At 43.1% G+C, this 288,358-nt stretch overlaps 8 protein-coding genes, 2 long non-coding RNA genes and 1 pseudogene across 24 annotated transcripts in view; 8 read left to right on the top strand and 3 right to left on the bottom strand.

Annotated features, from left to right (window-relative positions):
• Positions 1-13,648: 13,648 nt before the first annotated feature.
• On the bottom strand, positions 13,649-27,035 carry LOC139376127 (vacuolar protein sorting-associated protein 4B). Of its 4 annotated transcripts, none has more exons than XM_071118341.1 (14): positions 26,841-27,035; positions 26,540-26,698; positions 25,347-25,458; positions 21,880-21,980; positions 20,258-20,369; positions 19,727-19,877; positions 19,574-19,632; positions 18,178-18,297; positions 17,760-17,916; positions 17,389-17,537; positions 17,196-17,277; positions 16,503-16,722; positions 15,667-15,807; positions 13,649-15,521 (listed from the first exon to the last, which is right to left on the bottom strand). In XM_071118341.1, exons 2-14 carry the CDS (start codon positions 26,558-26,560, stop codon positions 15,420-15,422), a joined length of 1,527 nt encoding a protein of 508 aa, XP_070974442.1. In that variant the 5' UTR covers positions 26,561-26,698; positions 26,841-27,035; the 3' UTR covers positions 13,649-15,419. The 4 variants fall into 4 exon arrangements, with proteins under 4 accessions (XP_070974442.1, XP_070974440.1, XP_070974443.1 ...); XM_071118339.1 differs by having other exon boundaries at positions 26,980-27,033; XM_071118342.1 differs by lacking the exons at positions 21,880-21,980; positions 25,347-25,458; positions 26,540-26,698; positions 26,841-27,035 and adding an exon at positions 21,319-21,541 and having other exon boundaries at positions 13,651-15,521.
• A 3,780-nt stretch (positions 27,036-30,815) lies between these two features.
• Positions 30,816-134,728, top strand: LOC139376128 (laminin subunit alpha-3-like). 2 transcript variants are annotated; one of them, XM_071118345.1, is made up of 77 exons: positions 30,839-31,299; positions 33,692-33,844; positions 63,442-63,559; positions 66,352-66,470; positions 66,594-66,764; positions 67,882-67,979; positions 69,137-69,252; positions 70,364-70,482; positions 71,367-71,457; positions 72,483-72,614; positions 75,625-75,675; positions 78,511-78,558; positions 87,186-87,320; positions 87,408-87,542; positions 87,739-87,873; positions 88,328-88,465; positions 90,824-90,882; positions 92,044-92,143; positions 94,661-94,713; positions 94,952-95,057; positions 95,330-95,429; positions 95,686-95,842; positions 96,256-96,424; positions 97,481-97,623; positions 97,742-97,845; positions 98,040-98,196; positions 98,378-98,541; positions 98,737-98,845; positions 99,064-99,161; positions 100,829-101,030; positions 101,527-101,653; positions 102,655-102,794; positions 103,549-103,664; positions 103,999-104,210; positions 104,303-104,507; positions 106,758-106,902; positions 107,042-107,182; positions 107,522-107,683; positions 108,438-108,539; positions 108,763-108,846; positions 108,950-109,180; positions 114,743-114,856; positions 115,879-115,997; positions 116,153-116,334; positions 116,458-116,511; positions 116,624-116,775; positions 117,350-117,460; positions 117,578-117,689; positions 118,315-118,479; positions 118,737-118,933; positions 119,147-119,263; positions 119,769-119,923; positions 120,478-120,619; positions 120,774-120,873; positions 120,992-121,108; positions 121,473-121,643; positions 121,882-122,033; positions 122,359-122,571; positions 122,772-122,920; positions 123,013-123,175; positions 123,315-123,442; positions 124,014-124,161; positions 124,289-124,387; positions 124,501-124,664; positions 124,861-124,978; positions 125,199-125,339; positions 125,480-125,628; positions 125,833-125,964; positions 126,372-126,495; positions 130,813-130,946; positions 131,025-131,205; positions 131,449-131,604; positions 131,701-131,866; positions 131,977-132,131; positions 132,317-132,410; positions 133,809-133,928; positions 134,143-134,728. In XM_071118345.1, exons 1-77 carry the CDS (start codon positions 30,934-30,936, stop codon positions 134,286-134,288), a joined length of 10,551 nt encoding a protein of 3,516 aa, XP_070974446.1. In that variant the 5' UTR covers positions 30,839-30,933; the 3' UTR covers positions 134,289-134,728. The 2 variants fall into 2 exon arrangements, with proteins under 2 accessions (XP_070974445.1, XP_070974446.1); XM_071118344.1 differs by lacking the exons at positions 130,813-130,946; positions 131,025-131,205; positions 131,449-131,604; ... (3 more) ...; positions 133,809-133,928; positions 134,143-134,728 and adding an exon at positions 126,801-128,698 and having other exon boundaries at positions 30,816-31,299.
• Positions 134,729-140,608: 5,880 nt separating this feature from the next.
• On the top strand, positions 140,609-162,144 carry LOC139376129 (tetratricopeptide repeat protein 39C-like). Of its 2 annotated transcripts, XM_071118346.1 has the most exons (15): positions 140,626-141,077; positions 148,323-148,371; positions 148,473-148,508; positions 149,285-149,413; positions 149,867-149,978; positions 150,279-150,660; positions 151,776-151,944; positions 152,168-152,261; positions 152,351-152,458; positions 152,696-152,805; positions 152,988-153,111; positions 158,322-158,419; positions 158,545-158,649; positions 158,756-158,794; positions 159,004-162,144. In XM_071118346.1, exons 1-15 carry the CDS (start codon positions 140,944-140,946, stop codon positions 159,094-159,096), a joined length of 1,782 nt encoding a protein of 593 aa, XP_070974447.1. In that variant the 5' UTR covers positions 140,626-140,943; the 3' UTR covers positions 159,097-162,144. The 2 variants fall into 2 exon arrangements, with proteins under 2 accessions (XP_070974448.1, XP_070974447.1); XM_071118347.1 differs by lacking the exon at positions 148,473-148,508 and having other exon boundaries at positions 140,609-141,077.
• A 3,996-nt stretch (positions 162,145-166,140) lies between these two features.
• Positions 166,141-167,833, top strand: LOC139377358 (uncharacterized). Its single transcript, XM_071120382.1, has 3 exons — positions 166,141-166,447; positions 166,893-167,492; positions 167,705-167,833. The coding sequence occupies exons 1-3, from the start codon at positions 166,180-166,182 to the stop codon at positions 167,737-167,739; spliced, it is 903 nt and encodes a 300-aa protein (XP_070976483.1). The 5' UTR covers positions 166,141-166,179; the 3' UTR covers positions 167,740-167,833.
• Positions 167,834-171,712: 3,879 nt separating this feature from the next.
• LOC139375757 (uncharacterized) lies at positions 171,713-175,644 on the top strand. Its single transcript, XR_011627841.1, has 4 exons — positions 171,713-171,780; positions 171,983-172,151; positions 175,337-175,390; positions 175,480-175,644. It is a non-coding gene; the product is annotated as an uncharacterized lncRNA (long non-coding RNA).
• Positions 175,645-177,155: 1,511 nt separating this feature from the next.
• On the top strand, positions 177,156-179,488 carry LOC139377036 (streptococcal hemagglutinin-like). Its single transcript, XM_071120100.1, has 4 exons — positions 177,156-177,224; positions 177,529-178,269; positions 178,388-178,800; positions 179,468-179,488. The coding sequence occupies exons 2-4, from the start codon at positions 177,540-177,542 to the stop codon at positions 179,486-179,488; spliced, it is 1,164 nt and encodes a 387-aa protein (XP_070976201.1). The 5' UTR covers positions 177,156-177,224; positions 177,529-177,539.
• Positions 179,489-179,694: 206 nt separating this feature from the next.
• On the top strand, positions 179,695-181,399 carry LOC139377359 (uncharacterized). Its single transcript, XR_011627999.1, has 3 exons — positions 179,695-179,776; positions 179,912-180,817; positions 181,302-181,399. It is a non-coding gene; the product is annotated as an uncharacterized lncRNA (long non-coding RNA).
• Positions 181,400-181,444: 45 nt separating this feature from the next.
• On the top strand, positions 181,445-183,337 carry LOC139377037 (uncharacterized). The gene is made up of 3 exons (XM_071120101.1): positions 181,445-182,189; positions 182,266-182,460; positions 182,613-183,337. The coding sequence occupies exons 1-3, from the start codon at positions 181,460-181,462 to the stop codon at positions 183,335-183,337; spliced, it is 1,650 nt and encodes a 549-aa protein (XP_070976202.1). The 5' UTR covers positions 181,445-181,459.
• A 2,513-nt stretch (positions 183,338-185,850) lies between these two features.
• Positions 185,851-217,184, bottom strand: LOC139376130 (oxysterol-binding protein-related protein 1-like). Of its 3 annotated transcripts, XM_071118348.1 has the most exons (28): positions 217,098-217,184; positions 216,242-216,367; positions 216,050-216,135; positions 215,883-215,957; positions 215,643-215,754; positions 215,380-215,465; positions 214,111-214,255; positions 213,328-213,395; positions 213,150-213,194; positions 212,903-212,976; positions 212,681-212,744; positions 212,347-212,448; positions 212,107-212,229; positions 211,824-211,902; positions 210,563-210,669; positions 204,751-204,922; positions 201,079-201,295; positions 197,933-198,008; positions 195,762-195,896; positions 195,515-195,612; positions 195,129-195,311; positions 192,705-192,812; positions 192,382-192,471; positions 192,147-192,273; positions 189,271-189,387; positions 188,768-188,891; positions 188,547-188,637; positions 185,851-187,171 (listed from the first exon to the last, which is right to left on the bottom strand). In XM_071118348.1, the coding sequence occupies exons 2-28, from the start codon at positions 216,363-216,365 to the stop codon at positions 187,069-187,071; spliced, it is 2,931 nt and encodes a 976-aa protein (XP_070974449.1). In that variant the 5' UTR covers positions 216,366-216,367; positions 217,098-217,184; the 3' UTR covers positions 185,851-187,068. The 3 variants fall into 3 exon arrangements, with proteins under 3 accessions (XP_070974449.1, XP_070974450.1, XP_070974451.1); XM_071118349.1 differs by lacking the exon at positions 215,883-215,957; XM_071118350.1 differs by lacking the exons at positions 215,643-215,754; positions 215,883-215,957; positions 216,050-216,135; positions 216,242-216,367; positions 217,098-217,184 and having other exon boundaries at positions 214,065-214,255; positions 215,380-215,449.
• A 3,907-nt stretch (positions 217,185-221,091) lies between these two features.
• On the top strand, positions 221,092-233,553 carry LOC139377038 (histamine H3 receptor-like; annotated as a pseudogene).
• Positions 233,554-262,124: 28,571 nt separating this feature from the next.
• Positions 262,125-288,358, bottom strand: part of LOC139376132 (zinc finger protein 521-like) — a 143,076-nt gene continuing 116,842 nt past the window's right edge. For 6 of the 8 annotated variants that reach the window (XM_071118358.1, XM_071118359.1, XM_071118357.1 and 3 more), the window contains 2 exons: positions 283,410-283,525; positions 262,125-263,926 (listed from right to left, as the gene is read on the bottom strand). In XM_071118358.1, the coding sequence (XP_070974459.1) occupies positions 263,897-263,926; positions 283,410-283,525 (146 nt within the window). In that variant the 3' untranslated portion in view covers positions 262,125-263,896. The remainder of the gene's footprint in view (positions 263,927-283,409; positions 283,526-288,358) is intronic. The other 2 variants (XM_071118353.1, XM_071118352.1) reach the window with 1 other exon arrangement.

Below are 288,358 nucleotides of genomic sequence, written 5' to 3' on the forward strand. Positions count from 1 at the left end.
AATTTCTGAAGCTCTGTTTTCCATTGTCTCCTTATATGGCTGTGATTGCGCAAGGAATGAGCCTACACTTTCTGTCGTTCCCCCAAAGTGTTAGCAGCATTGTGACGTATTTGTAGGCATATCATTGGAAGATTGACCATAAGAGACTACATTTTCCAAGTGTCCGCCTGGTGTCCCTGCGTCGAAATTGGAGCGTAAAGCCAGGTGCAATTATTTTTCCATTTGAGAGCAAGGAGAAACCAGGCTTCCACGAAGGATATATCATTGAAGAGATATGTGGAAAAACACCTTGAGGATTGATTCTAAACCACGTTTGCCATGTTTCAGTCGATATTATGGAGTTAATTTGGAAAAAAATTCGCGTTTTGAGGGCTGAATTTTCGTTTTTTTTTTTTTTTTTTTTTTTTTTTTGGTAGCCAAATGTGATGTACAAAACGGAGCTATTTCTAATACACAAATAATCTTTTTGGAAAAACGGAGCATCTGCTATCTAACTGAGAGTCTCCTCATTGAAAACATCAGAAGTTCTTCAAAGGTAAGTTATTTTATTTGAAGGCTTTACTTGTTTTTGTGATAGTTGCCTGCTAAATGCTAACGCTAATGCTAACGCTAATGCTAACGCTAAATGCTACGCTAGCTAGCTACTGTTACACAAATGATTGTTTTCCTATGGTTGAAAAGCATATTTTGAAAATCTGAGATGACAGTGTTGTTAACAAAAGGCTAAGCTTGAGAGCTAGCATATTTATTTCATTTCATTTGCGATTTTCATGAATAGTTAACGTTGCGTTATGGTAATGAGCTTAGGTCTATAAATAGAATCCCGGATCCGGGTTTGGTCGTCGCAACAGGTTAACATTGCCAAAGCAAGTGAGGTAGATAATATATAAAGTGAAATAAACAAAAATTAACAGTAAACATTACACATACAGAAGTTTCAAAACAATAAAGACATTACAAATGTCATATTATATATATATATATATATATATATATATACACAGTATTTTAACAATGTACAAATGGTAAAGGACACAAGATAAAATAAATAAGCATAAATATGGGTTGTATTTACAATGGTGTGTGTTCTTCACTGGTTTCCCTTTTCTCGTGGCAACAGGTCACAAATCTTGCTGCTGTGATGGCAAACTGTGGAATTTCACCCAGTAGATATGGGAGTTTTCAAAATTGGATTTGTTTTCGAATTCTTTGTGGATCTATGTAATCTGAGGGAAATATGTCTCTCTAATATGGTCATACATTGGGCAGGAGGTTAGGAAGTGCAGCTCAGTTTCCACCTCATTTTGTGGGCAGTGAGTACATAGCCTGTCTTCTCTTGAGAGCCATGTCTGCCTACGGCGGCCTTTCTCAATAGCAAGGCTATGCTCACTGAGTCTGTACATAGTCAAAGCTTTCCTTAATTTTGGGTCAGTCACAGTGGTCAGGTATTCTGCCGCTGTGTACTCTCTGTGTAGGGCCAAATAGCATTCTAGTTTGCTCTGTTTTTTTGTTAATTCTTTCCAATGTGTCAAGTAATTATCTTTTTGTTTTCTCATGATTTGGTTGGGTCTAATTGTGCTGCTGTCCTGGGGCTCTGTAGAGTGTGTTTGTGTTTGTGAACAGAGCCCCAGGACCAGCTTACTTAGGGGACTCTTCTCCAGGTTCATCTCTCTGTAGGTGATGGCTTTGTTGTGGAAGGTTTGGGAATCGCTTCCTTTTAGGTGGTTATAGAATTTAACGGCTCTTTTCTAGATTTTGATAATTAGTGGCCTAATTCTGCTCTGCATGCATTATTTGGTGTTCTACATTGTACACAGAGGATATTTTTGCAGAATTCTGCGTGCAGAGTCTCAATTTGTTGTTTGTCCCATTTTGTGAAGTCTTGGTTGGTGAGCGGACCCCAGACCTCACAACCATAAAGGGCAATGGGCTCTATGACTGATTCAAGTATTTTTAGCCAAATCCTAATTGGTATGTTGAAATTTATGTTCCTTTTGATGGCATAGAATGCCCTTGCCTTGTCTCTCAGATCGTTCACAGCTTTGTGGAAGTTACCTGTGGCGCTGATGTTTAGGCCAAGGTATGTATAGTTTTGTGTGCTCTAGGGCAACAGTGTCTAGATGGAATTTGTATTTGTAGTCCTGGTGACTGGACCTTTTTTGGAACACCATTATTTTGGTCTTACTGAGATTTATTGTCAGGGCCCAGGTCTGACAGAATCTGTGCATAAGATCTAGGTGCTGCTGTAGGCCCTACTTGGTTGGTGACAGAAGCACCAGATCATCAGCAAACAGCAGACATTTGACTTCGGATTCTAGTAGGGTGAGGCCGGGTGCTGCAGACTTTTCTAGTGCCCGCGCCAATTTGTTGATATATATGTTGAAGAGGGCGGGGCTTAAGCTACATCCCTGTCTAACCCCACGACCCTGTGTGAAGAAATGTGTGTGTTTTTTGCCAATTTTAACCGCACACTTGTTGTTTGTGTACATGGATTTTATAATGTCGTATGTTTTACGCCCAACACCACTTTCCATCAGTGTTTTTCTCTCTACTCTACTCTAGCCACCCTAGTCAAATTGTTCTCCCTGCTACCACACTGCAAACAGTACCCGAGTGCCAAGTCTAGGTCCAAGAGGTGTCTAAATAGCTTCTACGTCCAAGCCATAAGACTCCTGAACATCTAATCAAATGGCTACCCAGACTATTTGCATTGCCAATTAACTTTAACTGCAAAAACTATCAATAGTAAAAACAAAACACAAATAACTTCATAATTTACTTCAAATGTTTCCGACTAGCGCCAGAAGCTGTAGACGTGACATTCTTTGACAGCTTTAACTGGGTCTGGTGTTCCTGAGTGGACTTCTGAAGTGGACACTAGACAATACCTGTAAAGATATCCACATGAAAGACATCACTCAAATACATCTGCAAAAAGAGAGCACATCAACGATACTGTATATTTCAGTCATACATATAGTTGAAGTCGGAAGTTTACATACACCTTAGCCAAATACATTTAAACTCAGTTTTTCACAATTCCTGACATTTAATCCCAGTAAAAAGTCAGTCTTAGGTCAGGATCACCACTTTTTATCTTAAGAATGTGAAATGTATAATGAATAATAGAGATAATTATTTATTTATGCTTTTATTTCATCACATTCCAAGTGGGTCAGAAGTTTACATACACTCAATTAGTATTTGGTTGCATTGCCTTTAAAATTGTTTAACTTGGGTCAAACGTTTTGGGTAGTCTTCCACAAGCTTCCCACAATAAGTTGGGTGAATTTTGTCCCATTCCTCCTGACAAAGCTGGTGTAACCGAGTCAGGTTTGTAGGCCTCCTTGCTCGCACTCGCTTTTTCAGTTCTGCCCACACATTTTCTATGGGATTGAGGTCAGGGCTTTGTGATTGCCACTTCAGTACCTTGACTTTGTTGTCCTTAAGCCATTTTGCCACAACTTTGGAAGTATGCTTGGGGTCATTGTCCATTTGGAAGACCCTTTTGCGACCAAGCTTTAACTTCCTGACTGATGTCTTGAGATGTTGCCTCAATATATCCACATAATTTTCCACCCTCATGATGCCATCTATTTTGTGAAGTGCATCAGTCCCTTCTGCAGCAAAGCACCCGCACAACAATGCTGCCACCCCCGTGCTTCATGGTTGGGATGGTGTTCTTCAGCTTGCAAGCCTCCTTTTTCCTCCAAACATAATGATGGTCATTATGGCCAAACAGTTCTATTTTTGTTTCATCGGACCAGAGGACATTTCTCCAAAAAGTACGATCTTTGTCCCCATGTGCAGTTGCAAACCGTAGTCTGGCTTTTTTTTAATGGCGGTTTTGGAGCAGTGGCTTCTTCCTTGCTGAGCGGCCTTTCACGTTATGTCGATATAGGACTCGTTTTTACTGTGGATATAGATACTTTTGTACCTGTTTCCTCCAGCATCTTCACAAGGTCCTTTGCTGTTGTTCTAGGATTGATTTGCACTTTTCGCACCAAAGTACGTTCATCTCTAGGAGTCAGAACGTGTCTCCTTCCTGAGCGGAATGATGGCTGCGTGGTCCCATGGTGTTTATACTTGCGTACTATTGTTTGAACAGATGAACGTGGTACCTTCAGGCATTTGGAAATTGCTCCCAAGGATGAACCAGACTTGTGGAGGTCTACAATTATTTTTCCGAGGTCTTGGCTGATTTCTTTTGATTTTCCTATGATGTCAAGCAAAGAGGCACTGAGTTTGAAGGTAGGCCTTGAAATACATCAACAGGTACACCTCCGAATGACACAAATGATGTCAATTAGCCTATCAGAAGTTTCTAAAGCCATGACATCATTTTCTGGAATTTTCCAAGCTGTTAAAAGGCACAGTCAACTTAGTGTATGTTCACTTCTGACCCACTGGAATTGTGATACGGTGAATTATAAGTGAAATAATCTGTCTGTAAACAATTGTTGGAAAAATTACTTGTCTTATGCACAAAGTAGATGTCCTAACCGACTTGCCAAAACTATAGTTTGTTAGCAAGAAATGTGTGTTAATCCTGTATTCTCCAATATAAAAGGGACATTTGTTGAGCCAATAAACCCTGTATCACCCCTGCCTGCTTACTCACTTGATTTGGTCTGGCTTCTGTATTAAGCGACAATGACAGCAGCTGCTAACATGCCAATAGCGATCATTGCTCCTTTGTATAAGCTCCCAGTGCCATCAGAGATTGAAGTGGTGGGTTTGGATTTGTGTGGGAGAAGAGGACAGGGAGAGCAGTTAAACACATAGAAAATGAATCGTCCAACACTGATATACACTACTACCCATTGCTGATCTTCAGATTTGATTTGTAGAATGTTCTCGACGAACAACAAAGTCTCTCTTGCACACACCACCACATCAAAGTATTCAGAGTTTGTATCTTTATTCTCAGTGTACACGCTGAAGCTCGAGTTGAGCACTGCTGTCCTGTGGGTTTTCTTTACTCACCAGGATGCCCAGCAAGACCTCTGACTCCACCTGTTAAAGACAAACACACTGAGAACACCCAGACTGCTGATCTCGGTGTTATAGAATTTGCTAATGTCACGGAAAATAACCATGACACGTTTTCGTTAAAATACGGTTTGAATATTAAATTAAAACATTGCTGGAGCAATCTGTAATGACAGTACAGGAATGATTACATACAGTACCTTCAGAAAGTATTCACACACTTGGACTTTTTCAAGATTTAGTCGTGTTACAGTCACTGGCTTACACACAATACCCCATCATGTCAAAGTGGAATTTTGTTTAGAAATTGTTACAAATCAATAACAAATGAAAAGCTGAATTGTCTTGTCATTAAGTATTCAAGCCCTTTGTAATGGCAAGCCTAAATAAGTTCTGTAGTAAAGATGTGATTAACAAGTCCCATAAGTTGCATGGACTGTGTGCAATGATAATGTTACACATGATTTTTAAAATTACTACCTTGTCTTTGTACCCCACAAATAACATTTTCTGTGAGGCCCCTTAGTCAAGCAGTGAATTTCCTTTCTAACTCAGTTGCCGGAGAGGAAGGATCCCTCACAGTGATTTCCCCATGAGGTCAATGGTGACTTTAAAACAGTTAGAACTCAATGGCTGTGATAGGAAACAAACTGAGGGTGGATCAACATTATTGTACTCCACAATACTAATCTAAATGACTGAGTGAAAAGGAGCCTGTACAGAATATGCATCCTGTTTGCAAAAAGGTACTAAAGTAAAACTAATGTATATATATATACATACATACACACACACATTCATCCCTTTACATTTGTGTGTATAAGGTTGTCGTTGTGAATTTGTTAGATATTACTGCTCTGTCGGAACTAGAAGCACAAGCATTTCGCTACACATCTGCATGTGACCAATACAATTTAAGCTAACCATGTATATGTGACCAATAAAATGTGATTTGTCATGGGCATGCTTATTGGTTATGTTCATGTTTTAAGTATCCCTATATTTCTGTTATTACGGTAAGGACTCTGGAGTTATTCCTTTTATAAAAAGTAATGGAATAGAGCGAAGCCCTGGAGGAAAACCTGGTTCAGTCTGCTTTCCAACAGCCACAGACAAATTCACCTTCCAGCAGGACAATAGTGGCCTGGTTACAGTTTTGACTTAAATCTTGAAAATCTATGACAAGACTTAAAAATAGCTGTCTTTCAATGATCAACAACCAACTTGACAAAGTTGAAACAATCTCAGGAATCCCAAGGATAGTATCTGTTAGGTTAGAATAGAGAAGCCTATACACCCTTTTTTCCCAACGGCACTATTTATTCCCTGTACAGTAAGTAGAATAAAAAAGAAGAATAAAAATAAAAAAAAATGTAAATTGTACAATCCAGGTGTGCAAAGCTCTTTAGGGACTTACCCAGAAAGACTCACAGCTGTAGTCGCTGCTTCTAACATGTATTGAATCATTATGTAAATGTGTTATTTTTGTATTTCATTTTTAATACATTTGCAAAAAATATATTAACTTCTTCTGGCTGGGGGCCAGTATTGAGTAGCTTGGATGAATAAGGTGCCCAGAGTAAATGGCCTGCTACTCAGTCCCAGTTGCTAATATATGCATATTATCAGTATATTTGGATAGAAAACACTGAAGTTTCTAAATCTGTTTGAATGATGTCTCTGAGTTTAACAGAACTCATATGGCAGGCAAAAACCTGAGAAAAAAAATTCAACCCGGAAGTGGGAAATCTGAGGTTGGTCAATTTTCAACTCAGCCCCTATTGAAGATAGTGGGATATTGGTCACTAGTGGGATATTGTTGCACTTCCTAAGGCTTCCACTAGATGTCAACAGTCTTTAGAAACTTGTTTGAGGCTTCTACTGTAAAAGGAGGGGCTAATAAGGGCTCTTTGCGTCAGTGGTCTGGCAGAGTGCCATAGGCTCGTGACGCTCATTCACGTGTTAGGGAGCTCGCATTCCATTGCTTTTCTACAGACAAAGTAATTCTCCGGTTGGAACCTTATTGAAGGTTTATGTTAAAAACATCCCAAAGATTAATTCTATACATCGTTTGACATGTTTCTACGGACTGTAACGGAACTTTGACATTTCGTCTGCTCCTAGTAAAAGCGCTTCGTGACTGGATTTGTTTACAAAACGCCTTTTGGGCTCTGAGCATTGCATGGTTTGCTTTTTCCGTAAAGCTTCTTTGAAATCTGACACAGCGGTTGCATTAAGGAGAAGTGGATCTAAAATTCCATGTATAACACTTGTATCTTTGATCAATGTTTATTATGAGTATTTCTGTAAATTGATGTGGCTCTCTGCAAAATCACCAGATGTTTTTGGAACTACTGAACAGAACACGCCAATGTATACTGAGATTTGTTTATATAAATATGAACTTTACCGAACAAAACACACATGTATTGTGTAACATGAAGTCCTATGGAGTGTCATCTGATGAAGATCAAAGGTTCGTGATTGATTTTCTCTCTATTTCTGCTTTTTGTGACTCCTGTCTTTGGCTGGAAAATGGCTGTGTTTTTCTGTGACCTAACATAATCGTTTGTGGTGCTTTCGCTGTAAAGCCTTTTTGAAATCGGACACTGTGGTGGGATTAACAACAAGATTACCTTTAAAAAGGTATAAAATAGTTGTATGTTTGAGGAATTTTAGATATGAGATTTCTGTTTGAATTTGGCGCCCTGCACTTTCACTGGCTGTTGTCATGTCGATCCCGTTAGCGGGATCTCAACCATACATTTTTAAACATGTTTTAACCTTGTCATTATGGGGTATTTGTATGTAAATTGGTGAGAACTTTTTTAAATCCATTTTGAATTCAGGCTGTAACAAAATGTGGAACAAGTCAAGAGATGTGAATACTTCCTGAAGGCCCTGTACAACAGATCAGCTAGGAAAAGCTCAGGAGTGACTGGTTGGAGACACTGCTATAAAAATGGTTACATTATGCGCTGACCTTAGCACAATATAAGTACAGTGTACCAATGGTTAATTACAATACTTGTTACAATATGATTAAAGTAATAATTAAACTGTAATAAGTGCACTATACACACATTTGTTTACTTACTAGGAAACTCACAAACACTGAACTTACTGTTGTGTCCAGCTTGACCAACAGCTCCAGGCGTTTTAAGTCTAGGGCATGCTGAAATGAGAGTAAAGAAAGCTTAAAGGAGTGACCTGTTGTGCAGATGGTACAAATGATGCATTACCCCCTAATAATGTCTTCATACATGCTTATTATGAACTGGGTGGTTTGAGCCCTGGATGCTGATTGGCTGACAGCAGTGGTATATCAGACTGTATACCGCGGGTATAACAACATTTATTGTTACTGCTCTAAATAAATGGTAACAAGTTTATAATAACAGTATGACATCTCAGGGATTTGTGGTATACGGCCAATATACCACGGCTAAAGGTTTTATATACAGTTTCTTTGGAGAGTATTCAGACCCCTTGACTTTTTCCACATTTCGTTAAGTTAACCTCATTCTAACATGGATAAAATAAATAAAAATCCTCAGCAATGAACACACGATACGCCATATTGTTTGCCAATTTATTACAAATACCTTATTTTTCATAGGTATTCAGATTCTTTGCTATGAGCTCAGATGCATCCTGTTTCCATTGATCATCCAAGATGTTTCTGTAACTTGATTGGAGTCGACCTCTGGTAAATTCAATTGATTGAACATGATTTGGAAAGACACACACCTGTCTATGTAAGGTCCCACAGTTGACAGTGCATGTCAGAGCAAAAACCAAGCCATGAGGTCAAACGAACTTTCCGTAGATCTCAGAAAAATTATTGTGTTGAGGCACAGATCTGGGGAAGGGTACCAAAACATTTCTGCAGCATTTAAGGTCCCCTAGAACACAGTGGCCTCCATTATTCTTAAATGGAAGAAGTTTGGAACCACCAAGATTCTTCCTAGTGCTGGCCACCAGGCCAAACTGAGCAATCAGGGGAGAAGGGCCTTGTTCAGGGAGATGACCAAGAACCCGATGGTCACTGACAGAACTCCAGAATTCCTCTGTGGAGATGGGCGAACCTCCCAGAAGGACAACCATCTCTGCAGCAGGCCTTTATGGTAGAATGACCGGACAGTAGCCACTCTTCAGTAAAAGGCACCTAAAGGATTCTGACCATAAGAAACAAGATTCTCTGGTCTGCATGATGCTGCCACCACCATGCTTCACCGTAGGGATGGTGCTAGGTTTCCTCCAGACGTGACACTTGGCATTCGGGCCAAAAAGTTTAATCTTGGTTTCATCAGGGACTGAGAGACTAGTCAGGATCAAGGGAAAGATCGGAGAAAAGTACAGAGAGATACTTGATGAAGTCCTGAGCGCTCTGGAGCAGGTTCTCAGACTGGGGTGAAGGTTCACCTTCTAACAGGATAATGATCCTAAGCACACAGCCAAAACAACGCAGGAGTGGCTTTGAGACAAGTCTGAATGTCCTTGAGTGGCCCAGCAAGAGCCCGGACTGAATCCGATCAAACATCTCTGGAGAGACCTGATAATAGCTGTGTAGCGATGCTTCCCATCCAACCTGACAGAGCTTGAGAGGATCTGCAGAGAAGAATGGGAGAAACTCCCCAAATACAGGTGTGCCAAGCCTGTAGCGTCACATCCAAGAAGACTTGATGCTGTAATCGCTGCCAAAGGTGCGTCAATGAAAGTACTGAGCAAACGGTCTGAATACTTATATTAAAAATAACAAAAATGGAAATATTACATTTACAGAAACCCGTGTTTGCTTTTTCATTATGGGGTATTGTGTGTAGATTGATAAGAAAAAAACTGATTATAGAATACGGCTGTAACATAACAAAATAAAGAAAAGTCAGGGGTCTGAATACTTTCTGAAGGCACTGCAAGAACAACTCTTAGGTATGTCCCAGCCATGGCATATTGGCCCTATATCACACCCCCTCTTTCCTTATTGCTTAATTATAACAGCACCATGCATTAGACATTCAGTGTCACCAAAATATGGTGACGGTTCTGTCCCCCCCCATGTCATCCTAAACCATCTCAAAGTTGTACTCACTAGCTTCAGCGTTGGAAAGGGAGATGCTAACACTGCCCCACTCCAGGTCCAGTTTGAGATCCTTGGGCATGTCAAGGCACACAACGTAGACCTTGCGGTCCTCAAAACATGGCACACACTTCCCAGAAGAGGGAGACGAGGTCAGGGAACAGTCAAGAAGGGCAGACGTTTCAGTACTTTGCATCCAAAGTTTGTCATCGCTCATGGAATTGAAAATCTTTTTCACATCTTGACACCTCTCAGTCATGCAGATGAAACACAGAGACAAGTTGCTCTGAGCTGTAGAGAGAGATGTATTCACACCACCTGGGGGAAGAGGGATTACTTTAACAGAGCATTTGGAGGCTTGGGCCTAGACTCATCAGGCAGATCATTACAACAAGAAACAAAAAAAAAAAGTGTAAATTGTGAGGTTTTTGTTTTACATTTATAATAAGAATGTACACCACAATGAACAATACAACTGTATAATTTTAACTAAATGGTGAGAGATCTCTGGGTGCCCTATCGCAGAGGCCTTGTAAATATTCAGACAAGAGTTATTTTTCCTTATTGACTAGCTAGAGCATACTGTCTGGCTGATGTTTCAAACGTCTTGCTCTTCATTATGGCCCCCCGTATATGGGCTTCCTGTGGAGAACATTACAGGAATGTTCCAGCTAGACAGTATGCTCTAGCTAGTCAATAAGGAAAAATAACTCTTGTCTGAATATTTACAAGGCCTCTTCTATAGAGCACCCAGAGATATTACATTATAATATTATTACACTGGTTGAATATATTATGTCAAGAAAAGCTACATCAATGTCAATAACCATGAGGACAGCTCACCTGTGGCATAAGACCATGACACCAGTGAAACATGACATGCTACTGCACAGACAAATAGAACTGAAATAAAGCAAACAAGAGGTAATGCACGTGGGTTTATGGAGTTATTGAAACAAGCCCATTTCCAATAACAATGTCAGCTTACTGGTAAACATTATTGGTATAAAAAAAAAAAAGAAAGAAAGAAAATGCATGAAGTGCATTGAAATTAAATAAGAAAATAGGAAATCAAGAAATGAATCTCAGGCTAGTGCTTTTTTTTACTATAGATCACAACAAGTAGTAGGACAGGGATCAACTACAGTACATGCCATTTAGTCAGAGGTGATGATGCGTATTTAAAGCCCTGGTGAGAAATCTAAGATGGCAAAACAGGTCAAAATATTGAGAAGTGTGTTCACTTACGTCTACAATGCATTTTTGTTTGAGCTGTGGAGAAAAGGATAAACATTAATTTGTTATATAGAAGTAGCCTACTACATTATCCAGCAGGTGTTTCATACAGGGAATATTCTCTGTGTTACATATTAATTGCCATACACCTCTACGTATATCCAATACTATATCGTGGTTTCCGCCAGTGTTGCCAATTTAACGATTTGTCACTATATTTAGCGAGTATTCAGACCCCTCTAGCGACCTCCCCGTCCCGTCCCAAAGCACTCACAGGCGGCCCAGTCCTCGCGCAGCAGTCCCTCTCAGGTGTAGTCAGAGCAGATGCTCACTCCTCCACGTCCAGACTGCAAATGAATCGCTCATGCGCCTGCTGGCTGATCCCGCCCTGGTTTACATATTATTTTTTTTTATATGAATTAGGGCCAGACTAGTTACCATAATTTTCTCACATTGCCATTGACAGTTTTTTTTCCTATGGTCTCTTTTTGGTCAATTTAGATTGTTAATGTAGATTGTATACAAAAAAAATAATAACATGTTATGGTTAAAAATGTTAATGTTGTACTGTGACTTGTTGTAGGCTCCTAAGTGGACCATAAGGTTAAAAACCAAACCAAATGAAGAAAAAGTAATAATAAAAATAAAATTGATTTACTTTTTTTTTTTTAACTAAGTAACTCCGCCAGTGTCTCTTGTGGGTCACTTTTGCCGGTCCCAAGCCTGGATAAAGGAGGTTTGGAATTGTTGACAAAAAAAAACAATATAATCGACAGAAGAAAGTTCATTTGTAGTTCTAAACATATTTAGGGTGTTTCCTCACTTTGTCTCTCCCACGACGTTATTCCTCTCTCCTACAGCGTCCATCACAATTACCTGTTACTTTTAGGACAGCCAATAGCTAGCTACTTTCCTTACTGAGTAGTTGGCAACACTGGACTTTCCACATCCCCCAAACCATCTATTTCCCCTCATCTCTGCCCTAAAAAGCTCAACTCCACTCAAATCAGCACGTGGACCAGCCCAATTGAATTACATAAAACGCATCAAACCTTCTCACGCAAATTAACACAATGACATTTTCGAAGGTTGTTAGGGTTGCGTCAGTTCGAATCTGGTATCAGGATAAATATGACATTGAGTCACCCGATTGTATACTATGTATTTTTTATTAGCTAAACAATAAGGGGTAAATGCAACCCCCCCCAACTCATTGCACAGTTCCTGTCTTCATGTTATTCTGTATTTTTCCATCATGAGAAAGGCCCATGGCCCAGAAACTGTTAACCACGTCTCAAGTCAGCTATGTTGCATAACACATACATCCACACAAGCCAACAGCAGATAATATTCAATCACATATATGGTAATTCCCCTATAGTGCATAACACAGAATCCTCATAAGTTGCAGGACTATGCGATAATAAAATAACAAAATAGAAGAGGTCATTTGGTACGACCCCATGATATGATTCAAACACATTCATATGACAATTATATGGCCTATACTTTACTTTAAAGGGGCAATCAGCGGTTGCTACATCCATTTTTGGACTTATGAATGATTGTTAGGTTCTTGAACAATATAAACAGGGCGGCGATAACGTGTGGATATTGTTTCTACTGCCGACTGCAGCTTTAAGCTCACCGTGTTGCTTGGAATGATTCCTCCGGTGTCCCTCGGTCCTCGCAGGTTTTAGATTTTACTTTCTCCGCGCCAGGGAACTCTGTGGCTGTGCTCGGGTGTCTCGGAAAAAAACACAAAAATAGTTTGGTTTCTTTCCTAAACTGAAAATAATGTCGCCTAATTTCTTTCCTAAATCCCGTGAGTCAGCTAGGTCGCTAATGCTTTTCTCCGAGGAAAAACTGTCTGTGTGGGCGCCGCTCTCACCTGACAGCTTTTATTTCAAAGAGCGCGGTAAACCACACCTTTTATGTACCTGGGACACCAGTTTTAGCTTTGTCAATATGGGTATTGTTTTGATTGACGAGGAACATTTTTAAAATCCATTTTAGAATCAAACCGTAATGTAACAATGTGGAAAAAGTGAAGGGGTCTGAATAGGCTGTATATCACTGTGTCAAGGCATATGAAGTAACAGGATGTATAGAGCAAACAACTCAATTATCACAACACATAGGTTGTAATATGGCTTTTTTTTCTGGCTTGGCTTCCCCAGTGATTTTACCCATGCACCGCTACTGGCACACTTATTATACCTACATGACTTGACAATAAGAATAATTATATCCTCCTCATTGTTGTCAAGTGAGAGATTGACATTTGTGAAGATTCCTTTGAATCCTCAACCTGGAACTTGAGACAATACTTTACAAATATGTCAAATCTTAATATTACTTTTATTTACATATGCACGGCAGAGGAATTCTGATGACTTTTCCACTCGCTGATATACTGTATCATTCTCTACAAGACATGTTTTACAGTAAAGTGAAGACCACACCAAAGACGTACCCAACACCTTGAAATTCTTAAGAATGCCAACACTAAGAGCAGAGATATACAACCTTAAAGCCAGTTTACATGAAATGTGCAAATATATATTCCATAGCATCAATGACAAAATACACAATATAGCTGTCTTACTGGATATCAACTTCCAAATAAAAAAACAATGTAAATGATCTTGCTACTTGTTTGGAAGGCACATGGTGTGCATTGCCACTTAAAAATGGCCACATCTTAAAAGGTAATAACCAAGTACCTGCTTGGAACTGCATTCCAATGCAATAACAAAAAGGACATGATGCCATGAGGGTGTTCTTTTGTGCCTAAAATGTCAATTTCAGGCTACCCACAAAATTCCATTCACACCAACATATCAGTCGCGTTGTTTCTTCAACACTGTTAGACAGTTTGACTGGATCTCAGTACGGCATCATCTCTTTCTAGTTCTTGTTAGGAAGATCAGCAAAAGGGTTACATGTAGAGTGTGTGGATGGTCAGGGGGAAAAAAAGTATTGAATCCGTGACTATATTATAAAGGTTTTTCTGGTCCAGTAATGTTGATGATCCTGACAGTTTGAATCATAATGACAATGAACAGAGTAGCCTTTCTTCTGGAGGGGAAAAACAAATGTACATATCAAATATGTCCCAAAGCAACTTCCATCCAGAGTGTGTAAATTATTCTAACCGTAGCCGAAGCCCCACAAATGTCTGTATGTAGAATGACATACAGACGCAGGATCTTAATATTCTTCAAAGTTCTTCAGAGCAGGAAAATAATCCTGCAACAACAGGTGTTGATACATTTTTCCTTAGGGCAAATCAAGTCTGACATTTTAAAGTGGAAATTACAAACTTGAGAAGTATTTTTAAACCTTAAATACACCAGAAGTTTGCATTTCCTGCAGCAACAGAGTGATCAAATTAAGATCCTACACCTGTACATTTGCTGTGCTTCAAGTATCCAAACCCATGTAATTCTCATCACCTTGAGACTGTCATAAATTCCACCAATAATATTTGAAAAATATCCTGTACAAAAAGAAGTGGAATATATGGGTGCTCACACTGAAAAGTTAGGTGCAATTTGATTGAAGGAAATTGGATGGGTAATTGGAAAATTAGCTCAGATATTTATTGGGCAAGTTAAATAAGCACTTTACACAAAGAGAAGCATTCTAATTTTGTTAACATGCTTGTTAACAAAAACTCCCATTGACTTCAAAGCATGATGTATGCAAATGCTCGAGTTGAGCATTGTTTACATATTAGGATTCAGCCCAAGGTGCTGCACCAATGTTCCTAATTGCCATGTAGCTTTCCATTCACCAATCTAGTCTACCTCAGACTAGTCTACCTCAGACATGTGAAGAGATCCATAATCCTTTGGACATGGGGAGCATCTAAGAAAATACCCGTCTTTGTTTAACCCCTTGTGGCCAATGGACCAAGCTCAGTCGAGCCAAAGAAATAGATTACTTAAATGGAGAGGTCCGTTCTAGTAATTATATTTCTATTAGTAGAGCAGTCATGTGATAAGCCAACAGAGCCTGAGGGGGAGAGTGGGAAAAAGACGGAGAGGAGAGAAGGAACACTTGACAATCAATAATATTTGCTTTGGTTTGGCTAAAATGACCCAATTTAGCCCTCCTGTCCAAAGTCCTCTGTGAATTTTCTCAGTTTGTCCAAATCCTGATCATTGACTGTTGGCTTTGTGCTGGTCAGGGATCTCAGCATATCAGACTGCAAAGAATAAAAAGAGACATGATCAAAAGGTTATTCAACAGTCTTGTTTTCCCAGAAACAGATTACCATTGAGGCGGGGAAACGGATAACTGAATAATATTAATAAAGTATTATTAATAACTTTTTATTTTTTTACACTCACCATACAAACAACTGGCTCACATAGCTTTTCCCCAGGGACTTCCATCCATGTCATCTCGATGCCATTCGGGTCTCCTGGAGAGCATGGGGTCAAAAGGTCATCTACCACGATGTTGGGGTTGTCTCTCGATGGCCCTCTTACCTTCAATAACAATGCAATTTGCAGTGTTACAAATTAATCTCAACAGCTGCACCATTGAGAGCATCTTGAGTGGCTGCGTCACCACTTGGTATGGCAAATGCTTGGCATCCCACTGCAAGGCACTAGAGAGGGTAGTGCGTACGGCACTGGGGCAGAGCTCCCTGCCATCCAGGACCTCTATACCAGGCGGTGTCAGAGGCCCTAAAAAGCGTCAAAGACTCCAGCCACCCAAGTCTGACTGTTCTCTCTGCTACTGCACGGCAACGGTACTGATGCATCAAGTCTGGAACCAACAGGACCCTGAGCAGCTTCTAACCCCAGGCCATAACACTGCTTAATAGTTAACCAACCCGACTATCTGCATGGACCCTCTTTTCACTCAGCACATATGCTGCTGCTACTGTTTATGATCTATCCCTACCTCAATCACCTCGTACCCCTGCACATGGACTCGGTACTGGTACCCCGTGTATATAGCCATGTTACTGTTACTCATTGTGTATTCATTCCTTGTGTCATTATTTTTCTATTATTTATATTTTTTTCCTCACCGTGTTGTTGGGAAGTAAGAATTTCCCTGTTAGTCTACACCGATTTGTTTACGAAGCATGTGACAAATAAAATTTGATATAAAGATTATCACTGAAAAATAAATAGACAACGTTATTCAAATGGTCGTCATTATGGAGACGTACCCGCTTGAAGTGAGTGGCTGACTGAACTTTTCTGACTGGTTGCATAAGCGCGTCTCTGACGATGACGCTGACGTCAGCCCCTGAGTACCCGTCTGTCTTCTTTCCCAGGGTGACAAAGTCAGAGTCGTTGAGGCTGGTGGGGGTGGCGCCCAGGTGGAGCTTAAACATGAAGGTGCGGGCGTGTTCCTCGGGCAGGGGGATGTAGATCCTCTTCTCAAACCTGAGATAATTAAGGATGAGTTGTACTGAATGTATCACACATACTCTACAGGAAGAAGAATACATCTACAGGAAGAAGAATACATCTACAGGAAGAAGAATACATCTACAGGAAGAAGAATACATCTACAGGAAGAAGAATACATCTACAGGAAGAAGAATACATCTACAGGAAGAAGAATACATCTACAGGAAGAAGAATACATCTACAGGAAGAAGAATACATCTACAGGAAGAAGAATACATCTACAGGGTAGGTCTGAGCAGCAACAAAAAAGCAAAGAAGCAGTGCTGCTGAGTTTCCTAGCTTCAGTCCAGTGTGTTCACGGTATCACCAATCACGTTCAAGCTGAGTGGTAAAAGTGATCATACATTTTTATGGCTTTGGTGTCACAGTCAAGAATCATAAAGGACAAGTTATTTGTGTACACTGTTGAGATGGTAGGCTAAGCCAGTGTAAGAATGTGACATTACCGTCTTCTGATAGCAGAGTCCAACGTCCAAGGGATGTTGGTGGCCCCGAGCACCAGTACACCATCGTTGTCATTCCCAACCCCTGTGGAAAAATTATCATTAACTATTTACAACCATTTTCACTTAATATGAGCAAAACACCAATACAGTCCACTATAATATCCAGATACCTATCGTTTTCTGGCTCTCTCACCCTGCATCTGAACTAGGAACTCTGTCTTGATGCGGCGAGCTGCCTCACTCTCATTCTCACTCCTGGAGCCGCACAGCGAGTCTATCTCATCTATGAAGATGATGGAGGGCTTGTGCTCCCGTGCAAGGGTGAACAAGTTCTTTACCAACCTGGAGAGGAGAAAGGAGCATCAACATCAAGGTGAGCAGTATCCGGGACACCGATTAAACCTAATACTGGACTAAAATAATCTCTATTAAATTAGCTATTTAGTCCAGGACTAGGCTTAATATTATGTCTAAATTACAAACAGATTAAAACAGCAGCATTGGACTTTACGTCTCTCCACAATTAATCCCCCATGTTTCCCTGGATGAAGAGTAAAATCTCACTTTTCACTCTCTCCCAGCCACTTGGATACCAGGTCAGATGAGGAGATGGAAAAGAAGGTGGAGTTGTTGGCCTCTGTGGCCACAGCTTTAGCCAGGTAGGACTTTCCTGTTCCAGGAGGACCGAAGAGTAGGATCCCCCTCCACGGCGTTCTTTTGCCTGACAGACAGAGGTTGTTGGGAGAGGTCGTGAATAACATTGGGGCAGAAATAGACTAAGCTTTTCATTAACAAATGAATGAAGGGTAATAACCAATTGACTGTATACTATACAAGAATGAATGGATTCATTTATTTTCAGTATATTCCTAAGGCTGATCAAATGTTCCAACAGTGGAGGTTTCAGCATGTTTTTCCTACATTCAAAATTGTTCTTTCCTCATTAATTCTGTGGCGATCTGAGGCAGTAACACTACGTTACCTGTGAAAAGATGTGGGAATTTGATTGGCAAAATAACAGCTTCCTTCAGGGCCTCTTTGGCTCCCTCTAATCCGGCAACATCATTCCACTTGATATTTGGCTTTTCCATAACGATAGCCCCTGAAAAACACATCCAGTATGATGGGAACATACAAATCATTTTACAGTGAAGGAAAATGATCAGTCACCTTCATGTGAAAATCTAAAAATACAGTGCCTTGCAAAAGTATTCACCCCCTTTGGCGTTTTTCCTATTTTTGTGGCATTACAACATGTCATTTTAATTGATTTTTATGTGGATTTCATGTAATGGAAATACAAAATAGTTGAAGTGAAATAAAAAAAATAACTTGTTTCAAAAAAATTTGAAAAAACAGAAGTGGTGCCTGCATATGTATTCACCCCTTTGCTATGAAGCCGCTAAATAAGATCTGGTGCAACCAATTACCTTCAGAAGTCACATAATTAGTTAAATAAAGTCCACCTGTGTGCAATCTAAGTGTCACATGATCTCAGTGTATAGCTACACCTGTTCTGAAAGGCCCCAGTGTCTACAACACCACTAAGCGGTACTATGAAGACCAAGGAGCTCTCCAAACAGGTCAGGGGCGAAGTTGTGAAGAAGTACAGCTCAGGGTTGGGTTATAACACAATATCTGAAACTTTGAACATCCCACAGAGCACCATTAAAGCCATTATAAAGAAATGGAAAGGAAATGGCAGCACAACAAACCTGATAAGAGAGGGTCGCCCACCAAAACTCACAGACCAGGCAAGGAGGGCATTAATCAGAGGCAACAAAGAGACCAAAGATAACCCTGAAGAAGTTATCCCTCAAAGCCCAGACCTCAATCCAATTGAGAATCTGTGGTAGGACTTAGATTGCTGTACATCAGCAGAACCCATCCAACTTGAAGGAGCAGGAGTGGTTTTGCCTTGAAGAATGGGCAAAAATCCCAGTGGCTAGATGTGCCAAGCTCAGAGACATACCCCAAGAGACTTGCAGCTGTAATTGCTGCAAAAGGTGGCTCCACAAAGTATTGACTTTTTTTTTTGGGGGGGGGGGGGGGTAGTTATGCACACTCAAGTTCTGTTTTGTCTAGTTTCACAGAAAATATTTTGCATCTTCAAAGCGGTAGGCATGTTGTGTAAATCAAATGATACAAACCCCCCAAAAATACATTTAAATTCCAGGTTGTATGGCAAAAAAAAAGGAAAAATGCCAAGGGGGTTGAATACTTTCACAAGCCAATGTAAACGAGTTAGACATCTCAACAGGATATGGGAAAACTGAAAGTAAAGTGGAAATGAGCCAAATAACCTTTGTCACAATTCTATAGTATGTCAGTATTGTGATACATACTGTGGTAGTTTCACTTTGTAAGTGATAACTAACCTGAAAGTTGGTTCTGAAACTTCTTTTTTTCTGGGTTGTCTCCTTCATCACTCTCATTCCTGCACAATAATAATCCAAATAGGTTGACTCATCACATTCCAAATAACAGGCTAAACCCTTCTCACACATAACAAAGCCTGCTCCTGCACACACCCTTTGTCATCAGCTTGGGACTCCTTCACAGGCTTGGCAGGTGGAGCCTTCTCTTTCTTCTTTAGGTATTCTTTGAGCTTCTCTGCTCTGTCCAGGTACTCGGCACACTTGGCCCTGATGCTCTGTTTGGCTTTATCGCCCTGGGATTCATCTGGCAGGAGAGAAATGGACAAATTCTATTAAATACCATATGAAGAATCTGTTTTTATTTAGAAAATGTATGAATAAATCACAATTACAGTAAACTCCCCTAGACTATGACATTCTGTGAAATGGAAAAAAATGATGCATTCTGCTGATAAGTAGAAGTAGACACTGGACAGATTCATCTGATAGGTTCCAATAGTTGCCCAGATACCTTTGACAGGTCACTACTGTAGTGAGATTCTAAAATGTCCCCATTAGCCTATATGAGACAGAGGTGGTGATAAACAACTCCACACAAACCAATGGACTGAACAATCCAGAGACTATTACAACCCTAAAAGAGAAAAGAGCATTATGCAAATATCCAGTTGTCTTAAAGCATACATTTCACTACGTGTAGGAGGTACTGAACAGCTTGTTGGTATAAACGCAGGGCCTCGTCGTAATTCTGAGCTTTATCCTCCTGGGCCGCCTTGCTGGCCAGATCTATGGCTTTCTGAAAAAAGGGATGAGAACATTATGAAAAAACAAAGACAACAGTAAAAACAAATTGAAAGGATTCACTGCAAGATAAATTTGATTTGGTCAATCACAATTAAATAACTCTTTGATGCAATGGCATAACAAGCACGTAGTTCTAATTACAGTAACTAGAAGCAAGTATAGTAACTGTTCCTATATATCAAAAACATTGACCCCATATGCAAGGCTTTATGTAGAGCTACAGCTGTGTATGTACATGTTCCATGAAGTGCTACATGGCACATACATAGCTCAAAATGTGACCGACCACCTGTAAGACAGAGTATGTTGCAATTTCACTTCCTACAAAAAGTTTGACATGACTAAATCAAATAGGCTAATCCAATTAACTAGTTAATTAACATATTCAGACAGTAAGCTTAGCTAACGTTAGCTATATCAACAATCAGCTCACGACACTAGCTTTGCTAATGGTAGTTAGTTAATAACATTATCAAGGTACTTGGTTGCTATTCAAATTTCGGATTGTCTCGTCTTGGCCTTGTTGCGGAGGGGAGCACATTTAGAACTAAAAATGAACCGGTCAACTTTCCAACAAGGCCAAGACGAGACAGCTATCAAAGCAAGCTGATGTTAACTAACCATCTTCAATCAGGCTTAAAATAACTTGATAGTGACTACTGTCAACATTAACTGCTGTTCTTTCAAGTTGGCGACCTCGAAGCAACAAAAAACAACAATTCCGCTAGCTAGCGTCCGAGCTAACAAGTTAGCGTATTACCGTAGCCAGATAGATAACAATCAGTTAGCTAACGACACTTAGAAAAAATTAATCACAGTAGATCTACAAATAATAGTTAGCTCGCAAACGTTCGCTAACTAGTGCCATGCTAACTGGGTGGTTTGCCCTTTTGCTAACTACTAGCTACTGTAGCTAGCCGACGTTAGCTTTCCCAATTTACCTGTAAATTGTTGTTGGCAGCCATATGATTACTTGTAAAAAATTAAAAATGCAACGAACAGGCCCTTTATTTGTTAATACTTAAATTGCAGCCCGGCAAAGTCGATATCCAAGCCTTTTATTAGATCTTTGAATAACTATACATTAATAAATACAAAATAATACACTTCCGCGTTATCAGACACGGAGTTGATTCTCTTAGAATTCTCACGTGACCGGGAAATGTCCGCGTCATTCATAGACGCACCCATCTCTGGGTGGCAATATAATATTGTAGACGGATGAAATGTCAAATGTGTAGGGTTAGGATCATGTTGACATGTGAAGGATATGCAGAGTGCACATCTCCTATTAGCTATATCCTTACCTCCATAGAGTTGCCAGGAAGATTAATGGAAAACTGTCAATCCAATTAGACTGACATAGGTTTAGGCCTACACTGGCATTTACATCGGACCATATAATTAGGAATTCGTAATATAATTGAATATATGCATTGGACAACGTTAATGACCGACATTTTAGCATAAATTGTTTATAGAATGTTCCACTGTCTAATTACCTCTTTATTTTCGATATACTCCTGTAGTTCTTCCACTCTGTCCAGGTATAGTTTACACTTTTCCCTGATCTTCTGGTTGCCCTCTTTGCCCTGTGGTTCACCTGAGGAGAGGAGTTTTAAGTTGTTGATGGTGACACAGGTTATTGTAGAGACCATAGTTTCGGCTTGCCTGATGCCTCAAACGGAATTCTTCCACTGCTCTTTGTTTGCTACATACTTCAGGCTGAGACTGCCATCCTTGCTTAAAAATGGACCAATAAATCAAATCAAATTTTATTTGTCACATACACATGGTTAGCAGATGTTAATAGAAGTATAAAGAGGGGTTCCTGCAGATGCTGGAATACCTACGTGCAGGAACGATCCGAATTGCTGCCACAATTGCAACCTTCTCCCAGAGCAAGGAGTTTGGGTAGCCAGGCAAAGGGTAGGCTGCACATCACATGGTAATCACTGACATGCCAATATCCATCCTTCCTCTCTGTGCAGGCTACTACTGCTAAATACTCCCCTTATGGCTAGCAACGTCTCCAGTTATTTTTGAATCTCCAGCTAAATTATTTTCTTCAGTTTAACATTAATTCTGATACTTTGTTGACTTCACGTTGGCCCTTCTCGAGCTCTGCTCCTACAGGTCCTTGCGTGCCCACCCGCAGATGCTTGAGAAGTGTGTACCTCTTTTTTCCCCAGAGTCTTCTGTCATTTTGTTAATGTATTATCATTTTAAAATATTTTATTTAGATTTATCAAGGGGTGCTGCAGGACCCTCAGCAACCCTACTTCCCATGGCTATGAGCCTGTCTCTCGTGTTGAAAATGCACCTACCGGTCTGCTTGAGAAAGGCCTGTTAATATTGTGTGATGTTATGATAGTCTGCTTCTAGATGTGTGTATAGTCTTTAGCTTGTAAAGGAGGTTTCAACCAATTCATTGGTTATGTAGCCTACACCTCTGATTGTACAGTCCGAAACATAGCAATGCAAAATTGTCAGAATGTTGAATAAAATAAAATTTGAACTTATACCGGTTGTCTGTGCGGTCGGTCCTTCAGCAGCATGAAATTTGAGACAAAATACACCCACAAGAACGTATTGTTTACCCGACTTCTTTTAGTGTTGGTTCTGCCGTTTACATTTCTATCACCTGGTACATACGATTTGATTTGATTTGAAACCATGTAAACTCTTGCAGGCTTCGGTTACATGAATGCCTCACATGCATGTACTTCCGTCTTGTGTACGTGCCTTTGCCACGTAAATGTGCGTGGCGTTGCCTACATAATTTGAAAGCATCGCCACGTTTCGTGCCTACCACTACTCTTGCTCAACTAATCTGTCTAATAAAATCACTCCAACAAAATGATTGAGGTAAATTGATCTAATATTTCATAAATAAGAAAAAGTTATGCATAATCCAATGAAGTTAGATCTATAAACTTTATAGATATATATTAGGGGAGCCTAAAGATAAATAATCAAATTGCTTAGAGAGAAACATTTTAATCCGTCTTTAATAAAGTGTTACGAAACCAATAACTAGCCTACTGATTTTGCTGCACTTGTCATGCCTGGGGGTCTTAAAGCCCGTTTCTGCTTGCTCCACCAAAGCAAACAGGAGGCTCCGTACAGAGGGAATTGCAGTGCCTCGGGACGCTAATTGGAGCTCTGTACCGCATCGCCGTGTGCCGCTCAAAGTTTGTATCTTCGCGGAGGGCTCTGTATCGCTTCGCATTGACATGATTGGTTGACAGTAGGTGGGGGCGGGAGGTCCTTGTATAAACACAAACTACCTTTCTTGACAACAGCTCTGCTCCGCGAAGGATGAATGCTTTGATTTATGCGGAGGCCACATCGTAGGAAATGTGCTGCACGGCCACAGCAGCCATCGGATTGACCATCAGAGCCTTTTAGGCCAAGCTACATGGCCTGTAACCTGATTAGAAAATAAAGGTGAGAAGTAAGCGTATGCAATGAATGTACATGACATTTTAGTAATTTAGCAGACACTCTTATCAAGAGCAACTTACAAGAACAATTAGGGTTAAGTGTCTTGCTCAAGGGCACATTGACAGATTTTTCACCTAGTCAACTCCAGGATTCAAACCAGCAACCTTTCAGTTACTGGCCCAACGCTTTTAACCGCTAGGCTACCTGCCACCCAAGGAGACCGTAACCTTAAAAGCCAGAATGTTGAATAAAATGACATTTAAACTTACTCTACCGGTTGTCTGTGCGGTTTGTCCTTCATCTGCTTGAAATTTGAGATAAAATATCCACAGAAAAGTATTGTTTATCCTAATTTTGTCAAAAATGTTGAGCAGTTGAAGTACAAACCCCACAGACAACCGGTAAAGTACGTTTAAATGTAATTTTATTCAACATTCTGGCTTGTAAGGAACATTTACATGATTTTCAGCCATTCGTTTCAGGCTGTATATACAAATGAATTGTGTATTACAGCCTGATTAATCAGACTAGTCCAGGGCTAACACAGTCATGACTTCCATGGTCAGCCAGTCCAAGCAGATTAGTATTCGATCCAAAATAAATATATAATAAAGGAAACTACAAAAAAGCATGCTCAAACTAAAGATTCAAAATCAATTGAAAGGCCACCAAACAAACCAGCAGCCTCACGGCTCTCCCACGTGGGACACTGACTGACAACAGAGAGGAAGAGGCAAAGTGAGAGGGTCGACTCCGCCCACAATCTGTTCACGCAGATTAAGCATTATAGAGTTAAGCAGACCAAGTTTTTGTTTGGGGAGCAATGAGAGAGTGTTGAATTTGGTCAAGATGAAAGTGAATTGCTATTTTGATAGGTGAGGCTTATTTGATTGAATATAAGTTTTATAATGCTTAGGTTGTTACGGGTGTATTGATATATTTTTCTACAAAAGATCATTGGCTAGAATGTTCCCACCTGATCTTGCCTTCTTCCCGATAGCTGGATGCCCCTTTGATTTATTTATTAAATAAAAAGACACGTGTCAACTGTAGCCATTTATATTCCTTCATAGTTTGTTTTCCCCGTCCTTCATGGCCAACATCCACATGCCACATTTAACCAAACTAAGATTTTTTTGGGGTCAGCAGTTAGACATTTTGCTAAAGGGGGTCTAGTTGCCCCAAATTACCATATGTGATGCTCCATACCCCTCACATCTTGGCTAGTGTAAAGTTTAGCAATACAAAACGTGTATTTATTATCTTTCCTGATTTTTCTCCGTTTTTTTGAGAACCACATGCAACTGTATACGAACATTTATAAAATACTATTCTTCCAAATCGAGAATTAAGAAAGTATTGCCAAGAACAGGTTAGTTGAAAAATTCCTTGCTGAACTTTACACTAGCCATGCTCTAACGGGTTTGCAGCATCAGATCCCTTTACAATTCTGCGGCTACTGAATTGCATGTCCTGTCCGTATGACATTTGGTCCATTTCTTCAGGAGTGATGGTTACATACGTTTTACAATGTGCAGGAAGTACTTGACAGCGTGTTGGTAAGATTTGATAGCCTCCGTGTAGTTCCCAGCCTGGTCCTCCTGGGAGGCTTTCTGTGCTACAGCTATAGCTTTCTGAAATGAGAGTGTGGGAGGGATGAGTTGGGCAGAAAGGAGTGGAAGAGAGAGGGATGCGTTGGGCAGAAAAGTATAGGAGAGAGAGGGATGAGTTGGGCAGAAAAGTGTTGGAGAGAGAGGGATGAGTTGGGCAGAAAGGAGTGGGAGAGAGAGGGATGAGTTGGGCAGAAAGGAGTGGGAGAGAGAGGGATGAGTTGGGCAGAAAGGAGTGGGAGAGAGAGGGATGAATTGGGCAGAAAAGTGTAGGAGAGAGGGAGGAGTGTGGCAGAAGAAAGTAGGAGGAGTTGGGCACTGCTGCTACTTAGTCACAGCATCATTCACTGTCACTGTTCATCACATAGTCTCCTATTATGTCTACATTCATTGCTTCATTTGAGTGAGACATGTTTGTCATTTAGCAGATGCTCTTATCCAGAGCAAGTTTGGTTAAGTGCCTTGCCCAAGGGCACATCAACAGATTTTTCACCTAGTTGGCTTGGGTATTCAATCTAGTGACCTTGCAGTTACTCGCCCAATGTTCTTAACCTTTAGGCTACCTGACAAGACAGACTCATAGCATTATTATGCTCTGATTAGATCATGGAATACATGGAGATGGAGCATCAGCATCACAAGCCACTACTGAATTTCTCTTAGCTGTGTTAAAGTGAAACACTATTTTAAGTGGCTCACAATGGCTTTATTTGGCTCTGGAACAAGCTGTTGTCCAGCAGATATATCTCAAATGTGGGAGCTCATCTTCGTTAATGAAACCAATAGCTGTAGTGTAGCGATTGCACGTACAGTACAAATTCACAATAGACCTTCTCTTTATAACATACTGTACTATTTTAGTTTGTTTGAATGTAAGTAAACAAGTTGATCAGCTTCTCAAAAGTGACAACACAACACTAATACAAGAAACACACGCTTGACTACAGTTCTATGATGACACTAGCCCCAAGACGGCTTGACAGTCTCACTCTGACAAGTGGAATCAAACTCATAGGCCCATAAACATAAATTACTCATTTACAAGAAAGCATAGATGTGTCTACCAAGATAAAGTGCTATTTACATTAATAGTCAGTCACTTTACCTGTATATTTGTTGGCTCCATTGGAAGTTTTCAGGCAGTCAGTTGCTACTGAGAACCAACACAGTCCCTTGATTTTTCTGTTTCGTTTACCCACAGAGCCATTAACTTGTTGCTTATCTCACAGGCTCGTCACAGCACACATGCGTCTGAGAGACTTTCCTGTTGAAAAGAATGACAACAATGCTGAGGGCTGAGACTGAAACCCGCCTGCCTGTGAGTCATAATGACAAACTTGTTATGCAAGTATAGTCAACAGCCCAGGAAAACATTCACAGTAGGATAATAGGCTAACATTATTAACCTTCAGCCGTATCTGTCCTTCATTTCTTCTCTCCTTTATTTAACTAGGCAAGTCAGTTAAGAACAAATTCTTATTTTCAATGACAGCCTAGGAACAGTTGGTTAACTGCCTGTTCAGGGGCAGAACGACAGATTTGTACCTTGTCAGCTCGGGGACTAGTCCAACGCTCTAACCACTAGGCAACCCTGCCGCCTCAAAGAGGAAGTTTCATGCAAAGAGGAAGTTTAAAACTCCCCTAATGGGGATAAAACAGAGAAAAAAGTCTACATCAAATCCAAATAAAGTGCCAGGGTAAAGGAATGTAGTAAGCAGTGGTGTAAAGTACTACTTAAGTAGTTTTTTGGTTGTATCTGTACTTTACTTTACTATTTATATTTTTGACAACTTTTACTTTTACTTCACTACATTCCTAAAGAAAATAATGTGCTTTTTAATCCATACATTTTCCCTGACACCCAAAAGTACTTGTCTCATTTTAATGCTTAGCAGGACAGGAAAATGGTCCAATTCATGCACTTATCCCTGGTCATCCCTACTGCTTCTGATCTGGTGGACTCACTAAACACACATGCTTCGTTTGTAAATTATGTCTGAATGTTGGAGTGTGCCCCTGGCTATCCCTAAATTTAAAAAATCAAGAAAATGGTGCTGTCTGGTTTGTTTAATATAAGGATTTATAAATGATTTATACTTTTACTTTTGATACTTAAGTATATTTTAGCAATTAAAATTACTTTTGAGTTTATTATTTTTTTTACAGGGACAGTGCATATTAATCAACGTTTCAGTGAAAGTGTCTGTTTTAGCCATCCAGCTAATTTTCAATCGCAGTCCCTGGGCAGGTTATTAAAAACAATTACAATATAGACAATCATTGAGCAGTGAGCACACGCAGAGCAACATAGGACAAGCAAGACATAGCATACAGACAGAGAAACATAGAACAAAAAGCAGCAAGACAAAATTCATAAAAGCAACAAAGTGTTTCCACACCTCACAAGCTATAGACAACAGACAACATGGAAAGCGGCATTACACAGCTAGGGATTATGTTCACAAATCTGATTGACCTTTAGCCATGTCTTCATGCATTTTGTGAAAGTGTGATATGTGGTGCAGTTATGTGTGTCTGATGGCAGTGTATTCCAGACATGGGAAGCTCTCACAGAGAAAACGGATTTACTCACGGTGCTTTTCCTTTTCCTGCTGCCATATGTTTGGGTTTTCTGTTTAACAAAAATACTGAGTGGAGGGGGAGCCAGGCCATTTAGGATCTTGAATACAAGACATGCGTTGGTGTATTGCACAAGATTTTCCCAACTCAGGAGCTCATGCTTTCTGAGGATGTAACAGTGATGATGGCTATTGGGCTTCCTATCAAGCACTTTGAGAGCTTGTTTGTAGACAGACTGAATAGGTTTTAATGTTGTACAGTAAGCTTGGGCCCAACTAGTCAAGAAGTATGTTAAGTGGGGGAGTATCATAGATTTGAAGTACAGTTTTGCTACCTCTGTAGTCAAACAATTTCGTATAAATCGGAAATTAGCTAGGTTGAATTTGGTTATTTGAATGACCTTTTTCACATGCTTTTTAAAAGAGAGGTTGGAATCAAGTATGATGTCAAGGTACTTAAAATCAGATACCACCTGGAGCTTCTCCCCTGACACATAGACATCTGGCTCATTAGCATCTGTTGCCCTCTTTGTGAAGAACATGCAAACAGTTTTTTTTTCACATTGAGATGCAAACACGAGTCACTGAGCCACTTTGTAACCTGGACCATTACAGTAGTGAGTTCTTGTGCAGCTTGTTGTTTGCTCTTTCCATGCACATACTGTATATCACTGTATCATCTGCATACATTTGAACTTCAGACCCAGTACAGACAGAAGGCAGATCATTAATGTACAGGCTGAACAGGAGGGGCCCCAGTATTGACCCTTGAGACACGCCCACATCATAGCTAAGAGTGGGCGACAGCTCATTGCTCACTCTGACACACTGAGTTCTGCCTTCAAGATATGATTTCATCCATCTCAAGGCATCGGGGGAAAAGATGAACTTGAACAATTTTGTGATGAGAATCTCATGGTTAACAGTATCAAAAGCCATCCTTAGGTTCAGAAACACAGCCCCAACAACGCCCCCTTTGTCCATATTGGACTTCACATTTTCCAGAAGAAAGCAGTTGGCCGTTTCTGTGGAGTGTTTCGCTCTGAAGCCAAACTGCATGGAGTGTAATGTGAAGGGGCTGTTGTTGAGGTGGGCAATCAGTTATTCTGCTACACACTTGTCAACAACCTTTGACACCACAGGTAGTATACTAATGGGCCTGTAGTTACTCACGTCAGCAGGGTCGCCTGATTTAAAGATGGCCGTTATTATGGCCGACTTCCATACCCTTGGAAACACCCCGAGACCAATATATGTGTTGGTGACCTTAGTAATGAGGCCAATGAGTGACTCTTTGTAGTTTATAAGAAAGGTAGAGTCCAGCCCAAACACATCTTTGGCTTTAGAGTTCTTCAGTGAGTTAATCACCAAGTTCACCTTTGACTCAGAAACCTCCCTTATGATGAAGACAGGTTGAGCGTCATTCACTAGCACTGAGCCCAAGAAACCAGTGGAGGGGTTCCGTGTCAGTACCCTGACAGAGTCAATAAAGTAGGAATTGAAGGCTTTTGATTCTTAAGTATATTAAAAACCAAATACTTTTAGACTTACTCAAGTACTATTTTACTGGGTGACTTTCACTTTTACTTGAGTCATTTTCTATTAAGGTATCTTTACTTTTACTCAAGTATTACAATTGGGTACTTTTACCACCACTGGTAGTAAGTACATAATATCATTTTTTATTTTACCCTTATTTTACCAGATCTACCGGTGTGAGGTCATCAACAGCAACAGGATTAAACACAGCGAGTGTCCTGATTTAGAACATGATATAGAAGCTCCTGTTGCCCTGGGATGTCAGGGATGTGACACTGCAGCAGTGCTGTGTGTTTTGTGCTTGGGAGTGCTGTAAATCCCCCTCTTGTGAGACTCTTGATGTAGATTGATGTAGATCTCCACAAGGTGTCGCTCTAGGACCAGTGGTTTGTGATAACGATGGGTAGACTACTGCCTGTCCTGTAGTCTGGGTAATACAGTTAGTGAATATTGTACTTGCAAAGAATAGTCCACAAAGGTGGGAGCAGATAGGACATATTATCTAAATAGCACATTATTTCTGTTGCCCAATTGAATAGATAAACCACATTTGTAATTTGACTAATTCGGTAGAGGATATAATCTGTTGATAATCCACTATGTTCAGAGCCTGCACATATTCACTAAACCTGGCACTGGAAATAGCAAAGGTATGCAGGAGAAGGGAGTGTGTCTCTGGATGAATCTGGGTTGGGTGTGGCTCAGTACGGCAGTCTGTTTTTAGATGGGATTGATGGATGTTTTTTTTTAACATTGCCAGTTACATTCCAGTTTTTCTCTGTCAACAAATGTTCATGCAGTCTATTTTATTTGAAGCAAATCAAATCAAGACTCAGTGGTTCCCTGCAACTGTCATATAACTGTTTTGCATTAGGCCACTATAATTAGACTATACAATCTCACATTTTATTGTGAAACAAATCAGTGGTCAGTTGAAGGTTGGCCATGATTCAGAAATCACAATGATCGGTTAACGACCGCTGTATTTGGAAATAATTGCACACAAAAAAATATCTGTGAGCTGGTGTCAACTTTGTCTCCAAAAATGTCTAGTGAAATATTTTCTTGCGTTACTGATACTTTTTCTATTTTGGCTTGAACGTGATTTAATACGGGATAATTTATAGAGAGACCTTGGCCCCAAGTCAAGTAGGGCCTAGGCTATAACTCACTGGTGACACCCAATGACTGTATTGACACTTGATACGGCCCCGGGTGGCATAGTTTGATTAGGGAGAAACCGGAGCAAGTGCTTATTTCACGAGGGAACATGTAGAGGGGAAGCACATAGACAAAGGCAACAGCAGCAGCAGAGACACAAGTGAAACTTTTACATCAGCACACTTGAACCGCGCCAGGCTCAAGGGGACTGGATTGTTTTATGCGTGGAGATTGCGTATTATTCCACGGGGATCTAGATAGAATTGCAACTCGCAGTTCAAGTTATTTGAGCATCTACAGAGATTATAGAGGTGGAAGGAACATGGCGAGGGGGGTGAAGAGAGCTCACCTTGTTGCTTTATTATTTACTTTGATGCTCTTATTTTGGCGGGACGTTTACGCGCAGGTGTCTTTTAACGAAATAACCGGGTTTAGTTTGAGCCCCCCGTACTTCAACCTCGCGGAGGGGTCACGGATATCCGCTACCGCAACTTGCGGTGAAGATGAAGCGGGGAGACCGAGATCTGATTTGTACTGTAAACTTGTCGGAGGACCTACCTTTGGACTTCCTAGTCAAACGATACAGGTAATGAGTGAACGACATTTTCGGTTTCATTATTTGTTGTTTAATTTTTAAACGCTTCGATCACCACCTTTCTGCCTTTAATAATAATGTTTACAGTTGAAATGTTTGTTTTAGCTACGCAATAGGTTGGCTGGCATAAGTGCATGCGTAAAAGACACATGTAGCCTATTAATGTGCACGTCTTAATAGCATTGTTTTGAAGACATAACATGGACAGATACCAACAGAAACACAACCCATAGCACAGAATAAATCGTATTTGTATTATTCAATCAAAGTAAGGAAGTTGTTTCCTTGCAAGCAAGTGATTTTCTTGTGATTTTTTTCGTCCCATACATACATATGTTCCCACGTGAAATACCATATTTACAGTTAAACTGGTATAACAGTTGAGTGGTCCTCCATGCTTCCTTGCTTTTGCAGCCCGGTTCCAGAATGAGTCACTATAGCCCCCATGGGGAACAGTGGCAATTCTGCCTGCTCTGACCAAGTTGTCCACCTGCCAGAAATAGTTTTCACCATTGTGTTTAACTCCTGAGCTCTCCAATGAGAATGCCCTCTCAACAGTAGACTTGTCCCTTCAGGAGTTTCAATACCTTTGGAACACGAAGACGTTTTAAAACCTACACAAAGAAGGGCCCCAATAGGCCTATATATTGCTTGCTATCATTAATGTATATCTGGAAATTGGTTGACTGTATTTCCAGATATCGCTATTACCATTGTTGCTACAATTCAAATCAGATCAAATTTTCTTATTCACATGCGCCGAATACAACAGGTGTAGACTTTACAGTGAAATGCTTACTTACAAGCTTCTAACCAACAATGCAGTTTAAAAAATATTAATAATAATATGAAATAAAAGTAACAAGTAGTTAAATAGCAGTAGTAAAGTAACAATAGCAAGACTATATACAGGGGGTAGTCGATGTGTGGGGGCACCGGTTAGTTGAGGTAATTGAGGTAGTATGTAGGTAGAGTTATTAAAGTGACTATGCATAGATAATAACAGAGAGCAGCGTAAGGGAGGGCAATGCAAATAGTCTGGGTAGCCATTTGATTAGATGTTCAGGAGTCTTATGGCTTGGGGGTAGAAGCTGTTTAGAAGCCTCTTGGACCTAGACTTGGCGCTCCGGTACTGCTTGCAGTGCGGTAGCAGAGAGAACAGTTTGACTAGGGTGGTTGGAGTCTTTGATAATTTTTAGGGCCTTCCTCTGACACCGCCTGGTATAGAGGTCCTGGATGGCAGGAAGCTTGGCCCCAGTGATGTACTGGGCCGTACACACTACCCTCTGCAGTGCCTTGTTGTTTGAGGCCGAACAGTTGCCGTACCAGGCAGTGATGCAACCAGATGCTCTCGATGGTTGAACCTTTTAAGGATCTGAGGACCTATGCCAAATCAGTCTCCTGAGGGGGAATAGGTTTTGTTGTGCCCTCTTCACGACTGTCTTGGTGTGCTTGGACCATGTTAGTTTGTTCAAGTTTGAACTTGAAGCTTTCAACCTTCTCCACTACAGCGCCATCGATGAGAATGGAGGCATGCTCGGTCCTCATGTTCCTGTAGTCCACAATCATCTCCTTTGTCTTGATCACGTTGAGGGAGAGGTTGTTGTCCTGGCACCACACGGCCAGGTCTCTGACCTCCTCCCTATAGGCTGTCTTGTCGTTGATCAGGCCTACCACTGTTGTGTCATCTGCAAACTTAATGATGGTGTTGGAGTCTTGCCTGGCCGTGCAGTCATGAGTGAACAGGGAGTACAGGAGGGGACTGAGAACGCACCCCTGAGGGGCCCCTGTGTTGAGGATCAGCGTGGCGGATGTGTTGTTAGCTACCCTTACCACCTGGGGCGACCCGTCTGGAAGTCCAGGATCCAGTTGCAGAGGGAGGTGTTTAGTCCCAGGGTCCTTAGCTTATTGATGAGCTTTGAGGGTACCATGGTGTTGAACGCTGAGCTGTAGCCAATAAACAGCATTCTCACATAGGTGTTCCTTTTGTCTCGTTTAAGGAAGAAAAAAAAGATGCCAGTTTGTGGTGAGTAATCGCTGTTCTGATGTCCAGAAGTTATTTTTGGTCATAAGAGACGGTAGCAGCAACATTATGTACAAGATGTCATTTTTATTTTTTTTACAAACAATGCAAAAAAAACTATAAAAACACAATAGGTTAGGAGCAAGTAAAACGTCAGCCATCTTCTCCGGTGCCGCCTTCTTGATGCATGTGATTACTTGCACGGTCTGCAAATGTGTGACTGTGGCTTATTCATTCTCTTGAATACGAGTTAACTATGCACTGAATGTGTGGCTTTGTGTTGGTGGGACTCTATTTATATGTGGTTATATGTGTTTTGGGCTCAAGAGTAACACCATTTCATTGGCCCTTACCCTGCAGGGACAGTATTGTGACAGATGCAACTCCAACGAGCCAAACAAGGCCCACCCGGTGAGTAACGCCATCGATGGCACTGAGCGCTGGTGGCAGAGCCCGCCTCTCTCCAGGGGGCCTATGTACAACGAGGTGAACGTCACTTTGGACCTGGGACAGGTGAGTGATCCAAACCTGGAGGGCTTTCATTGATTCCATCCTACTCAGCCAAGTGCTATACCTTAACGGTGGCTGTTGTTGAGAGTATGAAATAAAACAGTGGGATGTCACAGGGTGAATATAGCCAAGCCTCTAAGTTTTCCTTGTCTGAGACAGACAGGCAGCGCTAGTCATGTGAGTGATGTCCCACATCTGGCTGCGTGCCAGGAATCAGCCTCAGATCATGCCCCTGTGGCTAGGGGATATGCATCTATTATGACCCGTGGCTGCAGTGGGGGCTGCTGTGGGAGTTTGGCTCACAGCCCATGAAATAGCACCATATGCTCAATTATCCAGTGAGGGGAAAGAGGGTGGGATTCTGTCCAGGGATTAGGGATCAGAGGGATGTTAAATATCTGGGAGGGTGGCGGGTGAAGTGGGTGAAGAGGGTTCAGAGCTGGACCCTTTGTGATTGAGAAACAGGTTTGGTCTGCGGATCAGGGGTCGGCATCAAGTGGAGATCCATAGAAAGTAAATCTTTCTAAAAGTGAGGACCACACCATGTTCCCTAGGAGGACTGTGGGAAGAAGAGAATGGGTGACGGTTGCAGATTCTCCCATCTCTGTTTTTAGCTGGGCTGAACTAAGCTGAACGAAGCAGAGGGGCTGTGAGAAAGGATAAATATAGTACCTGCTCAGCTCGTGGCGGCTTGAGGGACGTCTGAGTTTAAGACATGGTAATGCTCTGTTTATATGTACTCAGGGAAAGCGCCATTACTGCATTAAGGCGTACTATAGAGTATGAGGCTGAAGTATTCTCTGAAACTACCAACCACATGCCTCCCCCTCTCCCTTTGGCCCGCCCAGCCTATCAAACAGCTACTGTCATCCAGTGAGGCTCCAGACCAAGCTCACCTGGCCCCACCCCCCTTATGTCATCCATTTGTTTTTACCCCCCCCCCCCCCCTAAAGCTTTTGTCAATGCCAAGAATGTGTTTATGAGGCTGTGTGGGCTTTCATTAGAAAGTGTGCAGGTTTATTGGAGTGTTACCTTCCACGGTTGTTATTTCACAAATTGGATCAGACTGATTTGGCAGCATTGACCTGAGTCTTATCAATTCAATGCAAGGCAATCAAATCAGACTAGATTGGTTGTCAATAGCTAATTGGTTAAACTGCATAGATATTATGCTCTGCACACGATGATCCTACCTTCTAGATCTAGAGAAACACAGCGAAACTGAAAAACAAACTTAAAGCAGTCTATCAGTCCACGATACAAGGGAAATACTGTATCCCATACAATTATTACGTTTGGTAAAGTAGTACAATGTTATTAACCCTCTGTGTATGCAATCTTGTGTAGGCCATGTCTTCTTATCAGAGGTGTGTGTAGATAAGGAAGGATGTTGTCGATGCCTCTGAAATAATTCAGTCAACCACACTTCCGTGTGCTTTCAGCACAGATGTCTGTCAAATAGTGTTGGTTCCTACAACCCTTTGATGATTTTACAGTCATAACAAAGCATTTGTCAAAATAATTTAATGTGGAGGTCAGGTTTATGTCAGACTAACTTGCCACATGCTTGGTCACACCCTTTCCCCTTAACACAATCTATGCCTACTCCTACTCAGGTTTCTTTCATGCTTGGGAGGAATTTCTCTGATTCATCTTCCCCAATAGAAACAGTCCAAAGCCTTTGTAGATTCTGTTAATGCAACGAACAGATGATGCGGTCACTGAAATTTGTACGGGCTGAATCCAGTTGAATGGTTTTTGTGGTCTCTTCTGAGACTAATACAGGTGCCTCCCTCCCTCTCTCTGCCAGTCTTATCTCCAGCTCTCCCAGGGGATATATTAGATAATGGCACCATCATTGTTCATGTTAAATCGGACCGGTTCAAAGGGAAGCCGGGTGGTTTTTGAAGTGGCCATTTCCGACGGTTCTGTAAAGTGCACGTTTTGAAGCAGCACCAATCCGTCAAGGGCTGATTCCCGCTTTTGTGGAACATTGAATGATAACTTTTCTGTGCTATAAATGATAACCGATTTCCTTTGTGGATTAACATGACGTGTTTAGAAAAGGAAACAGTCCGAATTAGCCGGGAACTTTGTATTAGACAAAATATGTATTTGTATGTACATGTCCTAAATCTCAGGCAGTCAGTCCATGTGAAGGAGTTTACAACTCCCTGGGGTGGAGCTCCTTGTGCAAATCAACCCAACCACACCTCTGCTGGATCATGTTGCCTGGAACGTGCAGCTCTCACACCTAAGTAGCAGGCTAGCCGCCTGCCTGTGTTATCTTGTGGGCTTTTGACCTGTGACCCGTGACAAAGCCGGACATAAGTCAGGAGATGACCTTGAACTCCCTCATACTACGGCGGGATCCAGGGTGTAGGGGGACTTCTTTGTGTACTCTACAGTAACTGGACATAGTGGTGGGTGTTGCCTCAGGCAATTTGTCTCCAGGGCATTGGAGCAGTTCACCCAGAAAGAAAGTCAACACATTGATTAGAGGCTTCTGCTGTGAGTTTCTTGATGTTATCCAATATCCTACATATGTGTTGAGATGTGTATATTTTATTTTACTAGAGACACACATTTTATTAATTACCTTAGAAATTCTAACTATTCAAAACCATATATGCCCTCCCAAAACAAATCCAATGACATCCTCTCCTCACCCCCAAGCATATTACTTTTAAAATAGGCTGTCTACCTGTACAGGGAGACTAGTTAAAACAATTTACAGGGTGAACATTGGCACCACGGATGGATCGGCCCCACAGCCGCCCATGCAGTCAGTTTTTCTGGGGGAATGTATTTTAGGAGCCCTGACCACATGTGCTAATCTGCCTGAGTGCTCCAGACCATGTGAGACTGACATGCCTGGGCCTTACTGCTGTCTGTCATATCATGCTACTGAAAGGCCTCTGATTGGTGGGCGGCAAAGTTCATATAGTTTTGCGTTTTCATATTTATTTCTATTAGTTTTCAGACCTGATTATCTAGTTTTTATTTACACTGAACAAAAAATATAAACGCAACATTTAAAGTGTTTAATGAGCTTAAATAAAAGATCCCCGAAATGTTCCTTAAAAAAAAAAAAGAAGCTTATTTTGCTCTCAAATTTTGTGCACATATTTGTTTACATCTCTGTTTCAGTGAGCATGTCTCCTTTGCCAAGATAATCCACCCACCTGACAGGTGTGGCATATCAAGAAGCTCATTAAACAGCATGATCATTACACAGGTGCACCTTGTGCTGGGGACAACAAAAGGCCACTCTAAAATGTACAGTTTTGTCACACAACACAATGCCACAGATGTCTCAAGTTTTGAGGGAGCGGGCAATTGGAACGCTGACTGCAGGAATGTCCACCAGAACTGTTGCCAGATCATTTAATGTTAATTTCTCAACCATAAGCTGCCTCCAACATCGTTTTATAGAATTTGGCTGTACGTCCAACCGGCCTCACAACTGCAGATCATGTGTAACGACGCCAGACCAGGACCTCCACATCCTGCTTCTTCACCTGGGGGCTTGTCTGAGACAAGCCACCTGGACAGGTTTGCACAACCAAAGAAATTCTCCACAAACTGTCAGAAACCGTCTCAGTGAAGCTTATCTGTGGGCTCGTCGTCCTCACCAGGGCCTTGATCTGACTGCAGTTCGGCGTCGTAACCATCTTCAGTGGGAAAATGCTCACCTTCAATAGCCACTGGGATGCTGGAGAAGTGTGCTCTTCACAGATGAATCCCAGTTTCAACTGCACCGGGCAGATGGCAGACTGATGTCAACATTGTGCACAGAGTGCCCCATGGTGGCAGTGGGGTCATTTGTATTTATTATGGATCCCCATTAGTTCCTGCCAAGGCAGCATCTACTCTTCCTGAGGTCCAGCAAAATTAAGGCAGTTCTACATCTTTTTAAACATTACAATAAATTCGCAACAGATTTCACAACACATTAAGTGTGTGCCCTCAGGCCCCTACTCTACTACCACATATCTACAACACAAAATAATGTGTACGTGTGTATCGTGTGTTTGTATGCATGTGTCTGTGCCTATGTTTGTGTTGCTTCACAGTCCCTGCTGTTCTATAAGGTGTATTTTTATCTGTTTTTTAAATATAATTGTACTGCTTGCATGAGTTACTTGATGTGGAATAGAGTTCAATGTAGTACTGTGCACCTCCTATAGTCTGTTCTGGACTTGGGGACTGTGAAGAGACCTCTAGTGGCATGTCTTGTGGGGTATGCATGGGGGTCCGAGCTGTGCGCCAGTATTTCAAACAGACAGTTCGGTGCATTCAACATGTCTCTCACAAATACAAGTAGTGATAAAGTCAATCTCTCCTCCACTTTGAGCAGGATAGATTGACGTGCATATTATTAATGTTAGCTCTCTGTGTACATCCAAGCGCCAGCCGTGCTGCCGGGTTCTGAACCAATTGCAATTTTCCTAAGTCCCCCTTTGTGGTACCTGACCACACGACTGAACAGTAGTCCAGGTGCGACCAAACTAGGGCCTGTAGGACCTGCCTTGTTGATAGTGTTGTTGAGAAGACAGAGTAGCGCTTTATTCTCCCTATCCTAGCTACTGTTGTATCAATATGTTTTGACCATGACAGTTTACAATCATGGGTTACTCCAAGCAGTTCAGTCACCTCAACTTGCTCAATTACCACATTATTCATTACAAGATTTAGTTGAGGTTTAGGGTTTAGTGAATGACTTGTCCCAAATACAATGCTTTTAGTTTTTGAAATATTTAGGACTAACTTATTCCTTTCCACCCATTCTGAAACTAACTGCAGCTCCTTGTTAGGTGTTGCAGTCAATTCAGTTGCTTGGTAGCTGACGTGTATAGTGTTGAGTCATCCGCATACATAGACTGCTGAACCGTTCAATGCCACAATTTAGGGAGGGCAGAGGGACAGATATTATGGGGAGTTTTTTGGTGTCAGTGACCCAATCAGTTCTTTAAAATACATATTAGGCTGTTCTGAGCTGCCCTTCATAATGTAATTCGGCCCCACATGAACCATGACAGTGTCAGCCCCTGATGACTGACTCAGAGTCTCGGGAAACAGCCTGGAAATATCCTGAACTTTTGCCCCAGGAAAACCCAAAGTCTTTGCCCCAGGTACAGATATATGCCTCACTATCAAACTCCCTATCACAATTAGAGGTAGACCCATTATGATTTTTCAACGATGATACCGATTTATTGGAGGACCAAAAAAAATACGATACCGATTAATCGGCCGATTTAAAATATATATATATATATATTTGTAATAATGACAATTACAACAATATTGAATTAACACTTATTTTAACTTAATATAATACATCAATAAAATCAATTTAGTCTCAAGTAAATAATGAAACATGTTCAATTTGGTTAAAATAATGCAAAAACAAAGTGTTGGAGAAGAAAGTAAAAGTGCAATATGTGCCATGTAAAAAAGCTAACATTTAAGTTCCTTGCTCAGAACATGTGAAAACTGGTGGTTCCTTTTAACATGAGTCTTCAATATTCCCAGGTAAGAAGTTTTAGGTTGTAGTTATTACAGGACAATTTCTCTCTATACCATTTGTATTTCATATACCTTTGACTACTGGATATTCTAATAGGTACTTCAGTTTGCCAGCCTAATCTCGGGAGTTGATAGGCTTGAAGTCATAAACAGTGCAATGCTTTTACGCATTGTGAAGAGCTGCTGGCAAAACGCAGTAAAGTGCTGTTTGAATGAATGCTTACGAGCCTGCTGCTGCCTACCACCTCTGTCAGACTGCTCTATCAAATCATAGACTTAATTATAATATAATGACATAGCCTTAGGTCATTAATATGGCCAAATCCGGAAACTATCATTTCGAAAACAAAACATTTGTTCTGTCAGTGAAATATGGAACCGTTCTGTATTTTATCTAACGGGTGGCATCCATATGTCTAAATATTGCTGTTACATTGCACAACCTTCAATGTTATGTCATAATTATGTACAATTCTGGCAAATTAATTACAGTCTTTGTTAGGAAGAAACAGTTCGCAACGAGCCAGGCGGCCCAAACTGCTGCATATACCCTGACTCTGTTGCACAGAATGCAAGAGAAGTGACACAATTTCCCTAGTTAAAATAAATTCATGTTAGCAGGCAATATTAACTAAGTATGCAGGTTTAAAAATATATACTTGTGTATTGATTTTAAGAAAGGCATTGATGTTCATGGTTAGGTACACATTGGTTCAACGACAGTGCTTTCTTCACTTGCGCTTGTTAAATCACCCGTTTGGCGAAGTAGGCTGTGATTCAATGATAAATTAACAGGCACCGCATCGATTATATGCAACGCAGGACAAGCTAGATAAACTAGTAATATCATCAACCATGTGTAGTTAACTAGTGATTATGTTAAGATTGATTGTTTTTTATAAGATACGTTTAATGCTAGCTAGCACCTGACCTTGGCTCCTTGCTGCACTCACATAACAGGTAGTCAGCCTGCCATGCAGTCTCCTCGTGGAGTGCAATGTAATCGGCCATGATCGGTGTCCAAAAATGCCGATTACCGATTGTTATGAAAACTTGAAATCGTCCCCAATTAATCGCCTATTCCGATTAATCGTTTGACCTCTAATCACAATAGCCGGAATTATCCTGTGTCTCAAAGCTGATTTGGAGGCCAGAGCCACAGAACTCACCTGAGAAGAGGGCTGCTGAGACGCCGGCTGCGTGCAGGACACAACAGCCAAAGGGACAGAGCTCTGATCCAGAGAGCCCGGCCCAGCAGAGGGGTGGTACAGGCTGTGCCCAAGCAGTTGATTGACTAGGATAGGGTGAGGTAGCTAGAGGGACATCCACAGCCACGGAGGGAACACCCAAGTCCCCGGCAGAAGACAGCTGGTACAGGGCAGGCATAAGCTACGGACCATGAACACAATTGCATTTTATCGATGGCAGTTTGAATGCACAGAGATACCGTGACAAGATCCTGAGGCCCATTGTCGTGCCATTCATTCGCCGCCATCACCTCATGTTTCAGCATGATAATGCACGGCCCCATGTCGCAAGGATCTGCACACAATTTCTGGAAGCTGAAAATGTCAGTTCTTCCATGGCCTTCATACTCAACAGACATGTCACTCATTGAACTTGTTTGGGACGCTCTGGATCGACGTGTACAACAGCGTATTCCAGTTCCCACCAATGTCCAGCAACTTCACACAACCATTGAAGAGGAGTGGAACAACATTCCACAGGCCACAATCAACAACCTGAACTCTATGCGAAGGAGATGTCACGCTACATGAGGCAAATGGTGGTCACACCAGATACTGACTGGTTTTCTGATCCACACCTCTACTTTTAAAAAAGTTATCTGTGACCAACAGATGCATATGTTTTCCTAGTCATGTGAAATCCATAGATTAGGGCCTAATGAATATATTTCCTTAAATGCACTGTAACTAGGGTTGCACATTTTGGGGAATATTCAGAGGTGGAAACTTTTTCCATGGGAATTAATGGGAATATATGGGAATTAACAGAAATATATGCAAATTAATATTAATACCATTTAAATGTAAATGTTTTTTTGCATTGGATATATTTACCAAATCATTGTAAGTCGGGAAGCAAGTTCAGGGAGTGAGTGTTTTTAATAAATAAACGCAACTAAATACAAAACAAGAAACACAAACAACGCACAGACATGACACGGGAACAGATACAGCAACAATGACGCCTGGGGAAGAAACCAAAGGGAGTGACATATAAATCAAAAAGGTAATCAGGAGGTGATGGAGTCCAGGTGAGTGTCATTATGCACGTACCGCTGGTGACAGGTGTGCGCCATAACGAGCAGCCTGGTGACCTAGAGGGCGGAGAGGGAGCACACGTGACAGTATCCCCTCCCCGGCGCGCGGCCACATCCGCAGGACGCCGACCAAGATGACGATCCCGGGGATCAGGAGCGGACTGGTCAATCAATCAAATGTATTTATATAGCCCATCTTTCATCAGCTGATGTCACAAAGTGCTGTACAGAAACCCAGCCTAAAACCCCAAATAGCAAGCAATGCAGGTGTAGAAACACCTGCATCGGTCACCTCTGTTCTGGCGCGTCAATCTGTCAATCCGGCTGAGGTGCTGGAGCATGACGACCTAGAGCGCTGGAGAGAGAGCATACTTGACAGTACCCCCACCCCGGCGCATTCGGCTCCAGCCGCAGGACGGCCAACCAAAGAGATGCTCCCGGGGATCCGGAGTGGACCGGTCGCCAGAAGCCTGATGAACCGGCTGAGGCGTGAGAGCCTGATGAGACGGCTGAGACCTCCCCGGTTGCCTCGGTTGAGGCACGGGAACCTGTTCACCAGCTGAGGCATGGGAGCCTATCGACCCCCCCTGAGGTATGGAAACCCGTCGGGCCAGCTGAGTCAGGGGAACCCGACAAACCTAAATCCTTGTTCATGATTCATTTTCATATTAGTTTCAGTTTTAGTTTACTATAATAACCTTGGTGGGTGCTATCCACTGAATGGGCACTAGTTGGTTTGTGTGAAGTTCTGATTGAACCCTGTTGCCGTTGATTGCCGTTTCAGGGGGATAGGATTTTTTGTGTGATATTTGGCGGTTGTTTTTTATGTCATACAGTATGATCATGTACAACACTGATGTGAGGTGGACTACGATTGGCTAGGTGAGAAGTACTCATGGCTCTGAATGGTGAGCTTGGGCATCTGACTGGAGAGTGTTGTGTTCTGTGAAGTCTCTGATAGGTGAGTTGTAATGCTGGGTGTCAGGTACTTGTTCCCTACTCTGTGGGGTTTGATAATGAGTGTGTGGTACCTGTTGCTGGATGGCTGAGTGGCTTGATGATGAGAAAGCACTATATCTGGAGCTGTGCTAGTTTAGGATGACAGCATTTCTGAAGCCTGCTTGTAGTGGTTCATTTATTATGAGTTATATTATCTATATGTCAGTCATGTTATCTTTGTCAGCAGAAGAATTCCTGTGGAACTTAATCCGCTCTCTCTTTCTCCAGGCCCTGCTGCCTCCCACTTAAGTTTTGTCTGAATGTTTTATGCTGAGCTGCTGCCCACTTTTGTCCTGGAATCGATAGTAGGCTGTATTGTGTGCCATCCTTTCTGTGCTCTGCTCTCAGATGTTCACAAACAGTTGGTTCTTTTCAAGGCTTTTTCTGAAAGTGACCTGACCTTTTCTTCTAAGTGGGTACATGGATTGAGGAGGTGCGGTGAATTGGGCAGACTGTGTAGAAAAGACCCCCCCACACACACACACACACTAGGGCTGGGTGATATAGCCCAAATTTGACAGTATTTTATGCTTTTTAATAATAAAAGTTCTCAATTTGCTTTATAAGTAGTGCGTGATCCTAGGGTGGACACACATACATTCTAAGTGATTTCAATGGGTCTTTCTCCATTCTGATTGTTTTATACGTTCAATTAAACTTCAACCCCAAAAAAGTCATAATTTTCATACATTTCTGCACTGAGATCATTTCTACACTGCCACATAGGGCTACACGATATGGACGGGCAAGCAATCTGGGCCTTATTTTTAGCCAAATGTTGCAATTTGACTTGCAATCGCAAGCAAGGGTTAACTGTTGAAATCATGGAAATAAAATGTATATTCTAATTATATAGTTAGAATATAATAGTGGGCACTTTTAATACAGTGCGGTTTGACATGACATTGAATGAAAATGCCAGGGAGGAGTTATTGTGACAGAGTAGGAACTAAAGTGTTGATAGGTGTTTCCTAGGGGACAATAATATTTGGCTACATTTAATGTTTTCTCTTAGCTATTTCATAAGCTAACATATTCTTGCTTTGCGTTTACCTCTTTAATTTAGAAGATACTGTTGCACAAACAACATGCTAATTTAGGTCTACACCATCACTGGTATTATCAGGCTGTATAGCTAATTATGCTTTCTCTTACTCAGTACATTTATTAGCTAACTAGTGATTAGCATTAGCGGCTAACAAGATTTAGGAACAACTTGCTAAGAAAAGACAAACTAGCTGTTTGCAGATGTAAAAAACACAAGCTAATAGTGTAACTATAGAATGTTAGTAGATTTATATTAAGAAGCAAAGTGACAACTGCATCGATGTCATCAACATTGTTGCATGTGTTACATAGACCATACAGACTGAACGCAAGTGTCTCGTGGTCGAGGAAAAACAAATGCGCTCCTTGAGTGGCAGGAGCCGGAGCCGGAGCCAGGGCTAGGTCTGTGTGGAGAGGGAGATAGTGGAGAGAGATGACTCAAGTAGCGAAGTAAACTGTCAAAATGGACGTTACACACTGCGTATCACATTTAACAAACCAAACATTCAAATACCGTTATAGAAGGTAAAGTAAAAACCCAAACCGGTCTGTGCATCAAGACCGGTATTGATGCACAGACCGGTATTGATGCACAGACCGGATCAATACATCAATGCATCAATACCGGTCTGTGCATCAATACCGGTATATCGCAAAAAACGGTATACTGCCCTGCACTAGCACACACACACAAAGACCCCCAGCTTCATAATGAATTCGCTATCCCCGCCCCACCCTGAATACCTACATACCTTTCATGACATCTGAATATGATCCAGTATCTGAGCCTGTGTTTGTCTGTTCAAGGTGCAAATGCCTCCTAATGTGATGCAGTAGCAAACAGCTAAAGCTAGCAGTCAATATTAGAGGTTGACCGATTAATCGGAATGGCCGATTAATTAGGGCCCATTTCAAGTTTTCATAACAATCTGACATTTTTTGGACAACGATTTTTTATTCATTTATTTATTTAAATGTATTTTTTTACACCTTTATTTAACTAGGCAAGTCAGTTAAGAACACATTCTTATTTTCAACAATGGCCTAGGAAATAGTCCTATAAATACTATAACTACAACCTAAAACCTCTTACCTTGGAATATTGAAGTCTCACGTTAAAAGGAACCACCAGCTTTCATATGTTCCTTAACTTACCTCATTTGTACTCACTGTTTATAGACTTTTTGTTTTATTTTGTTCTACTGTATTATTGACTGTATGTTTTGTTTATTCCATGTATAACTGTGTTGTTGTATGTGTCGAATTGCTACGCTTTATCTTGGCCAGGTCGCAGTTGCAAATGAGAATTTGTTCTCAACTAGCCTACCTGGTTAAATAAAGGTGAAATAAAAATGTTCTCATGTTCTGAGCAAGGAACTTAAACATTAGCTTTTTTACATGGCACATATTGCACTTTTACTTTCTTCTCCAACACTTTGTTTTGCATTATTTAAACCAAATTGAACATGTTTAATTATTTATTTGAGGCTAAATTGATTTTTATTGATGTATTAAATTAAGTTAAAATAAGTGTTCATTCAGTATTGTTGTAATTGACATTATTACAAATAATTTTTTTTTAAATCGGCCAATTAATCGGTATCTGCTTTTTTTGGGGTCCGCCAATAATCGGTATCGGCGTTGAAAAATCATAATCGGTCGACCTCTAGTCAATATGATACATCTACAGTAATAAAATGTATTGCCCAGAGGAATGTGCTATAGCATGTATGCGTATAACAGTATTATCTTATGTTTTTGCTGTCTATTTCCCTGACCTCCCTGGCACTGATTCAGCATGCATGGATCAACAGCATAACGTCTCAAGCAGGCCCTGAAAAGGACCAGGTGCTTATCAAACCACAGAAAATACTTTTATGCACAAGTGCTGTATCATATTTGGAATGGATTCACATATTTCTAATGGAAACACATGGAATCAATATTATTTCACCACTTTATTTCAAATACAGTGTAATCATTATTTGGTTCTTAACAATGTACATTTGTCAGTGTTGACTGTATAGCTGGCTTACTCTAACTCTTGGGACACGTTTGGCTCCCTAGCTGTTGCTGTGGTGATGAGGGAGGTGATGTAAGAAGCTGTGTTTAGCCAGTCGGCTCTGCTTGGCGGTGTGCTGGGTGGTGGGGTGCCCGGCCAGCTCCAGCCAGGTGTCTGGCGCTCATATTTACAGCCCTGTTCCCCACTCCCTCGCAGGGCAGGCAGACAGCCCACACAGCCTGGTTAGCAGCCTCAGCCTGGCTTCATGTCTAGATCACGGGTCATTGTTGGACCGGAGCGCCTGTCAATGCCTCCTAAACCTGGCGCTCCATTGTGGAAAAGCAGAAGGGATTTAACATAGGCTCTACCCACCTTTTCAAGGCCCGGGGAGGCGATATACATAGTGCTTCATAGAAATGCTAAGCAGTCGATAAAGGTCTACTGGCGTATTGTTGATGCACGTGTCGACGTAGATTTGTCCTAGGTGTATTTTTAAATACAGTACCAGTGAAAGGTTTGGGCACGCCTACTCATTCCAGGGTTTTTCTTTATTTTTGACTATTTTCTACATTGCATAATAATAGTGAAGATGTCAAAACTATTAAATAACACATGGAATCATGTAGTAACCAAAAAAGTGTTAAATAAATGAAAATATATGTTACATTTTAGATTCCTCAAAGTCCCCACCCTTTGCAACAACCTCTCCCTCAATGTGAGCAAGACAAAGGAGCTGATGGTGGACTATGGGGAAAGGAGGGCCGAACAGGCCCCCATTAACGTCGACGTGCTGAAGTGGATCGAGAGTTTCAAGTTCCTTGATATCCACATAGACACCTCCCCCTCTTTGTTGTGTATTATCTATGCATAGTCATTTAACAAATGACCTTGGCTAACCTGTACCCCTGCACATTGACTCAGTATCGATACCCAAGTCGTCATATATATTTTTAAAATTATTTAGCATTTTGCTATTTGGCTCATGACTCCTGCATGCTTTGTTGACTACGAATTTTCTTTACCCAACCGTGGGACAGACTGTTTGTTCCCACACTCGGGACTCTGACTCTCTATTGGTAGCATGGACTCTTGGCCTCCCATCCTATTCTAACCACCTCTCACCAGCTTTGTATTCATGTTACCTGATGAAATTGCTGTACAATATGATCTTGTTGCCATCTGATGCACATTCAGATGTCATAAATCAGCACTGTAGAGCTCTCCCTGTCCTATGCCGTGCCTTGATTGTATTACTGTTGATGATATCTGGAAATGTGCATGTACACCCTGGCCCATCTACTGTTGCTAGCCCCAATTCTGACTTGTGCTCTGACGTCTGCTTCACTGATCTCTGCTCTGGGTTGATTTGATTTGATTTGATTTGGTTTCTGCACGTTAACACTAGAAGCTTATTACCTAAAGTGGATAAATTGAAAGTGTAGGTTCACAGCTCCAATCCAGATGTGTTGGTCATTACTGAGACGTGGTTAAGGAAGAGTGTTTTGAATACTGATGTTAACATTTCTGGTTCTAACCTTTTTTGGCATGACAGAGCTTCCAAAGGTGGAGGAGTGGCAATCTTTACCAAGGATCACCTTCAGTGCTCAGTTGTCTCCACCTAGTCTGTCCCCAAACAATTTTATTTGCTGGTTTGAAGTATTCAACTTTCAAATAGCTCTCTGTTGACTGTTGTGTTATCGTCCTCCATCAGCACCGGCCTGTACCCTATTTGCCTTAAGCTCTCTCCTGGCCCCTTACACTAAGTCTGAATTTGTCCTGCTAGGTGACCTAAACTGGGACATGCTTAAACCACCTGACCAAGTCCTAAAGCAATGGGACTCCCTAAATATTTCTCAGATTATTACGAATCCCACAAGCTTATGACTCCAAACACCCAGAAAAGGCTACTCTTCTTGATGTTATCCTCACAAATAATCCTGATAGGTATCAGTCTGGTGTTTTCTGTAATGACCTTGGTGATCACTGTTTTACAGCCTGTGTTCGTATTGGCTGCTCAGTGAAATTACTTGTCCTGATTTGTCATAGACGCTTGCTAAAAAACTTTAATGATCAAGCCTTCCTTCATGAACTGGACTCTGTAAAATGGTATAGAATCAGCTTGGATCCCCTCTGTCAAAGACAGACTTCTTTTTTTTTTACATTAAAAACGGGTCCAGCCGCTGGTTCAACCGTGATCTTGCAGAGTTACTCCACCTCAAGAATTGCATTTAGCAAAAGGCTCGGCACACGCATACTCAGGCTGACTGGCTCTCGTTCAGGCAAATGATAAATAAGTGCACTCAGGCTATCCGGAAGGCCAAAGTTAGTTACTTTAAGGGGCAGTTCTCTCTCTGTGGGTCTAACCCCAAGAAGTTCTGGAAAACGGTTCAAGACCTGGAGAATAAACCCTCCTCCTCACAGCTGCCCATGTCCCTTAAAGTTGATGTGGTTGTTACTGACAATAAGCACATGGCTTTAATCACCACTTCATTAAGTCAGGATTCCTATTTGACTCAGCCATGCCTCCTTGCCCATCCAACATTTCCTCATCTCCCCCCCCCCCTTCTAATGCGACTATCCCCGAAGCTTCTCACTCTTTTCCCCCAGCCCCGATACAAAGTTTCTCCCTGCAGGATGTCACTGAGTCCTAGGTGCTAGAGGAGCTCCTGAAACTTGACCCCAAAAAAACAATTTGGGTCAGATGGTTTAGACCCCTTCTCCTTTAAGGTTGCTGCCCCTATCATCGCCAAGCCTGTCTGACCTTTTTAACCTGTCTCTCCTTTCTGGGGAGCGTCCCATTGCTTGGAAGGCAGCCACGGTCCATCCTTTATTTAAAGGGGGAGATCAAGCTGATCCTAACTGTTGTCAATAATAAAAACAAGTCAATAAAACTTGTCAATAATCAACTGACTGGCTTTCTTGATGTCTATAGTATTCTCTCTGGTATGCAATCTGGTTTCCGCTCAGGTTATGGATGTGTTACTGCAACCTTAAAGGTCCTCAATGATGTCACCATTGCCCTTGATTCTAAGCAATGTTGTGCTGCTATTTTTATTGACTTGGCCAAAGCTTTTGGTACGGTAGACCATTCCATTCTTGTGGGCCGGCTAAGGAGTATTGGTGTCTGAGAGGTCTTTGGCCTGGTTTATTAACTACCTCTCTCAAAGAGTGTAGTGTAGTTATAAAATCTGCTGTCTCGGCCACTGCCTGTCACCAAGGGAGTACCCCAAGGCTCAATCCTAGGCCGCACGCTCTTCTCAATTTACATCAACAACACAGCGCAGGCAGTAGGAAGCTTTCTCATCCATTTATATGCAGATGATAGTCTTACACTCAGACCCTTTCTCCTTTAAGGTTGCTTACACTAAATGCTCTACAACAAAGCTTTCTTAGTGTCCAAAAACTTTCTCTACCCTTAACCTTGTTCTGAACACCTCCAAAACAAAGGTCATGTGGTTTGGTAAGAAGAATGACCCTCTCCCCACAGGTGTGATTACTACCTCTGAGGGTTTAGAGCTTGAGGCAGTCACCTCATACAAGTACTTGGGAGTATGGCTAGACGACACATTGTCCTTCTCAGCACATATCAAAGCTGCAGGCTAAAGTTAAATCTAGACTTGGTTTCCTCTATCGTAATAGGCCCTCTTTCACCCCAGCTACCAAACTAACCCTGATTCAGGTGACCATCCTACCCATGCTAGATTACGGAGACATAATTTATAGATCAGCAGGTAAGGGTGCTCTCGTGCGGCTAGATGTTCTTTACCATTTGGCCATCAGATTTGCCACCAATGCTCCTTTATAGGACACATCACTGCACTCTATACTCCTCTGTAAACTGGTCATCTCTGTATACCGTTGCAAGACCCACTGGTTGATGCTTATTTATAAAACCCTCTTAGGCCTCACTCCCTCCGATCTGAGATATCTACTGCAGCCCTCATCCTCCACATACAAGCACACATACCTAGGTAGCTCGTCTTTTCAGTTCGCTGCAGCTAGCGACTGGAACGAGCTGCAACAAACACTCGAACTGGACAGTTTTATTTCAGTCTCTTCATTCAAAGACTCAATCATGGACACTCTTACTGACAGTTGTGGCTGCTTTGCGTGATGTATTGTTGTCTCTACCTTTTTGCTGTTGTCTGTGCCCAATAATGTTTGTACCATGTTTTGTGCTGCTACCATGTTGTGTTTCTACCTTGTTGTTGTCTTAGGTCTCTTTTTATGTAGTGTTGTCTCTCTTGTCGTGATGTGTGCTTTGTCCACAGGAGGCTTTTTGCCTTTTTGGTAGGCCTTCATTGTAATTACAAATGTGTTCTTAACTGACTTGCCTAGTTAAATAAAGGTTCAAATAAAATACAATTTAAATAAATAAAGAGACGCAAGAGATTGAACGTCACTGATTTTCGCCCAATTCGTTAGCTCTATATAGATCACCGTTTCTTCTGTGATCGAATCAACATTATATCAGCCTCTTTTCAATGCAACACGCCAAATCTAAATGTTCAAGGTTGAGTGAGTTTGTTGTAGGCAAAGCCAGAGCGCAACAAAGTCAAATTCTATTGGCTGGGGTAGCCCATAAGCGGTCTTTCAATCACCCGCAAGTGAATGCGCTTTTCAGATCAGAGCCGCGTGTGTGCACGTTTGTTGATATTCTTAGCTAGTTAGTTATTAGCCCAGTTATAGATATACACTGTAGGTCAGCAATGGGGAGTTACGGCTTCCTACAACAGCACAAAATGTGTAGGCAACATTTCAAGCTGTCTTTGAAAAGCCAGCCAGGTAAAAATATTTTGTCTTAATTAAAGAGGCAATGTTGATTTTTGAGACAGGCTTGAAAATGCGTATAAGCCATTAGTCAGAGGGGTAGTCTACATTGTCTAATTCGCTGTATGGTAATAATAATACATTTTTATTTTATAAAGTGGTTTCTTGCATCATACAATACAATGCAATTTACAGTCACCTATTTGGCCCATGGTGGAACAGACCACGTAACAAATCATTAATGAATTTCAAACCTTCATAATTTTAAAAAGTTTTTATAAGTATCATGCAATGTTGCCCTGCATTGAACACCACATATAAGCTTATCATAGAAATCAAAAGAGTGAAAATGTTCTGGGATTTGCGCCATTGGTTTTATTGGTAGGCCTATATTATGCTCAAATAGCCACAATAGGCTATTGGCTACTGTCTAAAACTGTAAGGGGACAGCCTCATTGTGCTGCAACGGTCTCTGTTTGTCTGGCAGGCAGGCAGGGCCTGTTCTGCTTCCAACAGAAGGTGATGGCACCTAGCTCTGCTTCGGTGCATTCCTCTGTCCTAATACCTAATATCTATCTTTAAGGCTTCTGCTTTTTACAGTAGCCCACCTGAGCCGGCCTGGCTGACTGGCTCCTTCCTGCCTATGGTTTGGAGATTCTTTGTTTCTGACCTGCAACTGAACACCTTGTCTGCCCTACATTTTCAGAATAACGAGCACATGTTAATAATAACAAGCACAGACCATAGACAATATGAATAACACTCAAACTCTGTTAGTCGAATAAAATGAATTGAAAATAGAATGGTGTGTGAACTGTGATGCCCAGTAGAAGACCTATTGGCAGCAGACATTGTAGGTGTACTAAGTATGAAACGAATGAAAGAGTATATCAATCTAGTTCATTGAGCTAATTTGATAGACATAGTTAGATTACACTATGACTGGACAGATCCATGTGGCAGCCAGGCATAGCATTAAGTCATCAAGTCCCGTTATCAGCCTAGTTCTCGTAGGCTCTAATAGTGTATTAGGGCATAGCAGCGTAGACTATTTGTTCAGTGGGAGTAAAACCCTGACTGCCAGGCTCCGTTACCTGAAGCACAGGCATGTGAAGTCGGGGCAGAAATTCTACATGGAGGCAACAACAACGCGGCAGTTCACGGCTTACTGAACACATTCATCACGCCTGGGCTGTCACACACTGGGCATGACTTGCCGGTCAGAGAGCAACACTACTGGGGAGGGTGTGTGGAGAGGCGTGTGTGTGTGTGTGTGTGTGACAATAATAGTGTCAAGCTCTCTGTCTATCTTTGTGTGTGTCTGTGGGTCATGGTGTCAATCTCTGCTGTGCATGTGGTAAGAACGCTGGGGCGTGAGGGTGAGAACTGTGTAATGGTGTGAGTCGCTGAGGCCTCGGGCCTGCTCCGCTCTCTTGGGTGATAACTGGAGTTTACAGGAGAGAGCCGGACACTGCGCCCGGGGTATATGGCTTGTTTATGGGGGTCACTGGCAGGAATTTGGACTGGTAGTATGAACCGGAGGGGTGAGGTGTTCGGTCCAAACCTGTGACAGCTCAACCTCAGACCCATTTGACCCTCCACACCCACCATCCACCATAGATATGACTAACAATCTGTTCCTGTGGCCTAGGCCTGTAGATTTAGGGTGGGTATCCATTCAAGTGTTCTGATGAGTAAGACGTATATCCTCGTTGCGTTTTAGTGCCCACTGGGCTTGTCTATTCAGTTCTGCTTCATGTATTTGACAGCACATACCAGAATTACTGGACTGGTACTGTTATCATGTCACCAAGATATTTCAGGCTGTTCCAAACAAAAGGTGCTGGATATAAGTCAAGTCTGAATGTTTAGACTGGCAGGGATGAAAACACACCTCTGAGACAGAACAGTGCCAGGTCTCTCTCTCTCAATGCCAGGAGAGAGACATGTTCTCAGTCATAATTTTTTCTCTATAGACTCTCTCCTTTTGTATTTGATTAATTATTAGTAGAGTCAGGCATGAATGAAGGGGAGAGAGACGGAGGGGAAATAGTGTTGAACAGTGTTGAAGAATGCCGGTTGGGCTGGGATTCAATCCTGCGCATGCAGGGAGACCATGTATGTGCTGGAGTTAGCAGCCTTAACCATTCAACCATCATAGTCATTCTGAAGGGCTGGGTTGTGAGGTTTAGTCATGGTTTTAATGTCAATAGCCAGAAGGGGTTGAATTTGGTTGGCTTTTATTCTATATGGTGTAATGTTTTATACCTGGACTGGAATTAAGAATGTCGAGGAAAGGAGATAACACTTTTTCTTTCTGATTAGATCATTTTGTGGATTTGTGGGACTTTGGCGAGGTTTAATGGGCAGTTACTAGAGAATCAGTTTGTGGCGTCTTTTCAAAATGTCTCTCGTTGTTTATCGGTTTGGTGTCTGTTTTCTGTGTGAGCTGCATTCCTCTGGCCGAGGAGATTGTCACTGTTGTGTGTCACTTGTCAAATCAAATTTCAAATCAAATTGTATTTGTCACATGCTTTGTAAAAACAGGTGAAATGCATACTTACGGGTCCTTCCCAACAATGCAGAGAGAAAGAAATAGAAATAATAGAAAAGTAACAACAATAAAACTAATAATAGGTACATAATGAGTAACAATAACTTGGCTATATACAAAAGGTACCCTAATATGAAAATAGGCCACTGTCACTTTCAATTGTGAATGCTGTTTCTTCCAAGCTGCATCTGCATGCCCAACCATTTGATCTCAATCAGTTGGATAGAGGGGGAGGGAGGAGGATGGAGGAGAGGGGTGGCCGAGACGTGCCGACTGGCATGTGGGCCAGTCTCAGATTCCTGCGATGCCGTCACATTTCTCCCTCCTCTACCCCCATGTCCCCACGCCAGGGCATGCCATTGCTTTCAGGAACCTGTCCCTGACAAAAATAATGTCAAAGACTCCAGCCACCCAAGTCATAGACTGTTCTCTCTGCTACCACACGGCAAGTCTGGAACCAACAGGGCCCTGAACAGCTTCTATCCCCATGCTACTGTATTAGACTGCTAAATAGTTAGTCCTATCTGAACTGACCCTTTTTGAACAAACATTTTTTCTCATCACATACACTGCTGCTACTGTAGATCACTTTATTCCTAGTTATTTATTTATTTATTTAACTAGGAAAGTCTGTTAAGAACAAATAGTTATTTTCAATGACGGCCTATGAACAGTGGGTTAACTGCCTTGTTCAGGGGCAGAAGGACAGATTTTGACCTTGTCGGCTCGGGGATTCGATTGCGCAACCTTTCGGTTACTGGCCCAACGCTCTAACCACCAGGCTACCTGCCGCCTGGTTATATGTAGTTATCTACTTCAATTACCTCATACGCCTGCATATTGACTCCCTACTGGTACCTAGGTAGGCCTTTGTTGTTTTAGGGTATTAAAAATGTAAACGTTTATTTGAGCCAATGTGTTTAGGCATAGGCAGATGTTGCATTTGGAGGATGCATTTTATTCAAATGTTTTCAATTGGCTACTTGTCGGGACATACTTGATGATGTCATTAAAAAAAAGAGCTCCGGCCCCCCAAGAAAATAGCGCCATACTACTGGATGGGTTTTTTTTGTGCGCCGGAGCTCTTTTTATTTCTTATGACATCATCAAAACGCATCCTCCAAATGCAATGTCTGCCGATGCCTAAACATATTGGCTCAAATAAACGTTTCCATTTTTAATGCCCTCAAACACCATCACTGTCATTCGTGAATGATAATCCTTCCAAGCTCATGAATGATGTAATTAACCTACTGTATTTTCCACATATTTTGCCTATTGGCGCGCACTTTTGAGATTTGGCGCATGAGAAAAAAATGTGTTAATTCATTCTAAAATGTACAAGATTCAATTACGTAATTTTGGTCTAACAGTAATGTTATACCATGCTATTATATTCGGTTTGTTATGTAGAATAACAATCATTCAATTATGTTGCGAGACATTGATTCAGCTTTGATCTAAACTTTATTAAACAAGCATCATTGCATTCTAAGAAGTTGCGGGAGGCTCACTCCACTGCACTCCTGCAGCGCAACACCCCTAATTCAATCCCAAAGCGTGTGAACTAACATTTCCCCGCTCCTTCTCAGCAGTTCCAGTCCCATTCACAGGGTCTATTGATAGTAACCTCTCTGCTCTCAGCCAAAACGTTTTCTTGTTTCTGTTTTTAGGTCTGACCAGCCTACATTTTGTTTGTGTGTACAGGTTATCATTTTTTAGTTCCCTATGCATCCTGTAGCATAGTGGGTGGAAGTGTTCTCTGATTAGCTTTGAGATCCACGATATATGGAGGTCAGAACAGGGCATTTGCCAACAGGGTTAAGACATGAGCTGTAAGTTTTCTCACAAATCTTTGTCTTCAAGAATTCCACGCATTCCTTTTGCTTTTGTACTCAAATCTTTGCGCACTTATCTATGTAGGCTACTTGTTGAAAGCAGAGTTTCTAACCAGCACTTGGGAGCGTTCTTCTGTAATGGCTTTAGTGTGTTGACGAGTCTCCGACTCCTCGGCCAAGCATTTGGCTAGGCTTTGATATCTTTGTTAGCATACTGTAGCTCTGCTTCATGCAAAGAGAGAGGAGGGGAGACGGAGAACTTGAATGCCAATCACAAAAGCCTGCTGGGGTTTTGAAGGCTCGATAGGAACCTTGACTAGTGTGGACCTGCCTTTATCCTTTTCAACTCTGTAACACACTGTAAGAACTACTTTAGAGTTACTATGTTAGATGTGCATACAGTGTATTTAGGTTTGAAAAGGAGACTGGTATCTAAAGCAATGTCATCGAATAAGGCAAGGAAAAACATTCAATATCAAGCAAGGACTCCGTGATATACGTTTGAAAGTTTGTGGAAATATATCAACTTTTTTTTTCCAATCAATGCACAACAACCGAGTATCACAACCGCAATGACCATTCATTCACAATAACACCATTTTGTCCATTACAGTAATCAAAACTAGTGATGCACTGATATTACATTTTTGGCTTATACCGATATTCAATATTTTTCTTGCCCCCCCAAAATTATACCGATAACCGATATTAAAATGTTTAGCAGCCTTTAAGAGTTCTAGTACAGTTAAATAGTTAACACACACACATGGACGCAGCGGTCTAAGGCACTGCATCTCAGTGCAAGAGGTGTCACTACAGTCCCTGGTTCGAATCCAGGCTGTATCACATCCGGCCGTGATTGCGAGTCCCATAGGGTGGTCCACTATTGGCCCAAAGTCATCCGGGGTAGGCCATCATTGTAAAAAAGAATTTCTTATTAACTGACTTGTCTAGTTAAATAAAGGTTACACACACACCACACTGACCAAAAAGTTATTTTGTTGGCATTTACGTATGTCCCCATTATCAGTAAAACATAATCAAAACCTATTTATTTCACTTACTTGCTGTGCTGTTTCATTGTTCATTTGTTCAGTCGTTTCATTCTCAACCAGAATTTCTATGGAACATCGTTTGGTTCTTTTCTATGGAACACCGTTTGGTTCTTTTCTATGGAACATCGTTTGGTTCTTTGCTATGGAACACCGTTTGGTTCTTTTCTATGGAACACCGGTTGGTTCTTTTCTATGGAACACCGTTTGGTTCTTTGCTATGGAACGCCGTTTGGTTCTTTGCTATGGAACACCGTTTGGTTCTTTGCTATGGAACACCGTTTGGTTCTTTGCTACGGAACACCGTTTGGTTCTTTGCTACGGAACACCGTTTGGGTCTTTGCTACGGAACACCGTTTGGGTCTTTTCTATGGAACACCGTTTGGGTCTTTTCTATGGAACACCGTTTGGGTCTTTGCTATGGAACACCGTTTGGGTCTTTTCTATGGAACACCGTTTGGGTCTTTTCTATGGAACACCGTTTGGTTCTTTGCTATGGAACACCGTTTGGTTCTTTGCTATGGAACACTGTTTGGTTCTTTGCTATGGAACACCGTTTGGTTCTTTGCTATGGAACACCGTTTGGTTCTTTGCTATGGAACACCGTTTGGTTCTTTGCTATGGAACGCCGTTTGGGTCTTTGCTATGGAACGCCGTTTGGGTCTTTGCGTGTCGAAAATATACTATTTGACATGTTAATAACACTATTTGACGTGTTAATTAAGCTTGTTGACCAATCAGGACCTGAATATGACTGCATGTCACATAATAATTTGATGCGTTCATAATTTTTTTACGTAGTTATTACACATTGATTACACTAACTCGTATTTCATATGTCATAACGATTCATCGATACGTATGCTGTGATGCTGGTAAAGTTGTCTCGTGCACCTACAGTGCTTGTCATAAAAGCTCATGGATGCAAACAATGTTCTTCCCCAAAAACATAGGGAAACAACAATCTGTTTCAGTAGCTATTGTTAGCTACCTAGTGATATAGCTAGGTGTCATCATCTAAAATAACCCTAATATATAAGATAGGTCCGACCACCATTAATCAAATAAGAACTATCTATGTGAAGCTAGCCACAATAAGGATTAGCCTTCAAAATAAAGGTATGGCATAATTCTACTATTTGTATTCATTTGCATCACTGTCAATGACATACCTTTTATTTTGAAGGCAAACCGCAAATTCCACTATTGTGCCTAATCCTTATTGTGGCTAGTTTCACAACACATAACCTGGTCTGGTCGAGCCTCACTAGCCAGATGAAGCTAGCTGGCTGCTTATAACATTAGCTTTGGGCAACAGGGTTAAGTAGCTGGCTAGCTGTTTATTTTCATCAACTGAAGTTCAATTTCAATAGGCGAACAACAAGTGGAAACCTAGCTAATACTTACTCACAAGGATTCCTAAATCTTTGCTAAGATTAATGAAAATGACTGTAGTTTCTACTGGTCATTGTTTTCAGGCTGGTTGTATTGGTGCTAGCTAGGTACCAAGCTAAAGCTAGCTGCACCAGAAGTTGCGGTTGAACAAATTATGCTTTATTACCAATCCGGTATTGAAAACACATTGTTCGTGGCCGGTGTTTGCAAACTTTTTTGTACAGATTTGACAGTGCTACTGTATCTTTTTTGACATGCAAAGACCCAAACGGCATTCCACAATATGTATGTCGTGAAGATAATAGCAGTGACGCTATTACTGTGTAACTCTGGTAGGGCAACATCTGAAAAATAGTACACATGCTAGTGTGCACCGGTGCTTGACCAGTCGGCGAAAGCCAACATCACCCATGACAGAGAACGGTTGATTATCAAGGGCAAAGAATTCCATTATCTTGGCTTTTAATGGATTTCGCCTTTGAGTTGTCTCACTGAAATGTTGTTACTCTTTCAAATGACTGCTTGACTTGTTGACTGCTCGATCCACAGCAGACATTGTGGGCTAGGTTAGGAATGCTGTGTTGCACGTGTAGCGCAACATTTTACGTGGCGTCATTACGTCAGCATTACATTATATAGTTATGCACGTCAGCTTTGACATCGGTTTTGCACATCGACGTTAAACTAGACATTGGCCGATACCGATGTTGGCATTTTTAGCTAATATTAGCTGATTCCGATATGCTCACCGATATATCATGCATCCCTAATCAAAACAAATAAGAAACTGGGTAGCCAATAAAAAACAGTGAGTGCACGTAATTATCAGTCCAGTTTCTACCTCAATGTACCAGTCAAATGTCCCTCTATAGAGATGAGGCGACGATGACGATTGTAGCAGTTGTAGATTATGAGCAAAGTAGGAAAAAATTGTGAGATGAGAGCGACAGTAAAAGATATTGAGACTCTGAGGGTGGCCAACAAACTCCCAACCCATACAATTAATGTAAAGAGTTAGGGACTGTCATAAATAACATGGGCTACACCTACAAAAGGCAGACAGTTTTAAAGCAGGACCCTTTTTTTGTTAATTTAAAGATACAGTTTTCATGCAGTATGTAAAGCTAATGTTTGCATACTCTTTCCATTTCTCACTCATGGTTTAGGATCTCTGCCAATAATAAAATCTTTTGGAAATAATTTAATCTTAAAGCCTTAAAATTAAATCACCTATGTAGGTGTCTTTGAGCGGTTCTGGACTGGTTCCGACCAACATTTTTGTGTTTACCCGAGTGCTCTGTGAATGGCGCAACATCAATTATTGTGGACTCCGTGACGGCTCTGGTTGTCCCGCTCCACATGCCATCCTCACCTATTATCTGACATGCAGTATGGGAAATATAACACCTCATTTGCATAGAGAGCGACACATCACATTTTGTGGCCTATCCAGACAAAGGATCAAACTTCCCTGGCTGTGAACCTCGCAGCTCCGCTTACAATATGGCATATCAAATCAAATCAAATCAAATGTAATATGTCACATGCACCAAATACAACAAGTGTATCACCTTACAGTGAAATGCTTACTTACGATCCCCTAAACGACAGTGCAGTTTAAAAAAATATGGATAAAAGTAACAAGTAATTAAAGAGGAGCAGTAAAAAATAAGACCGAATCAATGTGCGGGGAGGTACAGGTTAGTCGAGGTAATTTGTACATGTAGGTAGGGGTGAAGTTACGATGCATAGATAATAAACAGCGAGTAGCAGCAGTATACAAAACTAATGGAGGGGGGGGGTGTCAATGTAAATAGTCCGGTGGCCATTTGATTAATTGTTCAGCAGTCTTAAGGCTTGGGGATAGAAGCTGTTAAGGAGCCTTTTGGTCCTAGACTTGGCTCTCTGGTACCGGTTGCCATGAGGTAGCAGAGAAAGAAATCTATGATTTGGATGATTGGAGTCTCTGACAATTTTTGGGACTTTCCTCTGACACTGCCTATTATATAGGTCCTGGATCGCAGGAAGCTTGGCGCTACCTCTGTAGCGCCTAACGGTCAGATGCCGAGCAGTTGCCATACCAGGCGGTGATGCAACCAGCTCTTGATGGTGCAGCTGTAGAACTTTTTGAGGATCTGGGGACCCATTTTTCCTGAGGGGAAAAATGTGTTGTTGTGCCCTCTTCGACTGTCTTGGTGTGTTTGGACCATGATAGTTTGTTGGTGATGTGGACACCTAGGAACTTGCAACTCTCGACCCGCTCCACTACAGCCCCATCGATGTTAATGGGGGCCTGTTCGGACGGCTTTTCCTGTAGTCCACGATCAGCTCCTTCGTCTTGCTCACATTGAGGGAGAGGTTGTTGTCCTGGCACCACACTGCCAGATCTCTGACCTCCTCCCTATAGGCTGTCTCATTGTTGTCGGTGATCAGGCCTACCACTGTTGTGTTGTCAGCAAAATTAATGATGGTGTTGGAGTCGTGTTTGGCCTCGCAGTTGTTGGTGAACAAGGAGTACAGGAGGGGACTAAGTACACACCCCTGAGGGGCCCAAGTGTTGAGGATCAGAGTGGCAGACGTGTTGTTGCCTACCCTCACCACCTGGAGACGGTCCGTCAGGAAGTCCAGGATCCAGTTGCAGAGGGAGGTGTTTAGTCCCAGGATCCATAGCTTAGTGATGAGCTTCATGGGCACTATGGTGTTGAACGCTGAGCTGTAGTCAATGAACAGCATTCACACATAGGTGTTCCTTTTGTCCAGGTGGGAAAGGGCAGTGTGGAGTGTGATTGAGATTGCATCATCTGTGGATCTGTTGGGGCGGTATGCGAATTGGAGTGGGTCTAGGGCATCTGGGAGAATGCTGTTGATGTGAGCCATGGCCAGCCTTTCAAAGCACTTCATGGCTATCGACATGAGTGCTACAGGGCGGTAATAATTTACACATCCTGGTAATCCATTTGGCCCCGTGGCTTTGTGAATGTTGAGGTCTTGCTCACATTGGCTACCGAGAGCGTTATCACACTGTCGTCCAGAACAGCTGGTGCTCTCATGCATCAGTGTTGCTTGCCTCGAAGCAAGCATAAACGGCATTTAGCTCGTCTGATAGGTTCGCATCACTGGGCATCTCGCGTCTGGGTTTCCCTTTGTAGTCCGTAATAGTTTTCAAGCCCTGCCTCATCCGACGAGCGTCAGAGCCGGTGTAGTATGATTCAATCTTAATCCTGTATTGACGCTTTGCTTGTTTTTATGGTTCGTCTGAGGGCATAGCGGGATTTCGTATAAGCGTCCGGATTAGTGTCCCTTCCTTGAAAGCGGTAGCTCTAGCCTTTAGCTCAATACGGATGTTGCCTGTAATCCATGGCTTCTGGTTGGGATATGTACGTACGGTCACTGTGGGGACGACGACGTCGATGCACTTATTGATGAAGCCGGTGACTGAGGTGCTATACTCCTCAATGCCATCAGATGAATCCCGGTACATATTCCAGTCTGTGCTAGCAAAACAGTCCTCTAGTGTAGCATCCGCGTCATCTGACCACTTCCATATTGAGCGAGTCACTGATACTTCCTGCTTTAGTTTTTGCTTGTAAGCAGGAATCATGAGGATATAATTATTGTCAGATTTAGCAAATGGAGGGTGGGGGAGAGTTTGTATGCATCTCTGTGTGGAGTTAAGGTGGTCTAGAGATTTTTTTTCCCCCTCTGGTTGCACCTGTTACGTGCTTGTAGAAATTAGGTAAGTTTGCCTGCATTAAAGTGCCAGGCCACTAGGCGCAACATTTCTGGATGAGCATTTTCTTGTTTGCTTATGGCCTTTTTCAGTTGGTTGAGGGGAGTCTTAGTGCCAGCATCGGTCTGTGGTGAGAACTCTCTTGGTAGATAGTGTGGTCTTCAGCTTATCTTAAGGTACTCTACCTCAGGCGAGCAATACCTCGAGACTTCTTTAATATTAGACATCACGCACCAGTTGTTATTGACAAATAGACACACACCCCCACCCCTAGTCTTACCAGACTCTGTTCTGCTGGTGCATGGAAAATCCCGACAACTCTATAGTATTTGTGTTGTCGTTGGAATATAATTTGTACTGTGTACTTCAGCTTGTGTCCTCAAATGTGACTACACCTTAGTGTAGAAAAGTGATATTTTAATCTTTCTGACAGTGTAAGCATTACTAGGTAATGTTTATGGCCCTCTCATGATAAATAATTACATCGGGGTATGCCTATTTCGGCAGAAATCTACATTTTGATATTACATTTAACAAATCACAGAAGTGGGGGTGGGGGTGGTCAGGTGTGTTTGTTTACACTGCGATTGTCACGTGCCGTGTGGTCTGATGTTGTAAGTTCTAATTCCAAACTGGGAAAAGGCAATGTCAACCACCACAAAGACCGCTTTGACTGTTGAAAAAAGCAGCTTTTAATTCTATTCAATCGAACTGAAGCAACCCGCTCTTGAGCCCTGATGATGATGATGATGATGATGAGATAGGAACATTGAATGTGGAAACATAGCCGTGAGGGCCTTAGAGATAGGGTAGTGTACACTGGGGGAAGGATAAGTCATCTTCATCATCAGGTGCTCTTGTGTAGCCTGTGTTGTCTGATGGTAGAGATATCGTTTCGGATGGCCGGGAGGGTGGGTATCTCAGAAGCACCTGCAGCAGTTTCATCCACTCCACACAGGTCTTGTTGAGCCTTTGTAATATCCGACTGTTGTATTTTACTGTACCATACATACTACACTGAACAAAAATATCAACGCAACATGCAAAGTGTTGGTCCCATTTTTCATGAGCTAAAATAAAATATCCCAGAAATGTTCAATATGCACAAAAAGCTTATTTCTCTCAAATGTTGTGCACAAATTTGTTTACATCCCTGTTAGTGAGCATTTTGCCTTTGCCAAGATGATCCATCCACCTGACAGGTGTGGCATATAAATAATCTGATTAAACAGCATGATCATTACACAGGTGCTCCTTGTGCTGGGGACTATAAAAGGCCACTCTAAAATGTGCAGTTTTGTCACACAACACAATGTCACAGATGTCTCAAGTTTTGAGGGAGCGTGCAATTGGCATGCTGACTACAGGAATGTCCACCAGAGCTGTTGCCAGAGGATTTAATGTTAATTTCTCTACCATAAGCCGCCTCCAACGTCATTTTAGAGAATTTAGCAGTATTTCCAACGGGACCTCCACATCCGGATTCTTTACCTACGGGATTGTCTGAGACCAGCCACCCCGGACAGCTGAAGAAACTGTGGGTTTCCACAAAGAATTTCTGCACAAAATAACCAGTCATAAACCGTCTCAGGGAAGCCAATCTGCATGCTCGTCATCCCCATCTGCAGTTTGGCGTCGTAACCAACTTCAGTGAGAAAATGCTCACCTTTCATCGCCACTGGCTAGAGAAATGTGTTCTTCACGGATTAATCCCGGTTTGAACTGTACTGGGCAGATGGCAGACAGCGTTGTGTGGGTGAGCAGTTTGCTGATGTTAATGTTGTAAACAGAGTGCCCCATGGTGGCAGTGGGGTTATGGTATGGGCAGGCATAAGCTACGGACAATGAACACAATTGCATTTTGTCAATGGAAATTTGAATACACAAAGATACCGTGATGAGTTCCTGAGGCCTGTTGTCGTGTCATTCATCCGCAGCCGTCACCTCATGTTTCATTATGATAATGCACAGTCCCATGTCGCAAGGATCTGTACACAATTCCTGGATGCTGAACATTTCCCAGCCCGCATACTCACCAGATGTCACCCATTGAGCATGTTTGGGATGCTCTGGATTGATGTGTACGACAGCACGTTCCAATTCCGGCCAATATCCATTGTTGCATTTTGCATCTTTTATTTTTGCCGGAGGTACAGTAGAGTAGATTATTGTTGTTGACGTGATTGTGCTCTGGCCTTCACGTAAAAGGAAATGGAGTATTGTCTGTGGCTGAGGCTCAGCCTTCTGCCAGGTCTGAGCTGTGGTTAGTGGACCAAGGCCCAGGAAACCACAGCGTTTTGTACCAACCACATCTAATGCCAGAATCCATTAACAATATGGTTGTTTGTAGCCCTCTGTTTCACACTGATCTGCTCTTTGTGCTAATATTGTTTTCAGCTCTTCCATGTGGCCTACATCCTCATCAAGTTTGCCAACGCCCCTCGACCTGACCTATGGGTCCTGGAGCGCTCCCTGGACCATGGGAAAACATATGCTCCATGGCAGTACTTTGCTCGTAAGTATGACTGTTTTATTTTCCCATTCACACGTCTGTTGTGCTGGTGCTTCTCAAGGCTCTTGGTTGGGTCTGGTAGTCAGCTTTTGCAGGACTTGAAAACTGTTGAAACAGTTTAAAACTGTTCTGATATAAGAGTTAACCTGTCGTCCGGTACATGTCGAGATTGTGTTGCTGCTTAATGCAGCCTAGAGGGAATTGACAAACATTATAGATTGTGATAAAATACCTTCGAAGTGAAAAGGATTTGTGAAGTCTAATGACATGTGCTGTTCTCCAGTACTGTAATCCTAATACTTACCATAAGTGCAAAGAGCTTGGTTTATGAGTAACTTATGATCCAGTCAGTTGGCCTGCCCTCTCCAATATACTGTACCTCCCCATAGACCAGCCTGCTCTTACAGTGAAGACATGCTCAGTCCCTGTGAGGCACCTTTCCAGCAGAAACAGCTGTGCCTTAGATCTCCCTTTGAATTTCAGTTGAGGCTTTTCTTTGTCTTCTCCTAAATCTCTCGGTCTCTCGATCTCTTGAACTCTCTCTCTTAATGTGTCTCTGGAAAATGTATACATTCCTGGCTCTCAATATTTTATGGTCTTTGATTCTTGGTATTCAGTATATTCATTTTCAAACAAATGGCACCAATATTTTTTACTTTTCCGGGTATAACTCAGTCAGTGTTTTGTAATACTGCTCAATGTCAAAGAGGGATAAACCGGATTGCATGTATTATACACTACCATTCAAAAGTTTGGGGTCACTTAGAAAAGCACACTTTGTTGTCCATTTAAATAACATAAAAATCATCAGAAATACAGTGTAGACATTGTTAATGTAGTAAATGACTATTGTAGCTGGAAACGGCAGATTTTTTAAATGGAATATCTACATATGCATACAGAGGCCCATTATCACCAACCATCACTCCTATGTTCCAATGGCACGTTGTGTTAGCCTTTTAAAAGTCTAAACTTGGATTAGCTAATTCATCATTAGAACACCCTTTTGCAACTATGTTAGCACAGCTGAAAACTGTTGTCCTGATTTAAGAGGCAATAAAACTGGCCTTAAGACTAGTTGAGTATCTGGAGCATCAGCATTTGTGGGTTCGATTACAGGCTCAAAATGGCCAGAAACAAAGTACTTTCTTCTGAAACTCGTCAGTCTATTCTTGTTCTGATAAATGAGGGCTATTCCTTGTGAGAAATTGGCAAGAAACTGATGATCTCGTACAGCGCTGTGTACTACTCCCTTCACAGAACAGCGAAAACTAGCCCTAACCAGAATAGAAAGAGGAGTGGGAGGCCCCGGTGCACAACTGAGCAAGAGGACAAGTACATTAGAGTGTCATGTTTGAGAAACAGATGCCTCACAAGTCCTCAACTGGCAGCTTCATTTAATAGTACCCGCAAAACACCAGTCTCAACGTCAACAGTGAAGAGGCGACTCCGGATGCTGGGCTTCTAGACAGAGTTGCAAAAAAAAATCCATATCCCAAACTGGCCAGTAAAAAGAAAAGATTAAGATGGGCAAAAGAACACAGACACTGGACAGAGGAAGATTGGAAAAAAGTGTTATGGACAGACGATTCTAAGTTTGAGGGGTTCGGATCACAAAGAAGAACATTAGTTAGACGCAGAAAAAATGAAAAGATGCTGGAGGAGTGCTTGACGCCATCTGTCAAGCATGGTGGAGGCAATGGGATGGTCTGGGGGTGCTTTGGTGGTGGTAAAGTGGGAGATTTGAACAAGGTAAAAGGAATCTTGAAGAAGGAAGGCTATCACTCCATTTTGCAACGCCATGCCATACCCTGTGGACGGCACTTAATTGGAGCCAATTTCCTCCGAAACACCAGGACAATAACCCAAAGTACACCTCCAAACTATGCAAGAACTATTTAGGGAAGAAGCAGTCAGCAGGTATTTTGTCTATAATAGAGTGGCCAGCACAGTCACCAGATCCCAACTCTATTGAGCTGTTGTGGGAACAGCTTGACCGTATGGTACATAAGAAGTGCCCATCAATCCAATCCAACTTGTGGGAGGTGCTTCAGGAAGCATGGGGTGAAATCTCTTCAGATTACCTCAACAAATTGACAACTAGAATGCCAAAGGTCTGCAAGGCTGTAATTTCTGCAAAGGGAGGATTTTTTTGGACGAAAGCGAAGTTTAGAGGACACAATTATTATTTCATTATTTAGAACCTTGTTCACGTCTTGACTATATGTCCTATTCATTTTGCAACTCATCTCATGTATGTTTTCATGGAAAAGTGACCCCAAACTTTTGAACAGTGGTGTGTATATATTATGCTTGAGGTTATCATGCAGTTTCCACACAAAGTTGTTGCTGTCTTGTCGATAAAGGAGATCAGATTGTCTTATCAGTGGACAGGGTGGGAATAGGTCAGATAACCTAGTATCCACATGTGGAAATCAGCAGTCAGTAGAAGCTTGTAAAGGATGCTTAAACAATTGTTTTGCCAAATCTGATTTTGAAAAGAGGTTACTGTACTTACCATGACAGCAAGGTTGGGAGACGCCTCTGTAGCCACATGCGTCGATAGGGCACAGGTTCAAATTGTGATTTAGTGAGACATGTGAACAGGGTAAAAGAGGACACCAAGACATTGATGAAGCATTGTTATGTACTGCTACAACAGAGCGCTACAAAGGGCGAGGGGGCTACAGTAATGGAAATAATCAGAAGAATTTTAATGAAGTCTTTTAGAAACATAGCTTTACGGTTGGCCCCTTATAAAGTGGTTGACATGTCATTCTGTTTGTTCTTTTCAGATTCTAAAAGGGAGTGCATTGAGAGGTTTGGCAAAGAACCAAATGGACGCGTAGTCCGAGATGATGACCAGATCTGCACCACAGAGTACTCTAAGATCGTTCCATTGGAGAACGGAGAGGTGAGAAACTCACTGGGAACATAAGGTTGTCACTATGTTGAATCCTGTAAAATGTGTCAAAAGACTACTACTTCTACAGAGTGATGGTGACATTTGTGTCTGAGTAATGTTGTTGTTGTCCAGATTGTGGTGTCCCTGGTCAACGGTCGCCCGGGCTCTAAGAACTTCACCTATTCTCCAGTGCTGAGAGATTTCACCAAGGCCACCAACATCCGCCTGCACTTCCTCAGGACCAGCACTCTGTTGGGGCACCTAATTACCAAGGCCCAGAGGGACCCCACTGTCACACGCAGGGTGAGTCACACAAAAGGCACCCAATTCAGTTAATTTCATTACAGTTCAGGTCAGTTCAATTCAATTTACTTCAACTTTACCACCCCCCCCTCAGGGGCAACCAGGAATGCGTCATCAACAGAGCACAAACCCATAATGACATGGTCTCACACCAACCTGTTCTGTTTAGCCTACCTTCTGCCTCATTGCCAAATGTGACAAGATGTAGCCCCTCTCAGCACCTTTCTGCTGACACAAACACACTGACCTGATTTCTCTCTCGCTGCACATTCCTTCCTCCTGGTCGGGGCTCCCTGCCAGAGGTGTCTGTCCAGTCTTCACCAGGGTAATTCCCTCCACACACAGAGAGAGAATGTGAAGACTGGTCCAGACAGCTCCCTGGTGCTGCAGGAACACGCTTCCAGTAACACAGCCCAGTGTGGGACGACACACACACGCGCAGACAGACAGGCGCACGAGCACACGTTTTTAGAGCAAGTGTGTACAGTTAGGGTGTATATGAATCAAAAGGAACATGTTTATGCTCTCAGAGCAGTGCCCCAGAAGAGAGACTCTAGGGTCCTGTAGAAGCTGGCTGAAACAGTGGGGAAGGGGATACCTAGTCAGTTGCACAACTGAATGCATTCAACTGAAATGTGTCTTCCGCATTTAACCCAACCCCTCTGAACCAGAGACGTGCAGGGCGCTGCTTTAATCAATATCCACGTCATCGCCCAGGGAACCGTTCTTGTTAAGGGTTAACTGCCTTGCTCAATCTGCCTTGCAGATTCTTCCACCTTGCCGGCTCAGGGATTCGAACCAGCGACCTTTTGGTTACTGGCCCAATGCTCTTAACCGATAGACTACGTGCCGCCATATACTGTAGGCTACCTGCTGTTGATATACCGTATAAGATAGGCACACCTGTGTAACTCCAGCTTCAATTATGCTAGTGAGTGTCTGTGGCCTAGGCTCTGACTCAAACCAAAGAACCCAATGTAACTCACCTCGGCTGCATTGGCAGACAATGTCTGGGTTTGTTTAGGTGAGGTTGATATGAGGTGTTTCGGATAGAGCAGATGGTTGTTGGTCTTGCTACAGTGTTCTGACGGTGTTGTTCCCTCTGCGTTGTTGCCAGTATTACTACAGCATCAAAGACATCAGTGTCGGGGGACGTTGCGTTTGTCACGGCCACGCCGAGGTGTGTGGGGGGCGTAACCAAGGCAAACCCAATCGGTGAGTAGTTTACTGCTTTCATACTTGTTTTTACCTGCTTTAATGCTTTCATGCTTGTTTTAACTGCTTTAATGCCTCATACTTGTTTTTACCTGCTTTAATGCTTTCATACTTGTTTTTACCTGCTTTAATGCTCTCATACTTGTTTTTACCTGCTTTAATGCCTCATACTTGTTTTTACCTGCTTTAATGCTTTCATACTTGTTTTAACTGCTTTAATGCCTCATACTTGTTTTTACCTGCTTTAATGCTTTCATACTTGTTTTAACTGCTTTAATGCTTTCATACTTGTTTTTACCTGCTTTAATGCCTCATACTTGTTTTTACCTGCTTTAATGCTTTCATACTTGTTTTTACCTGCTTCTTTGTTTACTGTTTCATTCTCCAGAAACATATTCTTGTCTGTTGTTGTTTATACTTACAGTTGAATCCGTTATCTTTCATTCATTCATACTGTAGCCTATTGGACATGGGCTTTAATTATGTGTGTAAAAGTTCCCCAAAACAAAAACAGAGGATTCATTGAGTAGTTCAGTATGACAAATTATGACTTTAGTTTATTCATCATTTACAGTGGTGAATGGATGTGCTGTGGTTACCGGGTTGTAAAGCATATGGGGGATGAGGTTAACTGAAAAAAGTGTTGTTTTAACTTAAGAGCACAGTGATAGCGTCTGTGTCTGAGGTTGAAAAGATAGCTCTGGATTTGATAGAAAGGAAATGACTTCATCTGTTTGTTTCCTGGCATTGCCATTGTGAAAGGCACCATGTTTATTTTAGTTATCCTGATTAGTAGTGATTGTGATTGTGATGTAAACCATTGACAAGCGGCCAAGATGATGTCCTTATAGAGTTGATGTATTCTATGGGCAATGAAAAACAATAAGGGTCGATGACATCATACTACAGTTTGACAGTGAATGATTGATCCAACCATAGTGGCTTCATTCACTTTGGAAGGGACTTTACTGTTTTACACCTTGCATCAAGGTCCATCTGAAATGGATCTAGATATGTTTTTGAGTCTTGAGTGAGCAGTCACACGATGCTTCTTATTGATTTCTCTTCTTATTGATTGATTGCTTTCTTCAATTGAAAGTCGTAAACATGAAAAAATGATGCAGGAAACCCAGTCTCTTTACTCCTCCTGTCTTTAGGCTGCAGTGCGAGTGCAAACACAACACCTGTGGTGAGTCATGTGACCGCTGCTGTCCAGGGTTCAACCAGAAGCCATGGCGTGCTGCTTCGACAGACAGTCCCAACGAGTGCCAACGTGAGTACCACACTCCACCCTCCTCTCTTGGCCACCCTCGCCTTCCTCTCTTTGCTTTGTGCCAACGTGTTCCAAACCAAGCACAGCATGGTCGGGGGTTGGCATGAGAGTGTGAAAAGGGCAGGGGGGGGGGCAACTTTGTTTTTTGAAGTGGCGGGGACATAATTTTTTTATATATTTTTTTTATCTAGTCGGATAAACTCTCCAAACAGCCTACCTGACCGCTCGGGAGACGTCCGCATGGTCCTAATGCACCACGTTGCCTCGTTTTGTATCACAATCCAATGATAAAACTGGGGGGGGGGGGACAGAAATGCAATTTCAGAATGTGGGGGGGACATGAAAGTTGCGACCCTGGAAAAGGGTGTAACTGTTCTCTGCTTTCTCCTTTGTCATTCAATGACACTGCGCGAGAAAGTACAGCCCCAGAATGTCTTCATTACGGTTCTCCCACCACCTCCTCTACCACATTAGCTTCAGTGCTTAATGCCCTGATATGGTGTTGGAACTAGGAAGACGCCGAAGCAAACTGTTAAGAGAATTACTCATGTGGTATGTGTGTGATGTACTGCACTGCATGCAGTCTACTGTAGCTAGCCCAGCGCCAATACTGCTGTCCTCTACACAGCCACTCAGTCAGTCCCAATGCCAGCTGGTTCCTAATTGCCCTGGCCTGTTGACAAGATTCTCCCTCCCTCCCGAGCCCAGAGTCGGAGATGGTGAAACTGGACCCTGCAACTCTACAACCGCAGAACAAGAGAGAGAGAGATGGAAAGAGTGGAGAAGTCTGTAATCCAATCAGTGCAGTCACGTTTTAGAACATGCACCCTGACCATTCAGAAACATTAACAAGGCAGATTGAGGAGGAGGAAGTAGAGGATGTACTGTCCTGTTAGGGTTGACTGAATACTGAGAGCCTTTCCAGTGACTTTATAGTCACATCACTCTCCTTTGGGAAGGGATAGTAAGTAGATACACTGTAAGATATAAAATACAGAACTTGCTCTTACCTGTCTCTGTTTCGTGTTTGTGTGTGTGTGTGTGTGTGCGCACGCGCCTCTGCTTCATGTGTGTGTTTACTCGCTGACTGTTTCGGGGATTTCTCCCACAGCCTGCCAGTGCCATTCACATGCCACTGAGTGTTATTACGACCCAGAGGTGGAGCAGAGGAGAGCAAGTTTAGACACATTCGGCAGGTACGACGGCGGAGGAGTGTGCATCAACTGCCAGGTATGAAGCCCGTTACAAGTCCGAACTGTGTGTGTGTGTGTGTGTGTGTGTGTGTGTGTGTGTGTGAGACAAGCACCAAGACTGTTCATCATCTACATTTCGGATTTTATGTGTGACATGAATCATTGTAATTTGACATTATGTATGGTATGTATAGCATGTATGTGGGAGCATGTCTACACTAGAATAAGGGTAGTGTTCAGTAGGCACAAAACAGAAGCGAATGGAGTGAAACTAGGAGGTACTACCTGAACTTGTCCAATAAGAAACACTTGTTTTCGTTTGCCATCGCAAGACGTTTTGCTACGGTGTGCCCTAATAAACATGACCCAGATCTAGGAGCAGACATGGAGGTCAGTAATGGAAATTTCACTTCAGGTCCAAGTCAATGTACAAATGGTGGATATTCTCTGTATTAAACTCCTTGTGCAATTGGCATGCAGAGATATCCCTCTCCGTGCAGGGGTTGGCATGTGTTCCAAATCAAACAAGATGTCAGCCAGTTCATTTTGACTAAATCTCCCAAGGCAAAGTACTTTTCCTCAACACCAATTATGAGATGCACTGTTATCCTTTTGGACTAAAATACCCTTTTAGGAAGCATGTTGAAAAAGCCATCTTTCTAAACGGCATGCTCAGTGTGAAAGAGGATAAGGTACTGGTGGTACCCCAAGCAGATGGATTAGCAACAGGAAGGTGTGTTTGATAAAACAAAAAACATTTATCTATAGGTTTTTAGAAAACACCCGTTTTGCAGTTTGTCTTCTTGCCTGAGAGGAACCTTAGTTGCCACTAGGCAACCAAAACATAGTGTCCCTCTGACCCAGTCACTCCATTGTTGTGGGGTGTTTGTCTGACTTCTCTGTGTGTTCCCCTCTCACTAGCACAACACAGCGGGAGCGAACTGTGATCTTTGTGCGGATGGATTCTACAGACCCCATGGATCACCTCCAGAGTCTCACACTGGATGCATACGTGAGCTAGTCCCTTTCTTCTCTTCTTCAAACTGTCTTTCTCAGTTTCTCCTTTCTCCCGTGGCCTTAGTGTCTAGCTTTGTTCCTAAAGTGCCTTCTAATGATGACAATATATTTTTTATGATGTGAAAATATCATCTTTAGTTATATGTTACCAAACAGTATGGTTACTGGCAGAATTGTAGGCCTACATGTGCAGCGTTTTGTCGTGCAGTATATCAAATAGTTGGGGTACTAATGTTTAGTAAAGAGCTGCTGTAGCTTGCTTTCTGACCTAGGGATAATACGTGAGACCAAAATGGAAAAGAGACTTGACCCCAGAGACTTCGGTGTCGTTTGTATACAGAGTGGCACCAACCACTAGCTCTAGCCACTTGTAGTGTTGCTAAATTCGGTGCCACACTTGTTTACATTGCTAGCGTGGTACGTCGTTGGTCCTCCTCGCCACATACAGTGCCTTCAGAAAGTATTCACACCCCTTGACTTATTCCACATTTTGTTGTGTTACAGTCTGAATTCAAAAGGGATTAAATATTTTTTTTTAAAGTTCAACCATCTACACACAATAACCCATAATGACAAAGTGAAAACATGTTTTTGGAAATTAGTGCAAATTTACTGAAAATGTCATGTAGAAATATCTAATTTACATAAGTATTCACACCCCTTGAGTCAATACATGTCAGAATCACATTTGGTCTTTCTGGGTAAATCTCTTAAGAGTTTTGCACACCTGGATTGTACAATAACGCACTGTAAATAGCTGCCGGTTGTGTTTGTGCTTTGAGTGTGGATTAAATGAAAATGGTTGCCCTCAGGGCTTTGGAGAGACCAAAGAAGCTACAAATTAAATGAAGTAAGCTTAACAGCGGAAGGTGTTGACTTGGGAAAACACAGACAGTAAAAGCTGGTTAGTTCCATCATCATTTTCTTTGATTGTTGTTGTATGTCTCAAGAGCAGTATTTTGGTGTGTTTGCGTATGTGTGTGGGCACATTTCTGTTTGTGTGCGTGTGTGCGTGTACAGCCTGCAGGTGTGATGCCAGGACTACTGCTGGTTGTGAGATGGGGACAGGACGTTGCCACTGCCGGCCAGAATTCACCGGAAACAACTGTGAACGCTGTGCAGACAGCTACTTCGGCTACCCACAGTGCATCAGTATGTAACCTTTCCTCATTTCTGAGATGATCTCCATATTACTTGTATAAATCGATTATTTGGCATAGGAAATCTGTTGTACCCAGAGAAATGAACAAACGAATGAATGAATAACAAGTAAGAACCGATAGAGTGCCAGGCCCTTGCTCGGTGTACATTTGGACCCAGTCCTGCATTTTACCTCAGGGGAAGCATGACTATAGTAAGACCCACGAGTGTATTGAAGAGTTGGGATCTGAAGAATGCAAATTGACCTCATTCCTACATATGCTGTTCATTGCAACATGATCAAATTTATGTTGAATTATTTAATGTTTTGGGTCGTTTTCCTTTGTGTGCTTGTCAAAAAGAGTTACAGACACTTAGAGAGACTAGCCAAGATTGCTCCTCCAACGTGCCCAGAAGTATGCAGGAAATGTTTTCCGTGGAGCTGCAATACTGCTACAACGTACCTGCAGAGAAATTGAAATATCAATCCTTTACCACGCTCACCTCATTCTGTCATAGCATGTCAACACAGACACATACCACACCTTGTCTGTCTTTAGGTTGAGTTGTTGTCACATATTCTGACCATATACCTTTAGATATTGTGGCAGTTCGTGATGATGCACAAGGTCATGTGTCAACAGTCTGTATTTAGAGCATTCCTTGTGCTTCTTCTGGTGTCAGACCAAGAGCAATGACTGACAAGCCCTTATTTTAGGGCGTCTCTCCACACTGACTTGCCACAGCAATCATCATGTGTCACGCACAATATGTTTAGAAGAATAGATCAGCATTACAGTATGCCTGCCAAACTCTCACAAAATGTCTATTTTCTGAAAGGATCCATGATAGGAGTACTTCATATTGGGACACATATTGAGTAAGAGATGTTGTACAGTTGCTATTTGAATGATGCCATGTTCATCTCCAAGGGGCCCTCTTCGTCATAGGCGCCAGTCCTTATTCCTCACTGTTTACTGAGATTCTAAATCTGGAATCTGTTTAACTGGTGTTCTCGGGAACAATCCAATCCCATAGAAAGTGAAATGTCTTCCTGACTCCTGGCCTCATTCCACATCCACCCTACTCAACCCCATATAATACTTGAATCATGCCAACCACAGTAAAAACGGAAGGGTCTGTATATTATCTTGATTGTCCCGTTGGTTTAATGATGGAAGACACCAATCATTAACTAAACCTATCATGGCAACGTTTTATGCCGGAGGTTTAATCCAGAAAATGTAATGAGTGATTAATCGTACCCAGGTGGTTGGTTAGCTTTACGTTGTCATATAAACAGAAGATTTAATGTGGAATAAATAATTAGGGTTGGCATTTTATTAATACAAGACAGAGATTTATTACTGGATGTGATTATTAAAAACAGTTTTTTTTTTTTTTTTTTTTTTTAAATCTCTTGGAGCGCTCCAAGAGCAGTCTAAACATGTAGACCTCTACCAACTTTTGGGTGTGCGCCAGGCCAGTTCATACCTCTTATTAAACTCCCTGGAAGTAATGAAGGTTATTTGTTTGAGGTGGGCTGCTATCCATTGATGCCATCTCTATTTGCCAGGAGGTTTTCTTTTTGGTCTTTGAATTAAAGCTCATGAAGAGAGCTTTAGGGAAGAATCACTCTGATTCAAATCATGTTGCATCGTTTAGCATTTACATGGGGTTTTCAATTAAATGTATTTCTTACTAGCTCTTACCTTGTTCTTAGTACCACATACACTATATATAAAAAAGTATGTGGACACCCCTTCAAATGAGTGGATTCGGCTTTTTCAGCCACGCCCGTTGCTGAGAGGTGTATACAGTCGAGCACACAGCCATGCGATCTCCATAGACAAACATTGACAGTAGAATGGCCTTACTGACGAGCTCAGTGACTTTCAACGTGGCACCGTCATAGGATTCCACATTTCCAACAAGTCAATTCGTCAAGTTTCTGCCCTGCTAGAGCTGCCCTGGTCAACTGTAAGTGCTGTTCTTTTGGAAACGTCTAAGATCAACAACGGCTCAGCTGCGAAGTGGTAGGCCACACAAGCTCACAGAACAGGACTGCCGAGTGCTGAAGCGCGTCTGTCCTCAGTTGCAACACTCACTACCTAGTTCCAAACTTCCTCTGGAAGCAAGGTCAGCAAAATAACTGTTAGTCCGGAGCTTCATGAAATGGGTTTCCATGGCCGAGCAGCCACACACAAGCCTAAGATCACAATGCACAGTGCCAAGCGTCGGCTGGAGTGGTGTAAAGCTCCGCCATTGGACTCAGTGGAAACGCGTTCTCTGGAGTGATTAATCACGCTTCACCATCTTGCAGACAAATGACAAATATGGGTTTGACGGATACCAGGAGAACGCTACCTGCCACTAGGCATAGGGCCAATTGTAAAGTTTGGTGGAGGAGGAATAATGCTCATAGGCTGTTTTTCATGGTTTGGTTTAGGCCCCTTAGTTCCAGTGAAGGGAAGTTTTAACACTACTGCATGCAATGACATTCTAGATGATTCTGTGCTTCCAACTTTGTGGTAACAGTTTGGGGAAGGCCCTTTCCTCTTTTAGCGTTACAATGCCTCCGTGCACAAAGCTAGATCCATACAGAAATGGTTTGTCGAGATCGGTGTGGAAGAACTTGACTGGCCTGCACAGAGCCCTGACCTTAACCTCATCGAAGACATTTAGGGATGAATTGGAATGCCGACTGCAAGCAAGGCCTAATCGCCCAACATCAGTGCCCGACCTCACGAATACTCTTGTGGCTGAATGGAAGCAAGTCCCCGCAGCAATGTTCCAACATCTATTTCAAAGCCTTCCTAGAAGAGGCCATTATAGCAGCAAAGGGGGGACCAACTACATATTAATGCCCATGATTTTGGAATGAGATGTTCGACAAACAGGTGTCCACATACTTTTGGTCATGTAGTGTAGATTGCAACATTACTGGAGTAGAGCAATGCACTCATGACACCGAAGATATTCATGGTGTTGAAATTGATCATACGTTTTTCTTTGTAACCAGGATATCCAATCTACCAGCCCACCACCAAATCTCCTGCAGGCCATATAGTAGGTAAGTGCTGCTATAGTGGGTACGTGATGCTATAATTAACCACAGTGTAATGTAATCTAACAAACAGTTGGACGCAAAGGATTTACTTCTCATACCAGAACAGGCCCAAGACCGTGAGCACATACCCCAACCAGAAGCCATGGATTACAGGCAACATCCACACTGAGCTGAAGGGTAGAGCTGCTGCTTTCAAGGAGCGGGACTGTAACCTGGACACTTATAAGAAATCCCGCTGTGCCCTCGAACCATCAATCAAGCAAAGCGTCAATACAGGACTAAGATTGGATCCTACTACACCGGCTCTGACGCTCGTCTGATGTGGCAGGGCTTGCAAACTACCACGGGCTGCATAAAGCCATAAGCAAACAAGAAAATACTCACCCAGAGGTGACGCTCTTAGTGGACGGGGACTTTAATGCAGGAAAACTGAAATCCATTTTAGGCCGCGTTTACTCCACACACAGAGACTCGTGCAAAGCTCTCTCTCACCCTCCATTTGGCAAATCTGACAACAATTATATCCTCCTGATTCCTGTTTACAAGCAGAAACGAAAGCAGGAAGTACCAGTGACTCGCTCAATATGGAAGTGGTCAGATGACGCAGATGCTAAGCTACAGGACTATTTTGCAAGCACATACTGGAATATGTTCCGGGATTCATCTGATTGCATTGATGAGTACACCACATCAGTCACCGGCTTCATCAATAAGTGCATCGATGACGTCATCCCCACAGAGACCGTACGTACATACCTCAACCAGAAGCCATGGATTACAGGCAACATCCACACTGAGCTGAAGGGTAGAAGTGCCGCTTTCAAAGAGCGGGACACTAACCAGGACGCTTATAAGAATTCCCTACTTGCCCTACCATGAACCATCAAACAAGGAAAGTATCAATACAGGACTAAGATTGAGTCCTACTACACCGGCTCTGACGCTCGTCAGATGTGGCAGGGCTTGCAGACTATTACAGACTACAAAGGGAGGCCCAGCCGCAAGCTGCCCAGTGATACAAGCCTACCAGACAAGCTAAATTACTTCTATGTGCGCTTCGAGGCAAGCAACACTGAAGCACTCTCCATAGCCAATGTGAGTAAGACCTTTAAACAGGTCAACAGTCGGATTACCAGGACATACTGTATACTCAAGAGCATGTGCTGACCAACTGGCAAGTGTCTTCACTGACATTTTCAACCTTTCCCTGACCGAGTCTGTAGTACCTACCTGTTTCAAGCAGATCACCATAGTCCCTGTGCCAGAGAACACCAAGGTAACCTGCCTAAATGACTACAACCCGTAGCACTCACATCTTTAGCCATGTGCTTTGAAAGGCTAGTTATGGCTCAGATCAACACCATCATCCTAGAAACCCTAGACCCCACTCCAATTCGCATACCGCCCCAAAAGATCCACAGACGACGCAATCTCTATTGCACTCCACACTACCCTTTCCCACCTGGACAAAAGGTACACCTACGTTAGAATGCTGTTTATTGACTACAGCTCAGCGTTCAACACCATAGTGCCCTCAACGCTCATCACTAAGCTAAGTGGGTAGTGCGTTCAGCCCAGTACATCACTGGGGCCAAACTTCCTGCCATTCAGGACTTCTATACCAGGTGGTGTCATAGGAATGCCCTAAAAATTGCCAAAGACTCTAGCTCCCTAATCATAGACTGTTCGCTCTGCTACAGCATGGCACGCAGTACCAGAACACCTTGACTAGGTCCAAAAGGCTCCTTAACAGCTTCTACCCCCAAGCCATAAGACTGCTGAACATCTAATCAAATGGCTACCTGGACTATTTACATTGACCCCCTTTTTTTTTACACTGCTTCTACTCGCTGTTTTATTATCTAGGTATAGTCACTTTACCCCAACCTACATGTACATATTACATCAATAACCTCAATTAACCTGTACCCCCCCGCACATTGTCTCGGTACCCCTGTAAATATAGCTTTGTAATTTAAAAAAAACTTTCGTTTGTTTCGTAAATATTTTTTTAACTCTTATTTTTCTTAACTGCATTATTGGTTAAGGGCTTTTAAGAAAGCATTTCACGGTGCATGTGCCAAATAACATTTGATTTGATGACCACATAAAGCGCAGCAGGTAGCCTAGCGGTTAGTGTTGTGCCAGTAACCAAAATGACGCTGTATCGAATACTCAAGCCAACAAGGTCAAAAAGTCTGTTGATGTTTCCTTGAGCGAGTAACTTAACCCTAATTTGCTCTAGGGGCGCTATATTTCACTGCACCTATCTGTTGTATGTGACAATTAAACATGTTTATTAACATAAACTGCCCATGTTCACTTGTTGTACAGTATGTTACTCTGATTATGCTCTTGTTTATCTGATCAGAAGTGATAGAGCTGATGAGTTTACCTTTGTAGTGTAACAACTGTGGCTTGAAATACAATATTATCATGATACTTAGCTCCCGATACGATATGTATTGCGATTCTCACTATTCTCTATGTATTGCGATTTGACACTTTGATTTTATTGCGATTCGACGTTCCAAACATATTGCTCACCATGTCTGCTGCAGAGGGACAAGAGAGAACCATGAGTGAATTCGTTTGGATCAGTCTTGTAAAAGAGCTGTAAACATGTTGGCTTAAAAAGAAGATGGATAACAAGCTAGAGAAGGAGAAATACCAGAGTTTTGGTGCAGTAACACATTCTTTTTTTTAATCGATACTTGCAGTCAGAATCGATTCAATATCGGAAAAAAATAACGCAATACTCTCTCTCTTTCTCTCTCTCTCTCCCTCCCTCACACTCTCTCGCTCTCTTCCTCTCTCCCTTCCTCTCTCTCTCCACAGAGCCCACTGCCTGCCCTGCTGGTTATTTTGGAGCACCCAGCTGTCAACGTGAGTGTGTTTAGACTACACTAACAGTTTTTATCGCGCCTCAGCTCTGACTCCTGTAAGGCAGTCGGGCTCCTGATACCTCTACGGGAGTGAGGCTCTTGTTGGTCAGGTTGAGTTATATAGGGTTAGGATAGGTCATAAAATAGTGGATTACTAGACCTTTTAGCGGATCATTCAGTCCAAATGGGTTTAGGTGTCAAAGGGTTTTTATAGCTCATACTGTCTGCAGATGACAGAGGTTAGTTAATGTTTGTATACTGTGTCGATCCAGACAGTGAGAATATAACCATACGGTATTGGGTTTACAGTAATCCACAGTATGCCACGTTTATGTTGATTAGACAAAAATGCTTGTATGTGATTTAAATTAAATGAGACTCTCCATGTGACATAATAACTGTTTAACTTTGCCAACTGCACCGTGTACTCATCTGATTATTTCAAGATCTTGGGATATTTTACCCAGTAAATTGACTGAGAACACATACTCATTTACAGCAACGAACTGGGGAATAGTTACATGGGGGATGAATGAGCCAATTGGGAGCTGGGGATGATTAAGTGCCGATGATGGTGTGAGGGTCAGATTGGGAATTTACCCAGGACACCAGGGTTAACACCTCTACTGTTATAATAACTGCCATGGGATCTTTAGTGACCACAGAGAGTCAAAACATCTGTTTAATGTCCCATCCGAAAGACAGCGACCCTACAAAGGAAAATGTCCCCAATAACTGCCCTGGGGCACTGGTATAAATATATATTTTTTGGGGACCAGAAGAAAGAGTGCCTCCTACTGGCCCTCCAACACCATCTAGTCTCCCATCCAGGAACGAACCAGGACCATCCTTGTTTAGCTCCAGCGTCAAGCCAGCCGTGGGATGCAGGGTGGTATGCTGCTGGCACCAGTATCAGCATGTATTCTTTCATGGGGTTTTGACTGACGTCCCCAATAGTTGCCTTGTCTTCTTCCCATAATACCACTGGTCAGCTGGGATGGTTCAGGGAAAAACTAACATACATTTTTTAATAGCTACGGTCCCCTCCCTGTTCGTGGCTCTTTAAGCAATTTTATAGTATTTTGTTTGTTGTTGTTATTTCTCATATTATTAGCTCTGAAAGTTTTGTGTATTCTTACATACAGCCAGAATTAACTTTTGGATATCAGAGCAGTGGTAACTCACCAGCATTTCAACTGACTTTCCTGAATTGGATCCTTTGTTCGTACCCCCCAAGGCGATTCCACTTATTCCAGAGGCTGCTCCAAAACACCACCGGCAGAAAAGAGGTATTCGGAGTGGACTTTTAGTCCAACTTAGGAGGCATGCAAACCATCCACCACTTTCAAGTATATTTCTCACTAATGTTCAGTCCCTGGACAATAATGTAGACGAGCTCAGGGTGAGGATCTCCTTCTATAGAGACATCAGGGACTGTAACATACTCTTTCATGGAATCATGTCTCTCTTGCCAGTACATCGCGCAGATAGCAATGAAGAACTCTCCGGGACAATGAAAGAGTTGTATGTTTCATGATTAACTACTCATGGTGTGATTGTGGTCACGTACAGGAACTCAAGTCATTTTGTTCACCCGACCTACAGTACCTCACAATCAAATGCAGACCGCATTACCTCCCTGGAAAATTCTCTTCAGTCATCATCACAGCCGCGTATATTCCTCATCAAGCCGATACCACGGCTGCTATCAAGGAACTACACTGGAATTTGTACAAACTGGAAACCACATGCTGAAAGCCACATTTATTGTAGCTGGGGACTTTAATAGAGCAAGTCTGAAGAAAATGCTACTAAAGTTTTACCAACACATTGACTGTGCTACTAGCGCATCAAAAACTCTGGTCTGCTCAATCAGAATCCATGCTCAAAGATTGTTTTGATCACGTGGACAGGGAAATGTTCCGGGTTGCCTCTGAGAATAACATTGATACATAACTGACACGGCGACTGAGTTAATCAGGAAGTGTATAGGAGATGTTGTTCCCACCGTGACAATTAAAACCTATCCAAACCAAAAACCGTGGATAGAAGGGCAGCATTCGTGCCAAACTGAAAGCGCAAACCACTGCATTTTAACCACTTCAAGGTGACTGGGAATATGGTTGAGTACAAACCTTCCGTAAGGCAATCAAACAAGTAAAATGTCAGTACAAAGACAGAGTGGAGTTGCAATTCAAAGACTCAGACACAAAACCTATGTGGCAGGGACTCCATACAATCACGTATTATGAAGGGAAAACCAGCCACGTTGCGGACACCGACATCTTGCTTCCAGACAAGCTAAACATCTTCTTCACCCACTTCGATGAAAACACACTGCCGCCCCCACCGCTTCCAGGGACTGCGAGCTCTCGTTCTCCGTGGCCAGCGTGAGTAAGACATTTAAGCATGTTAAACCTTGAAAGGCTACCAGCCCAGACGGCATCCCTAGCCGCATCCCTAGCATATGCAGACCAGCTGGCTGGAGTGTTTACGGACATATTCAATCTCTCCCTATCCAACTCTGCTGTCCCCATTTGCTTCAAGATGTCCACCATTGTTCCTGTACCCAAGAAAGTGAAGGTAACTGAACTAAATTACTTGCCCCATAGCACTCACTTCTATCATCATGAAGTGCTTTAAGAGACTAGTTAAGGAGCATATTACCTCCACCTTACCCAACACCCTAGACCCACTGCAATTTGCATTAGATACACGGATGATGCAATCGCCATCGCACTGCACACTGCCCTGTCCCATCTGGACAAGAGGAATACCTATGTAAGAATGCTTTTCATAGACTACAGCTCAGCTTTTAACACCATAGTACCTTCCAAGCTCATCATTAAGCTCGGAGCCCTGGGTCTGAACCCCGCCATGGGCAACTGCATCCTGTACTTCCTGACAGGCCGCCCCCAGGTGGTGACGTTAGGCAACAACACTTCCATTTCGCTGATCCTCAACACAGGGGCCTCACAAGGGTACGTGCTCAGCCCCCTCATGTACTCCCTGTCCGTCCATGACTGTGTGGCCGTGCACGTCTCCAACTCAATCATCAAGTTTGCAGACAATACAACAGTGGTAGGCCCGATTACCAACAGCAACGAGATAGCCTACAGGGAGGAGGTGAGGGCCATGGCAGAGTTGTGCCAGGAAAATAACCTCTCCCTCAACGTTAACAAAACGAAGGAGCCAATCGTGAACTTCAGGAGACCTCAGAGGGAGCACGCCCCCATCCACATAGACGTGGAGAAAGTGAAAAGCTTCAATTTCCTTGGCGTACGGATCACTGACAATCTTAAAGGGTCCACCCACACAGACATTGCGGTGATGAAGGCGGAACAGCTCCTCTTCAACCTCAGGAGGCTGAAGAAATGTGGCTTGGCCCCTAAGACCCTCACACACTTTTACAGTTGCACCATTGAGAGCATCCTGTTGGGCTGTATCACCGCATGGTACGTCAACTGCACCATTCACAACTGCAGGACTCTTCAGAGGGTGGTGCGCAACACTGGAGGCACATTGCCTGCTCTCCAGGACCTCCAGGACATCTACAGCACCCGGTGTCACAGGAAGGCCAAAAAGATCATCAAGGACTTGAGCCACGGCCTGTAAACCCGCTACCATCCAGAAGGCGAGGTCAGTACAGATCCATCAAAACTAGGACCAAGATACCGAAAAATAGCTTCAAATTCAAGGCCATCAGACTGTTAAATAGTCACCACTTGTCAGACTCTGCCCAGTACCCTGACCTGAGCTTTAGTCACTAGCTGTCTACCACCCAGTTACTCAAAACTGCACTGTAGAGGCTGCTGCCTACGTGCATTCGGAAAGTATTCAGACCCCTTGACTTTTTCCACATTTTGTTATGTTACAGCCTTATTGTACAATTGATTAAATGTGTTTTTCCCCACATCAATCTACACACAATACCCCATAACGACAAATCGAAAACAGGTTTTTAGACATTTTTGCTCATTTATAAAAAAATAAAATAAAAAAAAACTGATACCTTATTTATTCAGAACCTTTGCTATGAGCCTCGGAATTCAGCTCCGGTGGAATTGTCGGAATTGTCTGTAGAACTCAGAGACAGAATTGTGTCGAGACACAAATCTGGAGAAGGTCACCAAAACTTTCTGCAGCAATTGACGGTCCCCAAGAAAACATTGGCCTCCATCATTCTTAAATGCAATAAATTTAGAACCACCAAGACTCTTCCTAGAGCTGGCCGCCCGGCCAAACTGCGCAATCGGGGGAGAAGGGCCTTGGCCAGTGAGGTGACCAAGAACCCAATGGTCACTCTGAAAGAGCTCTAGAATCCCTCTGTAGAGATGGTAGAACCTTCCAGAAGGACAACCATCTCTGAGGGACTCCACCAATCAGGCCTTTATGGTAGACTGGGCACGCCTTTATGGTAAAAAGGCACAACCCTCTTGGAGTTTGCCAAAAGGCACCTATAGACTCTCAGACCATGAGAAACAAGATTCTCTGCTCTCATGAAACCAAGATTCTTTGAATTGAATGCCAAGCGTCACATTTGGAGGAAACCTGGCACCATCACTATGGTGAAGCATGGTGGTGGCAGCAGTGAATGGGAGACTAGTCATGATCGAGGGAAAGATGAACGGAGCAAAGCACAGAGAGATCCTTTATAAAAACCTGCTCCAGAGGACAACAGGACAGCGACCCTAAGCACACAGCCAAGACAACACAGGAGTGGCATCGGGACAAAGTCTCTGAATGTCCTTGAGTGGCCCAGCCAGAGCTCGGACTTGAACCCAATCAAACATCTCTGGAGAGACCTGAAAATAGCTGTGCAGCGACGCTCCCCATCCAACCTGACGGAGTTTGAGAGAGTCTGCAGAGAAGAATGGGAGAAACTCCCCAAATACAGGTGTGCCAAGCATGTGTCATACCGAAGAAGACAACCTTTGGCTGTAATCGCTGCCAGAGGTGCTTCAACAAAGTACTGATTAAAGGGTCTGAATACTTATGTAAATGTTATTTTTCAGTTATTTTTCAGTTTTCTTTTTTTTTAATAATTGTGCAATCATTTCGAAAAACTAGTTTTTCTTTGTCATTATGGGGTATTGTGTATAGATTGATGAGGGGAAAAAAACGATTTAATCAATTTTAGCATATGGAAATAGTCAAGAGGTCTGAATACTTTCCGAATGCACTGTATACTGTATTCTAGTCAAGGCCTATCCTATTTAACTATATCTGCACATATACTATTCTATCCTACGTATTCTTCGGGTATACTACATATTCTGTCCACACACTATCTATAATGTCTATAAATCTCACCATATACAGTGTATTGCGAAAGTATTCACCCCCTTGGCATTTTTCCTATTTTGTTGCCTTATAACCTGGAATTGAAATGTATTTTTGGGGGTTTGTATCATTTGATTTACACAAATGCCTACCACTTTGAAGATCCAAAATTATTTTTTGTGTGTGAAACAAACACGAAATAAGACAAAAAAAAAAAGAAAAGTTGAGTGTGCATAACTATTCACCCCCCCCCCCCCCCCCCCCAAAAAAAAGTAAATACTTTGTAGAGCCACCTTTTGCAGCAATTACAGCTGCAAGTCTCTTGGGGTATGTCTCTATAAGCTTGCCACATCTAGCCACTGGGATTTTTGCCCATTCTTCATGGCAAAACTGCTCCAGCTTCTTCAAGTTGGATGGGTTCCTGCTGGTGTTCAGCAATCTTTAAGTCATACCACAGATTCTCAATTGGATTGAGGTCTGGGCTTTGACTAGGCCATTCCAAGACATTTAAATGTTTCCCCTTAAACCACTCGAGTGTTGCTTTATCAGTATGCTTAGGGTCATTGTCCTGCTGGAAGGTGAACCTCCGTCCCAGTCTCAGATCTCTGGAAGACTGAAACAGGTTTCCCTCAAGAATTTCCCTGTATTTAGCGCCAGCCATCATTCCTTCAATTCTGACCAGTTTCCCAGTCCCTGCCGATGAAATACATCCCCACAGCATGATGCTGCCACCCCCATGCTTCACTGTGGAGATGTTGTTCTCGGGGTGATAAGAGGTGTTGGGTTTGTGCCAGACATAGCGTTTTCCTTGATGGCCAATAAGCTACATTTTAGTCTCATCTGACCGAAGTACTTTCTTCCATATGTTTTGGGAGTCTCCCACATGCCCTTTGGCGAACACAACGTGTTTGCTTATTTTTTTCTTTAAGCAATGTCTTTTTTTCTGGGCACTCTTCCGTAAAGCCCAGCTCTGTGGAGTGTACTGCTTAAAGTGGTCCTATGGACAGATACTCCAATCTCTGCTGTGGAGCTTTGTAGCTCCTTCAGGGTTATCTTTGGTCTCTTTGTTGCCTCTCTGATTAATGCCCTTCTTGCCTGGTCTGTGAGTTTTGGTTGGCGGCCCTCTCTTGGCAGGTTTTTGTGGTGCCACATTCTTGGTGCTATTCTTTAAATTTTTTGAAAATGGATTTAACGGTACTCCGTGGGATGTTCAAAGTTTCAGATATTGTTTTTATAACCCTGATCTGTACTTCTCCACAACTTTGTCCTTGACCTGTTTGGAGAGCTCCTTGGTCTTCATGGTGCCGCTTGCTTGGTGGTGCCCCTTGCTTAGTGGTGTTGCCAACACTGGGGCCTTTCAGAACAGGTGTGTGTATACTGAGATCATGTGACAGATCATATGACACTTAGATTGCACACAGGTGGACATTATTTGATGAATTATGTAATTGGTTGCACCAGATCTTATTTAGGGGCTTCATAGCAAAGGGGGTGGATACAGATGCACGCACCACTTCTCTGTTTTGTATTCTTTAGAATTTTTTGAAGTTGTTTTTTTTTCATTTCACTTCACCAATTTGGACTATTTTGTGTATGTCCATTACATGAAATCCAAATTAAAAATCCATTTAAATTACAGGTTGTAATGCAACAAAATAGGAAAACGCCAAGTGGGTGAATACATTTGCAAGTGCCTTCAGAAAGTATTCACACCCCTTGACTTTTTCCATATTTTGTTGTGTTACAGCCTGAATGTAAAATTGATTATATGTAGATTTTTTTTACACTGACTTACACACAATACCCCATAATGTCAAAGTGGAATTATGTTTTTTATTTTATTTGTACAAATTAATAAAAAATGAGAATTTGAAATGTATTGAGTCAATAAGTATTCAACCCCTTGATTATTGCAAGCCTAAATAACTTCAGGAGTAAAACAATCCTTAATATGTCACACAATAAGTTGCATGGACTCACTCTGTGTGCGGTAATAGTGTTTTGCATGATTTTTGCATGACTACCTCATCTCTGTACCCCACACGTACAATTGTCTGTAAGGCCCATCAGTCGAGCAGTTAATTTCAAACACAGATTCAACCACAAAGACCAGGGAGATTTTCCGATGCCTTGCAAAGAAGGGCACCTATTGGTAGATAAGTAAAATAAAAATACATTGAATATCCCTATGAACATGTTGAAGTTATTAATTACACTTTGGATGGTGTTTCAATACACCCAGTCTCTACAAAGATACAGGAAACCGCTCAGGGATTTCACCATGAGGCCAATGGTGCAACGGTGACTTTAAAACAGTTACAGAGTTTAATGGCTGTGATAGGAGAAAACTGAGGATGGATCAACAACATTGTAGTTACTCCACAATTTTAACCTAAATGACAGAGGGAAAAGAAGGAAGCCTGTACAGAATTTAAGTACTCCAAGACATGAATCCTGTTTGTACAAAGGCACTAAAGTAATTCTGCAAAAAATGTGGCAAAGTAATTAACTTTTGTCCTAATTACAAAGTTTCATGTTTGGGACAAATCCAATACAACGCATTACTGAGTACCACCATCCATATTTCCAAGCATAGGGGTGGCTGCATCATGTTATGAGTATGCTTGTAATCATTATGGACTGGGTAATTCTTCAGGTTAAAAAAGTAACTAAATGGAGCTAAGCACGGGCAAAATCCTAGAGGAAAACCTGGTTCAGTCTGCTTTCCAACAGACACTGGGAGATGAATTCACCTTTAAGCAGGACAATAACCTAACACACAAGGCCACATATACACTGGAGTTGCTTACCAAGAAGACAGTGAATGTTCTTGAGTGACCGAGTTACAGTTTTGACTTAAATCTACTTCAAAATCTATGGCAAGTCTTGAAAATGGTTGTCTAGCAATGATCACCAACCAATTAATTCCATTCGTTTACTTTTTTAGATATGTGTGTATTGTTGTGTATTGAAGAGATATTATTGCACTGTTGGAGCTAGGAAGACAAGCATTTTGCTACACCCGCAACAACATCTGCCAAATATGTGTATGCGACCAATAGCGTTTGATTGGATTTTGTATTCCCACTTTGTTTTCTCTCTTGCTGGAATCAGCTTAAAGGAAAAAAGCCAGATTGGAAAGATATATATATATATATATATTTTTTTACATTTGAAACGTGGATATAAATACCAGTTCTTTGATTCTGTCTGGGCTTCCCATTGTATGTTTGAGCCTAAATCTAACTTTTCGGCGTTGAAATGTGAGCCAAAAGGGGTATTTTGTGTATTCAGAGATTGTGTGCCATCTGACATGAGTCTTTTTGTGTATGTGTGTGTGTTCAGGGTGTGTGTGTGACCGCGGTGGATCAGTGCTGGAGTTGTGTGATGCGTCAGGGCGCTGCATCTGTCGTGATGGTGTGGAGGGTGAGAGATGTGACCGCTGTCGACCAGGGCACCACTCATTCCCTAACTGCCAAGGTGAGAAACCTGTCGCCCACCTCCCTCTCACCAAACCACACCTCAAATAGCATGTGTCTTCTGACTTGTATCTTTGTGTTTGTTCAGAGTGTGTGTGCGACGGCAGTGGTTCGGTGCTGGAGATGTGTGACGCATCAGGGCGCTGCGTATGTCGTGGAGGGGTGGAGGGCGAGAGATGTGACCGCTGTCGACCAGGTTACCACTCCTTTCCTAACTGCCAAGGTGAGAAACCTTTCCCTCTCATGAATCCACAACTGAAATAGATCAACAATTGTCATCCTCTTTGAAGTTCATTTTACCACGTAACATGACCTCACGAAAGTTCAAGTGGTTTGAAAATCAATTGTTTTGTTTAATTGTTGACAAAAATCAATCAACCTGTAGTTGATGTAAACCGTAAACTTTCCCACCACTTCAGTGTGCCGCTGTGACGGTGCAGGTGTGACTGACAGGGTCTGTGGGCCCAACGGACAGTGCCGTTGCCGTGTCAACTACTTCGGAAGTCAGTGTGACCAGTGTGCCCCTGGTTACTATGGATACCCAGACTGTGCCTGTACGTGTTTTAATCCTCTTGTTTTGGCCGCACCCATGGGAGGGCTACTGTATTACAGACACTGATATGCCCACAGTGACCTTTCCATGACCTTGCTGTTGCTGCTGTTTGAAAAACCGATGGGCATAATCTCACAGGGCTTAATGTAGCCTCATCTTCAGCTCTGTAGAGCTACATACCTTGATTCATCCACAATAACATGTAAATCCCAACACTCATTCACACTCATTTACCCCATAGAAATATAATCTAATCTAGTCATTCTATTTCTATTCTTGATCCATGGTTGTTTGAACAAAACAATACTCAGAAAGCAACGGCAAACTTGGCCCACTCCAGTATTGAAAGGATTTAGTATGATCTGTGCCGTCTGAGACATTTGATTTGAATGCTAAGCCATATCATTCTCACATGAGACATCTCACAGTCCCTCTCCATGTCTCTCTCTCCCTAGCCTGCCAGTGTTTAGGGGAGGGTTCCTATGACTCCATGTGTAACCAAGTATCAGGCCAGTGTCTGTGTCGCCCTGGGGTGGTGGGACAGCAGTGTGATCGCTGTGCCGGGTCAGGCCTCCGCTTCCCGCAGTGTTCAGGTAACCCCTCTGCCTCACTAGACACTTTCTTTTCTTTTCTTTTTTATTATCCGTTCATATATTTGTGCTTTATTTAGACAGGTTAGAATTAGAGGGAGAGGGTGGACACAGAGATCGAAACCATGGTCTCTGGGGCCAGGACATACAGTCGGAAGTTTACATACACTTAGGTTGGAGTCATTAACACTTGTTTTTCAACCACTCCACAAATTTCTGGCAAGTCGGTTAGGACATCTACTTTGTGCATGACACAAGTCATTTTGCCAACAATTGTTTACAGATAGATTATTTCACTTATAATTCACTGTATCACAATTCCAGTGGGTCAGAGGTTTACATACACTAAGTTGACTGTGCCTTTAAACCGCTTGGAAAAATTCCAGAAAATGTCATGGCTTTAGAAGCTTCTGATAGGCTAATTGACATAATTTGAGTCAATTGGAGGTGTACCTGTGGATGTATTTCAAGGCCTACCTTCAAACTCAGTGACTCTTTGCTTGACATCATGGGAAAATCAAAATAAATCAGCCAAGACCTCAGAAAAATATTTGTAGACCTCCACAAGTCTGGTTCATCCTTGGGAGCAATTTCCAAATGCCTGAAGGTACCACGTTTATCTGTACAAACAATAGTACGCAAGTATAAACACCATGGGACCACGCAGCCATCATACTGCTCAGGAAGGAGACGCGTTCTGTCTCCTAGAGATGAACGTACTTTGGTGCGAAAAGTGCAAATCGATCCCAGAACAACAGCAAAGGACCTTGTGAAGATGCTGGAGGAAACAGGTACAAAAGTATCTACATCCACAGTACAACGAGTCCTATATCGACATAACCTGAAAGGCCGCTCAGCAAGGCAGAAGCCACTGCTCCATAACCACCATAAAAAAAGCCAGACTACGGTTTGCAACTGCACATGGGGACAAAGATCGTACTTTTTGGAGAAATGTCCTTTGGTCTGATGAAATAAAAATATAACTGTTTGGCCATAATGACCATCATTATTTTAGGAAGAAAAAGGGGGAGGCTTGCCAGCCGAAGAACACCATCCCAACCGTGAAGCACAGGGGTGGCAGCATCATGTTGTGGGGGTGCTGCAGGAGGGACTGGTGCACCTCATAAAATAGATGGCATAATGAGGAGGAAAATGATGTGGATATATTGAAGCAACATTTCCAGACATCAGTCAGGAAGTTAAAGCTTGGTCACAAATGGGTCTTCCAAATGGACAATGACCCCAAGCATACTTCCAAAGTTGTGGGAAAATGGCTTAAGGACAACAAAGTCAAGGTATTGGAGTGGCCATCACAAAGCCCTGACCTAAATCCCATAGAACATTTGTTGGCAGAACTGAAAAAGCATGTGCGAGCAAGGAGGCCTACAAACCTGACTCAGTTACACCAGCTCTGTTAGGAGGAATGGGCCAAAATTCACCCAACCTATTGTGGTAAGCTTCTGGAAGACTACCCAAAACATTTGACCCAAGTTAAACAATTTAAAGGCAATGCTACCAAATACTAACTCCGTGTATGTAAACTTCTGACCCACTGGGAATGTGATGAAAGAAATAAAAGCTGAAATGAATCATTCTCTCTACTAATGTTCTGACATTTAACAAAGTAAAGTGGTGATCCTAACTGACCTAAGACAGAGAATTTGTACTAGGATTAAATGTCAGGAATTGTGAAAAACTGAGTTTAAATGTATTTGGCTAAGATGTATGTAAACTTCTGACTTCAGCTGTATGTGGTAGAAACCGGGTGTGTTCCCACAAGACCACGGGCTCTATACTCTAGACACTTTGATTGGCTACCTGTAACCTAAACCGTCTTTGATGTGGAGATAGAGGTGGTCCTAAGATGTGGCATCCCCACGGGAGATGGTTGTGTTTCACAGGGGGGTGTTGTCTCAATGTGGTTTATTCAATGTTTAAAATGTATTAGTGTGGAGATTGTTTTCATATCCAGCCTAGTGGTACAGGTTTACTTCAAGTCCAGACCTGGCTAACAAAGTACTGTTCTGTAAATGTATGCTTAGAGCAGACAGCTGTCTGTCCTCTTTATAAAATAAGAATTTGGGTGAAGTTTTACAGACCTGCAATTGATTGCTTTTGTGAGTGTTCTGTACTTACTATATTAGCACACTTGCCACTTAGTTACATTCGGTGCCCTGTTGATACATATAGAGCAGGAGGTCAGGAGCACACACCCGGTGTCTTAGGTCTAAATCAGTCCCTGTGTTAGAGGGGAACAATGAAAACATTCAGTGGAACTGGCTTTGAGGTCCAGAGTGGAGTTTGAGGGATATCGATTCATGTCGTAGGTTGAGGGGAAAACATTTACATTGTTTCTTCCAGCCTCCATCACCCAGTGTAACCCAGCAGGGTCAGAGGTCAGCACAGCAGATCCACAAACGGTACGTAGCCTATGCCTCCCACAACATGGCTGACTGAGAAATCTTATCTTTACTTTATGAGATTTATTTGCCTTCCCCAACATGGCAAACTCTCAGCCTCTTTTATCTGGATTGTTTTAGTAGCTGAGGCAATGGGAGTACCTGCAGTCATAAAACAAGGGCCTGTGATCATCAGTTGGTGTGTTCACATGTGTCTATTCCACAGAAGGTTGGTGGCATCTTAATTGGGGAGGACGGACTCACAGTAATGGCTGGAATGGAATAAATGGAATGGTATCTAACTCATCAAAGACATGATCTCCATGTGTTTGATACCATTCCATTCAATCCATTCCAGCCATTATTATGCGCTGTCCTCCCCTCAGCAGCCTCCTGTGCTCTATTCACATTCCTACATCTGATAACAGTATTGCTAAACCCCGTATCTGGTCATGTTTACAAGGAAGTGTTTGTTTTTTTACTGCCCGCTGGAAATGACAATTAACTGTAATCAAAAGAGGAAAAGCGACTTCCTTCCATTAAAAGAAAATAACGAAACACGGCCTGGCTGTATCAATGCTCCAGTAACGCAGGATTTCCAGAAGCTGATTTGACCCGTTTTCTTCCTTGGGGGTTTGCTTTGTGTGAAATGTTGAGTTGGAAAGGAAACGTCATTAACATTGTGAATAGTTATTGAAATGTATTACACAACTGGAACAATTGGATTTAGGTTAAGTGTAATCTTTTGTTTTAAGGTTTTGTTCCACATTAAAGCTACTACTTTTTAAACAATATACTGTAAGTAAGTAAATAGCCTTGTCTGAGCCAGGACGGCCTGTAAGGTAGGAGCCTATCTCTGGTTTCTGAAGCTTGATACACCAGTACACCGCCTGGACAGGACACTAGTCTGTGGCAAGGCCTTACACCAATCCTTCTCCTTAATGCTGAGTACCAAGCCAATACTGTGTCTCCATGTGATGCTGAGTCAAATATCCATCTCCAAGCTGTCTGCTTCATAACATACTGTTCCCGAGGCACCTCCAGTGCCAAAAGAAGGGACTGTTAGATTGTCTCTGAAGGAAAAGCATACTATTTGCTGGCATTTAAGCTGATGTTAGCATTTGCGTTGACTCTTTTCTTTATTACTGTGTCTGTCTGTCTATGTGGGTCGTCCTGACACAGGGTTCCTGTGGCTGCCTGCCCAACGTGGAGGGAACACTGTGTGACATGTGTAAACCTCTCTACTGGAACCTGGCGACAGAGAACCCCAGCGGCTGTATAGGTTGGTGACTTACATATGACCCCAACCGACTGAAGCCTCGTCCCATTCTATGTGTTGTAGCCAGTTTTTCTAGCGTTCATGAATATAAGATTTGGATACAGCACATACTGTATGGTACAGAACAATGGCCTAACATTACTTTACTGATATCTGCTGCATCAGACAACAGAAATCCTGATGTAAAATCAATGTTTCATCCATCGCTAATTAGTCTGTTGGAAATGGACAATTTGATATAGAGTACCAGTCAAAAGTTTGGACACATCTACTCATTCAAGGGTGATTGTGGAGGCCAGGTCATCTGATGTAGCACTCCAACAGTCACCTTCTACGTCAAATAGCCCTTACACAGCCTGGAGGTGTGTTGGGGTCATTGTCATGTTTTAACACAAATGATAGTCCCACTAAGCATAAACCAGATGTTATGGAGTAATCGCTGCAGAATGCTGTGGTAGCCATGCTGGTTAAGTGTGCCTTGAATTCTAAATAAATCACTGACAGTCTCACAAGCAAAGCACCATCACACCTCCTCCTCCATGCTTCACGATGGGAACCACACATGCAGAGATCATCCGTTCACCAACTCTGCGTCTCACACAGACATGACGGTTGAAACCAAAAATCTCTAATATGGACTCATCAGACCAAAGGACAGATTTCCACCAGTCTAATGTCCATTGCTCGTGTTTGTTGGCCTAAGCAAGTCTCTTCTTCTTATTTGTGTCCTTTAGTAGTGGTTTGTTTGCAGCAATTTGACCATGAATGCCTGATTCAGTCTCCTCTGAACAGTTGATGTTGAGATGTGTCTGTAACTTAAACTCTGAAGCATTTTTTGGGGCTGGTATCTCTAATGAACTTCTCCTCTGCAGCAGGGGTAACTCTGGGTCTTCCTTTTCTGTGGCGGTCCTCATGAGAGCCAGTTGCGACTTGAAGAAACTTTCAAAGTTCTTGAAATGTTCCGTATTGACTGACCTTCATGTTTTAAAGTTATGATGGACTGTTGTTTCTCTTTGCTTATTTGAGCTGTTCTTGCCATAATATGGACTTGGTCTTTTACCAAATAGGGCGATCTTCTGTATACCCACCCCTACCATGTCACAACATAACTGATTGGCTCAAACGCATTAAGAAGGAAAGAAATTCCACATATTGACTTTTAACAAGGCACACCTGTTAATTGAAATGCATTCCTGGTGACTACCTCATGAAGCAGGTTGAGACAATTCCAAGAGTTTGCAAAGCTGTCATCAAGGCAAAGGGTGGCTACTTTGAAGAATCTAAAATATATTTAAATTTGTTTAACACTTTTTTGGTTACTACATGATGCCATACAGTATGTGTTATTTTATAGTTTTGATGCCTTCACTATTATTCTACAATGTAGAAAATAGTAAAAAATAAAGAAAAACCCTCGAATGAGTAGGTGTGTCCAAACCTTGGTACTGTACTTGACTGGTACTGTACTTGGTAACAGTATAGTGTTTCTTTTTGAGTGTCCCGGTCTGTTAAAACCTGAAAAGAAAGAAAAAGAGAAACTCCAATCCCTCCAGAAATCTGGGTTGCACTGCACACCTGCGTGTGGAGAAGGCAGCAATCAGCAGTGTTTTCAGCAGTATTAGATAACCGGTGTTATTAAACCTGAGGAAGTGCTGACATCAGAAACCACTCTGCCTCTTCGCCCAGGAGACATGGCAGCATGTCAGAAACAACTCTTTCTTTCTGTCCCTCCTAAGGATGTTTTGGGAAAACATGGTAACACAGAGCGCCCAAGGGAAAAGTGTGGTTCTCTTCTCTCAATGTGGTGCTCTGTTAACAGCAGTGTCACTAAAACTTTGTGGTTCCATTAGGTAAATGCTTTTTGATTGGAAAAGGAGTACATCTTTGCCAGTGCAACAATAACCTCCCAGTAGAGGTGGGATACAGGTGTCAGTTGTAGGGGGGAAAAGAAAATGAGAATACCCCTTGCTTAAAGAAATATGTGCCTTAAAATCGCCTTTGTCATCCTCATAATTCAGAGCTGACTTTCTTCTCAACCAGCCGGTGCAGTGTAGGAACAGCCGCAGGCTTTGTCTAGATACCTGTCTAGAGTTACAGCTCTACTCTGCAGCAAGAATGTTATCACCACCGCCTGCCTGCTGCCAGGAGACATATGGATGGAGGGAAGAAGAGATTTTAATATTCCAGAAATGCCTCAGGTTTTAATGTGCTGAACGGATACTGAGGCTTGTCCTCTGAAAGAGGGAGAGAAAGAGAGAGCAGTGGCTCCCCTGGTCCCTTTGATGTGGATATGTGCAGCTCAGAAGATTTGTGTTGCTTCTGGAATCCTGTAATCAGAGTTTATCCCCCCCCTCTTTTATCTCTCTCTCTCCCAACTTTTCATCTTCCCTTTTACAGCCCTTGAATTCTAGAATGTCTCTGATTCTGCGTTTATTGTATTGTCGTTGCATCACTGAATAATAATGTGTGACTCATTAGTTTGGAGGCTTTCTCACTTTATGCTTCCTGTCTCTCTCCCAGAGTGTCGCTGTGGCGTCAAAGGCACCCTGAGTGGGGTAGGAGAGTGTCAACAGGTGTGTCTGTCTACCTCTGTCTGTTCATACCACCTTATGATACTGACATAGTATGTCCAGCACAACGGTACTAACTGATTGTAAATCATTTAACCATCAATTGCTTACTGTTTAACTAGTAGGTCCATTTGTCTTGGATATATTCCTTTATTGCACGACTAAAAATCCCAATTTACTTGGTAACATTCACCTATCACTGGCAGTTCCCCGTTAACTTCAACACGGACTCCTTTTGTAGAAAAGTGGCCAGTGTTACTGCAAGCCCGACGTGTGCAGCCATACCTGTGACACGTGCAAGGAGGGCTACTACCTGCTGCAGAAGAGGAACTATTTTGGCTGTCAAGGTGAGTCAGCTGACCAAACATGAACCAGACGGGCTTCCTATGAACACACGGCCTTTATCTTATCCATCTAACTAATGTGTTGAGACTCCGCCTCTGAATGTTTCACAGTGCAGGGTGTGCCTTTCTTATTCTACAAAGATTGTCACTCTTGACCAAAGATTGTTTGAGTAATAGATACGTAGTTAACCTCGGGTCACGGCTTGACCTCATGATCAGTTATGGTTGTGTGTTAATCAGAAAGACCTGATTGACGTGCTGCTTCTCTCCGATAGGCTGCCAGTGTGATGTGGGAGGAGCCATAGGCAGAGGGTGTGATGAGATGTCTGGACAGTGCCAGTGTCGGAAGAACGTAGTGGGCCGCACCTGCACTGAGTAAGGACAGACGGAAACTAAACACAATGACATGTTTTTGACATGTTGCTTAAGTTCTCACACGAATTGGAGCAAATGTTGTTAAATGCTGATGAATGGCAAGAAACAAACAGAAAATCCTAAAACCTCAGATTTCATGCATTCTAAATCACGACTGCCATGATTATGTTCCAAACATATGAAACATTGCTCAAGTGTTTTATTCTTACTCTCTCTCCCTCCACCCCTTCTCTCCCCTCCTGTCTGACCGTACCAGGCCAGCACCTAACTACTACTTCCCCAGCCTGCACCACCTGAGGTATGAGGTGGAGGATGGCATCACCCCCAACGCCAGGCCCGTACGCTTCGGCTACGACCCCCAGACGTTCCCAGGATTCAGCTGGAGAGGTTACGCCATCATGTCCCCAGCGCAGGTAAGACACATGATGATGCTGATAGATGGACCTTAAACCTGTTCCTGCCTGACCTGCTTGACATCTTGATTATTTAATAGTGGCTTTTTTTCCCTTCTTCTCTAAGCCTCATTTCTGGTGTACATTCTTTGTAGAAGTGCTAGATGCTGCTACAGGCATTTCTTATGATGAATATGCTTGGTGGATGGTGTTGGCTTTTTGTGGTGATTGTTGTGGTGGTAGTGTATTTATTTTGAGTGTGTTGGAGTGATTGTCGGCTGTACAGTAGCAGGCCACTCTCCCTGTCAGTCCTAACCCTGGTGTGTGTCTGAAATGGCACCCTATTCCCTGTATAGTGCACTACTTTTGACAAGGCTCTGGTCAAAAGTAGTGCCCTATATAGGAAATAAGGTGCCACCCCTGTTTCTCCTCAGCCAGAGGTGATCCTATCGTTAGCTGTGGGTTTCCCCGGCCCCTTCCACATAATGGTTCGCTACGTCACCACTACCCCCCGCAGACCCACACAGGGGCGGCGGGATAGGGGGCGAGCACGAGCCAGGATCTTGGTGGTGGACGAGCCTGATTTTCACACTTGCTGTGACTGTAAGTGATGGGTGTTTCCCCTCTGCTCGGCTATAGCCTGGTCCCAGATCTGTTTGTGCTGTATTGCCTACTCCTGTGGTCGTGGGACCAGGCTAGCTCTGCTCTCCTCTGTTGTTCAGCTTACTGCTCCGTCTTCCCTTTCTAACCCCCTTCTATCCCTCTACCTTGTCTACCAGCATGGCCTTCTAGTCTACTAACAGTATAACTGTAACCCCCCCCCCTCCATCAGCTGTGTCTAACTCATGTCCCTGCAGAGTGAAGTGAGAGTAACAGTGCATGTGGACGAGGCAAGGCGATCCTTGTTCCAACTTGTCCTGCGGTACGCTAACCCCAGCAGCCAGGACAGTGTGACTGGTGCTGTAACGGCTACCTATGTCCGAGGTGGCCAAGGTAAGGCTGCCTCTCTAACTCCTGCTTCACACAACGTCATATTCGTCTCCTATCAAGCAGAAACAGTTTTATCTCCCGTGCACCCCTCAAAAACACAGATGCACGGATACACTTACAGTATAGGCTGTAAAAGTGTTTCATGCAAGTCTTTCCGTTATATTTTGTTTGGCAATGCTTTACTACAGGGATGAGCAACTCCAGTCCTCTAATTTGCGCGTTCTAATCTGAAGATGAGCATTAGTTGATTATTGGAGTCAGGTGAGTTCGCTGGCTGGGACAGTGACCAAAGTGTGAACCCAATCAGGCCTCCGAGGACTGGAGTTGCCCATTCCTGCATTACTACCTTGAAATGGCATGGGGTGCCTAATCACACCGTTGATGTTATACCTCGGGCCCACCCAGACATTTTTGTTTTAACCCTAAACTGACACACCTCAATTCGTCAACAGCTTGGCGATTAGTTGACTAATTGAATCAGGTGTGTCAGTTAAATCAGGTGTCCCTGTGGAGAGGGTTGGGAAACCCTGTCTTAGACTACATGAATACACGTCAACCTTGGTGCTGTTAACTGTAAGGTCTTGTGTTGCTTTGTTTAACTGTATTTAACTGTATCCTGATTGGTTGATTGAATGATTAATTCATTGATTGGTTGATTATATCCTGCAGGGTCAGGTCAGAGTAAGGAAGTGGTGTTTCCTTCTAGCTCCTCCCCTGCCTACCTCACGGTCCCTGGGGATGGCTTCGCTGAGCCCTTCACACTGACCCCTGGGAAATGGATCATACGCATCCAGGCAGAGGGCCTTCTACTGGTGAGGCCAGGACTGTTAGTCTGTGATACCATCTGTCAGTGACCGAAGAGAAAAAAGAGGTAGAGGAATAGGTCATAAATGTGTTCTTCTCTCTCTCTGCTCTCCACCGCCATCCCAGGACTACTTGGTGCTGCTGCCCAGTGATTACTACGAGGCTCCCTTCCTGCAGGAGAAGATCGCCCAGCCCTGCACGTACACATTCACCGCAGACAGAGACACAAAGTAATCCCCGTGTTCCCCCAATGCTCTTTACCAAGGCATACAGTTCTGTCAGGTGCATGTTGGCCCCAGACAATATATCTGTTCAATGTATGGACTGTACATGCATGTAGTCTGTGCAAGGTTGTGTTGTTTAAATGCATGTTATCCCCAGACTCTGACCGCAGTTGTGTCCGTCCCTCCCTCCCTCCCTCCAGCTGTCTGCTGTATAAGCACATGGCGATGAACAGGTTCAGCTCTGTGCTGGGCTCTCAGGGTCAGTTCTCCAGCCAGTGGAGACGCAGGAGGAGACAGGCCCTCGTCCGCCGGCCAACTCCAGCCCACCCCGAGATGGCCTCGCTCACCGGGAAACAGGTAGGTCTGGGGCTCTGCTGCGCACACACACACACACACTAAAATACGCTCACAAACATACTTTTTGTCCCTCTGATTGTGATGGTTTATGGCTTTTATTTTATAGTTGGACAGTAAATGCGTAGTGTGACTCTGAGACACTGTATTTGCCCTCCCCCATGTCTGTGTGTGTGTCCTGTAGGCCCAGTTACAGCTGAGCCTGCGCGTGTCTCCACCCGGTCCCTACATCCTGGTCCTGGAGTATGCCAGCGAGGTAGACACGGTCCAGAACGTCAACCTCCTCATCGCTGGCCAATCAGAGAGTCATATCCAGGCCAGAGCCAACATCTACAGCTGCCATTACAGGTTTGTGTGTGTACTGTACGTTTACTGAGAGTGCAATGTTTCGTTCCTGTCCTTCAGTAGTGTTTATATACTCGAGAGGCAGGGTTGGCAACTAATTTGTGTGCATTTTGTGTAATAAACCTGTTTTAACGCAGCTCTCCAGCTCTGTAATACCGTTGGTCATTGAGGGTGTTCATCCAATACTTGTCCATGCAGCTTCCTTTGTCGTAGTGTGGCGGTTGACGGAACCAATCGCGCTGCAGTGTTCCAGTTTACCCACAAGGCCGAGCTTCTTCTACAGACCTCCACAGCCTCAATGCTGCTGGTGAGAAAGAACCCTTTTATTATCCCATTGCATAGCAGCAAGATCCTCACGTAATGCAGCCTCTTCTGCTTTGCCATCCTTTCTTATATTGCAGTGTGCATATTCTCTAGTAAATGGAAGGGTACCGACTACCGGTACCTACTGTATAAAAGTGAGTTCATGTTCAAATGAAATACTTGTATTTCCTGTTGCCATTTTGACTGTGTATTCCTCTGTAGTATAAAGTGTATGCAGTACCCGCGGAGGAGTTCTCCATGGAGTACCTGGACCCCAAGGTGCTCTGCGTCTCTGTCCACGGACGCTTCACTGAGGACAGGTAAGCCGCCTTACCTCATAATACTATGTTGTAATGCCAGGGGACTTTAAGTGGCTTCTTCAAAATAGACCAGCTGGTGTTTTTGACAACTAGCAATCAGCAGCAATGAGCAAACGTGGTAGTAATAGTCGTGCCTGTATTTTACAGGTCGAGGGCTTGTTGTGCAATCAGTAGCAGTGTCTCTGGGGGGGTAGATGCTGTTGTGGGGATACTTACCTTCCACACATCTGTTTTCCAGGTGTGATTCAATGCATTCCTCGGCCAGGGTCACTTAACTGAGGCTGTCTGATATCCAGGCCAACTTCTCCTCTCCACCTAGCACACCTGGGTTCAACTAGTACTTGTTTCCTTCCAAATACTTACATTTGCACTTGATTGAGCTTTCCTGATGCAATGGAACCAATGGAATAGTCCCAAAAGTGCTAATTTGTACTCTGGGCAGGCATAATCACACCTTCAAAGTATATGAAAGAAAACAAATCCGATTTGAACACTGGTCTGACAGCCAGTGACCATGCCAGAATTTACTGCCATGGTTGCTGCTGATGACTAGTTGTCATTATTATACGGATAGTTTCTACAGGCTATTTTTACACCGCTTTCAGTGTAAACTCCACTATTGTTTAAGGTAATAATCAAGGTGATATCTCAGGGAAAATAAACAGTGAAAGTGAGGGGGAAAACCCTGTTCAAGACGGTAATGGTTTTCGTTGGTGGAAGAAGGAGTAGACCAAAGCGCTGCGTGGTAAGCGTTCATGTTGTAAATTTAATCAAAGCTGAACACTAAACAAAATAACAACGAGGAATGACGAGAACGAAACAGTTCTGTCAGGTGATCCACACAAAACAGAAAACAACTACCCACAGCTCAAGGGCGAAACCAGGCTGCCTAAGTATGGTTCTCAATTAGAGACAACGATTGACAGCTGCCTCTGATTGGGAACCACACCAGGCCAAACACATAGAAATACAAACATAGAACAAAACTTAGAATACCCACCCACATCACACCCTGACCAAACTAAAAATAGAAACATACAAAGCAATCTACGGTCAGGGCGTGACAAAGACACTTGTTGTTTGATGCTGATGGTTCAGGCACATTACAAAAGGCCTTTCCTTTCATGTTGTTCTGCTGTTTCCACAAAGCAAAATAAGGAGGGAAAGCATGAAAATATCATCATCAGGCCTGAGAAAACACATAGCTTGCCAAGAATTGGTGATAAGAGGATTGATAAGGACTTAAAACCGAGAAAAGAAAGAGTGAGGTTTTGACTCGAAGGGACTTTTTTTTTAGATCGCGAAATGAGTCTTTGTTGGTCAGTGAGAGTGGATGAAGGAGAACGATAGAGAAAGTTAATGGGGTTAAGATCAAGTCTGAGGGCATAGGGGATTGAGGTTTGCTCCACTCAAGTGTGTGTGTGTGATTTAGGGGCTTCTATACATTGATGAGAGAGAATGTGATAGCTGTTTACTCCAGATCACAAACTGTATGTGGTCACTGCCCCTGCTAATAACACTAGGGGAGTGTGCTTAGCAAACACGTCAGAAGCTGCTTCTGAAATGGACCCTGGTCAAATGTAGTGCACTATATATAGGGAATAGGGTGCCGTTTCAGACTCCCCAACCTTCCCCTCCTGTGTTTCCCCTTTCCTTCTTCCCTCCAGTCAGTACTGTGTTCCCAGCCAGTACGACAGGCCCTCCACAGCGCTGGTTCTGGACGCAGCTCGGGACGCACGCCCCTCCTCCCCACTTGCCGTCCCCCAGCAGAGGGAGAGTGAAGAGTGGAGACGAAGACGACAGTCAGGGGCTGGGGGCTTCCCTTTCCCTGGATCCCAGAGTGAAGGGGTACTACTCAAATCTCCCCAGGTACATGCATGGAGCTGGGCCTGTATAATTTATTTTACCTTTATTTAACTAGGCAAGTCAGTTAAGAACAAATTCTTACAAATTCTTATTTTCAATGATGGCCTAGTGGGTTAACTGCCTGTTCAGGGGCAGAACAACAGATTTGTACCTTGTCAGCTCGGGGATATGTACTTGCAACCTTTCGGTTACTAGTCCAACGCTCTAACCACTAGGCTACCTGCCGCCCCAACAAAGCTGCTGCTACTGCTGCTGCTTGGAGTGGGACCAAGCACTGGAAAGCATGTGGGGCTTGAGATATGAAGCCCACAGCTTCACTAACATTAATGGCAGTAACATCCCTACAGGGTTACAGTATATAGTTAATGAGCAGGTTTTTAAGTGGTACGAAGCACATTTCTGTGGAAACGGACAACAAAATCGAATTTCATCTTATTTCTGTGGCGTTTACACGTTTCTCCACATGTTGTGTTCCTTCTCTGTTCCTCTATTCCTCCAGACAGAGATCCGTTTCAGTGCCAGGGTGCCAGTTCCTGGCAGGTATGTGTTTGTGGTCCACTACTGTCAAGCTGAACACACCACCTTCCCTGTGGAGGTACGGGTGGATGCCGGACACACGTGGGCCGGTGAGTTTAGTGCGAAATGTAGTTGTGTGAAGCCGTTGATCCAGATTGATATGGTTGGATAGAGAGTGTATATGATCCAGGATCTTACTGACCCCGACATCGTCCTAGATGTAATGAAATGGATGTCTACTCAAAGAATGAATGCGATTATCAATTGTCATGAACATACAGTAGCAGCTAGTCCCCTATTCTATGGTAGTATTGTCTGGGAGAGCCTGCTGTGTGTTTTGGGGGTTCTAGTGGACTCTGGAGCTCGGGTGATTCCCTTTTAAGAGGGGATCACTCCTCCCTCCCCTCATCTCTCTCCTCCCCGCTCTCACCTCCCCTCTCTCACCCCCCCCCTCCTCTCTCCTCCCCTCTTTCACCTCTCCTCCCCTCTTTCACCTCTCTTCCCCTCTCTCACCTCCTCCTCTCTCCTCCCTTATCTCACCTCCTCCCCACTCCCTCCTCTCTCCTTCCCTCTCACCTCACCTAATCTCTCCTCCCTTCTCTCTCCTCCTCTCTTCTCCCCTCTCACCTCCCCACTCCCTCCTCCCACTCCCTCCTCCCCTCTCTCTTCTCTCCTCTCTCTCCTCCCCTCTCCTCCTCTCACCTCCCCTCTATCTCTCCTCCCTGCTCCTCCTCTCACCTCCCCTCCCCTCTCCTCCTCTCACCTCCCCTCTCTCTTTTCCCCTCTCCTCCTCTATCCTCCCCTCTATCTCTCCTCCCCTCTCCTCCTCTCACCTCCCCTCTCTCTCTCCTCCCTGCTCTTCCTCTATCCTCTTCTCTCCTCCCCTCTCTATACCCGCTTCCCTCTTTTTACTCCTCTCTACTACTGCTCCACCCACCTAATACACACCCTCTCCTCTCATCACGCTTTCTCCTCTCCTCCTTCTACTACTTGCTCTCTCTCCTCCCCTCTATCTTTCCAAACGCTGGTCCTTCTCCCAATCCCCCTTCTTCCTCTACGACTACGCCTCCTTACACCCTGCTGCACCCCCACCTTCCTCTCTCTACCTCAGGCTCTGTGAATGCCTCTTTCTGCCCGGGGGTCTCCTGCTGCAGGGAGGTGGTCATCGCTGAGAGGCGCATCGCTCTGGACCTTCCCCAGCAAGACATGGCCATCTCTCTCAAGGTTCCAACCGGGAAGACCCTCACTCTGGTCGGTTTTTTCATGTCAGCCACTATTACTCTATCAATTAGCCTACTTACAGTTGATCATTATTGCCCATAATGTAAGGAGGAGAACACCTTCCTCAGGAAAACCTTCACTCTCGTCCTATGTGGTTATGCCTGTAGTGTAATTCAGGAGGATTTAGGAGTCTAGGATATGCTGTACTAGACTTTTACCAGGTTTGCACGGGACTGCTCTTTGGCCTCCGTGTTTGATCATGTCCCAAACAACTACTAAACAACCGGCGGTCTGTATTCTACCTGGTAACCCCCACTCCGCCCAATTAGAGCTAAGCTCTCAAATCCAGTAAGCCAATAATGCTTACAGCTAAGTTTGTATTTGCTGTCGGCTGTTTATTATAGCATAATTATGATATCATAATTAACATACCCCACCTGGGTTGAGGTCAATCCCATTTAAATGTCAGTCTATTCAGAATGTAAACCAAATTCCAATTCCAGATGCTCCTAATTTAAAAGCATTGAAAATAATTCGTATTTGGAATTGAAATGGAATTGACCTCAACCCTGCACCCCACGTAGTCTCCCACTGCAGATAAGACCAACCACAAAACAGTTCAGTATCGCTGAAATACCCTGTGGTTTGTGTGTTTTTATAAATGTTATCATTGTTAAGTCTGTCAGGTAAAACCGTTTCTTACGCTACAGTAAGTCTCAAAGTTGGCGTTTCTGAGAGAGATAAGCCGACAACATTGTCGTTTGGTTTTGTACCGCTTCTTCAGGATTACATCTTGGTGGTTTCTGACGATAGCTACACCCCTGATCTCCTGAAAGAGAAGCCGTTTGATAAGTCCTCTGATTTCACCAGGCAGTGTGGAGGACCAAGCTTTTCTATAGAGTGAGTATTCAGTTCAGTGATCGTGTGCCAGTGGGTTTCTCAAGACTTTGACCAAGCACAACCATGTGCCCTGTGGAATGGAGTCAACAGCTTTGCTGAGTGATATGAAGATTAGGTCATTCAGTATGATTGTAATTGCAGGATCATATCATGTTTATTTGAAACTTAAATTTCGACTTCGTGTGGTGAAATTAACGGGGGGAGGGATTATTATAATATTTTTTTAAGGGAGTAGTTGTTTTTAATGTGTAAACACGATCAATACTCAGAGAATTTCATAACTACTTTATTTGATTGACCCCTAACCCCGAATGTTTTCTTCCTGTTCCAACAGCCCCAGAACGTCCTCCCAGTTCTGCAGAGACTCAGCCCGCTCCCTGGTAGCAGCCTATAGTGACGGGGCCCTGCCCTGCTACTGTGACAAATCAGGGGCCACGGTGCCCACCTGTAACCCTGTAGGGGGCCAGTGTCCCTGTAGGCCCCATGTGATCGGTCGGCAGTGTACACGATGTGCCACAGGATACTATGGCTTCCCCTACTGTAGACGTAAGTAGATTTCAGATACTAAAATGACTCACACATAGTTTCTTACCCTAACCTGTCTATGTCGTCCCCCCCCCCCCCCCCCCCCCCCCCAGCATGTGAGTGTGGCCAGCGGCTGTGCCACGAGGTGACAGGTCAGTGTATCTGCCCGCCCCAGACAGTGAAGCCAGTCTGTGATGTGTGTGAGAGCCAGACGTTCAGCTACCACCCTCTAGTGGGCTGTGAGGGCTGTGACTGCTCCCCCAATGGAGTCAGGTCCAACACAGGGAGAGACTGTGACCGTGACACGGGACAGTGCGCGTGAGTAGAGCTCTGTGTAGAGACTAAATCCACATAAAAAATACTACAGTTTACTATAGAATACTACAGTACTTACTATATAATTGTGTAGTAATCTGTAATATACTGTATAATACTATACTACACACTGTAGTATCCCTCGATCATGTGTAGTACTTAGTATAGAATGGTATAGTATACTGTGGAATACTATAGTAAATACTGCAATATTTAATTAGCGTATATCCTGTCCATTCCCCTCCTCCATATCCCAATTTGTGCCACCCGTAAGTGAGAAACAAGTATAGACCATATATTGTGTTCCCTATGGTTATAGAAATGAGCAGAAGTTCTGAACTGTCTGTTCAGAACCCAGTCCTACCTACCTACAGGTTATAGAACATTTGCTGTAGTTTTCCTAAAGGAGAAAGCTCTCCGCTTCTATGTCAAAGATAATAAGAAAATGAGCACTACAGTAAATATGACAGTCCGCAAACACACCACAGTAAATACTTAAGCAATGAGGCCCGAGGCAGTGTGGTATATGGCCAATATACCACAGGTAAGGGCTGTTCTTACACTCGTGCCTGGACAGAGCCCTTACCTGTGGTATGTTGGCCATATACCACAAACCCCCAAGGTGCCTTATTGCTATTGTAAACTGTTTACCAACGTAATTAGAGCAGTAAAAATAAATGTTTTCTCATACCCGTGGTATGCCAATCAGCATTCAGGGCTCGATCCACCCAGTGTATAATACAGTTTATACAACGGGTGGGACTAATCCTGAATGCTGATTGGTTAAAACCGCATTCCAGCCGGTGTTTCTTCCACAAGTTACCACCGGCTAAATCTATGACATTAAAATGCTTATTTACTCTGTTCCATCTGACTGTAGAATCCACTGTCTCATCAGCAGAGTCAGAGAAGTTATAAACTTCATCTCCACTATAAAAAACATCTAGACATTATCTCACATTTCTTTTAGACTAACATTTAGTTTTCAGCAGTGGAGATTTGTATAAACCTTGCTGTTTGTCTATCCGACAATTTAAACATTGTTTCAATATTCAAATTCGATCTCCTGCTGTCCCATAGTAATGAACGAGGCGGGAGTCGGGACGAGACAGGCAGCGTTTCTCAGCCAGTCGAAATCATGAATCAGCATCATGTACAAAAAAAGGTCAAATGAAACGCAGCTAATTTGCAGTCTTTCCAGCTTCAGTTTGAAGTGATTGTGTTACTGTAGCTGTGTTGTTGGCTAACTCCTCTAAACAACAGTGTCCTAACGAGTGAGCGCCTTTTCTATGCCAGGCGAAATAAATGTCACTACAAAACAGATTAAACAAATGCAAAAATGCAGCTACTTTGCTGTTATTCTGGCTCCACTATTTGATGTGACTGTAAGTTAGCCGTAGTTGGCTAGCTAGCAAGCAAGGGATAAGAACGTTGCCCGTCAGTATGGCAATGGAACATTTAGAAGGAATGACTGGGTCACATCCATAGATATAGAACAAAAAGACTGAACGACTGGGTCGCGACTCTGGCAACCAAACCAATAGAATGAACAACCAGCCGGATTGGGTGGCAACCCTAGATTTGTGTCGGGGCTATATCTTGTGGAATTAATAAAAAAAGAATGTTTTTAATGAAACATTATCACTTAAATATACTACTGTTATTTTACTACAGTATTTATACTATAGTAAACTGTAAATACTACAGTATACTGCAGTAAAGTCTGCAAATACACTACAGTGAATACTATTGTATTTCTTACCATAGTATACACCAGGGTTACCCACGTTTTCTGAGTTTAAAAAAAAAACGTCTTTTTTTTCACCAGGAATTCAGCTGATTTTAAAAATCTGTTCCCAAGTATTCCCACTCATAATCGGGAGACAAGTCATCGTATACAAATATAAGCAAGATTTGAAATGATTATGTTTTTGTGAAATATTACATATGTTTGGGCTTCTTGCGGTCAATTTGCAGTCTATTTGTAAATATGTTCCGGCCCCCAGACCACCCGCTCAAGAAATCTAGTTGGTGGAATCTAGTTGGTGATCCCTGGTAAACACTATAGTATTTCATATAGGAAACACCACACACGGTAAAGGTTGTGGAGTGCTGAATGAGATTCTCTGTCATTTTTTTGCACCTTTCCTCTTATAAGACATGGCCAGTAGCTGAATATTTGAACATGCTGTGGATGAGATTTCCAAGTACAATCATGTTAATTGTATGTGTATTTGTTCTGTGTGTGTGAAGGTGTAAGCCCAGGATCGGTGGGCGGCAGTGTGACCGGTGTGCTGCAGGGTTCTACAGGTTCCCAGACTGTGTCCCATGTAGCTGTAACCAGGGAGGGGTCACACCTGATATATGTCACCCAGACACAGGACAGTGCCTCTGCAAGGTGACTTATAAACATCTCTGAGGGCTTCTCTACTGGGAAACAATGTGATTGGTTATTAGCAGGGTCAGTGACCAGGAAAAGGTTGTGACCTGTGAAATCTGGAGGTAACAGTAAGCAGCCGTATGTCCTGTTGTTGTAGAGGAACGTGCAGGGTGCCCGCTGTGATGCCTGTAGAGACGGGTCCTTCCACTTTGACCCCTCCCACCCCAGAGGCTGCATCAGCTGCTTCTGCTTTGGAGCCACTGACCAGTGCCAGAGCTCTGGCAAACGCAGGGGGAAGGTGTGTGCGTGTGCATGCGTATATGCTTGTGTGTGTGTGTTTCTGAAATTTTATAGGCATTTTCATTGATACATACTTTCCGTGCCACAGAAATGTGTAATAAGTTGTAATTACACTGTACCTGTTCAGACACATGATCAAACCCTTATCTAGCTAAAGGATCCGTGTTGAAACAACCCACATTCCATGGAGTGGATATACCCACAGCTTTGCCACACCTGCAGAACATAACTCCATTGCACACAGCATGCTATTATATTCCTATGTACATAATGGCATTTTACCAAACCATAGGCCGATAGTATATAGTACAATCCTCTTTCCCTTCGCCTCCACTAGTTTATGGACATGCGTGGCTGGCGTCTGGAGAGGGCTGACCAGGAGGAGGTGGCATCAGTCCTCAACCCGTCAAGTAACACTGTGGTAGCAGACGTACAGGAGTTGCCTGGCACTACCCAGCTCCTCCACTGGGTGGCGCCACCATCCTACCTGGTAGACCGGGTGAGTAGAGAGTGGAACTTGAGAGGAGGACATGTACTGTTGGAATAGAATAGCTCAGTTTAAAAAAAGAGGACATGTTTCCGTAATATTTGGAAGTTCTTTTTATATGAGACTTGAGCATTTTTAACATTTGATTAGTTGTTATTTAGCTGTGGATTCAGTGACAAGAACAGAAGGCAGGGCTTTAAGCAGCTGCCATTGAGCCTAAATACCAGTGCTTTAACAGTTCAACGCTGGGTCCTGTACCAGTCCCATTGACTGTGACTGATAGTCAGGGTTGGGGAATAACTGATTACATGTAATCTGATTACAAAAAACAAAATGTAATCAGTTCTGTTACTATCAAAAATATTGTAATCAGATTACAGATATTTTTGAAAAACTAGATGATTAGTTCTTGAATTACCTTTAAATTCAGAAATTATGTTTGGAAAAAATACATTATGACACCTTATTGTTTTCTCACTGACATTCAATTCAGCATTGTTCCACCTGACCTATTCTGACCACAAGTCAGAGACCACTTTGATGACACATCAAATGGGTTTGATGGATCCTTTTTGTCTTCTTCTAATGTCTCTTAAGGGGAAAGTAATCCAAAAGTAATCAGATTAGGTCACTGGGTTGGGGTAATCAAAAATTGACGTTGCTGATTACAATTTTGGACAGGTAACTAACTAACTGTAACTGTAACGCATTACATTTAGAAAGTAACCTACCCAACCCTGCTGATAGTATTCCGCTCCTGTCTCAGGTGTCGTCCTATGGGGGCTACCTCACCTACCAGGCTAAGTCCTTTGGGATTCCCAGTGAGGGGATGTCGCTGATGGACCGCAGACCTGATGTCCTGCTCAGTGTACGTACATTATGACACATTGTATCATCACTCACGGCTAATTATGACATCTCTCTAATTGGTGTATAAGTCATATATATATATATATATATATATATATATATATATATATATATATATATATATATATATATATATGTATATGTATATATATATATATATATAAGTCATGATGACTTCCTGTTTTGAGTAACCCAGTGTTATTTGTCTGCGAATTTCTCAGGGCCAGGAGATGACCCTGGTCCACATGTCCCCACATACCCCTCATCCTGACAGACTCCACCAGAGCAGAGTCCAGCTAGTAGAGGTACAACCGAGTCCTTATTCCATCTGTTGTGAACGCATATAATAACATTTGATCAGACCTCAACATTTCCAATCCCTCACTAACCCCTGTCTGTTCTGTTTAGGGGAATTGGCGTCACTCCGGCACCAACCGTCCTGTGTCCAGAGAGGATCTGATGGAAGTCCTGGCAGGGCTTGTTGGTCTGAGGGTGCGGGCCCTCTACTTCACCCAGAGCCAGAGACTCAGCCTGGGGGAGGTGGGCCTGGAGGAGGCCACAGACACAGGGGCCGGGGGCCCTGCTAGCACCGTGGAGGAGTGTGCCTGTTCCCCTCTCTACAGAGGAGACTCCTGCCAGGTGAGACAGATCTCATTCACTCTTAGTCCCCTAGGTGCCTCATGTAGATCTACAGGGATCATATATAATACCTTTAAAGTAACTGCCCAGAGTTTCCAGATGTCTATGAATTACTTACACTAAGTGTACAAAACATTAAGAACACCTGCTCTTTCCATGACATAGACTGACCAGGTGATTCCAGGTGAAAGCTATGATCCCTTATTGATATCACTTGATAAAGTCACTTCAATCAGTGTAGATGAAGGGGAGGAGACAGATTAAATAAGGATTTTAAACCTTGAGGCAATTGAGACATGTTTTGTGTATGTGTACCATGGGCAAGACAAAAGATTTAAGTGCCTTTGAACGGGGTGTGGTAGTAGGTGCCAGGCGCATCGGTTTGTGTCAAGAACTGCAACGCTGCTGGGTTTTTCATGCTCAACAGCACCACCCAAAGGACATCCAGACATCTTCACAGAACTGTGGAAAGCATTGGAGTTAACATGGGCCAGCATCCCTGTGGAACGCTTTCGACACCTTGTAGAGCCCATGCCCTGACTAATTGAGGTGGTTTTGAGGGCAAAGGGGGGAGGGGGGGGGGGGGGGTAAAACTCAATATTAGGAAGTTGTTCTTAATGTTCTGTACATCCAGTGTACAATATAATTGAAATAGTTTTCCTTCCCAAAATGTTTAATTAGCTATGACAAAAATAAGCTTTTCTGTGTTGGAATGGCGTGGGCTTACCTCAACAACAGAATGGTGTGGGCTTACCTGAACAACAGAATGATGTGGGCTTACCTCAACAACAGAATGGTGTGGGCTTACCTCAACAACAGAATGGTGTGGGCTTACCTCAACAACAGAATGGTGTGGGCTTACCTCAACAACAGAATGGTGTGGGCTTACCTCAACAACAGAATGGTGTGGGCTTAACTCAACAACAGAATGGTGTGGGCTTACCTCAACAACAGAATGGTGTGGGCTTACCTCAACAACAGAATGGTGTGGGCTTACCTCAACAACAGAATGGTGTGGGCTTACCTCAACAACAGAATGGTGTGGGCTTACCTCAACAACCGAATGGTGTGGGCTCACCTCAACAACCGAATGGTGTGAGCTTAACTCAACAACAGAATGGTGTGGGCGTATACCGTCATTAAAAATATTGCAGGCAAGTTGATCGCTGATTGGCCAGCGCATCATCCTTTTAAAAGTGAGAATTTCACTGGGCAGTTACTGAGAGAGTACTCCAGAGTTGCCTTGGTGTTTTTGTTATTTTGGAGATGGTAATGAGTCCAAGGATAGGTGGACTTTTAGCTCTCAGATGCACATCAAGTGTGTAAGGGCTGGGGGCTATGTCCTAGGGGTCAGTTTGGGATTGGGAAAGAGAGGGGGCGAGACGGAGGGAGAAAGTAAGAGAGAGAAAGAGGACAGGAGGGGCTGAGAGGGAGAGGTGTCGACCGACCAATCTAGTCATTTTGGAGAAGAGAAGAGCGAGAACTGCCCTCCCCGCTGTGGGGTTTTTGTCGTGACACGCCCTAACAATGGTGCCACGCCCAGCCTGGGGTGAGTGAGGTCACTGGCAGGCAGAGGAAAAATCCATCAGCTCGTTGAAGAGCCAGCGGCTTAAACAAGCCTTTGTGGAATGTCCCGGAATAAAGTGTGTGTGTTTCATCAGCCAAGCCCAGTAGCCCGAGGGAGAGGGATAAGATGCACAATCACGCAGACATAATATTAAAGATTATACCACTGCTGTAAACCGCTCCGTTGTCATAGTAACAGCAGTTCAATTAAAATACCATTTTTAAAAAAACATACAGTACGACATTTAGAACGTTAGAACCAAATTCTTCCCTGAGGTTGTTTAGTACGCAGGTGGTTCTCCTACTCCAATTAGGAATAATTTTCCTCCTCAGAATCCACGTATTAAATGGAACGACTGTAAATGTATGCATTTTCAGTGTGGACAATTCCACGGTAACAGAGTGATGCTGAGACTCAGATTTTTTACAGAATGAGGGCACAAACCACACAAATCGTCATTCTATTACTGAACTGAAATGTGGTTTTGTAAAAGGTGCAGTGAATTAAGAAGAAAAAGATCCACTATGCAGACATCACAATTTTCTGGTTGCTAAAATTGTAATAGTTTGCATAATTTCAATTTGTGACAACAACAAAAAAGCAAGTAAAGTGTTACTGAATCATTATACCATCTAAACAGCTGTTCGAAGCTGAAAGTAAAAGACACAAAAACCAAACGTAAAGAACGGGAAGCATAGAAATAGCGCTTCTTAGGCTTGTTGTCAATAAGAATGACAGATCTATAACTCACGTTTCTACGTTAATTTGGTCGGGTCTCCCAAATAGTTACATATTGCAGCCTTAAGTCGTCATTGTGCATAGAGTTGTATGGTTTGTTTAACATTGCAATCGTGGTTTCAGCATCACTTTGCCCGTGTGCATCACTTTGCCCGGGAGATGGACAAGCCAAGGAAGCTTTTTTTGTTTCACTGGCAATAGCTTATTAACAAAGTGAGACCCTAAGGCCCTGATGACTTTGTAGTAGATTTTCATTTGACTTTCTATATAATTGTGTAGTAAACTGTAGTATACTGAATAATACTATACTACACACTATAGTATCCCTAGATCATGTGTAATGCTTAGTATCGTATACTGTAGAATACTATAGTAAATACTACAGTAATACTATATTAATACTACAGCAAAAACACTACACTTTTTTAAACAGTATTAAATGCATACCCTGCCCATTCCCCTCCACCTTATCCCAAATTGTGCCACCCATAAGTGAGATACCCACATGACAAATCTAGACCATATACTGTGTTCCCTATAGGTTATAGAAAAGAGCAGAAGCTCTGAACGATCTGTTCAGACCCCAGTCCCACCTACTTACAGGTTATGGAAAATGTGCTTTTTCTTTTCTATTTCTCCAGTAGGTTTCCTTAAGGAGAATGCCGCCGTTTCTTTGTCAAAAGTAATAAAACAGTAAATACTACAGTAATGTCCTCAAAAACACTACATTAAATACTACAGTATACTGGAGTCAGCAAAAACAGTACAGTGAATACTACAGTATATTACAGTCCGCAAAAACACTACATTAAATACTACAGTATACTAGAGTCAGCAAAAACAGTACAGTAAATACTACAGTATACTAGAGTCCGCAAAAACAGTACAGTAAATACTACAGTATACTAGAGTCTGCAAAAACTGTACAGTAAATAGTACAGTATATTACAGTCCGCAAAAACACTACATTAAATACTACAGTATACTAGAGTCAGCAAAAACAGTACAGTAAATACTACAGTATACTAGAGTCCGCAAAAACAGTACAGTAAATACTACAGTATACTAGAGTCTGCAAAAACTGTACAGTAAATACTACAGTATATTACAGTCCGCAAAAACACTACATTATTTCTATGGTATATACTCGTTTTCTTTTACTACAGTATTTATACTATATTTAACTGTAAATACTACAGTATACTGCAGTTTAGTCTGCAAAAACACTACAGTGAATACTATAGTATTTATACCATAGTATACTATAGTATTTTTTTCATGTGGGTTGATTGAGTTGTTTTCCCCATTTTGCGATTGTGCTCGAAGCCCTGTTACCATAGCGAGAGCATGATGTACCTGTGTGTGTGTGTACGTGTGTGGGAGACGTCAACATCCTCTAGTCAGGTGTGTTCAGAGGAAATGGATAATATGTACCCTGCGGCGCTAGAAAAAGGAGAGGCGCCCTGACACATAGCCGGGCGTGGCATCTGGCAACCTGGGACATTGTTACTCACTACCCGACACCAGATAGTACATACACAGATCCAACTAACTACCACGCCCAACTGTCTCCACTGCTATGTGTTTGGACTGCATGATTCAGGTGTGACTGCTGCTCCTGCACTGTCTGGAGATTTCCAACCATTATTCACAGAACCACACAGTCACACTAGCATGCTCACACACATACCCTGTGAACACATCTATAGACACACTTCAACACAAACTCACTCAGGCTCCCAGGTGGAGCCCCACCCTAGCAACCTTTCTATATGTGGATGAGGTGGCTTATGTACATTCTGACGATTTTCTTGTCGACCCTTTGTGTGTAAGTGACATTGTATTGTCGGAAGTGGTTATAGTAACGAATGTGTATGGACGTTTTGATTTTGAATCAAGTTTTTTTTTTTAAATGAACCTATTTTCGAGGCTCTACATGTTGTCATGGAAAATCTAGATGTTTTTTCCAACAACCAATGAGCAACTCCGCCATCAATCCAGCTCCATGTTGAACACTGAGATTCCTGAAAGGACAGTCTCTCTGGCATGTTAGTTAAAAACACTGGTACGCAGACTAGACATATTCATCCCCTCCTGGATCAAGATCCCTGTTGCCTAAATAGTTTTGTGCACTTCCAGTAATACCGTACACCCCGGTATGGTACAGAAACGGTTTGACGGTATGAACATCTGGATAACGCCCAACCCTAACGTGCACGTTGGTCAGCGTGTGGGTGTGCGTGTTGCTACACTGCTCTGACTGCGCTGCTGACTAAGGTACTGTAGGTGAGTGGAGAAGGGGCGTGTCCTCTACATGTGGGAGTGTGTGTGTGTGTTTAAGAGGCAGAGGCAGGGCAGAGCAGGGAGTTATTTCAGACGAAACGTGAGCAATGTCAGACACGCGTGTACACAGCCCCTGGAGAGCCAGAAGGACAGGCATGCTACTTCAGACCCTGCTGTGGGGGATCTTACTGGGACTATGCAGCGCAGGACACAGACCCATTACCAGGGAAGAGAGGAACCGCTATCCCAGACAGCATGACCGAGAGGCACAGAGGATACATTATCCTTCCCTACATGACCAGGGCGGACAGAGAGTACATTACCCCTCTGTGAATGACCAGGGCGGACAGAGAGTACATTACCCCTCTGTGAATGACCAGGGTACACAGAGAGTCCAGTATTCTTCTGTGAATGACCGAGGACAGACTGTTCAGTACCCGTCTTTTGACGACCAAGATGCCAGCTCTCAGATCCAGGTAAAACAATGGATTTCTGTTGGGTTACAAATAAACTTACTGTAATGTATGCTTGGCTGCTCCGTGTGCGAGGTAGACTTGTAGGATATCAGTGGACTTCCAGACCGTTATCCTATAGAGCGAAGGGTGTGTTTGGCTTCTGAGTGGTGGCGGTGCTCAGCGTGGTGCTGGTGACACGACCCACTCGGGATTTGGGACATTGTGAGATCAATCATTCTCTGTCGCTAGGAAGGTTAGCTGATGTAAACTCTGATTGCCTGTATCTCCTCAAACACTGCCACTTTGAATGGCCAAGTGTTCTTCTGTGTGGGAGCGAAGTGTGTCGTTTTGAAATGTGTGTTTTAGGATTCTGTTCTGTTCGTGATAGAATTCGCATTCACCCAGGAGGGTCCCATTGAGATAGAAATCACTTTCAAAATTCTGTTTTTCTGTATGATATTGTTGTATCTATGTATTTTGATGTACCTGTATTAATGTCTGTGTGTTTCTCTGTTCCAGAAATGTGCTCAAGGTTACTATAGGGACGGCAGTGGGCCCTACCTGGGTCGCTGTGTGCCCTGCTTCTGTAACGGCCTCGCCAACGAGTGTGACGACAGGACTGGGAGGTGCCTGGTAAGAACACACCCTATTTTGTATATTTGTATTATTGCCTTCTATTATTTGTTATTGTTGTCGCATGATCGCAAGGGAACCCGCAAGTATGTGTGTCCTGTACATACCACGAATCAACTTGAACTCGAACACACACAGTGCTTCTGAATTACAATCATTCAAAACCTGTGAGCCTAAAGAAGCCCTCAAGGAATTCAGTGATAACCACTTGGGCAACACCTGCTATGTCAGCCTATGTGACTCCATCAGGGTGAGCCACAGCCCAGTAGTCATAGTCTAGACCTCACACCCCACGCCACAGGGCATGGTGTGGCCATCCCACTCTGCCTTGGTGCCCACATACTGTTCTGTACCATGGACGGCTAACCACATGAAACTATTGGATGATGGTGATTATACATTAGCTGTCTCCCAGTGAAATTCTAGATCTCTAAAAGCACTCTATATTCTCCTTTCTCCCTCTCTCTGTCTCTCTCTCTCATCTCTCTCTCCCTCCCTCTCTTGTCTCCTCTCATCTTACGCATGCCACTCAAGACCAGGCCTGTGCCTCTATCTAGGCCTAAGGAGTCCAGGCTGAACACTCGTTCTCTCTGTACCATCAAAATCACTCTTTGGGATGAATTAGGACAGAAATGTTAGTCGTTTATGGTAGAGAGGGATGACAATCACCCTCCTTTTGAGATAAAAAAAAGGACATAATGTTGCCTGTTGTTGGATCTACTCTGGGCTGGAGTATGTTCGTGTGACTATGTCTACAGAAGGACAAAGTATGTTTAGACTCACGGTGGTATTTGTTCTGGACTTTTCAACAACTTAGTGAGGCTATAGGTTTTCTATGTGACTTGGCTCTTCACTCGTTTGAAGAATACACTGATTTACTGTACCTTGTGCTGTTCTTCACTGGGTAAACTGAATGTCCATTATGAAGGACTAGTATTTGACTAGTACTTCATTCAAATACTGTTCTTTTGGTGCTCACGTGATACAGTCTAATGCATGTTTTCTACTCTTCCTCTGGACAGAACTGCCAGTACAACACAGCCGGGGACAGGTGTGAGCGCTGCAAAGAGGGTTACTATGGAGACGCTGCCCAGAGATCATGCCGGGTGTGCCCGTGCCCCTTTGGTGTGCCAGCTAACAGGTCAGTGTCACCAAAGAACCAACCTGTGGCAAGGTCACCCACAGTAGATGCTCCTTTGGTGAAGTCAAACCCTTGTACTGTGTATCACTTACCGTGGTCGGCCCAGTATCTGCGGGTACTAAACTATCTCCTCTTTCTTCATCGTTCCACTATAGTTTTGCGGTGGGTTGCAGAGAGGTCGCTGGAGGGTTCCAGTGTGTTTGCCGACCAGGCTACGCAGGAGACAGTTGTGAACGATGCGCCCCTGGTTACCACGGTGATCCATTGACAACCGGAGGAAGCTGTCGGCCTTGTGACTGTGGCGGCAACGGAAACAGCTGTGACTCCAGGACTGGTGGTGAGTGTGGATACCGTACTGAGACATGGCGGCACATTCTGCCTATTGGTAAAGCTTTACGCTGTAGATGTTTCATTTTCCTCGTCAAAATAAATGCAATGTATAATGTTGCTCTTTCTGCAGTGTGCAAGAATGCGTTGGAGCCGGGGGACACCAACACAGACGAGCAGTGTCAAGGTTAGTGTCTCTGTCGTGACAGCGTGACGGCCCCAATGAGAGTACAGTACATGAGGGTACCTACCTCATCATGATCAGCAGTTGATTACGTTTGTCTGTGTGGGCTTGTCAGAGTGTGACGACTGCGCCGAGACCTTACTAAACGATCTGGGGCGTCTGGATGAGGAGCTGGGCAGGATTAAGACTCAGCTGGATAACGCCAGTATCTCCGCCTCCTCTCAGGACCGACTCAGGATGCTGGAGAATGCCATCACAGAGACCAAGGTATTATATTCTATATATTAATGGCATATATGTACTGTTAAAAGCAGTGAAGTGTACCACCCTGCCCTCTGGCTATACAGGCCACAGAAAGGATGGGAGAGGACTTCAAAACATAGCAAATGACCTAAACGCAGATACCGTGTGGATAGCTGTACGTCAATGCTCACACACACACACACACACACAGAGAGAGCGGTAAAGGGTGTGTGCGTACTCGAACATTCCAGAATCCTTCTGATAAGCGATCTCAGTCAGTTTGTCCCAGAGCTGTGTGTCAACACATGTCAGAGCTGAACTCCCACGCGTTTGGGATCTCAGCAACTCATACGCTCCGTTTTTAAACGCTGTAAGCATTTATCAAACCAACAGGAGGAAACAAGTCACTCAGTCAACCTCTCTGACAGCCTGAGGAGTCCACAACCAGCCATATCCCATTGAACTGTAGCTCTCTCTCTCTCTCTCTCTCTCTCTCTCTCTCTCTCTCTCTCTCTCCATCCATCCATCCATCCATCCATCCATCCATCCATCCATCCCATAATAGTGTTAAACAATAGACTGTGTGTTCCCTCCACAGAGTCTGGTGAGCAAGTTCAGTTCCAGTGTGAACAGCCAGAAGCCCAAGGTTAGCCAACTGGAGCAGGACACTCTCAGTGTCAACGAGGATATCAGCGCTCTGAAAGAAAAGGTACTGGACTGGAACTCTTCCTTCTCGCTGTCTTTTATTCCTGCCTGTCATGTGTGGGATTGTGTGTGCTGGCTTTGGAGAGCTAATGTTTGTGTCTATTTCTGTGTTGTCCATCAGGCGGATGACAGGGCTGCGGATGCCCAGAAAGTGCTGAATGATGTGGGTAAAACCCATCTGAGAGCTAAAGACCTGGACACTGAGGCTAGGAACCTGCTCGAGAGGATCCTGGGTAAACCACCAAGTCCTTGTTCTCTAACTCGCCTGATCTCTTTGCCCCCCCCCCCCCCTCTGTCTATATATATCTCTCTCTCTAGCCAAATGATCCTCTTTCCTTTTTATTTTTCTGTTTTCTCACCCCTTCTCTCCCGCTCTCCCTCTCTCTCTCCCTCCCTCTCTCTCTCTCCCTCCCTCTCTCTCTCCCTCTCTCCCTCTCTCTCTCTCTCTCTCTCTCTCTCTCTCTCTCTCTCTCTCTCTCTCTCTCTCTCTATCTCCCTGTCACTCTCTCCCTCTCTCCCTCTCTCTCTCTCTCTCCTTCTCTCTCTCCCTCCCTCTCTCCCTCCCTCTCTCTCTCCCTCTCTCCCTCTCTCTCTCCCTCTCTCCCTCTCTCTCTCTCTCTCTCTCTCTCTCTCTCTCTCTCTCTCTCTCTCTCTCTCTCTCTCTCTCTCTCTCTCTCTCTCTCTCTCTCTCTCTCTCTCTCTCTCTCTCTATCTCCCTGTCACTCTCTCCCGCTCTCCCGCTCTCCCTCTCTCTATCTCCCTGTCTCTCTCTCCCTCTCTCCCTCTCTCTCCCTCTCCCACTCCCTCTCCCTCCCTTATATTTCTATATATCTCAACCTGAATGTGTGTGTTGTGTAGCCCTGCTGCTGCAGCTGAAAGAGTCTGGTTCCGGTGATGTGGTGCCCAGTGAGAGCCTGGCTAAGATGTTATCCGACGCTGAACGCATGGTGAAGGAGATGGAGAGGAGAAACTTCAACCCCCAGAAAGACGCAGCCGACAAAGAGAAAGACGAGGCCCAGAAACGTAAGTAGTCTGCTGTGGAACCAAAACTCTTCAAATCCCTCAAGGCTTTTCTTTCATAAGATTAGAAGCTCGTACTGTAACTCTGATGTTCTTGAACATTACTGGATTAGGTTGAGTTAAGATACAGATAAGAAGTATAATGTCACAATGGCGATGACTACTTTGTTTGATACCATCAGCAACCGAATAAAATAGTGAGACTTTTTTTTAAATTTCCGGTCGAGAATGACCATTTCTATTCTGTTGTATTCTCCCAGTGCTGGACTACATCAAGGCTAATGTGACCAAGCAGTATGATCAGAATGAGGCAGCAGCCAAGAGGGTGAAGGGTCTTCTGAAGGACTATGAGGCTAAACTGAAGGACCTGGAGGAGGCACTGAAACAGGCTGGGGACATGGTGAAGAAAGCCAACTCTCAGAACGGACTCAACTCAGAGGCACTGAAAGACATCCTGGTAATAATAAAACTCCCTGTATTTACTATTTTCTTTTAACATGATGGTACAATGCTATCACGTATAGGCAGCTACTGCGGTAACCATGTTGTTTGGTCCGTTGCTATGGTTACTTTCATGGTTAGGGTCATCGCCCCCCCCCCCCCCCCAAAATGGACGTCTTATGGCAGTAGTGCTAATGTGCTCTTAACCAAATGAATGTTTGTTCTTCAGAAACGTATGGAGGACCTGAAGAAGGAACGGAAGAAGGTCCAGGACCAGATAGCCATGGCAGAAAATCAGCTGAAGGCCACAGAGGACCTCCTGAGAATGCTGAAGGACAGCAAGACTGTGAGCACACAGGCCGGCCGTGTCATCTCATTTTGCAACTGCATATTACCTCATGTGCATAGTCAAATTCAATATACCGAAGTCAGTGATGCATCTATCATCTCCGGTACACATATGATCCTAACCAGTGTAGTGATACAGCCGTACACAACATATTTTGACAATACTTGATTCTGAAACTGCAGTTGCTCTCGATTCTCAAATGTTAGTGGTTGAGTCCTAACTTGCCAGCCACTCAGATAACAATCGATGCTTGTGTTTGATAATATCATGACTTTAGGTAAAGAGGATGGTATGTCCTTGCCTGTATTTCCTGTGCCTACAGTGGTTCTTCTGTTCTCTTCATTAGGCATACGGTAACAAAACGTAGCCCATCAGTTTGCAACGGAAAGCAAACATTACCATTTGTTATTGGACAAGTTCAGGTAGTCCCTCCCTGTTTCAGTTATGTTTTCATCCATTTGGTGCCTAATGATTGTGACCCTGTTGTCTTTCTCCTCTCCAGGAGTATGAACAACTAGCTGCCCAACTGGATGGCGCCAGGACTGACCTCACCAAAAAGGTCAACGCCATCTCCCAGGCCGCGGCCAAGGAGGACATTGTGGAGCGAGCAGAGAGACACGCTGAGAACCTGGCCAAGCTGGCCAAGGAACTACAGGAGTGAGTTATAGGGACCTGGGATGTGGGGACGTGTCCTCTTAAACCAGGGATAGGACGGGTCCTGGGTTATGACGACAAGGCAGTTTCTGCTGTTGGTTTGTGTAGTTTAAGCTAAATGGTCTCAAGACTGTATTGCCCATGTTAGTTTCAATGGGAAGCCATAATTCCTCAGCAGCGCGTAATTCAAGATAAGAGTAGAGGATCAACTCAAAAGGTTCCCCAAGCATCAACGACATAGTATTGAAGTAATGTTAGTGGCGGTAGTTGTGGTTCTTTAACAGGGATGTTTATGCTGGGTAGATTTCATCCTCAGTGGGTCGTTCCAGATAGATCTGCCATCCGCTAGATTCCCCTCAGGCTGCATGTTTGTTGTTCCATTTGGTTTATTGGCATTTCCCGTGTGTTTACCTTTACTCTCTCGCTCTTCTGTTCTCTCTTCTCCCTTCCTTCCTCTGTCTCTTTCTACCCCCCTCTCACACTCTCTCTCTCTCTCTCTCTCTCTCTCTCTCTCTTTCCTCCTCCCCCCGCGCCTCTCTCGTCTTCCTATGTCACAGTGCTGTAAGGGACTCGAGTGGCCGCTCGGATGTGCGTGATGCCATGGACGCCATTGAGGCCTACAAGAACATCACAGATGCGGTCAACGCTGCAGAGAAGGCAGCCAAGGAGGCCAAAGATGCAGCTGACAAAGCCCTGAAGGTGAGTCCACAGTCTAGCCACTAGACCCATACCAGGGAGATATTGACTCCACAGCACCTAACTCTAAGCTGATGTGTCTTTGGTCCACCTTCTGTTTCTGCAATATTCTTCATCTTATTTTTTTTCTTATTTTCTTCATTATTTTTCAATCTAGGATGTGAAGAAAGAGGACCTGACAAAGAGAGCTAAGAATCTGAAAGAAAGCGGGAACGACCTACTGAGGGAAGCCAAGGACGCAGAAAAAGATCTCAAAGGTATAATGCTAAGGGTTGTAATAGTGTTTTTAGAGTGGGTAAGGAGCCAACCAAATACATGTGGCCTAAATGGAATGGCATAGTTAAGGCTTAACTAAGCTCTGTTTTGACTCGACAGAGGCCTCTGATGACCTCACAGCCCAGAAGAAGCGCCTGAATGACGCAGAGAATAAGAAGAAAGCATTGGAGACGGACCTGCTGGATGCCCAGGCTGAGCTGAACAACATCCAGAGAGGTACAGTGGCTCGGGTAGTAGGAGGACCAGAGGATGTCTGATAGACCATCTCAAATTATGGAAAATGTACTGATCAATGGAAGAGCGAAATATGAGTTATGAGAGTGCTTTGACTTAAGTGTCATCATCGCTAATCCCTCCCTCCCTCTCCGCTCCTTCCCCCTCTCCTCCTTCATTCCATCCCCCCTTCTCCTTCCCCCTCTCCTCCTTCCCTCCTAACCCCTCTCCTTCCCTCCTTAACCCTCTCCTTCCCTCTCTCCTCCTTCATTCCTTCCCCCCCTTCTCCTCCCTCCTTACCCCTCTCCTCCTTACCCCTCTCCTCCTTCCCCCTCTCCTCCTTCCCTCTCGTCTCTCCTTCTCTCAGATGATATAGGAGACATGCTAGATGAGGCGAAGAGGAAGGCAGCGGCTGCCAATGACACGGCCAGCACCACCATGGACAGACTGAACGCCATCAGAGAGGAAGTGGACAAGTTCAACGTCATGCCCTCCGACTCCAACCTCGGCAGCATCATGGACGATGTGGACAAGTCAGGTGAAGAATCACTCCACTAACCTGTGTCTGCAAAGGCTGGAGGGAATAGACACCCATAAAGAGGGCTTCCTTGTAAAAAAGAGATTTCTCTCTATTGAATAAATATGACGTATCTTATTAAAATGGTGTTAACCATGCATGAACTGTACTGTGATGATTGTCCACTCCTTTCCTGTTTTGTTCAGGTGTGAAATGGTTAAAAGGTCTAACTCCTCTCTCCCCCTCCCCCCATCCACAGTGAAGAATCTGTTGAACAGCATCCCATCTCTGCAGGATAAGATCTCGGAGGTGGAGGAGCTCAGCTCTCAGCTCTCCCCCGTCACCAACGTCTCTGATAACATCAATAGGATCAAGGAGCTCATCGAGCAGGCTAGAGACGCAGCCAATAGGGTACGAATGCACCACCACACACACACACACAACTCTATTCACACCCTGGGTCCACACCCCACCAGATATACCCACAGTGTATCACCTGTTACCCCTTCCACTGGCCATACAGTCTCTGCAGCAGTGAGTGCTGTTGAGAATTAAGACGTGAATATATGGAGGCAGACTCATTTCAGTTTGAAGGATTGCAGGTTTAGGTCTTGACAGAGCCCTTTGGGGAATTTGATGGACAGTTGTGAATCCCATAAAGGAGAACACTGATTTCTCTTTACACTGCTGGTCCCTTAGTAACCCTGTACAACCTCTCACCTCCTCCTGTCTCCAGATTGTGGTCCCTATGAAGTTCAGTGGGGAGGGCCACGTGGAGCTGCGTCCCCCACGGGATATTGAAGACCTGAAGGCATACACGTCCCTGTCCCTGTCCCTGCAGAGACCAGAGCTCCCCAGCAGCCGAGGGGACGGAGCACGCAGGCGGAGACAGGCCACCACGATCACAGACACGGGTGACATGTTCATACTCTACCTCGGCAACCAAGACGTGAGTAAACTGGACCTTGTAGTTCCTATTCTCCTAATGAAAGAAAAAAATGAATGATATAGATTTGACAGTTTTCTTTTGGTTCAGAAAAGCTCTCTGGCACTTCAGTCGGCATTCTGTGTATATTTCTGTATTGAAATAATGGCACGCATACATTTGACAGTTTGCACTGACTGTCCTCCCCTCTCTCTCTCCCACAGTCGTCTAAAAACTTCATCGGCATGGCCCTGAGGAATAACGTGCTGTTCTGTGTGTACAATCTGGATGGAGAAGAGTATGAGATCAAGACGGACTACATCACTAGGTCTCCCTCTGAGCCTTCCTTCTTTGACAAGGTGGACCTGCGCAGGTAAACCATACCTTCGGCCATTCAAAAGTCTTTGGAAATTAGATTTCAGTGAGTAACCCTGATTTTACAATTGACCTCTTACAATCTCTCAGAATTTACCAAGACGCAGAAGTGAACCTCACCAAGCTGTTCACATCCAATCAGCCGGACCCACCTCGGATCATCAGCAAGCAGGGAGAGCTGACCAGGAACCTTCTAAATCTGGACCCTAGTGACATTGTCTTCTATGTCGGGGGCTACCCCTCCAACTTCATTGTAAGCACCTGACTTCATAACATTTTGGTTTGACATTGACTGAAAATAACATTTTTCAGTGACTAACGGAGGTGGCATTTCGATTCCCGATTGAAGCGTTTTCAACCTTGTATAACATCTGAAAATGTTGTTTCTATAGCCTCCAGCCTCCCTCAACTACCCCAACTATAAGGGATGCATCGAGCTGTCCACCTTCAATGACAGATTCATCAGCCTGTACAACTTTAAGAATGCTGTCAAGGTCAACCTGGAGACTCCATGCAAGAGGTATAAGCATCAAACAAAGAGATTGGTAGATGCATGTATGTAGTTCTGTCCTTGAGCTGTTCTTGTCTAATGATGTTCTGTATCATGTCATTCTGTATTATGTTTTGTGTGGACCCCGGAAGGAGTAGCTGCTGCTTTTGCAACAACTAATGGGGATTTTATTCAAATACCACCAAGCTGAATGAGGTTTTGATTGGAAATCATGCTCCTGGATCAGAGAACAACAAAGAATAACTGTCCCATAATCAATATTCCTCAGAGTCTTTGTTGTACAGTCAATCTCCCCTGTCTATCACTTGACTGATGGACATGTTACGTGGCTGGATTGACTACAAGCCTGCTAAACTGGACACTAAACTTTAGCACAGCGCGATTCGCTCCTATTCAGTTGAATGAAACCTTGGCTTTAGCAGCGTAGCTCTGTGAGCAGCAAAAGTACTCTCCAGTTCTATTTCTGCATTTTCTGTTTTCCCGACCACCCGAATGTAGCTCCCCAGTTAGCCTGGATCAAATCTTGAGTTTTACAGTCAACAACCTTAACCCTATTCTGATTGAATCCCTCTGTGCCCAGGTATAGCCAACCAGTGGTGTTTGAGTACTTTGAGGGGACTGGTTATGCCAAGGTGTCCACCCAAGGTGTCAATGTGCCCACTCTCCTCCTGGGCCAGACCATCTCCACTCGCTCAGAGAATGGGCTTTTCCTCTACATTGGAAATGAGGTAGGCTACTTACTCTGCTCACATTAAAACATTTGGTGTGGTGAAGTTGACGATGTGCCATCGTTGACACTTGAGTAGCTGTCAGTTTATCCCACTGACTGTGCCGCTCGTTTTCCTCTTTTCGCAGGAGAAGTACTACAGTGTGACGTTTGAGAGAGGCTACGTTGTCATCCATAGTAATCTGCTCAGAGAACCAGTACAAAGCGCTACCAAAGTCTTCCCAGTGGTAAGGCAGTTGGCGCTAGATAGATGATATTTCGTTATTTGTAGAACTCACATTGGTTTGCTCAAATAGTTAGATAGATTTGAGATTTTTTTGTTGTTGACCTTTCTCTTTAGAATTCAGACCAAGCAGAAGTGTTGATCATTATTGAGTCTCAAGGAAGCCAAGAGATAAAGATCCGTGTAGCAGGCAAGGAGGTGGTCAAGTCTGATGTCCAGTACACCCCAGGTGACTTCACAGACTACTACATCGGTGGCGTACCACCAGCCCTGAGAGAAAGGTGGGTGCTTTTCACCTGCTTTACTAGGAACATGATGATCATTATGTTTGACGCTACGATGTGAATGGTCAAACTCTGCCCATGTTTACCTGGGTGTTGAGTACGTTGTAAAGCCTTATTGGTAGTATACTGTTTCCTTAACCGTACATCACACCAGAGTCTAAATAACGTTGTGTTTGTGTGTTCTCGCTCACAGACACAACATCACCGCCCAGCCACTGAAGGCCTGCATGAACAACATCAAGCTCAACAGCAAGTACCCCACCTTCGAGGAAAAAGTGGGCATCAGCCGGGGCTGTCCCACGGACTTCCTGGTAAGTCTTCACCTTTTACTACACCTTTTTTCAAACATGGTCAATAACACGGCGCTATATTTTGATTTCTACCACTATAATCTTGACTCGCTGGAGACCTAGTTGTACTGTCAGGAAGACATTTCTGTGTGCCTCTACTGCGTATATTGATGCCACCAAGATGCTGTGACTGACTCCGGTCCACTGTTAGTAACCACATGACAATGTCTCGGTGTTCCAGGCGTCTCGTAAATCTGAGTTTAACGTGGGGAGTTCTCTGTCAGCTGCTCTCGAAGGCTTCAGCCTGGCAAGGGATGTCTCAGTCTCACTGGGATTCAGGAGCTCTGAGAAAAATGGGCTCCTACTGCAGAACACCGAGTCGGTTGGTAGACCACACCACCCCTTTTTCTCCCTCTCTCGCTCCACATTTCTTTCTTCAACTGTTGTTTTGACATTTGTACAGCAAGTGTGAGTGACCTGACTGTTTGAAATGATCTTTATCCCTACCCGGTTCTCCGACAGAGCGTTGGCGCCATCGAACTTGCCTTGGTCAACGGCTATGTGGTCCTGACGTTCAAAGACACAGCTTGGAAATCTTTGAAATCAAGCAAGCAGTACCAGGACGGCAAATGGCATTACCTGACTGCCACCAGAAGGGTGGCTTCTCAAAGGTACAACATCAAACATTCAACATAGATTGATAGAAAGCTACTAAATCCACCATATCAACTTTATCCAGTTCCATGATGGATTGGTGTTGACTGAGACTTACCATAGACATTATTGTTGTGACGGTACAGCACATACTGGTTATACAGATTGGTAACCACTGACACATATACTGTAAATAAGTACTGTCCCGTGTTGCCCTACAGTATCGAGCTGCGGATAGATGACGAGGATGTGGGAGGGCAGATAACCTCAAGCTCCTTCAGTTCAAACCCAGACTCTGTGTTCCTGGGGAAAGACACGTTCAAAGGCTGCATCTCCAACCTCTACCTGAGAAGGTAAAGTCACATGACTGTTTACTATTATAATGTCTAACATTAGTCACAACACGGCAGTAGTAATAGTTGTTAGATACAGTACATATGTAGTTATCATAATGGTTGTAGTAGTAGTTTTCTTTAGTCAACCTTTATTCAAGTAGGGAGTTATACTGAGAGCCTTTTGCAAATGAGCCTTGCAGAACACCAAGAAATACACACATCGAATATGAAATGCAACCAATCAATAATAACCTAGCCGAACTACTAGAAGTTTCTTTTTGTAGGAAAGGTTTCATGTTAACATCCGCGGTGCATTTATAGTTCACATTTCATAGTGCAAAGGTGTCCTGATATTGATATTAGATATTGGTGTTACTGTCCAGGTTTACCACCACCTGAAAGTTGTTGTGTGTGTTGTGTTGCAGACCTAACTTTCTGTACAGAGCAGAGGACCTGAGTCAGTTCAGCTCTACAGGAGATGTGCTGCTGGATAAGTGTAGCTCTGACAGACCTCCACAACTGATGCTCGACCACAACACCTCCAGGAAGGTGAGAAAGAACTTTGAACTCAGCTAAGCCCAGTGAACGATGATGAACATACAATAATGACCTACCTGACTGCCGACTACTCTTATAACCACACAACTTGTGACACCAACAGGAAAGCATGTGTTTTTTGTATGCCATACCCAATCACAATTGTATTCATTTATCCTTGTCCTAATGATGGAAGACTTCAATCCAAGTTTCCAATAACACTATACTATGATTACCTAGGAACAGGCCACTCATCACTTCCCATGCACGTTGTGTTGATAAGTTGTTCTGACTGTGTTTTGCTGCTTTGTTTCCAGAGATGAAGAGAAGGAAGACCTGCCGACTAATGAGGACAAATTGATATTGACATGAGCAATATTAGCATCTCGCACATTGTTTGCACAAGCCCATTGCTATTGTACGTGACTGATGAACACATTACTGCATGGACATCCACATCATCATGACTACTATTCTTAAATATAAACTATTAACTATTAAAAATGTTTATTTTATAAGCATCGTTTCACTTTTGATTTGTACACTGTTCTATCTTAAGCATGTTTCACCACAATAAACCACTTATCTGACCAGTGATTCACAAGTATCTATTAACCCACTCATTCACCATCATCATCAGTCCATCTGGTTGCAGCCAGCCTGATAAGTCATTTCCTTGTCCCCACTCCCTCTCTGCTTTCCCTATTCACAATGACTTAGACTAATGCATGATCAATAGTCTATACTGAAATACAAGAATGATCATAATATACTATCATAATATTATTATACTATGGAATGACTGAGGGTGTAGAATTGGAATGTTGCACTAGGAATGGATAATAATAGTTACGGCCTGTGAGTACCTGAAGTGGATACTGGAACATGACACAGGGAATGTCGGAGTATTGAATAAATACGCCGCATCGTTGTTATGCATAAGCAGTGTTGGAGTTTGTGTGCATCATTGGCATGTCGCTCTCTTACTGTATGCTCTCTCAAGCATTTGTACCTGAGGAACAACCTTGGCCTGCATCCATCCAGATCATTTGATCTCCTGTGGCCTCCTACAATAACTCAATCACGAAATGCACTCGGATTATCAGGCCAACTCTTCCAAGTGAAAACTTGCAATGAATAACAAATTAGCACAACTGTATGTCAGGATTACAATGACCACCATGAGCAATATAGGCTCCATTCATTGCAAAATGTTGGTGGGATATTGCATGGTGCAAATTATGAGTGTCTGTTTTGATTGCATGTTTATAAGCCGAAAGTATTCACACCCCTTGACTTTTTCTACCTTTTGTTGTGATAAAGGTGGATTTAATGAATTTAATTGTAATTTTTTTAGTCAAAGATCTACACAAAATACTCTGTCAAAGTGGAAGAACACAGTTTATTTTCCACACATTCAACAACAACAAAAAAATGTATCTTGATTTAGATAACTATTCCATCTCGAGTCAATACATGTTAGAATCACCTTTGGCCGCAATTACAGTCTTTCTGGGTAAGTCTTTAAGAGCTTTGCATACCTGGATTGTACAATATGTGCCCATTATTCTTAAAAATATTCTTCAAGTCCTTTCAAGTTGGTTGTTGATAATTGCTAGACAGCTATGGTCAAGTCTTGCCATAGATTTTCAAGCCGATTTAAGTCAAAACTAGCTAATATACACTGCCAAATCTACGCTGGAGTTGCTTACTGAGACGACATTTAATGTGATGAGATGCCTAGTTACAAAACACAAGGCCTTGTGTTTTAGGAAATGTACCTGCTGTAATGTGAAATTGTCTCCAAGTGTCTGTTGGAAAGCAGACTGAACCAAGTTTTACTCTAGAATTTTGCCTGTGCTTAGCTCTAATCTGTTAATTTTTATATTTAAAAAACTCCCTAGTCCTTGCTGATGACAAGCATACCTGTAACATGATGCAGCTACCACCATGCTTGAATATATGAAGAGTGGTACTCTGTGATATGCTGTGTTGGCTATAACGCTTTTGTATTCAGAACAAAAAGTTAATTTCTTTGCCACTTTTTTGCAGTATGACTTTAGTGTCTTGTTGCAATCAGGATGCATGTTTTGGAATATTTGTATTCTGTACAGGCTTCCTTCTTTTCACTCTGTCATTTAGGTTAGTATTGTGGAGTAACTACAATGTTGTTGATCCATCCTCAGTTATTAACAGCCATTAAACTCTAACTGTTTTAAAATTACCATTGACCTCATGTTGAAAGCCCTGACCGGTTTCCTTCCTCTCCAGCAACTGAGTTAGAAGGGCGCCTGTAACTTTGTAGTGACTGGATGTATTGATACACCATCCAAAATGTAATTAATATGCTGAAAGGGATTTTCTTTTTTACCTATCTACCAATAGGTGCCCTTCTTTGCGAACCATTGGAAAACCTCCCTGTCTTTGTGGCTGAATCTGTGCTTGAAATTCCCTGCTAGACTGAGACCTTACAGATACTTTTATGTGTGGGGTACAGAGATGGAGTAGTCATTTAAAAATCATGTTAAACACCGTTATTCCACATAAACACCGTTATTCCACATAAACACCGTTATTCCACATAAACACCGTTATTCCACATAAACACCGTTATTCCACATAAACACCGTTATTCCACATAAACACCGTTATTCCACACTGTGAGTTCATGCAATTTATTATGTGACTTGTTAAGCACATTTTTACTGAACTTATTTAGGCTTGGCATAACAGAAGTGTTGTTTACTTTTTGACTCCTGACATTTCAGCTTTTCATTTATTTTATTTTTTTAATTTGTGAATATTTATATAAAACTATAATTCCACTTACAGGGTATTGTGTGTAGATCAGTGACACAAAATCTCAATTGAATCCATTTTAAATTCAGGCTGTAACACAACAAAATGTGGAAAAAGTCAAGGGGTGTGAATACTTTCTGAAGGCACTGTATTTGTGTATATGCATTTGTATTCATGCAAATACACTAAAGGTAAACAGATATTTTAATGAGTGTACTGAGAACACACAGTTGCACACGCAGAGTCACTTACAGTCGGATTGTCCTCAAAGTATGTCAAATCAACAGCCACCCATACTGGCCCTGCCCTTCCATCTATTCCATTCCATTCTTTCGTTCTTTTGTTCTTTCTTTCTTTGAAATACCCCCTATCACACATACTGTATCTAAACTCAAACAAACAAACAACATTAAAGACATATCATGCCTCATTAGACAGAACTGGTATTAGCATGTCATGTTTGTGGAGGAAAGAGAGAGTATTATGAAATAGGCACTTGAACGTGGAAACATACAGGTAACTTCCAAAATAAAGGAACTATTTGAGTTGAGGGATACAAAGTACATTGAAAGCAGGTGCTTCCACACAGCTGTGGGTTCTGAGTTAGGCAATTAACATCCCATCATGGTATTTCATGTCTGGGTCTGGGAACTGTAGTGGAGTCGCCAAATTTTCCTTATTGTTATTATTATTTTTAACAAACAATGAAGAGTACAGAAACGTACAGATTTTAAGGTTGCATCATGATTAGGTTTGGGGTGGGGTCGTGAGAAATTCTTGTGGACAAATGGGGTCCCCGCTGAAAAAGTTTGGCTTGGGGTCATGTATGAAAATGACCAGTTGACCATTATTTTGGCTACCATGGCTAGAAGAAGAGATCTCAGTGACTTTGAAAGAGGGGTCTCAAAGGAGAATAGGGGGTTTAAAAGATGTGTGTGTGTGTGTGTGTATGCGTCTGTGTGTGTGTGTCTCAGTCACCAGATCTCAACCCAAATGAACACTTATGGGAGATTCTGGAGCGGCTACCGAGACAGCGTTTTCCACCACCATCAACAGAACACTTTTTGAAAAATGGTGTCGCATCACTCCAATAGAGTTCCAGACACTTGTATAATCTATACCAAGGTGCATTGAAGCTGTTCTGGCGGCTCGCAGTGGCCTGCCGAACCCAAAATGGGAGTCATCTTTCTCAGTTTGTAACTCCCAGAGGCTTACAATTGATAACCAAAAGGACTGAGAATGAGAATGGGCTCATACATGTTTACTATTGAACACTGAGACGAGACCTTGTTCAGTTTGCTGCGTGATTGACTTGAGCTTTAATCATCAAACACAGTGTCATATTTACCATAGCTCTTTATCCTCCAACCTTTGTCTTTGCATTTCAGAACCACTTTTCTATTGACTGAGGCAAATCCTTCCAGAGTGCCTTGTTGGAGATCGGAAAACTATTTCCATAAATCCCATGTATTTAAGCCATTTTCTCTAATATTGAGTTCCTGTGTCTCTGTGCCTGTGTGTGTTGTATAGGGTGGTGGTATGGAGATGTCAGAGGACAGTCTCTCTGTGTGTGCACACTCTGTTCTAGTCAAACATGCCTACCACATTGGGGGCACTGTGAGTAGCCTGAGCTACAGCCTCACTCCCCAGGTGCTCCAGCCCAGGTGAGTAGACACAGACAGACACACACACACACACTCTTTCTTTCTCTCCCTGGCCTGACTCCTGTGTCTCTCCACTAGACCTCATTTCTCCCTGGACGTTAGGACCAAGTCTGCTGAGGGCCTGCTGTTCTATGCAGCCACCAGAGGGGGGAGCTCTCACATGGCTCTCTACCTGTCCAAGGGCAGGATCAGGCTGTCAGTAGGCAAGGGGAAGGAGATCTTCAACAGGGAGAAGTACAACGATGGAAGATGGCACTCGGTCAGTGGGTTAAGATCTAAGAAAAATCTATAATCTGTGATGTTGTTTCACATATTATTCACAAACTATGGTAGTAGTTGATCAATGTTGGGGATTTTGAAAATGTTTCTTTGGAAATGTACCAAATCACTGTCACTACATTCAGTGACGCATGGTTGCACCAAGTCTCTGGTGTCCCAGGGTCAACATTTTCACCATGCCCATCAAAAAAACAGTCATCTTAGGTGACCTCATCCTCTGCAGGTAATATTCAGCCTAGAAAAGAAGAGGTTCCGTTTGGTAGTGAACGGTATTAGGGCTCAGGCTGGACAGCTGACCAGTGATGAGGCCACGTCCATGGAACTGATCTGTCCTCTTTACCTGGGAAGTGCTCCTGATTCCTTGAACACAGAACTTAAGGTAAGCAACACACAAACACACACACACGCAAACACACATACAGTACAGCATACACTCACACCCCAAAATTGTATTGTGTTTTCTCTTTACTTTCAGTGGAAGCTCCTCCCAAAGCAAAGTGTGATTGGCTGTGTGCGTAACTTCAAGATGAATGGCACTCCCATGCCAGAGCCGACCACCAATCATGGTGCTGGCCCCTGCTTTGAAGGACAGACACAGAGTGGGGCCTACTTCTCAGGGAGAGGGGCATATGTCATTATTAGTGAGTAGAAAGTTAAATATTGAGATTGGTAATATGGTTCATGATGAAGATGATGATGATGACAATCACAACAATGATGAGGCTGATGATGATAATGATGTCTGTTCCAGATGATTCCTTTGTGGTGGGCTCCAGCTTTGAGGTGGTGTTTGACATCCGTCCCAGGAGTCTGACTGGTGTTCTGCTCCATGTGGGGGACTCCAGCAGGCCTCGCCGTGGGCCCAACACTGGACACCACCTCAGCCTCTACATGCACAGAGGAGAGGTGAGCCTGTCCTGCACTGGGCTGATAAGACTGGGCCTGTCACAGCCCTATTAATAGTGTTTCTCTAGTGCATGTTTGCTAGATTTGACATTTAAAACATGATTCCAGTTGAGGCTGATTTTAGGCTGAATTTCCTTGCAGACTCGTCTGTTGTGCAGTGTTGTGATGCGCATGTGTTTTTCAAGGTGGTGGCACGTGTGAACAACGGAGCTGGTGAATTCAGTGTTTCCGTTCGGCCCAAGCAGCCCTTGTGTGATGGAATGTTCCACAGAGTTGCAGGTACACTTTTGTTATAACATGCCTCTGTCCTACACATGTTATACATAACATGCCTCTGTCCTACACATGTTATACATAAAATGCCTCTGTCCTACACATGTTATAACATGCCTCTGTCCTACACATGTTATAACATGCCTCTGTCCTACACATGTTATAACATGCCTCTGTCCTACATATGTTATAACATGCCCCTGTCCTACACATGTTATACATAACATGCCTCTGTCCTACACGTTATACATAACATGCCTCTGTCCTACACATGTTATAACATGCCTCTGTCCTTCACATGTTATAACATGCCTCTGTCCGACACATGTTATACATAACATGCATCTGTCCTACGCATGTTATTACTTGCCTCTGTCCTACACATGTTATAACATGCCTCTGTCCGACACATGTTATACATAACATGCCTCTGTCCTACGCATGTTATTACTTGCCTCTGTCCTACACATGTTATAACATGCCTCTGTCCTACACATGTTATAACTGGCCTCTGTCCTACACATGTTATAACTGGCCTCTGTCCTACACATGTTATAACTGGCCTCTGTCCTACACATGTTATAACTGGCCTCTGTCCTACACATGTTATAACTGGCCTCTGTCCTACACATGTTATAACTTGCCTCTGTCCTACACATGTTATAACTTGCCTCTGTCCTACACATGTTATAACTGGCCTCTGTCCTACACATGTTATAACTGGCCTCTGTCCTACACATGTTATAACTGGCCTCTGTCCTACACATGTTATAACTGGCCTCTGTCCTACACATGTTATAACTGGCCTCTGTCCTACACATGTTATAACATGCCTCTGTCCGACACATGTTATACATAACATGCCTCTGTCCTACGCATGTTATTACTTGCCTCTGTCCTACACATGTTATAACATGCCTCTGTCCTACACATGTTATAACTGGCCTCTGTCCTACACATGTTATAACATGCCTCTGTCCTACACATGTTATAACTGGCCTCTGTCCTACACATGTTATAACTTGCCTCTGTCCTACACATGTTATAACTTGCCTCTGTCCTACACATGTTAAAACTTGCCTCTGTCCTACATATGTTATAACTTGCCTCTGTCCTACACATGTTATAACTTGCCTCTGTCCTACACATGTTATAACTGGCCTCTGTCCTACACATGTTATAACTGGCCTCTGTCCTACACATGTTATAACTGGCCTCTGTCCTACACATGTTATAACTTGCCTCTGTCCTACATATTTTATAACTTGCCTCTGTCCTACATATGTTATAACTTGCCTCTACCCAACTAGCTAGCTACAAACACAGTAAGAAGTGTCTTTAATACGTAATTGGTGACGCACATGGGGAATGTGTGTGTGTGTGTGTGTGTGTTTCTCGCCTCAGTGATCAAGAGGAACAACGTTGTGGAGATGCATGTGGACACTGAGGGCGACCACAAAATAGGACCTCCTTCCTCCTCCCCCACTCTGACCAAAGACCCACTTTATGTGGGCGGCATTCCAGGTTGGTACTTTGAAGGAGAGGTCAATGAATTTACAGATACATTATCAGGACTGGAGTCCATTGTAATAGAGTACCCCTTGTATTTTGCACAAATAATAACCTATAGATCCCATTGGACAGTGAATGCTGGATGAATCAAAGTCACACTGAATGTAGACTCCATCATTATTATGCGTCTTGAATACAGTACTGTATCTGTCTCTTCCTTGGGCAGAAACGTCCATGCACCCATCCCTCCCAGTTACAGGGTCCTTTGAGGGCTGCATCCAGAACATGAAGATCAATGAGGACCCGATCTCCTTCGAGAGGCTCTCTGGGGTATTCGGGCCACTCAACCTCAGAGAGTGTCCAGCTGGCTGAGTAGAATCTACTCCATGACCACATCCTGGGACCACATCCACTCTCCACTAGCCGCTGCGTGCAATCTGTTCCAAAAACAGAGAATGTGTATGTATGTGTGTGAGAGATAGTGTTGAGTGTCTGTGTGAGAGAAATAAGTGTGTGTGTATGCGTGCATGTGTGTCACAAGGATAGTAAAACGAGGACCATTTGGACAAGTGGGGGACATTTTGACAGTCCCCACGAGGAAAAATGCTATTTTAGGCTCAGGGGTTAGGTTTAGGGTTATAATTAAATGTAGGGTTAGTGGTTAAGGTTAGGAGTTAGGTACAGTTTTAGGGTTTGGGGTTAGGGCTAGATTTAGGGGCTAAGGAAAATAGTATTTTGGAGGGGAATCAATTATAAGGTCCCCACGAGGATAGCAATACGAAACTGAGAGCGAGAGAGATAAAAGAATAAAAGAACATTTGTAGAGCACATACGGTCTGCGAATCGTCGCCTCTTTCTACAGCAGATGCACAATACAAGGAACTGGGATCATTTGAGGAGCTAGCCATCGTTCACACATACAATAGCCTGCTAATTCCTTAGCTAGCTATTGTAACGACCCTGGGCTTATAAACGCGGAAATCGACCCTGCCGCACGAGCATGCTTTTGCCGCACAGTCGATAGCGCGCCGGAGCTCGGGCTCGAAAGTCGAGGGTTCGAGACCTGCTCCCTGCTGTTTCATTACACTATTAACCACATGTTGAATTCAGAATGTTAATATCATCCTAAAAAGAACAATTACATCTTAACAATACCATCCACTTATGAGTAACCTCTAAATATACAACATTATTCATGAACAAAACACTGTATGACTTTGTGCTTAAACGAATCAAACTTTTCTGAAGGCGACAGAAAAAGCCTGCCTACCTCTCATAGTGCATCAAAATGATTTGAGCACGCAGGGCAAAACGTAAGTACACACTCCCCTACTCCCAGGATGCAGGAATGCATAATAACAAATCAACATGACATATTAATAAATAAACCTGGTGAAATTCACACAGTACTTGAACAACTGTTACATAGGCATGGATATCCTCCAAACACCGGCTTCGAGGGCATTATCAATTTTATACAACGGGTTACGAACATATTCAAATAACGATTGACATATTTTCATAAATGCGTAATTTTTATTTATTTATTCATACTGTTTCATCCTTCCACAAGATATAGCCCCGACACAAATCTAGGGTTGCCACCCAATCCGGCTGGTTGTTCATTCTATTGGTTTGGTTGCCAGAGTCGCGACCCAGTCGTTCAGTCTTTTTGTTCTGTATCTATGGATGTGACCCAGTCATTCCTTCTAAATGTTCCATTGCCATACTGACGGGCAACGTTCTTATCCCTTGCTTGCTAGCTAGCCAACTACGGCTAACTTACAGTCACGTCAAATAGTGGAGCCAGAATAACAGCAAAGTAGCTGCATTTTTGCATTTGTTTAATCTGTTTTGTAGTGACATTTATTTCGGAAAGACTCGTTAGGACACTGTTGTTCAGAGGAGCTAGCCAACAACACAGCTACAGTAACACAATCACTTCAAATTGAAGCTGGAAAGACCGCAAACTACAGTAACTGCTCTTCGTTTCTTCTTACCTTTTTCCAACTGACACCGGCTGGAATGCACCTTTAACCACCATTCTGGATTAGACCCACCCTTGTATAATTAACAATAAGGCCCGAGGGGGTGTGGTATATGGTCAATATAGAATGCTAAGGGCTGTTCTTAGGCTAGATGCAAAGCCTGGACACAGCCCTTAGCCGTGATATATTAGCCATATACTACAAACCCCCAAGGTGCCTTATTGCTATTATAAACTGGTTACCAACATAATTATACCAGGAAAAACAAACGTTTTGACATACCCGCGGTATAAGGTCTGAGATACCACGACTGTCAGCCAATCAGCATTCAGGGTTTCAACCACCCAGTTTATAATATTCAATAACCTATTAATTGTATTAATTCTTGCACCGTGCGATCAATTATTAGTTCTAAACATACCTTTTTCTTCTCTGCTAATTATCATTTTTTTTCCAGGCACATAGTACAGACAGTTGGTGCTTGGTGGTTGGAGCATGTTGCTGAGCCGGAGGGTTGTGTACTTCTTAGGTATGCATGTTCCATCAACGGGACATTTGTAAATCATGTATCAAATCGCCGTGTATCATGATCGCACATTTAGAGAAACAACAAATGTCGGTACATATAAGTGTCTTATTTCGGCTGAAAGCTTAAATTATTATTAATATAACTGCACTGTCCAATTTACAGTAGCTATTACTGCGAACAAATGCCATGCTATTGTTTGAGGAGAGCTCCTAACAACAAAACACCTTTTCACCGCGATAGGTTTGATAAATTCACATCTGAAGGTGAAATGTGTAGTTACAATTTGAAATCTTGCTCTGATTTATCATCCCAAGGGTCCCAGGGATAACATGAAGTGTAGTTTTGTTAGTCATAAAGTCATTTTTCATATCCTAAAAGGTCCATATAGCATGCACGATTGATTTTGTATTTCCACTCGCTCAATTTGAAAAGATAGGAATCGGTGAAAATGTAACCCTAAACGTTGTTTCAACCAGTCAAATTACGTTTGTACGTTCGCCTCCCGGGTGGCACAGTGGTCTAGGGCACTGCATCGCAGTGCTAGCTGTGCCACTAGAGACTCTGGGTTCGCTCCAGGCTCTGTCGCAGCCGGCTTCCGGGTTGGATGCGCGCTGTGGTTGGGTTGTGTTTCGGAGGACGAATGGCTTTCGACCTTCGTGTCTCCCAAGCCCGTACGGGAGTTGTAGCAATGAGACAAGATAGTAACTACTAACAATTGGATACCACGAAATTGGGGAGAAAAGGGGGTAAATTCAAATAAAATAAATTAAGTTTGTATTTATTCCTCAGAGATCCTAGAACGTAACGAGACTTCACTATATTATATCCTATAGGACACCAAATGTGGTCAGAGAGCGACGCCTCCATGGCGATGACACGGATGGTCTTCTCTTGATTGACTGTAACTTTGTCAAATAAGCACCAATCGGGGTCAATCAAAGCTAGCTAGATAGCCAATGAGCTGGGCTTTACGTGAGTATGCGGAAACCCTGTATCTGTTAAACAATTTCGCTGCTCTCCTTGTGCAACAGCAAGCCTTTTCTTTTTGGACAAAAACTGCAAGAATATGGGGACTTATGAAGTTATGAAAACTGGGTGTTTTGCAAATTGTGAACTTACAATATGGCTACTAATACTGGAAAAACTAAATCAAAGTCTAATTATACAGATTTGACGATATTACTGCAGAAAAATTTAATATAAATGTAAACGTCCACGATTTGCCCAAATGTACCTGGGTGGCTTCACACTAAATGTAACGTAGCTTGCTCATACTTCAAGTTATTAGTCTAAAACTTTGTACATACACTGCTGCCCTCTTGTGGACACCATCGGAATTACAACCAGAGTGATGGCTAGATTTGGGACCTTTCTGTTGCATTTCAAAGATGGTGGTAGAATCATTTTTTTTAAACGGTTGTTTTTTTCTTTGTATTTTCTTATACCAGATCTATTGTGTTATATTCTCCTACATTCAATTCACATTTCCACAAACTTCAAAGTGTTTCCATTCAAATGGTACCAAGAATATACATATCCTTGCTTCAGGGCCTGAGTTACAGGCAGTTAGATTTGGGTTTGTCATTTTAAGCGAAAATTGAAAAAAAAGGGTCTATCCATTAAACCTGTTGTAGGACTCTTTGCGGCCAGCAGGTCAAACGAATGACTAAAGTGAAACAGTCACTCAGAAAAACGAATCATGATTCCTGAGTCAGTAAAACGAGTCGTTCAAAAATAACAAATTGTTTGCAAACTGCACGTTGTGTATGCGTGCTTGCGCATGCATGCATGTATGTTGTGACGTACAAGCGGCACAGACATAATTGTATGTTACTCTGTATGGAAAATGAAGATAAAGAGAGGTGGGGCTAGTCTGTAGTGTAGTATATTTATTTTGTGATAAATGTGTTTACTATCACCATCTTGTTATTGAATATATTATGATGTTGTAATGCTGTACCATGGGTTAGAAATGTCTGTTTTTCCCCAATTATGCTCTTCCTTTGTATTTCCTCATCCCCCTTCACACTATGGCTCCCAAGTGGCGCAGTGGTCTAAGGAACTGCATCTCAGTGCTAGAGGCGTCACTGTAGACCCTGGTTCGATTACAGGCTGTTATTGGGAGTCCCAAAGGGCTGCGCACAATTGGCCCAGCGTTGTCCAGTTTGGCTTGTCATTGTAAATAAGATTTTTTTTTTTTTTTTTTAAATAAAAATAGTATACAAACACTTTCTTTAGAGTGGATGTGGCGTTTGTTTGGTCAGTATTGCATCATGGCTAAGCAACTCTGCACATTAAAAAAATGAAATGCACATGAAAAAAATAAATGCCATGTTGACCAGTTTAACAACAAAAATATCAGTCACAGCAATTAACTCTACATTGGTATTACCATTTGAATTACCATTCTGTGTCTCTAGCGACATGTATGAACTCATATTAAATGTTTGGGCCTACTATAATTACATTGGGATTTTTTATTTATGTGTATGTTGTCTGTTAACAGAATAATTTATAATCATCGATATGGATACGGAGTAGTCAATTATTGGTAAAAAGCGAGACATTTTCTCTCAATGGCGTCAAATTATATTCAACTGAACTGGGACCACAGAGAAATGTACACAAAATATATATTGACTGTTTTCTCACAAGTATACTGAACAAAAATATAAACGCAACATGCAACAATTAATGATTTTACTGACTTACAGTTCATATAAGAGAATCTGTCAGTTAATTGAAATAAACAAATTAGGCTCTGTCTATTGATTTCACATGATTGGGCAGGGGCACAGCCATGGGTGGGCCTGGGAGGTCATAAGCCCACTGACTTGGAAGCCAGGCCCAGCCAATCAGAATGAGTTTTTCCTAACAAAAGGGCTTTATTTGAGAGAAATATTTTAATCGGCTGTCCGGCTGGTATCAGGTGAAGAAGCCGGATGTGGAGGTTCTGGGCTGGTGTGGCTACACAGGGTCTGCGGTTGTGAGGCCGGTTGGATGTACTGCCATATTCTCTTAAAACAACGTTGGAGGCGGCTTTTGGTAGAGAAATTAACATGAAATGATCTGGCAACAGTTCTGGTGGACATTCCTGCAGTCAACATGCCAATTGCACGCTCCCTCAAAGCTTAAAACATCTGTGGCATTGTGTTGTTGGGCAAAACTGCACATTTTAGTCTGGCCTTTTATTGTCCCCAGCACAAGGTGCACCTGTGTAATGATCATGCTGTTTAATCAGCTTCTTGATATGTCACACCTGTCAGGTGGATGGATTATCTTGGCAAAGGAGAAATGCAGGGATGTACAAATTTGTGCACAATATTTTAGAGAAATAAGCTTTTTGTGTTTATGGAAAATTCCTTGGATCTTTTATTTCAGCTCAAGAAACATGGGACCAACACTTTACATTGCATTTATATTTTTGTTCAGTATATATATACTGTACCTCAGACTAATCTTTGTATATAATTTTGTATAATTCTTGATGACCTTTTTCCATTATTAAACACTTTGTTGCAGATGTTGTATTCACTCTTGACGGTTACATCAGCTATCATTTACTTTACATGTATGCATTCCTGCCTTTTGACCACTGATAACATTCAACATTTGTGAGTGGGTTAATCATGTCTGTCTGTCTGTCCGTCCATCTGTTTTTTTGTTGCCTATTGTTGTCAGTTGTAAATGCTTGTTTTTGTTTTGAACTTGGTGTTTATCTTTCATGTGCAACTGTTGAATACAATAGCCTGCAGCCCTCAACTCAACTCTGGACCTTGAAGCCAGTACTACTGCATTTTTCATTGTTCCCCTCTAGTCAGGGACTGCATTAGACCTGGGACACCAGGGGTGTGCAATGCATTATTACGTAGAACAGAAAACCAGCAGGCTCTGGACCTCCAGTGGTAACCCTGGCCTACAGTATAAAAGCAATATTAGTGTGGCATCTTTTGGATATTAGTCTGTTAATTTTGACATTGCAACGTAGTTGATATATAGAAACTAGGGCATTATTCCCACTCCCTAATATTGTATTAAAAACATATGCTTCATTTTCACATGTGAAATCTTTGATAATATCTAGCGCCTCAACACTATTTTCAACATACTATACGCTCATTGGATGAATCACTGGCGGCAAGAATACCATCGCATTTCCATTTCCTCTATTATTTGGGAACGCACCCCAACACAGAGCGGAAGACAAGACACAACGCTGAAGAGAACAATGTAAACCAATTATATTCTTGGAGCTACCTCAAGCACCTTTGATCAAATTAAACTATAATTTATGATAAGACCATGCGATAGTGTCAATAGTTCGAAGTGGGCGGTGAGCTACTGTAGAAGCCCACTGTAGCGGCAGCGAGACGAGGTGCACCGCCTCTCGACCAGTCTAGACTACCGCTGTCGCTTCCGTTTCTCCGGTGTGTTGTGGTTCGAAAGGCGAAGCGCGCTACCTCGGAACTTGGTTAACTGTTCTTGAGACTAAACGTACGGGTTGTGATCGATGGCGGACCCAGAACCATCACAACAACATGAAGAGACGGAACAGATTGACGATGCAGAGTTGGCATTTAAAGGAATAAACATGCTGCTCAACAACGGATTCAAGGAGAGCGATGAACTTTTCAGAAAATACAGGTTAGACGGGGCTGTGCCATAAACAATTAACTTAAAATACTATTTCATTGGTTAATTGATGTGGGGAAGGTTTGAATTCAAAGAGTTATCCTATAAGTATTTAGGCTGTGTAGTTTATTTCCGGGCTTGGTTTATTTTTTCAGATTGAGGAAGCCACGTGAAACTGATTAGTAGGCCTATAGGATATAAGCCAATTTGCACTGGTGGAAAAAGTAGAAAATGAAAGTAAAATACTACTTGAGTGAAAGTATTTCGTTTGAAATGTAATTAAGTATCGAAAGTAAATGAAATTGCTAAAACAACTTCAGTGTCAAAAGTAAAAGTAAAAGTGAATCATTTCAATATTTCATTTTTTTTTTTTTTACATTTACTGATAGCCAGGGGCATACTCAGACATAATTTACAAACGAAGCATTTGTGTTTAGTGAGACCGACAGATCAGAGGCAGTAGGATGACCCGGCATGTTCTCTTTATAAGTGCGTGAATTTGACTATTTTATTGTCCTGCTAAGCAATCAACATGTAACGAGTACTTTTGGGTGTCAGGGAAAATGTATGGAGTAGAAAGCACATTACGCGTTTTTAGATAATTGACGTTAACTCTTTCTTTTTCTTCATATACGCATTTGTTGTAGTTTTTAAACCCTATTTTACATCTATAATTTTTGTGTTGTGCTCGCCATCAGTTGAGACATGCTATTGAATACAGGATGGGTGTCATGTTTTGGCTGATAAATGTACTAAAATGGGTTTACAATTGAAATGTAAACTAACAAATGGTACCACAAAGATGGTTGAAGGTCCGCACAGAATGTTGACTTGAATGGGAATATCTGTTTTAAATTTTACTGTCAATCCTCCTTGGGAAACCTATTGAAATATAGATAAGAGAATAGACATGACCATTTAAGTTGACTTTCGACTGTGGGTGAACCGGTGAAATTCTTTGTGGTAGTAATTAGAAGTAAAAATGTATATTAAATTGTAATGATGTACCAGCTCAATTGAAGTGGTCTGAAGGGATAGGTCCATTCTATGAAGTATATTTATATGTTTGAAATGACAACCACCCAGTATTCAAACGCATGTTGTCTCCACCTGTGGCTGGCACAACAACAACAAAAAACTCAGATGATGTATTCCCAAACTGGGGAAGTAAATGCCGTCGGGGGTACGGCAAATACAAATGTGATTAACATGTCCAAAAAAAAATCCTATTTTTTATCACAGTTTCAAACAGTTTATATTTTCCAAAGGAGCAATACATTTGGGTGAGTTTTTTTCTCTCGCCTGAGTAGCCTCGTTTCACTGACCAAAATAAAATTAAACCATCTTGTGAAATAACAACACAATGTCAAATACAGATAGCCTAGTCAAATAATTAACGTCCAATCACATTAACCGTTACCCTCTCGCAGGAATTCCACTAATGGTCCGTATGTAGCCAAACGTAGCTGCTGCTCATGTTGGTATCTGTACTGATGGCTTAAAAGCCATGACAGCGAGACATAGTGGAGTGGTAACGCGCGTGCAAGCAGTTGCTCCCAACGCCACTTGGATACACCGAGAGACTCTTGCTGCCAAGGGAATGCCTGACAGCTTGAAAGACGTGTTGGACACTACAGTGAAAATTGGTAACTTTGTTAAAACAAGGCCCCTGAACTCTTGTGTATTTTCTGCATTATTTAATGAAATGGGCAGCAACCATGTAACGCTTTTACAACATACAGCAGTGTGCTGGTTATCAAGGGGCAAAGTATTGACATGTTTTTTTTTTTGTAATTGAGAAATGAGCTTAAAGTTTATTTACTGACCATCATTTTTACTTGTCTGACCGCTTTGCATGATGACTAGTTTATCACACGATTGGCCTATCTGGGTGATGTTTTTTCTCACCTGAATGATCTGAATCTAGGATTACAGGGACTCTCCGCAACTATATTCAATGTGCGGGGCAAAATTGAGGCTATGATCAAGAAGTTGGAGCTCTTCTCTGTCTGCATTAACAAGGACAACACACAGGTCTTTCCATCATTGTATGATTTTTTTGTGTGCAAATGAACTCAAGCTTATGGACAATGTCAAATGTGATATGGCGAAGCACCTGAGTGAGCTGGGGGCGCAATTACGCAGGTACTTTCCCGAAACGGACGACACAAGCAACTGGATTCGTTATCCTTTCATGCCCTGCCTCCAGTCCACTTACTGATATCTGAACAAGAGAGTCTCAACGAAATTGCAACAAGCGGTTCTGTGATTAAAACATTTTAAAAAATCAGAAGCCACTGCCAGATTTATGGATTTGGCTGCGCTTAGAGTATCCTGCCTTGGCAAATCGCACTGTTAAGAAACTGATTCCCTTTGCAACCACGTACCTATGTGAGAGTGGATTCTTGGCCCTCACTAGCATGAAAACTAAATACAGGCACAGACTGTGTGTGGAAATGCTTTAATACTGAGACTCTCTAATACAACCCAACATTGCAGAGTTATGTGTATCCTTTCAAGCAAAACCCTTCTCATTAACCTGTGGTGTGTTATTCACCATTTTTGATGAAAAATAAGATTTTATATGTAAGATGGTTAATAAACATTAAAATGATTGATTATTATTTTTTGTGCCCTGGTCCTATAAGAGCTCTTTGTCACTTCCCACGAGACGGGTTGTGACAACTCACATTTATAAAACATAAGAATGAATGTATTGTGTGTGTGTGTGTGTGTGTGTGTGTGTGTGTGGCAGGCTTACAATGATGGCAAAAAAAACACATTTTAGAGTGCGCTGACCCTGGTGCTAGAGGGGGTAAGCAGCTGGAGGTTGAATGTTTGAAGGGGTACGGAACTATACGAAGTTGGAACAACTGAATTATAGTCAAAGCTGCAACATATGTGAATATGAAGAGAGAAAAAAAGTGTGTATAATTTGAGGTGTACCTGTGGATGTATTTCAAGGCCTACCTTCAAACGCAGTGCCTTGTTGCTTGAGATCATGGGAAAATCAAAATAAATCAGCCAAAACATCAGAAAAAAATTGTAGACCTCCACAAGTCTGGTTCGTCCTTGGGAGCTATTTTCCAAACACCTGAAGGTACCACATTCATCTGTACAAACAATAGTACGCAAGTATAACCACCATGGGAACACGCAGCCGTCATACCGCTCAGGAAGAAGACGTGTTCTGTCTCCTAGAGATGAACGTACTTTAGTGCGAAAAGTGCAAATCAATCCCAGAACAACAGCAAAGGACCTTGTGAAGATGCTGGAGGAAACAGGTACAAAAGTATCTATATCTGCATAACCTGAAAGGCCGCACAGCAAGGAAGAAGCCACTGCTCCAAAACCACCATACAAAAGCCAAACCACAGGTTGCAACTGCACATGGGGACAAAGTTCATACTTTTTGGAGAAATGTCCTCTGGTCTGATGAAACAAAAATAGAACTGTTTGGCCATAATGACCATCGTTATGTTTGGAGGAAAAGGGGGGAGGCTTGCAAGCCGAAGAACACCATCCCAACCATGAAGCACGGGGGTGGCAGCATCATGTTGTGGGGGTGCTTTGCTGCAGGAGGGACTGGTGCACTTCACAAAATAGATGGCATCATGAGAAGGAAAATCCTGTGGATATATTGAAGCAACATTTCAAGACATCAGTCAGGAAGTTAAAGCTTGGTCACAAATGGGTCTTCCAAATGGACAATGACCCCAAGCATACTTCCAAAGTTGTGGCAAAATGGCTTAAGGACAACAAAGTCAAGGTATTGGAGTGGCCATCACAAAGCCCTGACCTCAATTCTATAGAACATTTTATGCGCAGAACTGATAAAGCATGTGCGAGCAAGGAGGCCAACAAACCCGACTCAGTTACACCAGCTCTGTCAGGAGGAATGGGCCACAATTCACCCAACTTATTGTGGGAAGCTTGTGGAAGGCTACCGGAAACCCAAGTTAAACAATTTTAAAGGCAATGCTACCAAATACTAATTGAGTGTATGTAAACTTCTGACATACTGGGAATGTGATGAAAGAAATAAAAGCTGAAATAAATTATTCTCTCTACTATTATTCTGACATTTCACATTCTTAAAATAAGGTGGTGATCCTAACTGACATAAGACAGGGAATTTTTACTGGGATTAAAAGTCAGGAATTGTGAAAAACTGAGTTTGTCTGTCCGTTCGTTTATTATTAGTTTAATGTTTATTTGCTGAAAATGTGGGCCTCAAAACAGGTGAGACTTCTGTCACATTTTAGTCACTATAAACTCCTCCACATTTTTATTGCTATGTATCCTTAGCTGAACCAGATCAGGAGGAGAGTGCCACTGAGGGAATATGTACATCTAATGTCATATTGTGGTCATAACTCTAAAGTGTGAAAGTCAGCCATTACACAGCCGAAAGCAGAATTTTGCCGTCACCCCTGCAAGCTCTTTCTCTTTCTTCCACAACTGTGTCATAGTTTGTAGACACCTCTTTCCCTGCTCACTGGCTCTATAAAGCTGTTTAATACATTGCTTTGTTTCTCCCTGCAGCTAACTAGATACATATCTCTCTTGTATTGTGTGTAGGCCAGGGCCAAAAACATCTCATTTGAATCCATTTTAAATTCAGGCTGTAACACAACAAAATGTGGAAAAAGTCAATGGGTCTGAATACTTTCTGTAGCCACTGTAAATGAAATGTCGGGTTTCCAGGCTACTGGCACTTTCTAATGGAGTACAATCAAATCCAATTTTATTTGTCACATGCGCCGAATACAACAGGTGAAATGCTTACTTTACAAGCCCTTAATCAACAATGCAGTTTAAGAAAATATTTACTAAATAAACTAACACAATAAAATAACAATAATGAGGCTAAATATTGGGGGTACTGGTTAGTTGAGGTGATTTGTACAGTGCATGTGTAAAGTATTCAGACCCCTTGACTTTTCCACATTTTGCTACGTTACAGCCTTATTCTAAAATTGATTAAAAACAAATCTGCGTCAATCTACGCACAATACCCCATGGTGACGATGCAAAAACTATATTTAGACATTTTGCAAATGTATTAAAAATAAAAAGCTGAAATATCACATTTACATAATTATTCAGACCCTTTACTCAGTACTTTCTTGAAGCACCTTTGGTAGTGATTACAGCCTCGAGTCTTCTTGGGTATGACACTACAAGCTTGGCACACCTGTATTTAGAGAGTCTCTCTCATTCTTCTCTGCAGATCATCTCAAGCTCTGTCAGGTTGGATGGGGAGCGTCGCTGCACAGCGATTTTCAGGTCTCTCCAGAGATGTTCGATCGGGTTCCGGCTCTGGCTGGGCCACTCAAGGACATTCAGACTTCAGACCGAAGCCACTCTTGCATTGTCTTGGCTGTGTGCTTAGGGTCGTTGTCCTGTTGGAAGGTGAACCTTCACCCCAGTCTGAGAACCTGCACCAGAGTGCTCAGGACTTCATCAAGTATCTGTCTGTACTTTGCTCCGATGATCTTTCCCTTGATCCTGACTTGTCTCTCAGTCCCTGCCACTGAAAAACATCACCACAGCATGCTGCTGCCACCACCATGCTTCACCCTAGGGACAGTACCAGGTTTCCTCCAAACGTGACACTTGGCATTCAGGCCAAAGAGTTAAATCTTGGTTTCATTAGAACAGAGAATCTTGTTTCTCATGGTCTGAGAGTCCTTTAGGTGCCTTTTGGAAAATTCCAAGCGGGCTGTCATGTGCCTTTTACTGCCTTTACATAAAGGCCTGATTGGTGGAGTGCTGCAGCAATTTTTGTCCTTCTCCCATCTCCACAGAGGAACTCTGGAACTCTGTCAGAGTGACCATCGGTTTTTCGGTCACCTACCTGACCAAGGCCCTTCTCCCCCGATTGCTCAGTTTTGCTGGCAGCCAGCTCTAGGAAGAGTCTTGTTGGTTCCAAATTCTTCCAAAGTTGGAGACCACTGTGTTCTTGGGGACCTTCAATGCTGCAGACATTTTTTTGGTACCCTTTCCCAGATATGTGCCTCGACACTCCTGTCCCGGAGCTCTACAGACAATTCCTTCATCTTCATGGCTTTGTTTTTGCTCTGACGTTCACTGTCAACTGAGGACCTTATATAGACAGGTGTTTGCCTTTCCAAATAATGTCCAATCAATTGAATTTAAAAACAGGTGAAGAAGTTGTAGAAACATCTCAAGGAGGATCAATGGAAACACCTGAGCTCAATTTCGAGTCTCATGGCACAGTACTTGTGTTTTTTAATACATTTTCAAAAATGTCTAAAAACCTGTTTTCACTTTGTCATTATGGGGTGTGTAGATTGATGAGGACAAACATTAATCTAATACATTTTAGAATAAGGCTTTAATGAAACAAAATGTGGAAAACAACAAGGGCTCTGAATACTTTCCGAATGCACTGTAGGTAGGGGTGAAGTGACTATGCATAGACTTAACGAGTAGCAGCAGTGTAAAACAAAAGCGGAGGTGTCAATGCAGATAGTCTGGGTGGCCATTTAATGAATTGTTTAGCAGTCTTATGGCTTGGGGGTAGAAGCTGTTAACGAGTCTTTTGGGCCTAAAATGTTCTCTTTTCAAAACTGGTTGAATGACTATTTTTACTCTGTAGGCACCTTCTACTTCCACAGGTGAGAGAAATTACTTAGTAAATGACTCACCTGCCTCTAACCAAATACATTTGAATTCGGAATAATTTGGAGCAGGCCATTTTTGGGACTTGAAAGTGAAAAGATGCAGAGTAAACGCAACCGGCTTAGTTAGATCCTCAAACACACACACAGCGTTGTCTCCTGCTGATACCCCAAATGTCACCTCTCCCACTAATTATGTTGAGCTCTGAGCTGTCATGAGATGAAGGGAACTGAATGTTGACACCTTCATCCTCCCATAATTCTATACTGTCATCTCGAATGAAATGTTTAGGATTTCGGCTTCTACATTCTTGGAAGTGAATAACCATCCAGACTTTGAGGCATGAATGCGACGACTATTAAATGTTCTCATGGAGCCGTCTTACGAATCACATTTGAAGTAATTACTTTAGCCCGACTCTGCCGCCTTTTAGAGCGCCGTCTTCAGACGCTCTGCACAATGAAGAAATCCAGGTGGTATTGCTGGAGGATACCGAAGTTTGACTTGGAACAACTCTACAGCTCTCACCCATCTTCACCTGTCTCTCTTAAGGAACCAACCCGTTTTAGCCTTACCGCAACCATCTCTCTGTCTCCCTCTCTCTTCTAGGACCCACAGTCCACTGATGAGTTTCGGAGCCAGTTTTGTCAGCTTCCTGGTGAGTAGGGGTGGAGAGGTCAGAGGAGGTCAACTTCTTACTGAATTACTGTACGTCCCCCAAATTCCACTGATATTCTCATTTGATACTCTGCAATGCAGACAATTGGATTCTATTGGAGTGAAGAACAGGAAGAGGTCTGTATTACAGTCTGTTGTGTTGTTCGTTCTATTGAATGACAACCTTTTTTAGTTCAATAGTTAGATTTTCACAGTACATCTCTATTTCATACATAGACCTTGTCATAGTGCATTTGCGGTGCAGATTGACTGAATGAATTGAAGGTCACACAAATAATAGCACACCTGGGATATCCTCAGCACTAATCTGACTGTGCATCACACGCTGCTGTCGGGTGATTCACCAACCTGATATAATTGGCTCACGGTGGGTTTGAATACTGACAGGGAATAAACTATTTGTGCACGTCTTTGGAAATGATCACGGCAGATGAAATGTTAGTCTGGTAAATCCAGGATGAATAGTTGATTGGCCAGCTGTGCTTTTTCATTGTTATACAGTTGAGGGCAAATATATTGGAGCCTTGCACGTTTCACTATTTCCTCTAAAATAAGATGAAATGTAGAACATGTTTAGTGTTCATACGTGTAATTATTTGATTTACAACTGCAACAGGAGCCCAACATAGAAATTCATTTGATTTAGTTTACCGTGTAGTTTCTTACCTGTGGTAATACAAGTTTCAGGTACCTAAGGGGTGAAAAAATGTACTTGTATAGTGCAAGGGTGCCAATATATTTGACCGCGTGTCTGTTGCTGATAGGATAATTGTTTAGCCTACGTTAAAACAATAGTGTTGGTACATGTTAAGGCATTACGCCAAGACTACCATACTGTCTAGGTTGAGAGCAATGCGATGACTGGCACTGTAGGAATCTGCCTGTGTGTGTAGAATGCCATGATGACGTTTGAGGAGGAGAAGATGCAGACAGCCTTTGAGGACCTCAGAGCCACGGAGAGACTTTGTGAGCGAGACAATGCCGGGGTCATCGAGACGATCAAAAACAAGATCAGGAGGAGTGTAAGTGAAAAGACAATGTGTTCACGCACACCTAATTAACCTCAGAGAAGCTCATACCTGTATGATACATCTCATACATCTCCTCTATCCACACACGCCTGACTTGTCTTGCGGTCTGCCAATGTCAAGTTGACGTCATCTTCTCTCACGGTGCTGTGTTTGGCCTTGCTACAGATGTGTGTTTGGCCTTGCTACAGATGTATGTTTGGCCTTGCTACAGATGTGTGTTTGGCCTTGCTACAGATGTGTGTTTGGCCTTGCTACAGATGTATGTTTGGTCTTGCTACAGATGTATGTTTGGCCTTGCTACAGATGTGTGTTTGGCCTTGCTACAGATGTGTGTTTGGCCTTGCTACAGATGTATGTTTGGCCTTGCTACAGATGTATGTTTGGCCTTGCTCTACAATTTAGACGTTGACATCACCGTGCTCTGTGTGTTTGGCCTTCCTCCAGGACCCCCAGAGGTCAGGGGTGGCTATAGTAGACCGCCTCCAGAGACAGATCCTTGTGGCAGACTGCCAGGTGTACCTCGCTGTCCTCTCCTTCATCAAACAGGAACTGTCAGGTGAGACACCTCATCACTTCGACCTTGACCTGCGTGTAGGCTTATAGCTGACTGACGGATCGGCTGTGCTGCTACTACTAGACTGAATGACTGCACTGTGTTGTGGCTACTCACTGGTACGGTTAAGAAGAAGGGAAATCTGTCTGTTTCAATATCTTGCGTGCTGATTATCATGCATGCTCAATAAGTGATTTGCTGTAATGGGCCTTGGTATCTAGACCATGTCTCTCAGTACTCTAACATCCTGCTGCTTGATGTTAATCATATCTCATGGACTTCCACTCTCCCAAACCCACCCAGCATACATCAGAGGAGGCTGGATCCTTCGCAAAGCCTGGAAGATGTACAACAAATGTTACAGCGACATCAGCCAGCTGCAGGATGGCAGCAAGAGGAGGTCCTCCGACCAGCAGGTGTCTCCCTCTCCATCCACTGACCAGGCCAACCACGGCGCGGCCAAGTTCCCAACCCAGAGGACCAATGGGGTGAGCCCGGAGGCCCTAGCCCGGCTTAAGGGCTCGGTCAGTTTTGGCTACGGCCTGTTCCACCTGTGCATCTCCATGATACCGCCGCACCTGCTGAAGATCGTCAACCTTCTGGGTTTCCCCGGCGACCGTCACCAGGGGCTGTCCGCCCTTGCGTATGCCAGTGAAAGTAAGGACATGAAGGCCCCTTTAGCTACGTGAGTAGGTGTACCACTACCGACCATGGGATGTCTGTTTTTTTTGTTTTTTTTGTCTCGTGTTGGTTTATTTTACTTTATTGACTTGAACTGTGTTTGGGGTCATTGCGGTGTAATAATTTATCTCATTCAACATATTTCATATGGACATGGTGACCATGTATTTAGTGAATATTTATTTATATATTTTTACCTTTATTTAACTAGGCATGTTGGTTAAGAACAAATTGTTATTTACGATGACTGCCTACTGCCAAACCCTAACCCGGACGACGCTGGGCCAATTGTGTGCCGCCCTATGGGACTCCCAATCACGGCCGGTTGTGATACAACTTGGAATCGAACCAGGACCTGTAGTGACGCCTCTAGCACTGAGATGCAGTGCCTTAGACCGCTGCGCCACTCGGGAGCCCTCGGGAATATCAGTGATTCATATTGAACAGCTTATTTATTACTGTCACCACCATACTGATTAGAAAGTCTCTGCTATTTGATTCTGCCCACACATCCACAACAGGAGGCAGAAGACACAGGGTGTGTCCCACATGGCACCCTATTCCTTCCGTAGTGCAATGCATTTGACCAGGACCCGCAGGGCCCAAGTTGTACACTATATAGGTAATAGGTTGTCATTTGGGATAAAACCACAGCCTTCACCAGACCTGAAACCCATTAGCTCTCTGCCACTCTGCCAGGGGCCAAGATGATCTGCTTTAATAATAGAGAGAAGCTGGCTGAGGCCCCTGTCCTGGTTGAACTTCAATGCCTTGGCAGAGAACAAAGATTGTATTTATTTTAGGAAGACACATGTTTAACATTTTAAGCTAAGATTAACTTTTTTGTGCCTGAAGGGAAATTTGTCTTGGACTTTCAAGTGCTGTTGCTTCCACATCTAAGCTGCATGTGACGGTTTATTCTGCAGAATATTGATGGATTTTGTTTTCAGCTGACGTCTCTGCTGAGTGTGGTAGCAGGCTGTTCAACTCGAAATTAGTCATATGTTTACCGACCGCTGTGATATGTCTTGGTTTCTCGACTGACTCTCTGAACGCTGACGTTCACCGGTATTCCTCTCACTGTTGTCAATAACAGTGGTTTCTCTCCCCCTGTGGCAGGTTGGCCCTCTTGTGGTACCATACGGTAGTGCAACCCTTCTTTACCCTGGACGGCTCAGACACACAGGCCGGTCTGATGGAGGCGAAGGCTATCCTCCAGAGAAAGGAGCCCGTATACCCTAACTCCTCCCTCTTCATATTCTTCAAGGGCAGGGTGCAGCGTCTGGAGGTAAGGACCTGGGCCATGTTCAGTAGAGAGAAAATGTTTTAAAACATGAAGTAGATCAACCTAAATGTCGCCAATAATAACACCTATTTTCTTGTGCTGCAGTGTACACTACTCGACACAACCTAGACAGAAGTAGACAGATACCACAAGGAAACCTGTGTCTACAAGTGTGGCTGTAGTGTGTTCCTTGTCCTAATCTTCCCCCTCTCATCAACTCATTCAGTGCCAGATCAACAGTGCAGTGACGTCCTTCCAAAATGCCTTAGAGCTGGCTACAGACCAGAGGGAGATCCAGCATGTTTGTTTGTATGAAATAGGTACTTCCTCACTTCTACCTCAACTCTTAACGTATAGAACACCATTACCTTGTTGTTCCTGAGTGACACTTCATTCTCTCTGCTCTCAGGCTGGTGCAGTATGATGGAGCTGAAGTGCGGTGACGCCTACAAGGCCTTTCAGCGTCTGGCGACCGAGTCACGCTGGTCCCAGTGTTACTACACCTACCTAACTGGAGGTGAGAGGGCAGAGGTTAGAAGTCATGGAATTCGAGGCGGGGTTAGAAGAACGCCCTCTTGTTTTTTTTCTTCAAAAGTAAAATAAGTTCCGTAACTGGGAACGCTAACTCACCTGAATGAAAAGCTTCTGAACTATTAGCAATAATGGCTTACATCCTCTGATAACGGTTATATGTTGCTGTTGAGATACCCTGCAGACTCTAACGCCTGGACATCGCTCTGTGTTTGTGGTATAGTGTGCCAGGGAGCGTCAGGAGATCTGGAGGGAGCGGCCGCTGTCTTCAAGGATGTACACAAGCTTTTGAAACGGAACAACAATCAGATAGAACAGTTCTCTATGCAGAGGGTGAGCGTGGGGCTGGCAACAGCACACTTCTATAGATATCCAGGTGAACCATTACTTCCAGTGAGGAGAAATCATTTTGCGAGTGACACAGTTTCACGATGATCTGTAGTAATTGTATGGAGGAAAATTGGCAGTTGATTGGGTAGCGAGTAATTGGTAAACGTGCGCCTGTGTGTGTGCAGGCGGAGAGGCTCAGCAAACACGCCCCCTCCAGAGAGCTGTGTATCCTGGCTGTGATCGAGGTGCTCTACCTGTGGAAGGCCCTGCCTAACTGCTCCACCTCTAAGCTGCAGACCATGAGCCAAGGTACGCTGTGAAAACGTACAGTAAACACAGACCACATCAACACAAACAGACAGACCCCTCATACATAGGGCTGTGGCGTTGATGACATTTTATCAGCCGGGAACTCATGTTACTGCCTGTCTCTCGGTAAATTAACATAAACATTTTCAGCATCTCCAGGCCTCCACGCATACAAGTCGCTGATGAACGCCTTTGAAATATATATTTTTTAAAAGTCTGAATCCATTTAATATATACCATCACAATGAATCCATTATTTGTTTTAGGCAGGTCTAATGAAACATTATGATATGGAGAAAATCTATTTCAGAAGAACAGAATGTCACCTTCTGAGTCGGCCTGTATGTTATCTGGCTATGTGTCATGCCAATGGCAGCCGAAGCTCTAGGCTAGTTTATTTAGCAGACAAGATGTGCTGATAAATCCCATGCCATTATTTTATATCATATGATTTTATAGGAAGAATATAATTGAGCTTAGCTGAATAAAATAGAAAGGATGTTTTTCTCCTCCCTGAACGAGGGCACATATGAAGTGGCCATGTTGAGCATAAAAGTGATCATTTGAGGCGGGTCCTATACGCCAGATTTAGAGCGAGAAACCTTAGAATGTCTTAGAAATCAAGCCAGAAATGCGGTGTGTGATGCGCTCTGTTCCTTGCCTCGGGCGGCACACGCTGTTCTCAATTTAATGTTGGCTTGAAATATATTAAAGTCATTTCGATTTAGAATGGCCCATTTTATCAAACGGGCAGGGGAAAAAGACCTGTCATCCATTTGCACTCCCAATAGCGAATGGAGGCTCCTGCGGTTCCTTTATCAAGCATGCCAGGTAGGCTACTCTGGTTCTGCAGCGGAGAAATGTGCTTCATATTAATAGCTGAGAAATAATCGTAGTAGCAGCTGGGATCCTCTTTATAGTGGCCACCATCAGAACTCTGCTTTCACTGGGTCGCATATAGAAATGTCTGGGTTTATCAGATAACTTATCAGAACACTTACTTCACTCCACGCATCAACCACTGTTTGCGGAGCAGCCTCTCGCTGCACGACAGGTGATATTCTGCCCGAACTCTGTATGCCATGGGCTCCCCAACCCTGTTCTTGAAGCTACCCAGTGCTTAATATGGGAAACCTAGTGTAATCTGTGCGGGAACATTTGATCGTAACATATTTTCACAACGAAACGTATTTCATTAAACTGTTGACAGCCCCTCTGTCCTCTCGAGAAATAAATGAAGGAGAGCGAGGAGGAGGTGGAAACGCACAGTGGTGAGAGATTCTGTAGCTAAATGTTAGTTTAATAGGCTATTTCATTTTGGAGTATAGGCTAGACCAATGATGTAGAAAAGTGTGTTTCTGCCGTGCGTAATATTCTGTGTAGGTTATTAACTACTATTTGAATGGCTTTTTTTCAGGCTTGGGCTCATATGCCTATGCATATACTGCAAGCTCTAATATGCGTATCGTGATCTACATGCAATGTCTTAAATGCTTTTAATTAATCTTCACCTTAGAAAGCGCTGTCCATTTTGTTGTTTTGAAACAAGATCCACAATTACCATGTTTTCCACTGTTTCGATCTGTTGTTGAACTTCTTTCTTCAAATTGATCATCACAGTGATGTCAAACATTTTCCATCAAGATAGAACTGCCAAAGGGGGAGGAGTTGCAATCTACTGCAGAGAGAGCCTGTCATACTTTCCAGGTCTATACCCAAACAGTTTGAACTTCTAATTTTAAAAAATTTACCTCTCCAGAAATAAGTCTCTCACTGTTGCCGCCTGCTATCGACCCCCCTCCACTCCCAGCTGTGCCCAGGACACCATTTGTGAATTGATCGCCCCCCATCTAGCTTCAGAGTTCATTCTGTTAGGTGACCTAAACTGGGATATGCTTAACACCCCAGCAGTCCTACAATCTAAGCTAGATGCCCTCAATGTCACACAAATCATCAAGGAACCCACCAGGTACAACCCTAAATCCGTAAACATGGGCACCCTCATAGACATTATCCTGACCAACTTGCCCTCCAAATACACCTCCGCTGTTTTCAATCAGGATCTCAGCGATCACTGCCTCATTGCCTGTATCTGCTATGGGTCCGCGGTCAAACCACCACCCCTCATCACTGTCAAACGCTCCCTAAAACACTTCTGCGAGCAGGCCTTTCTAATCGACTTGGCCCGGGTATCCTGGAAGGATATTGACTGCCTGGTCATTCTTTAAAAGTAATTTCCTCACCATCTTAGATAGGCATGCCCCATTCAAAAAATGCAGAACTAAGAACAGATATAGCCCATCTTAGATAGGCATGCCCCCTTCACTCCAGACCTGACTGCCCTTGACCAGCACAAAAACATCCTGTGGCGGACTGCCGTAGCATCGAATAGTCCCCACGATATGCAACTGTTCAGGGAAGTCAGGAACCAATACACGCAGTCAGTCAGGAAAGCAAAGGCTAGCTTTTTCAAGCAGAATTTCGCATCCTGTAGCACCTCCTCCCAGCTGCCCACTGCACTGAGGCTAGGTAACACGGTCACCACTGATAAATCCATGATAATCGAACATTTCAATAAGCATTTCTCAACGGCTGGCCATGCCTCCCTCCTGGCTACTCCAACCCCGGCCAACAGCCCCCCCCCCCCGCAGCTACTCGTCCAAGCCTCCCCAGCTTCTCCTTCATCCATATCCAGAGAGCAGATGTTCTGAAAGAGCTGCAAAACCTGGACCAGTACAAATCAGCTGGGCTAGACAATCTGGACCCTGTCTTTCTAAAACTAGACGCCGCCATTGTTGCAACCCCTATTACCGGCCTGTTCAACCTCTCATTCGTATCGTCCGAGATCCCTAAAGATTGGAAAGCTGCTTTCTTCAAAGGGGGTGACACCCTAGACCCAAACTGTTACAGACCTATATCCATCCTGCCCTGCCTATCTAAAGTCTTTGAAAGCCAAGTTAATAAACAGATCACTGACCATTTCGAATCACACCGTACCTTCTCCGCTGTGCAATCCGGCTTCCGAGCCGGTCACGGGTACACCTCAGCCACGCTCAAGGTACTAAACGATATCATAACCGCCATCAATAAAAGACAGTACTGTGCAGCCGTCTTCATCGACCTGGCCAAGGCTTTCGACTCTGTCAATCACCGTATTCTTATCGGCAGACTCAATAGCCTTGGTTTTTCTGACGACTGCCTCGCCTGGTTCATCAACTACTTTGCAGACAGAGTTCAGTGTTTCAAATCGGAGGGCATGTTGTCCGGACCTCTGGCAGTCTCTATGGGGGGTACCACAGGGTTCAATTCTCGGGCCGACTCTTTTCTCTGTATATATCAATGATGTTGCTCTTGCTGCGGACGATTCCCTGATCCACCTCTACGCAGACGACACCATTCTGTATACTTCTGGCATACTTCTGGTATACTTCTGGCCCTTCCTTGGACACTGTGCTAACTAACCTCCAAACGAGCTTCAATGCCATGCAACACTCCTTCGGTGGCCTCCAAATGCTCTTAAACGCTAGTAAAACCAAATGCATGCTTTTCAACCGTTCGCTACCCGCACCCGCCCGCCCGACTAGCATCACCACCCTGGACGGTTCCGACCTAGAATATGTGGACAACTATAAATACCTAGGTGTCTGGCTAGACTGTTAACTCTCCTTCCAGACTCTTATTAAACATATCCAATCCAAAATCAAATCTAGAATCGGCTTTCTATTTCGCAACAAAGCCTCCTTCACTCATGCCGCCAAACTTACCCTAGTAAAACTGACTATCCTACCGATCCTTGACTTCGGCGATGTCATCTACAAAATAGCTTCCAGCACTCTACTCAGCAAACTGGATGCAGTCTATCACAGTGCCATCCGTTTTGTTACCACCCACCACTGCGACCTGTATGCTCTAGTCGGCTGGCCCTCGATACATATTCGTCGCCAGACGGCTGGCTCCAGGTCATCTATAAGTCTATGCTAGGTAAAGCTCCGCCTTATCTCAGTTCACTGGTCACGATAACAACACCCACCCGTAGCACACGTTCCAGCAGGTATATCTCACTGATCATCCCCATAGCCAACACCTAATTTGGCCGCCTTTCCTTCCAGTTCTCTGCTGCCAGTGACTGGAACGAATTGCAAAAATGGCTGAAGTTGGAGACTTTTATTTCCCTCACCAACTTTAAACATCAACTATCTGAGCAGCTAACTAAGCACTGCAGCTGTACATAGTCCATCTGTAAATAGCCCACCCAATCTACCTACCTCATCCCCATATTGATTTTATTTTATTTACTGCTCTGCTCTTTTGCACACCAGTACCTCTACTTGCACATCATCATCTGCTCATTTATCACTCCAGTGTTAATCTGCTAAATTGTAATAATTCGCTCCTACGGCCTATTTATTGCCTACCTCCTCATGCCTTTTGCACACACTGTATATATACTTTCTTTTCTCTACTGTGTCATTGACATGTTTGTTATTGGCTTGTTTATTGTTTACTCCATGTGTAACTCTGTGTTGTTGTCTGTGTCACACTGCTTTGCTTTATCTTGGCCAGGTCGCAGTTGTAAATGAGAACTTGTTCTCATCTAGCCTACCTGGTTAAATAAAGGTGAAATAAATAAAAAAACAATGTAGTCTAATGGTGCATGGTACTGTTTTTCATGGGATGTGATTTTCTGTGGTATTTGCATTGATGTCTGAGTGATTAGAGGGACAACGGAGTGCTCAGCACTAGGCCATTAGGACCTCATGGAGGGACAACAGTGCTGAGCACTAGGCCCTTAGGACCTAATGGAGGGACAACAGAGTGCTGAGCACTAGGCCATTAGCGACCTGACGGCCGTTACCAAGTTGGGTACTACAAACGCATCAGCGCCATTCCTATACAGATCGCATTAGGAGGCGATTACCACGACTCAATGGTCCCGTGGAATTTGACTTAATATGGTCTCCGCAATAGCCATGCACATGATCAAACTCCCAGTCCCAACCACCATAGTTGCTGCACATTCAATTATAGCCTATTCTCTTTTGGCTATGCAGGACATCACACACACACACACACACACACTTCCAGGATCTGCTACAATCTCAGTCAGCGTGGTTATTGTGCTTTCACTGAGTAGTTGTGGTGGTGCCGTGAAAGTGAATTCCTGTGAATCTGGAAGGAAATTCAGTGGGGGTTTTTCTGTCTCTTTTTAGTTCTGCAGGAACTAGATGACATCTCATTTGCTGGCCTGAAAAACCTGCTCCTTGGTGACATACACAGATGTCTCGGCAACATGAACGACTCCATTCAGGTTCTGTCTCCTCACCATATTTATATGTATTGAAAACAAAGTACTTATAGTATTTACCGACAAATATTCATGTAGTCAGAATAGTGAATGTTTACTACTCTTTATTATGTCATTGAATATTGCAGTGCTTCCATCTGGCTGCCAGAGATGAGATGGGCCATCAAAACAACTCCTATGTGCAGCCCTACTCCATCTACGAGTTAGGTTGTGTCTTACTGGACAGCCCTGAGGTGAGCTGTGCATATGGTGTATCGCGCAACGTGTCAACCCCGAGGAGAGAGAGTGTATTTTGCTTAATGCGGTAGTTGATTGAGATTGTGGTTCTTCTCTTCTCAGTCTGAAGCGAAGGGCAGAGCTCTGATGCTACAGGCCAAGGTACAGTAGAACTTCACTTCTACAGTATGGGCCAAGAGTGTATCCTCGTTTTTGAAAACGTGTAGCTTTCTGCTGCAGTATTTGGAATGATCAATCAAGTCTGACAGTCATCCATAATATGCATTTTATATTATTTTATATTTCCTTACCGGTATGTTCACGTGTGAATATTTCTATGTGATGCAGTAATGTCGTTTGTGTTTGTACAGGAGAACTATGCTGGCTATGACTTTGAGAACAGGCTCCATGTGCGCATTCATTCAGCTCTGGCTTCCATGAGAGAGGCGGTGACCCCACCCTGACCGCACCCTTTCTCGACCATACATCCACCCTAGCTTGTGTTGGGGGGTAGGAGGAGCTGGAAACGGCTCCCTTTAGAGAAGCCATCTTGATCTCCACTGCACTGTGATGGTTCACTGCATTGTGTTTTTCAGTAGACTTGTGTTTTTATAATGAATGTGCCATCTAGTTTGCAATGTATAGTTTACAGTAAGAGTTTCCTGGAGCGATAATGCAGGAATAGTTAAGACTACTGGAGTGTATTAGTGTGTTTTCAACCAGATCAAATATGTACAGTAGTTGCAGCTGGGAGGCAAACGCAACTTTTTACCGGGGAAAAGTGTATTTTTGGGGGGAAATCTATCTAAATAGTACAATCACATCTTTATTCTTTCCCATGTGTTGGGAAAAGGTTCAGATGCAGAACTGGGTATGCCATTGGGTAAGCCACACTCTATTATACATTAAGCCGTGCCTAGGTTGCTGCCAGATTATGACCTAAATGTCCAAAGTCCTGTTGCTGTTACAGTAGTAGACCATCTGAATGCACAAATCCTATGCTACTACTCATCGCGTGGCCTTGTGGCACTGTAAATTGGGTAGATTTTCTACACATTTTGCCATGGGTTGCAGAGAACATTCTGCAGTTTTAAAGGCCCAGTGCAGTCAACATTTTTATTTTCCTGTGTTTTATACATATTTCTACACTAGGAGGTTGGAATAAGGTTGACTGTAACGTCTCTTCACAATCCTCAAGTCAAGAACAGACTATGGGAGGCGCACAGTACTACATGGGGCCATGGCTACATGGAACTCTATTCCACATCAGGTAACTGATGCAAGCAGTAGAATCCAATAAAAATACACTGTATGGAACAGCGGGGACTGTGAAGAGACACACACACACACAGGCACACATACATATGATAAGGCATGCACTCTACACACCTACAGATGGATGTTGTATTAGATGTGATAGTAGAGTAGTAGCCTGAGGGAACACACTTAATGTGTTGTGAAAGGATTTATTAAATGTAATATTTTAAATTGTATATAAAATTAATGTTTAATGTTTTTGGACCGCAGCAAGGCAGCAGCTAATGGGGATCCTTAATACAAATAATACTGTGAACATGAAGATGATGATGATGATGATGATGATGATGATAATACCCTTTTAGTGTAAGAGCTGTTTGAGTTTTTGGCCTTCCATGGTTACCTCACCATGCGGTAAATGAGTTAATAAACCAATAAGAAAGGGTTCCAAATCTGCCAATAACAGCTCATGGTCAGATTTCCCCTCCCCACTCAGACCACTCCCACACAGTACTAATGAAATTCTTTCTTGACAAATTGCTCTTTAAGAAGCCATTTTTGTTTATTTTTGGCCATTTTTAATTTAAAACAATCACAGTAAGGTACTTGTTACACAGAAATTATTTGATATTGAGATTAAAAATGGCTGCAATGGATATTTTTAAAGCAAGTTTTCTGAAATTCTACACATTTTGCCATGGGGCGGTGAGAACTTTGCAATTGTAGAAAAAAAATCAGTTTTACAGCTAATTTCCTGCAATTCTACTGATTTTTGCCGTGGGGTAGAGTGACATTTTTGCAGTTTTAAAGCTATTTTCCTGGAATTCTACACATTTTGTAATAGCTTATGCCATGTTAATATAATATCTGAGTGAGAATGACTAACAAAATCATTGTGTGCCCCCTGGAGGTCAGGGCCCCTGGGCATGTGCCTGGCCGCTATTCGGACAGGTTTAGATAGCTGGCTAGACTAACAAGCAATAATTTAGTGACTGGAAGTGTCTTACATAACGAGAACAATTGCTGATGCACAATGAAATTTCCAAATTGAACGTGGTGCATTCTATTATTCTTACTTTCAATAGTAAGTTGAGACCCCGACTTAGTTCTTTAAAAAATATATACAGTGCCTTCATAAAGTATCGACACCCCTTGAACATATTTTGTTGTTATATAGCCTGAATTCAAAATGAATTAAAAATCTCAGCTATCTTTTTTCTAATTTATTGAAAATGAAATATAGAAATATAGCATTTCCACAAGTATTTACACCCCTGAGTCAATGCATGTTAGAATCACCTTTGGCAGTGATTACAGCTGTGAGTCTTTCTGGGTAAATCTCCAAGAGCTTTGGACACCTGGATTGTACAATATTTGCACATTATTCTTTAAAAAATGGACACCTGCATCTATGTAGTTACTGGGTATATTGATGCACTATCCAAAGTGTAAGTCATAACTTCACAATGCTCAAAGGGATATTCAATGACTTATTTTTTTATATTTTTTTTACCCATGTACCAATAGGTCCACTTCTTAGCGAGACATTGGAGACCCTCCCTAGACTTTGGTTGAATGTGTGTTTGAAATGCACTGCTCAGCTGAGGGACCTTACAGATAATTGAATGTGTGGTGTACAGGAATTAGGTAGTCATTAAAGAATCATGTTAAACACTATTATTGCACACAGAGTCCATACAACTTATTATGTGACTTGTTAACCAATTTTTTAATCCTGATCTTATTCTGGCTTTCCATAACAGATTGAATACTTATTGACTCGAGGCAGTTCAGGTTTTCATTTCTAATAACATCATTCCACTTTGACATTATGGGGTATTGTGTGTAGGTCAGTGACACAAAATCTAAGTTTAATCCATTTTAAATTCGGGCTGTAACTCGACAAAATGTGGAAAATAGGTGTGAACTTTCTGAAGGCACTATTTATTTTTTGGGGGTCTGGGGCCCCCTGGCTGACAGGTGCCCTAAGCGACTGCTTATGTCTCTTATGCCTGGAACCGGTCCTGTTGATGGTCATTGGCTGATTTTCTCAAACTAAAATATGTTACAACATTGTTACTAGTTTTTAATCAGTGTATATATATTTAAAGGGAAACATACAAATAGGTTTGTATCAGTGTACTTTCATTCAATATTACTAGATAAATGACATTTTCCTTTTGGCACTTACTTGTGGGTACAACATGCACACTGTAGGTCTACTCTGCTGTATTTTTATAAACTGAAAACTGGTTTTCCTGTGTTGAATAGGGGTTTTCTTGTATGTGTATATTTTAAACCGATGGTCATGTTATTTCCTTGATGTGTTTAAGATGCATGTACTGTTTGTAACCTTGTGATTTTTTTATGATTTTTTGGAGAAAGTGACAATGCATATCAATTAGTTTTCATCTGTAGACTACTTCAGTCCCTGGGCAGATATATACAAACATTTAGCTTCACAAACATTTCACATAAAAAATTAAAAAAGACAGGCCTACAGTTAGCTATTAAAAATATTGACTAGTCAGACCATTACTCTGTTCCAGCTGGCTGATAGGCATTAGATTGCTACTGTTTGGCATCGCACAGATCATTTCCGACTAATTGTCTCAATCAATGGGAGAAGATTTCAAATAGATTAATGGAGCAAAAATTGATTTAATTTAATAACAAACACTTTCTAAATTCAAACGAACCCCTTGCAACTAGACATGGACGTTTAGAAGACATTGGTTGTCTTCCAAGTCGTGAATTGAGGAGTATTGCCAAGTTAATTCTTTGGGATCGATGTCCCTTCCACAGGACGGTTGAGCTAACGTGGGCTAATGCAATTAGCATGAGGTTGTAACTAACAAGAAATCTGATATTGGCAGAAAGATTAACAATAATGTTAAGCTAACAGCACTGCCCAATTTAAAGTAGCCATTACAGTGAAATGATACCATGCTATTGATTGAGGAGAGTGCACAATTTTGAGCATAAAGTTATTAATAAACAAATTAGGTATATTTGGGCAGTCCTGATACAACATTTTGAACAGAAATGCAGTGGTTCATTGGATCAGTCTAAAACTTTGCACATGTACTGCTGCCATCTAGTGGCCCAAATGGGCAGGAATAACACATTATGGCCTTTTTCTTGCATTTCAAAGATGATGGTACAAAAAAAATACAAAAGAACGGTTGTTCTTTTTCTTTGTATTATCTTTTACCAGATCTATTGTTATATTCTCCTACATTCCTTTCAAATGGTACCAAGAATATGCATATTCTTGCTTCAGGTCCTGAGCTACAGGCAGTTAGATTTGGGTATGTCATTTTAGGTGAAAATTGACAAAAAAAAAAGGGGGCGGATCCTTATTAAGTTTGGTCTCTGTGCTATGCCAAACATTAAACTACTTGTAACTACGAATGAAGCATCACATTAGCCCGTTACAGTTTGTTAGCTAGCCCACAGGTGCTTTACAGTTAAAAGTTAAATACACCTTTGTCGCACTAAGCCAATAGTGATGGGAATTTCCGTTATATTATTTGATGTAGAAATACCGGCATGATATACTGTCAGATGAGCTATCTGGTAGTTGGATCAAATGCTACATCGTAGCAGGCCAACTGTACGTGTGCGTGACAACATTATTTCGCAGCAACAATACACCCGCCATTATGACGCAATTATTGAGTGATCATGTTATCGCTAGTAGCCTTCATTACTGCTCTCAGCGCATTGGACAATTATTGGAGTCTATCAATAATGCATTGGACGAGCGCGTTCATTACATTTAGTCAGTAAATAAATATTTGAACGACTTTACTCTTGTGATTTGGAATTTCGTGCGTCTACGCTTGTGTTCATAAGCAGCAAGATGCCTTATCCACATAGAGTGGTGAATATTCCCACGGGATTCAAGGACTTGCTTGAGGGAGTGAGCAAGGCTGTGGTGAAGTATCAACCGGAGAGTATCCCCGCCTTCGCAGCGGGCTTCTTCAATGCGCTTCTTATCTTCAGAGACGGTAGGCAATGCTGTGCCTGATTCCCCTGTAGTAGACTACACTAGACTGATTGATGCATGTTAATAGTTCTAGACACCTTTTGTTAAATGACCTAATCACGTTGCATTGTGTTTCACAGAGAAGCCAGGCATGCCTATCCATGAGCTTATTAAAGAATTCAGGGCCACAAAAGGCTCTCATTGTAAGTTACTTAATTTTTCTCATCTCTTGTTTGTTGTTTAACAAAACAGGCCAATCAATTCTCAACCTATCGGTTGTTGTTTTCATATTGTAAATCATAATGTGCACTTTTGCTCGTTTGCAGTCTACAGGAAGAAGAATAAAGCTGTACAACCACAAGTACAGCCGCAGGTCACTGTCCAAGGTCCTGAAAGGTCCCCCCATCCCAAGCCAATCCCGGAGTGGGAGGCAGGCCCGTTGCTAATGGAAGCTAGATGTGAGGATGTCAGGGAGCCTTTCTCCTTCATCTCTAGTGACCAGCCCTGCAGCAGCCGAGACATCCAGGCTATGGATGCAGTGGCAGGAGCTTCTACTGACGGTGGCCAGAACAAGTTTGGCCTGCAGGTCTCTGCTACCACCATCACACTGTCCCCAGGGCCCATCCCAGCAGACATTGCCCAGGGCCTGGCCCTGTACCGGCGCAAGATTTACCTAGAGTCGTCCCCCCGGGACTCTCCTCCACTCGGGGCTTCCGCCAACAACTCCTGTGCGCGTGTCCATTCGGCCCTCTTCGAGCGGGTCTTCTTCAGCGAGATCAGCCAGGAGTTGGATGCGGTGCTTATCCGGACTGGCGTGCTCCCATCAGAGTCCCTGATCATCGTGCAGACAGAGCATGTACCCAAGATGATTGTGTTCCAGGCTCATCCCCTATTGGCTGAGAACGCAGCAGTGGCTCCGCCTCCGTGTGACGTCCCTGTCAGGTATAAGTGCAGCTGTGCCTCAATGGTGGGCGCCCTCGAAGACGTGGTGGCACCATTGGAGATGGCCGGTGCATCTCAGCCTAGCTATCCCATCTGTGAGAGAGCAGGTCCTGTGGTGGAGAGACTAGCTGCAATGGTCGCTGAGCCTGAGGAGTCTCCAGCCCTTGGAGACAAGGTTGTACCCCTTGAGGTCCACTCTGCACCAGTCGAACCCCAGGAGATGACACCCTCAAGGCCCTCCATCCCAGTTGGAACACTGGAGCTCCCTGTTTCAGCCCCTGCTGTGTCTGACTCCCCTGCTGTGTCTGACTCCCCTGCTATGGCTGTCCAAGAGGTGCAGATTAGTTTGACCGATCGTCCTCTCTCAGTCATCCTACACTCCCTCTCTGGTGCAACTTCACCATCCGAGACAGCAGAGGATGTGATGCTGGTTCCTATGGTAGTGTCCCCTCCTGAATCAGTCAAAAGGGTGGTGAGAGAGTCCTCTGATCTTCTGTGTCCTCTTCCTGCAGCGACATTGGAGACTGAGTCTGTTAGTGTGATTTGTCCCCCTCCTTCTCCAGTGACTGTGCAGATCCAGTCTTCCATTCTGGCTTCTCCCCTTACTGCTGCAACCGTGGAGACAGAATCCTCCAATCGGATTTGTCCTTCTTCTGTGGTCAGTGTGGAGACTGAATTGTCCGATATGCTATCTCCTTCTGCTGCAGAGACAGTGGAGGCCGAATCTTCTGTTTTGACCTGCCCCCATACTGCAGTGACCGACGACTTTGTGGCCCCTGTTTCTGTGTACCTTCCTGTTGTGGCACCAGAAGAGACCGGTGTCCCCAGTGTGCAGCTCCCAGCTCCCGCGCCTGCCTTGACAGAGGAAACTCAGTGCCAGTCTGCTTCACCATGCCTACCCACCCTCACAGCCGCAGGAGAGTCCAGAACCCCCTTCTTGGTCTACCTTCCACTGCCTGCTCCAGATCTGGCTAAGACCCCTGGTCTGTTGTGCCAACTCGGCCTGGGACCAGAGGAAGCCAAGAGCTTCCCTTTCCTGTGTCTCCCTATTTCTGACATCCCCAGGACCCCAAGTCTTGTGACTGCCAGCCTGGCTCCAGCTCAGACTGCGGCTGTGGCTCCTGCTGCTGCTAAGGATTTACCAACGACCAACCTCCCTGGAGTGACAGATATCCCCAGGACCCTGAGTTATGTGGCGGCTGGAGCTCAGGAGCTACCACGGCTCCAGAGCTATGCGGCCAGCACCGCTGAAGTCCAGGAGCCACCGAGGACCCCCAGCTATCTGGCTAACACCCTTGGAGTTCAGGAAATACCACACAACCCCAGCTATCTGAAAAACTCAGCTGTCTTCCAAGATATGTGCTTTATGTGTCCCTCCGTTACCGCCTCCAATTTGTCCAGGAACAATAGCTTTGTGCACTCTCCGGCTGCCATGGCTCCACAGCAGCTGATTAGGGGCCCGTGTATGATGTCTCTGTACCCCCAGGGAGGGCCTGTGATGGGCCACTGTACCCAATCCCCAGGACAGTGTCCTGCGTCTCTGCAGCAGCAGGCTGGCATGGCTCCGCTCAATCACGGACAGCAGACCAACACCAACTTCATGCCCATTTGTTCTCAAGGGCCAAGTAAGATATTTACATGTATTCATTTCACGTTCAAACCATTGCACTGAAGTCAATAGATTTGAGATTTTGTTGTGAAATTAGCTGTACATTTGTTGGTTCATAGCTGTGAACTTGGAAAAGGAATCCGCATAAGGGGAAACTGTCCGCCTCAGCACCATTGTTATTGTTGTGGTTTTGTGGACAGTGATTTGCGTCGAGCAGTGCAAAATGAAATAATTGCAGTACATATTCTGCTGTTCTATTGCGCTTACAATGTCTGAGGGGGAAAAACTGTTTGTTGTTGTAATACCCCAAAAGGACGTGTCAGTTTCACCATTAAGGATTCCAGCTTTAATTCATCTATAGATTTTACCTTTACATTACAGACATAATATACTGTGGGATTTTTGTGAGACTGCTATCATGCCTTATAATGTATTTTTCTTCTCCCCCTCTATCTCCTCAGGCCTGTGTAGCTGTCTCGGCAGAACTGGCAGCCACTGGCGCCTCTGTCACCTGACGCGACCCGAGTCCCAGGCGAGGGTGGGCGGCATGATCTGCCCCTACCAGAACTCCCAGACCATGATGCACTGCAACAGCCTGGATCACATGGCCAACATCCCCATGTACCAGGACTGTGGCCACTACTCTAGCAGCTGCCACCTGCTGCCACCGTGCTCCCAGTCGTCCCACAGCAGCCTGCACACCCACTACGTGGCCGAGCCCCGTTGCTCTGCTCACAACCTGGGCACCTCCTTCGTCCAGCCCCAGAACTGCTCCTCCGACCCCCTCTTCCACTACCCCCAGCAGTACCACCTGGTGGCCACCCCCTCCCAGGAGAGGCAGCAGGCCCTGTGCCCTCTCCAGTGCCCACTGCTGCAGCAGCGCCACAGCTCCCTGCTCTTCTGTGGGCACCAGGGGGAGCTGAGCAGGCTGGGCTCCTCCAGCTGTGTCCCTGCCACCAACCAGAGACAGAACCAGGGAGGGGTGGAGCAGAAGAACAACAACCCCAGCTGCGTATCGCTTCATAACAAAAGATTAGACACGAGCGCAAACAACAATCAAGGTAGCTAAACATGTTGCCACTATGAAATGTATGGTTGTGTTTTAGATTTCACTTTGACTTTTTTTGTTTATTTCTGGATGAATGTCAGGGCTAGCATCCATGCTTACCACGTGGTTATTATTAAAAGTTGAACATATGGCATTAAGTGGTTGAAGAAGCTATGTGTTTTGGTGTTATAGATGAAACTATGCTCTCTCTTTTTCTTGTCATAGGCTGCGTCATGAACTGCAATCCCCAGGGCAACTAATCCTGTCTTCACATGAGAAGGACCTTATTTTTGCAGTTCCCCAATGTCTCTATTGCATTCTTTTAAACTGATAATGAGGAATAAATATACTTACATTGCATGAATTTCGATAGTGCACCGACCCTCAATCAATCACTACAAAAACATACAACTTAAGGTAATTGCAGCTATGTAAAGGCAGTAGATGGAGGGTAAACTTCCACATTGATACAAAAGTTTAACAAAGATTCGGTATTGGGCTGTTGTTTAAAGCTAGAATCCTTAGTCGCTACATCAATTTTTGGACTATAACTTATAAATCCCTCTTGAGCTTAGTTCAACTGTCGTACCCCATCAGAAACCAAAATATAAGCTTGTTCTACTCAAATGTTTGTAAACAATGTAAACAAACACTTTATACCCTCCAAACATGGTTCAAACTATAATTTTGATATCACTGATGGTTAGTCCTTACGTCAATGGCTCTGTCTATGAATTTGAGAGAGGCATGGAGAAATGTAACCAATCTCTCAACTTTTTACCAAAACAGTGGCGAGGTGACACTTTGTTCTATTTTTAAACAAAGGTTTCTAGCTTTAGGACCACTGTTTCTATGGAATGAATAGAACCATTGCAACACTCACAAAATGAGCCATAATGTCACATCCATGTTGCATAGTGACAGATTCCATGGGTGGAAGTGGGAGTAAAACTAAAATAAATAGAAAATCACCATCAACCTTTCAAATCTGACTTAGACAGTCTGGACTGACTGAGCCTAAGGCCATGTCATCCTTCTAACATCTGCTCAGTTACTCGTCAGAACTCAAAATGACCTGTTCGCCAGGTTGTTAGGACATAGATCCAAATGTTGCATGGGGTAAGGAATGCATTAAATAGAAAAGCTCAATTAGCTTGCAGGTAATGTTAGCTATTATACATGTTGTTTGTTTTCCTGCTATTGAAGCTCATCACAACATTATTTGACTATCTAATGAGAAGATGTTAGAGCAACTACACCATATTATTTAAAAAGTACAACCATACGGTAGACAGAAAGTGATATACATTGTTACTTTTGGCTAAGTTGTGGTGGATGAGCTAAACAATGGAACATTGCCCGTGTCTGTCGATTTCCACCAACAACAACAAGCAAAACTCTCTATGCAAGTGCCCACTACCAGTTACCAACACCAACAACAAGCAAAACTCTCTATGCAAGTGCCCACTACCAGTTACCAACACCAACAACAAGCAAAACTCTCTATGCAAGTGCCCACTACCAGTTACCAACACCAACAACAAGCAAAACTCTCTATGCAAGTGCCCACTACCAGTTACCAACACCAACAACAAGCAACACTATCATTACCAGTGCCTACTGACAGTTCAATGAAAAAGGATTTCAACTCTACAGTCTGACCTTCAACTCCCACTGAGCCAAAGTACAGTCCACTCAATCCAACTGGGACAACAGCTGGTTCAGAACCAAAGGAGAGAGTCAAATCTCCCCAAACATGACAGCAGAGGAAATAAATAAAGAGGTCAATCGAACTCAACCTAAAAAATGGAATCACCAAGGAAATGTGTGGGGTAAAGATCCCGAACATATTCTCATTCATTCCTTTACACTTGTGTGTTTAAGGTAGTTGTTGTGAAACTGTTAGATTACTTGTTAGATATTACTGCACGGTTGGAACTAGAAGTACAAGCATTTCGCTACACTTGCATTAACATCTGCTAACCCTGTGTATGTGACCAATACAATTTGATTTTATTTAATAATGTTTAATTAATGTTTACATACTGCTTTACTCGTCTCATGTGTTTATACTGTATTGTATTCTACTGTATTTTAGTCAATGTCACTCCGACATTGCTCAATCTAATATTTATATATTTCTTAACTCCATTCTTTTACTTTTAGATTTGTGTGTATTGTTGTGAATTATTAGATACTGCTGCACTGTTGGAGCTAGGAACACAAGCATTTCGCTACACCATAACATCTGCTAAATATGTGTATGTGACCAATACAATTTGATTTGTATTTCTATAGTCATTGATGCACACAAAACACAATCTTTTACAGTCACATCCCCAAAATGTCTTTCTTTTTCCGCCAAAGCCGAAAGACTCAATGTGGCAAAGTCTATGATGAGGAACTGCTGAAGTATGAATACAAAGTTACCTCCAAGGAGGATGGTATTTCTAATGCCCATGTGGACAACAAGTGAACAATGTTACAGCTCCGTCAGCCATGGAGCAGCAGGTGAACCAAACCCTAGAGGCTGCAGCTATGGAGCTAGGGGCACTGGTTGGCAACATGGTCCCCACCTGTTCAACTAAACAACAATAATGCCAACAACACCAAACACGTGGCACAGGCATCCCCCCAGGCAGTAGCAGGTCTGGCATCCACTGAGAAGAAGACTGCTGAAGGTATGTGTCATCTCAGACTCAGAAACCCAACTATCTATGGTAAACTTACATCTGCTTTGCACTAGTGATCTGTGTTCCTCCCCCGCACTGTTTTCCCCACAGTTGTTCCACAAGTCAAACCTGGCTCAGCAGCGATGTTGGCCAGCAGCAGCAGTGAGGCCAATATTTCTGGACAGGCCTGTGCTCCCCAGCATTACGCACACACCAACCAGGAGGTGGGATATGTCTGTGCTACCATACCCCCAGAGATGCCCTGCTACCCCAGATGCCCCAGAATTACCAGGCATACCCTCCACCATCATCACCCTGCTTCCCAGGCCAGTCCTACATATGCCAACTATATGGCAAAGTGGTATATTGTCCCCCCGGTCAGCCAATGCTGCCCTGGTGTCATCATCAGCTCCGCTGCCACTACCCCAGTGCACTCACCAGCACCTTAGCCTTTCTAACAGCTGCATGCAATTGGCACCAACCATGGGGTGCTCTTGCCAATATGGAGGGCAGAGCCCTTCCTCACTGTGCATCCCTGTGCTTGTCCTCTCCAGACAGTTTGGCTCCCTTCACTACAGGTCCAGGCAGAGACCCAGGATGGCCACAGGTGTGCGCGGATGCAGGACCAAGTGCCAGCCCACACCCAGACAGGTCCACTGCACTTCCTCTTCCTGCAACGTGAATGACAGCTCCGGCTGGGCTCCAGAGCTTGCTATCCAGGTCTCCTACAGTATGGGAGTGTCACAAACCACAGCCCGGTCCCTGCCGGGGAACTGAGGTCCATGTATGTCCCTGTCCCGTGCCCCATTGAACAGCAGAGAACGGATTCCCCAGTACAGCGTCCATAATGTAGCGCCCCGACAAGGAGGGTTGTTCCATTGAAGGGGCAGAAGGAGAATAGTCCATTCTCGTCCAAATAAGGCAGAAGTATGGAACCAGTTATTCTAGGAATGGATGGCTGAGAGTTATTTGATTTAATCTCCTTAATTAAGAAAACATGAACACAGTGTATTTGGTGCATATTCATAAGAGGATAAGTCTTCAGTTTGATTACATTTGGCCTGGAAGCTTTTGTTAATTGGTAGTATAATTAAGCTAGTGAAGATTTTTTCGTTTAAGGCACACAGAATATTGTTCCTCAGTTAGCATAAAATAAACATTTCTCAGGTGGCTACATTTCAGTAATTTTTCTCATTACAGACACCCAGACATGGACTGAACACAAAGCCCTACAACCTTACTTTGCAAATAATTGTTCACTCCTCTTTAACTGAAAATGAAAGAGAGTGTGTTAAAAGTGTGGGTTTTGTATGCTGAAAGAGTGCCAGGAAAATAATGGCTGTGCTTATGCATAATTACATAGGCATGATTTCTTCTTTTTTTTTGCTGCTGCTGATATGGCGTGGCAATTTGAATTTATTTGAATATGTTATTTGGTTTAAATGGATTCGGCTAATATTTTGTTAAAGCTAGTATACTGAACAAAATGCGCAAATATTGCTTTCATTTTCAAGTTAGCCAAGGCTTTAGGGGAATGCCATTGTGACGTCATGAAGCCGCGGAGTTTTACAGCTTGGCTTTGAAATGGATTGTAGTCCTCGTTGTTGGCTCAAGAGGTCATCTGCCATGGTACATAGTCTATGTTTTTACTATTCTTAAATATCTGATTCAGTTTCGAATAATCTGAATATATATCTAGTTATACTTGTGTGGGATAATAATAGGCTTAACCAACTGGCTGTAGACACATGAATGTACAGTAGGCTATGCATGACACATTATTATCAGGTAAACAACTACCGCAGCTAAATCATAAACGGTACTTTTCCAGATGGCTTCTAGGAGTACGCTTCACTTCAAGCCCCCATTGACAATCATCATCACATACGGGCTGAAGAGTTGGCTAGAATGTCTTTGCAGAGCCATACTCATTGAGGGACCAAGGCAGATACCGGAATTTATTGCTGCCTATTGCGATGAGCTGCTGGAATTTAGAGAACGTGAGTCCTGTGGATACTTAAAGGGGCAATCAGCAGTTTAAACAACAATAAACAGTTAACCCCGCCTCTATTCGGTCAAAAGCTTAGGGATAGGGCTAGAGAAATGTAACCACTCTCAAATTCATAAACAGAGCTATGGATGCAAGGCCTAACCAGCCATGATATCCAAAGTATAGTTTAAATCATGGTTTGAGGCTATATAGTGTTTGTTTACATCGACTTTGTTTCCAAACTTTGGAGTAAAAAAAAATGGGTTCTGATGGAGTGCAACAGTTGAACTAATCTCATGAGGCATTTATTCTTCAAGAATCAATAGGTACATACACTCCCCTACGTATTTATTTGGACAGTGAAGCTAAAAGTTATTATTTGGCTCAACGTTTTAAATATGTACAGTACAGAATGTCACCTTTTTATTTGAGGGTATTTTCCTACATATCTGTTTAACCATTTAGAAATTGAAGGTCTTTTTGTATCTGGTCCCCCCATTTGAAGGTGTTATAAGTATTTGTACAAATCCACAAACAGTATATGTGTATTAAAGTAGTAAAACGTTTTGTAGTTGGTCCCATATTCCCAGCACACTATGTCTACATCATGATTGTGACTGCAAACTGCATTTGCAGTTCGTTTTAGTTGTGTTTGGGATTATGCTGTGCCCAATAGAAATGAATGGTACATAATGTAATCTCAGAAACCTTCTACATTAATGTGGATGCTACCATGAGTATGGATCATCATGAATGAATTGTGAGTAATGATGAGTGAGACAGTTAGAGGTACAAAGATCATACCCCCAAGACATGCTAACCTCTCACTATTACAATAACAGGGGAGGGTAGCATTTTATATCATACCCCCAAGACATGCTAACCTCTCACCATTACAATAACAGGGGAGGTTAGCATTTTTTTTTTGGGGGGGGGGGGGGGGGGGGGTATGATATTTATACCTCTATAACTTTCTCACTCATTATTCATTCATGATTATCTGTAATCATGGTAGCATCCACATTAATGTAGAAGTTTTCAGAAACATACAGTACCAGCCAAAAGTTTGGACACATCTACTCATTCAAGGGTTTTTCTTTGTTTTTTTAAAACTCTTTTCTATAATGTAGAATAATAGTGAAGACATCAAAACTATGAAATAACACATATGGAATCATGTAGCAACCAAACACGTGTTAAACAAGTCCAAATATATTTTATATTTGAGATTCTTCAAAGTAGCCACCCTTTGCCTTGATGACAGCTTTGCACACTCTTGGCATTCTCTCAACCAGCTTCATGAGGTAGTCAACTGGAATGCATTTCAATTAACAGGTGTGCCTTGTTAAAAGTTAATTTGTGGAATTTCTTTCCTTCTTAATGCGTTTGAGCCAATCAGTTGTGTTGTGACAAGGTAGGGGTGAGTATACAGAAGATAGCCCTATTTGATAAAATACCATTTTATAGCAAGAACAGCTCAAATAAACAAGGAGAAACAGGAGTCCCATCATTACTTTAAGACATGAAGGTCAGTCAATCTTGAACATTTAAAGAATTAAGCGCTATGATGAAACTGGCTCTCATGAGGACCGCCACAGAAAAGGAAGACCCAAAGTTACCTCTGCTGCAGAGGAGAAGTTCATTAGAGTTAACTGCTCCTCAGAAATTGCAGCCCAAATAAATGCTTCACAGAGTTCAAGTGACAGACACATTCAACATCAACTGTTCAGAGGAGACTGCGTGAATCAGGCCATCATGGTTCAATTGCTGCAAAGAAACCACTACTAAAGGACACCAATAAGAAGAAGAGACTTGCTTGGGCCAAGAAACATGAGCAACGGACATTAGACCGGTGGAAATCTGTCCAAATTTGAGATTTTTGGTTCCAACCGCCATGTCTTTGTGAGACACAGAGCAGGTGAACGGATGATCTCCGCATGTGGGGTTCCCATCGTGAAGCATGGAGGAGGAGTGATGGTGTGGGGGTGCTTTGTGACACTGTCTGTGATTTATTTAGAATTCAAGGCGCACTTAATCAACATGGCTACCACAGCATTCTGCAGGGATACGCCATCCCATCTGGTTTGCACTTAGTGGGACTATAATTCGTTATTTTAACAGGACAATGACCCAACATACCTCCAGGCTGTGTAAGGGCTATTTGACCAAGAAGGAGAGTGATGGAGTTGGTTGGAGGCTGGTTGGAGGTGCTGTCAATTTCTCTAAAATGATGTTGGAGGCAACTTATGGAAGAGAAATGAACATTCAACTCTCTGGCAACAGCTCTGGTGGACATTCTTGCAGTCAGCATGCCAATTGCACTCTCCCTCAAAACGTTGGCATTGTGTTGTGTGACAACATTTTAGAGTGGCCTTTTGTCCCCAGCACTAGGTACCCCTGTGTAATAATCATGCTGTTTAATCAGCTTCTTAATATGCCAGACCTGTCAGGTGGATGGATTATCTTGGCAAATGAGAAATGCTCACTAACAAGGATGCAAACAAATTTGTGCACAAAATTTGAGAGAAATAAGCTTTTTGTGCATATGGAACATTTCTGAGATCTTTTATTTCAGCTCATGAAACAACACTTCACATGTTGTGTTTATATTTTTGTTCAGTCTTCTTTGTATCCCTTATTTATTCAAGTGTTTCCATTATTTTGCCAGTTATCCGTACAAACAGTGTACTGTACATTTACTGTACATTTCTAAATGGTAAAACATATGTATGAATATACCCTCAAATAAAAGGTGATATTCTGTACTGTTGCCTCATATGTAGCAACTGAATATTGTCCCTTTAGCATGTGGACTAATGTAGATGCCTACATTATGTTTACAAACACATAAAAGTAGTCCATGTTTAAAAATGTAGCCTAGCTTTTTTTGTAGACCCTAATATAACTTTTGAGCCTGGTTCCTCTCTAGGTTTCTTTGTAGGTTCCTACCTTTCTAGGGTGTTTTTCCTAGCCACGGTGCTTCTACATCTGCATTGCTTGCTGTTTGGAGATTTAGGCTGGGTTTCTGTATAGCACTTTGTGACATCGGCTTTATAAATACATTTGATTGATTGAAACAGTGGGATAAATGTGGAATTCATATATGCTATGCCCCTAGTTCATTCTAACATTTTAAAGGCTGACGTTACCTAATTAGAGTGGAACAAGGAATGAACTGTATTTCCTTTTGCTCAGGTAATCCTTTGATGGATACCAAGGATGTTACACATCTGTACCAAGAGATACGCGGTAAGGACTTTAAAATGTTTTAAAATTAATACAGTTGAATGTCTTGCACACATGCCTCACAATTTCCTAAATTTGTATTTTTTCAATAGAGGCAAATTATGTCGAAGACTGGAAAGCTGCCATAGACTTAATGCACAGGCAGCTCGGCCCACAGTATTCACTCGGAGAGCCTGCACCTGTGCACTGCGACCAGATGTCAGTCCTCCTGGCTGAGGAGAACCTGTCAGTCAGCCAGAGGGTCAGCCCAAGGTCCACCCAGGAGTCCAATGTCCCCTCCAGTGAGCCCATGGGTGGGCCAGATAAGCAGGCTCAGTCGCTGAGCAGTCCCCCTGGAGGAACCCACAATGGAGATGACGTTGGAGGTCAATCCAGCCCAACCAAGCTTGGAGATCAACCCAGTCCAGCTGTGGAAGAGGAAGAGGCCCAGGCTGGGCTGGGTTCTGCCGTGCAGTCAGCCGTGTTCCAGAGATCTCCGTCAGGGGACAGTCTACTGGAGGCCAACCACTCTGCGGTCCTGATCAGCACCGCCAGAGCCCCGACCAACAACACCGCCATTGTCTGCTCTAAGAATCTTCCGGAGACCATTATCTTCCACAGCGACAGCCATCTAGCCTCAGGTGTATCTTCCAGGGGTAGTTTGACCTGGACTCTTTCGGGTGGTGAGGGGAATAAGGTTTGGGTAAATGACCCAACAGACGGGATGTCTGATGATATGGTGGGGTTCCACAAAGTGCCCTCAATGGACAGCCTGTCTGCCTTGAGTAATACCTCTTTAGCTGCTGAGGAAAAAGTGGATCAAGTGATTTCAAAAAGCAGCATAGAATTCTCACTGGAGAATGTATTGTCTGGCTCTCCATCCTTTGGGGAAGTGGCTACAGCTGCAGCTTTGCAGCAGGCAGAAACTTATCAGATAAGATCTACCATTGAACTTACAGAGAAAGTATCCTCCTCAGAGATAGTGGGAGCCAGAGCAGCATGGATAGAGTCGTCAGTCGGGATATCTAGTAGAAAAGAGAGTGTAGGGAGAACAGCAGAGACACCAGAGAGACACACATCTCCCAGAGATTCACCCAGAGTATATTCTCTTCTGTCAAGTATGCTATTAATCTATACTATAATGTAGTTTGGTACAAACTGTTTAGGGACAAGATATGACAAGATACATAGTAATGTTTAAACCCTTTGCCATTGCATCCTCTATCCTCACAGCTCATTCTGATGAATCTCTGAAGGGTACAGATAAATCATCCATCTCCAGCCTGACCAGGGTTCCTTCTGCACCTCGCAGTGAGAGAGGGAAAGAATTAGCCATTTCACCTCAATCCAGTCTGGCCAGGGTTCCTTCTGCACCTCGCAGTGAGAGAGGGAAAGAATTAGCCATTTCACCTCAATCCAGTCTGGCCAGGGTTCCTTCTGCACCTCGCAGAATTAGCCATTTCACCTCAATCCAGTCTGGCCAGGGTTCCTTCTGCACCTCGCAGTGAGAGAGGGAAAGAATTAGCCATTTCACCTCAATCCAGTCTGGCCAGGCTCTCCTCTGCCTCTGTAGATGAGAGAGCAGCTGAATCAACTTCAAGAGAAGTCTTCAGAAATGTGGAGGAGCTACTGGTGCCTCCAACTGCTTCTGTTGGCAGGGCTTCAGCATTAGTGACTGCTGCAAGACATTCTGAAAGTGCTTTATCAGGAGGAGCTTTCTCTGAAACAGAACTAGTGGATGCAGCACACAGAGTGTCCTCAGTCAGGATACCCAGTAGAGAGAAGAGTGTAAGGAGAACATCAGAGATACCAGAGAGACACACTTCCTCAGTATCTCCACATGCATCTTATGTGTCAGGTAACAGAATACACATTTTAGTCATTTAGCAGATGCTCTTATCCAGAGCAACTTACAGGAGCAATGAGGGTTAAGTGCCTTGCTCAAGGGCAGATCAACAGATTTTCCACCTAGTCGGCTCGGGATTTGAACCAGCAACCTTTCGATTACTGGCCCAATGCGCTTAATCACTAGGTTACCTGCCGCCCAGAGAACAATGTCTCTATATCACAGTTCTAAAAGGAACATAGTCACACATGCATTACAGCTTCTCTATATCGCCGTATCTTCTGTTGATTTGAAAAGAAATGTCTGTGTTTTATAGAGTGCCCAGTGATGTTTGAAAAAGAGGACTGGCGTGTAATCACCATTCCCTCTGCTCCAGTGAAGAAAGCAGTCAAATTCAACCCCTCCGAAGAGATCTCACCTATTACTTCACCCAGCATAGATTTAGCCTGGGAGGAGCTTCTACAGACATCAGAATCCATCGTTGATAAAGTAGCCTTCAAGACTTTAGAGATTGTAAATAAACAATTACAATGCTCATGGAGGAAGATCTCTGAAATGGCCCCATCAGACCCTGTGGTTGTCTCACAGTCTCAAAACGCACTTTCTTATGATGATCTCTCTTACTCGCCTTCAGCTATGGAGGAATTCTCTACTGCCTCAGCAAGATGCTCAGAAGGTGATGTCACTGAAGGATTCTCTACTGCCTCGGCAAGATGCTCGGAAGGTGATGTCACTGAAGGATCTCGCTCTGGAACAGCAGTAGAGAGTGAAGCAAGCTCTGTGAGAGAGATTTCACCAGCAGTGACTGCGAGGTGTTCTGCCAGTGACGTATCAGATCGAGTTCCCTCTGAAACAGCAGTTTTGGGAGCAGAAGCGTCATCAATGGAGGAGTTATCCGAGTCACCAACTGCATTAGTCTTTGAGGGTGGGATTTCACCAGCGGTGTTGGCCAATGATGTATCAGAAAGAGCTCCCTCTGAAACATCAGTAGCGGGAGCAGAAGCTTCAGAGAGACACGCATCTCTCAGTGTATCTCCACAGACTTCATTTGTGTCAGGTATGTGTCACTTCCACTTCCTCTCAAGGTAACTTCCAAGCACAATTTTCTTCAATGTTTTTAGAGGAACAAAGTCAACTACTTTATTTAACATAATTTATTTTGTCTCTATCCATAGCGCATTCTGAAGAATCACTGAAGGCTACAGACTTGTCACCTCCATCCAGCCTGGCCAGGATTCCCTCTGCATATCTCAGTGATGGCGTGTCACCAGCAGTGTCTGCAAGATGTTCTGCTAGTGACTTACTAGAAAGAGCTTCCTCTGCAACAACAGAGCTCAGAGTGATCCCCTCTGCACCACGAATGGATGCGCTTTTGGTATTACCAGCTGCTTCCGTTGTTGGGATTTCAACAGCAGTGACTGCAAGATCTTCAAGAGGGAGTTTTGCAGAAAGAGCTCCCTCAGAAACAGCAGTGGAGGGGGTAAAATATTCTGAAAGTGGTTTATCAGGAAGAGCCTTCTCTAAATCAGAACTAGTGGATGCAGCACACAGCGTGTCCTCAGTCAGGATACCCAGTAGAGAGGAGAGTGTGAGGAGAACAGCAGAGACACCAGAGAGACACACATCTCCCAGAGTATCTCCACAGACATCTTCAGTGTCCGGTACAGTAGTCATCCAATCTCTATGATATACTTCTAATGAGGTCCATGTTACTATTCCTGGTAAAATGTTTAAGAAAATGTCAGTGTAACATCACAACATACAACAACAACAAAAAATCTGTCTTTCCTCAACTCAATGGTGATGTTTGTTTCTACAACAGCTACAGGATTGTCATCTAAGTCCAGCCTGTCTAGGGTCCCCTCTGTGTCTCTCAGTGATGGTGCAGCAGAGTCCGTCTCTATGGAAGTCGTCTCTCATGTGGAGGATATTTATAGAGCAACATCAGTGGAGCAGATTGTTTCTTCAACTGCTGCTGTGGTCTGCATTTCACCAGCAGTGTCTGCTCGATGCTCCTCAAATGACATGTCTGGAAGAACTTGTTTCAAAACAGCAGTAGTGGGAGCAGAGATACCAGAAAAACACGCCTCTCCAAACGTTTCTCCACAGACATCGTTAATGTCAGGTAAAAGTAATTCATGATTTATTAAATACATTAAGATTGCTGCATTAGTAAGGTCCATATCACCTTTTCGGTAAAAGTGGGAAGTTTAAAATATTGTTCAAATGATTTACTTTGTCTCCCCCGTCTCTAGCTCATGTTGGTGAGTCTATGAGAGGTACAGACATTTCACCTAAATCTAGTCTGGACAGGATTTCCTCTATTGGTGAAAGAGCAGCAGAAACATCTTCTAGAGAAGTGATGTATATGGAGGAGAGGCATAAAGCATCAATGGCAGAACTACCAGGGCCTCCAGCTGCTGTTGGAGCTATTTTACAAACACTGTCTGCTAGATGTTCACTAAGTCACATGGCAGAAAGAGTCCCCTCGGAAACAGTAGTAGAGAGAGACACATCTTCCAGTGTTCCTCCTAGGGTTTCTCCGCAAACATCTGTGAGCTCAGGTAACGTTTTGAACTATCTTGAATGAAATGTAAGGTTGTTATGTCAGTATTGCGGGCAAAATGAATTGTGACATACCACAGAATACTTCAATCTGGTCTGTCTTTTCACAACTCATGTTGACGTTACTCCAACAGCTACAGGCTTGTCATCCAAGTTCAGTCTGGCCAGGGTTCCCTCTGTGTCTCTCAGCGATGGTGCAACAGAACCAGCTCAGATAGACAACGAAACACTGTCAATGGAAGAGCTTATGACGTCTCCGTTGTATTCTCATTGGTCACCAGCCGGTTCGGAAAGTGACTCATTAGGCTTAAGAGGAGCTCCCTCTGAAACAGCAGTGGATGGAGCACACAGAGGGTTCTTGGTAAGGAGACCCAGTAGAGAGGAGCGTGTGACGAGAACAGCAGAGACACCAGAGAGAGACACATCTCCCAGTGTTTCTCCACAGACTTCGTTTACAGGTGTTGTTTCTGATGTGACAGTTTTCTACAGAGATTCATCTGTGGGAGAATTACATCTTTCTCCATCTGTTGGCGAGGAACTTGTGGTGGAGGCTTACGAAGTACCATCACCCGAGAAGGAGACTCCATCTGCTTCAGTTGGTGGACCTTCATCAGTAGTGTCTGCAAGATATACTGGAAGTGGTTTAACAAGAAGAGCTTTCTCTGAAAAAGAAGTAACGAGACCAGAGACACCAGATAGACACACGTCTCCCAGACTTTCAGCTAGAGTTTCTCCACAGTCCAGTCTGACCAGGATTTCCTCTGCACCATCAATGGAGGAGCCACAGATGTCTCCAACTGCTTCTGTTGGTAGACTTTCACCAGCAGTGTCTTCTGTAAGATATTATGGAAGGGGTTTATCAGGAAGAGCTTTCTCTGAAACAGAACTAGTTGATGCAGCACACAGTGCCCCCTCAGTCAGGATACCCAGTAGAGAGGAGAGTGTGAGGAGAAGAGCAGAGACACCAGAGAGAGACACATCTCCCAGAGTGTTTCCTAGATCTTCGCAAAGAGTTTCTCCACAAACCTCTCTCCTATCAGGTACAATTGTCATCCATACTCTGCAGAAAGGTCTACTAATAAGATATTATAAGATTGTAGGGGGGAGGGCCTCCCGGGTGGCGCAGTGGTTAAGGGTGCTGTACTGCAGCGCCAGCTGTGCCACCAGAGACTCTGGGTTTGCGCCCAGGCTCTGACTCCTGTGGCGGGCCGGGCACAGGGCACGCTAAGGTTGCCAGGTGCACTGTGTTTCCTCCGACACATTGGTGCGGCTGGCTTCCGGGTTGGATGCTCGCTGTGTTAAGAAGCAGTGCGGTGTATCGGAGGACGCATGACTTTCAACCTTCGTCTCTCCCGAGCCCGTACGGGAGTTGTAGCAATGAGACAAGATAGTAGCTACTAACAATTGGAGACCACAAAATTGGGTAAAAAAAAATATTTAAAAAATTGTTGGGGGTAAAAATGGTTCAAACTTGTAAGGTGAAATGTAAACAATATGTGCTTAATTTTGTGTCTCTATCCACAGCTCATGCTGGTGAATCTCTGTCTGGTACAGATATTTATCCACAATTCAGTCTGCCTAGGATTCCCTTTGCACCATCAATGGACAGACCCACATCTCCCATAGTTTCTCAAAGAGTTTCTCTACAATCCAGTCTGTCCAGAATTCCATCTGCACCATCAATGGAGGAGCTACTGGTTTCTCCATCTACTTCTGTTGGAAGAATGTCACCAGCAGTTTCAAGAAGATCTTCAAAAAGTAGTTTATCAGAAAGAGCTCCTTCTGAAACAATCATAAGATATTCTGAAAGTTGTTTATCAGGAAGAGCTTTCTCTGAAACAAAACTAGTTGATGCAGCACACAGTGTCCCCTCAGCCAGGATACCCAGTAGAGAGGAGAGTGTGAGGACAAGACGAGCAGACACACACACATCTCCCAGAGTTTCTCCTAGAATGTCTCCCAGAACTTCTCCTCGATCCAGTCTGGCCAGGATTCCATCAGCCCCATCAATGGAGGAGCCACTGGTGTCTTCAACTGCTTCTGTTTGCAGGATTCCACCTGCAGCAACAGTGGAAGCAGCACACAGAGGAGAGAGTGTAGCGAGAACAGCAGAGGCACCAGAGAGTCACACAACTCACAGAGTTTCTTTCAGAATATATCCACAGACATCTAAGACAGGCGTCCTTTCTGATGTGGCAGTTTTGTACAGACCATCCATGACTGCAGGGTTTTGTCTTGAGGTTTTAGACACGGAGTCTGACCAGGTGAATACGTCGGTGAGTGACATCACAGCACAATTTCCCTCTGACACTGCTGCAATGAAGACAGTACACAGAGAGTCCTCAGGGAGGATACCCAGTAGAGAGGAGGTTGTGAGGAGAACAGCAGAAACGCAAACATCTCATGCAAATGGTAAATATCAACTTTCTGAAATATTATTAACAGAAACCAGACTATTTTCTAAACATTTATCTTCCTAATCGCATAGCAGTATTGGACAACAGCACACAGGTTTCACAAACTGCAATCCGCCTTTGTGAAGAGGTGAGTGCCTACCCTATAGAAGTGCAGCAGGGGACCCTGGGACTTGAAGTTTATCTAGGAGCATCTCCAGCCAACGTTGTTGGGCCTCAAAACACGAGAACTCAAAACACACGTTCACAGGGTGTGCAGACTAGTCAAGGTAAATTTATCCTCAGAATACAATAATTAATCTTTAATAATTGTTCAATCATTGTGTGTGCATTGAAGTTATTAGGGGATTTTTTCCCCCTCCAATATATTTGTGGAAATTAGGATGTTCACTTTTGATGTTGCATTCTATTCTCATATTAGATTATCATGGCGCGCCCTCACAGAGCGTTCCTATTGGCGCAGGACGCGTCACTCCTGATGCTCAGCCTGCACGTGAAAATTACACCAATCAGGTCTGGACACTTTACCACTTGGCCAATGAGACAGAAGAGGGCACACTGTCCGCTAAAGTTATCTCCCAGCCTCCATACAATGGTAGTGCTTATATTCGCAACTTTGGGGCTGGACATGTGTTACTGGCTGAGAGGTCCCCTTCCCCTCAGAAATCTGACGCCCAGTCCTGGAATGGCCAACCCAGACAACAGCCCCAGCCACCACCCTTCCTAATGAGCCCAAGAAGGGCCTTCATACACAGGGCACAGTCCTCCACCCTACCTCCTCCTTCTCTACCCCAGCCTCCAACCGTCCACAACCAGGAGATCAACATCCCCAACTTCTTCATGCATCCCCAACTTCTTCCTGTGTCCCCAGGCAAGATCGTTCGTAGCATTCCGACTGCGGTGCAGACCAGGTCGAGGTCTGCTGCGGTCCGGGCAGGTGACCCCCCGGGGTACCTGTCATTCTCCGTTCCCATGGAGACGGTGAGCAGAGGATCTGGTCAGGGCGGTCAGGCCCAGTTCTTTCAGGTCATCAGTGACGAAGGGAACACTGTTTACTCTCCTGCTCTCATGCACATTTTCACCACAGAAGAAGAGGAACAGGAAGGAGACAGGAGGCAGCCAACTAGTGCCACATTTAATTGGTAGGGGACTGTTTGGTGCAGGGTTTCTCAAACTCGATTTTTGCCCGAACACTACAAAGCTGATTCAAATAACCAACAAGTTTTGATTATTTGAATCAGCTGTGCAGGGCAAAACTGAGTTTGGGAAACCCTGGTCTAGTGAGTATCAATAAATACATTTGCATATCATAACAAATGTTCTCCCTCTTCATATCATAACGAATGTTCTCCCTCTTCATATCATAACGAATGTTCTCCCTCTTCATATCATAACGAATGTTCTCCCTCTTCATATCATAACGAATGTTCTCCCTCTTCATATCATAACGAATGTTCTCCCTCTTCATATCATAACGAATGTTCTCCCTCTTCATATCATAACGAATGTTCTCCCTCTTCATATCATAACGAATGTTCTCCCTCTTCATATCATAACGAATGTTCTCCCTCTTCATATCATAACGAATGTTCTCCCTCTTCATATCATAACGAATGTTCTCCCTCTTCATGTATTAAACAAACAAAAAAACGTGTGTTAAGTGAGCAGTTAGGCTGATCTGAAGCTGAGAAATTAAGGACATTCAAATCAAATGTGTGTCACATGCTTCGTAAACAACAGGTATAGAATAACAGTGAAATGCTTACTTACGAGCCCTTCCCAACAATACATTTTTCCTCAAGGGAAAAATACCAGTAGTACCGAGTCGATGTGCAGGGGTACGAGGTAGTTGAGGAAGTATATACAGTGGATTCGGAAAGGATTCAGATCCCTCAACTTTTTCCACGTTACAGCCTTATTCCAAAATGGATTACATTGTTTTTTCCCTCAGTCTATACACAATATCCCATAATGACAAAGCAAAAATGTTGACATTTTAGCTAATTTATTTTAAAAAATAAAAACATTTCACATTTACATAGGTTTTCAGACCCTTTACTTAGTACTTTGTTGAAGCACCTTTGACAGCGATTACAGCCTCGAGTCTTCTTGGGTATGACACTACAAGCTTGGCACACCTGTATTTGGAGAGATTATCCCATTCTTCTCTGCAGATCCTCTAATGCTCTGTTAGGTTGGATGGGGAGCGTCATTGCACAGCTCAAGTCTCTCAAGAGATGTTAGATCGGCTTCAAGTCCGGGCTCTGGTTGGACCACTCAAGGACATTCACAGACTTGTCTTAGAGCCACTCCTGCCTTGTCTTGGCAGTCTGCTTAGGGTGGTTGTCCTGTTAGAAGGTGAACCTTCATCCCAGTCTGAGGTCCTGAGCAGGTTTTCATCAAGGATCTCTCTGTACTTTGCACTGTTCATCTTTCCCTCGATCCAGACTCATCTCCCAGTCCCTGCCACTGAAAAACATCCCCACAGCATGATGCTGCCACCATACATCACCATAGGGATGGTGCCAGGTTTCCTCCAGACGTGACATTGGGCATTCAGGCAAAAGAGTTCAATCTTGGTTTCATCAGATCAGAGAATCTTGTTTCTCATGGTCTATGTGCCTTTTGGCAAACTCCAAGTGGGCTGTCGTGGCTTTTACTGAATGGCTTCCATATCATGTCCAGTCAATTTAATTTACCACAGGTGGACTCCAATCAAGTTGTAGAAACAGCTCAAGGATGATCAATGGAAACAGGATGCACCTGAGCTCAATTTCAAGTCTCACAGCAAAGGGTCTGAATACTTATGTAAATAAGTATGCATTTTTAATACGTTTGCAAAATGTTAAAAAAAAAAACGTTTTTGCTTTGTCATTATGGGGTATTGTGTGAAGATTACTGAGATATATATATATTTAATCAATTTTAGAATAAAATGGTGCACCGTACACACTACCCTCTTTTATGCCTTGCGGTCAGATGCCAAGCAGTTGCCATACCAAGCGGTGATGTAGCCAGTCAAGATGTTCTCAATGGTGCAGCTGTAGAACTTGTGGATTTTCTGAGGGACCATGGCAAATTTTTTCAGGCTCCTGAAGGCGAAGAGACGTTGTTGTGCCTTCTTCACGACTGTGTTGGTGTGTGTGGACACCGAGGAACTCTAAAGTCTCGACTTGCTCCACTACAGCACCGTCGATGTGGATAGGGGTGTACTCTGCCCTCCGTTTCCTGTAGTCCATGATCAGTTCCTTTGTCTTGCTGACATTGAGGGTAAGGTTGTTGTCCTGGCACCACGCTACCAGGTCACTGACCTCCTCCCTATAGGCTGTCTCATCATCGTTGGTGTTCAGGTGAGTGAACAGGGAGTACAGGAGGGGACTGAGCAAGCACTCACGAGGGCCCCTCGTGTTGAGGGTCAGCTTGGTGGGTGTGCTGTTGCCTACCCCTCACCACCTGGGGACGGCCTGTCAGGAAGTCCAGGATCAAGTTGCTTAACATTAGAGATTGCGCACCAGCTGCTGTTAACAAAGAGACACACCTCCGCACTAGCCTTACCCACATGAGGAATCACTAGGCCTACCTCCAGTCCACAACTTACATAATGCTACAAGGATGCACAGTGAGTGAGGGTGGTGGCAATAAGAAACTGGACACAAACACCCAAGGTAACATTACGTTTTTATTTAGCAACAATAGAAATGATCTTTATTCTGTAATGTGCTATACACAAAGGGAGAGTAGCCTCTAGGAAAAAACGTGCATTCAGAGGGGGCGACAGGCCCAGTCTACTGTACTGTCATGTATTACATGATAATCCTACCTACCTACGAGGTTACAGCAGCAGCTGTTCACAACAGCGATGAATATTATGCCGTGCATGAGTGTGTTGAACAGTGGCCGTCTCCCACATGGCACCCTATTCCCCCATAGGGCTCAAGTCAAAAGTAGTGTGCTATGTAGGAAATAGGATGTCATTTGGACAGCCTTACTGTGCCTCTGTGGGTGTAGTGCAGCTAATGCTTGCATAGTCAAAGTGGTACATGTGCAGTATGTGTATTCAGTGTGTGATTGCTACCTCTCAGAATATCCTGAATGACATTTTTACTATAGAGGAAACTTTTGCATACAGATAAAGATATCTTCATATAGAGCCAAGGATGAGATAAGTTCTCTCAAGTGTCATTGAAGAAAGCCTTACTAAGTACAGTAGTTATTCTCCTCTATACATCTTCAATTCATAAAGAACGCCATTGTATTACAGCTCAGAAGAACGGAAGACCTCTTTCCAATAATATGTACAAACATGTATAATCTTCCCAGGCATAGTTAGAGGTGGAAGCAGATACAATGTGTCATAATAACAGCTTAGTTTGGTAGCCTATAGCAGAGACCGCAGGAAGTTGGAACACGCCTATTTCACACACTATTTGAAAGCTCTATTTTTCCACAAATTGATACTGTATCAGAAGGATAATGTAGCTGCACACATTCGTAAGTAATAGCACTGAGCGCAACGTCTTTTTGAGAAGAAAAAAATTCTGGAGACATACTGCATTCAATTCACGCCATTCAAAACAATCCCATTCGTTAAAATGACCGGCAGGTTACACCCTATATTTATTATACACTAGTCAATGACCATAGCTTACATGCTCATGAGGACTTCACCCTTGTGCTTTGAGTGAGACATAGGCTGCGATAAGAGATAACATTTGGGGACTACTGAATGGTTGTTGCCTTTGCCGTCACTCAATTCCCAATAATAGCCTTACCATATATAGGACCAGAGCAGGTTAGGGACTTGAAGTGCCAACCTGAATATGAAAAACAGCAGAGACAGTTGAGATGAGTACAGATAGAGATGTGTGTCTTGTAGGTCAGTAAATATCAGGCAGCAGGGAGTAGTTCCGCTCCCAGTAGCCATTGGAGTAGAGCCAGTCCTGAGCTTTGATGTGGGGGTTGGAGCCTTGGTGGAACCACCTATATGAGAGGAACCGAGTCAGACAAACATAGAAATTAGTGTTCAGGCACAGATGTATCCAGACACAGGCACGAGTGTTTGACATGATTGTGATAAATACAAAGCCACACAAACAGAACACAGTACAGTTGACTCCTGATACAAACCAAGATTCCATTGAAAATGTTATTTTTCTCTATATAGCTTAGGTCTTTCGTGAATTCATGCAAACTATAGCATGCAAATATCCAGGTAAGGTGAATTTCACTGCAATTATTTTAGCTTTTTCGATATGTACTTATCAGGAGTCAACTGTACTCAGGTTGTACAGGTGTATGATCAGTGTTTGAATCAATGCATTTGCTGCAGTTCCAAAGCGGTCTTGAGGAAGCCGGTATAGGGCAGCACTCAAACAGTGAACCACAACCAAAAGCCACAGCAGACAAGCAGAGCCAAACCTGGGGCCAAGAGCTGGGTTCCTTCTCAATGACAACACAGGGGAAGAGCATAACATAGCACAGGATGACACAAATGGGTGACAATTAGCAAAGCAGATCTAGCACAAGCGCTAGCATACATCCAATGAGAGTAGTGTTGAGCGATTAACCGAAATTTTGTTTTTTTTGTGTTATTTTTCAATGATTTAACCAACATCTGTTCAATTATTTGAATTCCACTCAGTTTCTCTGGAGATAAATAAGATCAAGTCTGAACTGTGCGATGTAGTAGAGAGTTGTAGTTTCCAACAGGCCAAATATCTATATAGTTTAGCACAGACAATGTGGTAATTAACTACAATGACCATAATCCATTGCGTGCCTACTTGTCTGGTCTGCGGGTTTTTCTACACCTGCTATGTTAGGTTAGTGTGGGGCAGACACGGAGAGAGAAGAGACAGAAGAACGCAAGATCGAGAGGGACAGCGAGCAGTTGCTTAGTGGGGTATCTCTACCTGAAAATACTGTACATGTAAGTGATTGATAGTTGGTTTTCAGCAGTCATAACAGTATGCCTTATTTAATGTACTTTGAAGCATTAATAAAATAGTGATTTTGTCAGATAGCAGCTCTATAGAGATGAGATGAAGACTTGGAATGAAATAATAGTCATCAAATAAAACTATCTATGTAACGTAATATACACAACAACTGAAATGTTTTATGAAAGTAAAGTCAATGATGGGACTTTTTAATTGTTTATTCTGTGTTACAGCATTCAACCCACATAATGCATAGTGCATCAAATAAATTATAATCGAAACCCGAAATTGTAAGCCGTGATAATTTTTTAAATAATCGAATGGAAACCGAACCGACCTCAAAAAGCACTAATTGTTCAGCACAGCAGAACCAGAGGGGAGTGCCATGGGGGAAGAGAGAAGACCCAATCACTCACCTTGTTTTCCATTCCTCTGTTGATTTGGAGCGATTTTTCCGGGCCAGTCTTTGTTTCTCCTCTACCCTCTTCTTCTCTGCACTTGCCAAATCTGAGAAACACAGAAATATTTCAATGTATCAAAATATTTAGATTCATTGACAAAATGCTCGTTGAATTTGCTGGACAGATGTGGATCATTGACAAAAACACAATGCCTCTATATAACTATATCACCATACCTATGTCCCCTTTCTCCATGGCTCTGATGTCAGGTCTGAGCCGACAGTCTGTGGGGGGCAGGACCCCCTTCATGCCCCCCTCCAGCTCATTCAGCTGCATGGCAAACGTGGAGAAGGCGTAGAACTACCAGAGAGAGAGCGGGGGAAGGGCCTACAAATCAATGACTGACAACCAGTTCAATCACTCCAGAAGGCTAAAAATGTCAACAGTAAATCCCAGATTTCTGCCTCTTAGTAATTCCTCCAATACAGTACTCTCTCATCCTTGTGATCCCTGCCGTTGTCTGGTCGTGGAGCTATCCTCCAGACCTGCTTTCCTCCCCTTCTGCCCTCGCCTCACCTCTCCCCTCGACCCCCTGCCTCCCCTCGACCCCATGCCTCCCCTCGACCCCATGCCTCCCCTCGACCCCCTGCCTCCCCTCGACCCCCTGCCTCCCCTCGACCCCCTGCCTCCCCTCGACCCCCTGCCTCCCCTCGACCCCCTGCCTTCCCTCCCCTCTCACCTCTGCAGAGTTGTCTGGTCGGGGGACTATCCTCCAGATGAGCTCACTTCCTGGGATGACCTGGACCGTGTCTCCATCAGGCAGGGGCATCTCCTCTGGCTCTTCGTCTACACTGGTCTGGAGGGACAGACAGGCGGACACGCAACCTTCAAACAGGTATGCAACTACAATAGCTACTTGGGTCATATCAAGGGTCCTCACTCCAAAACGAGTGTAATGGTAGCTTAAATAAATCAAATCAAATGTTATTTGTCACATGCACCGAATACAACTGCAATGCAGTTAAGGAAAATACACCCCCCCCAAAAAGGAAAAGTAACAAATAATTAAAGAGCAGCAGTAAAATAACAATAGCGAGACTATATACTGGGGGTACCAGTACAGATTCAATGTGTGGGGTCGCCGGTTAGTCAAGGTAATTGAGGTGATATGTACATGTAGGTAGAGTTATTAAAGTGCATAGATAATAACAGAGAGCAGCGTAAGAGAAGGGGAAGGGGGGGCAATGTAAATAGCCTGGGTAGCCATTTGATTAGATGTTTAGGAGTCTTATGGCTTGGGGGTAGAAGCTGTTTAGAAGCCTCTTGGACCTAGACTTGGCGCTCCGGTACCGCTTGCCGTGCGGTAGCAGCGAGAACAGTCTATGACTTGGGTGGCTGGAGTCTTTGACAATTTTTAGGGCCTTCCTCTGACACCGCCTGGTATAGAGGTCCTGGATGGCAGGAAGCTTGGCCCCAGTGATGTACTGGGCCGTACGCACTACCTTCTGTAGTGCCTTGGTGTCAGAGGCTAAGCAGTTGCCATACCAGGCAGTGATGCACCCCATCAGGATGCTCTTGATGGTGCAGCTGTAGAACCTTTTGAAGATCTGAGGACCCATGACAAATCTTTTCAGTCTCCTGAGGGGGAATAGGTTTTGTTGTGCCCTCTTCACAACTGTATTGGTGTGCTTGGACCATGTTAGTTTGTTGGTGATGTGGACGCCAAGGAACTGAAAGCTCTCAACCTGCTCCACTGCAGCCCCGTCGATGAGAATGGGGGCGTGCTCGGTCCTCCTTTTCCTGTAGTCCACAATCATCTCCTTTGTCTTGATCACGTTGAGGGAGAAGTTGTTGTCCTGGCACTACATGGCCAGGCCTCTGACCTCCTCCCTATAGGCTGTCTCGTTGTTGTCGGTGATCAGGCCTACCACTGTTGTGTCATCGACAAATTTTATGATGTTGTCGTGCAATCATGAGTGAACAGGGAGTACAGGAGGGGACTGAGCACACACCCCTGGGGAGCTCCAGTGTTGAGGATCAGCGTGGCAGATGTGTTGCTACCTACTCTCACCACCTGGCAGTGGCCCGTCAGGAAGTCCTGTATCCAGTTGCAGAGGGAAGTGTTTAGTCCCAGGGTCCTTAGCTTAGTGATGAGCTTTGAGGGCACTATGGTATTGAAGGCTGAGCTGTAGTCAATGAATAGCATTCTCACATAGGTGTTCCTTTTGTCCAGGTGTGAAACGGCAGTGTGGAGTATCTGTTGGAGGTATGCAAATTGGAGTGGGTCTAGGGTTTCTGGGATAATGGTGTTGATGTGACCCATGACCAGCCTTTCAAAGCACTTCATGGCTACAGGCATGAGTGCTACGTGTCGGTAGTCATTTAGGCAAGTTACCTTAGTGTTCTTGGGCACAGGGACTATGGTGGTCTGCTTGAAACATAAAATTAGGAGGATAGAATTATGCTCAGATTAGATATCGTGCACCAGCTGTTGTTTACAAATATACATAGACCGCCAGCCCTTGTCTTACCAGAGGCTGCTGTTCTATCCTGCCGGTAGAGTGTATAACCACCAGCTAGCTGTATGTTATTAATGTCGTCGTTCAGCCATGTCTCAGTGAAACATAAGATATTACAGTTTTTAATGTCCCGTTGGTAGGATATACGTGCTTTTAGTTTGTCCATTTTATTATCCAGTGATTGTACGTTGGCCAATAGTACCGATGGCAACAGCAGATTAGACACTCGTCGCCTAATCCTCACAAGGCACCCCGATCTCCTTCTGCGAAACCTCCGTCTCTTTCTCCTGCAAATGACGGGGATGAGGTCCTGTTCAGGTGTCTCTAGTAAATCTCATTAAAGAAAAATTCTTTGTCCAGTTCAAGGTGAGTAATCGCTGTTCTGATGTCCAGAAGTTATTTTCGGTCATAAGAGACGGTAGCAGCAACATTATGTACAAAATAAGTTACAAACAATGCGAAAAAAACGAACAAAATAGCACAGTTGGTTAAGAGCCCATAGAACGGCAGCCATCCCCTCCGGCGCCATTATCGTCACTCATCCATAAGCATGGAGCAAAATTAGACATTTTGTGCTCCATGTTCATGGTGCGAAAGCGTGCAACATTTTCCAGGCTACTATTTATGTATTGCTCAGTTTACTAAACTCTAGTCAAATAACCACCTCATGATCATACACTTTGTTGAGGAAAAGTTTCAAATTAAATCATGATGCCAGATTAAAATGAGGTTCATTTCATTTTTGCACCTAACACACTGCTTTAGGGAAAACACTAAGGGGATGTGGCTGACGTGCAAACCGATATTGAAATTTCAAATTGGTTAGATGAGGGTTAGGGAAAAGTTCCCTTAGTCTCTCCCTTGCTTTTGCACCACAAACATCTTTGCCCTTAATTGGCTTATTGAGTAATACTTTTATCACTACATTATCATCTGATCTCATGAATAGTACTGAACAGCACTGGACTGGCATGAGGTATAGTACAGCTTATTTTACTCAGCAAAGGATATGATAGTTACATAACCACCCTGGTGGGGCTGAAGGCACTACCTTGTTTGTGATATGGAATGTTTTTGATTAGTGCACATACAGTACCTGCGTGTTGCTTTTCTTCTCCTCTGAGTTCTTCTTGTCAGATTTCTTGTGAGCATCATAGGTGGCGGCGTCCACAGTGTATAAGCACTCGGTCCATTTACCATATATGGCGCAGAGCTTATTTTTGCTGCAAACACACAGTCAAAACGAGCGGTTCGGCTTTTCTGATTGCTAACATACAAATCATCTTGATACAGTAAAACAGTTGGTGGAAAAAAAACTAACAAACAAGTACCTTTTATCCAGAATATAGCCCTCCACTTTGTGCAGCTCCTTGCCAAACATACCGCATGGTTTGAACGTCAGGCTGCATCTCTCGCCGGTCCTGTCACCGAAAGACGAGCCTTCTAGTTACATATTCTCTTTCACTATTCCCCACAGCCAGACAATGCTTTCAAACAACCACCATTTTGCTGCTCAGTCTGTCGGCTTTGTAAAGGCAAGTATCTGTCCCAGTTCCGTTACATTGCTCAATCAACTGGATACAAACGTGGATCCAGACCACTGCACACACACAGACACACGTGTAGGCACACACGGCGAGGGAGTCTCCCTTACTTGTGGTTGATTACTTCCACATTGCCATACTGCTCGATCCACAGCTGGCCCACGATGATGTTGTGGACACAGCAGGTGGGGTTTGTCCAGGTGTATGCTTCATTACATCTGCAGAGAAAGAGAGAGCGAACATGTCACAGCAGATAACCGATCACCAACTACGTCAACTTAGCGATGCCAACTCATACCAAACTACTTCAGAGATTCAAATGTCCTTCAAACTTCAACATGAATTAATTAGTTTCATCCAGGATTAAGAAAAAAGCTCACAGAATAGCTCTATTGCTAGAATATGCACTACTGTTCAAGTTTGGGGTCACTTAGAAGTGTCCTTGTTTTTGAAAGAAAAAAAAATATTTTGTCCATTAAAATAACATCAAATTGATCAGAAATACAGTGTAGACATTTGTGTAGTACACGCTGTGTACTACTCCCTTCACAGAACAGAGCAAACTGGCTAACCAGAATAGAATGAGGAGTGGGAGGCCCAGGTGCACAACTGAGCAAGAGGACAAGGAATAATATTTTATTTAAAATTGGCCAGTCTGAGATATGGCTTTTTCTTTGTAACTGCCTAGAAGGCCAGCATCCCGGAGTCGCCTCTTCTCTGTTGACGTTGAGACTGGTGTTTTGCGGGTACTATTTAATGAAGATGCCAGTTGAGGACTTGACACTCCAAAGTACTTGTCCTCTTGCTCAGTTGTGCACCGAGGCCTCCCACTCTTCTTTCTATTCTGGTTAGAGACCGTTTACATTGTTCTGTGAAGGGAGTAGTACACAGCGTTGTACGAGATCTCAATTTTCTTGGCAATTTCTCACATGGAATAGCCTTCATTTCTCAGAAGACTGACGAGTTTCAGAAGAAAGTTCTTTGTTTCTGGCAATTTTGAGCCTGCAATCGAACCCACAAATGCTGATGCTCCAGATATACAACTAGCCTAAGGCCAGTTTTATTGCTTCTTTAAAATCAGTACAGTTTTCAGCTGTGCTAACATAATTGCAAAATGGTTTTCTAATGATCAATTAGCCTTTTAAAATGATAAACTTGGATTAGCTAACACATCGTGCCATTGGAACACACAAGTGATGGTTGCTGATAATGGGCCTCTGTAAACCTATGTAGATATTCCATTAAAGAAAACAGCCGTTTCCAGCTACAATAGTCATTTAGAAACGTTAAATGTCTACACTGTATTTCTGATCAATTTGATGTTAATATAAATGGGACAAAAATATTATTTTCTTTAAAAAACAAGGACACTTCTAAGTGACCCCAAACGGTAGTGTATGTATTGCTATATTTACTGGGAGATAAAGGCCAAATCAAGGAAACTCCAAGGCAAACTCTCAGGGAGGGAAAGCTATACTGAACAAAAATGTAAAACGCAACATGCAACAATTTCACTAAGTTACAGTTTATATAAGGAAATCAGTAATTTTTTATAAATTCATTAGGCCCTAATCTATGGATTTCACATGCATGGAATACATATCTGTTGGTAACAGATACCTTTAAAAAAAGTCAGGGCGTGGATCAGAAACCCAGTCAGTATCTGGTGTGACCACCATTTGCCTCATGCAGCGTGACACATCTCCTTCACATGTAGTTGATCAGCCTGTTGATTGTGGCCTGTGAAATGTTGCCCCACTCCTCTTCAGTGGCTGTGAGAAGTTGCTGGATAATGACGGGAACTAGAACACGCTGTCGTATATGTCAATCCATAGCATCCCAAACATTCTAAACGGGTGACATGTCTGGTGAGTATGCAGGCCATGGAAGAACTGGGACATTTTCAGCGTCCAGGAATTGTGTACAGATCCTTTCGACATGGAGCTGTGCATTATCATGCTGAAACATGAGATGATGGCGGTAGATGAATGGCACGACAATGGGCCTCAGGATCTCGTCACAAAGCAATTGTGTTCGTTGTTTCTAACTTATGCCTGCCAAATTTTCAACAACGACATTGGAGGCGGCTTCTGGTAGAGAAATTAATATTAAATGATCTGCCAACAGCTCTGGTGGACATTCCTGCAGTTTTCATGCCAATTGCATGCTCGTTCAAAACCTGAGACATCTGTGGCATTGTGCTGTGTGACAAAACTGCACATTTCAGAGTGGCCTTTTATTGTCCCCAGCATAAGGTGCACCAGTGTAATGATCATGCTGTTTAATCAGCTTCTTGATATGCCACACCTGTCTGGTGGATGCATTATCTTGGCAAAGGAGAAATGCTCATTAAAAGGGATGTTAACACATTTGTGCAAAACATTTTAGAGAAATACGTTTTTTGTGTGTATGGAACATTTCTGGAGTATTTTATTTCAGCTCATGACACAGGGGACCAACACGTTACATGTTGGGTTTATATTTTTGTTCAGTGTACATGTACACTGTGGAGGGAATCTCAGCTCCAGACTTACTTGGGCAGCTCCAGGGTGATGATGCCTTTAGGCTCTGCCTCCACGCTCTTTCCCCAGAACTTGAGTTTGGGGTAGATGGAGCCGTGGAACAGGAAGTCCTCCTGCAGGCCCTCGGCGTGGAAGGCGCTGACAGGGGGGTGGTGGCTCACCTGCTCAGACATCCACCTGAACCCTAGGTCCTCTCTGAGGGGACAGGAGGTAGGGGGTTAATGGTACATACTTAGCCATCACCTTCCATCTTCAGATGTCTTGAGACATCTGACTTAAGGATTCAAATGTATTTTGGTGACGTCTTGAGTCAATCTAGTACCACCTAGTAGTAACCACCATCTCACAACACATACAGAACAGTCAACCTAAACATCAACTACAGTAATATGTCTAACCTGATGAGCTCATAGGTTTCTCCTAGAAGTGGATTGAAGGGTTTTCCAGTCCTCTCCCACTGTGATGCTACAGCAGACACAGCAAATGCTGCCACACACTGAAACCATCATAGATGAACAGAAATGTGTAACGTCAGAAGCTGTCGATGAGCACAGCCAAAAGAATATGTACTACAGCGGTGATTGTGAGTGAAAACTCACGCGCATGTCTATACGAGAGAGGATGATGAAGACGTGGGCAAAATACCTTCATCCTCTCCATGGAGTCTGTGGCAGCGTTAGCCTGGTGGATGAGATACGTGTGCTCCATGTACTCTGTCAGCCGTTGAAGAAAACTCAGGGGCTCGTTGAAGATTACTGGCATGGCTATCTTAGACAGCTCCTGGGAGAGGGGAGAAAAAGAGGAGACGAGTCAGAGAGAGAGAGAGAGAGGTAAGGAAACACACAAGCAAAAAAGTTCATCCACAGCCCACACAGACATACCTGTATTATATTATACAGTAATATCAGACAATGATAGGACATTGGGAATATAGTGATTAGAGAGTGCAATAGACTGAAAGTACTTGAGACAATTACAGGACATTGGTAATAGAGTGGAAGTCCCTATAAAGCTCACATAGTTGTGTTTCAATGACAGAGGTGTGATATAACATCAGCAATAAGCTCTAGTCTAGATCCCAGTCCGGAACACTGTTTGACACCCATACCGACTGGTCTCTGCAGTGTCAGTAAAAAGGCCCACATTTCAGTAGCAACCCTGGGTTAAAACAATGGTTTGCCATGGATCTAACTAATTTAAACCCACAGAGTACACACACATAGTTATGGTAGTTTCTCCATTGCCATTAGTGTCTGCCCTTACACCAGGGCTGTGTGCCAAATGGCACCACATTTCCTATGTAGGGCACTACTTTTACCAGGGCCCATTAGGGCTCTGGTCAAGGGGCCCTAGTCAAAGTATTGCACTGATGTGGTTCCACCAATTCGGTGCCTTGAGAAGTGTAACTTGGTCAACAACAACAAAAAACAAGCATTCTTTCATAAAGAGCACGTTAAACTTCATAAAAACATGTTTTCCCTTCCCATAAAAAAATGACTATAGTAAGTGCCTATTAAGTGCCAAATAAAGTGACAGAGTTGACAATTTAATCTTAAAAATCATCCATAAATCCCCTTTTGAGCTGGGGAATGGAAGCTTGTTGTGTGCAACAGGGACTGAATGCAAGCTTCCAAAAACATTTCAGGGTTAATGTGCTCGACCCAGTCAGTTTTCCACCACAAAATGGCCAAAAAGAGAAGAACCAGTTCGTTCGCCTGCTTTTACACTATGATTTATTTGACTATTAGATGTTCAATGTTTCATTCGAAAAAAATATTTAAAAGAAAAAAAGTCCAGTTCATGTAACACGGTTGACCTTAAAATGAGGAACAGACGGAAATGGATTCACTAATCACATGAAATAAATAATCATCTTCAGAAATGACTGACAAAGCAACAAAATAACTAGGGCTTTACAATGATGGTGAAAACGGGATTTTGGCACTTTAGCATGTCTTTATTCATATTTTAAAACCAGATGGATTTAATTCTCCATAACCGGCTTTTAAAATGCAATATTGGTGCACAATTTCTTTTCAAAATATCAAAGGGATGCAAACGGCACTCTTTTCGTGGAACAACCACCCTACATAGAGAACAGGTTGCCATTTGAGCCACAGATGGGAATCATTACACCGCTTTAATTAGAGGAAGTACAGGAAGTGTAGAGCTTATATCATCCAATTAAAAATCATCCAGGAAGTGGAAAAGTGGGATTAGGATCCCTACAGACCACTACTGATGACAGGGTCTTTCACATCATAGACCTGTGCTTAGATAGTCACAAATATATACAAGCTATAACAAGGCAAGTAAATCTCTCCATAGCTACAGTAACTACAGTAACTCATTAGCCGGTATGTCGGCCCAAGGACACATTCTCAGGTCAGCAGTATTTCCCACTAACACAGCACAAATCCACATTAAAGAAGCGGCAGATTGAACAAAGTATAAAGAGAAAATACAGAGGGGGAAAAAACAGCAGAAAATACATCTATCCCGTATGGTTTAGTTGGTAGAGCCATGGTTCTTGCAACGCCAGGGTTGTGGGTTTGATTCCCATGGGGGACCAGCACGCATCAGCTAAATGACAAATGTAAATGTAATGTTTGTGGCTGAATTCTTGGCAGACAGAGAGAAAGGCATGTTTGCTCACTGTTTGCTTTCAATGTTTTGGGGGGGGGGTGCAGGAAACAGTGAACTAACATCCCTGTCTTTCTTTGCCCAGCCAGATTCATTTTCATCCAGCTCCTGTGCCTTTGGGTTGTGCCAATGCAGTACCCTTCTTTAAATGAATACTGAGTGTGAATTCTCACCATGCCGATGCATTTCTTCAGGATGCTCCAGACGCTGATATCATTCCTGGAGAACATGGGCGCGGGCAAAGACGTTCTGTCGAATAGAAACAGACAAACAATTAGGTCAGATCTAAAAATGGGGTGATCCCACTGAATATATATGGATGCAGACATGGTCCCAGAGAATTGAACCAGATTTTTTTTAAAAAAGGACTTTGGTGACAGGGTAATTAATGAGGGGTTTAAGCCAGATTCTCTTACAGTATATATATAGCTACTTTATAGATAAGGCACGGCTCTCTTCCTCCTACGTCTCAACAATGCTCTAAGGCTAGGCTATCATTAAATCAGATAGTAGGTATCATGTTGTTGGTGAGGCGTGTTTACTTTCTAAGGATTTGCAATTAAGCAAGTACCCTTGGTTTTGTGTGATGCTCTTGGCCATATTTGTTCATGGAGAGGAACCATGTTTGGAATACACAAAAGTAAGCCATTGTTTAGTTATGCAGAGAGTACAGCTGTACATGAACCTTATCTGGAACATCAGTGATGGCTTGACCTACTATTTCGAAACAGAGTAACCTGACAGCTAATTAGCCAACTGTAGCTGCTGCGGTCAAGCCTCAGGCAACACCCATGAATGATTGGGAGAGTGTTTGCATGTTCCCGTCGGTGTTTGTGTGTGCATTGCGGCCCGCCCGTGGACCAGGTGTGTATGCCGCAGGGAGGCGGCGTGTTTACTTAGCGATAAGCAGTGAAGCAGCTACACACAGCGAACGCAGCAGGAGATGAAGGGAGAGGAAAGAGGAGGCCTGTGGGGCTAAATCCTAACCCTTCTCTCTTAACAGTGGAATGAGCAGGCCAATGGAGCATGGTGGAGCAGTACTTCTGCCGGCTCCATAACACGCCATAACCTGTTACGCTAAAGAAACTGATTCGTACTTTAACTCGCTATGCTTACTCACTCTACAGCTTCATTCAGTTCCCATAGACATATACATTTTCCCTTGACTCAAATCAAGCCTTTACAACACATAATCAAGGATTTATCGTACGCTTCTGGGATTACAAATTGAGGTATCAATTAAAAAATGAGTTATCTTTAACATACTGAGGTAGACAATGACTGAATCCCATCTCCTTTATGAGAGCATGTCTGACTGCACCATGATTAATAGTGGGCCCACGAGTGTGAAGCACTGTTGATATCAATTAGCTTATTTGGTTGGAGTGAGTCCAGAATCCTGGAAGGAGAATGGGGGCATTCCAAATGGCACTCTATCCTCAATTTAGTGCACTAGGTGAAGAGTGGGCTAAGTTGAACCATTTTGTACATTCAGCATCACTCCGTCATGGGAAATATTGTATAGTTTCAGGTTTCATTAATCGTATGTACTTGATGCACATGGTATACACCAGCCAACGAAATGCTTACTTGCAGGTTCCTTCTCGACAATGCAACAATAAGAAATAATAAAAGTTAAGAAAACGAACAAAGTAAATGGCTCAGTAGAATAGATTTTTTTTTTTTTTGCATAAGTATAATACAGGAATGTACAATATATAGTCCAATTTTTACATGAGTTTTGGGGAAGGGGGATTAGGGGGAAAGTGTTTAAATTGTTCAGTATTTAGCTATCATAATAAGTCTGGTTGTAGCAGTTGTGATGGGTGTGTAGCATGGTGTGTGTGTGTGTAAGGTGCAGAGAATGTAGTATTCTTTCTAACAAAGATATCTACATATATTTCAGGATGTTGTGTATCCCTGGAAATAATCAGAATTCATGTAAAACAGTACAGTTTTGAAAACATAGCTTGTCCCAAAACAGTGGTCTCTAGGCATAATTTACACCGGTTATGGGGTAAGTTGAGCCACAGGATAGGGTCAATTAAGCAGTCTTCAAATGTCTGTACTGATTGAAATATTACTACTTTCTTTTTAAAACCATGTCAATCTTAATTTCCCAAACACAAATGCTTTTTGGTCTTTTAATAACTTTAAGCATATTTTAATCAGAGGCTTATCAACAAACAAACACTTTTTAAACACTTTTAACATAGGCCAGGCCGTGTTGATACCTCATATCTCAGCGATAATGCCTTGCATTACACCTGGGAAGAAAACACCTACATTTGCTCAACTTACCCCAAGGCCAACATTTTGACTATATTAGCCCACACAGCAACAAGGATGCACTTTCATGCTAAGTTAAGGGCCTCTTTGAAGCTTATAGAGACCCCAAACTGATGTATAGAACCATCTTAAAATTATTGGTGAAAAACTGTTTCTTGCTTACCACTTTTTCCATGTGGTTTCTTTCTTCACAGACCCCATGAAATGACGACCTCTTCCTAAATATTTGGTCAGATGATTCGTTGTGTGTCTGGTTTACTAGAAACAAGGGTGCCTCAACTCACTCCTTTGGTTCAACTTACCCCAATCTCCCCTACTTTTGACCAGGGCCCATAGGGCTCCTTCATTCCATCACACAACAGAGATGCATCTACACATACATAGCCAGAGAAGAAATAACTCTGAATGACAGCTATAGCGTATAAACAAGCTCCTCATCAATCTTTTACAACACACACACAGGCGCGCGCGCACACACACACACACACCCCTTTCCTCTCACTCAGTATTCCGTGCTCTAAACTGGCAAGCACTAAATTATTCACGGGTCAATTGTTTGGATTAAGAAAGAGAGGGCATGCAACCATCCTCGTCCACAGAAATAAAGTAGACTGACCAATCTTCAAAAAGCCTTCTGCTCTGACCCAGTGTACCAAGCACCAAGAAGCCACTAGCCTGCTGAATCTGAATGACATAACTGTGGATGGAAAAACAAGAGAGACCCGTCTATGGGGCTAGGGTGCCCAAACAAACACAGGAATAAAAACCTAGACGTACTGGGGTATATCACATTATATGCCGTTGGCTCTATTGCATACAAAGTCATTTCCTACAAAATGTCACTTGATAAAAACACACATTTCGAAACAATAAAACAATATAAATAATGATAGAATATACTAGAATAAATGAACCGCACAGTTCAAAGCCTTGCTTTAATAGGAGCTGGAGAAGGGGACAAGAAAATCAAGCAGGAAACCAAGTTGAAAACAAGCCGTTACATCACATATTAACTGCATCCTGACCCCACCTGTGCTTCTTCACTCCGTTGCATTGGGCCTTCTTGTCGCCATGGTTAACCTCCCCAGACATGTCGCAGGCGGCAGCGGGTCCCCTGAGGGTGCAGCTGCTGAACAGAGAGGGCTCTCTCTCCTCTTCCTTCACCTCCCCTTCTTCCTCCTCTTCACACGAGTGTCCGGCCACAGACAGGAAGCCGCTCAGAGAGAGAGAATGCTCGTCGTCGGACTCTGCAGGGGGAGGGGGGTGCCAGGGGCCAGAGACAGAGAGGGAGTCATGTCACCTTTGAGCCTAGCAAAGCAAACCAAAACAAAAAAACTTTATTTCTGCAGCCTGCCTTCACACCCCTCCACCCGGTAGTGACTGACAGAACTCCCTCCTCCTCCTCCCTCCCTCCCTGCAGCCAGCGAAACCACACCTGGGAGATAGGGTTCCTATGAGAGGCCACAAAGACGTTCCCCTTCCTCTGGGTGCTGTGTCTGCTGTGGTTAGTACAGTACTCTGGCTCCGTCTCTAACTTAGACTGCATGTAACCGCCACTAGGGACAACACAGGTAGTAACACCCAGGAAAAAGGGGAGGGGAAACAGAACAAGGAGGAGGAGCTGAGAGACTGAATCATAGAATATTGTGTACTAGTTTTGTAGTTCTTTGTGTGAGGCAGGGTCACAGAGCTGATATTACCAATACGTTTTTTTTCGGGCATGCCAATAATGCTTTTAATTCAACAATTTAGCCGGCATGATCGGTTATGGGAACAAGCTTCAAAATCTCTCGTAAGTGGAGCAATGGTATTGATAGATGTAGGTCATGTGGCTTCATCCAATAATACTAAACGGACATGATGCATCTTTATTATGTAAACAAGGAAGAGTGAAGATGTCTAACGTGCTGGTCGATTTTCTCTCTCTTACATTGAACGTAAACATGGTATTATAGATTGTTGTAAGCAGGGTATATTTATAAGAGTAGGGAGAGAGAAAGCGCTGACCAGTAGATCACTGTGGATGGATGAATGATGCAACAATCCCAGAGAACCAGGGATCACTCTAAAAATGCACAAGCATACTGTATAGCAAAGCAGCACGCTCCTATTTTAGCCAGCATACAGTATCAATCACTACTCTACTGCAAGGCTCTAAGGTATAGGCTACACTGTGCTGGAGAAGCCCACTACAGAGTTCGACATCTATTTCAGTACTAAAGCATTGTTAGCCAAGCATAGAGTAATTACTGGAGCTAACAATTCCATTTAATCTGGTCATATCATATTCTTAAAAAGGTTTTAACGAGCTCCTTTTGAATTGAGTTGGAATTTTAGAGCCTAGCTACAGCGAGAGATATTTCCACCTGAAACAAGAGAGAATATTTCAGCCTTAAGAAGAAGCGCTTGCTAGCTGTCTCATTAGCCTTGGGATTCATCAGCAGTGGCCATTTTGAGATTGTTACTTCTCTGCAACACTAGTTGTAAGGGCCATTATCCCAACATGGAGACAATTAGCCAGTGTAGCAGATAGCTGATTGTTGGGTAACCAGCCGTGTAACACAGCGCTGGGATTGGTCATTAGACAGGAAGACATGGAGGGAGGCTGGGGTGCCCTGGGGACCTTCTGGGCACCTCAGCCACCCCGTTAGCATGTGTAGTGAATCATGTTCCGTGCACACAGACAGAGACACATGCTAATATTGATTACTGCGTTGTTGGGAAAGATCAAGAATGAAAGGCATTTCACTGTACTTGTGCAAGTGACAATAAAAACTAAAAGGAGATGTTTTTGTAAATCTGTTACCAAAAGTTTTTTTCCCAGTAATTTTTCCAATATTTTTTAATATTTTGCATATACTCTGTAAATTGTTTGAAGCAGTCATTGTGCATAGAGTTGCATGGTTTGTTAAACTTTGAAAACTTTGTTTGGCATACCTTTTAAACTGACAAATCGGAGAGCGCGTAATTCCATTACCGTGGAATTTCCCTAGGTCATACATCATTCAGCACACTGCACAATTATCAAGTCAGTCTCTGCAAACTGTATGAAGAAAGAACCAATAACGTGGAATTTCCCTAGGTCATACATCATTCATCACACTGCACAATTATCAAGTCAGTCTCTGCAAACTGTATGAAGAAAGAACCAATAACGTGGAATTTCCCTAGGTCATACATCATTCATCACACTGCACAATTATCAAGTCAGTCTCTGCAAACTGTATAAAGAAAGAACCATTACCGTGGAATTTCCCTAGGTCATACATCATTCATCACACTGCACAATTATCAAGTCAGTCTCTGCAAACTGTATGAAGAAAGAACCAAATAAAGAGTGAAATCTTCCTCAGCCTCAGAGTCTACCGTCTGCTGGAGAGAGATGTGTTGCTGGATCCTAGAGGTGTCTATGCTGCTGATAAAAATAAACAAGGTGTCTGTAAACCACAGCCTATTCTTCAACACAGAAACAACTCCACAGGGGAAGTGGTTTTCATTACTGACAACAGTGTGGAGGAGCTTTAAGGTTAGGGAGCCAGGTAGGGTCAATGAACAATTTAGACTGAAGGAATCAACTCAGCTTTATCGTTCAGAGCTGCAGAGCCACGATAGTCAGCCGGCTCATTTTTTATTACAGATTTACAAGGCTCATTTAATTGGTTCTTATCTAGGTGTAGCTTGTTGCTGTGTACTCTGGAAGTGTTAATACATCACTTTGTATAGAGGTGCTTATAGAGTTCTTTCAGACATGTTCTGAGGTACAGGTCAATGAAAAACAGAATAGCCTGAAACAAAAATATGTTAATTGTATAATTAATGTCAATTTTTGCGATCTTAAACAGCACCCTATTCTCTATATGCCTACACACACACACACACACACACTCAACAGACGGACCACGGTCCAGATTCAGACCCAGAAAGGGGTGAATACGGACCACGGACCAGATTTTAGGAACTCAGTCGGGCTTTCAATTGAATGCTGATGAGAATTGTAATAGTAGAATGCACAAGGTGCAATTCAGACATTTGGTAGTGCATGGGCAGTTTCCCTAGTTATGTAATTCAGACATTTGGTAGTGCATGGGCAGTTTCCCTAGTTATGTAATTCAGACATTTGGTAGTGCATGGGCAGTTTCCCTAGTTATGTGATTCACTGACAGATCTTAAGAGCTATTTATAACCAGAAATGTCCAGTTGACCAAGTAGCCCATGTTAGCTAGGTAAGTCAGTTAGCCGATCTAAAACCTGTAGTTATCATGGCCAGATTGTGCGCACATGGGTGCCTTGAAGTCACTCAGGTATCACATAAACACACATACAGTACGATATGGCAAAATATGTAGAATGGCAGGAAATTAGCTTTAAAACGGCTAAATGTTCTCACCACCCCATGGCTCAATGTGTAGAATCGCTGAAAAATTATCTTAACTGCTATCTGTTCTTTCTGCCAAAAAGAGGAATGTGAATAGTTTGGGGTCGCAAGGTGGGGGGTTTGTTACTACCGATAAATTAATATATTCATCCGGACATTTGCCACCTAGGAAACTTGTGACCGGAACTTTTCAAATACTAGTTGAGTATCCCCGCCCTATATAGAATACTTCTAGAGCTCTGGTCAGTATGGCGCACTATGTAAGGAATAGGGTGCCATTTACGATGCACTCCAAGGGTTTAATGAAGACAGTTGGGGTTGACTGACCGGACAGGGCATCATAGAAGTCATCCTCTGTGAGTATGCTTAGCGTGGAGGACCTCCTGCCTTTACAGAGGGACTGCTGGTCTAGATCCTGGTGCTCTGTAGCTAAGGTCTGGAGAGCCTCTGTTAGCAGCTTGTTCTTCTCTACTTCCTGCTCCAACTTCAGGCTCCACACCTGGGACACACACACACACACACGGTATATTAGACATGCCACAGTGTGCGGAACATGTGCACAACACACTTGTTGGCACATTAGACAAGACATGGCACAACATGCCATTACAAACACTCACACGGATAAACATTTGACATTTGTTTTAATGCATTTCTAACAGATGATGTGAAAAGCAGACTGTGATAGGTGTGTTTGTGGTATTGATCTCTTCCTCTGTAGAGTTCTGTGGTTGATAATGCTCCTGACGGGATGGCAGGTCATTGTTCTAACCCACGGCCCTTCAGATCCAGTTTCCTCCACTCTGAACCAAACACCCCAGTCTCAGACAGCACCGTGGCCCAGGATTGAGTGTCTCTCCTGGGCAACCTGAGCTCGGCTGGACTGGGGTGTTTGACTGGATAGCCATTCCCCCCTCTCTGATGCTGGTGCTGTGGATCCTCCACTAACCCCAGGAGGAAGAGACTAATAAACAGCAATCTGACAAAACAACACTCTTATCAAGCAACAGCCTACAGTATGTCATAACCTGGGGCTTTGATCACTCAAGAGACAGCTGGAAAGAAAGTCAACCTACTTCAAGTTATATTAATACAGTTTATTTTTATGTGTTTCCAGAGAAAATAAGTACTGTGGTAAATACAGTAAATAAATGTGTAAAAACTAAGTGTCGATTTTCCCTACTGAGAGGAGAAGTCAATTGAATTCTGTGAGAAAAGAAAGCTCAGTGACTGACGACAAAAACAGAGTGAGCCAAGACTCCACAGAGTGAGAAGATGCCAAAGTCACCTTGGGGAAGGAAGGAAGGCGGCCTGAGCCGACAGTCTCCGTCAGAAACTGGAGCCTGTAAATCAACTGTAAATCTGAGATAGCGAAGAGAAACCACCATCCCTATAGTAGTACTGTGCATACATTGTCGAGCCTGTACTCAAAGTCAAAGCAATCAATAACACAACCTCAACAAAACACCTCTAATGTAAAAATCATACTGTAGTCAGTGAGACGGGTAGGGGACGGACTGGGAGAGTGTACTTGCTATCTATTCTATATGATTATTTAAAGACAGTAATACCTAGGAATGAATTGGTGAATAAAATGACTCGTTTACATAACTATATAAAAACAAGGATGAAAGGGCCTCCCGAGTGGCACATCGGTCTAAGGAACTGCATCGCAGTGCTAGAGGCTTCACTACAGACCTGGTTTGATCCCGGGCTGTATCACAACCGGATGTGATCAGGAGTCCCATGCTGGTGATTTATTGCCACACTAAATGCCTTGGCATTTGGTTCAGCTGTCTGGCACCTAGCGTCAGCACACAATTGGCCCAGTGACGTCTGGGTTAGGGGAGGGTTTGGCCGGCAGGGCTTTACTTGGCTCATCTCGCTCTAGCGACTCCTTGTGGCAGGGCGGGCGCCTGCAGGCTGACCTCGGTTGTCAGGTGACAGAGGCAGTTTAGAACTCGGCATTGAGTGTTGCAACTGAGGACAGACGATTTTTCAGCATTCGGCGGTCCCGTTCTGTGAGTTTGGCCTACCACTTCACGGCAGAGCCGTTGTTGCTCCTAGGCGTTTCCACTTCACAGTTGACCGGACAGCTCTAGCATGGCAGAAATGTGTTGGAAAGATGGCATCCTATGATAGTATCACGTTGAAAGTCACTGAGCTCTTCAGTACAGGCCATTCTACTGACAATGTTTGTCTATAGAGATTGCATGGCTGTGTTCTCGATTTTATACACCTTGTCAGCAACGGGTGTGGCTGAAATAGCCAAATCCACAAATTTGAAGGGGTGGCCACCTACTTTTGGCCATGTAGTGTATTACTGCACTGTTAGAGCTAGAAACATAAGAATTATGCTGCACCTGCGATAAAATCTGCAAAATATGTGTACACGATCAATACAATTTTATTTGACTCGTCTTTGAAGCTTGTCCTACTTGTCTTTGAAGCTACTGAAACTAAATGAACTCACGTTGCAGCAGGAGCCCGAGCCAAGGAGACCCATCTGGGAATACTTTGTTGTGTAACGTGCCCCAGTGCCATTTCTCTCCTCCTCACTCCCCCCATCCCTCCATCCTCTCGCCTCAGCACACAAAGCGCTATTTTAGGCTCTACTGAGACCGAGGCTCTGTGGCTGTACTGGAAACACCTGGGACAATCACAGCCCTCTGCCTTCCTACCCGGGACCATGAAGCTGCAAGCTTTAACTTTGTTTTCACGCAAGACGGGAAAGAGATTATGGGGCAAATGGCCCCCATCGAGGCTGTACATAAATTATTCATCAAAATGGGGTCATAGCTTCTTTACCACTAAGCATTTTAGTCTCTCCACTCCCTCCCAGTTGTGCATTTAATTAAACATCTACATAATGTAGAAACTGCCATCAAAATTACTAAAAGGTTTTAAAAACAATTATAATAACATGCACAGTTAGACAATGGATGCAAACACAGATTTTTTTTTATCCATCAGATATTCACTGAAATATAGCACATAAAACTTTTGATTGGCACAGAAATTATTTGGGTTGGAATTCAGGTATTCAATTTGTCAAATTTAACGTTAAAGGGATAGTTCAGCCAAATTACAAAATTCCATTGGTTTGCACTCCACACTGCCCTCACCCATCTGGACAAAAGGAATACCTATGTAAAAATAATGCTGTTCATTGACTACAGCTCATCACCAAGTTCAGGACCATGGGACTGAACACCTCCCTCTGCAACTGGATCCTGGACTTCCTGATGGGCCGCCCCCAGGTAGTGAGCGTAGCCAACAACACATCTGCTTTCTGACCATCAACACAGGGGCCCCTCAGGGTGTGTGCCTAGTACCCTCCTGTACGCCCTGTTCATCCACGACTGTGTGGCCGTGCATGACTCCAACACCATCATCAAGTTTGCTGACGACACGACGGCGGTAGGATTGATCACCGACGACGATGAGGCTGCTTATAGGAAGGTCACCAGAGACCTGGCAGTGTGGCGCCAGGACAACAACCTTTCCCTCAATGTCAGCAAGCTAAATGAGCTGATAATGGACTACAGGAAATGGAGAGGCGAGCTTCAAGGTCTTCGGTGTCCACATCACTAAGGAATTAACATGGTCCACAGACACCCATACAGTTGTGAAGAGGGTACAACAGCGCCTCTTCCCCCTCAGGAGGCTGAAAAGATTTAGCATGGGTCCTCAGCTCCTCAAAAGGTTCTACAGATGCACCATTGAGAGCTGGCTGCACCACCGCTTGGTACGGCAACAGCAAGGCACGCCACCGCAAGATGCTCCAGAGGGTGGTGATACGGCCCAGTACATCACTGGGGCCAAGCACCCTGCCATCCAGGACCTGCATACTAGGTGGTGTCAGACGAAGGCCCACAATATTTTCAAAGACTTCAGCCACCCAAGCCAAGGTTCAGAGTTTTCCCTTGTAGTGGGGCAGCTTGTTTCCTGGCCCTACCGGTAAACAATGACTGTGGCCAGGAGTTTTTCCTAATCTGAGTCACGCAGTCTGGAGAAACTACTGGCTCTACCTAGATTACATGACTGTGGCCCTGAGTTTTCCCTGGTCAGGTCAGGTTTCCTAGTCAAGAAAAACTCAATGCCCTATTAATCATGACGTGAAGAATGGCTAGGTAGGCAGAAGCTGCAGCAGTAGTGACAGCTGTGTCTGTGGCAGGAACAGTGGAATGGAGATGAATGGAAGTATTAGGTTTGATACTGTCCATCTCTCCCTCCTTGATACTCTGCTAGGTGTCTTAATCCCATTAGTCTGATCTAACACTTCCGACTAAGAGAGAGAGCCGACACATCGTAGTACTGGTTCAGACTTATCATGTGATTCTTGTCAAAGCATCTAATCCCCTGGTGGTCGGCTGTCGAGCCAGTGAGCCCGTTTGACACTCACTTTGCATCTCTCACTGTGGACAGAATCTTCCAGAACACTATAGTCTTAACCGAGATATTCGGAGATCTATCAGACAGAACTAGCCCAGGACCAGCAAACAGAAGGCAATGTATCCAACCACTGTGGGGTCATTCAAATACCAACTCAAACTGTTATTTTTAAACAGTGATCTACTTTTTCCAGGCATATTTGTTTCTTACAATGAAGCTGATGAAAGATACTGGTATATGAATACAGTCATACCATCAATGACTTACTGCATTCAAACCGTATTTCAGAGGAAGTCTGTCATACAACCTTCCCTCTGGGTATGCCATTACAGCACCAGATGTTAAAGTCCAAGTTCACTGAACACAGTATTAAGGTAATCACTGTTTGTCCTTACTGTATTGCTAAATCTCTTCTCCAGGTACTTTTCCTAATGCTCTAACGAAATGACAGAGTACACTACAATAAACCCCAATGTCATAAAATAACTCAGAATTCCAGATAAAAGTCAGAAATGCACTGAACACTATGCGAACCCCTCTTCATGTGTACTCAATGCCCCACATCACCATCAGAGCAGTCAAGACAACTTGTTCTGAATGTAAAACGCCTGTTTAGAATAATCTCCTACCTACAACATCGAAAAACTACACACCTGAACAATCTTCAATTACAAAGCCCCACAATGGAACAAGCAGGGTCTACAGAGACCTAAAACAAAGAGAGGAGGTTTGTCTGTACCTGTGCGGATGGAGGGCACTGCTGTCACCGATCCTCCTTTCTCCTGTCCGGGATGCTCTGCTGGGTGGTGGAAGTGTGCCTGCTTGTGTGTGTGTGTGTGTGTGTGTGTGTGTGTGTCTCAGCCTCAGTGTTAATATGCATACGCTTTAGTTCTGTCTATAAACAAGCAGCATTTCCCTTGACTGAGTGAGTGTGTGCTTGGAGGAGTGTGCAGGTTTGTGTGCGCGCGCGAGTGCCTGTGCTGATCTGCGGGCCGAGTGCAGAGCTCAGCATAAAAGCGGATCTTGCTCAGCTCTGTCCTTGCTGCAGGCTCGCGCCAGTGATTAATAAACTGTTGTAATTATGTCCCAAGGGCATGGCCCGGCCACTAGGACACACACCCCTCCATACTACACACATACACAGCCATCAGCCCTTCCCAATCCACTACCCCCAGTCGCACTCCGCTACTGGCCAGTCACAACAGGGGGATGGGCTAGAGGCTTCTATAACCCATTCACCATGAATGAATCAGCCAATAAGAACACAGCACGTAAACAATTGTGTAAGCATAAATACGAGTGAACGGGCTAGATGCTTTTCATCAATGAATTTTGAATCGCATAATATCACAGCCTGTTTGGTCTTTTTAGGACCAATCCCCCCCTTTTTAACAGAGGCATAGCGTGTCCTCTGGTTGGAAAGATGATAGATGCTCCACATAAAACAGCCCTCTGAGTAAAAAAAAAGCAATGTGACCAACAAATTGTTTAAAAATAGCCTGGGTCGCATACAATTCAAACCACATCTTAGGGGGAGTGTTGCTGATCTAGGATCCTTTTAGATTATAATGAATATGATTATATGTACAGGAGGGACCTGATTCCAGATCAGCACTGAAATGCTTTATGACTGAGGTGGAGGTGAGGTTGGAGGGGTGTGGTAGAGGTGGGGTTGGAGAGGTGAGGTAGAAGTGAGGTTGGAGGGGTGAGCTAGGAGGTGAGGGAGCTATAGTAGTTACCGTACCTCCTGTTGTTTGGAAAACAGGCTCAGACAGAAGTGTAGGGCAGAGCTGGTCTCCCTGGAGAGGTCACTGGTCTCCCTGGCCTTCAGCAGGAGAGGAGTAGCCAATGCTGGAACACAGGGGAAAGAGTTAGGGCGAGGAGAGGAAAGAGTTAGGGCGAGGAGAGGAAAGAGTTAGGGCGAGGAGAGGAAAGAGTTAGGGCGAGGAGAGGAAAGAGTTAGGGCGAGGAGAGGAAAGAGTTAGGGTGAGGAGAGGAAAGAGCTAGGGCGAGGAGAGGAAAGAGCTAGGGCGAGGAGAGGAAAGAGCTAGGGCGAGGAGAGGAAAGAGTTAGGGCGTGGAGAGGAAAGAGTTAGGGCGAGGAGAGGAAAGAGTTAGGGCGAGGAGAGGAAAGAGTTAGGGGCATAGAGATATACAGTCAACACTATACAGTTCTATCTAATTCTGTGGCTAGGCCTTTCACACCATCCGACAGTTAAACACATGACATAAATGTTTATTTTAACCAAAGGTTAATCATATCCCAAACTCTTCATTGAATAGTGGTCCTTGCTGAGGCTTGTTCTATAGAATTTACAGGGTTAATACATGCCAATATCAGTAAAAGGGGCACTGTGATTGAATGACAAGATCATTTAACTGATTTTAACATGTGTTCGGATTGTGTTCAGATCTGTCTGTATGCATTCTCTGCGGCTTTCTTCTCAGTCTGGATGCAATCAGACTACCGAAAGCACATACAGTGGTCGACGTCGTCAGCACTCCTCCCACAAGTGTCCAGACAACTTGTGTTTTGGGACCGAGAGGCATTTTTTCGTTATATTGTAGGAGGAAATAAGTCCAGAGTGTTAGCTGACCTCAAATGCTAATCAGATAGCTAATATAAAACATGTTTTAAAAAGAGTTATGCTAACCCCTTTGCAATCCCTTTAGCATTGCATGCTAGCTAGCTACAGAGGTTAGCTGGCTAGTTAGCTAATGCCATCAGTTGATGTTATTTTTATATTTTGCCTATTTCCCCGTTTGTAGAATGCATACTGGCATTTGAATATAGTGCGGGAAAAAGGAATCCGGACACGGTAACCACATTTAAATGTAGGCGTAGATGCATGGCGCGTTCGGAATTCCATGATCAGAACTCTATGATCCGAATACTAAAGCTGCATGAACTGTCAAGTCTAGACACGGCCATAGACAGTAGAAGAGAGAGACTGGCAGAAGCTGTGAAGGTGAGTGCAGTGAGAACATGAATAGGAGATCTCTTACTGTTGTTCTCCTCATTCTTCACCATGGACAGAAAAATAGACACTTGAGTCTCCAATTTCTGCTGGCAGACTTCAGCAGCCTGCAAAGGAGCGAGAGACACTTTACCTTGTGTAAGTACACACTGGCCGCACACGGCTTTGATAGGACGCTATTCACTTGCCTTTAAAAGTGTATTGTAGTGCGGATGTTAATCTGTGTTGGTTTGAATCCCAGTCTGATTATGTGTGTGTACGTGTGGCATTGGGTGGAAAATATACTGCTGGTGGAAAAGAATTGCGCCGACCTGGAGGGAGTCTGTTAGGTCCCCCAGTGTAGCTTCATCCCCCTCCTCATCCTCAGTGGTCTGCTCCTGAGTAGTGTTACAGCTGCTGTAGGCCGTATGCTCCTCCAGGGCATCGAGCCATCTCTGCACGCACACACAAATAAATAAATCACACCAACAACAAAAAAATAGGCCTATCTGTTGTAAACTATGAAGTGCGGTGTCCTAAACCACATAATATCTATCCTAGGAGAACTTCACTTTTCTGATAGCCTCTGGATCCATCTTAGATGACACCTTGAAGTGATGGAGACTGTGATCAAAGCACCGGAGGCTGAAGAAACACTTGTCCCATGCTTTTACCTGGAGGAATATGAATCAAATTCAGTGAAACAAACAATAGTCAATATAGATATGAAAATAGGTATTTCTAATATCAACATAATGTGATTAAAATGCATTCCAAGAACAGAGGTGTTGGGTTTTGGAGGGTAGGCCTATAAGTGACGGTAAAGGGTTACTATATTTTGTGCTGTCCACATCTCAATGTTTGGTAAAGCATTGAACACAGAACCCTGGCCTGGTGCCTACCTACCCTGCAGTGAGCTTTCCTCAGAGCCTTCGCGCCTTGCTTCCGGACATCCGCCACGGCATCAGCTCTAGAAACAAACAGACAGAAAGATGAAGCTATCAATAGCTTTTCACTGTACTACTACCTCAAGCTCTTCAGGGGAAAACAGGAGGAGCAAGGGGCTGTGTATGCAATAGGGAGGGGAGAGAGAGAGATGAGGAGGGGGTAGAAGGTTGGAGGACTCACTGTCTAGGGTACCAGGACAGGACCCCATCTTGAATGACCACCCAATGGGAACGCCATGCCAGGAACCTGGAACTCTGTATTGGACAGGGCCAAAGACAGCATCGCTATACTATACTGAAGGATGTCAGTTTTCAGTAGTTTCAGAGTAACACTAAACACCACTGGTCTATACTGTACACATTTTACAGTAGGTACTGTATAAAATCAGAATATAGGAATACCTGTTGTGAATAAAACACTAGAATACCTTCCATAGGAGGCCTTCAAACTTCTGCACAGCACTAACTGTATCCTTAGGGGAAGAAAAAACATTTCTGTTTCATGAGTATTTTGTAAGTCATGATTTCATTGAAAACTAGAGCACTGGACCGATGCTTTTAACAGTATCTGCAGCTTTTCACTGCAGTGTTCTTCTCGCACCTCACCTGGTCACGACTGCCCTCCAGAATCTGCTTAATCTCCTCACTGCAGGCCAGGTCAAACACTGTTTGGTCTGCAACAGAACCAAGCCATTTATCAGACTATTATCAATTACCTCCATCTAAAAATCTCATTTAACTGTACAGTATATGAGAATATGATATATGAACGGTGTAAATAGTATTTTTGTTGTCTCTTGGTGTCTTTCCAATATATAAAACTCTTTTATTTGTATTTTTATTGAATGTAATATCTTATGTTGTTCATGTCTATAACTGTTCTGTACCTTGTCATGTATTTGTACGTTCTATGTGGACCCCAGGAAGAGTTGCTGCTGCATGGGCAGATGCTGATGGGGTTCCAAATCAACTAAACTAAACCTCCTACCAGCTGACAGGGAGGGAGGCAGTGAATACACCACATAGGATGTTCCCAAATGGCAACCTACACCCTATATAGTGGACTACTTTTGATCAGGGCCCATAGAGATAGGGAAGAAGGTGCCATTCGGGACGCAGACAGACATCAGCTTAGTAGGCGTATCGTTTGTTTCGCAAATGTGGTAATCTATACACCTCTTTTCTTTTTCTACACATTATGAAACTTAAGTGATGATGATTTCAAACTACATCCAGGCTCTATCAAATGTAATATCCATGCAAACAAAGTCCCACTTACAAAAAATATCATGTTTTTCCATACAAAGGATGTGCATGGTGAGGATAGGTCAATTATGGTTTACCCCAAGTTTTTATTTCCTCAGTGGACATATCAGTAGGGAAATATACCACTCTTGTTCTTCATGCTGGAGCTAGCTCCACACTTGAGCAGCTTTCCAACACACTGCTTCTGCCCCCTGTAGGCAGCACAGTGTAAAGGCGTGTTCCCCTGCAGGTCTCTACAATCGATGTTAGGAGGCCGCTTCCTGCTGAGCTGAAAAAGGAACATCTAAAGTGAATGAATTAAGCACATGGTGTCTTAACATTCACATAACATGCATGCAAGTAAGTCAAATCTGCATGTAAGCAATCAATATATCTATGTGCAAACTATATGGGTCCTCAGATCTTCAAAAGGTTCTACAGCTGCACCATCGAGAGCATCCTGCCTGACATCCTGCCTGACTGGTTGCATCACTGGTATGGCAACTGCTCGGCCTCCAGAGGGTAGTGCGTACGGCCCAGTACATCATTGGGGCCACGCCTCCTGCAATCCAGGACCTCTATACCAGGCGGTGTCAGAGGAAGACCCTAAAAATTGTCAAAGACCCCAGCCACCCTAGACGGTTCTCTCTGCTACCGCACAGCAAGAGGTACCGGAGCACCAAGTCTAGGTCCAAGAGGCTTCTAAACAGCTTCTACCCCCAAGCCATAAGACTCCTGAACATCTAATCAAATGCATTGCACCCCCCCCCCCCCCCCCCCTCTAACACCACTGCTATTCTGTTATCTATGCATTGTCATTTTAATAACTCTACCTACGTGTACATATTACCTCGACTAGCTGGTGCCACACATTGGCTCTGTACAAGTACCCCCTGTATATAGTCTCACTATTGTTATTTTCCTGCTGCTCTTTAACTACTTGTTACTTTTATATTTTTTTTTAAACTGCATTGTTGGTGAGGGGCTTGTAAGTAAGCACTTCACTGTAAAGTGAACACCTGTTGTATTCAGCGCATGTGACTAATACAATTTGATGTGAATAGAACCAAACAGGTTTGTTGCATAATCTTGGTTCCTCAATGGAAGGACTAGGTTGACCTCTTCAATGACGAGGTCAGTAACCAAGCTGAAGACAATAACATGAAAGCTCAAGTCATGTGTACAGTGCTTAATCATCAAGAAGACCAAAGCCACGCTTCTACTACCCCATTCTGAGGTAAAGAGGCTTTGCCCTAAAGGGCACCCTATTCCCATATAGTGCACTACCTTTGACCCGAGTCCTATGGGCCCGATAGATCTCTGGTCAAAAGTAGTTCACTTTTTAGGGAATAGGGCGCCATTTGGGTAGTAACCAGAGGTTCCGTGGAGGGTCAGAGATGATCAGATGCTGACCAGCTCAGACAGGGTGAAGACGTCTCCCTCTCTGGCCGCCTCCAGAAGTTTCTCCTCCTGTCTCCTCTCAGCTCTTCTCTCTGCAGCTGCACAACATTAAACAGGGATTGTGAACCAGGGTAGTGTTCAGTAGGGCACACTGAAGCAAAACATTATGCAAAGGGGAAAAAAATGCTTAATATTTGACCTACTGAACAGAATCTAGTGCAGCGATGAAGAGTCCATCAATCATTCCTCTATTATAATCCCTAATCACAACCTACCCTCCAGCATGGTGTTGATTTCATCATCCTCAGTGACAGCTTTAGGGATCTGTGCTTTCCCATTGATGATAGTGGAACTGGCATCATATCGCAGCAGCAACAGAACTACCTCCTGTGAGAGAAAATAGGATTACGTTCTCCATAGAAATGCACCACTGAGTAGCCGTGCACACTGCATACCTGAACAGACATGATCTTGTACACACGTGTATTTCTGTAAAAAGCCCATGAAAAGTTTACCTTTCTTCCTGCTAAGGCAGCTTTGTGTAGAGGCGTGTCGCCCATGCTATTCTGCAAATTCACATCAGCACCAGCCTAACAAACAGACACATACTGATGCTCACACATATATTTTAGGAAAATACACTAGGTTCACACATACATAATATAGTCTGTATTATTCTCACCTTGAGCAACTCCTCCACAACATCTTTGTGTCCATAGTAGCAGGCCAGATGTAGAGGTGTCCAACCTGCACTGGTCTTGGTCTTTCCTGGGCCATCACACCAGTCATTTAACAGTGGACTGATTACCAGAACAGCAACAGGCTTCTCAACATAAGATGATGATACATTAGACTACATTTAGTTAAAGGATACCTCTGCAATTGATGTTGAGTCTGAGATCTTGCTCAATCCGTAGCTGCAGAAGACACTGGGTGAGAGAGAGGCTTCCAGTCTTGGCATAGTGGAGTAACTGCTCCTCGGGGTCTGACAGGTCCATCACTGAAACTCAGAACTTCGTTATTGAGGAAAAATATACTTACATGTGGATGTCTCACTGAGCTAGCTTAATAAATTCACTTTAAAAAAACATGTATGTCGCTCTGGAACGTCTGCTAATTGACTCAAATGTAAAACAAAAATGTACAACTATAATTAAACAACAATACATAGCTCAATAATTACAGATAGACACTTACTAAATCTGCATCACTGTTAGAATTTCTGATGTAACTTTAAATTACTTCTGGGTTAGTTGCCAGAGTCGCTCTCCTCGCCAGGAGTGTATTCATTATTGAAACTGTTTAAGAACCAAACGGAAGCAAATAGGGCAAACGGAACGAAACCTACGTTAATTTGTCCAATAGAAGCTCTCGTTTTCGTTGCAAAACGTTTTGTTTTTTGTAGTACGTTTTGCAACAGAATCGGCGAAATGAATATAACCCTGGACAAACTGGTATTGATAGATTCGACTCAACGTGTAACGTACGAAAATGTTTACAAGCACCGACATTCACTTCAAGTGAACCCCGAGCAATAAAAACACAATATTCAGCATTGATATTCGGGACATTTGGCTATGTTCTCGCGCTTGAAATTAACATTTGGTGGTTGCAAGAGTACAGAAAAGTGTCGGCAAGTGTTCATGTCGTTTTTGGTAGGCTACACAAGACTGTATTGCTTCTAATCCTTGGTAATTAAATGAATTAGCAGTCCAGATATTATAACTCACATACGTTCCGCAGTAAACAGCGTGGACTATATTAAAGGTTGTGTTGACGTTCAGACATTGACAGTGCATAATGGTGAAATTGGATATGGATGTCAGCTGACAAGGACTGGAACGTGAACTGTGGACGCACGTGACCAATTTAAACAGCTCAACATTTTAGCATCGATCTAAGAAACAATATTTGTTTTAAAATATGTTTAAATCAGATTTCAAAATCACTGGGAGTTAAGAAATTTAATTAAACGGAGCAGGCTGTTGCTCATTTCAACATGTGTAGTTCTTATATTATAGACAAGATGGAAGTATTGCAATGAACCATCCCCCCAGATTTGTAGGCTATGTAGTACTATTTATTATTTAATAATTCGGCTATTAGACTAGAAACAAAACATAATTCCTTTGTGATGTGCAGTGACATGTACATGTTCACCCTAAATACACACTAAATACACACTAAAACACAAACACAAGCCTACCTGGGAAAAAAAAATTAAAGAAATGCCAATTCTCCAGGGACATTGACCTGAAAATTCTACCTTTATCACTAGAAGTTCAGGCCATCACCCTCCTCTAATGGAAGCTAGAGCCAATAGAGACCAGGCAGGCCACTCAGACAGAGAGTGGTCTTGTTAGTAGTGATGATGTGAGTTCCGGAAGACCCAGTATGCAGCCATTGGGACTAATGAGGGTCATCTCTGTGTCTGCCGCAGGGGGCCAAACATTCTCCTCCTGGGGCTTGAAAGCCAGGCGCATTGCAGCGCATGGCAGGCCATTAAGGGCCACACTAAGGGGGTAACCAGAGGCCACTCAGGAAATGAGGTGGCAGGCAGAGATGTGTGTAGTCTAAACGTATTATTCAGGGAGGGACAGAGAATTAGAGAGATATTTATATACACAGTGTTCAAAACATTAGGAACACCTGCTCTTTTCATGACATAGACTGACCAGGTGAAAGCTACTGTATGATCCCTTATTGAAGTCACTTGTTAAATCCACTTCAATCAGTGTAGATGAAGGGGAGGAGACAGATTAAATAAGGAATGTTAAGCCTTGAGAAAACTGAGACATGGATTGTGTATGTGTGCCATTCAGAGGGTGAGTGGCCAAGACAAAATATTTAAGTGCCTTTGAACGGGGTATTGTAGTAGGTGGCAAGAACTGCAACATTGCAGGTTTTTTCACACTCAACAGTTTCCCATGTGTATCAAGAATGGTCCACCACCCAAAGGACATCCAGCCAACTTGACAAAACTGTGAGAACTATTTACATTTTAGCAGACACTCTTATACAGAGCAACTTACAGGAGTAATTAGGGTTAAGTGCCTTGCTCAAGGGCACGTCTGCAGGTTTTTCACCTAGTTGGCTCAGGGATTCAAACCAGCAACCTTTTGGTTACTGGACCAACACTCTTAACCGCTAGGATACCTGTCGCCCTGTCTTAGGTCAACAAATCAAATCAAATGTTATTGGTCACATACACATGGTTAGCAGATATAAATGCAAGTGTAGCGAAATTCTTGTGCTTCTAGTTCCGACCATGCAGTAATATCTAACAAGTAATCTAACAATTTCACAACAACTACCTTATACACACAAGTGTAAAGGAATGAATAAGAATATGTACATATAAATATATGGATGAGCGATGGCCGAATGGCATAGGCAAGATGCAGTAGATGGTATAGAGTACAGTATATACATATGAGATGAGTAATGTAGGGTATGTAAACATGATATAAAGTGGCATTGTTTAAAGTGACTAGTGATACATTTATTACATCCCATTTTTAATTATTAAGTGGCTAGAGATTTGAGTCAGTATGTTGGCAGCATCCACTCAATGTTAGTGATGGCTGTTTAACAGTCTGATGGCCTTGAGATAGAAGCTGTTTTTCAGTCTCTCGGTCCCAGCTTTGATGCACCTGTACTGACCTCGCCTTCTGGATGATAGCGGGGTGAACAGGCAGTGGTTTGGGTGGTTGATGTCCTTGATGATCTTTAAGGCCTTCCTGTGACATCAGGTGGTGTAGGTGTCCTGGAGGGCAGGTAGTTTGACCCCGGTGATGCGTTGTGCAAACCTCACTACCCTCTGGAGAGCCTTACGGTTGTGGGCGGAGCAGTTGCCGTACCAGGCGGTGATACAGCCCGACAGGATGCTCTCGATTGTGCATCTGTGAGTGTTTTTGGTGACAAGCCTAATTTCTTCAGCCCCCTGAGGTTGAAGAGGCGCTGTTGCACCTTATTCACCATGCTATCAATGTTTTTGCTATGGAGATTGCATGGCTACGTACTCGATTTTATACACCTGTCAGCAACGGGTGTGGTTGAAATAGCCGATTCCACTAATTTGAAGGGGTGTCCACATACTTTTGTAAATATAGTATTTGTTGGAAAGTATTCAGACAACTTGATTTTTTCCACAATTTGTTACATTACAGCCTTATTCTAAAGTGTATTAAATCGTTTTTTCCTCATCAATCTACACACAATACCCCATAATGACAAAGCAATAATAGTTTTTTTGGAAATAGCTGTGCAGCAACGCTCCCCATACAATCTGACAGAGCTTGAGAAGAGAGAAGAATGGGATTAACTCCCCAAATAAAGGCATGCCAAGCTTGTAGCCTTATACCCAAGAAGACTCAAGGCTGTAATCGCTGCCAAAGGTGCTTCAACAAAGTACTCCATTTTGAATATTTTATACATTTGCAAAAAATTCTAAAAAGCTGTTGTTGTTTTGTCATTAAGTGGTATTGTGTGTAGATTGATGAGGTGGAAAACTATTTAATCAATTTTAGAACAAGGCTGTAACGTAACAAAATATGGAAAAAGGGAAGGGGTCTGAATACCTTCCGAATGCACTGTACCGAGAGAGAGAGAGAGAGAGAGAGAGAGAGAGAAATCTACACTCTTCGGCTGTCTCCATACTGTAGGAGAACCCTTTTTGGTTCTAGGTACAACCCTCTTTGGTTCCAGGTAGAACCCTTTTGGGTTTGTTGTAGAGTCCTGTGGAAATGTATTCTATGAGCACAGCCAAAGAGCCCTTTTAAAATATAAACGGAACATGCAACACTTTCAAAGATTTTACTGAGTTACAGTTCATAGAAGGAAATCAGTCAATTTAAGTAAATTCATTAGGCCCTGATTTATGGATTTCACATAAATGGGCAGGGTTGCACCCACTGGGGAGCCAGCCCCACCCACTGGGGAGCCAGGCCCAGACAATCAGTATTTGTTTTTTCCCCCACTAAAGGGCTTGATTAAAGACAGAAATACTCAGACAAAAAACACACATTTTAGAGTAGCCTTTTATTGTTGTCAGCACAAGGTGTATTTGTGTAATTATGATCATGTTTTATCAGCTTGTTGATATGCCACAACTGTCAGCTGGATGGATTATCTTGGTAATGAAGGAATGCTCACTAACATGTAAACACATTTGTGCACAACATTTTAGAGAAATACACTTTTAGTGCGTATGGAACATTTCTGGTATCTTTTATTTCAGCTCATGAAACATGGGACCAATACTTTACATGTCGCGTTTATATTTTTGTTCAGTATAGATTCTAGATATAACCTTTTTTTATAAGAGTGTACAGTACTAGTGGCTGAATAGTGTGTGGACATTTGATTTGCTTACATGGCTCATCACCCTAGAATGGTATTGTTAAATGTTAAATGTTCCATTTATATCCTGAGGCTGCATTTATTGTAGCTGGGGATTTTAACAAAGCCAATTTAAAAGCAAGGCTACCTAAATTCTATCAGCATATTGATTGCACTACATGCAGTCGTAATACACTGCTACTCTAACTTCCGCGATGCATACAAAGCCCTCCCTTCGGCAAATCTGACCACGACGCCATCTTGCCCCTACCGTCTTATAGGCAGAAACTCAAACAGGATGTACCAGTGACTAGAACTATTCAACGCTGGTCTGACCAATCAGAATCTACACTTCAAAATTGTTTTGATCTCGCAGACTGGGATATGTTCCGGTCAGCCATAGAGAATAACATCGACCTATACGCTGACTCGGTGAGGGAATTTATAAGGAAGTGCATTGGAGATGTTGCACCCACTGTGACTATTAAAACCTACCTTAACCAGAAACCGTAGACGAATGGCAGGATTCGCGCAAAACTGAAAGTGAGAACCACCGCATTTTAGCCATGGAAAGAGGTCTGGGAATATGGCCGAATATAAACAGTGTAGTTATTAAATCAAGCAAGCGAAATGCAGGTACAGGGACAAAGTGGAGTCACAATTCAACGGCTCAGACACGGAACGTACGAGGCAGGGTCTACAGGAAATCACCTCAAAAAGAAAACCAGCCATGTCACGGACACCGACGTCACACTTCCAGATACCTTCTTACTAAACTAAACACCTTCTTTGCCCGCTTTGAGGATAATACAGTGTCACCGTCGTGGCCAGCTAACAAGAACTGCGCCCCCCCTCTCCTTCTCCGTGGCCGACGTGAGTAAAACATTTAAACGTGTTAACCCTCGCAAGTCTGCTGGCCCAGACGGCATCCCTAGCCGAGTCCTCAGAGCATACGCAGACCAGCTGGCTGGTGTGTTTACGGACATATCTGCTGTCCCCACATGCTTCAAGATAGCCACCATCGTTCCTGTACCCAAGAAGGCAAAAATAACTGAACTAAATGACTACCGCACCGTAGCACTCACTTCTGTCATCATGAAGTGCTTTGAGAGACTAGTCAAGGATCATATCATCTCCACCTTACCGGCCACCCTAGACCCACTTCAGTTTGCATACCGCCATAACAGGTCCACAGACGATGCAATCGCCATCACACAGCACACTGCCCTATCCCATCTGGACAATAGGAATACCTATGTAAGAATGCTGTTCATTGACTACAGCTCAGCATTCAACACCATAGTACCCTCCAAGCTCATCATCAAGCTGGAGGCCCTGGGCCTCAACCCCGCCCTGTGCAATTGGGTCCTGGACTTTCTGATGGGCCGCCCCCAGTTGGTGAAGTTAGGAAACAACATCTCCACCTCGCTGACTCTCAACACTGGGGCCCCACAAGGATACGTGCTCAACCGCCTCCTGTACTCCCTGTTCACCCAACGACTGCCTGGCCATGCACGCCTCCAACTCAATCATCAAGTTTGCAGATGACACAACAGTAGTAGGCTTGATTACCAACAATGACTAGACGGCCTACAGGGAGGATGTTAATTCCCTCGGAGTGTGGTGTCAGGTAAATAACCTCACACTCAACGTCAACAAAACAAAGGAGATGATTGTGGACCAGGAAACAGCAGAGGGTGCACCCCCCTATCCACATTGACGGGACAGTAGTGGAGAAGGTGGAAAGTTTTAAGTTCCTCGGAGTACACATCACTGACAAACTGAAATGGTCCACCCACACAGACAGCGTGGTGAAGAAGGCGCAATAGTGCCTCTTCAATCTCAGGAGCTGAAGAAATTTGGCTTGTCACCAAAAACCCTGACTAACTTTTACAGATCCACAATCTAGAGTATCCTGTCGGGCTGTATCACAGCCGTGTACGGCAACTGCTCCTCCCTCAACCTTCAAGGCTCTCCAGAGGGTAGTGAGGTCTGCACAACGCATCACCAGTGGCAAACTACCTGCTCTCCATGAAACCTATAGCACCCGATGTCACAGGAAGGCAAAAAAGATCATCAATGACATCAACCACCCGAGCCACTGCCTGTTCACACCGCTACCATCCAGAAGGCGAGGTCAGTACAGGTGCATCAAAGCTGGGACCAAGACACTGAAGAACAGCATCTATCTCAAGGCCATCAGACTGCTAAACAGCAAACAATAACTCAGAGAGGCTGCTGCCTACATGGAGACCTAATGACTGGCCACTTTAACAAATGGATCACTAATCACTTTAAAGAATGGCACTTCAATAATGTTTACATATCTTACATTACTCACATCATATGTACAGTTGAAGTCAGAAGTTTACATACACCTTAGCCAAATACATATAAACTCAGTTTTTCACTATTTAATCCTAGTAAAAATTCCCTGTCTTAGATCAGTTAGGATCACCACTTTATTTTAAGAATGTGAAATGTCAGAATAATAGTAGAGAGAAGGCTTTTTTCAGCTTTTATTTCTTTCATCACATTCCCAGTGGGTCAGAAGTTTACATACACTCAATTAGTATTTGGTAGCATTGCCTTTAAATTGTTTAACTTGGGTCAAACATTTCAGGTAGCCTTCCACAGGCTTCCTCCAATAAGTTGGATGAATTTTGGCCCATTCCTCCTGACAGAGCTGGTGTAACTGAGTCAGGTTTGTGGGCCTCCTTGCTCACACACGCTTTTTCAGTTCTGCCCAAAAATTGTCTGTAGGATTAAGTTCAAAAAGGCAGTGTGTTTGAAGGTAGGCCTTGAAATAGATCCACAGGTACACCTCCAATTAGCCTATCATAAGCTTCTAAAGCCATGGCATCATTTTCTGGAATTTTCAAAGTTGTTTAAAGGCACAGTCAACTTAGTGTATGTAAACTTCTGATCCACTGGAATTGTGATACAGTGAAATAATCTGTCTCTAAACAATTGTTGGAAAAATGACTTGTGTCATGCACAAAGTAGATGTCCTAACAGACTTGCAAAAACTATAGTTTGTTAACAAGAAATTTGTGGAGTGGTTGAAAAACTTCATCTGTATATACTGTATTTTATACCATCTATTGCACCCTGCCTATGCCGCTCTTCCATCGCTCGTCCATATATTTTTATGTACATATTCTCATTCACCCTTTTTAGATTTGTGTGTATTAGGTAGTTGTTGCTGAACTGTTCGATTACTTGTTAGATATTACTGCACGGTCGGAACCAGAAGCACAAGCATTTCGCTACACTCGCATTAATATCTGCTATGGCAAATACAATTTGATTAGATTTGATTTTACTAATTTCCCTACATAATCATTCCATTAGTTATTTCCCCCTATTAGAAGTCTATGCCCCAGGTGTTTTTTCCATCAGAATTACTCCATTCAAACGAACTCAGTGTATTCTAATCAGACAGAAGTGTCATATAGGCCATTACGATGGCTTTGAACTTGTTTCAGTGAAAAAGAACGTGCCAAAAATATCCACCCCTCCACTGCATGCATTAATCAAACCATATTCATCAGTTCAGGCCTGATCAGGGAGAACAGGGAGAAGGGTGATGCTGAGCTCGTTCCCACTAATTAGCTTAGCAATTATTGTAAGCTGTCACAGTTCTTTAGCCCCCGTCTGGACCGCGTGTGCTCCAGAACATAATCCTCCTCAAATGACAAGATAATGGAGGCAGAGAGAGGCCACCGCTTCTAAAGGAACCTGCAGATATAATCCTCTACAGGGACCTTTTAGGGAGAGAGAGAGAGAGAGAGAGAGAGAGAGGGAGGGAGGGATAGAGGGAGAGAGCGAGAGAGGGAGAGAGCGAGAGAGGGAGGGAGATTTCAGCTTTTATGCTGAAATCTCCCAATTGTGTTTTCACAGTAGTTACTTCACCTCGTCATAGTTTTGTTCATTTAAATATTCCAACGTGCATATAAAGATAAGCCAGTTCAGAAAGGGAACCCGAGTGCCCACCTCAGCTGAGCATCAGCTTAGAAAGCACAATTAGATGCTAGTAACAATCACGCCTACCTTATTTGGCGGTCTACTTAAACTGACGGGTTCTGCTCACACATCCTGCTGCCGCTTGCTGCTTCCTGCTAGTATGTAGCTTAACTTCAGAACGTCTAAGAAAAGATACAGCCATGAGCAAGTGCTTACAGGTATACAATGTTGCTATACTGTGACAATTTTACTACCGCTATACTGTGAACGCGTAGATACATGTATATGCTCTAAAGGTTTCTATACAGTTGCTTAACAGTGTCATTTAATTATAAAGAATTCTTCCAACAACAGTAAACGCACCCTTCCTCTTGTTAACCTTCTGTTGTTCACTTCCTGATGTGAGACAGGAGAACCTATTAAAACCTAATTTAGCAGACAAACAAACACACAGATACACACAAACACACACACAATACAATCTTACAGAGCGAGAGAGAAATAAATAAATAAATAAAGAGATTTAGTCATAGATCAATAACCCTTCTGCATGGATCCTTTCCCCCTGCCACAGTGTGAACACATCACTGGTACCTACTTTGATCAAAGCGTCCTGCTTAGGCATATGCCACTCCTTACTGCTGGATGTGCAAAGCATACTGTGTAAAGCATCAGTCTGAATTGGAAATACACAATTAGGTTTATTCTGTTTGGTACCAGAGTTTCTGAAGGCCACATGGTTGTCTGGGAAACAATGATTTGTTGGCAGGAATCTAATAAGACAGCCATCAGGCGTACTGTGAGTCGCTTCCTGAGTGTTCAAAATCTGGGCAGGGAATTCCAGTACCTGGTTGACTGGGAGGGTTATGGCCCGGAGGAGAAGTGCTGGGTCCCCTATAGGAACATCCTGGACCCAACCCTGATCGCTGAGTACTGTTACCCCGTTCAATCAGGTATGGGCCCAGGTAGGATGCCAGGTGGTGCCCATGGGGGAGGGGGGGGGGGACTGTCGCACCCTGATCTGTTTCACCGGTCTTGTGCTTGTCTCCACACCCCACCAGGTGTCTCCTATTATCCCCTGTGTATTTATACCTGCGTTGTCTGTCTGTCGGCCAGTTTGTCTTGTTTTGTCAGGTCTTACCAGTGTGTTTCCCGTTGCTCTAGTTCTTGTTTTCTAGTCTTCCCGTTTCTCGACCTTTCTGACTGGCCTGAGCCTGCCTGCCGTTATGTCCCTTTTTGACTCTGCCTTCGATTACGAACCTCTGCCTGCCCTCGACCTGCCCTTTTGCCTGACCCTTTGTTATAACTATTTAGAGAACCAAACCATCCGCTTCCTGTGTCTGCATCTGGGTCATATCCTGAGTCGTGATAATCAAAATGAAAGCATTTTGAACAGATTCATATTTCTTTAGGCTAGTAGTATCGGTTTATTGCAGCCATAGACAGAATTGTACACCAATTTACAATCAGATTGTTATCAAATAGTAAAATCATACACTATCAAAATTCTTTCAATATAAATACAAAAAGATAATGCCCTCAACTAACATAGTTCTTTGTGATCAGTTACTTGATTGACAACACTGTTTGAGACAAAATCATCTGTGGGTGTGGTGGTGGTGGTACACTGCTATTGGATTAGCCAACAGGCTACGCTGGTATTTAACCCTTCTAAAATAAATAATAACTGTTCAAAGTGTAATCACAACTCGCCCTTTGGCATCTAAATGAGCTCTAAAATACCAGCAGGGAAATGTAATAATGTGCATCTTCATTCGGTCTGCTCTGAATTTGACTTTTATTTTCCGTGAACATGGCAATTCCATATTATTGTGTGGAAGGGTGTCCATCTATCTGAGCAAAAAAGGTCCAAAATGTGAATGGCTGGAAATGATATATTAATATTTGTTGAGTACGACTGAGCTGCAGTATTAACCCAATCTGAAAGACAAACTCAAGCCAAGAGACGAAAATACATGCAGTGCCTTTCGAAAGTATTCACCTCCTTGGTATTTTTCCTGTTTTGTTGCCTTACAACCTGGAATTCAAAATTATTTTTGGGGGGAGTTTGTATCATTTGATGTACACAACATGCCTACTGGCGAACAGCATTTTTTTCTTCAAACAATTACTTTTTTTCTGGCCACTCTTCTGTAAAGCCCAGCTCTGTGGAGTGTATGGCTTAAATTGGTCCTACGGACAGATACTCCAATCTCTGCTGTGGAGATTTGCAGCTCTTTCTGGATTATCTTTGGTCTCTTTGTTGCCTCTTTGATTAATGCCCTCCTTGCCTGGTCTGTGAGTTTTGGTGGGCGGCCCTCTATTTGAAGGTTTGTGGTGCCATATTCTTTCCATTTTTTAATAATGGATTTAACGGTGCTTTGTGGGATGTTCAAAGTTTCTGATATTTTTTTATAACCCTGATCTGTACTTCTCCACAACTTTGTCCCTGACCTGTTTGGAGAGCTGCTTGGTCTTCATGGTGCCGCTTGCTTGGTGGTGCCCCTTGCTTAGTGGTGTTGTAGACTCTGGGGCCTTTCAGAAAAGGTGTGTGTATGTACAGTTGAAGTCGGAAGTTTACATTAACCTTAGCCAAATACATTTAAACTCAGTTTTTTCACAATTCCTGACATTCAATTCTAGTAAAAATTCCCTGTCTTAGATCAGTTAGGGTCACCACTTTATTTTAAGAATGTGAAATGTCAGAATAATGGTAGAGAGAATGATTTATTTCAGCTTTTATTTCTTTCATCACATTCCCAGTGGGTCAGAGCTTTACATACACTCAATTAGTATTTGGTAGCATTGCCTTTAAATTGTTTAACTTGGGTCAAACATTTTGGGTAGCCTTCCACAAGCTTCCCACAATAAGTTGGGTGAATTTTGGCCCATTCCTCCTGACAGAGCTGATGAGTCAGCCTCCTTGCTCGCACACACCTTTTTAGTTCTGCCCACAAATGTTCTATACGATCGAGGTCAGGACTTTGTGATGGCCACTCCAATACCTTGACTTTGTTGTCCTTAAAGCATTTTGCCACAACTTTGGAAGTATGCTTGGGGTCATTGTCCATTTGGAAGACCCATTTGCGACCAAGCTTTAACTTCCTGGCTGATATCTTGAGATGTTGCTTCAATATATCCACATCATTTTCCTGCCTCATGATGCTATCTATTTTGTGAAGTGCACCAGTCCCTCCTGCAGCAAAGCACCCCCGCAACATGATCCTACCACCCCCGTGCTTCATGGTTGGGATGGGGTTCTTTGGCTTGCAAGCCTCCCCCTTTTTCCTCCAAACATAACAAGGGTCATTATGGCCAAACAGTTCTATTTTTGTTTCATCAGACCAGAGGACATTTCTCCAAAAAGTACGATCTTTGTCCCCATGTGCAGTTGTAAACCGTAGTCTGGCTTTCATATGGCGGTTATGGAGCAGTGGCTTCTTCCTTGCTGAGCGGCCTTTCAGGTTATGTCGATATAGGACTCATTTTACTGTGTATATAGATACTTTTGGACCTGTTTCCTCCAGCATCTTCACAAGGTCCTTTGCTGTTGTTCTGGGATTGATTTGCACTTTTCGCACCAAAGTATATTCATCTCTCGGAGACAGAACGCGTCTCCTTCCTGAGCAGTATGATGGCTGCGTGGTCCCATGGTGTTTATACTTGCATACTATTGTTCGTACAGATGAACGTGGTACCTTCAGGAGTTTGGAAATTGTTCCCAAAGACGAACCAGACTTGTGGAGGTCTAAACTTTTTTCTTGGCTGATTTCATGATGTCAAGCATAGAGGCACTGAGTTTGAAGGGAGGCCTTGAAATAGATCCACCTCCAATTGACTCAAAGGATGTCAATTAGCCTATCAGAAGCTTTTAAAGCATAATTTCTGGAATTATCCAAGTTGTTTAAAGGCATAGTCAACCTAGTGTATGTAAACTTCTGACCCACTAGAATTGCGATAAAATTAAGTTTTTACCTCGGTCCTGACAGCCTCTCTCCTTGCTTCCGGTATGCGGTAGGGTCTCAACTTCACCTTTTTCCCAGGTTCGGTGATGATGCAGTGCTGTACCAAATCTGTGTGTCCTGGTTCACTGGAGAACACATCCTGGTTTCGGCTGACCAACTCCCTCAGCTCCTGCTTCTAGGCTTGGCTCAGCTGCTCCCTCATTGTCACCTCCGCCGGCTCGGTCTCTGTGGTAGCCTTCTTCGGGGAAATAGAGTAAAGTACATCATGTGCATTCGATTTCTTTAGCAGATTCACATGGTATATCTGGGTCAGATGCCTACGTCCAGGCTGTCTGACCCTGTAGTTAACTTCGCCAACTGTCTCAATGACTTCGTGTGACCCGTTCCATCGGGCCAAAAACTTACATTCTGAGTTGTGGACCAACACTTTGTGTCCAGGCTGAAAGTCCCTTCGTTGTGCCCCTCTGTTGTACACCCTCACTTTAATAGCCAATGTACCCAGTGTAACTTCACGTCATTGACCATTTGTTATTGAGAAGAGTTCTATTGGAGTGGACAAACTGTGAATGTCACCAAAAGGCCTTAAGCAAGAGTTTTTCTTAGTTATCTAAGACATTTTCATATTTATCTATGTTGCATTGATACAGTATGTCTTGCCATCCATATTGTATATGCAGTAGGTATGTTTAGTATTTTGTCTATAATGACTGTGGTACACAAATTGCTTTGAAGTAGTACACAATAAAAATATAATTAAACATGTACAAATATAATATTTAGTGAATGTGAATGAATAAGCCTTTACATAATTGATCTAATGTACAATCAGTTTGAAACAGCTACCCACAACATATTTCACCTCTATTACTGTGCAAAACATATTATGACATTGGTGCTATTCAAAATGTGTTCATTTGTGAACATCTATCAACGTTTTGGCCATTTAAACAGTGTGCGTCCTGCCTTGCCTACCGATAATGGTAGAAGGGCTGTGAAAAAGGCTATTTTCCTTTGTTCTGAACATATGCCATGTGTCTGCCTCTGACATAAAACGGTGAGAAATGAACAAAAATAAGTAATACAAACATATCAGAAATTATAATGACTGTTTTCTAAGAACCAAAGAAAGTCAATGGCTGAATTACTAGGGAAAGGTTCAAGAGTCTCTGCTCCCATCAGGCCCTGACATTGGTCAACCATTGACCTTCTGTCACTTTTTGTGTAACTCACCTGGGTCATCATCAGCAAGGACTGTGCCACTCTGCTACTGTCCTGAAAGGGCCCATCTGGACAGGTTAATCATTCATGACCTCGCCATAGAGATAGATAGAAGACTCTAGTGCCCATTTGGCAGTATATTGCCAACCTCGGGTTTATACATGTTCAAACAAAATACACTAGGTGGTAGTGTGCACCCTTTCAGTATGTTTGTCAGCTCAAGTAGTAGAAGAAAAACATTTACTACTTCAAAATGGAGATGGCCTTAATGGTGCTGCTCATGCTCTCACAGACGCCATAATGGGACAGATGAAATTATGCAATGTCTATCTATGTCTATGGACAAAGGAGGGAGTGCTGCTGCATACGATGTACTATTTTGTTTGACAAGCACAACACTTAACATGTAAGAGAGTATATTGAAGAACCTCACTGACTCGTTAAACATCATGAAGCAGCCTAGGCTGAGGGGACGTACCAAGGCACCTCAATAGAAAGCCCTCCCCTTTTCCTGACCATGTGAAATGACCAGGAAAGACTCTTTCACTCCAACCCCTAGTTACAGTTGAAGTCGGAAGTTTACATACACTTAGGTTGGAGTCATTAAAAGTCGTTTTTCAACCACTCCAGACATTTCTTGTTAATAAACTATAGTTTTGGCAAGTCGGTTAGGACATCTACTTTGTGCATGACACAAGTCATTTTTCCAACAATTTTTTACAGGCAGATTATTTCACTCATAAAACACTGTATCACAATTCCAGTGGGTCAGAAGTTTACATGCACTAAGTTGACTTTGCCTTTAAACATCTTGGAAAATTCCAGTAATAATATCATGGCTTTAGAAGCTTCTGATAGGCTAATTGACATAATTTGAGTCAATTGGAGGTGTACCTGTGGATGTATTTCAAGGCCTACCTTCAAACTCAGTGGCTCTTTGCTTGACATCATGGGAAAATCAAAAGAAATCAGCCAAGACCCCAGAAAAACTATTTGTAGACCTCCACAAGTCTGGTTCATCCTTGGGAGCAATTTCCAAACTCCTGAAGGTACCACGTTCATCTGTACGAAAAATAGTATGCAAGTATAAACACCATGGGACCACACAGCCGTCATACCGCTCAGGAAGGAGACGCATTCTGTGTCCTAGAGATGAACGTACTTTGGTGCGAAAAGTGCAATTCAATCCTAGAACAACAGCAATGGACCTTATGAAGATATTGGAGGAAACAGGTCCAAAAGTATCTATATCCACAGTACAACGAGTCCTATATTGACATAACCTGAAAGGCCACTCAGCAAGGAAGAAGCCACTGCTCCATAATCTCCATAAGAAAGCCAGACTACGGTTTACAACTGCACATGGGGACAAAGATCGTACTTTTTGGAGAAATGTCCTCTGGTCTGATGAAACAAAAATAAAACTGTTTGGCCATAATGACCATTGTTATGTTTGGAGGAAAAAGGGGGAGGCTTGCAAGCCAAAGAACACCGTCCCAACCGTGAAGCACGGGGGTGGCAGCATCATGTTGTGGGGATGCTTTGCTGCAGGAGGGACTGTTGCACTTCACAAAATAGATGGCGTCATGAGGCAGGAAAATTATGTGTATACATTTAAGCAACATCTCATGACATCAGTCAGGAAGTTAAAGCTTGGTCGCAAAATGGGTCTTCCAAATGGACAATGACCGCAAGCATACTTCCAAAGTTGTGGCAAAATGGTTTAAGGACAACAAAGTCAAGGTATTGGAGTGGCCATCACAAAGCCCTGACCTCAATCATATAGAAAATTTGTGTGTAGAACTGAAAACCGTGTGCGAGCAAGGAGGCCTACAAACCTGACTCAGTTACACCAGCTCTGTCAGGAGGAATGGGCCAAAATTCACCCAATTTATTGTGGGAAGCTTGTGGAAGGCTACCTGAAACGTTTGACCCAAGTTAAACAACTTAAAGGCAATGCTACCAAATACTAATTGAGCATATGTTAACTTCTGACCCACTGGAAATGTGATGAAAGAAATAAAAGCTGAAATAAATAATTATCTCTACTCTTATTCTGACATTTCACATTCTTAAAATAAAGTGCTGATCCTAACTGACCTAAGACAGGTAATTTTTACTAGGATTAAGCGTCAGGAATGGTTAAAAACTGAGTTTAAATGCACTTGGCTAAGGTGTATGTAAACTTCCGACTTCAACTGTACATACTACCTGGTACGTCGTCACATGGTACTGGTCACTCCCTAATATTAGCAAGCCCCTAAGGGTTCAAATCCCAAATCGAATGATGGACTGTAATCTGTTTACATATAACAAATTTGCCATATATTACACAGTGTATTTTTACATTGAGGTGTGGTTTTGTCCTCAATTTTTTTTGTAAAATAAAAGAAATGTAACCTTTATTTTTTACAGGGAGTGAATGCTGAGACCAAGGTCTCATTTCCAGATGAGCCCTGTATGTGTGTACAATGCCACTGCGCCAGGAAAAATACTAGCTGAGAGAACCTCTGTAGGAGCCTGTGGAAAGGGCAGTGAGGGAGTATTTTTAGACTTAGGGTGTCTGTGATTTGGAGTAAAGCTGTCAGTTACTCCATATTGTTGACAGGAAGGAGCGATGTGTTACTGCAGGGACTTAGTGTTTTGATTGCAGACAGTTTCTATTAGAGACACTCTGGCACCTGTCAGTCCTTTCAGGAAGGCTCCACATTGATTTTATCAACAAAATAATACTTCATTGTTAATGCTCTTATATTAATCTTTTGAGCTCCAATTCATGCCGCCCCCTCACTTTGCCTATTTCACAGCTCATGGTAATGTATAATTACAGTCCACCTAATTCCATATTTTGTATAGCTTTTGAACCAACATCTAGACAGAATGACAAATAATAACAAATAATAACTCTTGTTCCATGGTTTTCACCAGGTGAGCTATCATGCCAGACAGGGCAAGACCCATCGAGCCATCATGAAGACGATAGCACTCTGGGTCCTTGCCTTCGTCCTCTATGGCCCTGTCATTATCTTCTGGCAGCTGGGGGAAGAGAAGAGCCGCATCCCGGAGGACGAGTGCTTCGCTGAGTTCTACTACACTTGGTACTTCCTCAGTGCCTCCATGTTGGAGTTCTTCTCCCCCTTTATCTCTGTAACATTCTTCAACCTCAGCATCTACCTCAATATCCATAGGAGGTGGCTCCGGAACAGAGATGAGGCCTGTGGACAGGCCCACATGCCCTGGGGATAGGGAAAGGCATCCGCCACACCTCCCACTTCTCCCAGAACATGGTGGTGGTTAAAAAGTTGACTAGGGCTGTGTCTGTCCAGTGGAAGGGATCATGCTCAGGGTCCATCCACTCCCAGATGTCCCCTCCCCCCATGGAGCAGCAGGACACCTCTTCCACCAGGAGCACCCAACACCTCTGGCTTTCCAGGGACAAGAATATGGCCAAGTCGCTGGACCTCAGAGTGTGTGTCTTTGCTGGGTGCCCGTCACTCTACTGACGATCATCAGTATATATCGCCCTATAGGGGGCGATGCATGCAGCACCGCTGGTATGAGGTCACCTTCTGGCTGCTGTGGCTCAACTCAGCTATTAAAACCCTTTCCTGTATCCACTCTGCCACAGCGGCTCCACAGGGCCTTCGGCAGGATCCTGTATCCCAGTAAGAGGTCGACTCAGCTTGCTGCCAACTGACCTTCAGCATGACAGGCCTCGACTGTGACAGGCCTCGACTGTATGTGACGGATGGGCCATTGACCAATGACAGGCTTCTACGGCATGTGACAGATGGGACAGTGTCCAAAGAGATGGTCACACATACGCACATAAAGCACTTTACTGTACATAGATTCAAAGGAGAATCTCATGACCAAATCTGATACTTTACCAATGTAAAAATTGGATAGAACATCTTTCCTTTATTTCGTGTATCTCCTTTCTCCTCACCTCCTTCACATAGACTCAAATGAGATACTCCCCACTAGGCACAGACGTCAGTTCAATGTCCATTTATGATTTACATTTGTGTCACGTGAGTTGGGGTGGGCATTTCTATGTTTTGTGTTTCTATGATTTTCCATCTCTATGTTTTGGCCGGGTATGGTTCTCAATCAGGGACAGCTGTCTATCGTTGTCTCTGATTGGGAACCGTACTTAGGTACCCTTTTCCCCCCCACCTGTCTTGGTGGGAAGTTGACTTTCTTTATGGCACTTAGCCTTAAGCGTCACGGTTTTGTTTTGTAGTGTGTCTTGTTTTGTTCGGCGTCTTTTTCTTTATTAAAGAACATGTACGCTCACCACGCTGCACCTTGGTCGGCCCCTTTCATCAGCCGTGACAATTTGGTTGAGTTTTCAACGTGAAATCTACAAAAGATTACACCATTCCATTGGATTTTGGTTCAAATTGACGTGAAAAATATGAAACTCCCTTACATTGATTACTTTTAGCAAATCCAATCAGTTTTCCACGTTTATTCAACGTCATCACATTGAAGGTTTTTGTTGTTGAAATTACGTGGAAACAATGTTGATTCAACCCATTTTTGCATAGTTGGGTCAGTACCAAATCTGATCATTTACCAATTAAAATGTATGATGGAACAAAATATATTGTCATATTGAATGCTGTTTACAGCCCTGAAGTGTATATGAATGTATTATGAGCATGTGTATGACAATGTTCGTTTTCTGTGAAGTCTGAATGTATTCATTATGAAGATCACAAAGAGATGTTCATTTAAATGATAGAAATGGAGAAAGAAACACAAGTGTCATGTTTAGTTTGCCTCTCAAACACAAGTCACTATCTCTGCTGTCAGAATTCTTCCCCTACAGACCTTTTACAGAAATTATATATTTGTTTCAGGATTTTTACTCATCAAACATTGACCATCAAGATTTAGAATGGATTATTCAACAATTCTTATCAGTAATTGACATATGTGCTGGATTCGGTTGTGTTATATCACAAGGCATTGTATTGTCTGACAAACAAGTATTAGTTTCTTTTGAACCTTCTGAATAATGAACTTGGTGTACGGGAGTAAATGTACCACTAGATGTCCCTGTTCATCTTCCTAGCTTTAGTTTGCACCTGAACGCCCTCTGTGCACCCAGACGTACTACATCAAGACCTGGATTGAAGGAGAAAAAAGAAGCCCAGATCAAATTATTAATTTCAGTCGTTTAGTTTCTTACCATTTGGTTAGGCTTTATTTATTCAAGCAACCCTTGTGTCAAATTTTTTACCTTGTCATTTTGATAATTGAATGCAGTGCTGTGTATCATTGATCTAAAAAAACGTCACCAACATTGGTCTACTTAGAATGGACCACACGCTGAGATGCTGCCTTGTTCTGAGTACTTTGTTTGGCCTCAATGAGACACAGTGCCTGACGAGTTACAAGATATATCCCAGCTAGCACATTTTGTTCCTTGGAAGTTGTAGGAACGTACGTTTTTGGGTTCCCGTTGGTTCTGAGAACGTTTTACTATGGCCCCTGAACGTTTTCCTGGGAGGTTTTATTTAACAGTCTCTGAACGGAAATTAAATAAAATCCAATCTAATTTTATTTGTCACATGCGTCGTAAACAACAGGGGTTGACTAACAGTGAAATGCTTACTTACGGGTCCTTCCCAACAATGCAGAGAGAAAGAAAATAGAGAAATCATAGAAAAGTAACAACATGTAATAATAGTAGAATAAAATGAGTAACAATAACTTGGCTATGTACATGGGGTACCAGTACTGAGTCGATGTGCAGGGGTACAAGGTAATTTAGGAAGATATGTACATATAACTAGGAATAAAGTGACTAGGCAACATGATAGATCATAAACAGTAGCAGCAGCGTATGTGATGAATCAAAAGTAGTTAGTACAAAAAGGGTCAATGCAGATAGTTTGGGTCGCTATTTGGTTAACTATTTTACAAACTATTTAGAAGTCTTATGGCGTGGGGGCAGAAGCTGTTCAGGGTCTTGTTGGATTCCAGACTGGATGCATTCATACAGGTTGCTGTGCGGTAGCAGAGAGAACAGTCTACGACTTGGGTGGCTGGAGTCTTAGAATTTTTTCCTTCCTCTGACGCTGCCTGGTATATTGGTCCTTAATGGCAGGAAGCTGGGCTACAGCGATGTGCTGGGCCGGGCCGTACGCACTACCATCTGTAGCGCTATGCGGTCGAATGCCAAGCAGTTGCCATACCAGGCGGTGATGCAGCCAGTCAAGATCTCAATGGTGCAGCTGTAGAACTTTTTGAGGATCTGTGGGCAAATCCTTTTCAAATTTTAATGTCACATTGACAAATACAGTGAAATGTTTATCTTGCAAACTCAAAAGCCAACAATGCAATAATCAACAACTATGTATTACTAGAAAAAACCCACTAGAGAAATAAGAGGAATAAGAAGGGGGAAAAGGTGTTGTCGTGCCCTCTTCACAACTGTGTTGGTGTGTGTGGACCATGATAGATCCCCAGTGATGTGGACACCGAAAAACATGCAGCTCTTGATCCGCTCCAATACAACCTCATTTCCTGTAGTCCGCAATCAGCTCATTTGTCTTGCCGACGTTGAGGTAGAGGTTGTTGTCGTGTCATCAGCAAACTTAATGAATGTTTTTGAGTAACTAGCTTAAAACATTCACTGAATGTTTCAATAAGACCTTAAATAACACTGCAAACTTATTTTGGGTTCACTTTTTTTTTTACTCCAATCACAGATATGAATAATGGAAATGTATTACATTAATCATACAAACACATTCACTTTTTGTTGTGACACAGCATCAGTGAGATTTGAACCTAGAGTCTTCTATTCTCTGTCTATGGAATTAGTCAACCGCACCACCAGGATGGAGCTTGCATGCACTCATTAATATCAGGTGTGGACAATTGATGGGCACGGCCTACACACCAAAACACACTTAACAAAATAGGATAGTTTGGTTGATGCTGAGATATAAAGTCCCCTGTTTTGAGGACCTGCATGGTTCTGGTACCCGGTTCCAACTGACATTTTCTCTTATAAATTGATATGTGGACACCATAGATCAAAATGTCTTGCATTGAGCGATAGACCTGATTCTCACGGACACTGGAGTGTGTCTCTCCTGCCTGTGTGAAGCGGGATGTGGAATCTGAAACCACTTGAAGCTGGGATGTCCCTCCTAGCATTTCATTGGCTCTTCTGACTGTCCATCGACTTCTGTCTGAACCCTACATCGCAGCCACTAACAATGCATACAGTATGCCTGGAATCCTTACATCGCACCGTCAGAGATCGATTTCTAGCAAGTAATCAAAAATAATACATAGGTTTGAAAGAAAAACACTTTCTGGTCATCATAGAAGTACAGTAATATGAGATGAAAGACGATTTCCTAACTAGTTCAGGACACCAAGCTAGAGCTCTGTGAGACGTTCACGTCAACGTTTTGATCAAGAGAGACCTTTAGAAAATATGAACATTTTCTCTAACACTAAACCCAACTAGCGATACTGAATCGGCCCAGAAGCAGCCCTCTTCCGGGGGGCCGGAAATTATTGAATCGGCCCGGAATCGGGTGTCGGACTTGGCCCGGAATTATCAAAATGAATGACTGCCCAGAATGAGCCCAAGTACATCGCCGTTTCCGTCTACCGGAATTCAGTGGACTTTGCCAGGATCTTACCAGAATCCTCCCAGAAGCGGCCCGATGCAAATTTGAAAAAATGTATACAAAATTACCCTATTTAGTAATTTTAAATATTACTATTATACATTTTATACATAAAAATGATACCCATCCACATTGTTTTTTTTGAAATGTCTTTATTTTTTACCAACTTTTCGTAGTTTCCCATTGTCTTGTCCCATCGCAGCAATTCCTGTACGGCCTCCGGAGAGGCCAATGTCTTCTGAAACACAACCCCGCCAAGCCGCACTGCTTCTTGACACAATGCACGCTTAACCCGGAAGCCAGCCAAACCACCGTGTTGGTGGCAACACCGTACACCTCCTGACCGTGTCAGTGTGCATGCGACGGTCCGCCACTGGAGTCGCTACAGCGTGATGGGACAAGAACATCACTACTGGCCAAACCCTCCCCTAACTCGTACAACGCTGGGCCAATTGTGCGTCGCCTCATGGGTCTCCCGGTCGCAGCCAGCATGGGTATCGAACCAGCATCTGTAGCAATGCAGTTTGTACTGCGATGCAGTATCTTAGACCGCTGAGCCACTCGGGAGGCCCCACCCACAAAGTTTTTAATGCTTATCAATTGTCTTGCACAAAGTATCTAAATATTAAAATATGACTTGAATGGTACTATTAAAGAATTTCATTTAAATGTTAATACATTTTTTGGATCGCAGAAACAATGACAAAATTATAGAAAAATAAATAAATAATAAAATGTTAATTATATAAAGCAGCCAGTGTAATCATCTGCCAGAGAGTAGCCACAATCAGCCCGAGTCTCAAGTAAATACATTTGGGAGAGAATTCACACCGGAATCGGCCCAAGCTCAATGCTAGTCAAAAGTAATACTGCCAAAGGTGGCCCAGACTCTCAGCCAGAATCAGCCCAGATCCACTGTGCTAGCTGGGAATATACAAATATGTATTTTACAGTTATAAGGAAGGTGAAATCTTGTAGTTGGTCATTTTTATAAATTGATTCTACTATATTTTGAAAAATATTGAAGTAATTTCAAGCGTTATTCATACAGTTTTGTTGAATATGAAATCAATTATATGAAATATTTAATATCTTCATATTTGTTATCATATTTGTACTGTGTACTTGAGCTTGTGTCCTCAAAAGTGAATATATAACTATTTTATTTTTACCGGAAAGATGAGATTTGAATGTTTCTTGGAGTATGCAGCACTACTAGTGTTTATGGTCCTCTCATGATAAATAATAACTTTGGGGGATTACGTAGATTACATTTTCGATTACATTTAGTTATATTTATTAAATACAATTTTTTGAATGCTCTCTGAACGTTCCAAAAGTTTTTCTTGAGTTTTTTATGACAAGTGGAATGTATGTTTTTAAATCAAATTCTTAGAACATTTTCTGAGCAATACTAAAGTTTTGTGGTTTAATGGAAAGTTTTCTTAACGTTCTCGGAACGTTCAAGGAACAATTTGAGAACATTCCTATTGTCAAACCTGTTGGATAATGTTTCGAGAACATTACCAACATTGAAATGAAATGTAACCATTTTTTTTACTTTTAGGAAACGTTCTGTTAAAGTAATGAAATACCAAGAAAATATATATTTTATATCAAGTTCTCACCTTTTACAACTGTGGGCTAAATCAGGGTCACACAGAACGTTTCTTGTAGTCTTAAACAAATCTACTTTGAAACAAAAGTATAGACCTCACACAAAAGGTTATGGGCTTAAAAAAGAAGACCCCTGTACCATGTCAGATATAGAGTTTAAATGTATTACATTTTGTGTTTGCATCCCTAAATTACACTTTATATACATCACTGAAGACGGAAATATATTTTTTAAACTGTTTGACATAGAAACACCGGATTTTCAGTGTTTGATTGTTTTTATTGCTATTAATTATGAGAAAGGGCTACATGTGCTGATAATGTTCCAAAGCCAAGCAACTGTCCTGCACCATTACCAGAAAGTTGTGGGAAGGTTGTACGCAGAATAAGCATAAGACAACCATGATCACACCAAGCTCAAATAAATATATGGTTCTCAGAACGTTATGTGCTAGCTGGGATGTCGTTTTTGTAGAACTTTCCAGACGAAAACCAAGTAAATTCCACAAATTGGGTCCCTGCTGTGGAGACTGGAGAGAACTTCTGGGTCAAGTACAGTAGTACCATTATTTATTCTACACACCACAATTGTTTGGTAATATGTGCAAAAAACACTGAGTGTCAGAGTCACTCCTGTGTTATGATATAGATTAGTGGGGTTTCTCAGGGTGATGGTGAGTTATTAGATGTGTATTTACAACGTCATGCTAGATAGTGAGAAGGGCCTTTGGTTTGCAGGTAGGTGCCTGGGGTCCCAGAGGGGACCTGCATTGCTCAAAGTGTTGCCACTGTCTATGTGCACATCTGGGCCGGCTGGCCCTGCATGGTCAGGTGTTGTCCGCCCGCCTGCCCGCCTGCCTGGGAATAAGGCCACAGCTGCAGGGTGCACAGTTCCTCTCCTCTCCTTCCCCTGCATGGTTGGGAGAGAAAACAGACCTGGGTTCAAATAGAATTCAAAATCTTTCAAATGCTTAAATTGTGCTTCATTGACCTTGCCTGGCACAGAGGAATTAATCAAATATGGCACCCCAGATAGGCTCAAACAAATGCTCAAAGTATTTGAAAGATTACAAATACTATTTGAACCCAGGTCTGGGAGACCAAGACACACTTGTGACCAGAGGCAAGGGATGCAGCAGTAGCAATAGTAGGAAGATCATTTCCCTAGGCGAGGGATGGATTACTGCACACATCAGCAAAACCCCAAACCTCAGCTCGTGCTCCACGTTGCTAAATGCTAAAAGAAGCTGCACTAAGGGATATCTGTTCTGCACTAGGTCAATTGATGTTAAGAAAGATAGTGTGATTGATAGCACTGATAGACTAAAATGTCATGGGGTTTGTGCCAATATGTTTCTAATTAAATGTGGCCTTCGTAGGTTTTTCATTCTTAATTTCCAAAGTAAGTTGATGTTGTGAGAGATGGACATGATCATCACAATGATCTGTAGCCTACAGCGGAATATGTTAACTGTGAGTGGCTTTGAGCATGTGTATGTGTGCGTGTGTGTCTGTATGTGGGCTCAAGGGCCGTGTACAGATCATTCACGGAGCAGGTGCTCCAAATTCATAATTCACATCTCAAATTCATGACATAATAACTGCCTCTGTAGCAATTTGTGTTGTTGTTGTTGGAGCATAGGCCTTTTTAATGCTGCAACAGCAAACTCACTCATCACAAATTGTAAGCAAGCTACACTGAACAAAAATATAAACGCAACATGCAGCAATTTCTAAGAGTTCATATAAGGAAATCAGCCAATTTAAATGAGTTCATTGGGCTCTAATCTATGGATTTCTCATGAGGTTGGGGCGTGGATCAGAAATCCAGTCAGTATCTGGTGTGTCCACCACTTGCCTCATGCAGCACGACACATCTCCTTCGCATAGAGTTGATAAGGCTGTTGATTGTGGTCTGTGGAATGTTGTCCCACTCCTCTTCAATGGCTGTGCGAAGTTGCTGGATATTGGTGGAACTGGATCGCGCTGTCGTACAAGTCAATCCAGAGCATCCCAAACATGCTCAATGGGTGACATGTCCGGTGAGTATGAAGGCCATGGAAGAACTGGGACATTTTCAGCTTCCAGGAATTGTGTACACATCCATTATGCATTATCATGCTGAAACATGAGGTGATGGCGGCAGATGAATGGCACGACAATGGGCCTCAGGATCTCGTCACTGTATTTTTGTGCATTCAAATTGCCATCGATAAAATGCAACTGTATTTGTTGTCTGTAGCTTATGCCTGCCCATTCCATAACCCCACCACCACCACGTGGCACTCTATTCACAACGTTGGCAAACCGCTTGCCCATACAGTGCCATCTGCCTGGTACAGTTGAAACCGGGATTCATCAGTGAAGAGCACACTTATCCAGCATGCCAGTGGCCATCAAAGGTGAGCATTTTCCCACTGAAGTCGATTACGACTACGAACTGCAGTCAGGTCAAGACCCTGGTGAGGATGACGAGCACGCAAATGAGTTTCTCTGAGACGGTATCTGCAGAAATCTTTGCTTAAGCAAACCCACAATTTCATCAGCTGTCTGGGTGGCTGGTATCAGACGATCCTCCAGGTGAAGAAGCCAGATGTCATAGGCTGGCATGGTTACATGTGGTCTGCGGTTGTGAGACCGGTTGGACGTTCTGCCAAATTCTCTAAAATGTCAACCGCTCTGGTGCACGTTCCATCAAAACTTGCACATTTTAGAGTGGCCTTTTATTGTCCCCAGTAGAAGGTGCACCTGTGTAATGATCATGCTGTTTCATCAGCTTCTTGATATGCCACACCTGTCAGGTGGATGGATTATCTTGGCAAAGGAGAAATGCTCAAAAACAGGGATGTAAACAAATTTGTGCACAAGATTTGAGAGAAATAAGATTGTTGTAAGTCTCGGACATTTCTGGTATCTTTAATTTCAGCTCATGAAACATGGGACCAACACTTTAACCTACATTTTGCATTTATATTTTTTTGTTCAGTGTAGTTACAGTGCCTCCTAAAGTCTTGATTAACATCTGAAAAAGACGGTGGGCTATCAGCTGATCACTGACGTTGATGATTGATGTAAAGCTAGCACAATCATTTTTTAAAACTAATTGAGATATATCTTTAACGCTCTTAAATACTAACTTCATAATATGGCCTAATTATATTTAGAATCAACCATGATATATGGCTGGGTTGCAGGTGGCTAGTGTGGAACTTTTTGGAGTCTATGCATATGGTGGTTAGCCGCCTGTGTTCAGCGCTTAATTTGTAAATCAGGAGGTGCAAGAGGGTGACCTGAAGAGCTCTGAGGTAATGTACCGCAGGGTTTCCTAAACTTGGTCGGGGCCCCCCTGGGTGCACCTTTTTTTCTTTCTCCCCCTGACACTACATTGCGGAATCAAATAATGAAACTTGATGATGAATTGGTTATTTTAATCAGCTGTGTAGTGCTAGGGGGGAAAAAACAAAATGTGTGCAAGACCGACTCTGGGAAACCTTGGCCTACCGGAATACATGAGAGGGAAACATGTATCTTTATAATAATCCTCACGCTTGTTTTGTGGCATAAAGTAGAGGCACTTACAGAAGTTGCACACAAGGAAAACATTTTGTAGCCCAGTGTCCGGAAGAATGTGGCTTTTTACAAATGCATTTCATGTACATGTAGTTCTATGTCATTTTAGGCTACATCACTGGTGACTTTGGCATAAAAACTATTTATACCGCACAAATGATCGAAATGAGGCTGCTTTGACACTGACAAACAGAATATGAGGTCAATAAAAACAACCTCTTCTTGAATCCATCAACAGCCTAGGCCTAGGTGTGTGGAGACACACACACTGTACAATATAAGGACAAAACGGCAGTCCTAAAAAGCTTTTCCAGTTTCACTGACACACCCATGATGCACAGCTCACTGTCCAGCAATGCTCTAGCTGCGCATCAGCCTATCTTTTATTTTACATTGTAAAACAATGTTCGCTCAATAGGCCTATTTGGAAGTTGATACAATGTGCTGGTAGCCTATAGCAGACAGATTAGTCTTCTTTTTCCAGCAGGAGCAATTTGCTTTGCAACCTGTGTTTGAAATATTGTGGATGGCCTGTTTTGTCTTCACTGACAGTTTTGCCGTGTGTTCCCGACTGTGGGCTTTGCCTTGTTATTGGGCTACACACAATCCACAGCTAGCCCAATAAAAATAAACTAAGTAAGTACACAGACGTAGTTAAAATGTCAATAGATATAGTATGAAAGCCAAAGCACCTTGAGGTGGACAGTGAAAAGGGAAAATAAAATACAGCGGAATGGCCAGACTCAAGAGGGAAACGAGGCCTTCCTCCTTCACCCTACACATGGCCTGTGTGACCTGTCCTCCTTTGAGTTTGGTGATTGGCCAGTCGCTGATGTGCATTGTTGCTCCCAGGCTGTTCACGTATTGTCCAACTGAAAGTTAAACCACAGTCAATATTTCTTCGGCAGGAAAAAACTGAAATAATTTAATCCTCTATTTTTTTTCTGCCATTTTTCCCCTTTTCCGTATTCCTTCCTTCCTCTTTTCCTGGACACAGTATTTCTTGACTGGAGCTTAAATAATTCCATTGGAATCCTCTTAGGATGGGTTCCCAGCACTTGGCAATTAAACAATTACATTTAATCAGCATGGGGCAACGCTTCCAGTCACCCTCATTTCAGACGTTGATTAAAAGCAATTCTGCTGTGGTTATTGCAGACGACTTTATAACACTGCGGTTCACATAGGTTTACTGCATGGTGATGTGAGGGGTCAGATTGAATGGCATTACGGCAGGTTTACTTCACTGGTGGGTGAAACAGGAGGAGAGCTGTTTTTTTCTCTCCTGATGACTAGAGGTGAAATGACAGATTCACAGTCAGTAGACGTGCATGGATCATCCAAAAGCAACGAATCCCTTTAAAAATGGCCTATGTGGCATCGATATGAGTCAGAAACAGCTATTCTAGTGTCATAAAGTCTGTCTCTTCTAAAACAGAGTTTGGAACATCCGTGCGTCACAATGGGTAAATTACGTTTGGGTTTTGATTTGATGATGTACATGTGATTTGACGATGTACACGCCCACTAAATGGGGTGAACAGCTGCAGTGATTTCTTTCTATCCAGTAGCATAGACAGTGAGACAGACCTGCCCAGTAATTTGACATAAGACAACACATCACACATTTTTTAACATGAGAAATATTGCACCATACTCCTTGGTTAAATGTAAAATTGAGCAACTAAAACGTTCTCGGCAAAACTGTCAAAATTAATTACAGATTTCTTGAGTTATCTAAGATTAACTCTGTGGATTTTGAGGAAGTGAAATAGGCTTCCACGTCTACAGTGTCACATTGGGGACAAACATCATTAACCAAACGCGGAATCGGTGTCACGTATTCTCCCTCTCCGGCCTCTAGGTCATCAGGCTGCTGATTATCCCGCACACCTGTCACCAACGTCAAGCACACCAGCGCCTCATGACACTCACCTGGACTCCATCACCCTCTTGATTATCTTCCCTATATCTGTAACTCCCCTTGGTTCTTTCCTCAGGTGTTATACATGTTTGCAAATGTGTATATATATATGTGTAAAAAATGAAATACCTTATTTAAATAAGAACTCAAGCCTTTTGCTCGATGCTCGAAATTTAGCTCAGATGCATCATGTTTCCATTGATCATCCTTGAGATGTTTCTACAACTTCATTGGAGTCCACCTGTAGTAAATTCAATTGATAGGATATGATTTGGAAAGGTACACACCTGTCTATATAAGGTCCCACAGTTGACAGTGCATATCAGAGCAAAAACCAAGCCATGAGGTCGAAGGAATTGTCCCTAGAGCGCCGAGACAGGATTGTGTCGAGGCACAGATCTGGGGAAGACTACCACCTTTTTTTCAGCATTGAAGGTCCCCAAGAACGCAGTGACCTCCATCATTCTTAAATAGAATACGTTTGGAACCACCAAGACTCTTCCTAGAGCTGGCCATCCAGACAAACTGAACAATCGGGAGAAGGGACTTGGTCAAAGAGGTGACACAGAACCCAATGGTCACTCTAAAAGAGCTCTAGAGTTCCTTGGTAGAGTGCTGCAGAGATGGTTCTCCACAAATCAGGCTTTCATGGCAGAGTGGCCAGACGGAAGCCACTCCTCAGTAAAAGGCACATGAAATGCCGCTTGGAGTTTGCCAAAAGGCTCCTAAAGACTCTCAGACCATGAGAAACAAGATTATCAGGTCTGATGAAACCATTGACTGAACTCTTTGGCCTGAATGCCAACATCACGTCTGGAGGAAACCTGGCACCATCTGTACGGTGAAGCACGGTGGTGGCATTATCATGCTGTGGGGATGTTTTTCAGTGGCTTGGACTGGGAGACTAGTCAGGATTGAGGGAAAGATGAACGGAGCAAAGGATGAAAACCTGCTCCAGAGCTCTCAGGACCTCAGATTGGGGCGAAGGTTCACCTTCCAACAGAACAACGACCCTCAGCACACAGCCAAGACAACGCAGGAGAGGCTTCGGGACACGTCTCTGAATGTTCTTGAGTGGCCCAGCCAGAGCCCCAAAACTTGAGAGACCTGAAAATAGCTGTGCAGCGACGCTCCCCAATCCAACCTGACAGAGCTTGAGAGGATCTGCAGAGAAAAATGGGAGAAACTATCCAAATACAAGCTTGTAGCGCCATATGAGAAGACTCAAAGCTGTAATTGCTGCCAACGTTTCTTAAACAAAGTACTGAGTAAAGGCTCTGAATACTTATGTAAATGTGATATTTCAGTTTTTATTTTAGACATTTGCAAAAATGTGTAAGAACCTGTTTTTGCTTTGTCATTATGGGGTAATGTGTGCAGATTAATGAGGGCAATATTTTAGATGAGGCTGTAACGTAACAAAATGTGGAAAAAGTCAAGGGGTCTGAATACTTTCCGAATGCACTGTATTCCCTGATTCTTCACCTGCTTCTCAAACTGGCAGAGAGAAGTAGCCGATGGAAGCATTGCAGGAGAAGGAACCTCAGATCTCCTTGAGAAATAGCCCCTTTCTCCATGTCTCCCTTCTCTCCTGTCTCCTACATCCCCTCTCCCCTCCTCCCTCTCCCCTGTCTCCTCTCCATCAATCAATCAATCCAATGTATTTATAAAGCCCTTTTAACATCAGCAGATGTCACCAAGTGCTATACAGAAACTCAGCCTAAAACCCCAAACAGCAAGTAATACAGATGTAGAAGCACGGTGGCTAGGAAAAACTCCCTAGAAAGGCAGGAAACTAGGAAGAAACCTATAGAGGGACTAGGCTCTGAGGGGTGGCCAGCCCTCTTCTTGCTGTGCTGGGTAGAGATTATAAGAGTACATGGCCATTAAGGCCAGAACTTTCTTCAAGATGTTCAAACGTTCATAGATGACCAGCAGGGTCAAATAATACACAGCACCATTGAGTTGTAAAAGAGGTCCAGACCCATCGTACTCTACTCTAGTGTCTCCCCTGTCATCTGTCTCCCTTCTCCCCTGTCTCCTCTCCACAGCACCATTGTTATGAGTTGTGATAGGGTCCAGGCCCAGCGTCCTACTCTAGAGCAACACGGGGGCCTGTAGTGTTAAGACAGTTGCTCCACTGGCTCTCCGGCCCTCTTAATTAGCAGCTTCCATCAGCTGGCAGTTGCAGACAGACAGAGGGCTTCAAGCATGATGGAGCCAATGTATAGCTTTCGTTGTAGGAGCTAGTTCACAGTGCACTAGATCTCTGTTCTTTATAGGTGGATATATCATGTGTGAGGTGAGGGGTCCGCTGGTTTTATTTGATTAGTCAATTGAGGATAGGTTAAAGTTATTTGTAGGACATTTACAATTTGTTTCAGATGGAGAAATTCAGTCTGTTGTTGTAAAGGGACAGATTAGTGAATTGAGCTTGAGTCCCGTGCCAGACAGAGAGACAGAGATATGAGTCAGACATGAGTCAGATACAAAAGTATTTATCTCAAATATAGGTAAAAACCTTCCTCTGTGAGTCCGGGAATGTAGCCAAACGTATACTCAATAGCAGTATAATATCGGCGCTGTAACAATACTCTCTTCTAATGACATTCTCCCAGTAACTCCTTGCCTCTACATGTCACGGGGGAGAGGCGCTACAAAAATGATAATTACATGAAATATACATAGAGAATAAAGGGAGCATGTTTACATAACCAGGCCCATAAATATCTGACATTGTTCTCCGACTCCTTTTAAGCTGATCTCAGAGGGATGCCATTTTAATGACATGATGGTTTAAAGAGATGCTGCTCCGTCTCGTTCCATATTTAATTAACTTTTGCTTTTCTGACGAGGCGGAGAGAAGAAAAAAAGAAGAATGAAGAAAAGCGCGATAGAGACAAACACGATAGCGGAGGATCGACAATAACAAATAGCTGGGAGAACAGAGAGTGAAGCGGAGGGAGCACGGAGACCTTGTCACGCTTTTGTGAGCTGTTTACAATACAAGATATGCAAGAGAGGAGAGCGGGCGGAGGGAGAGAGAGAGAGAGGGGTTAGGAAAAGGGGAGATAGATAGAGAGGGAGAGAGAAATAAGAGCGCTAAGGAGAGCGGGAATAGAGCGGAAAAGAGGGAGCAATGAAGAAAATTAGGGTGAGAGAAAGTAGGGAATAGAGAGAGTGAGAGAAAATGAAAGACAGAAGCAGGGGGAATGAGGCCTTTATGTCCCACGAGGCACCATTATAGAGCATTTCCTAGTTCACCAATAAGCACAAGACATGAAGGAAAACAAATGACAAACTAACTGGTATTATGAGGCAATGCGATTAGCTCCCATTCTGCCCCACCTCAATAAGGCAAAACAAACAGAGACAAAAATAAGACAACAAAAAACATCTCCATTGTAGTGTTAGGGCCTACCCCCCTCTGCCGGTAAAGCATTCAATCCAACATACTGTATAATACCATGAAATGAATGATTCAAGTTGCATTAGCCCGAATACAGCTAAACCATACCCTTTCTATCTTCAGTATTGCTGTGTCTGTCTCTCTGTCTTACATTCTCTATCTACAGTATATATGCCCATATTACTAAAGTTGTTGTTTTCTTGCTTGGCTCTCTCCTACTCTCCCACTCACTCAGGCTCAGAGCAGAGGCCATGCGAAGGCAAGTGATCGGCTCTTCCCTCCTTTGTCCACCCCCCCCTTCCCTCCCGCGGCCCTAATGGCTAATGATCCCCCCTGCCTCCTGAACTGGGAGAAGCTGAAGGTGAGTCTCTCCCTCCAGTCATCATCTCCCATCCTACCACACTGCCCTAGCAGACCCAACAAGACAGCCAGGCACTTAAAACAGGATTATATTTTTTATTCTCCAAAATGAATTAAACACCAAGCAATGAAATATAGACTATGTGGGGTCAAACCCACAGGAGGTCTCTTGGCACCTGCATGCCAGTGTGATGGGAAGGTAAGGATAAAGACAAAGAGAAATTTGAGAGAGAGAGAGAACTGTATATCAATAATGTTGCGTACATACAGCTAGCTAATTGTGTAAGTGGGAAGAACACAGCTCAAGAGTAAGCTGAACTCTAGATCACATAGGGCCAAGCTACATCGATATCTCCAATAAAATCAGTTCATTTAACATTATGATGGATCGTTGTATTACAGACAGTTGAGGTAATATTTGTTACACTGTAGTAGTATTGTAGTGATGCATCATAGTGCCTGTGCTGTCATGTGTATTAGAGGAAGACAGCACATGGTGTTGCATGGGGCAGGTGTTTCTCTGTTGCCAAGCTTCTGTGAATCTCCTCCAAAACACCATGTACTGATATTGGATATTCACAGCTACACTTTTTTTTGGTCCAATTATCACCTGAGACGTTGAGATGTTGCGATATTTTTGTTCTTGCCATCCACACTTCTATAGGCCTTAAGTTTCTATGTTTGTTTTAAGTCAATGTGATTAGTCTTTTTTTTTTATCTTTAAGACTTCCTGTAAAGATGGATCTCACTGAGAGCCAATGACCCTCAAGATATAGAAGAATCTAACAAGATGACTACATGTTCTACCTTGAACTTGTGAGTAATACATATAGCAGCAAATACACATACACAGTTAAAGGGAAACTTTTGTCAATGTTATGTCCACAGGTTACCTACCTATATAAGTCAATCTTCTTTTAAAGGGATACTTAATGATTTTGGCAATGAAGCCCTTTATCTACTTCACTGCAAATCACTATTTATAGAATGTTTTGATGATGTCATTGGGTAGAAATGACTTTATTTAGTTTTACTACAACATGTTTAAATGTGCTGTTTTCTCATATGTAGACACTGGTATGGTGCTGGAGATAATGAATATGAGGTTGAAAAGTGGCGTCATGAGCCCTTTGAACACAATTCAATATCCAGTTGGTCTACAAATGAATAACAGATATGTTGGATTCACATATCCATCTCAACCAAAAATCGAAGTTTTTGGTGAACAGCTGAGGGATGGGGCTGGAGAAATGTAACTACAGTGCATTCAGAAAAAATTCACACCCCTTGACCTTTTCCACATTTTGAAACTTTACAGCCTTATTATAACATTTATAAAAAATTAATTTTTCATCATCAATACCCCACAATAACAAAGCAAAAAGAGCTTTTTAGAATTGTTTGCAAATTTATTGCAAATAAAAATTTAAATTTAACATTTACATAAGTAAACCCTTTACTTGGTTCTTTGTTGATGTGCCTCTGGCAGTGATTACAGCCTCGAGGCTTCTTGGGTATGACGCTACAAGTTTGGCACACTTGTATTTGGGGAGTTTCTCCCATTCTTCTCTGCAGATCCTCTCAAGCTCTGTCAGATTGGATGGGGAGCGTCGCTGCACAGCTATTTTCAGGTCTCTGCAGAATTGTCCAAGCTCCGGCTGGTCCAAGCTCCGGCTTGGCCACACAAGGACATGCAGAGACTTGTCCTGAAGCCACTCCAGGATGCTGGACTTCTAGGCAGAGTTGCTAAGAAAAAGCCATATCTCAAACTGGCCAATAAAAAGAAAAGATTAAGATGGGCAAAAAACACAGACACTGGACAGAGGAACTCTGCCTAGAAGGCCAGCATCCCGGAGTCGCCTCTTCACTGTTGACTTTGAGACTGGTGTTTTGCAAGTACTATTTAATGAAGCTGCCTGTTGGGGATTTGTGAGGCATCTGTTTCTCAAACTAGACACTCTAATGTACTTTTCCTCTTGCTCAGTTGTGCACCGGGGCCTCCCACTCCTCTTTCTATTCTGGTAAGAGCCAGTTTGGAAGTAGTACACAGCCCTGTACAAGATCTTCAGTGTCTTGGCAATTTCTCACATTGCCTTCATTTCTCAGAACAAGAATAGACTGACGAGTTTCAGAAGAAAGTTCATTGTTTCTGGCAATTTCGAGCCTGCAATCGAACCCACAAATGCTGATGCTCCAAATACTCAACTAGTCCAAAGAAGGCCAGTTTTATTGCTTCTTTAATCAGAACAACAGTTTTCAGTGGTGCTAACATAATTTCAAAAGGTTTTCTAATGATCAATTAGCCTTTTAAAATGATAAACTTGGATTAGCAAACACAATGTGCAATGAGCTACAATACAGGATTGTGTTGAGACACAGATCTGGGGAAGGTTACCAAAACATTTCTGCAGCATTGAAGATCCCCCAAGAACCCAGTGGCCTCCATCAGTCTTAAATGGAATAAGTTTGGAACCACCAAGACTCTTCCTAGAGCTGACCGCCCGGCCAAACTGAGCAATCAGGGGAGAAGGGCCTTTGTCAGGGAGGTGAACAAGAACCCGATGGTGACCAGAGCCCCAGAGTTCCTCTGTGGAGATGGGCGTACCTTCCAGAATGACAACCATCTCTGCAGCACTCCAACAATCAGGCCTTTATGGTAGAGTGGCCAGACGGAAGCCACTCATCAGTAAAAGGCGCATAACAGCCCGCTTGGAGTTTGCCAAAAGGCACCTAAAGGACTCTCAGACCATGAGAACCAAGATTCTCAAGATTTGACTCTTTGGCCTGAATGCCAAGTGTCACGTCTGGAGGAAACCTGGCACCATCTTACGGTGAAGCATTGTGGTGGCAGCATCATGCTGTGGTGATGTTTTTCAGCTGCAGGGACTGGGAGACTAGTCAGGATCGAGGGAAAGACGAACGGAGCAAAGTCCTTGATAAAAACCTGCTCCAGAGCAATCAGACTGGGGGAAAGTTTCACCTTCTGACAGGAAAACAACCCTAAGCACACAGCCAAGACAACGCAGTGTCATGACTGTCCTGATCAGGTCAGGTTACAGGAGACCACAACCCTACAGATTATCTCTCAACCCCAACAGAGGAGGAGAGATCTGGGGGTCTGAAGATGTGGGGGTTTTATGACCCCTCACGCCCATGGGAAATCTTAGGCCACAGACAAATTCCTTTTGTCCTGTTACTATGGAGAACTAGCCTCAGAACATTAAACATGAAATAAAGGGACTTTGGAACAATGGTTTCCATCAGCCACAATGGTGGTCATGACGATAGATGGAATATGAAAAATGTATGTCATTTGTTTTGTTATTAAAGGTTAATAGATGACGTTATTACGAAAACATTGTAACGTCAACAGTTTACCAAGTATATGTTTGATGTTTATACATTGTACGTTGTGTGGAAAATGTCCAAATCAAAGAGAATGCTTTAGTAAAGATGAAAGGTGAAGTTAGTTGTCTAAAATTGGATTTGAGTAAAATCTAGACCTTACCTTTTAACTTGGTACGCCCAGAGAATTGCCCTAAAGGCGGTTATGCCCACTTCTGACCAGAGGGTGTAAAACCTGTGAGTGAAGAATTTACAGATAAGACTAAGTGACCCAAGCTGCAGCCGAGGTCTAAAAAGTCAACGAACCCAAAACGCAACACATGTTTGAAGACAAAGAAATATTTTTCTACCCAAGCTACGGATGAGTAGCTGTGTCTAAGCGGGTGAATTCAAGTCGAACCACCTAGCCTCCACCTCCCATCGAATTGTGATATCTACACTGTTTCATTCATACGCTGTGAGCTCTGAGCTACAGAGCTGTCTGTCCTCAGAAGATCCCTTCCAGTTGCGCTGGAGAAGTGCGTCATTGAGCAGCCTGAACTGTCCACGCGGAGAATCCACAGAGACCTTCCCCGCGTAATTACAACATTATATTCTGACCCATAAGAGCGGCAGTTTGGGGCAAGGCTAGGGTTAGAATAAGCATAGCTGACAAATTCACCCAAATGTACATTTCTCTCGTGTACTTTCTCTTTTTCTCACTCTTTTAAATCCCCATTTTGGGTAACATGCACCATAGTGTGTTGGCTCGTTATACTAAGTTCTAATCAATAGCCTAGAATGTGTTTTTGTGTATGTATATCTTTTATCATAATTTTAGCTTTCTAGTAAATAACTACTCAACTAAGATTGGTGTGGTACGAACTCATTGGTGAGACCCGGGTCCGTGCAGATTCCCGGAATATGCGATGTTCAGAAGACTGTAGAGGTAACTGGTTAATTAGTGGCTGTTGTAAAATCGATATTCTGATATTCTTTGAGTTAATTTGGGAAATAGAAACTCAATAAAACAAATTTTCCCATGGTGCCCCAGGTTAATGAGTTAATAATTGCTTGATTCAGTTAATCACGCAATTAGAAACCTTTAATCATTCGATGAGCAACAGTCGTCACATTAACTAATACAACGTCACGACAGCAGGAGTGGCTTCGGGAAAAAGTCTCTGAATGTCCTTGAGTGGCCCAGCCAGAGCACGGACTTAAATCCGATCTAACATCTCTGGAGAGACCTGATAATAGCTGTCCAGCAACGCTCCCCATCCAACCTGACAGAGCTTGAAAGGATCTTCAGAGAAGAATGGGAGAAACACCCCAATACACGTGTACAAGCTTGGCAGCTTGTAGCGTCATACCCAAGAAGACTCGAGGCTGCAATTGCTGCCAAAGGTGCTTCAACAAAGTACTGAGAAAAGGGTCTGAATAGTTAAGGAAATTGAATGTTTCAGTTTTTAATTTGTAATAAATTAGAAACAAATTCTAAGAACCTGTTTTTGCTTTGTCTTTATGGGGTATTGTGTGTATATTGACGAGGGAAAAAAACAATTTAATTGATTTTTTGATAAAGGCTGTAACCTAACAAAATGTGGAAAAAGTCAAGGGGTCTGAATACATTCTGAAGGAGCTGTTTATGACTTACGAGTACGGTTACAATTAATTTGCTCTGTTATACCTACCCTTTGGAATGACTGATAGCAGCAGTGGATCTTTTTAATTATTAAGTGTAGACTGCTAAAGAGTCATTCACATGATAGCACATTGGCCATAGTCAATGACAAATATCGAAGCTAAGCAGGGCCTGGTTAACACCCTGGCTGGGAGACCCAAGGGAAAGCTGTAGTGAAATCAACTGTTCAGTAGGAAGTGTTGCTCAGCCTTCTGTTTTTTAACCATAGAAATGTATACCTGAAAATGAACATTTATACACACGTATTGTATTTTATGTTATAGTATTGTCAGGGTGTTTTACATGTTGACTTCCAAAAACAATGTGTAATCTTTAAGGCAAGCATTTATTTTGTGGAGGTCACATTGTCAGAACATACCATTTTCTTATACTTATACTAATAGATGACTCATATAATTCACATATTTTGTTTCAAATGCGTAGTGGCGGGAAGTAGTTTGGGGGTAGGGGGGGCTGCGATTTGGGGGATGAAGATTCAAATGTTTTGCCTGCGCTGAAGACGTCTGCTAATACAGGACTAGTAAAGACTCAGTGCACTACTTTCGTGAAATTGTTTAACTACATTTATTTGAGTCTGATAATTATCTGTAGAAAACAGTGAATTCGATAATTATTGTGGAGTATAAGAACACTTGCTTGATATACCTGTTTTTTTTCCAGTTTCTTGAAATACTTTGCAAATGAAACTTTCCTGTGGGAATTGAACCCACAACCATAGCATTGCAAGCACCATGCTCTACCAACTGAGCTACATCATCACATCACAAAACTCCTGATGTCTCAATGTACTCAATTAGTGTATTGTGCGTTTTTGTCTTCATGGTGATGGAAAGTCTGCAGGTACAAACCTAGATGACCAGCCTATGTACAATACAGTAATGTACATTTACATTAAGTGGTTTGCAAGGATGGTAAATTAATACTGCATAACAAGTGGTTGTTTTCAGTCGCAGAAAAGGGGACGAGGCAACAACTCTTACAATTCCAACTATAGAATCCTGCAAGATACTGTTCTTAATTATACAACTACCTTTTTTTGCCACAGCGGACATTCTGAAATTATTACCGATGTCTAACCGATGTCTAAATCGGTCCGCTAAAACTAGTATATATATATATATATAATTATTATATATATAATTATTATTTTATTTTATTACGATTTTTCAGGGGATGCTCAGCACCCCTACTTCCTGCGGCAGTCTTTTTGATCTGACATACCAGGTTTCTATTTACCAATACCATATGTTGGTGTAGAGGAAATCAAGCGTGTAGTAGAAAAACAAAATCAAAAAAGAATTAGTGCAGGTGCAAAAATAAGTGAACCCCAAGTTGCATTGGTTAAATCAAGTAGGTAAGTAGAATCAGGTGGGTAAATAATTGGGTACCAAATGAACCAATCAAAGGAGAGATCGTTAGGAAAGAGTTTGGGCGGGACTCTGATAAATAGAGATAAGAAACCTGGTCAGTTTTGTATTACCCAGCCAAAGCACAACCTGCTGAGAGGAAAGGAGATCTCAGGGTCGTGAGAGCACATCATTCTGGGGAAGGCTATAAAATAATCTCAAAAAGATGTAAGCTCCATCAGTCCAACTGTAAGGGAAGTAGTTTACAAATGGAGAGCATTTAAAATGGCTGCACCTCTGCCTAGAAGTAAACGCCCTTCCAAAAAATCCCCAAGAGCCATAAGAACAATAATAAATCAGGTAAAAGTCATCCCAAACATAACATCTAGAGATGTGCAGACCTCCCTTGCTGCATCTCAGGTAACTGTGCATGCTTTAACAATAAGAACACTGAATTGAAATGCCATTCATGGGAGGGTTGCTAGGAAGAAGCCTCTGCAGTCAGAAAATAACCAAACTGCCCGTCTTAACTTTGCCAGAGACAACTTGGACAAACCTGAAGCATTCTGGAAGACCATTCCCTGGACCGATGAGTCCAAAATTGACCTTTTTGGTCACAATCTATACCACTATGTTTGGCGAAAACCCAACACCGCCTACCACCCAAAGAACCTTATCCCAACAGTCAAGCATGGTGGTGGGAATGTCAAGATCTCAACTACTTTTCCTCCTCTGGACCTGGATGACTCCGCATCCTCTTACTTCTACCCCCTCCTTTTTCGAACATTCTGTTAAAAATCGCACAACTTTTCAGCGTCCTGCTACTCATGCCAGGAATATAGTATATGCATATGATTAGTATGTGTGGATAGAAAACACTCTGAAGTTTCTAAAACTGGTTAAATCACGGCTGTGACTATAACAGATCGTGTGTTTCATTGAAAAATGCAAGAAAAACTGCTCTCTGACAGCTAAAAATAATTTCCATATGTCACTTCCATGGGTTGTTAAAAGAGGACAAAATTTAATATCGACCTGCATGCAATTCATACAAATTCAATTGAATTATTTGTTGGAAAATCCATCTATCTGGCTTCCGTTTCTTCCAGTCTCCACCCGGATGTTGTTAATGTGGACATTGGCAGCCATTGATTTGCAAACGAGGAGCTATTGAATATACATCGCCCTGTAATCATTTTGATAGATTATAAACGTTTACTAATACCTAAAGTTGGATTACAAAAGGATTTCGAAGTGTTTTGTGAAAGTTTATCGACTTTTTTAATTTTAAAAAATTACGCAGCGTTTAAAAACGATGTTTTTTTCTGAATGACACAGCTTCCATAGAAAGCTATTTTGGGTATATATGGACCGATTTAAACGAAAAAAAGACCCAATAGTGATGTTTATGGGGCATATAGGAGTGCCAAGAAAGAAGCTCGTCAAAGGTAATGAATGTTTTATATTTTATTTCTGCGTTTTGTGCTGCGTCGGATAAGCAGAGTCTTTGTTTACGTCGCATTCATGCATTTTCAGGTGGTGCATGCTATCAGATAATAGCTTCTCATGCTTTCGCCGAAAAGCATTTTAAAAATCTGACTTGTTAGCTAGGTTCACAACGAGTGTAGCTTTAATTCAATACCCTGCTTGTGAATTTTGATCAAGGTTTGAGTTTTAACGAGTACATTTAGCATTTAGCGTAGCGCATTTGCATTTCCAGGTGCCTACTTGAGACATATGCGTCTCAAGTAGAGTCAAGAAGTTAAGGGAACCATGAATTCTGAGGTAAACCAGGAGATTCTGGAACAGAACGTCAGACCATCAGTCAAGGAGCTAAAGCTGGGCCGAAAATGGGTCGTCCAACAAGACAGCGACCCAAACCATTCATGTAAATCTACCAAAGAATGGCTCAGGAGAAAGAAGATACATTTTTGGATTGGCCAAGTCAAAATCCTGACCTAAATCCAATCGAGATGCTGTGGCAGGACCTGAAGCGGGCAGTTCATGCCAGACACTACTCAAACCTCACTCAATTGGCTGTAAGACGTTCTGTAAGGAGGAGTGGGAAACAATCCCTCAAAACAGATGTCAGAGACTGATTACCGGCTACAGGAGATGTTTACTCCAAGTTACCGCTGCTAATGGAGGTGCCACAAGCTATCGACTGAAGGGGTTCACACACAAATCTGAGTTTCTGTTAAATAAACCACTTTTGTTATATAAACAATGAAAATATATCCTTTTTTTTGTTTCTGTCATTTACTTGGAATTTCTTTATTACAAATTGGGGTTTAGATAAGGATTTTATCTTTATTTTAATATATTTATAGGAAAATCATGACCAGCCCTGTAGGGTTCACATACTTTCAAGCAGCACTTTATGTAGGAAAATGATCACAGTCATGTATTCCATTGTGTTTGTCACATAAGTTAACACGTATACAAATACACCACTGACATACATGTACAAGGCTAAACAAACAGAATCTTACCAAATACTTAGTAGATTACTTATTACAAATAATCTTATTTTTCCATTAAATATTCTCATTTGATTTGTGATTATTTTCTATATGGGGCACACTCACTAAAATATAGAGTATTACTAGACATATCAAGTTTGACACAAAACATTCACCAGAGAAAGAAGTGGAAACGAAAATACAGTGAATTGGGAAAAAAAATAACAAAGGAGGCCCCTTTTTTCCCAGATTCAATTGGACATGGAGTCAATGACGTCCATTTTGCTGACACAGTTTTGGAGTGAAAAGATGGCTCTCTGGGCGAGGGAGCAGGAGAGTTAGGGAGCAGTGTGAGAGATTGGGTTACCCTAGACTGTCCCCACGGATTCCCCGGCCAAATGGATCTGGATCTCACGCTTGGGCGCACATATTGAATGCCATAAGAGGTCTCCCAGGTCCCCTTCAGTGAGAGGAATGCTCAGCCTAAACCCTGGTCAGTTTTCACAAAATCATTTTTCTTCCACAAAAGAAGAAACGACAGTAAGGAGATGCTAAGGGAGCACAAAGAAGCAAAGAAAGAGTTCCATGCTGATGTTTGGTGTTTGTGGTTTTTGCAGAGCCAAAACAGTGCTTTTTCAGCATGCTGGATACATACCCAACTAGGTTTCATTATTCTTTCATGAATCATACACTACAGTGCGCCTGTGGCAGTAGAGGTCAACAGACTAGAGAGCTTCTCCTGCTGATTCTTCTTGTTCTGAAAGTACAGTACGGTGCCTTCAGAAAGTATTCACACCCCTTGACCTTTTCCACATTTTGTTGTGTTACAAAGTGCGATTCAAATGGATTTCTAACATTTGTAAAACATTCATAAAAAAACACACTAATACATCTTGATTAGATAAGTATTCAACCTCCCGAGTCAATCCATGTTAGAATCACATTTGGTAGTGATTACAGCTGTGAGTCTTTCTGGGCCGTCGTCGGAATGAGACAAAGGTGCAGCGTGGTGAGCGTACATTTTATTTTATTTGTAAAAATGTCAGCAACAAAGCAAGAAATAACAAAAACAACCGTGAAACTTACAAAGGCTATAGTGCCCCTAACAAAGACAACTTCCCACAATGACAGAAGGGAAAAGGCTGCCTAAGTATGAATCCCAATCAGAGACAACAATAGACAGCTGTCCCTGATTGAGAAACATACCGGGCCAAAACATAGAAATACAAAAACATAGAAAACAGAACATAGAATGCCCACCCAAATCACACCCTGACCAAACCAAATAGAGACATAAAAAGGCTCTCTAAAGGTCAGGGCGTGACAGTACCCCCCGCCCCCCCCAAAGGTGCGGACTCCGGACGCAAAACCTGAACCTGTAGGGGAGGGTACGGGTGGGCATCTATCCGCGATTGCGGCTCTGGTGCGGGACGTAGACCCCGCTCCAACTCTAGCTCACCCCACTTTGGTGGTGCCTCTGGTGCGGGGACCCTCGTCGCCGACCCCGGGCTGGGCACCCTCGTTGCGGGCCCCGGACTGGGGCACCCTCGTTGCGGGCCCCGGACTGGGGCACCCTCGTTGCGGGCCCCGGACTGGGGCACCCTCGTTGCGGGCCCCGGACTGGGAACCGTCTCTGGGGCTCCGGACTGGAGACCGTCGCTGGAGGCTCCGGACTGGAGGCCGTCGCTGTAGGCTTCGTGCCATGACTCCTCACTGGAGGCGTCGTGCCATGGGGCATCACTGGAGGCTTCGTGCCATGGATCATCACTGGAGGGTTCTTGCCTTGGATCATCACTGGAGGCTTCTTGCCATGGATCATCACTGGAGGCTTCGTGCCATGGATCATCACTGGAGGCTTCGTGCCATGGATCATCACTGGAGGCTTCGTGCCATGGATCATCACTGGAGGCTTCGTGCCATGGATCATCACTGGAGCGAGGAGATATATGGGCAGCCTGGTGAGCCCTGTGGCAGCTCCACGTGCAGCGTGGTGTGCGTACATTTTCTTTTATTTGTTAAAATGTCACCAACAAAACAAGAAATTACAAAAATGACCGTGAAGCTTACAAGGGCATAGTACTCCTAACAAAGACAACTTTCCACCATGACAGAAGGGGAAAATGCTCTCTAAGTATGATTCCCAGTCAGAGACAACGATAGACAGCTGTCCCTGATTGAGAACCATAGCCGGCCAAAACGTAGAAATACAAAAACATAGAAAACAGAACATAGAATGCCCACCCAAATCACACCCTGACCAAACCAAATAGAGACATAAAAAGGCTCTCTAAGGTCAGGGTGTGACACATTTTCAGGTCTTGCATTAGAATTTCAAGCAAATTTAAGTCAAAACTGTAACACGTCTTCTTGGTAAGCAAGAAGGAACCTTGCAGATAATTGTATATTTGGGGTACAAAGATGAGGTAGTCCTTCAAAAATCATGTTAAACACTATTATTGGACACAGAGTCCATGCAAGTTATTATGTGACTTTTTTTCCGTCATGAACTCATTTAGGCTTGCCATAACAAAGGGGTTGAATACTTTTCAGCTTTTCATTTTTAATTCATTAGTACATTTTCTTTTTGAGATTATGGGTTGTTGTATGTATGTGTTATTTTAAATTCAGGCTGTAAAAAAAAAGGAGTGTGAATACTTTCTAGAGGCACAGTACATGTGTGCAGACATATTATGGAGGATCAGCCCAGTAAAGCAATCTCTGTAGAGGCCGTGCAGGCCATATGGTCCAGCACTTGCTGTCGGAGACGACTGGGATCTGTGTAATTATATTGCTTTTAAACGAGCCCCTGAGAGTGCCCTTGCCAAAGCGCCCACAAAGTCTCACTCTTGGGCAGGAGACAGAAAAACACATTTTTGTATTCATTTGTGTGTTTGTGTGTGTGTGAGAGAGTGCATGTGCGTAAGTGCACATGTGCGTTTGTGTTTTTCATTGCTGAGGCTGGCTCGCGAAAGGGAGGCCACAGTGGTTCCGATGATACGCCTCACAAGTGAATTTAATTAAATCATAAATATGAGCTGGAGGCCGCCACCCAATTTAACGTAATAGATGATGTGGGCCAGTCCATCTCTGGCAACGCAAAGTTCTGGACCCGTTTAGAATGCCCTTGAAGCGTATTAAAAGTGGCTGGCATGAGAAGACGCAAGCAAAGTTGCTTAATGGCTGCCCAGCTTGCGTTCTGCTTGACAGTCAGAGGAAGGCCCAAAAAATAGTCCAAGACTCCAGCCACAGAAGCCTTAGACTGTTCTCTCTGCTGCCGCACAGCGAGTCTGGAACCAACAGGACTCTAAACAGCTTCTATCCTCAAGTCATAAGACTGCTAAATAGCTCATCAAATTTCCACCCGCTGCTGCTACCTTGTATTATCTATCCCGGTGCCTTGTCACTTTAACCCTCCCTACATATACTGTACATAGCTACCTCAATTACCTCATACCCCTGCACATCGACTCGGTAGTGGTACTGGTACTCCTTATATATTGCCATGTTATTGTTATTCACTGTGCTATTTCCTTGTGTCACTATTTCTATTTAGATTTTTTTTTTAACCTTTAACTCGTAAGCATTTCACTGTTAGTCTACATCTGTTGTAACACTGGTGGGAAGATCTATTCCATTCCATTTCTGCATTTGGAATGTGGTGGGATTCCATTTCAATTGGGAAAGATTGTCAGTCAAAAAAGCACAATGAAGAGGGGTCAAAACAAAAGGCAGATAAAACCTCTACATCGGGTAATACAAACCAGATACCTGATCAGCAATACGAATAAGTGTTCATTAGGTTACGGTGAAGGAGAATCCAGTGTAAGTAATTGTCCTTGACGTGCACAGATAAAGTGACATTTTTCGCCATCGTGATCAATAGTCTTGTCTGGACAAGATTGTTTCTGCGAGCAGTCAACCATCCTACAGACAGACCAGAGGGAGGTGCTATGTGTTTATATATGTTCTTGTATTGATATATAAAAACAGCAAGCAGGAGAAACAGTATACGATGTACAAATTAATATTCCCAAGCGCTGACTTCTTTAATCGATATATTTCAAATCTTAATTTTGGTTTGAAAAAAAGTGGCATTGATCATCCTATTGAAAACATAGCAAAACGTATTTCAGAATCCCACCCCAAGTACTATCAACATCTTAGTCAAATGTATACTTTTTCATGACAGACTCATGTCCCTGGTCATAACAGTTATTTTTCGACTTTCTGTTTTTCATCTCATTGTTATGAGGAATCATCTGTAAAGACAGACAGATGTTACTATATGGGGCTTTGTCCCATTCAGTGCAGACATAATTTCCTTCCAGTGGTCCCCTGGAGAGCTGCAGGCTCCCTAATAGGCCTGGTGCGAGGGTGTGTGGAATGGGACCGCACAGGGTGATGGGTAATGGAGTCATTAATAACACAGACCTCCCTTAAGATCCTCAGCTGTTCGTTAGGCAGAAGCCCCAGTGGAACCAAGGGAAAGGCAGGTAGCCTAGTGGTTAGCGCATTGGGCCAATAACTGAAAGGTTGCTGGATCGAAATCCCTGAGCTGACAAGGTAAAAATCTGCCATTCTGCCCCTGAACAAGGCAGTTAACCTGTTCCCCGGTGGCTGTCATTGTAAATAAGAATTTGTTATTTATTGACTTGCCTAGTTAAACGAAGGTCTAACTAGGCTGAAAGGAAGCAATTTGATTTAAAACCAAAAATCCAAAAGTAAGGTTTTGAAGATGATCACGTTCATGCTGTCAAGGGCCCATCTTGTTACTTAATCAAATTAATTGATCCACACACACACACACACACACACACACACATGAGCACAAACACACAAATGCACATACACACAAACACATGAACACACAAATGAAGGGCCGTAGGAGCCGTTTTCTCATACATGTTTAATATTTTATCACATGTGCAACACAAAAATGAGGTCTGCCAAATACAGAACTCCATATTTGTACAATAACATTTGAATAACATCAGAGAAGAGAACTGTCCTTTTGCTGCAGCAGGAGATGGTGGTTAGTTTCCTGTAAACTGAGTATGAACAATTCTCAATCAAAAGGTCAAAACATTAAAGTTTCATACAAAAGTGCATCTCAGGTTCAATGAATGCAAAAACATTTACAGATGTGGGATCTTAATTTAATCACCTTGTTGTTGCAGGAAATGTCCTGCATATCAGGAAATGAAATCTTGTAATGTACTCGAGATTTAAAAAGGCTTCTAAAGTTTGTCTTGATTTGACTTGATTTTGAATTGATTTTGAATAGATTTTTCCTAACCAAAAAATGTATCAACTGCTACAAAAATGGTAATGAATTATAATCCACACAATAATTCACATTTCCTGTTGCTGCAGAATGATTTTCCTGCTGTAAAACTGGTCAAATTAAGATCCTACATCTGTAACAGATTGATTTATATTGGTGTATAATAACGCCACAATAGCTTCCAGCTTGAGCAGAGAGCAGAGCAATGGGATACCGCAGGAAACGAAGAAGGAAGGGGATAAGTTGGGAACTCTTCAGGAGAGCCCAGGACATAAGTTTCATAAGCACATCCCTACAGAGAGACGTAATACATGTATAGTCTCCACAACAACCCCAAATCAAAATGGATGTATTCCCCATTGCAAAAAAAATCTAAAATACAAAGAGCTAACAAAAACGAGAAGAAAAAAATTCCAGTAATCTCCAGGCTTGAACGAGCAGTAAACATTAATAACAGAATTGTACAGGTTTAAATCAGTGGGCTGGAGATCCCCCCCCCCCCCCCATAATGCTCTAGGAGACACAGGGGGTTCACGATGCCTCTGTTCCCGTGCCAACCAGAGGAGCTAGCTGGCCTTTCCAAATCTGTGTCACTGCTTTTGCATATATCAGAACCCTATCCTGTTTTTCCTTCTTTTTTTCTCTTCCTTTCATTCGAACTTGCGCAGGCAGGAGGACCAGATTAAATGCACCATTCAGTCCTCAGCTGGTCTTCTAGAAGGACAGCCATGTTGGAATGAGACCCGTGATGTCACAATCTCAGGTTCGGCTGGTGATCAAGCACCCCGCTACCCGCTTCAGTAACGAGTGACCAGGTCAGGATAGTGTCCACATACAGGAAATGGGCACTGATGAAAAGGGTCCTGACTGACCATACCACAACTTCCTGTTCCCTACATAATAATACCCCACATTGGCACCCTGTTTCACCAACACATTGTTGATGAATTCCACCTCTTCTGACTGACAGTGGCATTGTCATTTTTTTCTAGTTCTTTTTTGGGGGACAAACGGTTCAGAACTGTACAATGGCAAATACTGTATAAGACTGCAATATAGCTGAAGTTATTAAGCAACACATGAACAATTTCTATTTACAAAGATAGTTGGCCAGTTTTGTTGAAATAACAACCAGTCAAAGACCAGAGCTAAGTTTTTCTGTCCTTTTTTCACCCCTCTGTCTTTCATCCGTCTTTCTTCTTTTTGTGTGTGTGACATGTTCCTTCCCGATGTGAACTGAATCCAAAGTTCAGTGCAAAAGAGCCAGTGGGATATTGCACTGAAGGTGGCTGGAGGACCGACCGGGTCAGACATGATTCTCCTCCTCGCCGTATGGTTCTCCTCTCCTCCTCAGGTCCACTGATAATCTGCCTGGTTAACTGCTGTGCTGAGTCAACATGTGGTTCTGAAATGGAGGAATAACCGAGAGAGAAAGAAAGGAATGAAATTACTGAATCAATATCAGATTCAACACAAGGACATTTGATTTAATTCAACATTTTTTCCATTTAGCAAGTTTGAATTCGAACACTTTCATAACCTAAAATAAATAAATAATTTTCCACATCAAGGCAAACTTTAATTCTGTAGAATTCACCATTGCTTTTCAGAGGGTTAGTGATTGACGTAGTGTTGTGAGTGGTGAATGTCATGTTGTGGGTTTATGTGGCGTTTGCATTACCCAAATCCAATCAAAACCGAGCAGCAGTCAATAGTTATATGGATCAATATGTCCTGGAGTTAAATATGGTTAAGTCCTCTACTGGCATGTCACTGCTGAGCTGACAATGCCTCCTTCCCTCCAACATCTCAATCCCCAACCAACAATGCCAACATTAGACCAATGGCTGTGGCCATGGAAACAACAGTTACCATGTAATACCCGTGATGGAATATATGAATCACCATATTAATAGACATGTTTACATAATGTGTACTGGAAGTGTAACTACTGTAGAATAACAACAGGTCAATTACACTTGGGATTCAGATGCAGCAATTAGAGAAATGTCATATACTACAGAAAAATAAGTACAGGATTTCTGAGGATGTTTGAATATCTTTACACACGCACGCACGCACACGCCGGTTTGGTGAGAGAGAGTGGTTGTAGCGGGGACAGCTGTGCCAGCTAGGTTTTTTTTAAAGGGAGGGAGTGTGGACCAGGGGGGGTGTACTGGAGTCCCTGGTGGGCTGAATCCAGGTCATCTTTTGAAGTGACTGCTAATCCCTTTAATGCAAACCACATGCCCCACTTGCTGCACCCTGTTAAAAACAAGGCCTTGGACTCTCTACACTGGCACGGACAAGACACACCTGTTACACACTCATCAGCACGCATGCACGCACTGACACCGATTATACACACATGAACACTGACATTCAAACACACACACATACACAAACGCTTACTCTGGGTAAGACTGAATTATCTTTGAATAAACAACATGGAAAGAGCCTGAGCCATGAAAGGTTGTGACTCCTACAGCCTTAGCCATGAAGGTGAGTTTAGCAATGTACTGACTACAGTCACCTTCAGTCTTATCAACATAGCAGCATCCCTCAGGCAGGCTAGGCCTCGTCCATTACTCCCCTCCACCCCTCCCTCTTTACCCTTTCAAGTGCCTCCATACAAAGCATTTAAACACCTCGACACCTTTCCTTTCAGCCGGAGCGATTACTTTCCGACAGGTGGGATAATAAGCTGTTTGACGGGGGGCAGGAGGGAGTGTGACCCCTGGAAGGGTTAGCCTCGGCTCGCCTGGGCCCCCATTGGGGCCCCTGCACTCCCTTCTAAAGAGCCGGCCCTGGCCTTTCCTCTGTTTCCCTCTCCTCTCTCTCTCTTCCCTCTCTTCTCTCTGTGAAATAAAGCTCCTTTAAGTGAGTCTGGGAGGAGACTCCCCACGGGACGACCACCCCTCCCTCTCCCCTCATACCCCGGTGAAGACATCCGTGGCGTTGCTGGGGAGGGACAGGAGCACGGCAACCCTATTAATGAATGCGGCCCAGTACCCGTCAGCCCGGCTCCTCGGCGACTTACAGAAGCCCCTGCAGTACGTGACTTCAAATGGCAGGATATTGACATGGAGCGAGCAAAGCGGTTGGGAGAGAGTGTGTGTGTTTTTCTCTCGTCTGTGTGTATGTATGTGTGTGTGTGTGTGTGTGTGTGTGTGTGTGTGTGTGTGTGTGTGTGTGTGTGTATGTGTGTCTGGACCCCAAAGGAACGTAGCTCCTTGGATATAATGTAGGGCTCGTAACAGCTATTACAGGGGAAAATACCCCCCCCCTGGGGAGTACCCCCCGCCCATCCCCGTCTATGCTCTGTCTGACACACACTGCATTCTACCTTTTCCTTAAACATGCCAGGAGTTTTTCCTCACTGAGGGCTTTTTCAAGGATGGTGCTAAACGACTTCAGTTGCAGTGGCAGCCATGCAGGCTGGAGGGAAATAGAAAGAAAAGAAAGAAAGAGAGAAAAAAAAAGGTAAAAAGAAAATGATACCTTTACCTCTGTGGATATTGAACTCCACAGAGTGGAAGAGAGACACTGTTCTGTCTGTATATCAGTGGAGACCACAGGGGGGGGGGGGGGGGGAGAGAGAGAGAGAGAGAGAGAGTGTGAGTTTCTGGCCAATGTGTGCAACTCTTCACTCAGTGTAATTCAGCCAAATATGCACTACCGTTCAAAGGTTTGGGGGTCATTAAAATAACATAAAATTGATCAGAAATACAGTGTATGTAACGCTCGTCGTCGTAAGGAAGAGTGGACCAAAGCGCAGCGTGGAAAGTGTTCATGATCTTTATTGTCAAGAATCACTCAAAACAAAAATTACGAATACAAAAACGAAAGCGAACATTTCCGTCAGGCACAGATACTAAACAGAAAACAACACCCCACAAAACCCAAACGGAAAATTGAATGGGCACAGTGCCCATAACTTTTATAGGATCCCCAATCAGAGAGAACGATAGACAGCTGCCTCTGATTGGGAACCACACTAGGAAAAAACAACAAAGAAATAGAAAACATAGATTCTCCCACCCGAGTCACACCCTGACCTAACCAAACATAGGGAATAAATAAGGATCTCTAAGGTCAGGGTGTGACAGTGTAGACATTGTTAATGTTGTAAATGACTATCGTAGCTGGAATCAGCTGTTTTTTTTAATGGAATATCTACAAAGGCGTACAGAGGCCCATTATCAGCAACCATCACTCCTATGTTCCAATGGCACGTTGTGTTAGCTAATCCATGTTTATCATTTTAAAAGGCTAATTGATCGTTAGAAAACCCTATTGAAATTACGTTAACACAGTTGAAAACTGTTGTCCTGATTAAAGAAGCAATACAACAGTCCTTCTTTAGACTAGTTGAATATCTGGAGAATCAGCATTATTGGGTTCGATTACAGGCTCAAAATGGCCAGAAACAAAGTACTTTCTTCTGAAACTCGTCAGTCTATTCTTGTTCTGAGAAATGAAGGCTATTCCATGCGAGAAATTGCCAAGAAACTGAAGATCTGTACAACGCTGTGTACTACTCCCTTCACAGAACAGCTTAAACTGGCTCTAACCAGAATAGAAAGATTGGGAGGCTCCGGTGCACAACTGAGCAAGAGGACAAATACATGTGAATGTCTAGTTTGAGAAACAGACTGGCAGCTTCATTAAATAGTACCCGCAAAACACCAGTCTCAACGTCAACCGTGAAGAGGTGACTCCGGGATGCTGGCCTTCTAGGCAGAGTTGCAAAGAAAAAGCCATATCTCAGACTGGCCAATAAAAATAAAAGATTAAGATGGGCAAAAGAACACAGACACTGGGCAGAGGAACTCTGCCTAGAAGGCCAGCATCCCGGAGTCGCCTCTTCACTGTTGACATTGAGACTGGTGTTTTGTGGGTATTATTTAATGAAGCTGCCAGTTGAGGACTTGTGAGGCGTCCATTTCTCAAACTAGACACTCTAATGTACTTGTTTTGTCACAAACTGAAATTAGGAAACCAGGAAATGGCAGAGCTATTTCTGCATAATGCACAATTCATAACAGATTGACTGACCCAATCCCCGAAACTCATTACCCCACATCTCCTTGCTAACCCCATCTCCTTTCCCCCCAACCCCCAATCTCCCCCCAATTACCCAACTTTCTTACCCCCATTCTCCCCTCTCCCTTACCCCCCATCGTCCTTCTTCCCAACCACTCACTGGGCTCCACCATAAGGCTGTATTGCAGGCCCCATTTACCAGCAGAGCTAAGGTAAAACCCTTAGTAGTCAATTCTCCATTAAATTAAATTTTGCTCTGATCAATAATGTGCACCCGCCTCTCTCCCTAGTGAATACTGTGTCTGAGAAGCCTCTTCTTCTTCCTCTTTCTCCTTGATCGACTGGCTCTCTGCCACTGTTAACCCTCCATCCGCCTTCTTTCATCTGATTACATCATATCCCTGCAACGCCCTTGGGGGCAGAGGAAGGAGAGGGGGGAGAATGCCCTGCAGGGGACCTGTGTACCCATGCAAACAGGTGCAACATGTCTTAGGAATTTAACAGAGAGAAGAAGAGGGAGTGAGAGTGAGAGAAAGAGTGTGAGAGGGAGAGAGGGAAAGTGCATGCAGGCTGGGGAGTTGATTTATTAACTAATCATTCTTTATGTCATTTCCCATTCCTCTGGTAACCATCGATAGCACCGGTCCAGTACGGCAAGGCAACAAAGGTGTGCCTGTTACATCAGCTCTGCGGAGGAAAAGGCCAAACGGATCAGCGGCCATTTTGAACCTCTCATTTACTCCTACACATCTAATCTACAAACTACCCAAAACAGACAGTCAAGAGTGATGAAATAGTTATGAAATCTATCAAAACTTTTGGCTAGTAGTTAGTTGATAATACATACATATAGGCAAAACTCTATCAGGACTAAGAAACCATCTGACACTGTCATTCTTATTGGTTGTAGCCAGAGTTCTGCGTTTATAGAGTGTTCAGAAAGCTGATAGAGTGAACAATAATGAGTCTCTAAGCTTGGGTCTTGGGGGACCCCTGAATCTCGGGGAAAGTCGAGGAGAAATGATATTATACAAGTGTGAGGCCAGGCAACTCAGAGCACAGGCCAGGCCAGGTGAAAAACATCAGATCCATTAGGCCTCAAAGAGCCATACTTCAAATGTTAAACATTTGTTCTCACGTTTTATGAGCACCAATTCACAACACTAATTAGGTTTCCATCCAACCTTTTGATGCGAGTAAAGTATGTTGGATAGAAATGTGTACCTGTTGTACCAGATACGATGGAAACCCATTTAACTTGTATTTTTTTTTCGGTATATGGGAATTTAATCGCAAAAGGTATTTCTATTTGCACTACGTCATCGGGCACAACCTTTAATCCGCAACAAGTCAATTTGATGGCAACATCTCTGGTGGGAAAATGTTCATATTGTTTTTATGTGATTTTAGAATATTTGCATAAAAATCAGTCGCCAATTGGATGGAAACCTAGCTACTGAGTAAATCATTTACTACAGAATAATTTAGGGAGTTAAGAAGGACTGAGAAGTCAAGTAAATTTAATTTGCTACATTTCAACGGACATTGAAAGACAGAAAAGCGCCAAAACTAGAGGTCGGCCGATTAATCGGAAGGGCCGATTAATTAGGGCCGATTTCATAACAATTGGAAATCTGTATTTTTTTTATACCTTTATTTAACTAGGCAAGTCAGTTAATAACACATTCTTATTTTCAATGACGGCCTAGGAACGGTGAGTTAACTGCCTTGTTAAGGGGCAGAATGACAGATTTTTAAGGGGCAGAATGACAGATTTTCACCTTGTCAGCTCGGGGGATCCAATCTTGCAACCTTAACAAGTTCAACGCTCTAACCACCTGCCTCTCATTGCACTCCACGAGGAGCCTGCCTGTTACGCGAATGCAGTAGAAGCCAAGGTAAGTTGCTAGCTAGCATTAAACTTATCTTATAAAAACAAATCTATCATAATCACTAGTTAACTACACATGGTTGATGATAGTACTAGTTTATCTAGTGTGTCCTGCGTTGCATATCATCGATGCAACGCTGGGGGATGATTTTACAAAAGCGCATTTGCGAAAAAAACACAATCGTTGGACGACTGTACCTAACCATAAACACTAATGCCTTTCTTAAAATCAATACACAAAAGTATACCTGCATATTTAGCTAAAATAAATCCAGGTTAGCAGGCAATTTTAACCAGGTAAAATTGTGTCATTTCTCTTGCGTTCATTGCACGCAGAGTCAGGGTATATGCAACAGTTTGGGCAGCCTGGCTCATTGCGAACTAATTTGCCAGAATGTTACGTAATTATTATTTTTTTTTGTTTTTGTTTATTCAAATTAATTTGACCCCTTTTTCCTCCCCAAAGTCATGCGTCCTCCGATACACAACCCATCCAAGCCGCACTGCTTCTTAACACAGCGCGCATCCAACCCGGAAGCCAGCCGCACCAATGTGTCGGAGGAAACACCATGCACCTGGCAACCTTGGTTAGCGTGCACTGCGCCCGGCCCGCCACAGGAGTCGCTGGTGCGCGATGAGACAAGGATGTCCCTACCGGCCAAACCCTCCCTAACCCGGGCGACGCTAGGCCAATTGTGCGTCGCCCCACGGACCTCCCGGTTGCGGCCAGTTACGACAGAGCCTGGGCATGAACCCAGAGTCTCTGGTGGCACAGCTGGTGCTGCAGTACAGCGCCCTTAACCACATGTTACGTAATTATGACATAACATTGAAGGTTGTCCAATGTAACAAGAATATTTAAACTTAGGGATGCCACCAGTTAGATAAAATACAGAACGGTTCCGTATTTCACTGAAATAATACAGTGCCTTGCGAAAGTATTCGGCCCCCTTGAACTTTGCGACCTTTTGCCACATTTCAGGCTTCAAACATAAAGATATAAAACAGTATTTTTTTGTGAAGAATCAACAACAAGTGGGACACAATCATGAAGTGGAACGACATTTATTGGATATTTCAAACTTTTTTAACAAATCAAAAACTGAAAAATTGGGCGTGCAAAATTATTCAGCCCCCTTAAGTTAATACTTTATAGTGCCACCTTTTGCTGCGATTACAGCTGTAAGTCGCTTGGGGTATGTCTCTATCAGTTTTGCACATCGAGAGACTGAATTTTTTTCCCATTCCTCCTTGCAAAACAGCTCGAGCTCAGTGAGGTTGGATGGAGAGCATTTGTGAACAGCAGTTTTCAGTTCTTTCCACAGATTCTCGATTGGATTCAGGTCTGGACTTTGACTTGGCCATTCTAACACCTGGATATGTTTATTTTTGAACCATTCCATTGTAGATTTTGCTTTATGTTTTGGATCATTGTCTTGTTGGAAGACAAATCTCCGTCCCAGTCTCAGGTCTTTTGCAGACTCCATCAGGTTTTCTTCCAGAATGGTCCTGTATTTGGCTCCATCCATCTTCCCATCAATTTTAACCATCTTCCCTGTCCCTGCTGAAGAAAAGCAGGCCCAAACCATGATGCTGCCACCACCATGTTTGACAGTGGGGATGGTGTGTTCAGCTGTGTTGCTTTTACGCCAAACATAACGTTTTGCATTGTTGCCAAAAAGTTCAATTTTGGTTTCATCTGACCAGAGCACCTTCTTCCACATGTTTGGTGTGTCTCCCAGGTGGCTTGTGGCAAACTTTAAACGACACTTTTTATGGATATCTTTAAGAAATGGCTTTCTTCTTGCCACTCTTCCATAAAGGCCAGATTTGTGCAATATACGACTGATTGTTGTCCTATGGACAGAGTCTCCCACCTCAGCTGTAGATCTCTGCAGTTCATCCAGAGTGATCATGGGCCTCTTGGCTGCATCTCTGATCAGTCTTCTCCTTGTATGAGCTGAAAGTTTAGAGGGACGGCCAGGTCTTGGTAGATTTGCAGTGGTATGATACTCCTTCCATTTCAATATTATTGCTTGCACAGTGCTCCTTGGGATGTTTAAAGCTTGGGAAATATTTTTGTATCCAAATCCGGCTTTAAACTTCTTCACAACAGTATCTCGGACCTGCCTGGTGTGTTCCTTGTTCTTCATGATGCTCTCTGCACTTTTAACGGACCTCTGAGACTATCACAGTGCAGGTGCATTTATACGGAGACTTGATTACACACAGGTGGATTGTATTTATCATCATTAGTCATTTAGGTCAACATTGGATCATTCAGAGATCCTCACTGAACTTCTGGAGAGAGTTTGCTGCACTGAAAGTAAAGGGGCTGAATAATTTTGCACGCCCAATTTTTCAGTTTTTGATTTGTTAAAAAAGTTTGAAATATCCAATAAATGTCGTTCCACTTCATGATTGTGTCCCACTTGTTGTTGATTCTTCAAAAAAAAAAACAGTTTTATATCTTTATGTTTGAAGCCTGAAATGTGGCAAAAGGTCGCAAAGTTCAAGGGGGCCGAATACTTTTGCAAGGCACTGTAAATGTTTTGTTTTCGAAATGATAGTTTCTGGATTCGACCATATTAATGACCAAAGGATCGTATTTCTGTGTGTTATTATGTTATAATTAAGTCTATGATTTGATAGAGCAGTCTGACTGAGCGATGGTAGGCAGCAGCAGGTTCGTAAGCATTCATTCAAACAGCACTTTCGTGCATTTTGCCAGCAGCTCTTCGCAAGCACAGCGCTGTTTATGACTTCAAGCCTATCAGCCTAATGGCTGGTGTAACCGATGTGAAATGGCTAGCTAGTTAGCTTGGTGTGCGCTAATAGCGTTTCAAACGTCACTCGCTCTGAGACTTGGAGTAGTTATTCCCCTTGCTCTGCAAGGGCCGCAGCATTTGTGGAGCGATGGGTAACACTGCTTCGAGTGTGGCTGTTGTCGATGTGTTCCTGGTTCGAGCCCAGGTAGGGGCGAGGAGAGGGACGGAAGCTATACTGTTACACTGGCAATACTATAGTGCCTATAAGAACATCCAATAGTCAAAGGTATATGAAATACAAATGGTATAGAGAGAAAGAGTCCTATAAATACTATATTAACTACAGCCTAAAACATCTTACCTTGGAATTGAAGTCTCATGTTAAAAGGAACCACCAACTTTCATATGTTCTCATGTTCTGAGCAAGGAACTCAAACGTTAGCTTGGCACATATTGCACTTTTACTTCTCCAACACTTTGTTTTTGATTTATTTAAACCAAATTGAACATGTTTCATTATTTATTTGAGGCTAAATAGATTTTTATTGATGTATTTTATTAAGTTAAAATAAGTGTTCATTCAGTATTGTTGTAATTGTTATTATTACAAATGTATATATTTTTTACATTTATTTAATCGGTATCGGCTTTTTCTGGTCCTCCAATAATCGTTATCGGCGTTGAAAAATCATAATCGATCGACCGCTAGCCAAAACCCAGGCTTTGCAAACAATTAACTTTGGGCCATGTAATGTATGAACATGAACTTAACCTTTCTTCTAAATCATACATTCATATGAGCAAGGGATTCTACAGATTCTAGTTCTGACTCCCATTTCTTCTTCTACATGTATCCAAATCAAATCCAAAATCAAATCAAATGTTATATATATGATGGGATGTATAGACATTATGGACAGTATGTGGATAGAATATATAGTATATCTGAAGAATACATGGATAGAATAGCAATAGTTGAATAGGATGACCTTGACAAGAATACAGTATATACATATGAAATAGGTAAAACAGTATGTAAACATTATTGAAGTGACCAGTGTTCCATCCAAGACATCCACCATTTTGCTATTGTCAGCCCTAGTAGCAGCAAGCCCTCCCCATGTCTAGTCAGTAGCAGCAAGCCCTCCCCATGTCTAGTCAGTAGCAGCTAGCCTCCCCATGTTTAGTCAGTAGTGGCTAGCCCTCCCCATGTCTAAGCAGGAGCAGCTAGCCCTCCCCATATCTAGTCAGTAGCAGCTAGCCTCCCCATGTCTAGTCAGTAGCAGCTAGCCTCCCCATGTCTAGTCAGTAGTGGCTAGCCCTCCCCATGTCTAAGCAATAGCAGCTAGCCCTCCCCATGTTTAGTCAGTAGTGGCAAGCCCTCCTCATATCTAGTCAGTAGTGGCTAGCCCTCCCCATGTCTAGTCAGTAGTGGCTAGTCCTTCCCATGTCTAAGCAGTAGCAGCTAGCCACCCATCTCTAAGCAGTAGCGGCTAGCCCTCCAGAATGTATAAGAAGTAGCAGCTAGCCTCCCCATGTCTAGTCAGTAGAGGCTAGCCCTCCCATGTCTTGTCAATAGCGGTAGCCCTCCCATGTCTAGTCAGTAGCGGCTAGCCCTCCCATGTCTAGTCAGTAGCGGCTAGCCCTCTAGAATGTATAAGCAGTAGCAGCTAGCCTCCTAATGTCTAGTCAGTAGTGGCTAGACCTCCAGCATGTCTAGTCAGTAGTGGCTAGCCCTCCCCATGTCTAAGCAGTAGCAGCTAGCCTAGGGCTGTGGCAGTCAATACATTTTGTCAGCCGGTGATTGTCAAGCAAATAACTGCAGGTCTCACGGTAATTGACTGTTCATTAACATAAACACAATTGGTATGGCCTGGCTTCCACGCATAGCCTACAATCCAATGATGCAGACCTTTGGAACATCTACATTTTAAAAAGTCTAATAAATCTATATAATATAGCCTACACCATCACAATAAATCCATAATTTAAGAAAATGTAGTACTCCGAGTTGTCCTCATGTTAGGCCCTGATCTGGCTATGCCATATGGCTGTGGGCTACACTAGTGCATTTGGAAAACAATATGTGCTTAGAAATGCACTGTAGACCTTGTTTGATTTATTAGACCATGCATTATTTTATGGTATGAAGAATACAATTGAACATAGCTGAATAAAATATAAAGGATATTTTCTCCAAACGATTTGAGGGAGTGCACACATGCGGCTATTGTGTTGAGCAGTTATCAAAGAAACAGGTCCTCCTATATGCTTTATTTAGAGTTATTAATGCAACTTTAGTTGTGATACAAAAGTTGGGTTCTATGTTTTGATTTTTAATACATTCTAAGGCTGCAAGATGCGACTGTACTGATGATTTGAAAAAAGTTGCATGAAAGGCATGTGCTCTGCTTTGTTCTTTTTGCGCAGGTTGCACACACTTCATCAGTCTCACATTCACAATTTGACAAACACAATAATCCGTGCCTTTTGCGGCCAGTGGCCGTTGTGCTCTTGGGCTGAATATAATAATTATAATTCCCTTCTCTTGGCTGCATGCTCCGAAGCACCTCTCACTCACATGGCTCTCTCAGATAGCTAAATTCTTATTAGCCAATGCCCGTCATGTGATCGGGTCTTTCTAACAGGCTACAAGTGACACATCGGGGATGCAACTGCGAGTGTCCTTTCCAATTCCCAGATGCATATTTAAGATACTGCATAGCCTATAGAAATGTTGCGCAACATGAGCTCATGGGCTTTCATGAAGTGTTTGATTAGATTTTCGATTACATTTACATTGATGTCAGAGTGATTAGAGGGACAATAGAGTGTTGAGTACCAGGCAGTTAACAAGTTTGGTAGGCTACTAATGACCATCAGCAGCATCAGAGCTTGGAGAAGCCTAATTACCGTGACTAAACGATCACGTGGTATTTGAATGCCGTCAAGACTCATGACCGGATCCCGTCTGAGTAGTGATTGTGTGTTGACTATTACCGGTGTAGCGGTAATACGGTCACCGTAACAGCCCGAGGCTAGCCCCCCATGTCTAGTCAGTGTGAGCTGAAACTACCTCTCTGCTTGTAGCTGTCATAAGTCTGCTAACATAGCTGCATCTGGAGCACGGGGAGCAAGCGGAGCGCCAAACCACAGAGATCCAGCCGCAGCACACTGCTAGTCATCAGTCAGGAGTTTAATTAAGGCATAAGAGCAGAGCAGGCTGCCGCTGAGCTATGCTGAGACAAAGACCTCACAGGCCTCAGAACAGATAACAGGTTAAAGGCCCAGTGCAGTCAAAAACATGATTTCCTATGTTTTATATATATTTCCACAATATGAAGTTGGAATATCACTGTGAAATTGTGAAAATTATGATAAAAATGCTTGAAAATACCGCCTGAAATTTCTGCCTGTTTTGGTTTGATGGAGTTTTGGCCTGCCTGGTAACACCACCAGGAGATACATGAGTTAATAGACCAATAAGAAACAGAGTTGCAAACCTCCACTCCCCACTCAGACCACTGACAGACAGTCTTATTATTTCTTGCTCTTTGTTAAGAAGCTATTTGTATTTCTCTTTGACCATTAACCATTTGACCTTTTAACATGAACACTGGGCTGCTTTAAGAGACACATATATGGGTCATGCTGTATCTGAACTACGAACACAAAGCACTGGGCAAATTATATTCCATTCCACAAAGCACTAAATAGCCATTGTGTTCTAGGGTGTGTTATTGTGTTTTCCACGTATTGTAACAAAACTGATCATATATGACCTGTGTCTGTGAAGTTCACCCTTACGACCAGACAGAGCAGGCCCATGCGGTCCCAGTACTACGTTCCCTGGGTCCCGTCTGAGTAGTGATTGTGTGTTGACGAACACAAGCCAGGATTGACTCAGTCCCCCTTTGCTTGGAGTGAGCCTTATTCCCCACTGTTGGCACGTCCACTAGGGGTGTAATACCTTCCTGTTTGGCCTCAGGCCAGGTTTACTGCTAGCCAGTTTAGCCAATGAAGAATACAAACAAATAAATAAATAAAACTAGCAGCTGGCATTCTCCACAGTCAACACTTATCAGGCCGTAGGGAGAGCCGACCTCGTCCGCTGTTTGGCCACAACCACCACGGTCTCCTTGGTAACCGACCGTCTTGTTTGAAGTGTGGTGCCTGGGGACTCGTGGACATTCAGTACAGCTCTGGGGCTAGGGTGGGGAGTCTTTGGTGTGTGTTTGTCTGTGTGTCCGTGTCCGTGTGTGTGTGTGTGTGTCTTATTAGCCTGGCATGTGGTTATGTGTATAATAGCTATGTAATAAATGAGTAATAGCTGGAATTGTCTGGCTGGATGTACAAAAGACCTAAAACAACGGTGAAATCCTTCTCTTCTGAGGTGTAGCGAGAAAAGACAGACCACCCGATTGGAGGGCTAGTGTGCTTTGTTCCTCCAAATGATACTCATTACCCTGTCTAAGTAGACAAGTGAATGGTGCTAGAAACCCACTATGGGGTGATCCTGCTGTTTGACTGAGATAGCAAAACAACTGCACAACCGCTGGGTTATTATGGAGCCTCATTATGTGAAGAGACTAGAGGAAAGGAGAGAGAGAGAGAGAGAGAGAGAGAGAGAGAGAGAGAGAGAGAGAGAGAGAGAGAGAGAGAGAGAGAGAGAGAGAGAGAGAGAGAGAGAGAGAGAGAGAGAGAGAGAGAGAGAGAGAGAGAGAGAGAGAGAGAGAGAGAGAGAGAGAGGGGAACGGGGCGTTAGAAAGTGAGGAGATGGAGAGGAAGAGAAGAGAGGGATAGAGAAAGAGAGATGGAGAGTTGAGGGAAAGAAGGGAGGTGGAGAGAAAGAGTTGGAGATAAGAGATAAACAGGGAGAGAGTGAGGGAGCTGGAGAAAACTGGAATGTATGTGAGTGTGTGAGGGAGATAAAGAAAAAGCAAGTGAGCGAGAGAAAGGGAGAGAGAATAATCCAAACTGATTTCTGAGGTGATAGCTACAGAACACAGATGCCTTTCCCCACTAAAAATGAAGACTATGACTTAAGAACCCAATTAAGGATCTTTCTTAGGGGAGCCATCTTGGGAAGTAGATGGGGGGATGGGTCTTGGTAGGACATGAGCCCTGGGCTACACAGACTAATTAGACTGAGGCAGGGGGGTAGAGGGGATGGGATCCAAGCCTGTCACTGGGAGGGAGATGGGTTCCATGGAGCTCCACATGTCAGTCCCAGAAACTAAACACAATTACTCTCACATTTAACCACTTCACTTAGGGACAGGAGTTTGACTGGTGTAGGTGATGATGCTACAGCACAGAAATCTCACTCCTACAAATCTCACTCATTACTCCTCTGTCTCCCTTGCTGCTATAGCTACTTCAGTGACAGAGTGAATTCTAGGAGCGAATTTGAGGCTACTGTTAGATTGAGCACTTCACAAGGTGAGAGTTGAAACTGTGATGCCAACAAGGAACAAATGCAGTCTCAAGTTTAGCCACTTGTTTGGAGTGAGACAGTTAGGATATTAGCTTTTAACAGCCACACAATTGGTGTCATGTATCATGTCTTTACGAAACGGAAGTGTCTAATAATTACTGTACATACAGTGTTTGAAAATAAATCCATGAGGAAATGTGCGATTGGATTCTGTGAGGACCAGCTAGCCTCAACAGCAATTTGTAGAAACACGTTTAGAATCAGACACTTGCAAAGTGAATCTATTTGACCAGGTAAATTAAACCTGTAATGAATTTCTCATCCAGTGTTAATGACATGCTTTATCAAAGTTGCAGAAAGTCAAATTAAAAGTACAACAGAAACGGTTAGGGAACAGATCAACTCTGGGTGATGGATTTCAACACAGAGCATCCTTCCCTCTCTTTGTTTGGATTTAACTTCTCCCAGTAGAACAGCAAGCGGAGGAGGAAGAAGAAGAGAAAAGAATGCCTCAAAGGCTTCTGGGAGTTTTTGTCATGTCTCCCTCCAGACACTGTGTTTGCATGCACACATCAGACCCACCATGGGAGAGGAAGAAACAAAGACACATACTGTACATACACACTCACACAAATGTCTCTCACACACACACACACACACACACACACACACACACACACACACACACACACACACACACACACACACACACACACACACACACACACACACACACACACACACACACACACACACACACACACACACACACACACACACACACACACACACACTGCAGAGAGAAAATCCTCTTAGGATCATTAGGTTTGCCATGCTGTCTAATTCTGATCCACCTACAGTAGTAAAGTAGAATGCCGAGACTGTGTTACGTCGTCGCCATTCATCTCACAATGTTTACTTCCCCTTTTACAGCGCTGACGACTGTTTGTACAGCGTGTTTGTACATCATTATAAATAAGCTTAAATATTAATGATGGCGCTTCACAAACACACAGTTGTGCCCTTTTATTTATTTCAACTTTTTTTTGAAATGGTGACAGCACTGTGAGCACATGGGCGGATGAAGAGAAGAACGGCATGTCATTTAAAAAGGTACAAAGAAAAGTTCAAACGCATGTGAAGCTGTCACACTTGGCAGATGAAGATAGTGTATTCTCAGAAAGCTAGGTGTTGGCAAGCCACTGAGGGCTAAACAAATGTAGATCTGCCTCAGAGTGGCACGTGTTAGGGGATATGGTGCACTAAAGGTGGGGACATATTCCAAATTGTAAATTCTAAAATCAATCTTCATGGGAATTGTAGTCCCAATTCGCCATGTCTGAATGATGCTTTGCCTCGTTTCGGTTTCTCAAAGTCTGCGAGAGCCCACCAAAAAACACTGACACTCTTAAATAAATATTAAATAAATATGAAATAATATTTAGTGTGATGACTGTCCGTTTTTTTTGCTCTCGCAGACGTTGAGAAATCACTCTAATATTGTTTACAGAGTGGGCTATGCTATTACACATGCTATGCTATTACACATGCTATGCTATTACACGTGATATGCTATTACACATGCTAATGCAATACTATCATTAGCAATACAGTGAACCCATGGTGATTATTCTGCTTTATTTTCAAGATATCATATTTTTTCATTTAAAAAAAAGAATGTATTTTCCCAAAAATGATGAATTTCCTTAATTAAAACACAAAAATGATGAATTTCCTTAATTAAAACACAAAAATGATGAATTTCCTTAATTAAAACACAAAAATGATGAATTTCCTTAATTAAAACACAAAAATGATGAATTTCCTTAATTAAAAAACAAAAATGATGAATTTCCTTAATTAAAACACAAAAATGATGAATTTCCTTAATTAAAACACAAAAATGATGAATTTCCTTAATTAAAACACAAAAATCGGCCACCGTTTGGCAATAACGGCCGTCACACACTGAGAAAGAAGGAGAGTCTAATTTGTGAGGAGAGGAAGTACAACATGATACAGACATGCTCTTGTCACTTCTAGCACTCATTAAAGAGCTGGAGCTTTGGACCGAGCGGAGTCGTCTTTGAAGGAATCTTTTAAAAGACCCTCCAATTAAGGTGCGTGTCCTGCGGGTATCTAAGGAAAGGGAGAGAAGTCCTCGTATACCCACTCACTGTCCTCCTCTATCAACTGGAGCAGGACTTACAATCTCACGCCGCTCACTTCCAAGGAATGATAATGAAAGGAAGGATAAAGAAGAGCCCCGGCTAAGTGGAACGGGGGGGAAATCTCATCCCAGAAAAAAAATGCAATCTTCACTGTTGTGTAACTTGAATATCATTGTCTTGTCTTTGGAGGCTTAGGAGCACTAGGGTTCATCGCCATAGAGAGGGAGGAGATATCCCACGCATGTGCACTTGCGGTGCTATCGCAACACAAGCAGGCCAATGATGAGCTGCTGGACTTATGTGCTTCTTTCAACAAATTAACTTCCACTCATAGAAATGTCCAATTTAAGCTGTGGCTAATTCACTGCTGCCACCATCAGTTAATAGATCTGCCTCATTAATCCAGTAGAGTAGCAAGCAGAGCATTGTCCATGGCTCAGTTCCTTATGTAACAAGGCAGAGAGAGACACATCCACTGAAGCTAATACCAAGGAAACAGGAGGAAAAAGTGTATTTTTAAGTTTGCCGTTGTATTTCAGCATGGCTACTCCTAAGTACCCACAAACCCCTGGCTTGTCCGACCAAGGTAATGGGTAGAGACAACCTGAGCATGGGAGGGTGTTAGAGTAGAGTAGATTGGAGGAGAGGAGAGGCTAGAAGAGGATGTGTTTCCTACTCTTATAACTGTGTGGGGGGTGGGCCGTAGGGGTGGTCAGTAGGGGGTAGTGAGAGGTTGAGTGGTCAGAGAGAGAGAGAGAAAATGAGAGAGAGCGAGAGGAAGAAAGCGGATAAACCACACCACAGCTAGCCCTGTTAGCACCAACACTGAACCATTGGAGCTCCCCATCAGCACCTCATGAAATATCTCAAAGGGGTGGTCTATGTGTCTCAATGCTTGGCTAGAGAAAGAGAGAGAAAGAGAGAAAGAGAGAGAAAGAGGGAAAGAGAGAGAGAGAAAGACAGCGAGAAAGGGAGAGAGAGCAGAGTTTCTTCTGGACTGTGGTTTCTGGGGCACCGAGGCCCAGGAGTCAGTCAATCTGTCCGGTCCGAGGGAGGCAGCCGGGCGGGGGTTCCTGGGAGGGCTGATTAGACGGATGCTCTCCCATCATCCATCTCGACAGGCCGGCAAAAATTGGCTCGCCCCTCGCAGGGTAGAGTTCACAGGGGGAGGCGATGGGGGAGGATGGGTGGATGGCGGGGGAGAGGGGGGAGGCGGTGCGGGAGAGGGGGGTAGTGCTGAATACCTGTCACAGCCTTTGGTCTGTTTCAGGGAATCTCAGCGGCAAATTAATAAAATATCATTGCTGCTTCCCTGTACTTGCCTACCGTGGCAGGCAGCTCTCCCTCTCCTCTCTCTCTCTGCCTGTACTAACCCCCTGACCTCTTCAGACTACTGTGAGAGATGAGGAGCCGAGGTAGCCAGAGAGTGGGCCAGAGTGTCAGGGTGGAGGAGGAGAGAGTAAGTCAAAACTCCAGGCAGAGAGAGGAGCAGCATCTATCTCCTCACCGCTGGATGATAGCTCCACTAGAGAGAGATTGACAAATTACTTCACCATGTCAGGGAGACATTTTCACTAGTGATATAGTCGGCACAAAAACAACAACCCGCAACAAACAACAACTTGTACACAGTACATAAACCTTGACTATATCTCGTATGTGGCAGTGCGGATGCAGTAGAGAAGAGACATCTATATTCTAGAACACTCAGAAGATGTATCTTAAATCGGAAATACTGTCCGCGTTGTACAACACAAATTCTAGGTCTACAAAGAAAAATGTCCTTCCTTTGAAAACACATTTCTTCATTTCTTCTTCTTCTTCTAAAAAAAGGAACCCCAGGGGGAGTTGGAGGTTTTGGTGTTAATCAACTTGTGTGTCTGTAATGATGTGGATTTATGTAAATGTCGTAATGAATGCGTGTTTAAGTGGGAAATGCTTTGCGTGTAGGTGTGTGTGTGTGTGTGTGTGTGTGCGTCTTTGTGTGTAGGTATAGGTGTGTGCGCGTCTCTGTTTTGTGTGTGTGTGTGTATGTGTGCACATGTGTCTTTCGGTGTGTGTGTATGACCCATTGGGGGTTGCTTCTAGAGCATGCCACGGTGCAGGTAGAATATGATGATCGTCTTATCCCTAAGCACAATCCATGCTCTCCTTTTCACAACCCCACAACAAAGTGCCATATGTCTTTCATGTTCGCTCACCGTCTCTTCACAAAGGGTGTTAAACAATATAAGCACGAAACAACACCTCCGGGAGCTGGAGGATCACTTCATGCCCAAAAAATGTCAGAGTAAAAAGTTGGAAAAACATCCCCAGGTTATTTGAGATTGTTTACAGGTACTTGTAACAACCCCGGCAATAGCAAAAACACTCAAAACATTAGTTCCAATGACAGATGAAATTGGATAACTAAGACGCTGTGTTTGCCATGTTGTGTTAAGAGAGAGTACTCGATGCTAGCTAGGAGTTTGTCAGAACACACAAGACTTGTAAGTTACTAATAACCTGGTCTTCCATGACCAACCTGTATGTTGGAAGGTGATGCCTCAATCCCTTGTTTAATTCATGGCTGTCTGTTCTGTAGACTCAACTACCTGGTACATAATGATCACATTCACCTTCCTCCTGGCACCACATGGCTCTGTGTTGACTGGCTGAATCTCAATATGAACATCTCCTCTCTGGTCAATGCTAAGCTAAAGCCCAGGATGCACCCTTACGTCAGCTGGCTAGATGCTAATACTTAGCTAGCACCACTAATCCGACCGTGTCTGTGGTGGTTGGGGCTCGTGGTCAGTCGACTGGTGTTCGGTACTAGTGGGTTTCACAAGGTGCTTTTTTAAATTTGCTCTACTCAGATGGCTATATTCGTATATTTTAAGGACTCAGTGCTCACGAGGCGCCAACACACAATGTTTCAGATACAAGGGATTTGTACAAGAAACGAGGAAAGACATGGCATGTCCTGCCAGGGCACAATTCCCCAAAAGACGATTGAGCTGGTTGAAAACAACAGATGAAGACTGAAATAAAATAAGGCCTTTTAGTTTTTGTTCAAGTACTCTGAGGACAGTGGGAAGAGATTGCTCGAAAACGGATTATCCCTACAACGTGGAGAGTTCATAAGAGTCCAAATTCTAACTTTGTTGAAGGGCAGATATGGTATCCCTACGGAAACAGATCATATTTAGCCATGAGTGTCTCCTCTGTGATTACAGGGCTGGTAAATGGAGGCATATTATTGACTCAACTGTGTTTCGGCCTCTATACAGTATAGTAATTACTCCCCAAAAAGCACATTCCCCTAATCCTTCTAATTCCAGATATTTTAGGTCTAATAAGCAAATCAAATCATTGTGTATCGGTTGATCACAAATTAGTTTGGAAACCAATTGGAGTAATTCTGTCTGAGTCTCCCATCCCAACCGGGACAGAGAGGAGGCAAAATGAAATGTGTGTGTGCCTGCGTGGGCGTTTGCGTGCTCATGCGTACACGCACACGAGTGTGTGTGTATAGGTTTATGTGTGCGCTTGATGGTGGTGGTGACCGTTACGTGGCCTGTGTTTGGGCTCACCTGTAGCTCTGTCTGGAAGAAGAACTTCTGTGGGCACTGGGAGCAGTCGTATATCTTATCCTCCTGGCCATGGGCTGAGAAGATGTGCTGCTGGAGCTTACTGGCCTGGACAAATACTACAGAGAGAGAGAGAGAGAGAAGAGAGGAGAGAGAGAGAGAGAAAGGGGAGAAAGGAAGTGAGTATCTTCTTTGAGTAAAATATCAGACATTTTGCTAATGGAATAAACGGAGCGAAGGGTGAATGCAAAATAATCCACAATGACAGAGGCTAAATAAGAAACATAGAAACAAAGAGGAGAAAGTCATTGCTATAAAGCCGACATGTATTGGTTAAGGGCAACGACAACAGATGCTAAATACGGATGAATGTGTTGTACTGACAATAAAAAGACATGATTATGAGGTCAGTAATTAAGACAACTTTGTATTCTGACACATAATTGGGGTTTTAACAGTGGTCATACCCGGCCATCCTACTATGGTACAGTGAATGAGCGCATAATGTTACGAGAATAATGAGGATCTTTATTTAGAACTACTTGTTGGGACAACAAGCCAGAAAATAAACAACCACAGAAGAAATTGGCATGGCTTCAAGTGCAAAACATGGCCTCCATTACGATACATCGCTAATGATATTGACAATATAAATATTCATGCAGAGGCACTATTTATTTATGCAGACTCAGACTACAGTCGCTATGATATAAACACACACACGCACACTTACAAAATATAAATGTATATTATGCATTTGGGCTTTAATTAAGCCATAGATAGTCCACGTTGGTACAGTATACTAGGGAGACGTGCGTCTGTGTGTATGTCTCTCTCTTGGTGTGCGTGTAATTCTCTCTCTCTCTGTGTTCACCGAAGAGCACTTCAAACATGTCATTTGTTATCCCAGAAGTCTGTGCTATAAGGACGCATGTTACCTCTGTCTACTCTCTGAGGTCTGGACGCTCCCGAAAAGTGACCATGTGGGGCTGGGCTTCATTTGAATTTCTTAAAGGGGCAAAATAACTTTTGTATTAATGCATGCGCCGCCTGGGCTGAGGGCCGCAGGGAGGGGGAGTGAAAAGCAGCCGCTAAAGGGGAGGTGTCTATCTGAGAGCACTTTGGGGTTTCTGCAGCTCTATCGCCTCTGACGGGAGCTCTACTGCAGCGCACGGGGCGCTCGGCAACATCAACATGTCCCAAAATCAGCCGGGAGAGCTGATATTAATTATTGAGCTGTATATGCCCGAGGTTCACTTAGCTACGGCAGACGGCCGCCCAGATGGCCGCCACGTACGCTCCTGACCTGAGAAATAAAAGTTTATATCTGCAGCTAGCGTTTCGCATCCAGAGTGACAGACACTCACAGACTACTAATATCGCAGTGACAGCTGTCCGTGGGAACACGACTAAACTAAACACAGTGTTGAACACAGAAATGAACATACTCACACTAATGAACAAACAACGCCATGGCTGTGATTATGGTTTATAGCCCACTTCTGAAAATAAATTATCAGAGTGTTTGAGCTGGATGTTCCATTCGCAACAGCTTTGTTTCATCCCAAGGTTAAGTACAACACAAGGTCATCCAAAGCTGGAAATATATAACCGCTTCGTGCTTAGCGGCTACAATGATTGTGGCTTTGTTTGTGTTTTTCACATATTTTAGGAAAAAGAAAGTAGGCATGCAGACATACACTATGTGGACATCTGCTCGTCGAACATCTCATTCCCAAATCATGGGCATTCATATGGAGTTGGTCCCCCCCTCTGCTGCTATAACAGCCTCCACTCTTCCTCGAAGGCTTTCCACTAGATGTGGGGAATTGCTTCCGTTCAGCCACAAGAGCATTAGTGAGGCCGTCACTGATGCCGGGCGATTAGGCCTGGCTCGCAGTTGGCGTTCCAATTCATCCCAAAGGTGTTGGATGGAGTTGAGGTCAGGGCTCTGTGCATGCCAGTCAAGTTCTTCCACACCGATCTCTACAAACAATTTCTGCACGGACCTCACTTTGTGCACCGGGGCATTGCCATGCTGAAACAGGAAAGGGCTTTCCCTAAATTGTTGCCACAAAGTTTGAAGCACAGAATCATCTAGAATGTCATTGTATGCTGTAGTGTTAAGATTTCCCTTCACTGGAACTAAGTGGTATAGCCCGAATGATAAAAATCAGCCCGAGACCATTATTCCTTCTCAACCAAACTTTACAGTTGGCACTATGCATTCGGGCAGGTAGCGTTCTCCTGGCACCCGCCAAACCCAGATTGGTCCATCGGACTGCCAGATGGTAAAGCGTGAGAACGCATTTCACTACTCCAGAGTCCAATGGCGGTGAGCTTTACACCACTCCAGTTGACGCTTGGCATTGTGCATGGTGATCTTAGGCTTAGGCTCCCGATGAACAGTTTTGTGCTGACGTGCCTCCAGAGGCAGTTTGGAATTCAGTAGTGAGTGTTGCAACCGAGGACAGACATTTTTACATGCTACGCGCTTCAGCACTCGGCGGTCTCATTCTGTGAGTTGTGTGGCCTACCACTTCGCGGCTGAGCCGTTGTTGCTCCTAGACATTTCAACTTCACAATAACGATGTGAATATCGATGTTTTGTTCCCCGAGCCACTTAGTGGCAAAGTGCTCCATCATGCTGGAAAAGGCATTGTTCGTCACCAGGGGATTCATCAGAGAAAATGACTTTACCCCAGTCCTCAGCAGTCCCTGTACATTTTTGCAGAATATCAGTCTGTCCCTGATGCTTTTCCTAGAAAGAAGTGGCTTCTTTGCTGCCCTTCTTGACACCAGGCCATCCTCCAAAAGTCTTCGCCTCACTGTGGGTGCAGATGCACTCACACCTGCCTGCTGCCATTCCTGAGCAAGCTCTATACTGGTTGTGCCCCGATCCCGCAGCTGAATTAACTTTAGGAGACGGTCCTGGCGCTTGCTGGACTTTCTTGGGCGCCCTGAAGCCTTCTTCACAACAATTGAACCGCTCTCCTTGAAGTTCTTGATGATCCAATAAATGGTTGATTTAGGTGCAATCTTACTGGCAGCAATATCCTTGCCTGTGAAGCCCTTTTTGTGCAAAGCAATGATGACGGCACATGTTTCCTTGCAGGTAACCATGGTTGACAGAGGATGAACAATGATTCCAAGCACCACCCTCCTTTTGAAGCTTCCAGTCTGTTATTCGAACTCAATCAGCCTTGTCCTCGTCAACACTCACACCTGTGTTAACGAGAGAATCATTGACAAGATGTCAGCTGGTCCTTTTGCGGCAGGGCTGAAATGCAGTGGAAATGTTTTTTGGGGATTCAGTTCATTTGCATGGCAAAGTGGGACTTTGCAATGAGTTGGAATTCCTCTGATCACTCTTCATAACATTCTGGAGTATATGCAAATTGCCATCATCCAAACTGAGGCAACATACTTTTTGAAATTAATATTTGTGTAATTCTCAAACCTTTTGGCCACGACTGTACAGTGCCTTCAGAAAGTATTTACACCCCTTGACTTTTTCTATATTTTGTTGTGTTACAGCCTGAATTTAAAATGTATTAAATTGAGATTTTCTGTCACTGGTCTACACACAATAGCCATAATGTCAAAGCGGAATAAAGTATTTTGAAACTTTTACAAATCAATACAAAATGGAAAGTTGAAATGTCTTGAGTCAATAAGTATTCAACCTCTTTGTTATGGCAAGCCCAAATAAGTTCAGGAGTAAAAATGTTCTTAAACAAGTAACATTATTAATTACACCTTGGATGGTGTATCAATACATCCAGTCACTACAAAGATACAGGCGTACTTCCTAACTCAGTTGCCGGATAGGAAGGAAAACGCTCAGGGAGTTCACTATGAGGCCAATTGTGACTTTAAAACAGTTACAGAGTTTAATGCTGTGATAGGAGAAAACTGAGGATGGATCAACAACATTGTGGTTATGCCACAATACTAACCTAATTGACAGAGTGAAAAGGAAGCCTGTACAGAAAAGAAATACTCTAAAACATGCATCCTGTCTGCAACAAGGCACTAAAGTAATACTGGGAAAAAAATGAGGTAAACCAGGTAAAACCCCGGACCTCATACGGTATGACATGATTCATCTGTTGTAAAAAGATGAGGTATGATGGGACCAGAGTTTTTCTAATCAGGTGACATGGTTTTAAAAAACTCCTGGAAAAACTCCTGGCTTTGGGAAGGATGAAAACTCTGTCGAGCTGCAGCAACCATGTACTTGTTAATATGAATGATATTTTTAAAGGAGGCCTAGGGAGGTTTCCTATACACAGACAGAGAAAGCAACATGATTGGACAATAAAACTCACAGGGCCGAGTTAGCTTTTTGCAGGTTTACACGGTGTACTCCTCCTGCCCTATGCAACTGTAGGTTTGCACGGTGTACTCCTCCTGCCCTATGCAACTGCAGGTTTGCACGGTGTACTCCTCCTGCCCTATGCAACTGTAGGTTTGCACGGTGTACTCCTCCTGCCTATGCAACTGTAGGTTTGCACGGTGTACTCCTCCTGCCCTATGCAACTGCAGGTTTGCACGGTGTACTCCTCCTGCCCTATGCAACTGTAGGTTTGCACGGTGTACTCCTCCTGCCCTATGCAACTGTAGGTTTGCACAGTGTACTCCTCCTGCCCTATGCAACTGCAGGTTTGCACGATGTACTCCTCCTGCCTATGCAACTGTAGGCTTGATAAAACGGGAACTCACAGTCTGTCAGCTATTGTGTTTATTGATTCATTTCCAGTTGGATAGAAAACGTCTAGGTAATCTAGTCAGCTAAAGTTCGTTCTGAGGTGTTGTTTATTTCATGTCAATGCTAATATGGCAACTGTAATTACGTATTCGAGAGACAACAAGTGCTCATTTTGCAAATGTATTTATGTTATCAATAAACATTGGAGAAAAATATAGTTTACATGTTGTCAATAATCTAA

The sequence above is a fragment of the Oncorhynchus clarkii genome, chromosome 20 (assembly GCF_045791955.1).
Source record: "Oncorhynchus clarkii lewisi isolate Uvic-CL-2024 chromosome 20, UVic_Ocla_1.0, whole genome shotgun sequence".
In the NCBI taxonomy this organism is placed as follows: domain Eukaryota; kingdom Metazoa; phylum Chordata; class Actinopteri; order Salmoniformes; family Salmonidae; genus Oncorhynchus; species Oncorhynchus clarkii.

Excerpts from the sequence above, each read along its gene's own strand:
- LOC139376130 (XM_071118348.1), bottom strand. The coding sequence starts at position 216,365 with ATGGACCTGTCAGACCCCGAGGAGCAGTTACTCCACTATGCCAAGACT. Across the intron at positions 213,396-214,110 it reads CAGCATGAAGAACAAGAGTG|ACCAAACAGTGTTTGACCTG; the intron begins GTATATTTCCCT and ends GTTCTGTTGCAG. Across the intron at positions 195,312-195,514 it reads GAAACCTATGAGCTCATCAG|AGAGGACCTAGGGTTCAGGT; the intron begins GTTAGACATATT and ends CTGTCCCCTCAG.
- LOC139376129 (XM_071118346.1), top strand. The coding sequence starts at position 140,944 with ATGGCGGACCCAGAACCATCACAACAACATGAAGAGACGGAACAGATT. Across the intron at positions 149,414-149,866 it reads AAAACAAGATCAGGAGGAGT|GACCCCCAGAGGTCAGGGGT; the intron begins GTAAGTGAAAAG and ends GCCTTCCTCCAG. Across the intron at positions 158,795-159,003 it reads CTCTGATGCTACAGGCCAAG|GAGAACTATGCTGGCTATGA; the intron begins GTACAGTAGAAC and ends GTGTTTGTACAG.
- LOC139377036 (XM_071120100.1), top strand. The coding sequence starts at position 177,540 with ATGTTTGAAAAAGAGGACTGGCGTGTAATCACCATTCCCTCTGCTCCA. Across the intron at positions 178,270-178,387 it reads ACAGACTTCATTTGTGTCAG|CGCATTCTGAAGAATCACTG; the intron begins GTATGTGTCACT and ends CTCTATCCATAG. Across the intron at positions 178,801-179,467 it reads TACCCAGTAGAGAGGAGAGT|CTCATGTTGGTGAGTCTATG; the intron begins GTGAGGAGAACA and ends CCCCGTCTCTAG.
- LOC139377037 (XM_071120101.1), top strand. The coding sequence starts at position 181,460 with ATGGAGGAGCTACTGGTTTCTCCATCTACTTCTGTTGGAAGAATGTCA. Across the intron at positions 182,190-182,265 it reads GCAAACATCTCATGCAAATG|CAGTATTGGACAACAGCACA; the intron begins GTAAATATCAAC and ends CTAATCGCATAG. Across the intron at positions 182,461-182,612 it reads GGGTGTGCAGACTAGTCAAG|ATTATCATGGCGCGCCCTCA; the intron begins GTAAATTTATCC and ends TTCTCATATTAG.
- LOC139377358 (XM_071120382.1), top strand. The coding sequence starts at position 166,180 with ATGTGCTTTATGTGTCCCTCCGTTACCGCCTCCAATTTGTCCAGGAAC. Across the intron at positions 166,448-166,892 it reads CATTTGTTCTCAAGGGCCAA|GCCTGTGTAGCTGTCTCGGC; the intron begins GTAAGATATTTA and ends CTATCTCCTCAG. Across the intron at positions 167,493-167,704 it reads GAGCGCAAACAACAATCAAG|GCTGCGTCATGAACTGCAAT; the intron begins GTAGCTAAACAT and ends TTCTTGTCATAG.
- LOC139376127 (XM_071118341.1), bottom strand. The coding sequence starts at position 26,560 with ATGGAGCCAACAAATATACAG. Across the intron at positions 19,878-20,257 it reads CCTCCTACACGTAGTGAAAT|ATGAATCCCAGGGCGATAAA; the intron begins GTATGCTTTAAG and ends CTCTCCTGCCAG. Across the intron at positions 15,522-15,666 it reads GTGAGCCAGTTGTTTGTATG|TCTGATATGCTGAGATCCCT; the intron begins GTGAGTGTAAAA and ends TATTCTTTGCAG.
- LOC139376128 (XM_071118345.1), top strand. The coding sequence starts at position 30,934 with ATGCGTGGAGATTGCGTATTATTCCACGGGGATCTAGATAGAATTGCA. Across the intron at positions 95,843-96,255 it reads CCATCATGTCCCCAGCGCAG|CCAGAGGTGATCCTATCGTT; the intron begins GTAAGACACATG and ends GTTTCTCCTCAG. Across the intron at positions 125,340-125,479 it reads TACTGCAGAACACCGAGTCG|AGCGTTGGCGCCATCGAACT; the intron begins GTTGGTAGACCA and ends GTTCTCCGACAG.